This window comes from Ips typographus, linkage group LG10 (assembly GCF_016097725.1).
Source record: "Ips typographus isolate SLU linkage group LG10, UJ_Ityp_2.0, whole genome shotgun sequence".
Taxonomy (NCBI): Eukaryota; Metazoa; Arthropoda; class Insecta; order Coleoptera; family Curculionidae; genus Ips; species Ips typographus.
The window spans coordinates 2,481,830-2,722,466 of NC_138431.1; the positions used below are offsets into that span (position 1 = coordinate 2,481,830).

Here is a 240,637-nt window from a genome sequence, read left to right on the forward strand (position 1 = left end):
TTAAAGTGGGATCTTTAGTCGTAATAGTGGAAGATAATGTACCCCCTTTGAAGTGGACTATGGCCCGAGTAATAGAACTACAGCCAGGCGCAGACAATGTTGTGCGAGTCATCTCCGTACAGTTACCAAATAGAAACATCGTAAGGAGAAGCTTGACAAAGATATGTCCCTTACCACTGGATAGTGAAGAAGACAGTGAAAACAAACAGTAGTATTTGTTGTGAATAATCACTTTATATTTTTGTTTTGAAAAGACTAAGTCTTTTCAACGTAGGCGGCATGTTGTGCGGTGTTTGCTAGACTTTCCCTAAATATTAAGACTAAGCGGAGCAGTTCGGCATCCTGGCATTTTGCCCAGCGGCGCAAGCGACGGCGACGTCGAGGACTTTTACGCGTACTTTGCATGAGAGCGGTCGCAAGACCCAGTGTGTAAAATTTCTCACATTCCCGTTTTTGTAAATGGTTTTCTTTTATGAAGTAAAGAGTTATTTAGTGAACTTAGAGTCTTCGTTATTTGGAAACCATCCCGCTCTACATATATATTATGAAAGTACTGGCAAAGCAATTAAAGTAATTCGTCGCCATTATGAAAACAAGCAAACAAGTGATAATTTGACAAATTCAAGACAAGAAAAACCTGTTATAGCAAATCAAACAGTTGGCGTTCCGAGATTTAGTTCTCAAGGACAGGGAACCAGAGGTTTTCCTGCAATCGAGTTAATCAAATTTTATGATGAGTACGAAAAGTGGACGCAATTTCGGGATCTTTATAAAGCATTAATCCATGACGATGACTCAATCGATAAGGTAAAAAAGTTTTATTATTTGTTGAGTTCTCTTGGAGGCAGTGCTGCCAGATTGTTGGAATCGTTAGAGATTACTGAACAGAATTATGATCTTGCATGGAACCTCCTGTTAGAGAGATATGAGGATAAATGTTTAACAATAAAAAATCATGTAAAAGCATTGTTTGATCTTCCAACAGTTTCCAGAGATAAATATACATTGAGGGAACTGCTGGATGATTTTAATAAACGATTTAGAGCATTAAGGTTACTCGGTGAACCTGTTGAGAGTTGGTCAACACTGTTAATATATTTAATTACTAGTAAATTGGAACAACGACTAGTTATTCAATGGGAGGAATTCATTATAAGTGAAAAAATAAAAAAACCTGATTTAGAGCAGTTACTTCAATTCTTAAGTAATAAAAGTAAATTACAAGAAACAACAGAGAGTCGTCATAAAGGGGAAAAACCACATGAAGTTAAAACTTCTCATTTTGAAAAACGGGTAAACTTTCAAGGTCGTAGGCATGGTTACGCCGTGCAGCATAATGGGGGAAGCATGCAGTGCATTATTTGTAATGTTAATCATCATATTTATCATTGTAAAAAGTTTACTGATTTATCATTATCGTCAAAAATCGAAAAAGTCAAGCAATTAAGGTTATGTCTCAATTGCTTGGGTTCCAATCATTTGGTGAGTTCTTGTATAGCCCAGGGATGTAGATTGTGTGGGAAAAAGCACAACACGTTACTGCATCAGGATCAAGAACCTCCTCCAGGTGGTTTGGAGCCTGATACTAGAAGCGAACCCAATCAAACATTGACTGCTCATTCAGCGTTTCATTGTCAAGGCGTTGAATCTGAACCGCTGTTGCCAACAGCAATGGTACTAATCGCTGACGGAAACGGTAAGTGGCATCAGTGCCGTGCATTGTTAGATTGTGCGTCCCAATCAAACTTTATAACACATAGGTTGACTTCCAGATTAGGTATACAGTTGACTAAAACAAACGTTCCTTTATTTGGCATAGGAAGTGCAGCTCAAAATGTGTCTTTTTTGACTTCAACTGATATTCAGTCATTTAACAATTAATATAAAACAAATGTTAATTTTCTGGTGATTGACAAAATAACGGGACGTTTACCATCACAATCGTTTCAGGAATCAGCACTAAAGTTACCGAATATTAATCTTGCTGATTCTAATTTCAATATTTCAAGTGAAGTCGATATTTTACTCGGTGTATCCATTTTTTATCAATCCTTACTTCCTCAAAAAAGGGAATTGGGCAAAAATATGCCAATTTTACAAGAAACCTATTTTGGATGGGTAGTTACGGGTCCAATATCTGCTAATTTTAGTCTTAACCCAGTTAATTGCAATTTGGTTGTATCAAATCTTGAAAAACAGTTAAAACAATTTTGGCTAGTGGATGAGTATCCTGATTGTACCCCATATTTTCCGAGACAGTAGGGAGAGATATAGATGGACGATTTATAGTGACATTACCTGTTAGAAAAAACTATGATTGCGTCCTAGGTGAACCTTTAGATTCAGCAGTAAAACGACTAAAGGCAATGGAAAGAAAATTCTCAAAAAATCCAAATTTTAAAGAACGATATATCAAGTTCATGCGCGAGGATGACAAACTAGGCCATATGGTTAGGATCAAACCTGAAAGCATTAACATCGATAATGAGGGAAATAATTTGTTTTATTTACCTCATCATGGTGTTATAAATGAAGCCAGTACGACTACCTCATTACGGGTAGTTCTTGATGGCTCTTGTCCCTCAAGTACTGGAAAATCACTTAACGACATGTTATTAGTAGGTCCTAGTATCCAAGATGAACTTTTTTCCATTTTAATCAGATTTAGGCGCCATACTATAGTCATGACCGGTGATGTTGCAAAGATGTACCGTCAGGTCAAAGTAGCGGCTCATCAGCATGACCTTCAGCGTATAGTTTAGAGGGAAAATTCTACTGATGACATTTTCCATTATCAGTTGCAAACTGTTACATACGGTACCTCGTCAGCTTCATTTTTAGCAACTCGGGCACTACAACAAACGGCCCTTGAAAATAGCACAACTTTTCCATTAGCTTCCAAAATTATTCTCACTGATTTCTACGTAGATGATTTAATTACGGGAGCTGAGAGCGTTGACGAGGCAATCAAACTTAAGACACAAATTTCGGAAATTTTAAATCAGTATGGTTTTCATCTTTGCAAGTGGGGATCTAACTGTTCTCATTTAATTAATGATAATCATGACAACAATAAAACTACACTGTACATTTGCAGTGAAGAGAAACGAAAAACACTAGGCCTATTTTGGCAGGCCGAATTAGATTATTTATCATATTCTACAAATTTTCTTAAAATAAATCAGACTCGAATAACAAAGCGTAACATTCTTTCTTCGGTCGCTAGTATATTCGATCCATTGGGCTTAATAGCTCCTGTAATAGTTAGAGGTAAAATCTTATTACAGCAAATTTGGGCATGCAATCAAGATTGGGATTCTCCGGTTCCCAATAACTTGTCGACTCCCTGACAGACACTGACAGCCGAGTTACCTTCATTGAGCGAGTTTAAAATAACTAGGCATTGTTTTGTTCCTCATTCTACCTACAATGAGTTACACATATTTTGTGATGCCTCACAAATTGCCTACGGGGCATGCATTTATGTAAAATCTACAAACGATAACAATGAATGATGCACTCGACTGTTAAGTGCCAAGTCCAAGGTAGCGCCTCTCAAAGCTATCACTATAGCAAGGTTAGAGCTATGTAGCGCTGTTTTGGCTGTTCGACTGTGTGAAAAGGTTAAAGCCTCATTAAATCTTAACATCAACAGAACTTTATTTTGGACAGACAGTATGATAGTGTTGGGATGGTTAGCATTATCGCCAAGTAATCTAAAAGTTTTTATTGCGCATCGAATTTCGGAAATCCAAGACTATACTGAATTATCCCAATGGCATCATGTGTCTACTAATGATAATCCCGCCGATTTAATTTCGAGAGGCACTAGTGTAGAAAATCTCAAAACGAATAGACTATGGTGGTGCGGACCAGAGTGGCTTCAAAATAGCATGGAATCTGAATGGCCAAAATTGCCAAAACCACCATATGATCTTCCTGAAACCAAGATGCCTGTATCCTGTGTTAGCCTTAGAAACTTAAATTATATTGAGTTATTCCATAGAATTTCAAATCTTTCTCGTTTAATTCGTGTTGTTTCTTACATATTCCTATCTATCATAATTGCAAAAACGCTAAAACTAAAAGAGTTGGGCATCTAGCAGTGGATGAAATAGACCGCTCTATTTGTACATTGATAAAATTAGCTCAACTAGAAATGTTTCCACATGAAATTAAATGTATCACAAATTCTCAGCCCTTAGACAAAAAATCAAGACTACTTTCTCTCAACCCTATCATAGATTCTGATGGAGTACTTAGGGTTGGGGGTCGAATTGACAAATCGAATTTACCTTACGAAGCGAGACATCAAGCATTGTTACTGCCTGATCATCCTTTAACTAAGTTAATAATAATGCACGAGCATCATAGAAATCTTCATGCAGGTATTTTGTCAGTCTTAAACATGCTACGTCTTAAATATTGGATCATTCACGGTCGCCGGGCAGTTCGGAAAATTTTGAAAAACTGTGTTACTTGTTTCAGGGTAAAACCTAGACCACTTATTCAAAAAATGGCTAATCTTCCAGTAAACAGAGTTACTCAAAATCGTCCCTTCTATATAGTCGGTGTTGATTTTGCGGGTCCTAGTTTACGCAACCGAGCATTAGTAAAAACTTATCTTTGTATATTTATCTGTTTTACAACAAAGGCAGTACATTTAGAGGCGGTTGGAGACCTAACAAGTGCTTCATTTTTAAATGGATTAAAGCGGTTTGTATCCCGCCGAGGGCTATGCAAGATCATATATAGTGATAACGGCACAAATTTCACTGGTGCTAGTAACGAATTAAAATCAATCATTAAAAAGATTCCAGAATTAGTCCAAGAACCTAGTATTGCTAATTTTTTACTTGGTAATGCTATTAAATGGAACTTTATTCCACCTCGATCACCACATTACGGAGGTCTCTGGGAAGCTAGTGTAAAGCGCGCTAAGTACCATATTTCACGTACAATCGGAAAATCAACTTTAACTTTTGAGGGCATCACAACATTATTTGCCCTAGTGGAAGCCGCAATAAATTCTGCACCCATCTCTGATGATCCATCCGACTTATCCTGTCTCACTCCTGGTCACTTCCTGATAGGTAGCCCACTTTTGTCTATTCCCGAATATGACCTTACGGACTTACCAGAAAATCGACTTGACCAGTTTCAAAGGCTTCAGCAAATGGGTCAATTGTTTTGGCAAAATGGAGCAAGGATTACCTAATTAGTCTTCAAGAGAGAACAAAATGGCGCTCTGAAGAGGATAGTGGACTAAGAATTGGATCCATAGTGGTACTTATTGATGACAACCAACCCCCCTTGTACTGGAAACTAGGAAGAATAACCGACCTCCACTTGAGACCTTTAAACGAGCTATCCAGAGGTTGTGCCTTCTGCCCATATCTTCTTGAAAGCCATGGTCTTTCAAGGGTCGTCGGGATGTTTGTACTTGGCAACGCCGCGGACAATCGGTGGTGGGGTGACCTTCCGCACGGCAGCGACAACGCGTACGACAGACGAGACTTTTTCGATGTTAACCAGTTCAGCTTGTTTTGTATTTTTAAAGTTAATAAAGCGTTAAATTAACCAGGAAAAAAAAAAAAATTCTGTATCAAAAATCATATCGCAAATATCATAAACAGTGTGGTAAAGCAACAATTTTGTCCTGTTTGTAAAAATAGTCACTTGATTGTAAATTGTGAATCATTTTTAAACCTTTCAGAGTATGAACGGTATGATAAAGCCAGACGCCTTAAATTATGTCTTAATTGTTTAAGAGCAAATCATATGAGCAAGGAATGTTCATCAAGCAGTTGTAGAAAATGCTCTGGTCGACATCATACCCTTCTGCACTATTCCAAAAGGAAAACAGGTGATAATAGTTCTGAGTTCAATAATACAACTGGATCCTCTGGTCAACTTTCAACTGGGCCTAATCAGGAACGAGTAGAGTCTTTGCATGTCAGCATGTCATTGTCAAATCATTGTGATGTTTTATTGTCAACAGAACTGGTGCTCGTTGTTAATCATTCTGGTGATGTGATGACTTGCAGAGCTCTCTTAGACATTGGTTCCCATTTAAATTTAAGTGAAGCTTTGTGTAAGCATTTAGGCTTACAATTAGAACAGGCAAATGTTTCGGTTGTTGGTATCAATCAGGTTGCATCTGTAATTCGAAATAAATGTAGTATTGAAGTGAGATCTTTACATAATGAATTTTGTAAGCGAATTTCATGTTTGGTTGTCCCTCACATCACTGATAATATGCCAAGTAGAATGTTGGATGTTTCAAAGTTAGACATTCCAAAACATTTGAGGTTAGCTGACTTAATTAAATGCAAAGTGTGCTACGTGAATCAAATTCAATATGTGCTCTAGTGCGCTATACGCTTTGTTCCAGTTGTGCGGAGATTCTAGTAAGACTGACTTAGTCCCACGCTGCGCGGTGTGCCGACACCATTTCCAACGAGACGGACCACCTATTGCAATATTCTTAGGATAAACTTAAAATACAATTAAAAAATTATGCATAAGCATCAATCAATGTTAAGGAGAGAGACTTTCTTATAAAGTTGTAATGTTATTAACTATCAAAGTTCAAATTACATCATACCACTTCGACAAACTGATATACCAGGTGTCCAAGAGCACCCTGGACATAGGAGATTAACAAGGGGAAGCGGTTTTGATTTTTCTGCGCCTGTACGGTTGATTTGATTGACAAATCTCCGACTAATTCAAATTATACCAAAGTTTCATAGAAATATATAGAATTTTGGAACTTTAAGAAACGTCAGAGCGACAAGCCAAAGTTTACTGTTTTGATTCCAACTATCAGTGCAGATGACAATCATTTTTTCAGTCAGGATTAGTTGAAATTGGTTTAGTTGAACTACCACCCTTTCATATCTCAAAGTTCGTGATTTTATATCCGTTCAGCTAGCTGCAATAGCCTATTTTAAATATCACGGTAGGTGTAAAACATTTTTTCCATAGGTACTTGTACTTGTGCGGATCGTTGATCTGCAATGCTTCTTTTTTACTGTTGATTTTCTATGAATAAATTTGAAATCGTGACGGACCAACAGCGTACCTATGATACGATACTTAAAAATGATATTTGGAACCAACTTATCTATAACAAAATAGCGGACTTATAGAGGTACAGAGGTTCGGAGGTTTTAAATTTAGATTTTGCACCAAAACTTTTTTATGACGCACCCCTGAGGTATAAAGAGAATTCCTACAATTCCTTATTCAATTTAGAAAGTTTCTGGGCATTAAATTTTGTTTGCATCTACCTCTGTTTTTGGGTTATTGGCTAAAGCCAGTTGTAAATAGTAGCGTCACTTTGTATAGGTTCAGTTTAAATTTAATCTAGAATTTCAACTCTAAAATTTCTTACAGATCAACTTCAAATTGCCGTTCTTTAAGGTGAATGGCACTGTTGAAACTTACAGGTATATAACAAAAAAGCATCAGTTTTCACTTTATCAAGATGACAAAGAAAAAAATGTCAAACTTTCATTAAGAAAGGTTTAAATTCATTCACAAGAAGATAGTTTTTCAGGGTTAGGGTGTCAAAAATATTGTTACACTTTTACTGGGTTCTTTTTGATAAGTGAGACTTGAGACGGCGTCAAGTGTTTGGTCCCATACCTTAGCTCCAGCGCATTTGTAAGGGAGTAGTAGTCTCCTTGTTTACTCTCCGGGATGTTCTAAAGTATTTAGCTTTACCTTGCAGCGCCAGTACCAACTCAGTGGCTTTTTGATGTTCAGTCCATCCATTAGCCATAGCTGCAACTTCAAACTGCCTTTTGTATAAATTCCACGAAAATTCCCCGTCAATCTTTGGCACCTTATAATGTTTCAGTATCGCATTCGGTTGAACTTTCGGGCAGTTTTCTATCGAAGATACCTCGACTAACTTCCTCGATTCCTCGCGAATACTCATGATTTCCTTCCGTAAACTTGCAATCTCTTGTCCAAATTGAGTCTCCATTCGTCTAAATTTGTTACCAAACTCAGTTTGCACCTCGTCGACTTTATGGCCTACCTTTTCGACTTTATGGTCTACCTTTTCTAAATGGTGGTTGATATAGGCTTGCAACTTTGCTCGGTTATTATCCATAGCTTGTTGTTCTTTCTGTCGGCGATCCTCGTCAGCTTATTTTTCTTGTTGTCGTCGTTCCTGTTTCTCTTGTTTTTCTCTCTGTCGCTCTTCTTTATAAGCCAGGAACATCTCAAGCAATTCTTTAATTTCAGCATTGCGTCGTAGTCGGTCGATCTTGTATTCACCATTCACGTAGAGCACAATTCTTCACTCACTTATCCCACTTCTCGACACCAAATGTTACACTTTACTGGGTTCTTTTTGATAAGTGAGACTTTTAATTACGAGACTTTAACTCAACACACTTTATTTACTAAATACACAACAATTTACAACACTAGAAATCACTTTTACCACTTCTACTTTGTTCTTTGCTTTATCACACCACTGTTATTTCACAACTTACAACTGACGGCACGGTCGGTTTATATATGTGTGGGTCATCGATTCTCGAATGTTCCTGTATGCACAGAATGTTCCCGCTATACGTCCAGTAAACGTTTATTGTATCGCGAACATTCCATCCGATGCGCCGATCCAAGTTTAAAGATACCGGGACATGTCCAAAAGTAGCTGTTTTGTGGATTTGCATTTTACATGGGGTTAAATGGGTAACTCCCTTATTTTAAGGCCTAGAGGGTTGAGACTTCGTATTAGGGGGGTAAGTTTCGGACACCCCTGGGATGCGGTGTTGCCAAGTTGTGCACTTTTTCCCTAAATTCTATTCTATATAGTGACCCCCTCGTTTTTCCCTCAATCTTAATCTGGTTATGAGGCCTTTGTAACAATATTATTAATTTTGTTTCTCACACTATATATTATCTCATCATCTAAGTATATTCATACTGTCACGTTTAATTTATGAGCCCTTTGGGTTAAATAATTAAACTGACTTACGACGTCAAACGTCGCGCCGGGATCTAAGTTTTAGAAGGATGGAATTGAGTTGTTAGGAAACTAACACACTGAGTTGTTAGGAAAACAACTTAAATTTATTAACCAACATTTAGAAACGAAACCGTGCAACATAGACCAACACTTTAAAACACTAATGATCAAAAAATTATTTTTTCTAATTTTGGCATATAAAGTGACACTTTTCAAAACTGATTAGAGTGACAAAACGTTTTACTTAGTTACGTTTAACTAGTTACATAAAAAAAAAATAATCTTTTGACGGCAATCGATCTGAATTACATGAATTTATTGCAAATTGTAATAGTGCTTTTAAATTTGCTAATGAAATCCAAAGCGAGCAACTTATGGCATTTGTCATTTCAAAAATCACTGGAAGCTCAAGAGCTCAGATGAGAGACAAAGACATTTCTAATTGGGACGAACTTAAATCTCTTCTTTTGCAATTATATTCGGATAAAAAACATTATACTCAATTAATGGAGGAATTAAACACTATCAAACAAGGTCATGAAAATGTTTTATGCTTTTACAATCGTATCGATCGACTTTGTACTCGTTTATTAAACTCTCTTAGTTTTCAAAATGAAAATGAACAATGTGGTCGAGTCCAAACAATTAAAGAGTTATCATTACAACGATTTATTTTACACAGTTCTCCTGAAATATCGCGTTTTCTTAGAAGCAAAGAACCAACAACTCTTTCCGAAGCTCTTAACTCAGCTCTAGAGGAAGAAAGAGCGATACAAATTTCTAAACCTTCTCACGTTCAAAATAAATATTGCTTTGTTTGTAAAACTAAATCCCACAATACTGGCGATTTTAGACTCAAAGTGAAAATCGTGCTCAAAAATTTTGCAAGTATTGTAAAAAAAATGGTCATTTAATATCGGAATGTTATAAAAGACAGAAACGCAATCAGAATCAATTTAATGAAAATCGCAACAACCATACAGCAAATGTCTCTGCTGTCTCAACCAGTCCTATAAACGGGGCCCTATATAAAAGCTCCTCAGAACAACGTCGTTTCTTGGGATTGGGCGTAAATCAAATCGGCGTCGATTCTACTAATTCAAATACAAATTTACTAATCGACGACCATCAATATTTGCCATACTCCACAGGAGGTCGTGCAAATCTAAATTTTAAAAGGGGAATCAATAATAATTCACTATACTCAAAAAGAGGTTAGTCGAATTATTCTATAATCCATAGTGAAAATGATTCTAGCGACAATGATATCCAAGTCTCCTGTTAAGTACAGAACCTCTAGTTTCTAAAAAATTATTTGTCCCAACTTACCGATACTGCAAAATAGTAAATTTGGCTATATCGTAGCTGGTAATTTAAATGTAAGGAATTTGTCGAGAAGTTCTACTGAGTCTTTAAGTTGTTTGAGTGTATCGGAGCCCAGTGCTTGTATTGGCAATGAAATTTTAAAATTCTGGGAAATAGAAGAGACAAATTATAAAAATTTAGTTAATATGTCTGAAAGTGAAAAATATTGTGAACAATATTTTGAAAAAACTGTCAAGAAAGACGAGTCTGGTAGGTTTATTGTAAAAATTCCTTTTAAAAATAATTTACATAAATTAGGCGATTCTCGTGAAATGGCATTAAAAAGGTTTAACTCAATGGAAAAGAAAGTAAATAATAATAAAGAATTAAAAAATTAGTATGTTGCTTTTATATCTGAGTATAACAAATTAAGGCATATGTCTGAGTTAGAGGAAGATTCAGATGATGGATATTACCTTCCGCACCATGCTGTTATAAAAGACAGTAGCATCACTACAAAATGTCGAGTAGGGTTTGATGCTTCTGCAAAAACAACAACTGGAGTTTCACTTAATGATGTTCAGTTTGTTGGACCAACATTGCAACAAGATATACTTTCAATATTATTGAGATTTAGAATTTATGCATATGTTTTGACTGGTGACATCTCAAAAATGTATCGCCAAGTTTTTACAGTCCAGATATTTTATTTTCCAGAAGATATTTTGGCGTTCCCAGTGTAATGACCCTCTTAAAGTATATAAATTAAATACAATAACATATGGTACTGCATCTGCTCCTTATCTAGCAGTTAAATGTCTATTTCAAATAGCAAAAGAGAATGAAAGTGATTTTCTATTAGCTTCTAAAATCATTAAGAGAGACTTTTACATGGACGATATTTTGACACGGTCAAATTCAATCTCAGAATTATTAGAAATTCAACGTGATATTTTAAGTTTATTGGCAAATCACGGTTTTGAAGTTAGAAAATTCTTAATCAACAAAAAAGAGATTTTAAAAATGTTTGAAGTAAATAAAGATCTTGATGTTGGCATATTAAGTATTGGAGAAAACGAACAAAGTAAAACACTTGGTGTGTATTGGGAACAATGATTTTATTAAATACAGGATCAACATGCAAGAAAGTTTGCCCCAAAATAAAACAACGAAACGGATAATTTTATCATTAATATGTCAAATTTTTTATCCTCTTGGATTGTTGGGTCCAATAATAATTGTTGCAAAGTTAATAATTCAAGAGTTATGGAAACTAAAGTTAGATTGGGACATGGAAATTCCAGAACCATTACAAAATACTTGGACATCCTTTTATAGAGAGTTAGCCGAAATTAGTTACATTGAAATTCCAAGAAATGTTCTTTTTTCTCAATATGTTAGTATAGAAATACACGGTTTCTGCGATGCTTCCATAAAGGCCTATGGGGCGTGTATCTATTTAAGATGCCTAACTTCATTTGGTACATTCGTTTCAAACTTATTATGTGCAAAATCACGTGTAGCACCACTAAAACAAATTAGTTTGCCTCGTTTAGAACTATGTGGCGCATTATTACTTGCCAATTTAGCAATAAGGGTTACTGAATCATTACAAATTACTTTCAATAACCAGTATATTTACGTTGTGCTGGATTAGAAATGAGTCTACAAAATGGAACATCTTTGTATCGAATAGAGTGGGTGAAATAAGATCTCTCACATGTGTGCAAGATTGGAATCATGTCAGATCGGAAGAGAATCCCGCTGATTTATTATCGCGTGGTACATCAAATAACGTATTAAAAAGGTCAACTTTATGGTGGCACGGCCCTGATTGGCTCTCTTTTGCAAATGAATCGTGGAATTTTTCTCAACCCGAAATTGAGGTACATGAAATCCCTGAGCAAACAAGCATTTCTTATGTAATAATAAAAGGCAGTGATGAATTAAGTAATTTTATAAAAAGGTAGGTACTCGTCATTAAAAAAAACTTTACACGTTATGGCGTACATGTTACGTTTCATGTAAAATCTTAAACTTAAGGCCACTGAGCGTAGCTTAGGTCCTCTGCTTCCCACAGAAATTGATGTAGCCTTAAAGGTACTAATAAAGAATGCTCAAATAGAATGTTTTTCGCAAGAGTATAACAACTTATCGAATAAGAAGGAAATTCACAAAAATAGTAAAATTCTATCTCTTAACCCATTTTTACAAGAGGGTTTGTTGCTAGTGGGTGGTAGAATTGGGAATTCACGACAAGCATTTGAGAAAAATCATCCTATAATTTTACCTGGCAGTCACATTTTAACTAATCAAATATTGAAATATACTCATGAGAGGTTGCTGCATTGCGTCTCTCAACAACTACTTTATTCAATCCGTGAAAATTATTGGCCTGTCTCAGGACGAAATGCTTGCAAGGGTATAATTCGGAAATACATCAAATGTTTTCGCGTTGCTCCCAGGAGTGTAGAATATTTGATGGGTGATTATCCTGAAATAAGGGTAAATCCGTATGCTGTCTTTTTAAATGTCGGCACTGATTACGGTGGGCCTTTCCTATTGAAAGATAGGCAGACTAGAGGTGCAAAAATCATTAAAGCCTACATTTGTTTGTTTGTGTGTATGAGCACCAAAGCGATACATATTGAATTGGTATCGCAGTTAACCACCGAAGCCTTTTTGGCAGCATTCAATAGATTTATTAGTAGGCGGGGAAGACAAGCTAATGTGTATTCGGATAACGGGTTTAAACTATGTGGGAGCAAATAATGAGCTTAACAAAATGTATGATTTTCTAAAAACCAACTCTGATTATATTTCCAGTCAACTAGTAGACGAAAATATAAAATGGCACTCTATTCCTGCCTATTATCCCAGTTTCGGCGGTATTTGGGAGGCCGGTATAAAAAGCGCGAAATGTCACATTAAGCGAGTTGTAGGGGAAAAACATTTAACTATAGAAGAATTCAGCACTGTACTGACTCAGATTGAGGGAATGCTAAACTCGCGGCCCCTTTGCCCTTTGACTGAAGACCCTGATGATATAGCTGCATTAACACCCAGCCATTTCCTGATTGGAAGAGTCCTGACTAGCTTACCTGAAGTTAATCTAACTCATGTTCCTGAAAATCGTTTGTCCAAATGGCAACATCTGCAAGCTATGACACAACATTATTGGCGCAGGTGGCATCAGGAATATCTGACTGAGTTGCAAGTTAGAACTAAATCGAAACAAAACTTTCACAGTTTGTTAAAAATGGGTACGCTCGTACTAATTAAGGATGACAAGGCACCTCCGATTAGGGACGCGAACGATACCTCGATACTTTGCAGGTATCGATAATTTTCACTTAAAAGTATCGATACTTGACATCGATGCCAACTAAACGATACCAAGTAGTATCGGTAGTAAAGTACTGTGATATCGATACTCCGATACCACTGTATAGAAAACAATATACAGTTTGATTAGTAGGATGACGTTAATGAATTTCGTTGCAATTTCTAATTTCTATTTGTTGCGTTAGGTTGGTCACTCCCCAGTCCTGACTTTTTCGACTGACAAAGACATCCGCTACGGGCACCTCCGCGCTCCGCGAACACCGGTGTTTCCCCGATAAACATCGGTAGTCTCCCGACGGCGATAGTTTAGTTTAGTTTGTGGTTAGAATTCTTTTAAAGGTTGTTGTCATTATTATCCGTTCAGTATTAAAGGCCCAAGAGTTAATATACCATAAGTTTGTGGAGTAAATATAAATAAAGCCAGTTACTGAAATGCCTCCCACCACCAAAAGTAAACTTTGGCTTTATTTTGAAAAAAACGATCCCGGTTCGGCTACATGCAATGTTTCAAGAAAATAAAAACATCTGGAAACACATCAAATATGTTGAAGCATTTAAAAGTGCATAAACATATAAACATACATTATGTAAATGAAACGTAAGTATTGTAAACAGGTATATTATTTCTGGAGGGCAAGTTATTATCATATGGTAAATTTTTGTGGTAATGCCAATTCAACTTGTTTTTATTTTTATCAGACCAGAATCACATCACTCACCAAACAGCACAGACACAGACACAGAGTCCGAAAGTATTCCTTCAACAGATGAACCATCAACGTCAGCGTCATTAGAAACCGCAACAAAAAAGAGATAAACTTCTGTATCTGGACCACTTGATACTGCATTTAAAGCTATAGATTTATTTGCTGCAGGGGGGTCTCGACACTCAAAAATAACAAACGCTATTTTATATTTTATATGCAAAGACAATCGGCCATTTCATGTTGTTCAAGGCCTTGGATTTCGACGAATGTTAAAAGAACTTGCTCCACTTTATAAAATTCCTCATTCTGACACTTTGAAACATAAATTGGATGTTAAGTATGATACCTTAAAGAATGTATACAAAGAAAAGTTTTTCAATATTTGCCACTTTTCTATTACCTGTGATGTGTGGACAGAAACCATGTCAATGAGAAGTTTTCTTGGAGTGACATGTCATTATATTGAAGACGGTAAATTGTGCTCAACCACAATAGAAATTCATGAACTCTCCGACCGACATACGGCAAGTTACATTGGAGAGCAGTTGGTGGACATTTTGACCAAATGGAATATAGATCCACAGAAAGTTGCGGCAGTGGTTACCGACAGTGCTCAAAACATGGTGAATGCAGTAAATAATACTTTTGACAGCAAGAGAGCTGGTAAACACCAGACTTATTAAGGAGCGGAGTTGGATCTTTGGAGTTGACAAGAAAACGGGATGCAGAGTGTGATACTTTAAAGCAGATAGAAATGCCATAGGACTTGAACAGGGACTTGAAACCAAGAGAAAAAGGCCCCAAATAAGGTATTGAGAAGTATCTAGTCTCAATGTCATGCTCTCCCACTGTGAGCCTTCTGTTGACAAATTTCTTGAAGTGGTTGTAGTAGATTTTGTTAACTAAACTAGGAGGGAAACCATTGTTGGTAGCCACTGTTCTGATCCATGAAAGTTCCCTGTTAAAGCTGGGCTCCAGCAGGGGTATGCTAAACAGTCTGTGGAAAAAGCAGTTCAAGGAGGCAGTCTTTTGAGAAAAGGGGTGATTAGAGGAGAAAGGAATGATACTATCTGTGCTAGTGGGTTTGTGGTATATTGAGAACTCAATCCTGTTGTCTACTCTGGAAATCAAAATGTCGAGAAAGGGCAGTGATTGTGAAGACTCCAGTTCCATAGTGAACGTAATAGAATTATGTAAGGTATTAAGAAAGTCAAAGAATTGTTGGAGCTCAGGCAAAGTGCCATTAAAGATGCAAAAAATGTCATCTACATATCTCCTGTAGAAAAGAATTTTGGAGAATAAAGGGGATTTATCAAGGGATGATTCAATGTTTGACATAAAGATTTCGGATAAGAGAGGAGAGAGACCAGAGCCCATTGCCAGGCCGTCTTTTTGAGCGTAAAATCTGTCTTTGAATTGGAAAAAGTTTTGATCGATGACAAGTGAAACCAGGGCAATTATGTCATTAATGACAGGTGGAGCGAGATTACCGGGATGGGAGAGAATATTTTCTAGAAGGGGGATGCATTGTGTGGGGGGTATACTGGGAAACAAACTGGACACGTCAAAAGAGACCATAAGCGCTGTAGATGGAATGTTAATGTCTTTGAGTTGACCGCAAAGTTCTGTAGAATTTTTAATGGCGTATTTACTCTTAAAGTTAGAAGTAAGTAAAATAAAGTTGTTCAACCATTCCGCTAGGCGATGACATGGTGCGCCACAAAAGGAGACCACAGGTCTGATTGGAGTGTTCAGCTTGTGGATTTTAGGTAGTCCATAGAGTTTAGGAACTGAAGGATTGACAGGGAGGAGTCTATATTTGTTGCAGTTCAAAGAAGAGAGGGTGGTTTGTGCTGTGTTGATAACTGATTTAAACTTGGAGAGGAATTTGTCAAGAGGGGATGTAGATAGAACCTGAAAAGAGGGAGTATTCAAGAAGTCGAGGACCTTAGTGTCATACTGTTCCCTGTCTATCACCACCACACAGTTACCTTTGTCCGCTCTGGTCACTACCAGGTTATGGTCTTTAATTCTGCGGCGCAGAGACATGAGATTTTTGTTCAGATTTGAAGTAAGAGGAGTTTGTGTTTGTTCAGAGAGTTGCCGGTGGTATTTATTTAGATAAGAGGCACATGAGGAACGCAGGGCGCCCTGTGAAAAAAACCACCTTAGTACATCTGGGTTCAGCTGTCCCCCCTTTTAGAATGACAGTCAGCAGACTAGTGATCTAGTTAAGGTAGGCTTCCATATCCTTAGTTTTATAAGTTTTTAATTAACACACTGTATAACTTACAGCCTCTGAAGATGGGTGTCTGAATACACCCGAAACATGTTAGGCAGATAACAACCTTTATTAATAAATATTTGTGGGGATCGACTCTGAGTTTTGCTTTCACTTACACTCACTACTCCACTGTGTGCATATGGACTACTACTTTTCGATACAATCAGCTGGTCAAGCTTTCCTGGTCCGTGAACTGAAGAAGAACTTACTAAGGAGGAAGTTTACCCGCCTGGACATATGGTTCAACTCTGAGTGTCTGCGTAGAGGCCTACAACCCAAGTATGTCTTTTTGCGATCCAACTCCAACACCACAGCCTCCAAGAAGGCACTCCATCATGCCTCGAGGATTTGGATCAAAGAGGAGGTAAAAAGATTGTACTTTAGACTGAGCACCACTGAGCTTAAGCTCAAATGTATTTATTTCAAAATTACTAGTTTATTACATTCGATTGAATTTGATGTCTTACACCACTCTCTACTAGATTATGTATCTGACTTGGGCGACAAAAAGCACAGGGTCCTAATTGGTAAACTCTCACACCTCACTCAAAACTGCCCCCCCCCCCCCTTTGCACTTAGACACCCACCTCCAATGATCCTCACAGATAGCCCCCCCCACAATCTTACTACATGTTCACCCCCAGCTCCTATCCCTCATCCTCCACTTGACTCACCTACTAACGATGACAACCCCACTTTTGACAATGACATTTTTCATGGTACTTTCGGAATCCCACCTCACCAACCCTCCACCTTCCCTTTCCATCGCCGCACACTAAACTTGTCCAATTTTGCTCTATCTGACTCTGATCTTGAGATTCTCAACTTAGGTTTGAAATTTAACTACAATTTTCAACCGAGAGCACTGGACTTACAGATCCTTGCCGCAAACATAGAAAATGTCATCTCTAGAGGTCTTCCTGAAACAGCACAGGGCGCCCTGCGTTCCTCATGTGCCTCTTATCTAAATAAATACCACCGGCAACTCTCTGAACAAACACAAACTCCTCTTACTTCAAATCTGAACAAAAATCTCATGTCTCTGCGCCGCAGAATTAAAGACCATGACCTGGTAGTGACCAGAGCGGACAAAGGTAACTGTGTGGTGGTGATGGACAGGGAACAGTATGACACTAAGGTCCTCGACTTGAATACTCCCTCTTTTCAGGTTCTATCTACATCCCCTCTTGACAAATTCCTCTCCAAGTTTAAATCAGTTATCAACACAGCACAAACCACCCTCTCTTCTTTGAACTGCAACAAATATAGACTCCTCCCTGTCAATCCTTCAGTTCCTAAACTCTATGGACTACCTAAAATCCACAAGCTGAACACTCCAATCAGACCTGTGGTCTCCTTTTGTGACGCACCATGTCATCGCCTAGCGGAATGGTTGAACAACTTTATTTTACTTACTTCTAACTTTAAGAGTAAATACGCCATTAAAAATTCTACAGAACTTTGCGGTCAACTCAAAGACATTAACATTCCATCTACAGCGCTTATGGTCTCTTTTGACGTGTCCAGTTTGTTTCCCAGTATACCCCCCACACAATGCATCCCCCTTCTAGAAAATATTCTCTCCCATCCCGGTAATCTCGCTCCACCTGTCATTAATGACATAATTGCCCTGGTTTCACTTGTCATCGATCAAAACTTTTTCCAATTCAAAGACAGATTTTACGCTCAAAAAGACGGCCTGGCAATGGGCTCTGGTCTCTCTCCTCTCTTATCCGAAATCTTTGTCAAACATTGAATCATCCCTTGATAAATCCCCTTTATTCTCCAAAATTCTTTTCTACAGGAGATATGTAGATGACATTTTTTGCATCTTTAATGGCACTTTGCCTGAGCTCCAACAATTCTTTGACTTTCTTAATACCTTACATAATTCTATTACGTTCACTATGGAACTGGAGTCTTCACAATCACTGCCCTTTCTCGACATTTTGATTTCCAGAGTAGACAACAGGATTGAGTTCTCAATATACCACAAACCCACTAGCACAGATAGTATCATTCCTTTCTCCTCTAATCACCCCTTTTCTCAAAAGACTGCCTCCTTGAACTGCTTTTTCCACAGACTGTTTAGCATACCCCTGCTGGAGCCCAGCTTTAACAGGGAACTTTCATGGATCAGAACAGTGGCTACCAACAATGGTTTCCCTCCTAGTTTAGTTAACAAAATCTACTACAACCACTTCAAGAAATTTGTCAACAGAAGGCTCACAGTGGGAGAGCATGACATTGAGACTAGATACTTCTCAATACCTTATTTGGGGCCTTTTTCTCTTGGTTTCAAGTCCCTGTTCAAGTCCTATGGCATTTCTATCTGCTTTAAAGTATCACACTCTGCATCCCGTTTTCTTGTCAACTCCAAAGATCCAACTCGGCTCCTTAATAAGTCTGGTGTTTACCAGCTCTCTTGCTGCACGGCCAACTGTGAAGCTGTCTACGTTGGTCAAACAGGTAGAAAATTTGCAACTCGAATACATGAACACAAGAGAGAGTTTGAAAAATTTATTAACAACCCAAATTTGAACACTAGCTACATGAAATCACTATTTTCACGCCACCTTCGCGTTAATAACCATACTTTCAACGTTGATGAGGGCTTTAAGCCCCTCCATTTCTGTGGAAAAGGCAATCTGCTGGACCTTCTGGAGGTCCTTGAAATCCACAAGGCTTCATCCAACGATAAGGTGGTCTGCCTTAATGACCAGCTTAGACATAGCTCCACTCCTTTCTTCAGATCCCTCAATTTCTAGTTCCCCAGACACTTTTCCCAGTCCCCCTACATTAAATTTCAACCCCCATTTACCCTTAATCAATTCCCACTGTTTGATACTTACGTTTGCTTTTGCCTGTGCTCAAGAACTGTGTTTAATCTGTGCTTTTGTGTCCCCAGGTTGAAGGTTGCTCATTACTTAACGTTAATCTAATTTTAATTTTGTTTCTTGCTTTCATTTGTCGACTAACCATTGCACTATTTGTTAAACCTATAATTAAGCGGTCGGATGATTATTGTTAAGTACCAATTTAACCTAACTTTATTTGTTTACACTGTATTGTTTTGATGAGTGGACCGATCACACATGTATTGTCTGCTGTCAGCTGTCTGTCATGTCCGGCTCTGGGGGTTTTGACCTTTTCAGTTCTCTGGGGGATTTGGTTTTTTGTTTTTTGGTTTTTTCGAGTTTGGCAATATGTTGCTGCCCCCTAGACTTCCGCTTCCTGCAACCTGCCCTTGGCGTGGGTTGGAAGCCATTTTGGCCACTCCATGTCCTGCTGCACCCAAGCTATGTTGCCCTGCACGGTCACACCTCCACAGTGACAAAGGGAAAGTCGCCCCCCATTTTAATCTGTTAAATGTCGAACTTGTGAGTGTCCACCGCGGTTTTTTGTTGTGTGACGTCCCTTTCGTGTCCATTTGGTCTCCTTCAGGTAAGATATACAGTTTAGCCCCCCTTTTTTTTTTGACTTGCCTTTCATTTTATCTTTTTGACTTTAATTTATCTGCCGCCCCCCCCATTACATATACACCCCTTCAGGACATCCTATTTCTATTCATGCTTTTTATTACAGATAAACATGCAGTTTTTACATCATTCAACTTCTTTGGGTTTTGATTAAGTTTTTTCCCCCTTCAAGAATAAAAAACCGAACAACTAACTTCATTTTTGACATCAACACTGGGTTTTGATTAAGTTTTTTTCCCCTTCGAGAATAAAAAACGGAGCAACCTGTCACCTCTGAACCAGAACTGGGTTTTTTGATCAAGGTTTTTTTTCCCCCGTGCAGAATAAAAAAACCACCTTAGTACATCTGGGTTCAGCTGACCCCCCTTTTAGAATGACAGTCAGCAGACTAGTGATCTAGTTAAGGTAGGCTTCCATATCCTTAGTTTTATAAGTAATTAATTAACACACTGTATAACTTACAGCCTCTGAAGATGGGTGTCTGAATACACCCGAAACATGTTAGGCAGATAACAACCTTTATTAATAAATATTTGTGGAGATCGACTCTGAGTTTTGCTTTCACTTACACTCACTACTCCACTGTGTGCATATGGACTACTACTTTTCGATAAAACTTGTTTATTTCAATTAATTGTTAAAGTACGAACAATTGTCAAATGGGTAAAAAACAGCGTAAACGCAAGCGACGAACTTAGAAAAATACAAATACGCAATGGCGTTTTGGAAGGAAATGTCAAAAAATTTATTTTGGACGTAAGCACAAGATGGAACTCAAAATACTATATGCTAGAAAGATTTGTCGAATTAGCTGAAATTATTAACGAACTCTTATTGAATAAACCCCATGCGCCTCCAATGTTAACCGCAGTAGAAATTTTAGAAGTGAAGGAAATTCTTACATTACTAAAACCTATCGAACATATGACAGTGGAAGCATCAGGAGAGCAATATATAACTTTATCAAAAATTATTCCAATGTTAAACTGTGCAGCAAATCTGCTAAACTCCTTCCAACCTGAATTGCCCATTGCTAGACAACTCAAAATTGATCTGGAACAACAGTTGAAAAGGAGGTTTGAAAAAATTGAATTTGTTTCTTTGATAGCTGAGGCTACAATCCTGGATCCGAGATTTAAGAATATACATTTTCAAAACCCGATAGCAGCTGCTGATGCAATACGCAACATTAGGAATGCTACATCAAAATCGATTGTTCCAGTAGAACCTCCTTCTACCTCACAAAGCTGTATAGCGGAGAACGAATTTTGGTCACATCACGAAGCATTAGCTCAACAAAACTGTGCAAAGCAAAACAACTCTACTAAGGATGAATTGAGTTTGTATTTGAGTGGTCCATTGATGTCCCTCAAAAGCGATCCGTTAGAAGAATGGGAAAAGTTAAAGCACGTGTTTCCATTATTACATGAACAGGCTGTAAAGTATCTTTCCATTGTTGGTACATCTGTGCCAGCAGAAAGACTTTTTTCCAAAGCTGGTATGACAATAAGCCAATCAAGAAATCGTCTCCTTGGAAAAAGGGTTACAAAGCTCCTATTCCTGGGATCCGTAAAAGAGGAATATTGGGATTAATGTTTTTGGATTAAAAATTGTTTTTTAATAAATGTGATTTTTCCTGTTCACTATCGAAGAGTATCGATGCCTCGACCATGTTATCGAATGATACCAGGTATCGATACTTTTCTTTCAATACTCGCGTCCCTACCCATGAGCAGCTGATCCTAAGGTGCGCAAAGTGTCACGAAGCTGAAGGTCGAAATTTCGAACATTTGTTAAATTAATTATTAATATAAGTACAAAAATATGTTGAGCAATGCAACTATAACTTTTTTCGAAAAACATCAAATTTTTCGAAAACGGCTAGAGATAGGAATAGGGCATTGTACACAAAAGTTGGTTAGAAATTGCAATTTCTACATTTGTATTATTAAGAATTGGTTTTGTTTTAATAGCTTTTATCTTCACATATCCCGTATTCTTAAAATTTTCAATTATTTGCTTGACAGCTTTTGGTGATGGATTTGGTTTTTCTAGATAACGAGCGGCAAATACCTCACATGTTCTACTCACAACTTTATCACATTTTCCGTAAATAATAAACAGATTTAAGCAATCTTGGTTTGAATAACGTAACCGCGACGGCATATTTGCAGTTGTCAAAACACTCAAAACTAGCATTATTAACATGCCCTGCAGGTCTCCAATATCACCGTGTGTCAAAAGCATGGCCAACTAGAGTACCAGCTAATCCCAACCATGCAGCCGAGCATGCAGCCTAATTAAAAAATGTTTATTCCTAAATAAAACGAAATGGGTTGGATTTAGGTATAGGCAAGTAAATTGAAACTTATAGTAATTTTTAATGCTCAAAATGATTCCGTCATAAAAAATGGGGGTTTCCATTTAAAAAACTTGAGATTTTTCATTTTTTTTAGTGGCAAGTTTATGATTTTTTTTTTGACGACCCTGTATACAAATGAGTCGTTACGCACCCTCAGTTTAATAAAACGATCCTTTATTTACAATAACCCAAAGTTTCATTGCAAAATGAAATACGGTTCTGACAGGATACAAAAATATGTTGAGCGTTGCAACTGTCACTTTTTTGGAAAAACATCAAATATTTCGAAAACGGCTAGAGATAGACATAGGGCATTCTATACAAAAGTTGGTCAGAATTTTGTGAGGAATCCAAATATGTAATAATATATAGGGTGTTCTATTTAAAATAAGAAAGTTGTGATCGACTTCCGGTATAAGCGGAAGTGCAACCATCTTGAAAATATTTTAGTTGGATTGGGCATGCCCACATCAGTATCCTACCAAATTTTCAAAACTCTCCTATTTATACTTTTTCCAATATCAATCGAGGTCTTTCGTCGTGGGACACCCTGTATAGAACGGATAGGATTACTAGGGGTGGTGGTGTAACGTTGTATATGATAGGAACAATTAGGTGTAAGAAGATAGAAATTGAGAGGTTTCGGCAGACGGAATCAGGCGATAGCTTAGAGACTCTTTGGTGTGAATTGGTTGTGGCAGGAGTAAAATGTTTAATCGGAGTTTTTTTATAAACCTCCGGCAGTGTCTTATAGTTACACGTTCATATTGGGAGATCTTAACATAAATTTATTGGTCGACAGTGTTGAGTCGAAATACCTACTCTCAATTGCCCAATCATTTAACCTTAAACAAGTTATTAGGGAGCCAACTCGCATTACGCGACAAAGTGATAGCTTGATTGATGTTATTTAACGTTAAGGTGGGTGACAACTCGATTGTCACTACCGCAATTACGACCGAGTTGGCGGCGGACATCCCAACCAAGAGCAACAACCCCTCAGCCGCAATTTATTTCCAGCATTTCTCGCAAAAACTTAATGCCATGCGAGATAATATTGTGATTGATGTCGTGCAGCATCACGTGGACGTAGGTTCATGGATGTACACAAACGAAGTAGGTGGTGTGGATGGTGCAGGTGTGCTTGCACACCACGCTATCCTTGCCCCTACAGAAGAACCAATCCATGCCGACCAAAGGTCGACACTTACCATCCACACTGGTGCCAGCAGGAAGTTGGGGAACATTGACCCTGCACTCCTAAACCCTTACAAGAATGGAGGGGTCATTAGTGAGAGGTTCGTAGTGTCGGCTATCCAGCCGAAACTCAATATTGTGAATGCCGCAGCAGCCCGATTCTTATCGGAGTACTTGACATCGGCGGTAGAGTACTGTGACAACTATGTCATGTACGCAAAATTATATTACCAAGCCCTTGTCCATGACTAAGCCCTAGCCACCGGCTTTGCCCCAGCGATAGACGCATTTGAGCCCGGAAATGATCCGGTCTTTGTCAATCTTAATGACCCCAACCTTAATTATATGGATATAGCCACGCCTATTGTGCGGGGCGATATCATCTTTGTAAATGGTATTGACTATTGCGACACTGACATCCAGATCCTAACCTGGTTAGCTAAACCAGGCACGAGGATGTCGGTTGCAGGGGCCGCAGAAGTGCCCCAGACTTGTTACGTGAGTTGGCCCGCCATAAGAGTAACTGTGTTGAATCACGGCGCAGCACCGAATATACCCCCTGCGGCTGCACTGCCTGCGGACCACATATTTGCGTTCGTATCCAAAATGGCCACTGCTAGAGGTGAGTGGGGTGCAGCCCTCCGTGGGCTGTACTTCGCACTCCACCAGTTAGGAGTCGATTACAATCACAACGCACGGGATAATCAGAGGTGGCACTTCCTGACCCCCTACTTGTCCTACCACTCACCACGGGTACCGGCGCCCCGAGACTACAATGTACTACTCAGGGTGTTACAGGTTAAGCCGGACCTGGACACCGCGGCACAAGTCGAGATTGACGCCTTCACCACCTGTATGCGTGAGGACCGGGTACGGTTATATGCGTTGTACATCCAGTCGTTAACCACGTTAGCGACCACTCGTGACGACCATTCGACCCTCGGTACTTGGAAAACATTCCACATTATTTCGCAATTCAGCAAATGCATCTTAATTGCAGTTGCACTCCGACCGCATTCCACAATTTTAATGTTTCCGCTCAAGTAATAAATTTGATTTATTATCCTTCGTGACAATATCACTTGACTCATATACTCTATTGTCCTATACTAATATAAGTCTTTATGAGCAAAAATTCAATCTAATCAGTTACATGTATACTGCATCTCTACCATTGTGCCAAAAATTCAAAATTGATAGTAAAAGAAGTAATAAAACTAAAGACCAAAGCAGTAATCTAAAATTCGCTTGTAAAGAATCATTAGAACTTATAGAGCATCATATTGATAAGCATAAGCAATTAAATGATAAATTCGATTCGATTTGCCACCTTACTGGTCACGATGACGTCAAAAGGTTTAGAAGCAGATAATGCGACGGTGTTTCATATACTATCGAATGGCTTTTTGGAACCTGATGAAGAAGCCATTGAAGCCGTCGCTCAACAAAATCACGACATGCAGTTATTGATGAAACAACAAGTTCACGTAATGTCTGACGCAATTAGTGATTATAATAAAACTGCATCTACTCTCCAATTTAACGAACAAAGACTTAATGAAAATATGTTAAAATTCAATAATTTCTCTAAAAATACTGTAAAAAGAATCAACTCCTCAACTTACAGTCAAACGGTTACTGATCATCTCAAGTTAATTAGTCAATTATGCAATGAACTAAACGAAGAATTTGATGTAATGATAGCATCAATCCATCCAAACATAATTACCCCAAGGCACTTAAAGTATAAATTGACAAAATTAAAATTAGTATCAAATTTGGAATTACCTTATGATTTACACGACTTTGATAATTCATATAAGTATTTTGACTTATGTAAATTATCAGCAGTATACGTTAACAAAATTTTAATTTTTGCGATAAAAATTCCACTTGAAATCACAGAAACTTATCAAATATTTAATTTAATTCCTCTACCTGCACCTACGAAACAACCAAACGTCTACTCCTATATCAACCCTTCTATACCTTACCTATTACTGACCACTACGAGGACGTACTACAGTGAATTCAACGACCTATCAACGTGCGAGAAAAGTTTATCGATGGAATTTATTTGCACGAGAGCCGTCATACATTTAGTCAACGAACAACCCACATGTAAAATAAATTTAAAAATGGCAATGGTGCACGATTGGCATGTGGAGGCACGCGAGGCTTTGGCTGACGGTAGTGCATCAGAGTCCTTTCCCCAACGGGGGGGATCAAGTACAATGGGTGGAGATGATGGTTCTACCATCGCCACATCCGATATCCCCCCTTCACGCTCCCAACACGACCTCCCCCCCAGGAACAACCGCAAGCGGCCGCTTAGCCGAGCTAAGTCAGAGGCTTCGGTATACGTTAAGGTGGGTGACAACTCGATTGTCACTACCGCAATTACGACGGAGTTGGCGGCGGACATCCCAACCAAGAGCAACAACCCCTCAGCCGCAAATTATTTCCAGCATTTCTCGCAAAAACTTAATGCCATGCGAGATAATATTGTGATTGATGTCGTGCAGCATCACGTGGACGTAGGTTCATGGATGTACAAAAAAGATTTAATTAAAAAATTAAATGTTAATAAAAAGCAGATTTGTGCGCAGTTAGACCGCTTTTATGAATTTATTTCAAATATTAATTCATCAACAAATAAGGCCGAAATCAAACAGCGCCATGAAAAATGTGAATTGTTATGGGAAAGTTTTAATTCTGTACAATTAGAATTAGATTGCCTCGACGTGGAGTCTGAAGATGATAGGCAAATATTTGAAGAAAAATTCTTTGAAACAATGTGTAAATTTCAAGACAGTGCAAAAGAGCCTGTTGAAGTGGTTCAAAACAGTATAACTCAATTAAGTTTATCTCCAAAAAACATTGTTAAATTACCGCCAATAAATTTGCCAAGTTTTCAAGGCAATTACGATAGTTGGTTAAATTTTTTGGATACTTATTCTGCCTTGATCCACTCTAATAATAGCTTAAGTAATGTCGAAAAATTTTACTACTTAAAGTCCTGTTTAAAGGGCGAGGCAGCAGGAATAATTCACTCCATTGAAGTAACTGATCTTAACTATGAGACAGCGTTTAAATTAGTTTGTGAAAGATATGAAAATAAAAAGTTTATTATTCAAAGTCATGTCAAAAATTTGTTTGAATTACCGTTGGTAGGAAAAAATACACTTTCTGATCTGCGTAATTTAGCAGATAATATTCAACGTAATTTAAGAGCGTTAAAAAGTTTAAATAAACCGGTGGAATCTTGGGATACCTTATTGTTATATATATTTGGCAATAAACTTGACGTTTATTCTAAACGGGAATGGGAAACGTCTTGTGTGAAGCAAAGTAACGTTACATGCGACGATTTTTTAAAATTTCTTACAGAAAGGTGTCATGTGTTAGAGAAAATGGACAGTTATAAGCAAATTCCAAATCAGAGTAATAATTCAAAAACGGCTTTGTTAAAACCAATAAAGGCAGTCATTCATTTGTGACTTTTAATGAGAATGTAACTAGTGACCGCAGTCACCATAATTCTCCAAATTCAAATTGTTTGATTTGTAAAGAAGAAAGGCATCCAATATATCGATGTCCAAAGTTTTTAAATTTAGATGAACTTCAAAGGATAAATGAAATTAAAGGGCTTCACCTTTGTCTTAATTGTTTTAAAGGAAATCACATCAGTGTTAGATGTTCACTTCAAGGGTGCAGAAAATGCGGTAAGCCACATAATACTTTATTGCATTTGACTAATAATAAAAATAATTCTATAACCGAATCTAATGAAGCACCAATTCTAGCTGAAGATTATCAATCCGCAACTTCGGTAACAACACATTGTAGTTTAGATGACAAAATGAAACACTGCTGTCAACAGCAAGAGTATTAATCGCTGATCAAAGTGGCCATTTTCATGAAGCGCGGGCTTTGTTAGATAGTTGTGTTTATAAGGAAAGGAATTTTTCCAAGTCATACTGTCGCCACAAATTATCACCTTTTTGATCCCAAGCAAAAATGATTTATTGCCTGCAGCTGCAGGAAAAAAATTAATATTATTTATTGCACTCGGCGACATGTTTTTGAAATTCCACCTTTTGACCTGTCGCATTCCTGCTCACAGAATGATGTAAATTTCGTAGTATAAATATTCACACCATTTTGGCAAACATGTCAGTCAAGAACGGCAAACATGTCAGTCAGAAACGGGCAGTCAAAACTGAAACGTCGTCAAGTCGAAGACAAGTGTGAAAAGTCGGTTAAAGTCAAAAAAAAAAAATCTAATGGGGTCAAGTTCTAGTCATGTTCAGTAGTGCAAAATAAGTTCTACCAAAATTTTTCAGTGTGCAAGATTTGTGAAACTAAGGTGTTTGGAAAACCCTCCAAAATTCTGGTAAAGAAACCACGTAGCCGCTTGACCTAAAGCCTGTCACTTCAACTCAACTCAACATGTCCAGAAGGTACGTTTAAGCCAGAATTGCTAACTAGACCTCAGTCTTTGGTACCGAACCGTACCTAGCTGAGTAATTATCTATGTTTTTGGAATCTGAATAAATGATTGATCCAAGATTGGTGGTTGTGTCATTTAGGGTATAGCGCTTGCCCCTCGAACCCCAAACATAAGCTTGTAAGACCCAAAATTGGAAGAAGACATTTTTGGGCCATTACATTTGGTGTCAGGTGTGGGGTGCTATCTAAAATGCCCAACTCCAAGACCTCCTTCATCCCAACTGTGCAAACGACAAGCATCAAAACAGTGGTGGGATCCGGTGAAGGAACCGGTCTTGAAACACTGCTGAGTCTAGAGCAAGATCGTGCAATGTCAATCATTCCAACACTATCTGACGGGGTCCCGGTGATCACAGTCCCTGCCGCTAATCTATTTCAAACCCTAACAACTCCCAATTGGAATGAAATGCTGTTGACAGAAGAAGCCTCCAATTCAATTCCAGAAGTCGACCTGGAAAATGTGGATGAGTCCTATAAAATATTGATAGAGTATGCTAAGGAAAACAATCTAGGTGGGAAACTCATCAAGGACTACTCTAAGAACACGGGATTTATAGATAAGGGATTATTCAACATAACTTTATATGAGTATTTATCCAATGAGATATCTGACTCCCAAGCTCTCGGAATGATGAGAGGCATGAGGATGGAGAAACAAAGGGCTCAGGCTCAAAGTTCCAGAGATACTGAACATGCGATGCAAAAGTTTATTGCAGAACAAGAGGGATTCCTAACTCTAGCACTGGACAAATTAAGGCAGTACAGTGATAATGAAAAGAACTGTATGCATGTGTTAAGACAGACTATGGATACTTTAAATAGACTTGAAAAACAGAAGCTTGACTCCACCTTAACACCAAAGTCATCCTCACCAGCATCATCTGTCTCCACTGAACCTCCAGAAACCAGCATAAACTTTGGAAACCTCCTTCTTGAGGGCAATTCTAATGGGATAATCACTTCTCATCAAGTGATCAAAAATCCCATGAATCCTGATCTTTGGAGGAAAATAGGAAATTTCCTCACAGGGGTCGCAGGTGACAGCTTGAATTCTGTTAGTGTTCCAGACTTTATTAAAGGGTTTCGAAAGGATAACACCTCTCAATCTGACAACAACAAGTGGGTTCTGAGTCTATCATAGATTTAGAAAAAAAAAAAAAAAAACCTAATGGGGTCAAGTTCTAGTCATGTTCAGTAGTGCAAAATAAGTTCTACCAAAATTCTTCAGAGTGCAAGATTTGTGAAACTAAGGTGTTTGGAAAACCCTCCAAAATTCTCGTAAAGAAACCACGTAGCCGCTTGACCTAAAGCCTGTCACTTCAACTCAACTCAACATGTCCAGAAAGTACGTTTAAGCCAGAATTGCTAACTAGACCTAAGTCTTTGGTACCGAACCGTACCTAGCTGAGTAATTATCTATGTTTTTGGAATCTGAATAAATGATTGATCCAAGATTGGTGGTTGTGTCATTTAGGGTATAGCGCTTGCCCCTCGAACCCCAAACATAAGCTTGTAAGAACCAAAATTGGAAGAAGGCATTTTTGGGCCATTACATTTGGTGTCAGGTGTGGGGTTGTTAAAACTATCCTAGAGGAAACAAAGGGTAGAAGGGGCAAGTTATATTTGGATTAAAAGATAAAAAAAAAATCCAAAAGTTTGTTCAAACGTTGAACTGAAGATGCTTCCATTAGACCAACTGAAGACAAAATACTTGTGTCTGGACCATTTTGATAAAAATTACATTCTACAAAAGAAGCTAGCGGCATCTGCTGTCCCACTAGTCCATCAGTATGAGACATCTATAGAACCAGATTCTAGCAGACGTATGTATGACCAACAACCACAGGAGGAAGACGAGTTTCTGTTACCTGCCTCCCAGGAAGTTCGCTTTTCAACTCCGATGAAAAGAGATAGAGAAGAACCATCGACGTCTCAAATCATTAGTGAAGCTTTAGAAACTGCATCAACTCTGGCATTACCAGAAAAATTCCAAGACACTCCAAGAAAAATTGATTTAAAGAGGCGATTGTTCAGCACTAGTCACGAATTACAGAAGACAAAAACAATTCTCAAACAAAAAACCCATTTTTCAGCACCAAGATCCACGAAACATTTATCTGCTTTCAATAAAACTTTTGTAAATATGCAGCTTTATCACAAAGCCAAGAGAGTCTGGTTACCTGAAGAAAAAAAAAATGCTCTTTCGCTGTATTATAAGTCCCCAACAACTTATAAATTTTTGCGTTCCAAGGGATGTATTCTTCCAGCCCCCTCCACAATAGTTTCATGGATGCGTAACTACAGACAAAAACCTGGCCTCAATAAACGTTTATTGAAATTAGCCAAAATTAAAGTAGAGACAATGACTTCAAAACAAAAGGAATGTACCCTTCTTTCTGACGAGATGGCAATTAAAAAATTTCTGGAATATAACAAATATACTGACGTTATAGAAGGCGTACAAGATTTGGGAGAACTGGGCAGAGGACCTGGATTGGCCAAGCAAGCACTGGTGAAAATGCTTAGAGGTCTCTATTCAAACTGGAAAATACCCTTGTCATTTTACTTTTCTGAAAATGGTGTAAAACATAAGGAGATAACAAAAATAATTCAATTTCATTTACTTGAACTTAGTAAAATAGGATTGAATCCAGTTTCAATTATATGCGATCAAAGCACCACAAACCAAAAAGTATTTAAAGACCTTAACGTGACCCAGGATTTACCATTCTTTTATATAAATGAACAAAAGTATTTTGCAGTTTTTGGTCCCCCACACATAATAAAATGTTTGAGGAGTAATTTATTAAACGGAGATTTTCTGCTGGAAAATAGTAAAGTTATTGACTTTAATGACATAAAATTCATTTATAATCTAGATCAGCAGAGCACAACAGCTAGGGCACTACTTAAAATAACAGAAGCACATTTAAACCCATCAAATTTTCAAAAGATGAGCGTAAAACTTGCAACACAAGTTTTCAGCCAAACGGGCCAGCTAAAATCAAACAGTGCCAAATATACAACTGATTTTGTTGAAATTATTGATAATGCTTTTGATGCTTTAAATTCGCGGAATTTGAGGACAAACAAGAATTACAGAAAGCCTATTACAGATGAAAATTGATTGCCAATGAGGGCCCTGAGATCGGCATTAGAAGTTTTCACTAACTTAGTGAAAGTTAACAGACAGGGTAAAATATCAAGACCACCCTCGTTCGATTCAATGATATTGACCATTAAATGCAGTAATGCAATTATTTCAGCAACAGGCCCAAAAAAGTTATTCATTCCTTTTAACTAGTCGTTTGAACCAGGACCCTTTAGAAAATCAGTTCTCTATATATCGACAAAAGGGGGGTTATGCAAGAAACCCTACAGTGAGAGCTTTTCAGGCTGCTTTTAAATCAAACCTACTTATGAATTTGTTAAAACCTGTGAAAACATCCAATTGTGAACCAGACTTTTCCGAACCATTATTGACTGCAGAGGACATTTTTAATGAAGATTCAATTGATCACCCTGTAGAGAATGATGATGAAATAAATGAGTCTCAAGTCACTGAAGACCCTGAACAAGAGGCGTCCACTTCTTATTTACCAGAGTTTCAAATGCGCTGACTGTAAAACATTTTTAAGTGCAGAAAGTGAATTATTAATGGACAACAATGATATTTTAATTTTTTTCAGAAATTATAATATTAATAATCCATGGGCCTTAAAAAAACCTTCCCAAACTGTACACGATTTCACTTACGTTGCAATGAAGGTGTTGCAAAATATTTTCATTTAATATGGACTTCTACAGAGCTAGGAAAAAATATTGAAAAACACATAGTTGAAGCAGTTTCCAAAGATGTACCAATTTGCTTTAATGCTAATGAAGTTTGCTGCCACCATAAAAATTACATTTTACAATTACTTATTAGAACTATATTATTTAAGGAATGCAAAAAGTTATCCTCATCTTTTAAACCAATGTCATCCAGTAGTAATAAACCAATAGATAAATTAAGAATATTACAAAATGTATAATTAATATTCATATGAGATTATAGAGAATTATAGAAGTATGTTATCTTTTTAGGTTTTTATGTAGTTTTTACAAATATATTTTTTTTTGTCTGAACAATTTTGAATATTATTTGTAGCCCATTATGTCCAATGTCTATTGGACATGATGGTTAATATAGATTTTTTTAAAATAAATACAGATTTTTTAAAATGTATAGCATAAAAATTAAAAGTCTTTTCTTTTAAAAAAAACATATTTTATATGAGAGTGTTATATTTTTTAAATTATCTTTTTATTATTTATTGTTATACATATATTTGAATAAAGCTTATATACATTTATTATTATTTTTTTTAAGTCGATCAAAACTTGTTTGATTCTCTTAACTACTTTTTCTGGAAAAAGTATTACAGATAAATCCAAAAAACCATTTGCGTTGAAATCGTCTCAATCTGCTTTATTCAACTGTTGAATAATATACAGCGTGTTCCATTTCAAAAAAACATAAGTTTGGTCTGACGAACATTTTTGGGACATCCTGTATAATCCAAGTAAGTTGCGTTCAAATTTTTAGAACAAATTCTAAAACTTTTGTATAAAACTTTTTTTTTTTCTAAAATCATAAACAAAAAAAAAATAATAAATTTATTCTTAGGATAATTTCTATAGAATTAACGATTGATTAACAGTTCATTTTTCTAAATTTTATTATACTTATTATTAAGTGTCTCGGCACAATGTCTCTAGTAAAGCTATACAGCGTATTTCTTGAAATATATACGACTTTTTATAATAAAGACATCATTTACCTAAACCTTCAAAAATAAATAAACTGTAACAAAAATATTGAAAGCATGTAACATTTGATAAAATTAAGTCTGTTTTAATTACTAATTAATTCGGAGTAAAAGTTTGCATCACAGAGAATATCAGAATATCACACACAAACTCTAAGCACTGATCTATTAAAATAACTGTGAGTGCATAAACTCTTATATAATTATTTATTACGTTTTTCAATTAGGTATGTAAAATTAAAGTGAATCAGAAAATCAAACAATTCGAATAGTTATTTTTATACTTGCTATTGTTTTACTTTAGTTTTTTATCTAATAATTTCATTTATATAAAATTCACTAAAAACAAAAAGAAGAATCTTTTTTAGTATTTATTATACTTATCTTTTATTAATTCTGAAACCAACCGGATATCTACTTTACCATCAATTCTTTAATAAATGGTCAAACAAATTAAAGCCTTGCCATAAAAAACGAGAGTATATAAAATAATTTTTCTAATTTTGGCATATAAAGTGACACTTTTCAAAACTGATTAGAGTGACAAAACGTTTTACTTTATGTATACGCATAGTCAAATGTTCAGTAGTATCCGATTGCTCATTGAACCTATATCAATACAATATATTAAAGTCAATTTAACAAGTGGGAGTGAAAGAAGAAGTGTAGTAACATACAATTTCTGTCTTTGTGGGGAAGCTTACCCTGATCCTGTGAGAGTAGAAACTCATAAGATTCTGTTGTTTATTGACAAACATCAAATAATTGATTTTGAAATAAACAAAGTAATTGAGAATAATCAAGAGGCTATCTCTGATATCCTTAGAGACTTGATATTGCTTGAATTGACAGACGAAATTCAAATTACACATATCTTTAACAAAGCTATCAGGACATACAACAATTACAATGGCGACACAATCCACTACGATTCAGTCTGCCCTACAAGTCCTGGGGCTGGATCCAGCAGACAATGAGAATACAAACAACTACACTGCAGCTGGAGTAACCCCTGCATCTTTGTTGGCTCATACTGTCAAGAAGGACTATGTAATCTTGGGGGCAACACGTCAAGAATTCATGGATAGGCATGGATCAGCAGCTTTTGATTTCAATGCCATCAGAGCTCACTTCTCATTAATATGTGAGGATTTCGAAGCACAGCTAGCTTTAGAAACACCGTCTAAAGCAGTGGAGTTTTGCTCCAAAATGATCTATGAAGTTGGACCAGAGGCCAGGCAAGTAAGGAAGAAAGATGGCGATAAGACGTGGAGATTCATGTTTGTGTACAAGAAGAATAATAAGCTCCAAACAAAAGTTGCATTTGTAAGCACTTACAAGACTGATGAATCATCCTACAAAGTTGAAATGGAGCCAACAAAGATAACGCTATCAGTCAAGACGGCTAGCCTGCTAGCAGTTATAATCCTGAACAAATTGAACGGGATATCTATGAATATGAACCCTCCAGTGATACTACTGAGCCCATTAGCTGGTTCAGTATTTTCAAAAGACGATATTCCTAAGATAGCAGAGGAACTTAATGCACAAGTATATAAAATTGTGTGTGTAATTAATGCCAGTTGTCAAAGTGGAGGGCATTATCTTGATGATAGCATATTGCACTGTGCAGCTGTGGCTTATATTGTTGCCACTAGGAATGTAAAAGATCCTAAGATGAAAGATGCTATTGTTGGTAAAACAATAAAGCAATATTTGAATGTTAAAAAGGAATTCAAAACCACTTTCTATGAGGCTTATGCTGAGTTTGGGCATGGTGGAGTGCCAAGTGTTTTATCTCCAAATAATCTCATTAAATTATTTGAAGATATCCAAAAGATAACTCCAATGCAGGCTGCCAGAGCTGCTAAGCAGACAGAGAATAAGACTCAGGTAGTGGTACCAGCAGCCATGGCTCCTAAAATAAAAACTAAGCCTGACCAGTTGTCGGAGGGACTGGAAGCAGCATCATCTTCTAAAAGTGGCAAAGGTAAAAAATAAAGCTGCAAGGCCACCTACTCCATCTGAGTCATAACTTGTTCAGGAGACTAGTGGGAGGGAATAGATTTAGTACTAATCTCACTAGATTCTCGTTTATTTAATTGACTATGAAAAGTTCATTTCATCACTCCCTGTTTTTATGCATTTCCGTAGAAACATATGGGCGACATCCATCATAACATGTCGTTGTCACTGTTTATACAAGGTGCTATGAAAGTGAATATATGTGTTAAATCACTTTAAAAAATGGTTTTTACCGCTTTTTGGTCAAAATTAGAAAAAATTATGTATGCAACACGTTTCGAAAATGTCTTATTGTGTAACTCATTCAAATTGTAGGACCTCGCTGCGCTCGCCCTACAAACATTCATTCGTTACACAAAATCGATCTTTTCGTAACTGGTTACATAAATAGCTATTTCCAGAACGTAGCAGTTGGAGATGAACAGAAAATCGCTGATACATTTAACAGTTTCTTTATTACAAGTATTGACACCATCGTTTCACAGGTTCCAGTGATTCATGATTCGCATCCTTGTGTACAATCGGCAAGGGACGGTGACTCAATAGTTTTTGGTGAATTTAAGCAACTGTCAATGTCCGACCTCAATTGTCCGAGAAAATCTGTTAACGATTTGAAATCTGTTGGTGGCGGAAAAAGTGGAATTTCAACCAGTGTCTCTAAAGATGCTTTTCGTGTGTTGTGAAACAGGATGCTTGACATCATAAATGCGTCGCTCTCTAATGGGGCTTTCCCGGAGTCTTGGAAGACTTCTACGGTTCTACCCGTGCCAAAGGTGTCTCAAACTATACAATGTGAAGAATTTCGTCCAATTAACACAGTGCCAGTGTACGAAAAATTGTTGGAGATGACTGTCAAGAAACAGCTGCTGGATTTCTGCGATAAACATCAAATCTTGGTACCCAATCAGTCCAGATTTCGTCAAAATCACTAGTGCGAGACTGCTATTGTGAACATTTGCAATGACTTTGTTACTGAGGTGGATAGGGGTAAATATGTTTTGGCTGTGTTTTTAGATTTCAGGCGTGCGTTTGAGACAATCGATAGAGGGCTTCTTTTGAGTAAATTAGAACAACTAGGCTTAAGAAATACGGTTTTAAAATGGTTTACATCGTACTTGAGTGACAGAACACAGATAGTCAAATATAAAAATGCTATGTCCACGGTTCTAGCAGTTAACCATGGTGTACCGCAGGGTACTATTCTGGGACCCTTATTGTTTTTAATATATATAAATGATTTTGTCAGAGTTGCCAACGTGTCTAGAATCGAGTTATTTGCGGATGACACTATGTTGTATGTAAGCGGTGATAACGTGGATGATTTGCAGCGCAGTTTGAATAGAGATTTAGATTTGATATATGAATGGCTATGTGATAACAAGTTAAGTGTAAATGTCTCTAAATGTAAATTTTGTTTGTTTGGCAAAAAATCTAAGCTGTCTACTGTAAATAAAAGTGATCTGACTGTTATGATTAATAATAATAAGATTGTTGGCAATAAAGAAATAAAATATCTAGGAGTCATTCTTGACTCAGAACTAAAGTTTCATGCCCATGCAGTGTACTGCATGAGAAAGTTTTCACGAAAAATAGGCTTTATTGCTAGAGTAGGAAAACATTTGTCTATGTACACCAAACGTATATTATATAACTCTTTAGCCGCTCCACATCTGGAGTTCTGTAGCACTTTACTGTTTTATAATCGATGAATTCCAGCGAATTCAGAATAAAGGAATGCGAATTATTATTGGATGTAACAGATATGCTCCTGTCAGTAACATGTTGGCTTGTACAAATTTTTTAACTGTAAAACAAAAAATAGTTTTTAATTCTCTTGTTTTTATTTTTAAAATTAGGAATAGACTTTTACCCGGTTATGTATGTGATAAGACCAAGACGTTTAGCAGTGTGCATGGTTATGATACTCGAAATAAGTATGATTTTATTGTGAGCGATAGGCCAAATTCGAATATTGTTGCAGGTTCATTGTTTTATAGAGGATTGCTGGACTTTAATGATTTACCGGAGCGTATTAAGAGTTGCACTAATTTAGAATTGTTTCGTAGGCATCTGCGTGCATATATTGTGGATCAAGTTCAGGTCAAAAATGTTCAAAATGTCTAAAAATGTTTTAAAAGGTCTAAAAATGTTGTAAACTGTCTTTATTTTGTATGTTCTTTGTTATTGTTACTTAAGTTATTTATATGTAGCTATTATGCTAAATAAATCCCTCTTACTTACTACTTACTGTAATAGAAAAAGTATAAACCCGGACAAATATGATGTACACAATGATCAATCACATTGTTTCTGATTGCCAAGCCCAAAGCCAAAAGCCACTCAAATCTTCGAATATTCCCCTCAATCCCCACCAAACAATTTACGACCGGCCGCAAAATTAAGGGGTTCATTCTTGTTACTTTACTCTAATTTTGTTTCTAGTGCTGCCACCTATTAGGGAGTGCATCAATTACACACTGACTATCTATCCTTATACAAAATCAATGGTATAGGAAAAAAGCCGAATCTTTGGGTATAAGAAGAAGCAAAACTTACGATCTATTTCAATTTCGTCATGAAGTTGCCGAAAAACTTGTATATTGCGCAAAGTCATCCAAACGAGGTAGGCCAAGCTTACAAAACCGCATTGAAGAACCTTCTCCAAAACGGCAAAAAGTTGAAAGTAAACCAGTAAAAGAAAAAAGACTAGATGGAGTTGATCATTATCCATTATATGATGACAAGCCCAATAATACCAGGTGCAAGTTGTTGGGTTTATAAAATAACCTGTTGTAACAGTGGCAACATTGTACAGGTTGACAAGCAACGCCACCTAAAATAGTTGATGTTCGAATGTTCTAGAATACGTGTGTCGGTCGGTCGGTTGTATTACAATATTGTTCACCTTCCTTTTAGTATTAATACAAGTTTATTAGTTAGTTAAATAAACGTGTTTTACTGTCCAAGATCCAACCACCCCAATAGGTTATGGGCCCAGAGTGGTTTGGACAGTGAAGTAAAAGAAAAAGTGAAGCAACCCGTGTGTCGGACGTATCGAAGTGAAGCAACCCGTGTGTCGGACGTATCGATCGATAAAATAAAAAAGGCGTCAATAAAAGCTTGAGGCAGCAAAGGATCGTGAATCAACTGAACGGATCGAGAAGAGAAGTCGAGGTTAAAACTAGTTGGACCTGATTTTCTGAAGAAGAATCCATTAAGATGAGTAACGTCGATCTGGGAAATATTGCTCAAATAGCTAAATTTGAAGGCAAAAATTATCAACAGTGGAAATTCCAAGTTAAGTGCGCCCTACGAGCTAAAGGCCTGTATGGAATTGCAGATGGCAGTACCCCGAAACCAGAAGTATTTGCAGAGGGTGAATTGTGGAATAAAAAAGATGCTCAGGCAATGTGTATAATAACTGCAGCAATGGGGCTAAATCAAATTTCACTAATAGAAAACTGTGAGACCAGTAAACAAGTTTTAGACAAGTTAAACTCGATCTATGACGTAAAAACGGAGACAAATAAAATGTTGGTACACGAACAATTTTATCAGTACAAAATGCTACCCACAGATTCAATGGCTCAGCATATTTCAAAGGTTGAAAATCTAGCAATGCAAATTAAAAATTCAGGAGACCAGTTGAGTGACACTGCTGTTATTACAAAAATAATGAGCACTCTTCCACCAAAATATGGTCCATTTCGACAAGCTTGGTTGTCTATGGATGAAGCTAGACAGACTATTGAAAACTTGACCTCGAGATTACTTGATGAAGAAAGAAATTTAAGTACAAGCGAACATAATGAAGATTATGCTTTAGCTGCCACACAAATGAACAAGTTTGGCAATAGAAATTTTAGAAACACAGGGCCTCCACAAAGAAAACCGTCAACAAATGTGAAGTGTTATAATTGTGGAAAAAGGGGACATTTTGCAAAGGATTGCCGATGTCCGAAAAGGCAACAATTAGGAGGTAACACTCATAGAAGCAGCAGCGGTGGACAAAATGACAATGAACGAGAGCGCGGGACAGTTTTTCCTGGATCTGGATATAGTGGACATGAAAGTGGTCGAGCTAGACATCAAAGTGGAAGTGGTAACTCTGGCAACACTGCAAATGGAAGAGCTTTCAACATTGAAGACAGTGATGACAGTGTGCCTGAAGTTGACATTGACTGTAGTGACATTTGGATTTTAGACAGTGGCGCTAGTAGACACATGTGTCACTCGGAAAGTATGTTTACATCAGTTCGAAAAGTTCAAAACTTATTCGTAAAACTCGGCGATAATAAAGAACTTCCAGTTCAAGGAATCGGAGAAATTTTGATAGAGAAGTTTGTAAATGGGACTTGGTGTAAAGGCGTTATGACAGACGTATGGCTTGTACCCGGCTTAAGGAGAAATCTGTTTTCAGAAGGTGCAGTAACAAATAAAGGTTTTACTATTTTTAAGGACAACCAGAAGGCCGAAATTTTTGAAAGTGGCCAAGTGGTGGCTACTGCAGTACCTTACGAAAACAACCTTTATAGAGTGTTGATTCGCCTACAGAACAAAAATGCAATTACTGAGGTAAATGTAGTTTCTACAGGGACTTTAAAACAATGGCATGAAAGACTCGGACATTTAAATATCAAGTACATTAAGGAACTATTCACAAAGAATCTTGTAAGTGGAATAAGTATAACAGACATAAATGACAATTTCTTTTGTGAAAGCTGTGTATATGCCAAGCAACACAAACTTAAATTCCAAAACACTGAAAAACATGTATCAAAACCAGGTGAGTTAATTTCCAGCGATGTCTGTGGACCGATGAGTGAAGATAGTATTGGAGGATCCAAATACTATGTTCTTTTTAAGGACAATTATACAGGCTACAGGTCAGTAAATTTTATTAGACATAAAAGTGATGTAACCCAATGTTTTAAGAACTTTATTTCCTTGTGCAACACTAAATTTGGGCACAAAGTTCAAAGAGTGCGTGTAGACAATGGGCGAGAATATGTAAATGAGTCACTAAAACAGTATTTATCTGAAAGTGGTATAGTTTTAGAAACTACAGGTATTTATACACCGGAGCAAAATGGTCGCTGTGAGAGAGACAACAGGACCATAATGGAGTCTGCAAGAGCTCTGTTATTTGACAAGGATTTGCCTAAAACTTTATGGGCAGAAGCAGTAAATACTTCTGTGTATTTGCTGAACCGGACACCTACAAAGCAGTCTGAAACCACTCCTTATGAACACTGGACTGGTAAAAGGCCTAACTTACAACACACCAAAGTTTTTGGTTGTGAAGCCTATTTGTTAACACCAGGCACTTTAAGAACCAAACTGGATAAGAAAAGCGAGAGGTATGTTTTTGTAGGTTATGAAGGGGATTCAACGAATTACAGGTTGTATGATCCTGTGACACATAAAATAAAAGTTTCTCGTCATGTTATTTTTAATGAAGATAGTGAATTTAAAACCCCAAGACAAAACTGTGTTCTACTTCCAATAGAAAATAACAGATCTGACAATTTAGATGCTCAAGATGACCTTGACCCAAACTATTTTGAGGAACCTGATATACAAGGACAAAATGACACTGACAATAAACAAGTATCACCTTACAACTTAAGAGCTAGAAAAGATATACATCCACCTGAATATTTGTGTCAAAACTTTGATCTTGACTTTTCTGAGATTAATTTTACAGAAATAAGTGTTCCTTCCAGTTACCAAGAAGCCATTAGTTGTCCAAATAAGCAGGAATGGAAGGCAGCCATACAAGAAGAACTACAAGCTTTGGAAGTCAACAAAACGTGGGAGTTAGTTAATTTGCCACCAAACAGAAGTACAATTGGGACGAAATGGGTTTTTCGAGTTAAGGAAGCTGAAAATGGTCACAAACCTCGTTTTAAGGCTCGCCTATGTGCAAAAGGGTTTAGTCAAGTAAAGGGTGTAGATTTTCAGGAGACTTTTTCCCCCACGACAAGGTATGACACACTAAGAGTACTTTTAGCCCTTTCAGCACAACAGAAAATGAAAATGAGGCAGTTCGATATCAAAACTGCTTTCCTTTACGGCATACTAAGTGAAGAATTGTATATAGACTTACCTGAGGGATTAAACAATAATAAACAAAAAGTGTGCAAACTAAATAAAGCCCTTTATGGCCTAAAACAAGCTCCTCGAGTATGGAATGAGACTTTCAAGGAATTTTGTCAAAGCATTGGTTTTTATCAATGTACTTCTGACAATTGTGTCTACATTAAGACTGACAGAAAAGTTTTTCTAGCATTATATGTTGATGATGGTCTTCTACTATCTGACAGTGATGAAGAATTGGACTTAGTGCTTGTTCAGTTACAGAAGAGGTTTCAAATTACCATAATTGAAGATCCAAAGTACTTTGTGGGCTTGCAAATTGAGCGACTTAAAGATGACTCAATATTCATCCATCAGTCAAAGTACATTCATCAAATTGTTCATAAATTTGGACAAGAAGATTCAAATCCTGTCTCGGTACCTGCAGATCCTAATTCCAGTTTAAGCAAGGATCTTGGCAAACCAATAGAAAATATTCCTTATAGAGAAGCAGTAGGATCACTGATGTTTTTGGCAATTGTGATATAGACACAAGACGTTCTACAACAGGCTATGTTTTCTTAATCAACAACAGTGCTGTAACATGGAAAAGCCAGAAGCAGAAGTGTGTGAGCTTGTCCACTACAGAAGCTGAGTATGTGGCAGCCTCAACAGCCTCCAGAGAAGCCATATGGTTGAAAAATCTACTAGAAGCCCTTGGTGAAAACATAATTTTGCCCGTTAATATGTATGTCGACAATCAAAGTGCTCTAAAACTTATTAAAAATCCAGTGTTTCATCCACGCACAAAACATATCGACATAAAATTTCATTTTGTTCGGGATCAATATGTTTTAGGTTTAATTAATTTTCAATATGTTTCAACCAATGATCAAACAGCAGATGGTTTCACCAAAGCATTGTCAGTAATCAAATTTAAGAGATTTGTAAGTCAGTTAGGTATTAAGTGCTTCTTAGATTTACTAAAAATTAAGTAGTATGTTACAACTGTTTATTTTACGTGGGAGTGTTGGGTTTATAAAATAACCTGTTGTAACAGTGGCAACATTGTACAGGTTGACAAGCAACGCCACCTAAAATAGTTGATGTTCGAATGTTCTAGAATACGTGTGTCGGTCGGTCGGTTGTATTACAATATTGTTCACCTTCCTTTTAGTATTAATACAAGTTTATTAGTTAGTTAAATAAACGTGTTTTACTGTCCAAGATCCAACCACCCCAATACAAGTTGCCAGGCTGTTCTTCAAAAACACATGTTTATTGTGTAAAATGTGAAGTACATTTGTGCTGCTTTAAGGGTAATAACTGTTTTTATAAGTTTCATAACAAATAAGAGTTTTAATAAATAAAATGTCCTCAACGTATATGTATATGAATTTTCCACTTAGACATATTGTCCTTCGTCGACGACACGACGTCACGGCGGTAGGAAACTAATTAAAATGAATATTTTTTCCTCAAAACGCCAAATTTTTTCAAAATGTTTTCAGAAGGGTCATGACTGAAAGGGTTAATATACCGTACTAGTCGTGACCCGACGTCCAATCGACTCAAATTTGTATTCCCCAAAATAGTGCAAATACGAGTAGAAATGCCGTCACCCCAACGTCGGTACCTGACGTTGCGTCGGTTAATCGAACGTTGGCTCGACGTCCAAATGCCGTTTGGGCATTATGGATAGTTCTTAGAAAACACACGTGATTAGCATTAATTCTTCGATATAAATAGGAGCTGAGCAGACACAAAAAGTTAAATTTGCTGTAGGATATTAATCAGTTGGAATATAAACTGTACGTTAGATAGATATGAATGACTGATTGCTGGTCCTTGTTCACTCCCAATGTCAACTTCAGCACAGTTACTCAGTTCGCCATGCGTAGATTGACATTTAAAGGAATGACAATATTTCTAATAATTCATTTCAATCATTTAGTTCGAAATTAAATGAAAATTATTCGGCCAGATATTGTGGATAGAACAATGCTGCATATGGCATAACAGCAAATCGAAATCGCAAATAAAACTACACACCACCCGCGCACCAATCTTTAGTTTATTATTAAAAAAAAATCCAAGATTGACCTGGATGACTTTTTTTTTGCTTCTCGGTTCACTGTATAGTGAGTATATCTGAAACAAAAAAAATATATTACCACGAGTGTTTTAAGTTTTAACTAGGTTTTAACCAATGTTAGCTGAAGCTGGATTTTATATTGTAGCATAGAATCAGTATAAAAATTCATTATACATTGAATGGTAATCTAGCACACATGTGGTCTATTTCTGACCATAAACAAGTTTAGAAACGTATGAAAATTATACGCAAAGTTGCGAAGAAGGTATTTACCATACACATCTGTACGCATATTTTCGTATACGTAACTGAACGTATAATGTCAGAAAGTTACTGACTTTAAAAAAAAATTAGATTTTATGCAAAACACGTATTTGTCAGCGCACGAGAAAACCCACCAGTTAAAAACAGCGCACGGGCAATGGGCACTTTCCAGCGTCCTCAAGGAAAAGGTACATTTGTGTCAAACGAATCAACCAAAAAATAGATAGTTTTCAGACTAGTAAGAATAATGAAAAAAACCTTTCCTATTCAGGTGCGGTAAATGCACTTTTACACACTTATTGTGACACTTAAGTGACAAACTGTCTTTAGACTTTTACTGGTGGCACTTTTCGTCCATAGGGAAGAAAAGTTTTATATTGAACACCCTGTTTCTATTCTTTTTTTTAAATTATCGCAAGAAGGCTAGTAATTATTCTAAATACTTCCCTATACCTATTTTGCACCGTTTCCTAGATGTTCCATAAAAATGGTGGCTTTGTCAGCAAAACGGTAGTCTAAACATTAATCAAATTCTCAAGTCCTGAAAGGCTTGCCGATGTGACCCTTTGTCCTCAGTTAGACAATACTACAAATGGTTGAAAAACCCAGAGACAGAAAATGAAAAAAACTTACCGGACCTACAGACAAATATAAAAACTGCCAAAAGTTGTTTTTTTATTAAATGGATTTATCGGTGTTGTATGGTTTGTAATAAAATAATATTAAACCTAGAACAAATCCATGTATACATTTCCTTTACCTAACTTCAACCGTTTCTGACTTATTAACAGTTTTTCCTTAAATGGTGCATACAATCGTAATCCATACCAATCTGAATACGGACACCTGCTTGGCCTTAATGACTAGTTGTCGTTTCTATAACTACAACATGTTCTGACAGATATTTGTCAAATACAAAACTAGTTGAAACTTAGCACAAGCAGGGGTCCGTATTCAGATTAGTATGGATTACGATTTTATACGCACTTTAAAGAAAAAGTGTTATTAAGTCAGAAACGGTTGAAGTTAGGTAGAGGAAGAGTACACATAGATTTGTTCTAAGTTTAATGTTCTTTTTTTCACCCTGTAATTTTTTGTCATTTTCCGTCTCTGGGCTTTTCAACCATGTGGAATTGTCTGAGGACAAAAGATCACATCAGCAAACCTTTCAGGACTTGAAAATTTAATAAATGTTCTAATTATCTAAGAAACGGTGCAAGATAGGGAATAGGATAGGATAGCGAAGTATTAACATTAATTACTAGCCTTCTTGCGAGGAATTCAAAAATGAGATTAGAAACAATGTATTCCATTTGAAAATCAAAAGTTGGTGTCCAAAAACGTCCAAAATATTTTAGATAGAGAGTTTGGACCCAACCTAGGCTACACGCCAAATTTCAACAAAATATATTAAGTCGTTCTCTAGATACTTCTAATATACCATCAGCGTAAATCACCCTGTATATTACATATTATATTAAAAATAGACATTTTTTAAAATTATATTTGATTATGAATTTCATTTAAAAGTAGAAAGTTATGTCAATTCTTGAGAAAACTAAACGTAGTAGCTAAAAACTAAGCACGAAACTGAAATCACATCGAAAAAGTGCTTTAAAAATGTTTGTGTTTCACTCCGATATTTTAATAAACAAAAAAGTTGGGTAAAGTTTTCAAAATATGTAAAATTCGAAAAACGGCCTTTAGCGCCGCAAACTGACAAGCTATCGAAATACGGTTTTTGCTATAACACCGTATCTAGCTGGACAATAGGGTTTTCCTGTCAAAACACTCTAAATCCGGACACCCTGTACAGGTGAATCAATGATAAAGTTCATTATCTCGTTTGATTTGAGAAATAGAAAAATAATGTTAAATACAAAAGTTTTAGAGAATATTGATATTTATAGTTTAAAATTACTTTTGGTTATACAGGTTCATAAAGACATGACAGAAAACACTAGTTTTTTTTAAATATACCCTTTTTTTAATGGACGATAACGAATGCAAAATCGTTCAATATTGAGTCCCATTAATGCATGATTTTTTAATTGTTTTACTTCAAATACGCTCATAGTATAGTTCTATCCCTTTTTATTTGTATGAAACAAAGAGAAATAAACACACATTATTTAGTTGACATCCACTATTACTGACAGAACTAACTGTCATTGTCATTGTCAAGGGTGCCTTGGATTTACTGACAATTAGGTTTTTTCAAACTTTGTAGGATTATAAACATTTATTATAAACTACAGTTAACGGAAAAATGTTGTAAACAACTTTTATATTAATAAGCGATTAATAATCTTAATGTTAAACCATTTCGATTATTAATCGCTTTCATTAATACACTCGTTATTTAAAAACTTAAAACTTGTCTGTTAATAATGTCAGATTATTTAATTTTTAATTTTTTCATCCAAATATAACTTTTTACTATGATGTAAAATTGACTGTATTGCCGTTGTTTCTAAAAAGAATACTCATATTTGGTACGAACGTTCTACAGGAACGATAAAAATGATTTATGTAAATAAACTTGCATTAGATGCTACAGGACGTTCAATTTTTTAAAATGTATTTTGATTAATTCAGTTTAAGAAATTTCGACTTTTATAAATGGAACACCCTGTACATTATTTATTTTGTCTGATAGGTTTTACGAAACACTTGAACTTTTATTAAGTATGTCATATACCTAATTTGAGTAGATTGCAATTTATTTATGGTTTTTAATTTTTACCTTCGATTTTTGTGTTCTTCACTAAACTAAGTTTATAACTAGCTTACGACAAACTAAAAATGCAGGTGTTGTCAACCGTTGGTAAGCTACAGCATATTCCAAACATCAAATTAATTCAATTTAGCTTGTCCTATACCCTAGTTAATAAGTTAATATTAAGAAAGATACAGGGTGTGAAAGTCAAAATTTTGTTCTTGTTTTTTTATCATATCACCTAGGTCTTTTGATATAAGTTACTGAAAATGTGTATAAGGGGGTTTTGACAGCCGGTAAATATGATGCTTTCATCTATTTGCAGTAGTTGATAGGGGGCGCTACCTGCAGCTTTTTCAGCTGCTTAAAATGACTAATACTTTTTTCTACGCCACTGAAACGGACACATTTCAAAATATGATTCTAATATGTTTTCTACGTGAAAAAGGTATACTTGTTTTAAGTCTTAAAAGTTGACCGTTTTTGAGATATCCAATATTTTGATATTGCATGTAGCAACTTTCAAATTAGTAAATATTTATTTTATGAAAGTAAGTTTTTATTTTGCCTTTATAGAATACTTGTTGTCCAAAAGAAACCTTTTTTTAATGTTAATACCTTAATTTCCAGTGGTTGGTGGTGTAAGTTGTTTCACCAAATTCACTGAAAATACGATGAATTTTTCATTTATTTTTAGCAATCTTTTTGTTGTGTGATTTAGCTAAAAGGTATTCCAATTCGTTTTTTTAAGGTTTGTATGAATTACCTAAATGTACTTTACCGTTTAACCATTTAACCGTATTAGCAATGCAATATTAAAACATTAAATATCTCGAAAACGGTCAACATGTAAGATCTAAAACTAGTATACTTTTTTTAAATAGAAAACATATTAGAATAATATTTTGAATTCGTATGTCCGTTTCAGTGCGTAAAAAAAAGTTTAAGTCCTTTTAAGAAGCTGAAATGGTTGCAGATAGCTACTGCCTAATAGTAGTAGTAATGATGTAGCTCTATGTCCCATTACTTATGGTCCACCCTATACAGGGTTATTCACGTTATTCGACACGAAAGATTGCGACTAAACTATTCACTTTCAAAAAAGTTTTGATTCTGGGATGGATAATAGACCTATTGAAGGTATCTTTTAAAAATATTTTCAAGATGTACCGGTTGTCCCAAATGCAGAAAAAGTATCAAAGTCATATTTTTTCAAATGGAACACCTGGTATATTACTTTATTTTCAGAATCTACGTTGAAAATAAAAATTAGTTTAATTGTTTGATAGGTCTAAACTTCACAGTTTCTCAGATATTCCTTAATTTGTAAAAATGTAGAACAGATATTAACATTTAAACATTCAAACTTCCTTTGAAATTTATTGACCAAAATTGGTTTGGGGATAACAGATTAAGTTTTATGATCCAAAAGTGATAAATTGTCTAGCTCATATAGGGGATCTCAAAAAATTTAATCAAAAACTAAAATTTTGAAGTAGTATAAACTTGTCAAAATCAAATGGAACCCTACCAATTTTATGGTTACGGTATATGCAAAATTTAATTACCTATCGAAAATTATTAAGGTTTCATACCGCTAATTGTTAACGTTTTCTTGGAAAATCGACATTTCTTAAACTAGAGCTGACTTTTACTGATTTTTGATATCGTTCAAAGATCACTTGCTATCTTTTCCAATTACATACCTATCGTTCTAATCTAAGTAAAGCTTAGAATAAAATAGTGGCTTAATACTTTGTAAATTTGCTATACAAGTTACAAAAATAATTCATAAAAATGTTTAAAACGGCGACAATTCGACTACAAACACAAAAATACCTACTCCGTTTTTGAGTCCTTCAGCAACATTATTAAGTATCTTAATGGATATACTCCTAAAAATTTCTTTCTAATTCGCTAATCTGTGGTCATTTCTCAAGGGTATCAAAAATCACTCAAAATCGGTGAGAGTTCGAGGAATGTTGACTTTCCAAGAAAACGCGAACAGTTAGCCATAGGAGATCTCAATAATTTTCGATAGATAATTAAATTTTGCATCTACTTTAACCATAAAACAGGTGGTGTTCAATCGGTAAAGTTTAAAGGAAGCAATTATTGGGTAAAAATTTTGAGACATCCTGTATGAGCTAGATAATTTCTCACCCATGGATTCTAAAACTTGATCATTTAGCAGTTCCCAAGCCAATTTTGATTGATAAAAATCGTAGATTCTGAAAATGAAATAAAATACTTACACTACTTATTTTTGACACTTGATTTAACCTTGTGCCGAAAGTTTCAAATTGATTTTCTAAGGTCAGGAGACTGTTTTCTCCAAACTCTGACCAACAAAAAATATTTTTTGTACGGTTGTCTGAAATTACGGGCTATATTTTGTCTTTTGCACGAATCTTTCTAACTGTCATAGTAACCAAGTTAGCACGTGTCAAATAAAGACACTTATCATTTAAAAGAAACAGTTGAAAAATTTGTAATTCAAATTTAGACAGGTTGAAAATGGTGAGGTTTTGTTTTTTGTTTATCAATCCCAATCCTCTGACCGGTTTCGCCGTATTACGGCTCATCAGAGAGGCTATAGGGCTTGATAACCAAAGAACAAAACCTTCGTTCCAGTATAGTCAACTGGATGCCAGAAATGATAGTTGTGTGCAACAATCAGCTGATCCAGTTGACTATACTGGAACGAAGGTTTTGTTCTTTGGTTATCAAGCCCTATATGTCACCAGATGTTGCACACAACTATCAAATTTAGACAGTAATAAAAGCCTGGTTTATAAAACAAAATTTAAATTTAGTAGTAAATTTAAATTTAGCTGTAACTTTAAAAAAATATGGTGTTTATAAAAGAAATATTTCAAGTCTTAAATCAATGACTGCTAAACGTCAAAGTTGTCATTTGCGCTCATTTGACATAGGTCAACTCTCAAAAATATTAAGTGACATTCGGGATTCCCACATACCCAGTGTTGTGATTTTGGAATACACAAACACAAAAATTGAAATTGGAAAAACCAAATATTACTAGGCTTCAGTTTAACCGTTTAACCGTAATTTTTAGCTGCCAGGAAAAACCATAACCAAATATTCAAATTAAAAACACAAATCAGCTGATTGTGTCATTGGAGAAGCTTGCGCAGTAGCAAGATGATTTAACTTTAGCGTTAACTTTAAGAGAATTTAGAATTTTATGTAAATCCAAGGTCACTAGATACAGCTAAATTTAAGGTTAAAGTTAAATTTCATTTATGAACGTCTTGATTTAAAACCACTAGTCTTATTCTTAAAGTTAATACTAAATTTAATGCTAAATTTAAATTTTGTTTTATAAACCAGGCTAAAATTGTAAGAACTAGGTCACATGACTTGATAATTCAAGTTTTGAGCTTGCAACATTGTAAAAGCCAGTTGACATTGTTACAAACAGTAACATGAAGTTCAAAACGCAATTTAAACTTTGAAAAATGGTAAATTAAATTTAAACAGTTGTTAAAACTTAAATTGCAAAATACACGTTATGTGACGTTGAAAATGCAATTCTGCATGTTATTGCAACACTGTAAAGGCCAGTTGACAACTGTCAATATTAGTCACGTGACCTTTAAAATGTGGTTTAAAATTAAAAAATTTGGCAAATTACATTTTGACTATTTTAGACAGTTGTACAAGCTGAAAATGCAAGAGACACATCACGTGACTTTGATTATGTCATTTTAGAGCTTGCAACACTGTCCAAGCCAACTGACACCTGTCAAAAACAGTCACATGACTTTAAAATGTAATTTAAATGTTGATCATTTGGTAAATTAAGTTTAGACAGTTGTAAAAGCTGAAATTGTAAAATAAACATTTTGTGAAGTTACAATAATACAATTTTGAGCATGCAACACTGTAAAAACCAGTTGACACCTGTTAAAAAGCAGTCACGTGACCTTAAAAATGTTGAAAAATTGGTAAATTTTTATAATAATTTGTAATGAATTATTGTTTCAACTCAATATCATGTAAAAAAAATTTAGTATAATAATTACTTGTGCCTATGCTGTTATGTTCAATTTTTAGTCAATTTTGTTATATTAATAAACTACATTTTGAAATACACAATACCTCAAAATACTCTCAAATGCCTTATAAATATCTCAAAATATCTTGTAATACCTCACAATGCTTTGTAGTAACGGAAAAGTGCCTCATAATACCTTGAATTACCTCGAGTGTGTACACCAAATTACCTGGGCATTCTACCCCTCGGTTGATATGGAGAATAAGTAAATTTATTAATACTACAACTAAAAACTTGGGTAAACCCTGCCTCATATACTACATATAATACATATTAACTCAAGGTTGAACAATGCAGTCTACAAAGTGTACAATGATGATTATTGTTTTAAAGGTAAAACCCGAGGGGTAAACCACTGGGGCATTATAGTGTACAAACTGTAAGAATTAGTGGGCATTACTTGGGCATTCAATTAGTATTATTAATAAAATTGAAAAAATATCATACAATATTTCTTTCTATACATCTACCATTGAAATATAAAATGAAATTAATAAAGTTTGGTAATTTCAATGAAATCCATTGAAAAACAAGGAAAAATTATGAATTTTGTAATTTTACTTTGAAAAATTTTGACTGTCTCTAGCGGCGAAACCGTACAACAAATCAATCAACTTTTATACCTCAATAGAAAGCTAATTTTATTAGCTGTCCGCTGACATATAAAAGCTTATACAGTGTGGAACAGCCAAATGGAATAAATTCGATAACGAATAAATGAGAGCGTGTTGCGAAAAACGCTTGGACACGTCGATTTGTATTTTTAGATGCGCATTTAAAAAAAAAATTAAATTATGTAGAGGCTGTGTCCTGTGACAGTGGCCGATACCAACTTTGTTATTTTAAATACAACCCCCTGTATATTATTAGTTTTTTGGATTCTTCAGAAAATTCTAGACATAATTCATGTACAATGTCCCATACCTATCTTCAACTGTTTCGGAAATATTAAGTGTTTTCAGATATATTACAAAAATTAACATTAAAAAAAGAAAATTATTTTATTTCACAAATTCGCTACATTACACTCAATACTTATTTTCGCAAACATTTTGACCATCTCTTACATTGATATTAATGTTTTTTTTTTTTTACATTATTTGTGAAATAAAATAAGTTTCTTTTTTTAATGTTAATTTTTGTAATACATCTGAAAACACTTAATATTTCGAAACAGTTGAAGATAGGTATGGGACATTGTACATGAATTATGTCTAGAATTTTCTGAAGAATCCAATAAACTATTATATACAGGGGGTTGTATTTAAAATAAGAAAGTTGGTAACGGCCACTGTCACAGGACACACCCTCTACATAATTTTATTTTTTTTTAAATGCGCATCTAAAAATACAAATCGACGTGTCCAAGCGTTTTTCGCAACACGCTCTCATTTATTCGTTATCGAATTTATTCCATTTGGCTGTTCCACACTGTATAAAGTGTAGCAAATAAGCTAGTTATTAACGATTGAACAAAAAAATGCACCAAAAAAGTCATGAAAAATGAATCAATTTTGACGCCCTCTAGTGGCCAAACCGTCCAACCTATTAACCCCGGTTGGGGTATTTTTAGAAAGCTCATTTTATTGGCTATCCATTGACGTATAAAAATTTACCAAAAGTAGTGCAATTAAGCGAGTTTTTGAGGATTAAACAAAAGGATGCACCAAAAAAGTGATAAAAAAATTGGTCAAATTTGACGCGCTCTAGCGACCAAACCATCTAACCTGTCAACCCAAATAGGGATATTTTTAGAAAGCTCATTTCATTGGCTGTCCATTGACGTATAAAAATCTACCAAAGATAGTGCAATTACACGAGTTTTTAAGAATTAAACAAAAAGACACCCCACGCGGGCAAACGATTAACCAATCGATTTTTATACGTCAATGGGAAGCTCATTTCATTGGCTGTCCATAGACATATAAAAGTATATACAAAGTGCTACAAATACACGTGTGTTATTTACGATTTAGTGACAGGATGCGCCACAAGCATTTTTTGACTGGTTAAAGGCTAATTTGACTATAGAAAATTAAGGAAACACGATCAAGTGACTTACTAGATCTACCACAAAGTACAGCTTGGAAATTTTTTGAAAAACTGTTTTTGCAAATGACAATTTTTGTAAGGGTCAAATTTGCCTGAAACACCGCCACTATCCTAATGGGTTTTGCGTTATGTTGGTCAATTAGTAAAAGCGAAAATCGACCTTAATGATTGTATTTCTACAGTTTTGCTACTACTCTAAATTTGGCAATAATTGTGCTAAGTTTGTGCCAAATATAAGGGCCATACCTGCCTGATTAAAAAAAAATCTTAAGATATTAAAGCGGTAACAGTCAAGAAAAACATTTAGTTAGCTTTGGAGCCCTCTGGCGGCCAAACAAAGCAACCTATCAACACAGACGACCATATTATTTTAAAGCCCATTTTATTTTCTATCCATTGACATATAAAAGTCTATACAAAGTGTTGTGTGTGACAATAAAGGCAGTTTTGACTAAGGTTGACAACTATTACTTTAACCTTGATTAATTCGGTTATTTTGACAGTTACAGGGTGGTTCAATGTATCAATTTAAAAAATGATTTTTTGAAATAAGTGGCGTAGTACAAACTTTTTTAATTTTGAACAGAGAATCAGACAGAATTATAAGAATGTGTTCCATTAACAGAAAAACTGACTTTCTGTCCTTTTTTAGAACTGATTTTTTGACCACAATGTATTATATATTTTGACATTTTTCTGCAGATGATATATAATAGATATATGATGATAAATATCATGATAAATATCATGATATATATCTTGATATTTACAGCTTGATATATATCCGATATATTCGATATTTTTATTAATTGAATAAAAATGAATAAAAACCGGTTTCAGTTATTCAAAGCATCAAAAAATTATTATATTAAGTATCAAGAATATTAAGTAAGCTTTACTGAACGATGACAAAGTTTGGTTTTCTAATTTGTCTGAAATTAGTAAAGCTGTTACTGTTCGAGATGCATGGAAAAGGTACATTTTCGAGAAATAGTCTGTGAATCTTACAATCAGTCGAGAAATAGATAGTTTTCAGAGTCGCATAATAAAAAGTTTTTTTTTTTGTATAGAAATAATATAAGTTATTATAAAAGGATTTGTGTTAAAACAAAATATAGCTTAAGTAAGCATAAAACAAAACAATTTTTTTAGTTTTTTATATTTTTTATAGCTAAGTATATAAAGATTGAAAATGATATATATCGGATATATATCTGATATATATCATGTGATATGATATTTATACAGTGTGACCCATTTAGAATGGAAACACCCCTATAAAATTTTAGGTTATTAACCGATTTCAATGATTTTTTTTTTGAAATAATTAGGAATGAAATGTCTATTACGGGAGAAAATTTTAAATATTTATTTCAGTTTTCAGGTCATATTACGATACTTTTTCTGGATAGAAAATGCAGATTTTTATTAGCGATTTTTTTATTGAAAAAATTACTACGCCACTGGATCTATAGTGCTTTCAAATTTTTTTTCAAAATCAGCATTTTTTTTTTTTTTTTAAAATTTGGTCACAGCTATTTGTACACAGTGGCGTAGTAATTTTTTCAATAAAAAAATCGCTAATAAAAATCTGCATTTTCTATCAAGAAAAAGTATCGTAATATGACCTGAAAACTGAAATAAATATTTAAAATTTTCTCCCGTAATAGACATTTCATTCCTAATTATTTCAAAAAAAAAAATCATTGAAATCGGTTAATAACCTAAAATTTTATAGGGGTGTTTCCATTCTAAATGGGTCACACTGTATAAATATCATGATATTTTCAAACCCTGTTTTTCTGCACCCGTTCCTAGAACAAACCTTGTCTAACATGACAAAACACAAAAACCAAGAAAAAAATCTTTCCTGATATGTATAAATTAAAAATGTTTTGGAGACCAAAAATATCAAACTCTACATAAAATGGTAAATATCTCAGAAACGGATACAGATAGGTATATGACATTAATACACAAATTATGTCTAGAATTTGATGTAGAATACAAAAATTAAAAAGTATACAGGGTCTCATTTAAAATAAGCAGCAGTTGATACCTACTTCCAGTTAAATCGTTGCATGCATATTTTCTTATTTTTCCTTTTTTTAATTAAAAAAGTTTTTTTTAGACTCTCATCCAGTTGTGATAATTCAGGAAGTCAGGTTAGGTTAATTATTAGGAATTACTGGGCATTACAAGAAATTAGTGGGCATTACTGGCATATTACGAATTAGTGTACAAAATTTTACTCAGCAGTTTACCCCTCGGTAAAACCATAATGAAAACTGCATTGCTTTTTATTTTAATGTTACTATCATTAAAATCAGTTAACTCACCTTAAAACTTGCTTTTTAATCCACTGTTGTACTTAATGTAGATAGTTTAAAATATTGCACAGGATTTTATTCCTCTTCAACTTGACTTGATTGCAGTCGCTGGGAAATGTAGTCACTTTCTTCATAAAAGTTGTGCTTTTTTCATCCACATGGAAAAGTAGTGATGTATGCAGCATATACCAGTTGCAGATCTGTAAGACTAGCCTAATTAGTTACTAGAACCACCCTTAAAAAATGTTAGTACAAAAATGTTTAGTAATGATGCATCAGCATGGTTTATTACATAGGTTTTTTTGACATAACAAGTGACAAGCTGACAAGTGGGAATTTTACTTGACAACACAACAGATCCAAGAGGGCGGCCCTATCAGCAAAACCTGTTTCCTCAAAGCGATACGTCGCGTGACGTCACAGTGGATGCTCGGCTGCACAGTATGAAATTAAAACCAATGGGTTATTCTTTACAAGTCCACCTCCACTGAGTGAAGGTATTACTTTCCTTCTGACAAAGTATTAAATTATACTATAAAGTGGTAAGCATGAATAATCAATATATCTAAAAATTCAGCTTTATTAAGTACTAATTGACAAATGATAATTATCACCAAAATAACAACATCCCTGAAGGGGACTTATTGACACTGGCGAATAAATTTAATAAATATTTTATAACGTGCTCAAATGGGTCACAGTTCAATACTTTCCAGAACACATGTCCTGACTTTTCTGCAATTTTATCTATCTACTTACCTCCGATAACTACGAATGAAATACTCAAAATTGTGAAACAATTCTAAAATAAGAACAGCTCTGGTGAAGACGAGGTACCAATTTTCCTGCTAAAAAAATGTATAAATGAAATATGCTCCCCTCTGCAACATATAATAAACATGTCCATAAAAAATGGCTTATTTCCTGAAGATGTAAAACATTCCGTAGTTACCCCGATCTTTAAGAAAGGAAACAAAGAAATGGTATCAAACTACCGCCCTATCAGTGTCCAATCATCGTTTGTCAAACTATTTGAAAAAGCCATGTACACTAGAGTAATGCTGTATCTATCTAGCAATAATTTACTAAATAATTTTCAACATGGTTTTATGAAGGAAAGATCAATAGATACCGCACTTTATGAATTTATTGAACCTACAATGGAGGCTTTGGAGAGGGGCGAGAAGGTCTGTGGACTTTTTCTAGACCTCTCAAAGAAAAGCTGAAAAAATACGGAATAGGATAATGTTGTGTTTCTCTTGAAGAACTTTGTATATACACATACACATAGAGAGGTGGTTTAGTCAGAACCATCTTACTGTAAATATGGATAAAACCCAGTATATCATTTTCAAAACGAGTAATAATTTGGTGGAACTTCCAGAAAGCATAACTCTCAAGACTAGACAAGACTTTTTTGACGTCACAATGACGTAATTTGACAATTGGCCAAATTATGGTTTTGCCAAATTACGTCATCGTAACGTCAAAAATGCTCTGCTCGCTCCCATGGAGCTCGAAAACGAATGCGACTTAAGCATCCACGAGTTTGGTCACCAAATTTTTTTTTTGCTACCATGTCATATAGAAACTGGGGTTCACCAAATTGTCAAGATTTTAATCTTTTACTTAATTAATTAATTAATAATGATAATAATAATAAACTTTATTGGCCAACAAAATGATATACAAATCACAAAGCAACGTCAACGTACAAATGGTGTCTGTAACACCTTTACAAATAATCTTAAGATCTAAACTATGGTCTGATGAAGCTCTATTTCATTTTAGGTTAAATACATGTATAACGTTACAAAACATGCAGTAGATGTACCAACCAGTATACAATAATAAAAGACACCAGCAGTAATAAAAGTAAAATACACTTATGATATGAAAATACATAAATAAAATAAATAGTAAAATTAAAACAATAAAACTGTTTTTGTTTTAAAACGAACGAACAGCGGCGGCAGCATTTTGTACGCTTTTTTAGCCCTGTATGATGGACTTCTCTCAAAAAAGGTTGACCTGTGTTGAGGGATGCGTGGTTCACTTGCACCTCTAGTCTCAATTGACATTCCTAGGGCGTAATGATCACAGTTCTTAGGAAACAAATGAGGGTTCTTTCTCATAAACATTACCAGGGAGAAAAAGTATAAAGATGGGGCGGTAAGTACATCAAGCCTATCATAGTAAGGCATGCAGCTTGTCCTGGGTTTAAGGTTAAAAATCACACGAGTAATGCGTTTTTGTGCAACAAACACTGATGCGCTGCTACTAGAAGCACCCCAGAACAAGACAGTGTAGGTGATCAATGACTGGATACAAGAAAGATAGAATGTCCGGATTGATTGGATAGTGAGAACATCTCGAAGTCTGCGTAAAAGAGCACAACCGCTGCACAATCTAGATACGAGTATCTGACAGTTGATCTCCCAACCAAACTGTCAGTCCATCGTGGCTCCCAGAAACTTTATGCTCTCACTTACTGGGGTGGCCTTGCCATGAGAGGGGACATAAAGTGAATAATTTGGTTTACTTTTACTAAAGTTAATCAAACCAGTTTTTTGTAGGTTTAGTTTTAAGCAATTGTCTGAGCACCAGTTTTCCATATCTTGGATGACCAACGAACACGCCGCAAACAAGGCATTCTCAGAGAGATCTGCCAATACAACGGACGTATCGTCGGCATATTGGCAGACCATATTCCCATTCAACCGCTCCGCAAAAAAGTAGCGGACCCAAAATGGATCCCTGTGGTATTCCTTGAGAAATATCTCTCGGCCGTGATATGTACGATTCGCTATTTTGTGTCACGCAGACCGCTTGTCTTCTGTTCTGCAAATAATATTCGAGCAAATTAGAACAGATGCCTCGTATACCGTAGTTTGCCAGTTTTTCTATTAAAAGGGCATGGTTGATACTGTCAAATGCCTTTGACAGATCAAAATATATTCCAGCAATTTTAATATGTTTGTCAAGGTTTTCCATTATATAAGTAACTGTATTATACCGGGTGTAACATTTAACTTGAGACATCTCAATATCTCGAAAAATAAGCACTTTTCGAAAAAATGTTTAGTATCAAAGTTGTATTATTGCGCGGGGGAAAATACATTGATGACAAAATTTGTATTCCTCTGCCCCTCCATGTGGGGGGGAAGGGGGGTAACTTTGATTTTTTAAATGGCACCCCCAATTTTTTATTGCAGATTCAGATTCTGCGGCTAAAAACACGTGAAATTTGTTTAAAACATTTTTTTGTATTAACGATAGATGGCGCTATAAACGACAAAATTTAATTTACACTTTTTAATTAAATTTGTTTTTTTTGCGCTCATGGCTTACCGGAATGTTTGGTAAAATCTGCTTGAAATATATAACAAAAAATAATATACAAAAAAAAGGGTAAAAAAGGTTTTTTTTGGTTGAAACGTTAAAAAAAAGAAATAACTTGCAGAAACCCTTAATGTTAATCAGTTCGTTTTATTTTGGTATTAATACTTTTTGTTTTTGTTTATGGAGAAGCTGGCAGGCGTATTGATAATGCTGTCAATCTCTATGCTCAGCGTTTTCCGGACAAAGTGCGGTCCCGAGCAGAAGAAAAGAACACGTAGAGCTACAATTTGTGGCGCAGACAATCAAGCAGCAGTCCTTGGTGCTGTGGCTTATGTTAATCCCCAGTCAAGCACACGAGAAGTGCACTGCAATCACGGTATTTCTCATATGAGTGTGTGGAGAATGCTGAAGATGCACAAGTTTCTTCCTTATCACATCTCTTAACACCAAGGCCTCCATGGATATTCGTTGGTTAGATCACCAGATCTCACTTCGCCAGATTTCTTTCTATGGGGCTATCTTAAAGACAAAGTTTATAAACAAATACCAACGACACGTGAAGATATGATTGTGCGAATCAGAAATGCTTGTGCCGAAATTCCACCAGACGTACTTCTCAGTTGTGTTCGGTCGTTCGAAATACGAATTGATAAGTGTATTGAGGTTGAAGGCCATTATTTTGAGCACTTACTTACTTAAAAACTCGCTGTAAAGAGTTTAATTAAATTTTGTCATTTAAAAAATTTAATTTTTTTTTTAAATTAAATTTTGTCGTTTATAGCGCCATCTATCGTTAATACAAAAAAATGTTTTAAAAAAATTATTCCACGTGTTTTAGCCGCAGAATCTGAATCTGCAATAAAAAATTGGGGGTGCCATTTAAAAAATCAAAGTTACCCCCCTTTCCCCCCACATGGAGGGACAGAGGAATACAAATTTTGTCTCTGTTTGAATAATACAACTTTGATACTCAACATTTTTTCAAAAAGTGCTTATTTTTCGAGATATTGAGATGTCTCAAGTTAAATGTTACACCCGGTATATGGCCAACTCTGTTGATCTACGAGGTAGGAATCCATATTGGTGTTTTGAAAGAATACTCAAAGTATCAAAATCGTTCGAAACGATCTTTTGTTCGAAAGAGAGGGCCGAAAAGACACCGGTCATTGCATTCTTCAAGCAATCCAGAAAATGGCCCTCACAAAAAGACTCATTAATTATATCAGATAATGGTTGGGAAATGGACTGCGCTATGTACAGGGTGATTGATTGAATTTTGACCACCCCCTTAACTTCCTTGATTTTGATTTTAGCCTAAACCGTTAAATACAAAACTAGTAGATATTTAGGTCTACTTTATTCTTAGCTAAACAGTTATTATACAGGGCGCCGCTGCGGAACCAGATGAATATCGATACAGACATTTTACATCAATTAGGCCTAAAATTTGACGTAGAATGCAAATATCGGATAAAAAGTTGGTCATTGTGTTTAAAAAAACATGTTTGGTTCGTTACTAAAATTTGGGACACCCGGTATAATAACTGTTTATCTAAGAATAAAATAGACCTAAATATCTTCTTGTTTCGTATTTAACGTTTTTTGCTAAAATCAAAATTAAAGAAGTTAAGAGGGTGGTCAAAATTCAATCAATAAAGGACGCTGCTGCGGAAACAGTTGAATATCGATACAGACATTTTACATAAATTAGGCCTAGAATTTGGTGTAGAATTCAAATATCGGATAAAAAGTTGGTCATTGCATTTAAAAAAACATAAGTTTGGTTTGTTACTCAAATTTGGGACACCCTGTATAATAACTGTTTATCTAAAAATAACGTAGTAGTAGTAGACCTAAATATCTACTAGTTTTGTATTTAACGTTTTTTGCTAATATCAAAATTAAGAAAGTTAAGGGGGTAGTCAAAATTCAATCAATCACCCTGTACTTAAGAATTTTTACAGGAATTTTATCAAATCCGACCGAAAACTTATTTGGTAAGTTCATCAATAGCCTGAAAATCTCTTTCTGATCTGTTGGTTCTAAAAATATTGTGGGGTATTGACGTGCATCACCCAGAGGTGAAACAAATTCTCGATCATCATCAACCTCAGTGAAGTGTACATTAAATAGGTTGGATATCTCCTCAAGATCAGTGTTCAGTGATCAGTTAATTATTTTTTCCTGTCGCTGAGCGAGTAGCCGTATTTATGAAAAAAAAGTTTTAAATGTTCAATTTTCGCGAGGTTTTTGAGTGGTAATTAATAACTAAATGCACTAATTAAAAATTGCGTTTTACGATTCGGCAGTTAATTTCGCGCGCGCCCCAATCAAAAAAGGATTGTGGATCACCGTTCTACAAGAGTTTTATAAGAAAAGCTGCACTTGGGTAAATATTGAAGGAACAAAGGCCTGCATCCGGTACCCGAGACCTGAGGGAGTCTGCTACTGATTTTCTTTTTGAGTAGCCATTGTAGTTGGGGCCAGGCTTTTCACAATAACCTATATTAGTTGGAAAAAGTTTTTAACTTCGTTTCAGGTTCCTGCTGGAGGCTGATGTCAGGGCATGTTATGCACTGCTACCTATAACTTTAGTATAAGATCGTGGTATAAGTTGGGCTGTCAACTATCTGTGAATAAGACTGCGACAGTTGGACAGTTATTAGACATCGGTCAAGAAAAAGAGAGGTTATGAAGGCGAGAGACACATGTAAAAATTAATGATTAACAAGGCTATTTGTCTCATATTTTATTTAATAAATGTTCTGTTCGAGTAGTATCTCGGTGTGTTAATTAAAAAACATTACAGCTGAGGCAATTTTGACACCTAACGTGTGTTAAATCACTAACCACAAAACTGTAATAATTTTCCTTTACAGGTGAAAAGGAGTATTTACTCTATATATACAGGGTGTGGCTTTTACAGCTGCTAATTTTTTTTCTCTTTGTGAAAGCCTGGTGTATTAGTGTATAAGAAAACATAGAAATTTTTCTCCGGATATTTGCACAAAATAATTTTTGTGTTAATCTGCCTGCCTACTTTAAATCGTCGAAAAAAAAAACATGTTTTGATCCTTATTTCCTAATTAAAAGGCAGAATATTTTTAATTTGTAGTTGGTTCCTTAAGTGGCCACTTAGTGTTATTGGCGTTTTGATTAGGTATAGGTTAGTGTTTTGCCCTTTTTATGCGTTTTTACACTTAGTTTAGTGTTAGTAGCATTTTTCATTAGGTCCGTTGTTTCTAGTACTCATTGCTCAGCGTGCTGCCCCGTAATTAATGTCATAAAGTGAGTAATTAATGAGATATTGAATAATCCATAATTAAAATCATCAAATGTTTGGAATGGCATACTGGAACAAATAATTGCAAAAATAAACTTGATATTTGTCAGTAATACATTTAGTCTACATTATTTGTATAATTTTCGGATCTTTATTTTAAATTTAATTTTCATATCTCTGATTCTTTCAATCAGATTGGTGATCATATATAGATTGATTGCTTAAATATATGACTACCTGGCATCCCTTGATTTCAACGTACTCACCCCTTTGGAGGTAAAACTCAGTAACACAAAATATTTGTTTCAGTTGTTATAATTCTGATTTTTTTGTTTTTTTTTTTTTGATAGAGAGATTTTGCCGTTTTCTATGATTATTTTATCGTTTGGTTTTGACAGAAGGTTTTAATAAGGCCCAAACGAGTAACATTCCTGTAAGGAGAGTATTTTGAAACATGGTCCGAGTAGTTGTAGCCGTGAATTTTGGTTTTTGGTTCAGGGCCGGAATGGACCAGCCGTATAATACCGGTGAAACCGAGATGAGCGTTCTCGGCGTGCGACATACCCATATAATACTCGCCTAAATCCCACGGGAATCTTACAGGGAACGGGGTCCATCTGTACTGGGTCACTTCGCCGGGGTACGACGCCCGGGGCGGTCCCGGCACTGCTAACATCCGGAAGCGACCCGGGAACTCATGGATATCATCCGATGTTGTTGAGATCTCGGGTTCATCAATCCGCGGGGGTCCTCGAAGGGTCGCGATCTGTGGACCCACGCGTAAGCGGCGGCGGTGCCGGCTCTTCAAGCGAACCGACTAGGGCGCGATCGTCGCGACAACCAAACATATTTTTCTGAATAAAAACAATAAAAATCATTTGAAGTATTAAATATTAACAACGAAAAAAAAAAAAGCGTCTGGCAACGCCGCATAATTTACAGAGGATAACTGATATTTGACAGTATGTACGTCAACTTCAGATGTTATTCAATGTTCCTTCAATTATGAGGTTGAAGCGAGTTGTGTCAGGGATTACTCAAATGTACACTACCATAACACACTACTTTATTGTTGAATAGGAAACTTAATAAAATACAAATTAGAGTATCATTTTTGGTCGAAAGTTCGGATTGCACGTGTACCCAGGAAAACTCTGTCTATTCCTGTTATCTCTGTCATTTTCTGTCCTCTTCCTCCTGGCGACTGTCAGGCGTCGGAAACATGTCGTATGTCACCACAAGGTTAAAGCATAGTTGCCGCCTTTTTCCTTTGTTTACAAAATTGGTTGAAGAATCACTTTCGCACCTGGTTAGTCTAGGTCAGTTATTAATGCTTATTTTTTCCTAAATTTGCAATAAACAAATATTGGCACTAATACGAATCGGCCACTACGATTAGCATTAGGTTGCTAAGCATTATTTTGGTTTTTAATATATAGCATTAGCATTTTAACTTTTTTTTGTCTATACAATATAGAAGCCGTAATCTAACTGTTAAAAAAAATTAACGTAAAATTCGTGGATGCTTAATCCTTACAAGACCCACATACCTATATAAAATATTATAGATAGATAGATAGATAGATAGATAGATAGATAGATACTGTTTATTTATTCAAAACCCAAATGGGCGTAGAACAGTGTCACACAATACAGGCAAAGTAGGTACATGAAAACAATTTAAACATAATAAAATCCGTTAATTAAAATTACAATACACTTTGGCATAAAAATTAGCTGGGCAACAAGAGGATGACAGTTACTAGAGTATTTTGTTTGTATTTTGTCACTACGGTTTAAAAATAATTATTTATATGCAAAAACTGTACATACCTAGTAAAAATTGTATATTTACAGGGTCTTTTAAGCATTATATAAACTACATTTTGGCATAAAGATTAACTGGGCAACGAGAAGAAGACAGTTGCTAGAGGATATTGTTTGTATTTCGTCTTTCCAGTTCAAAAATTAATTACGCAAAAACTGTACATACTAAAAATTTTATATTTACAGGGTCTTTTAAGCATTATATAAACTACACTTTCCTTTGACTGAACTCCTTTGACTACACTTTTGAATATAAACTACACTTTGGCATAAAAAGTAGCTGAGCAACGAGAGGAAGACACATGCTTTTTTGCCGGTTCAAAAAATAATTATGAAAAACGGTACATAGTGAAAACTATATATTTACACGGTTTTAGCAAATTTTTGGAATGCTCTTTAAATGTCCTATCCAACGACATTAAAAACACTACAAAATCTAGTAAAGTCAGACAGAAAAGTGGTGTGAACCCAGTTTGAAAAGACAGTCAAGGACAAAATAGCCTGTAAAGTCCACTTGCAGTAAGAAAATTACTGTTTTAAGCACATTTTTGGAATCCTCATTAAATTTCCTAGTAAAACTCAATACTTGTCCAACACACCTTGTCCTCATATAAAATGACCACTGGACACTTAATTATTTGGTCGCGTTCGTTCTGAATATCTACTGGACATTTCCAATAGGTTTCCGAGAAACACTTTCCACTACACAAAGTTCATCCCATCATCGTACGTCCCAAAATCACATAAATATTTGAAATTTCTATTTTTTTTCTGTTGCATTCCTATAAAATGTTTACTAGATTCTTTATTCGTCCGCTTTCGTTCTGAACAACTACTGGACATATCCAAGCACTATTCTAGTAACACTCAACACTCTTCAGTAGTCAAGGAGGGAGGTAAGTCAGGGAGAAAAGTTGTGTCAAAATTTGATCTGCCAGAAATACAAATTGACAGTCAGGGACAAAATCACCTGTAAAGCGCACTTGCAGTAAGAAAATGACAGTTCTTAGCACATTTTTGGAATGCCCATTAAGTTTTCTATCTAGGACATCAAAAACCACTACAAAATCATGTAAAGTCAAGGAGAAAAGTGGTGTCAACTTTTGACATTCCAGAAACACAGTTTGAAAGGACAGTAAGGGATAAAATCGCCTGTAAAGCCCACTTGCAGTAAGAAAATTACTGTTTTAAGCAGAGTGTTGGAATGCTCATTAAATTTCCTATCCCACGACATAAAAAACACTACAAAATCGGGAAGAAAAGTGGTGTCAAAACTTGATCTGCCAGAAACACAATTAGACAGTCAGGGACAAAATCACCTGTAATGCGCACTTGAAAAGTTCAAATTTTGACACCACTTTTCACTTTGATTTCACCTAATTTTGTAGTGTTTTCTTAGTCTAGTCATTTTCTCACAGTTTACAAGCGATTTTGTACCTGTTTTTTCAAACTGTGGTTCTGGAATTTAATAGGTATTTCAATTGATGCTATTTTTACTCACACGGTATTTTTTCAGGTTTCTTCTTCTTAAAATTGATCGGATTCACTCCTTGTGAAGTGTCTGCAACTACTTAATAAACCCTCTGTATAGTCATAAATTCAAATTTTGATCAACCATCTCTGCAATTGTTTTAAAATGAATAAATGTTTTTAAGAAAACAATAAATCTTGATCATAAATTTCTTCAGGAAAACTTCGACAAAAGTACACAACTGATATAAAAATACGAAATTAGGATAACATATGCATTTAAAAATAACGAAAAAATTATGGTCCCTTTGAAAAATTTAAGTTACTGTCGATATCTGAGAAACTGAGTTTGTTTGTTAAACTGAAGTTTACTGTGCGAATTTTCAAACAATTTAAATTCAATACGATAAAACCTTTTATATTGCTACAAATTTCAGGTATTTAACAAGTAAAAGAAGAAAACTTGAAAGCTGATCATTCCTATCTAATTATATAAAGTAAATGTGCCTAAACAAATCAGTTGTTTCAAGAAACACAGTGAACGGTTTTGAATTTTTAACTCCTAATTGCAGATATGCAATTTAATATTCCCTTTCAAATTTCCAAGAAACACGGTTATGGACATTTTTAGACCTTAAAAGGCGCAAAACTGTATAAAGTTTAGCAGTGACATGTTTTTAAAGATTTTTCTGCTTATCTGCTCCTTGTCGCATTCCCTTCAATTCCAAAAGCAGTCCATGTCAATTTTAAGCTGCTTTAGATTTTACCAGCCACGATTAGTGGCAATTTTTGCCTGTTGTTCACGTCAAGGTAAGAGTTTTATAACGACGTAAAAGGTGTGGAAAATATACAAACATTTGTAATTTTTCAGACAAAGTCAATTTACACAGAAAAATTCAAAATGAAAATTTTAATGTTTCTCTGGTTTTTGCCAATACAGATTCTTTGGCATTTATCAACAGGAAAAACGGAGATCGTTTCACTTATTTCCTGGATATGAACTGCCCCGGTGCTGACAATCTCTTGAAACAGGTTTAAAACGTAGTTTTAAGTTTATGTTTTAAGCAACTTTAGGCATATCGTGTTTTGCCTAGGCATTTACTAAAGATCCACGACACATAATAAAGCATTTTTTTTTCAAGATTTTGCTATTTACTAGAATGATTATAAATAATGTTGTAAATCAAATTATGGAGACAAAAAAAATGAAATCTTAAAATCTTAAAAATGATCCTTTATTGAATCTCAGGTTGTTACTTGCCTTCATCTAAACTGGACCTTTATTGTCAAATGATGGTAATTGTCAGAATTTTTGCTGTTGCTATTTTGCAATAGCACTTAGTAAATGCGTATGCAATATGCAAATATGTTTAAAATTGCTTTACACTTACGACATTTATAGTATAATACAGATTATCTAGAAAAGCAAACTTCGTACAGGCATCCAACTTGGATCGGTTCGGACGGTTCCAGTTTATCTACAGCTGGTTTCTACTTTTGAACAATCACGTGAATGTATTCAAAAAAATAAAAACCAGAATGGACATGGATGTTAAATTGGTCGAGTTTGGAAGTAAACAAATTTCGGAGGTGTATAATCCAGGCATCAATGTTGGTATTCAAACTAGGTCTGTGTGTATTTTTCCTACTCTTTTAGCTCTTGATTCTGAAATGTTTCTCTTTCCAGACTCGTAGCTGCTTTAAATGACGATTCTGTATTGACGTATTTAAATCAAAGTAAATCTTACTACGAGTCACGCAAAAACATGTCTGGAGTTTTGATCCGGTCAGCTAATGTGGTAGGTTTTGGTGTTATAATAGGCAAAATTCAAAGTAAAATTGGATGTCGTAACAATGAAATAAAAAAGATGTCGCTAAACTGTAAAAAACTTTTGACAGATAAGATACACACTAAATAAGAGCAGGAATGGGTTGCTTAAACCATTACCTATAGTTGATTACCAAATAGTATAAAAAACTTTTTCAATGGCAAATCGGACACGCTTATTATATTACCCTGAGAAATTTAACGTTATTTTATTACAAAAAATAGGAGTTTTAAAACAAAAAAAAAACTATCACAAGTCTGTTTAAATGTAAATCTAACCTTTCTGAACCCATTACAGAAAATCTCTTAAAGTAAAATAACCCAAGATAAATCAATGAAAGTGACAATTTGATGTTCATAATTTGTAAACTGAATGTTTGGTTGTAAATCAACCTATTTCTGATTTAAGTGCATATTACCAATCACATCAAATAAAGTGCAAAGTGGAATTCTGAGTCAGGAACAAAATCGCCTGTAAAACCCACTTGGAGTGAGAAAATGACTGTTTTTGGCACATTTTTGGAATCTCCATTGAATTTCCTATCCACCAACCTTAAGACACTACAAAATTTGGTACACTCAGGGAGAAAAGCGGTGTCACCGTTTGATCTACCAGGAATACAGTTTGAAAGGACAGTCAGGGACAAAATCGCCTGTAAAACCCACTTGTAGCAAGAAAATTACAGTTTTCAGCACATTTTTGCAATTCTCATTAAATTTCCTATTTAATGAAATAAAAAAAACACTACCACATTTGGTGCAGTCACGGAGAAAAGTCGTGTCAAACTTTGAACTGCTAGAACTACAGTTTGAAAGGACAGTCAGGGACAAAATCAAATGTAAAATCCACTTGGAGTAAGAAAATTACTTTTTGAAGAACATTTGTGAAATTCTCATTAAATTTTCCATTGAATGACATAAAAAAACCATACAAAGTCAGGTAAAGTCAGACAGAACTGTGGTGTCAAAATTTGAACTGCCAGAAACACAGTTTGAAAGAACAATCAGAGACAAAATTGCCTGTAAAACCCACTTGGAGTGAGAAAATGACCCATCCTATGTAGTAAACTGAAAGAACACTACAAAATTTGGTACAGTCAGAGAAAAAAGCGGTGTCAATTTTGATCTGCCAGAAACACAGTTTGAAAGAACAGTCAGGGACAAAATCGCAGTCCATAGATAGAATTTAAAAAACCTGCGTTCCTCTGCTTTTTTGCCCTTATTCAATCATTTAATAGAGTGCAATTAGTAGGTGCTAAAAATCTTGCAAGAAAGAGCCAACAACAACGATATAATCCAAGTAATAAAACAAAATACCAACAACAGTACCGGGGGACACGAAAGGAGCCTCCACGTAGAATGTGTTAGATATACATTCGGGCGTCCCCTGGGCAACAGCTTCGACTGGCTAATCCTTTCACTCCAGAAGCATCAAAAACGAAAAGCAAAATGCACCCGTCACAAAGGACCTTTTCAGGACCAAAGATGACTATTATGCATACAGGAGACCCACAGAGATGGTAACCAAAAGAGACCCAAAATACAAGGAATGCGGCTTGCTGCCGAAAGACCTCATCGACAATACGGAAGCGCAATTTTCATTAAGCCAAACATGGTCGTCCAGTCCACTAATGTGGCTGAGGAAAATGAAATCGAGATTTTAACAGTAGAACTAACCAACTGCAACATCACCTCTGTGTACAAGCCACCACACACTGAAATAAAGGCCAACGACTTCTGCCAACTGGACGCAGATAAGACACACTACGTGGTCGGAGATTTCAACAGCCACAGCAGTCTGTGGGGCTACCGTGACGACGACAGGAATTGGGAGGCAGTGATCCAATGGGCAGACGCAAGCAAACTAACCCTTCTGCACGACAATAAGCTGCCGGCATCCTTCAATAGTGCCAGATGGCGGAGAGGATTTAACCCAGACCTGATATTTGTGAGCGATCGGATAAATCTCCAATGCGTCAAGGGAGTATGCCTACCCATCCCAAACACACAACACCGACCAATAATGTGTCAAGTCATGGCCATAGCCCGACCTCATAACATCCCATTTAGACGCAGATATAACTTCCAGAAAGCCAATTGGACCAAATTTCAGAAACTCTTGGATTGTGCAGTGGACACGCTCGAGCCCATTCCGAGCTCATATGATAGCTTTGTGGATACTGTAAAAAAGTGTTCACGACTCTCTATCCCTAGAGGCTGCAATACTAACTATATCCAAGGCCTAACAACAGCGTCGAAAGCCCAATTGGAAAACTACTTAACCCTGTTCGAAGCCAACCCCCTGGGAGAAGACACAATAGAGGCGGGCAAACAACTAATCACCTCTATATCCGAGGCCAAGAGGGAAAACTGGACCAAACTGATGGAGGAACTTGATATGAGCATAAGTAGCCACAAAGCGTGGAGACTTCTAAAGCGCTTAAACAACGACCCTACCAAATCAAGTGCCCATGCCAACGTAACAGCAGATCAAATAGCTGCTCAGCTCGTGAAAAATGGCAAGCCCGATCAAATGCCACCAAAGAAGGCAACCAATATTAACCGAATAGAGGATAACGAGACGACCAACCTATCCACCCCCTTTAGAATGGAAGAACTGAACGCTGCCATAAAGAAATGCAAACCACGGAAGGCCGCTGGCCTGGACGACATCCTGACAGAGCAGATCAAGCATTTCGGGACGAAAACAAAACGGTGGCTTCTGAACATGTACAATGCCTGCCTACAACAGTGCAAGCTTCCTAATATCTGGCGAAAGGCCAAGATCATAGCTATCCTCAAACCGGGCAAAGAAGCTAATAACCCAAAGAGCTACCGTCCGATCTCGCTGCTATGCCACACGTATAAAATCTTTGAAAGATTAATACACAACCGACTTTCACCGACCGTGGATCCAATCCTTATACCACAGCAGGCTGGATTCCGCCCTGAAAAAAGCTGTACGGCACAAGTGCTCAATCTAACTCAGCACATTGAGGACGGCTTCCAAGGGGGATATATAACGGGTGCCATCTTCATCGACCTCACGGCGGCATACGACACCATCAACCTCCGACTCCTGATGCAGAAGATATATCATACAACCAAAGATATCAATCTCACGAACATTATTAGGAACCTGCTTCAAAATCGGAGGTTCCTGGTGGAATTCCAGGGAAAACGAAGCAGGTGGAGGAACCAGAGAAACGGCCTGCCACAGGGAAGAGTGCTGGCACCACTACTCTTTAACATATATACCAACGACCAACCCCTCCCTGAAGGAACCAAGAGCTATATATATGCAGACGATAGGGCAATCACAGCACAAGGGAAAACTTTCGAAGAGGTGGAACAACGTCTGAGCGGGGCCCTAGTAACGTTGGACTTGTACTACGGAAATAACCAGCTGAAGCCAAACCCGGCAAAAACGCAGGTATGCGCCTTCCATCTTAAGAACAAGCAGGCCCGCAGAAAATTACAAGTCGAATGGAAGGGAATACCTTTGGAGCACTGCCCTAACCCTAGATACTTGGGCGTGACGCTGGACAGGGCCTTAACGTTCAAGCGTCACTGCCTAAACACCAAACTGAAAGTCAGCGGAAGAAACAACATAGTCCGCAAGCTGACAAGCTCTAACTGGGGAGCCAAACCTGGGGTTCTCAAGGCCTCAGCACTGGCCCTCTGCCACTCAGCCGGCGAGTATGCATGCCCGGTTTGGTATGGCTCAGCGCATGCAAAACAAGTCGATGTCGCCCTCAACGAGACAAGCAGAATCATCACCGGATGCTTGAAGCCGACTCCCCTGAACAAAATCCACCACCTAGCTGGCATCGCTTCTCCTGCCATCCGTAGGGAAGCAGCTGCACTCAAAGAGCGATCCAAAGCAGCAAAATCTGAACGCCACCCCCTCTACGGCCTTCAACCGGCCCACCAGCGACTAAAATCAAGGCGAAGCTTCCTGAGATCGACAGAAGATTACGAAGAACCTAAAACCAGAGTGGACCTCTGGAGGAAGACCTCAAATCAACACTGGATGAAGCCGAATGAAGAGCTGGCACCGGGAGGCGGTGAAAACTGGGAAATCTGGAAGGCGCTGAACAGACTGCGGACGGACACGGCGAGATCGAAAGACACCTTAAATAAGTGGGGCTACCCCGTGGACTCCGATCTCTGTGATTGTGGAGAACTGCAAACCACGCAACATATGTACACCTGCCCGCTGTGCCCCGCTAGATGTACCATAGAGGACCTTATGGCAGCAAAGCCGAACGCAATTGACGTCGCCCGCTTCTGGGCACAAAGTGTTTAGCTCACGTCTGTGATTATAGACATTTGATATAATGTGTTAATTAACTAGTATTTATTGTTATATAATGATGCTTCTGACACGAATAAATAAATAAACAACAGTACCAAGAATACAGTCAGGAGATAACCAGTCATGAGTCTAATACTCTTCAACCTGGTAATAGACCGCATCATAATCCCGGTGAAAGGTGTAGAACGAGATTACAGAAAGAGTCAGACCTAGTTGAAAATATTATGCTATGCAGACGATACGGTTCTTATAGAAGGAAATAGATAACCTGCAGTAAAAGCAATTTGAGCTAAATCAAGTGGCAAAAAAATAACCATTAGCATCTCGATACCAAAAATCTATGATCAAGGAACCGATACGATGCAAGTTGGCACTAAACGACCAACCAATCAAACAAGTAAAGAGCTTTGAAAATTTGGGGATAATAGCTTCGAACAGCCAAAATACATTTAACGAGGTGAAAACACAAGTAAATAAAGCAGCAAGAGTATCTGGTTGTCTACATAATACGATTTGGAAAAACATGTCGATAACCAGCACGGCCAGGATCTACAAAATAGCAGTGAGGTCCATCCTCACAACACTATGGATCAGACAGCGGAGCAATGAGATCCAGAAGCAAGGCGATAGGATGCCAGAAGTTGTTAGATGGTCAGGATGGAGAAGAGAGGAGCAACGTTGACAGGATGGGAAACGTCAGACTTGCCAAAGGCCGCATACCAAGAGAAACCGAACACCATTAGGAAGACTCCTGAACTACATCGTCACAGGACATCGCATAAAAAGTTCACAACAAACAGGACACAGTCCTATCAAAAAGTGGGAGTAGAAACCGTGTAACTCTAAACCATTTAAAACTTTTGCGCGTTTGGTTTTTGAGTGTATGTTTACCGAAATTAGTTAAGTTGAACAAAAAAAAAAAAAAAAAACCGAAAACTCTGTCAACACCACTCGACCAATCGCAGCGCTCACGATATATCAGCTGATGTCTAAAGTGAAGCGAAATAGTATGCAACTCCACATACATTTTTAGTAGTTTTAATTTCATGTTGATCATTTATTAACAAAGATTTATTAACAAAACATTTACCATTCTATAGCATTGTTACATCGTATTATTACTTTAAATTTTGCCAATTTCTGTTCTGTAAAGTCGTGAATGACTATTTTAGATCAGATATCCCTTCACTACGTCCTTTCACGAATACATGGTGGATCCGAAATTGATGAAATATGATATTTACAGCAAGTTTCATTATCAGTTGTTTTTGTGTTTGTCTGAAATTCATGGTTTCAGGTAGGTGGCAACAGCAATGACCACTTTTTCTCTTTTTGTTTTTTGTAGTGCTTTTTTATGTCATTAGATAGGAAGTCTAATAGGGATTTCAAAAATGCACTTAAAACAGTCTATTTCTCACTCCAAGTGGGTTTTACAGGCTCTTTTGATCTTGTCTGTCTTTTCTAACTGCGTTTGTAGTGTTTTTTTATGTTATTGGATAGGAAATTTAATGAGGATTCCAATAGTGTGCCTAAAACAGTCTATTTCTCACTACAAGTGGGTTTTACAGGCGATTTTGTCTCTGACTGTCATTTCCAACAGTGTTTCTGATGGATCAAATTTTGACACCGCTCTTCTTTCTGACTGCACCAAATTTTGTTGTGTTTTTTTAGTTTATTGGATAGGAAATTTAATGAGGATTCCAAAAATATGCTATTTTCTCACTACAAGTGGGTTTTACAGACGATTATGTTCTTGACTGTCGATCTGTGTTTATCAGTCTCTATTTTCCAATACGAATACTCAATTTCTTTTTTTAAATTTTTTTTTAACAATATTAAGAAACTTATCAGAAAACGGACTGTTTTCACTTATATAATTTTCTACATATTTCTATTTTTTTTATATAATCTTGTAGTGTATTTTCAGTTTATTAAATAGGAAATTTAATGAGAATTCCAAAAATGTTTTTAAAACAGTCATTTTCTCACTCCAAGTGGGTTTAACAAGCGACTGTACAAAAAACAGCAAAAAAATTTAAAAGCACTGCAAACTTTGATACAGTCATGGAGAAAAGTTGGGTCAAAGTTTTAACTGTCAAAACACAGTTTGCAAAGATAGTCAGGGACAAAATCGCCTGCAAAACCTACTTGAACATAGAAAATTACTGTTTTAAGCACATTTTAGGAATTCTCAATAAAATTTCCGATTCAGTAACATGAGAAACTACAAAACCGAAAAAAACAATTTGGTACAATCAAGTAGAAAAGCGGTGTCAAAGGTTGTTTTCAAAAAACACAGTTTGTAGAGACAGTCAGGGACAAAATCGCGTATAACATCCTCTTGGAGTAAGAGAATGATTGTTTTAAGCACATTTTTAGAATCCTCATTAATATTCCTGTTCTGTAGCTTGAAAAAAACAGTACAAAATTTAGTACCGTCAGGGAGAAAAGCGGTGTTAATAACACGGCGAAATAAAACATGTGGCAATGGCAACCCACTTAAAGGCAATAGAATTAAAAACGGTAGATTATATTAAAAAAAAACATGAGAACGGTGGAACACCACAAAAACGGTCTACTATGTAAAATGTGGAGTTCCATCTCTTCACCACGTCTTGTAGTAATTCCAGGGAATTTTAAAGTGACTAACAAGATTGCGTAATTTTTCTACTATTGGTTCAATAACTTTGACTCCATCGTTGGCAATCAGTATAATCGTATGGGCATTGCATCCATTGTAATTCAACTTCAATAGCTTTTTGAATATTCGCAGCATTAGCGAATATAGCTAAAAATATCGACTTGTCTAAGCCCGATTCATTATTTAGCTAGATTGTCACTTGTATGAGCTTCTTTGCATGAGCTGCATTCAAGCAATATCGATCTTGGCTCAAACTTTTCATTAATGAAATTAATGGTGGTTGCCGTAAAACTTTCAGTGGTGATTGATGTCCAGCAGTCTGTAGTTACTGTAACCGATCGTACATTGTTGACGAGTACTTTAATTTTTTGGGTATTGCTCTTCATACTGTGCTGGTAATAAGGTATTTGAGATATATTTTCTATTAGGAAGTTGATATGAGGGATTGAGAATTTTAACAAAATTTGGAAATCCTGTAAATTCTAACATACTAAAAGGTTGTATATCTCTGGTAAAAAGTTCCATAAGCACATTGCCAAGCTTAGTTTTTGCATGTAGACCGATAGTTTTCAGTACATACAGCAATTTGGTTTGTGTTTTTGTTAATGTACTGTACTAGTCTGTTTTTTGTCACATCGTTCATAGGTAGGTTTGAAGGTTGGGGCAGATAGTTCTATCTCTGTTTCGGTTAATAGGGTTCTAACGGGTTCGGAAGATTTTTCAGTTTTGCAGCTCTCTGTATCATAATTATTTATTTGCACCAAAGGATTTTTTTGTTCGAAATGTCGTTTTAAATTGGTAGTTGATGTCTTATAACTCACAGACTGATTACACAAATGGCACTTCGCTCTAACGGCGTCTTCGTGTGTGAGCATTGTAATATTGAAATGTAAGACTTAATAGCTCGTTTCAATGCATGTACTTTAAAAATTTTCTCTACTTCCACTATGATTGACTCATTACACTCATTATATGACAGAGGTTTTAAGGCTTTCTTTTCTTGTTTATGAGTTCCCATTCCTTCTGCAACAGTTCAAAACATTTACAAAAATTAGCATGTATAATTGTTTGTTAAACATTAGCTCTTTCTACCTGCAGCTTTAATACAACATTGACACACTCGTGGTTTGGCAACACCTCTAGTGGTGAAGATGGTGGCTTGGCTAAACTACTTTGGGATGACGTTATCGATATTAGCAGCGCAGGTTGCATAATCAGACTTTTAGGCACTGAACGGATTGATTTTTACGAATTCATAGTTCCTTACTACAAATTCAGGTAAAATTCTAAAAGTTTTTTGTATGTATGTATACAATTTGATCCTAACAGATCATGTTTTTACTTCCGCAACCCAGGAGTGGTTAAACCCAACTTTAGAGAAGTTCTTAAACCGTTCACTAGACAAAGTTGGATGGTCGTTCTGTACGTAACCGCTTTAGTATGCGCTTGTATTGAAATAGCCCATCTGGTGGACAAATGGAGAAGTGGCATTGGAAGAAATTCCCACTGGTATGGTTCGATATTTATAGTGATTGCTGTGTACGCTCAACAAGGCTTAGACAACATCCCCACTCGAATTTCTAGCAGGATCATCTTTCTTAATCTTTTAATATGCTCAGCCCTTTTGTACAACTACTACACCTCCAGTTTAGTGTCATCGCTGATTAGCACCGAGCCCCAGGTCCTAAAAACCATTCGGGAGTTGTTTGAAAGCAGTTTAAGAGTTGGAATCGAGTACCAACCCTACACGGTCACCTACATGCTTGACAAAGGTTAATTTACTCTACCCATCATTTTACGTATAACTTATTTCAAGTTTCCAGTGAAGAAAGATCATTGGTTAGATATGCTAAACAAGACAAAAGTCTACGCGCACCAAGTTCCTAACTTCTTCACAGCTGAAGAGGGCGTGGCCAAGGTACACCAAGGAGGGTTTGCTTTCCATGCTGAATCTATCACCACTTACCCGTTAATAGCAAACACCTTTGAACAGGATGCTATTTGCGACTTGGCTGAGATCGTTCTTATCGACTCTGATACGAGTTTGATGGCTCAGAAGAAGAGCCAGTACAAAAAGCTCTTTGAGATTAGGTTGGTCAAACTTACAGAAAGGTTAGATATTACAGGGTGGTCCAGTTTTAAATGTCAATAATTCACCATTCGATAGCTCATCTAAGTCCGCCGCAAATGTGGACGAAACGTCAGGAAGAAATTCCATTGAACCACGGCTTAGAAGACCGGATAACTTTCACATTTCATCGGCGCGCAAGAAGTCTGGCGCAAGGTTCGTTTCGACTCCCGGATCCAACAAGGTGATCTCTTCCTTTCTGTTGATGATGTTCTCGTGCTTAAAGATCTCAATGGCTTCTCTAGTTAATCTACAATAGTAACGCTGTGATCGATCCAAAACCTGTCCTCTAGAAAGTGCATGTTCTGCCACCGCTGATTTTTCGGTCTGTCCTAGTCTGCAACTTCTCTTGTGCTCTGCTATTCTTGTGTTGACACTCCGTTTAGTCGTTCCAATGTATGCGGATCCACAGCTGCAAGAGATCCTGTAAACTACAGAAGCCGATAAAGGATCCCGTTTGTCCTTGGCCGATCTGAGACTCTGTTGTATCGTGCGGGTTGGTTTAAAGACCGTCTTGACCTTGTGCTTTTCTAAAATCCTTCCAATCCTATCCGTGACCTTGTGTATGTATGGTAAGCAAGTCCAACCAACTTTCTCTGCAACATCCCCCGTTTGTTGTCTACGTAGTTCGATGTTTCTTGGGCGTGTGGCTCTGTTGAATTGTTGTCTACTGTATCCGTTCCATCCGAAAACCATTTCCAGATGTTTAAGCTCCGAGGACGAAACGTCAGGAAGAAATTCCATTGGACCACGGCTCATAAGCCCGGATAAATTTTGTATTTCAGTTTTAACCGGCCGTGAAAGCCTTCATAGGCTATCAAATTGTTATACTTAAAACTGGATCACCTTGTATTTAACCAGTTTAAAATAATTTTTATTTGTGCAACGAATACGTTTCTACAAATTCACGTTGTGTTATTCCCTTTGCTTCCGGGTAGAAATAGTATATTACATACTCAGGTGGAAAGTGTTTCATTTCTGAAATTATGTAGTTTGCCTAGACGAAGTCTCGTGACAGAAATTAAACTTTCTACCCTTGTTTGTATACTATTTTATTTTCAACCATTTATCAAAATCTCATGGATCTTGTATTAAATCATTCAGTTGAAATATTGATTGTTAATAGTCTCTAACAATAAGGTAGTATAGGTACGAGTAGTTATTACTTGGAAAGTGGTGTTTACTGTGGAAAGTGACATTCACTGGAAAGTAAAAGCAGGTAATTTTCATCTTTCCACCTGGTTTACACATAAGAAATAACGTTATTACGTACCTGGTTGAAAATAATATTTATTTACCTAACAAGAGCGGGAAGTGACAGTTTTTACTGTAATAGTATTTAAATTGTAATACATTATCAAGAAGTTATTAAATGGTCACTTAAACTGAGCATTTAAAAAATACCAAATCATAATTAAACTATAATAATTATATATTAAACTATATGCAATGCAACCAAAATCGTGCGGTAAAAATACTTCACCGCACTAGAGCGGAAAGTGTTACTTCCGCCATAGTACACGCACAAGCAGTTTTTGTAGAAAATTGATTGGGAATGCAGAAATGTAGATGATGAATGATTATCTAAGTAGTAAATTTACGATTTCAGAGCAAATCCGGCTTTCTACATCAATATCTTGTATGAATGAAATGAATTATTCTGTTAAAATTGAAAAGAAAACATGCTTCTTCATTGAAACTGGTTCGTTGCACAAAATCTAATTAGTTACATACATAATTGTATTTTGTTTAGCTTGAGAAAGATGTGGCAAAGTGGCATTATGAAAAAGCTGTACAAGACTTGGGTGGCTTCCAAACCGGAGTGTTTATCCAGTACTAGAATGATTACAGTGGGAGTAAACGATTTGTTTTTGCCTTATTTTTTGTTGGTAATGGGCGTGCTCGCTTCTACGATCATTTTGTTAGGAGAGATGATTTGGATTAAAGCTGAAGCTCGTATCAGACGCTTTTTCAGTTGTTGCAGCTCAAATTATGATGAATAATAATGTATTGTTTACTTTTAGAAAATTAATTAGTGAAATGCATTTATTAGAGTATAAAAAATATTGTACAAACTGTCTTGAAATTACTGTGCCATTCCTTAACCAAATAGCTTTTTTGTGCAGTTTATAAACAACAACATTTTTAGCCCATCAAAAAATAAGTTGACAAACATTATGCCATTTTCCTGAAGAACGTTTCTTAAGGAAGATACTGTTACGGTTTGGGCCTACTATGCTCGATACTTCTGAACGAGCACTCGATTCGGGATGGAATCGATGCGCCGCAATATCTGGCCGGGCGCGTGTTAAAGTAGGCCACAGTTAGGAAGCGACACACCGAGAAGCATCTTCGATGTTCGACGCAAATCGCGAAACGTTTCAGAGTGGTTCTAGAACGTGGTTTACCGAATATAAAAGAAGCGGTCTCGACGGTGAGTAGTAGAGAATTTGGGAACGCTGTAAAGTTTAAATAGTGGAATAATTGTGGAATTGTAGTAGTGTTTTAGTAGCTGAATTGATTTTTGTATATTAAACAAAGAAGAACAAGAAAGGATTCGACAACAAGAAGAAAGAATTCGACAACAAGACAAGGAAGACCAAGAAAGGATTCGACAACAAGAAAAAAGAATTCGACAACAAGACAAGGAAGAACAAGAAAAGATTCGAAAACAAGACAAAGAAGAACAAGAAAGAATGCGACAACAAGATATAGAAATGCGTCAAGAAGACAGAGACCGGCAAGAAAAGCGTAACGTAGAAATATTGGACGTTCTAGCGGGGACCAAGACAGAAATCCAAGAGTATGTAACCCATCGTCTCAATAAAATTCAGAATGATGTTCGGGAGGACATTAATAAAATTCAGAATGATGTCGAGATAAAGTTACGCGACTTAGAGCGGAAAATTGACAGCAGAGGAGCCAACTCTACAGTGATCACCGGAAACGGGCTCAACAAGATCAAGCTTCCCACATACGACGGTCAAACTTCATGGGCAACGTACCAACTCCAATTTGAGGCCGCTGCAAATGCAAATGGATGGAGTAACGAGGAAATGGCTTTAGCACTAGTAGTAGCACTACGAGGACCTGCATTGGAGCTGTTACAGACTCTGCCTATCGCCCAAGAAAGCAACTATGAAGCATTAGTAGCTGCATTAGAACGACGTTATGGGCATCGGCATAGGAAAGGAGTGTATCAAACACACAACTAAAGGCAAGACAGCAGAAAACTGGTGAAAATTTACAAGAGTTTCAAGCCGAAATTCGTCGTCTTGAGTATCTGGCTTACCCAGCCGTCCCGGATGAAATCCAAGAAGAATTTTTGGCACAGTATTTTGTAGAAGGGATTCGAGATCCTGAGGTAAAGAAAATGCTGAAGATATTCAAAGGGAGCAACAGCAGCGAATTACTGGTTCGAGCGCTGGAAGTTGAAGCTGCGTGCAATGACTTAAAGCCAGAGACTATTCAAGAGGAAAGAGTAGCACCAGCCGATCATGTTGCTACATTAATAGATGAAATTAAATCAATGTTCGGCCAATTAGTGCAACAAATGGCAGCATTAGGAAATGGTCAGTCCACACAGTTAGAACGGTCACGCCCGATCGTTATCGATGTGGACGCAAAGGACACTATAGCAGGAATTGCAGACAGCAGTCTCGTTTACCGACCCCGCAGAACTGGGGTAACCAGGAGCAGGAAATGAAGAACCCGGAAGGACATTTACCGCGATATGTACAGGATCGTCAAGCTTTTGATAGTGACTTAAGGTACCGGAAAGGACAAATTCATAATGGTTGGAAGATAGGTCAAATCGCGAAGATGACAGATAAAGAGGCTACAAAAAGAATGTAGAGCAGCGTTTAAGGAAGACATAATAAAAGGACAGCGCTCAGACTCTGATTTGAAAGAAATCAGAAGATGGTTGGAGAAGGATTTGAAACCGGATTGGCAACAGATTTCCAGATATGGACCAACAGTAAGGGGTTACTGGTTGCAGTGGAATTTGCTTCGACTGCGAGATGATTTAATTACTCGCAAATGGGAAAGTCTAGACGGAAAACGCTTTGTTTACCAAACAATAGTGCCCAATTCTTGCAAAGAGAATGTGCTGCGAGAACTACATGACAGTCGCGGAGGAGGACACTTTGGAGTAAACCAGACTTTGGCTAGAATAAGAGATCGATTTTACTGGATTAACTTCAGAAAGAACGTTGAGGAATGGTGTAAACCGTGTGACCAGTGCTCGTTACAGAAGGGATCCAGCACAATTCGGGAACTTGAGAGAGAGAAGATGAAACCAAACAACGAGCATATGAAGATGACACTGGACCACAGACGAACTGGTGGCAATTATAAGGAAGGTGATGCTGTGTGGATGTTTCAACCCAGGAGGAGCAAAGGATTAAGTCAAAAATGGCAACGACACTGGGAGGGACCTTACAATGTGGTAAAAAGGTTAAACGACGTCGTGTACAGAGTCCAAAGCAGCCCCAAAGGCAAGATGAATATTGTCCATCTGGACAGACTCAAGAAATACCAGGGACTAGAAGAAGCGGATCGGGACGATCAGCTTTAAGAGGGGGGGCAGTGTTACGGTTTGGGCCTACTATGCTCGATACTTCTGAACGAGCACTCGATTCGGGATGGAATCAATGCGCCGCAATATATGACCGGGCGCGTGTTAAAGTATAAGTAGTAAGGCCACAGTTAGGAAGCGACACACCTAGAAGCATCTTCGATGTTCGACGCAAATCGCGAAGCGATTTGTCTAGAACGTTTTTACGAAATATATAAGAAGCGGTTTCAGACAGTAAGTGTATTTGGGGTAGTAGTGAATTTGGGAACGCGGTAAAGTTTCAATAGTGGAATAATTGTGGAATTGTAGTAGTGTTTTTAGTAGCTGAATTAATTAGAGAGTGTGAGAGAAAGAGTGAGAGTGAGTGTTTTGAAGTGTAAATAAGTTTATTAATTGTTGAGTTAAATTGACTTTGTGTAAACCCACGGGAAACCCGTAACAATAGTATAAAAGTTGACTTTTACGTCTAGAAATGACTTGTACTATTAATACTAAAGAGAGTCCAAAAGTCTATTTTCAGGACTTTAATTGGTCTACAATTCAATTTACTGGATTAAAACAAGTCTAGAATTCAATTAAACACTGGTAACAGTCAAAATTAAATTTTCGGACTAATTCAATTCTAACAATTAGTTTTCAATACTAATATTGTAACATTTAGTGCCGAAAATTTTTACTTTTATTACTGAAAAGTCTGAAACTTAACTTTTACTATTATAAATAATTTTAAACTTGATTTTTCAGTCTTAAAGCACTAAAGACAGTCCGAATTTTTTAGAAATGCTTCAATTTTTTGCACCGATGAGTGTAGAAGTCAATTTTATAGTGAAGAAGGTTGAAATTTTCAAGACTATGGACAGTTTACAAACTGGTTTTCAGGCCTGATAAGTCAAAAACTTTGAGAAGATAGTCTTGCAACTGGATTTTTCAGGCTGAAAACAGTCCTAAAGCACTAAAAACAGTCTACACTTTTAAGAGATGCTCGAATTTTTAACTCTGAGGTGTCTAGATGTCAATTTACTAGTAGTAGACATGTTCAAGACTATGAACAATGTACAAATCGACTTTCAGGTCTGATAAGTCAAAAACTTTCTGAAGATAGTGTCATGATCTAATTTAGGTCCAACTGGTTTAGGTCACTTTCAGAAGCTCCAGAGTAGAAGAAGTAGGACAAATCGTGAATTGGGGAGTGCTTTCTCTGCATAGTTGGAAATCGATGAGTTTCATATCCTCCAACTGTCACTCAGTCTAAAAACACTTTTTTAAATTGATTTGTGGAAGTTATTGGGAAATTACTTACTCCATACTTGAACATCATGTTGTTAGACCAGCAGTCACCATGAATGGTACAGCTGTACAGGCCTTGGTAACGGGATGATTTTACAAAAGTGGCTGCGACATTCTTGGGTAAAGCTGCCACTTCCTGATACAAGCCGGGATTTAAATAGTCAACAGCTGCTTGCAAGCACGTTTCGAACAATTTCTTCAAGTGCTGCATCATCATTTCAAAAATGTTCGTACACTTTTCATGGATTGACTTTTCCTGGTCTTTTGCTTTGAAAGCAAACGACAACCCGTGGAATCTCCCATAAAAAGTGAAAATCAACTCTAAATGAGATTGGTCGATAAAGTTTTCTTTGGGGAACATAACGTAGCAAATTAAGAACAATGAAAATCGACTTGATAGTGGAAAATTGGTCTGGTTAGTGAGTTTGCAAGGTTTTTTACCTAAAATTTTGATTTGCAAACTACACTTTAAGTTGAAAATCATAAAAATTGACTTCGACAGAAAATTTTTAATTTAAAAGCAATAACAATTGACTTGAAAGTGAAAAATTCGTCTGTTAAGTCAGTTTGCAAGGATGGTGAAATTGTATATTTCAATTAAAAGGTTTTAAAACCGCATTTTGAGTTGAATTGAAAATTATTAAAACATTGACTTAACATCAAATTCAATTTGACATTTGAAGTCATACTAGTCGATTTTTATAGTCCGAACATTGAAAAACAGTAAAATTTCATAAAAATTTACTTACTGGAACATTTGCAGTCATTTTAAGTTTAAGTCAATTTTCTAAGGTCGGCGGCTTGATTTTGCTTTAGAGGCACAAGATAGTGTTAGCAATTTTCGAAAGGATTAGGAAATAAACCTCAATATTGGCTAATATTGTTATTCAAAATTCTCTGTTAAAAAACTGCGTCAACTTCTATAAAACAAGTACATAGATGAAGGGTGCACGAGAAAAACAAGCTAAGTCAAATTTTGAAGTTTTTGAGTACAGCAGTTTTATCTCTAAAATCGTTGTTAACTGGTCACCTATAGGCATTAGAAACATAAATATTCTTTTATATATAAAGCAGCATGCTTTTTTATTTAATATAATAATTACAAGGTTTTTGTTGAAGAAGATACAAAAATAGGTCTTGACTTAGCCTGTTTTTCACCAGATTTATATTATAAATATTAAATTCATCAAGCTTAAGTAGCAAACAAGGTAATTCATAAATTAAAATGTATGCCAAAAAATAATTAGTTGAAAACTTGTTTGTTTTTTATTGATAAAAAATTATTAAACTAATTAGTTACTAAAAAGATTGAAAGGTAAGTAGGTCATTCCCGTGTACGCCTATCCTAAAATATGTTCTATTAGACGACGTAGCTCGATTTTCTTCTGACTAAGTTTGGACCCTGTATAGCATCGCTATTGTCTATCAGGTGAAGCTGTTTTCTCAATTTGGCCAAAAATTGACTTAGCTTGTTTTTCCCGTGCACCCTTCAGATACAAAATGTATGTAAAGTTCGGGTTTAAATTAAAAAACTAAACATTTGGCAACGTGGCCAGTTAAACGTCAATGACGTGCATCGTTCGATTTATTGCCAACTACTGTAGGTAAATCGTTGGCAAACAGTCAAATTTTATGAAAACTGACGAAGTGCAGGTATTCCAGTCATTTTTCAGAATTATAGTCAATTTTCACCGCCAAAGTAACGTTGAAACACAGTAAAATTTCATAAAAATTGACTTACTGGACTAAGTGCAGTTATTCTAGTCAATTATCAACCCCTAAACTTTAAAAAATAATAAAAATTTATGAAAATTCCGTCATTATAATTATATTAAATTATCCAAGTAAAAACGTTTTAAAAGTCAAATTTTGACTTTTATAATGGAAAACTGGCATTATAATTCCATTTGCACTCATTTTAGTCGTTTGCAAGGATTTTAACTTAAAATTGAATTATTTTAATCAAAATTTGATGAAAAACTTCATTTTGAGTTGAAAATCGTGAAAATTTATTTTAACACCAGATTTTCAACATTATAAACATTAAAAACTGACTTGTAAGTGCAAACTTGGGCGTTAAGTCAGTTTGCAAGGTTTTTGACTTCAAATGGATATACTTACTTCAATAAAAAATTGATTTGAAAACTACATTTTGACATCAGAAGTTTTAACTAAAAGCAACAAAAGGCGACTTGAAAGTGCAAAATTCTTCGGTCAAGTTAAGTTGCAAGGTTTTTGACTTCAAATTGAATTGTTTCCATGAAAAATTGGTTTAAAAACTTCATTTTGAGTTAAAAATCATGAAACTTGAGTTTAACATCAGATTTTAAAATTAAAAGCAATGAAATTTGAACTTGAAAGAGGAAAAATGGTTTGTTAAGTCAGATTGCAAGGTTTTTGACTTGAAATTGACGTATTTCAATCAAAAGTTATTTGAAAACTACATTTTAATTTAAAAATCATGAAAATAGATTTTAAATTACAAAAATCGTCTGTTGAGTCAGTTTACAAAGTTTTGTTGAAAATTAACTTCAACATCAGGTTTTCAAATTAAGAACAATAAAAATTGACTGGATAATGCAAAATTCGTCTGGTTAGTAAGTTTTCAAGGTTTTTTACTTGAAATTTCACATTTCAGTTAAAAACTTATTTGAAAACTACACTTTTAGTTTAAAATCATGAATGTTCGCGTCAACAGTAAGTAAGTTTTAAATTAAAAGCAATAACAATTGCCTTGAAAGTGAAAAATTCGTCTGTTAGTTAGTTTGCAAGGATTGTGAAATGCAATTGGATATATTTCAATAAAAAAATTGATTTGAAAACCGCATTTTGTGTTGAATTGAATATCATAAAAAAATTGACTTGACATCAAATTCAAATTGACATTTGAAGTCATTCTAGTCGATTTTCATGGTCAGAACTTTGAAAAACAGTAAAATTTCATATAAATTTGACTTACTGGAACATTTGCAATCATTTAAGTCAATTTTTTAGGTCAAATCGTTGGCAAACCGTAAAACTGACTTTCTGCAATAAGTGCAGCCATTCTAGTCAATTTTCAACGTCAAAAGCTTGGAAACCGGTCAAATTTTATGAAAATTTACTTACTAGACAATTTTCAGTCATTATAGTCAATTTTCAAGATGAAATCGTTGAAAAAGAGTAAAATTTAATGAAAGCTGGTTTACTGGAGAATTTGAAGTAATTTTAGTCAATTTTCCCGGTCAAAACGCTGAAAACAAAAAAATTTCATGAAAATTGAGTTACTGGACAACTTGAAGTCGTTTTAGTCAATTTTCAAGGTCAAAATGATCAAAAACGCGAAAATTTAATGAAATTTGACTTATTGGGCCATTTGCAGGTATTTAAGCCAATTTTCTAGAACAAATAGTCGGAAAACAAATGCACAAGTGAACAATGTGCAGAATTCTAATCAATTTTCAGTCAAAACGTTGAAAAATAGTGAAATTTGATGAAAATTTACTATTGCGCCATTTGCAGTTATTACTAGTAATTTTTCAGGGTCAAAACGTCGAAAAACAGTACATTTCAATGAAGATTGACTTGCTTAACTATTTGCAGTCATTCTAGTCAATTTTTAATTTTCAGTCATTGAAGTAAATTTTCAAGAACAAATCGTTGAAAAAACAATCAAATTTTTCTGTAAATCGACTTACTGAATCATTATTCTAGAGCATTTTCCAGGTCAAAACGTTTAAAAACAGTCAAATTTTGACCAACCGCATATGTGCAGTCGTCAACATTAAAAAATAGTCACATTTTATGAAAATTGACTGGACTCGCTGTTTTAAGTAGTGCAAGTGCAACTTTCAAGGTTCAAACGGTAAAATGCATCAAAAATTATAAAAACTGCTTTCGCCAGCTATTTGCAATAACCCTAGTCAATTTTTCAGGTCAAAACGTTAAAAAAAAGTCAGAATTCATGAAAATTTACTTTCTGAACCATTTGCCGTCATTTTAGTAAATTTTTAAGGTTAAAACTTAAAAAAACAGCCAAATTCTATGAAAATTGGCTTAATGGACCATTTGCAGTCTTTATAGTCGATTTTCAATATCGAAATGTTGAAAAACAGTCAGATATCATAAAAATTTACAAAACGTTGAAAAACACTAAAATTACATGAAAATTTATTTATTGGGGCCATTTGCAGTTGTTTTAGTAAACTTTACTAGTCAAAACGTTGAAAAACAGTCCAATTTCATGACAATTGACTAACTGCATCATTTGCAGTCATTCTTCTCAGTCTTCTTCAAGGTGACATTTAAAAACAGAAACATTTTATGAATATTGACTTATTGGACCATTTACTATTATTTTAGTCAACTTTCGAAGTTTGAACGTTGAAAAACAGTAAGATTTTATGAAAACTGACTTACTGGACCACCGATGTAAATTTTTTTTTTTCAGCGATTATTCTGCCGTCATTATATTGACTTATTGACAACACAGTATACCTAAATACAGCGGTTTTAGTTTGGTCATCCGGTACAAAAAAACGTTGTTTTGATAGCAAAATGTAAATAAACTATTTTGAAACTTTAGCGCTCGGATTAAACCAAACAAGTCCAAAAAATACGTAATCATTAATGATAATAATATTTTCATCACTACAATAAAACAGCCTTGAAATCTAAGTAATGGTATTTAAATTGGCTTTATTATTACCATTCAGTTTGTCTCTCGTAGTTCGCAGTTGTATTTTAATCATGAGTGATCAGTTAAAATCAGAGTTGAACAGTATTTTAGTGAATGTGGCGCAATCGCTTAAAGTTCACAATTATGACCTCAAACTGGACTTGAATATGCAGCTTGGTGATGGATTTACCGGACACTTTTACCTGGCTGAAATTCAGGATAAACAGTCAGGAAAAGTTCATCAAATTGCCATTAAGAGAGCCCCAATTTCTGACTTTGATTTTTCTCTAATCTACCAAAATGAAGTGATTTTTTACCAGTCAATCTATCCAGTTTTAGCAAAACTGGGCCGGGAGAGCGATAAACCGTTCGATCGTGTCCCTAAACTGCTATCCTGGTCCACTGCACGTAACCAGAGCTATCTGGCCATGGAAAACCTGAAAAGCCAAGGCTACGTGATGTTCCCCAAAGAAAACTTCTTTGACCAATCCCATTTAGAATATATCTTCACCTTGTATGGGAGATTCCACGGTTTGTCGTTTGTTTTCAAAGCAAAAGACCAGGAAAATTTCAAGTCAATCCATGAAAAGTGTTTCAACTTGTTTGAAATGATGATGCAGCACTCGAAGAAAATGTTTGAAACGTGCTTGCAAGCAGCTGTTGACTATTTAAATCCCGACTCTTCTTTGTATCAGGAAGTGGCAGGTTTACCCAAGAATGTCACAGCCACTTTCCTGAAATCATCCCGTTACCAAGGCTTGTACAGCTGTACCATTCATGGTGACTGCTGGTCTAACAACATGATGTTCAAGTATGGAGTAAGTAATTTCCCAATAACTTCCACAAATCAATTTAAAAAAGTGTTTTTAGACTGAGGGACAGTTGGAGGATATGAAGCTCGTCGATTTCCAACTATGCAGAGAAAGCACTCCAATACACGATTTGTCCTACTTCTTCTACTCCGGAGCTTCTGAAAGTGACCTAAACCAGTTGGAGCACTACCTGGACATTTACCACAAATCCCTGACAGCAACCATAAGGGAAAGTGGTGAAAACCCCGACAACATTTTCCCTTACAACGTTTTGATAAGTGAATGGAAGGAAAACGCTCTATTCGGTGTGTTGATGGGTATTTACGTGTGGCAAATCAAACTGTCGCCCAAGGAAGATTATATTGATGATCTGAAGGAGCAGGTAGAAAGTGCGAATGATATGGAAAACTTTATGAAAGTTTTGGAAAAACTCGGGAAAACTGTTACAAGCGAGAAATTCAAAGAGCGGGTGGTGCCTTTATTAACGCACGCTTACGAGTTTGGAGTGTTGAGTAAAACGAAGATTGTTGAGGAGGTTGATTAAAAGGAATTATCAATTGTATTATTGTTAATAAAATTGTTTTTTTTTTTTAATTTATCGCCTTTCTTTGTTTTTCTGTCTTTCCAGCTTTTGACTCTGAAAATTTACTAGAATGGGTGCAAATGGTCCAGCAAGTAAATTTCCATGAAATTTTACTGTTTTCCAATGTTCTGACTTAAAAAATTGACTGAAACAACTACAAATGGCCCAACAAGTCAATTTTCATGAATTTGGCTTTTTTTACGTTTTAAACATGAAAATTGACTAAAATGACGGCAAATGGTACAGAAAGTAAATTTTCATAAATTCTGACTGTTTCTCAACGTTTTGACCTGGAAAATTGACTAAAATGTCCAGTATTGTGTGTCAGTATTATTTTTTTTTTAAATTTAACTGTTCGACAATTTGTCCTAGAAAATTGGCTTAAATAACTGCAAATGGTCCAGCATGTCAATTTCGATAAAATTTGACTGTTTTTCAACGTTTTGATTTGAAAATTTTACTTAAACAACTGCAAATGGCCCAATAAGTCAAATTTCATAAAATTTTAACTTTTTCAACATTTTGACTTTGAAAATTGACTAAAATGACTTAAGTCAAGTGTCCGGTGAACCAGCTTTCAGTAAATGTTACTCTTTTTCAACGATTTCATCTTGAAAAGTGACTATGATGACTGAAAATTGCCTAGGAAGTAAATTTTCATGAAATTTGATCGTTTTTCAAGGTTTTAGCGTTAAAAATTTACTAGAATGACTACACTTGTTCCAGAAAGTTAATTTAATAAAAAATAATTAAATTTGGCTGTTTTGCAACGACTTGACCTAAAAAATTGACTTAAATCACTGCAAATGGTCCAGTAAATCAATTTTTATGAAATTTCTCTGTTTTTCAAAGTTCTGACCATAAAAACTTACTAGAATGACTTCAAATGTTAATTTGAATTTGATGTTAAGTCAATATTTTTATGATTTTCAATTCAACTCAAAATGCGGTTTTCAAACCAATTTTTTTATTGAAATGTATCCAATTGCATTTCACAATCCTTGCAAACTGATTAACAGACAAATTTTTCACTTTCAAGGCAATTGTTATTGCTTTTAATTTAAAACTTTACTGTTGAAGCCAACGTTCATGATTTTAAACTTTAAAGTGTAGTTTTCAAATCAATTTTCAATTGAAATGTGAAATTTCAAGTTGCAAACTTACTAACTAGACGAATTTTGCATTATCAAGTCAATGATTCTTATTCTTAAATTGAAAAATGTAGTTTTTAAATAATTTTTTTTTGTTCAAATATGTAAATTTCAAGTCAAAAACTTTGCAAACTGACTTAACAGACCAATGTTTCTCTTTCAAGTTCAAATTTCATTGCTGTTAATTGTAAAATCTGATGTTGAATTCATGATTTTCAACTCAAAATAAAGTTTTCAAATCAACTTTTAATTGAACTAAATCAATTTGAAGTTAAAAACGTTGCAAACTGACTTAACCGACGAAAATTGCACTTTTAAGTCGCCTTTTATTTAAAAAAATCTGATGTTGAAGTCAATTTTCAAGTCAAAATGTAGTTTTCAAATCAATTTTTTATTGAAATATATTAATTTCAAGTCAAAAACCTTGCAAACTGACTTAACAGGCAAATTTTGCACTTATGTCAGTTTTTATTGCTTATAGTTTGATGTGTGAATTTTCATGATTTTCAACTCAAAATGCAGTTTTTCAATCAATTTTAAAATCATTCAATTTCAATTTTTTAATAATTCAATTTTAAGTCAAAAACCTTGCAAACAACTAAAATGAGTGCAAATGTTTAATAATGCCAGTTTTCCATTATACAACGTACTTGAAAAATACAGATTTTCATGTTTTTATCAGTTGATTTATAAGTTTTGACATTAAAGACAGATATCGCGTTGTTTTAGAGGATAATTTAAGTAGACAATCACGTGACAACTGTCAAAATAACTTGGCATAAATCTCAGTAACCAGTTTTATATCAAATACTGCACAAGAATACTTTTCTCAATCTTGATTTTTGCAACTTTTGAGCACAGTTTGACAGTTTTACGTTAGACAGTTAACAATAATACTTAGGTAACGAAAACAGTTACGTGACACACTAGGAATAAAAAAATGACTTATTTAAGCACATTTTTGGAATTCTCATTAAATTTCCTATCCACTAACCTGAAAAATTACTTCAAAATTTGATACAGTTAGTGAGAAAAGCGGTGCCAAAGTTTGAAGTGACAAAAACACTGTTTGAAAGGACAGTCAAGGACATAATTGACTGTCAAACCGACTTGGAGTAAGAAATTTACTGTTTTAAGCACATTTTTGGAATCATCATTAAATTCCCTATCCAATAATCTAAAACAACACTTTTAAGTTTGGTACATTCAGGGATAAAAGTGGTGTCAAAGTTTGAACTGTCAGAAACACAGTTTAAAAGAACAGTCAGGGACAGAATCGTCTGTTAAGCCCACTTGGAATGAGAAAATGACTGTTTTGAGCACATTTTTAGAATTCTCATTAAATTTCCTTTCTTGTAAACTAAAAAAACACTGCAAAATCAGGTAAAGTCAAGAATAAAAGTAGTGTGAACATTTGAACTGCCAGAAACACAGTTTGAAAGTACAGTCAGTAACAAAATTGCTTGTAAAACCCACTTGTAGTGAGAAAATGACCGTTTTAGGCACATTTTTAGAATCATCATTAAATTTCCTTTCCAATAGACTTAAAAAATATTTCAAAATTTGGCACAGTCAGGGAAAAAGTGCGGTCAAATTTTGAACTTTCTAGGGCTTGATAACCAGCCCTATAGCCTCTCTGATGAGCCGTAATACGGCGAAACCGGCCAGAGGATTGGGATTGATAAACAAAAAACAAAACCTCACAATTTTTAAACTTATGATTTGTTATATAAATGACAAATTAATTTTGTTTTAGCTGGCTTTGAATTTGTTTTCGAAACAAGACGTGTTTTCGAGATTTATGACAGTTAATTTGACAATTGTCACGTGACCATCTAACTAAATAGTGTTGTGGAACCACGTAGCAACGGTCACTAACGTCAAAACTGTGAAACTGTTATCAAAACTTGCAATAATCTGAGTTTAGAATAGTTTTCTTGCAGTATTCGATATAAAACGTGTTTCTGAGATTTATGACGGTTATTTTGACAGTAGTTACGTGATTGTCCTGCTAAATTATCCTCTAAAACCACGTGATCTCTGTCACTAATGTCAATACTTTCAAAATGTGTCTAGAATTTGAAAGAATTACAGTTTAACACACTTTTCGAAACCAGACGTGTTTCTGAGACTTATGACAGTTAATTTGACAATTGTAATTGTATGTAACAAAGGTAATCATCTAGCTAAATAGTGTCCTAGAACCACGTGACAACGGTCACTAACGATAAAACTGTCAAACTGTAAACAAAAGTTGCAATAATCTGGGTTTAGAATAGTTTTCTTGCAGTATTCGATATTGTCACACCCGTGTTAGTAGTTACGGTGCACACAGTCAGCAAGGTTAGCATAATGAGGTCGCTGACGAATATAAAAGATGCACCGTAGCTCGACTAAATCACCGAACTCTGGGGTCACCCCCAGGGGGAGGTCACTGACTGATCTCTGGGTTAGTCTGGGTACGTCTATTGTGCAACGCAAAGTGGAGCAGTAGGTGACCAAGTGCCACACCCTAGATCAAAGGAAATAGTGTGGGCGAGCAGCACAAGTTGCCGTACCTACTTACCTCCCTTTGTTAGGTTCTCAACGACTTATTGCCCTCGGACACGGTCTAGGGTTCATTCATCCCCGATAAAGCGTCGCCCCCAGTGTTCCTCCTGTCAAACCCGGACCACATCATGCTCCCCGCCATCTTGGCAATCTGGTGGTAAGGTTATTGTCTAGCTATTAAATCATCACGTTCAAATAAAAGTGGGTTACCTGTGGAAACCTGAGTATTCTTCCCTGTGAGCTACCCCTTAACGTGACATGGTGGAGGCGCCTCGTTGGATCCCCGTCTGTTAATCCTCACACCCTCGCAGACACACGCTAAACAAGGGCACAAAGAAAAAGGGAATGAATGAAGACGGTCCACAAAATCTGGCAGCCCGCTTCGAATAAGGTACAGAAGCTCTAGTGGAAGAAGATAAGCTAAGACAAGGGCCAGAAGGGTAAGGAAGAGACATAGCGAAAACACAATGATAGGTTGTGGAAGAAAAAGGGCTAGCCTGCAGGTTCACAGTTGCTTGAACTGAGTAGGGCAATGTCAAGAGGGGCCTGTAGGACGCTCTAAGAAGGCAACCATAGCGCAACATTTTTAGTTCATAGCAGCACATTATTTTTGTATTATATTGGGTATGGTAAAAGGAAAATTTTCTTATTTAGGTTTCATAGAATAAGTGTATAGTTAGCGCAATTATTTATTTACAATATCTTGATTTCTAGGCCAGTGTCGCGGTCCCTGACCTAAGTGTAGGTCAGGGACTGACCTAGCAAATTCGTGCATTTATGAAGTTTTAGGTTGCAACAACAAAGTGTACTGGTTTACATAATGATTTTATTTATGTTCTAAGAGATGTATGGCAAACAAAGTAATGATTGGAATCTTGTTTTCTTTTTTTTGACCTGGCAATCTTGTTGCGTCTATCGATCAACTGCTACAGCCTTGTTGAAAAGCGAACTAGCCTTATGTCTTGGAGAAGCCGACATCTTCAGATGGGTCCCGCCACGACGGTTCTCCTTACACCCGTGTGCACCCGGAGTCTTTAATAAGTCGAGCTGAAGAAGCATCTCCAGATGGGCTCACGTTAATTAGGAAGAAATATACATGTCCAAGGATAGGTGTGCTAAAAGAGCACGCAAAAGGACACAATATGAAGAAATGAAGCTAAGCGTTGAAGTTTGCCGCTTAGAGAATACAGTGCCAAGAGAAGGCACTACGATGAGATGAAGCCTAGGTGAAGCGTTTCCACTTAGACGATGGTGCCAAAGAAGGGCACAATAAGCAATTTACGTGAATTTTGCTTAATAAGGAAGGCAATAAGATACAGCAAGGTTGAAAGGTGACCCAATGTAACATTTGTGATGTTTTAAAGTACACCCCTATATCTCGCAGGCATTAAGATTAGGACTATATTAAGCTAATATATTGTAATGTGGTGAAGAAATAAAGGACTCGTTCCACCACCTTCATACACCCTATAGCATTTAAGGTTAACATTAGCATATGTAGACTTTATGTATAAGTTTCGCTTTTAGTGATCGGGGCGAACACTTGTTGGAAGGGGGAGATGTCACACCCGTGTTAGTAGTTACGGTGCACACCCAGTAACCAGCACAGTCAGCAAGGTTAGCATAATGAGGTCGCTGACGAATATAAAAGATGCACCGTAGCTCGACTAAATCACCGAACTCTAGGGTCACCCCCAGAGGGAGGTCACTGACTGATCTCTGAGTTAGTCTGGGTACGCCTATTGTGCAACGCAACGTGGAGCAGTAGGTGACCAAGTGCCACACCCTAGATCAGCCCTAACAAAGGAAATAGTGTGGACGAGCAGCATAAGTTGCCGTACCTACTTCCCTACCTTTGTTAGGTACTTAACGACTTTACCGGCCTCGGACACAAGTCTAGGGTTCATTCATCCCCGATAAAACGTCACCCCCCGTGTTCCTCCTGTCAAACCCGGACCACATCATGCTCCCCGCCATCTTGGCAATCTGGGGTAAGGTTATTGTCTAGCTATTAAATCATTACGTTCAAATAAAAGTGGGTTACCTGTGGAAACCTGAGTATCCTTCCCTCTAAGCTACCCCTTAACGTGACAATATAAAACGTGTTTCTGAAATTTATGACAGTTATTTTGACAGTAGTCACGTGACTATCTTGCTAAATTATCTTTTAAAACCACGTGATATTTGTCACTAATGTCAAAAGTGTCAAAATTTGTCTAAGTAAGAATTACAGTTTGACACAGTTTTCGAAACGAGACATGTTTCTGAGATTTATGACAGTTAATTTGACAATTGTAAGGTAATCATCTAGCTAAATAGTGTCCTAGAACCACGTGACAACGGTCACTAACGACAAAACTGTCAAACTGTAAACAAAAGTTGCAATAATCTGGGTTTAGAATAGTGTTCTTGCAGTATTCGATATAAAACGTGTTTCTGAGATTTATGACAGTTATTTTGACAGTAGTCACGTGACTGTCCTGCTAAATTATGCTCTAAAACCACGTGATGTCTGTCACTAATGTCAAAACTTTCAAAATGTGTCTAGAATTTGAAAGAATTACAGTTTCACAGTTTTTCAAATGAGACGTGTTTCTGAGATTTATAACAATTAATTTGACAATTATCACGTGACCATCTAGCTAAATAGTGTCCTAGAATCACGTGACAACGGTCAGTAACGTCAAAACTGTCAAACTGTAATCAAAAGTTGCAATAATCTCGGGTTAGAATTGCTTTCTTGCAGTATTCGATATAAAACGTGTTTTTGAGATTTATGACAGTTATTTTGACAGTAGTCACGTGACTGTTCAGCTAAATTATCCTCTAAAACCACGCGATATCTGTCACTAATGTCAAAATTTTTCTAGAATTTGCAAAAATTACAGTTTTTAAAACGAGATGTGTTTCTTAGATTTGTGACAGTTAATTTGACGATTGTCACGTGACTGTCCAGCTAAATTTAACTCTAAACTCACGTGATTTTCACTAATGTCAAATCTTAGAAAACAATTGATAAAAAAATAAAAATCTTTATTTTTGAAGTATGGTTTATATAGCAAATCGATGTAAAATCAATGGTTAAAATTGTTTGCTATCATTAGAAAACACTCTGTATAATAATGTAAATTTGTTTTTCTTATATAAATTGTTTATTTATTAATATACCGGTTTTTTTAACGATTATTTTACCGCCATTAAATATTTTAACTTGGCAACACTGGTTAGTAGTACCAGTCGTACACTAAACCGTTTTCAATCACTTTGCTTCTCTTGCAATCAAATTTAGTCCAACAAAATGCAAACATTGCTTCCTACGCGTTTAATTCTTAGTTGGTTGTTAGGGCTGGGCATTGTACTACACCAAACCAGTGCCTCTGACGTGCTGGACATTGTCAAAGTGACCAAGGACGTGACCAGGTCCCTAGTTAAAGCCTGGGATCTTGTCAATCAAAATGTCGATTTCGACCACGCGCCCATTCCTATTTTACGCAACATGGAGCAAAATCTGTTTGGGAGATTTGAGAAGATCAACTCCAAGTTGCAGGATTTAGACGGAAGGGGCTACTCTAGAGGTACGAAGCATATTTCAAATGTTAAGTAACGCGCAACTGCTAGGTTGCTTCGCCAAAAGTGTACAGAATAATTGTCGCTCCTTTTCTATTACACGTGAACTGAGCGAGATGGAAATTTTGATTGACGTTCTTTACGAATTTTTAAATTTGTGCTGGTTAGAGGAAAAATCTAAGGAAGTGTAAATAATGAAAGTTGTAGGAAATTTCATCTTCTACAAGATTGTATTAAGGCGTTTTTGCTCACCAGGGTTTCCTTAAGCGGTTAACAAGGCAAGAAGTGACAGGGTGCACCAAACTGCATTTTTTAAAAACTGCTCTTACTCCATTTCGACTGACGGTAACCTCCTTATTTGAGGAGATACAAAAAAGTGTAAATTATAAAAGTTGTAGGAAATTTTATCTTCTACAAGATTAGATTAAGATGTTTTTGCTCACAAGGGCTTTCTTAAGCGGTTAACAAGGCAAGAAGTGACAGGATGCACCAAATTAAGCCACTCACTAAAAACTGTCAAAATTGTCATAATTTCAAGGTCATCGCCGAAACCATGCCAGCTAGAGCAAAATGGACGTCAGATTCGTGTTCTCCAGTTTGAAATTAGTTAAAAAAGTGACTTTGATTAAGCAAAATCCAATATGGCCGCTGTTAGTATAGTATGCCAAAAATCCTAAATTTCACGTACTTTTCCAAAACATTATTTGACATATTCTGTACAGACTCACTATATCACAAAAGAAATCTAATGAATATCAAGTGACGTTGACCGGACCAAACTGAGTTGTACCGTTTGGCCGCCAGACGGCGTCAAAGTTGATTATTTTTTTTCGGATATTTTCATGAATATCCCGAAAACGGTTTGAGTTAAGGGTGTGAAATTTTTACCACGTATATTCCCCGATGAGAGGCAACTTTTACTAAATATGACATTTTTTTGTACAGCGCACCGTTTGACCTTGACAAAATAAAAAACTGAATTTCGGACATATTTTACCCATAAATTTTTTCTCAAAATTTTGGAAAGATTTTCAGTGTTTTTTTATGTTATTGGATAGGAAATTTAATGAGGATTCCAAAAATGTGCTTAAAAATGTGATCAGGTTACTACAAGTCAGTTTTAAGGGCAATTTTGTCGTAGACTGTCCTTTAAACCGTCCTTTTTACAATTTAAACTTTGACAGCAATTTCCTCCCTGACTGTACCAACTATTTTTATATTTTTTAAGTTATTGGATAGGAAATTGAATTCCTAAAATGTGCTCCGGTTACTATAAATGGGTTTTACCGTTAATTTTATCGCAGACTGTCCTTTAAACCGTCATTTTTGCAGTCACGTTTAGTAAACATTCCTAAGCAAATATCTCCCTTCTGAGGCTCTTAAGGATAAAATGTCCCTTAAAGATTTTTGTAGGGAATTAAATTTCCTACAATTTTTGTTCTTTAACGTTTTCCCGAATATTGCCACGTGGCCGAGTTACGGAGAATTGAATTTCCGTAAAAAGAAAGTAAAATTAGTTGTAACTAGGTTAAATTAATTTTATACTTGCATTAGAGCATTTTTGACAGCTGGCTGTCTGTTTATGACTTAGTTTAACTCTATTCTGATTGTGACAACTGTCAAAATCTTTTCCATAAAGCTATAAAACTAGATCAAATACATCAAACAAAGAGATCAGTTTAAACTAGGTTAAAATCATTTTAAACCTCCATCAATGCATTTTTGACAGTTGGCTGTCCGTTTTTAATTTAATTTGACACTAGTTTGATTGTGACAGCTGTCAAAATCCTCTCCATAAAGCTATAAAACTAGAACGATTATATTACAGTAAAATGCGTTTGAACTGAGTTAAATACATTTTATACCTCTACCAGAGTGTATTTGACAGTTGTGACAGTTAGCTGCCTGGTTCTGACTTATTTTCACTTAATTTTTATTATGACAACCGTCAAAATCCACTTCCTAAAGCTATAAAACTCGAACAAATACATCAAACAATGTAGAATCAGTTTGAACTAGATTAAATCCATTTTATACTTCCATCAAGGTATTTTTGACAGTTGTGACAGTTAGCTGCCTGGTTCTGACTTATTTTCACTTAATTTTTATTATGACAACCGTCAAAATCCACTTCATAAAGCTATAAAACTAGAACAAATACATTAAACAATGTAGAATCAGTTTGAACTAGATTAAATCCATTTTATACTTCCATCAAGGTATTTTTGACAGTTGTGACAGTTAGCAGCCTGTTTCTGACTTATTTTCACTTAATTTTTATTATGACAACCGTCAAAATCCACTTCATAAAGCTATAAAACTAGAACAAATACATTAAACAATGTAGTATCAGTTTGAACTAGGTTAAATGCATTTTATACCTCCATCAGTGCATTTTTGTCAGTTGTGACAGTTGATTGTCTTTTTATGACTAAATTTAACGATATTTTGACTGACAACTGTCAAATTCCTCTCCATAAAGCTATAAAACCGGAACAAATACAACAAAGTAAAATAAGTTTCAAATGGGCAATTTTGTCGTTAGACTATCCTTTAAACCGTCATTTTTACAATTTAAACTTTGACAGCAATATCCTCCCTGACTGTACCAAATATTTTATTTTTTTACTTTTTTAGATAGGAAATTAAATGGGGTTTCCTAAATTTTGCTCCGGTCACTATAAGCGGGTTTTAGCGTCAATTTCATCGCAGACTGTCCTTTAAACTGTCATTTTTGCAGTTCAAGCTTTAACTGGGTTTTCCTCCCGGACTGTACAAAATTTTTTAGTTTTTTTCAGTTTATTGGATAGGAAATTTGATAAGAATTCCAAAAATGTGTTTAAAAATGTGAATCGGTCATTGATTTCACTTTTACTGGTGGAACTTTTTCTTCCTGGCGAGGAAAAGTGATATTTTCATTCTTAAAATGTCTTAATCTTCTATGAGAATCGTAGAAAATATTAGTTTTCCTAACACGTGTGCAAAGTAAGCCTTGTACGCACGTTGGCTGGATATGCACCGGGCACCACACAAGTGCGGACCAGACACTTTGCACAAGAGTTAGAAACAATATTTGTTCTACTCCTACAGGGATATTGGTTCTTTGCTTAAAAGTTTAGAGAACGGATGAGTAGGAAATTGCCAACGGTTGAACGAATACAGAATCCTATCCTTTCCGCAACTGGGCGATATATGAAATAGACCAATCACAGGCAATTTTCAGCGTGCGATATGAAATAGACCAATTACAGCTAATATTGAACGTAAACAAAATAATTCTTCTGATTGTCATCCTCAGTGACATACCTTTTGGTAGCTACCTTATCCTATATAGGACTTGAGCTTAGCATAGGCACAGGTCTCGGTGGAGCCTCTCCCCCCGCAGTACTCGTTTTGGAATGCAGCGCATATCCACCTCAGACGAATCACAGGCGCGGAAACCGGAGTCTCCTACTATCCGTTTCCTTGCGGTCTGTCTACGAACGAAGTCAGGGTCCGCAAGGTTTTACGAGTAGAGCTGATATTCTTCCCACACGTCACCCATGTTAGCTTCCTCTACCGTCTGTGGATCTATGGTTGTCAGTATTTTCTCATTAAGATTGTTGGTAACTTTGTTTTTTGTTTCTTCATCTTTAAGTCTTTTGTAATCTATCTTTCGCTGTGGTACATGGGTTTTCACATCGCACATCGGCGCCTGGATAGGTGCATACTCTCTTTACCGATGTCCTATCACGTTTGTTGATGAGTATGTAATCGATCTGATTGCGGATTATGTTGTCTGGGCGATCTCCTGAAGCCTTCCACGTATATAAGCGTCTAGGTGGCAGCTTGTATCATGTGTTTGTTATTTTCATGTTTTCCTCCTGGCAGAATTGGCAAAGACGTTCTCCACGATTATTGCGTAATCCTAGTCCATAAGGTCTCACCAAAGCTTTCAAAACTTTGGCGTTGAAATCACCCATAATCATGTTTATCTCATGATTTTTAACTTATTTGATTACTTGCTTTAATTCTTCGTAAAACGTCTCGATCTCATCTTCTATTGAATCTGTTGTGGGTGCAGACTGGTTTGGCGTATAGTTTAAGTAATATGATTCTGTCTGAGAAAGAGAGAACATTTTATTACAGATCTGGATAAGTTTTCAGTCAGGACTATTCCTACTCCCTTTCTATGATTTCTGTCATTAATTGCTGAATAGTACATGACCCCTCCAGGAACGTGACACACTCGCGTTTCCGCGACACCCAGAAAGTCCATCTTCAGTCTCTTCATTTCCTCTAGTAGGTTGGCCAGTTTTCCGGCCTCATATAAGCTACGCATATTTCAAGTACCAACCCTTCTCTCCTTCCTGGCTTCATTTAACACAGTTCCCCCCGGAGATCCGATTGGGGAACGATTTATAACTCCGGACAGTTTTAGGTTAAATGCATTCATCATAGGATTCCATGTGTTTTATGTGATTCTCTTGGAATGAGTAGTGAAAGTGGTATCCCGTTGCCTTCCTCCACTTTATACAGGAATTTAGTCCTGTATCTTTGTTACGTATGATGGGAGCAGGTGAGGTTGGGTTAGGTTAGTCATTTGGGTAGCATTGATGTACTGATGTTAACGCTACCCTTGATATCCCATATTCATTCGTTCAACCGGTGGCAATTCCCTGCTTATCCGTTCTCTAAAGCAATTAACCAATATCACTGAAGGAGTAGAAAAAACTATTTTTGATATGTTTGTATTAATGAATTTTTGATTAAATGGGTTGCATAGCGATATAATGTAAAACGCATTGGCAAATATCAAAAATGATAACGCAGTCTGTATCGAAATGTAAACAACAAACCGTTTTGATGCAATAATTGTAAATAAGTATGCGGCAAAATCTTTGGTGATATCTGCTTAAATTCGTATCAAATCCGTGAAATTAATCCATAAATTGAAAAAAAATGCAAAGTTATATCAACTGGTTAAATAAATGTGTTGGCAATGTTGCCAAACTGACCAATTCTCCCAATTTGGTTTAAAATGTGTTCGCAAAGTTTCCAAACTGACAAATTTTATGAATTTGATTCGAAATGCGTTTGCCAGGTTGCCAAACTGACACATCCGGCCAGTTTGATTCAAAATGCGTTAGCAAGATTGCCACCTGACACATTCTACCAATTTAGTTCGCAATAGGTTCGCTATGATGCCAAACTGACAAATTCTACTAATTAAGTACGGAATGTGTTAGCAGTGTTGCTAAACTAACAAACCCTACAAATCGGGTTAAAAATGTGTTGACAATGTTGCCCAACTGACAAATTGTACCAATTTGGTACGACATGGGCTCGCAATGTTGTCAAACTGACAAATTGTACCGACTTGGTTCAAAATTATGTGTTTGTAATGATATCAAACTGACCAATTCTCCCAATTTGCTTCAAAATGTAATTGCAATGTTGCCAAAATGACAAATTCTATCAATTTCTTTTGATATGGGTCGCAATGATGCCAAACTGACACATCCTGCCAAGTTTGGTTTAAAATGTGTTTCCGATGTTACCAAACTGACAAATTTCAACCCATCACAAGCTAATACCCCTCCAGTTCGGTGGCCCTGACAAAGCCGCAAAGCTTCCTTGGCCGGGTACCTTGAATATCTAAGGGGTTGCACATTACACTCTTACCCCAAAGCTCTTTTCTGATCGTCGCAAGTGCCGGGCACTGTGTGAGAACGTGTATCGGAGTTTCCTCGTCTTCGAGACTTCCAGACTTCGACTTGTTTCTTGAAAAGAAGCCCATAAAACAACGCGACTGCCGAATGCCTCCGGCCTCCTCCCAAGCAATATCGGATCTTTGCCAGAAGATACGGTCCACAATGACGGTACCGACCGCGCCAGCTAGTCTTACAATAGGTTCGGGGCCTAAGGATCTCTCTGTGGAGAAACGAAGGATCAACCTGTCCGCCTCCTCGTTTCTCCTAACACCGGAGTGCCCTGGAACCCAAGTTAGACGTACCTTGACCCTCCGCGTGAGCGGCAGGAGTGTCTTCTTACACTCCAGCACCAGCGCAGACGTCGTTGAATCAGCTCTTAAGGCAGCCATTGCTGCCTTGCTGTCCGTACAGACAAATATATCCTTCCGGCGTAGCGGTGATTTCAGTTGGTGGTTCAGCGGTCATCAACAGTTCCGGGCGCTCCCTCAACGCCTTCCCCCAGCCCCCGAGATGACCCCACGATTCAGCTGAGTCTGTAATCAGCATATTGAGACCTGCTAGTCTGTGGGCTGCCCTGGCGGCTTCTTTTTGTATAAACAGTAGATCCATCGAAGGATCCTCGGCTGGAGTCCCCACGTTGTATCAAAAGCCCTTTTGCACGTCCAGAGAGCATTGCGGGCCTTCCCGGTTTTGACTGCAAGGTGCTCGTTCCAGATCAGTCTGGAATCTAGAATGACCCCTAGGTATTTGATCTGGAATTTGTACCCCAGAATGTGGCCGAACAGATTTAAGTCGACTGTACTATGTACACTATTTAACTTATTTTCAACTAGTATAGTAGGATCTAGTTCAAGTAGTTGAATTAATTCGAGTAGTTCAACTACTTTACAGAAGTAATTGGTAATTTAAATACTATTTAAAATTATTTGCATTTGATAATTGAATAACATCTGTATTTATATCAAACTGGTTTAGTGAAGAAATTCAGTGAATCACCCTTGAGAAACCAACTTATGAATTAATATTTTAAAAAATATAAAATCCCTGACATCGTTTTCGATCTGTCTATCCTTAACTTCAAATTTCAGATATCTACTTAACAACGACCATTTTGTACAGTTTCCCAGAAAGGGTGCAGCACCAGCTGGGTCTTAACCATCTCCAGGGCTTCATGTCGAAGATCGATAAAAACTTTCGCTGGATGCAAAAGTACGGTATTGAGAGAACCAGCTATGAAACGGTGAAAATGAAGGAATTTGCCAGACAAGTCTTATCGAACGATGCCAGTTCCGTGGTGAACTTGATGGAGCGAATGCACGCTTTTGTGGTGCCTCTAGAAGCAAATATCACTAACTTGGGACCGTTCAGTCTATTGGCCAATGCTATGCAGGTAGTAGTCTTAAAAATATCTATTCTTTTTAAGATTTATTTATTTTTTTTTTGAGCAAATTAAAATTTATAAGGGATGCCAGGGATATTCAGGTAGAGGAAGATTGGTAACTTGACTTTTGATAATAATTTTTAGAATTGTCAGACATTATATTCGATTTTCTTGCGAAGCTAAAGTTGCGGACTGATAGAAGAATAGTATACAGAAAGCTCCAAACAGTTGATTCACCTTGTGTAAAAAGTTAGCCAGAAATACGATAATTTTTGCCCTGTCGTTCGTTATTCGAGAACTAATGCTAAAGAAGGTGTAATCTACATTGAGCAGTTCCAATCAGGTACCAATTGGAAACATTTGTTGCTGCCTAAGCAAACTAGTTGGGAACGCTGCAAAGCTGTCCAACAGATTTCATCTTTGAAGAGCTGGAGACTAAGCTAATTGCTGCTGTTCAAAACGATACTGATACCCCGATGGTGTTGTGAGCGAATTCCAGAAAACCTAAAGTAGGAGCCATAGAGGACACCACACCACGTGATTCACGTGAAAAAAATAACACTGTTGACACTTTTATGGCAGACAGCTAAAACAAGCACCCAAACGTCAAAAATGTCAAAATCCCACTAGTAAAGCTATAAAGTGCATTAGATGAGTCAGTAAGGTTGTTCAATACTGTTATGCAGTTTTATAGCTCTATGAAAGTTAATTTACCCTGTTGCCGCGTGTATAACAGACCCGACTAAGACTGACACCACCAACCAACTGTCAATACTGTCAAAATCTCACTAATAAAGCTATAAAGTGAATTTCAGTTGATTTATACTCTCATTTACAATGATTTGTACGTTTTGCGAACTTAAAAGGTCTATAAAGAAAATTTTGACAGTTAGTACGATTATGACAGACTAGCTTACGTCAGAAATAAACTGTCAAACGTAGGAACTGTCAAAATCCCACTGGTGAAGGGGGTGGGTGCCTTGAACAAAGTGGCAGAGCAGAAGCAGGTAAACCTAGTGTGGATTCCGGCACATATGGAGTTTGCAGCAAACGAGCTGGTCGATGCATTGGCATCGGGTCTTCTGGGAGCCCAATAATTGCCAAACTTTACATAGGATTTAGTAACAGACAGGTTGGGATTGGAATCCCATACAAATGGTTGATGTCAAGGTGTTGCTGGGTCTTAAAAACCCTGGTTGCGGTTCTAACAGGTGTGGCCTAAACATACATTTACATCCACTAGGAGTCTGCCATGGTTGGTCGTCTATCAGGAGGTGGTTTCTTGGAGCCTCCTTCCACTCTGTTGCAGGGAACTGTCTTCCTTGTTGCGGGTCCTAATAGGTCTCTAGTTGGTCTTAAGGCCCTTTACCATTTCTCTTCAGTCTTTAGTCCCCTTTCCCATTAACAGCAATAGAAGCAGACATTTTTTCCTAATGACATGTAGATCAAATGGTCCTTCAGAAAACTTGGAGAGGAAGCTCTACTTATACTAATAGGTTTTGGAAACCACTCTAGTCGGTTTGGGGGAAGCTTTATGCTATTTTGTTGTATATTAGTACGAGCCTTTACGTAATTTTAGTTATAGTATACCAAAACCAGAAAGATGGCTAACTCATCATAACTGCTTCTTGTATGTTAAACGTATTGAAAGCTGATGACGTTCCTATCTTCCTTGTTGCATCAAAAAAAAAACGTTACTAATTAGATCGGCCCATCTACTTTAGGAGACGGAAAGCAACGTGCTGTGCAGTATAAGACAAAGCCCCCAACAAGTTCTGTACAACCTGTACTATGCCACAGCTCTAGTGGAACTGAAAGGCTATACAATGGTCCAGTTTTCCTATTTTCTGCTCAGACTTTACGGGAAAGGTTTTCCTTACACTTCCAAGGGTTTCACAGATTTAACCTTAAATGATTGCAGGAAACTTTACCAGTGAGGTCTGGCAGAGCAGGAAAATATACGAAAAACGCACCAACGAAGTAGTCGAGACAGCTAAAAAAGCCATGCAGAACGCCTCAAGAGAAGTGTGGAAGTGCGATCCGAAGAAACACAAAAAAGGTGAAACCTACCAAGAAATAACCAATTTTTTGCAAGGTTACGTGGAAAATGAGATTAACTTGAACAACCACGGTCTTTGTGGCAGAGACTGCGTCGAGTATACGTTTGCTAAAAGCTATGAAGAACGACCAACATGCAGTGGACACGTTCTTGGTTGCAACTTTATCGACGCGGATATGTGGATTTGCGATGCTGTGAGTGATTTGGTTGTAGTTTAGTACTGCTTAAGTAATAGTCTGAATGTAGAGTGAGAGTGGGAGACGTTACGAGTACATTGAGCACGCGAATGGCAGAGTGTTGGGTAGAAAACTGGGCTGCGCTAGAAATACCACCCCAATGAACAGTTGGTCATATATGTTATTCTGGAGTTGTTCCTACTGCTTTTGCTTGTGCGAGGAACAAGGTCTTCAGTCTGATCGGTACTTCAACATGCGATCTGTTATTTCAGACATACACAACAACAGGTAAAGTATATTATTTTCTGTTTCGTTATGTCACGACGTATGTCGGTGATTGTCTGAATGATTATAGTTGTAGGTTGTACCTTTGAGCATCGATTTCAGTGTTTTTTAGCAATTTGAAGTATTAATTTCAGCATTTTTAAATATCAAATTTAGCAACTTTGAGACGTTTTGTGTTGATTTCAACAGTAATTTCTGATTAATCTATCAACATAACTGGATATTATGCTGATTTTTCATCTAAATTCTCATCGAGTGAAGATTTCATTTTGAAGCGATTTTAAGCATCGATTTAAGAATTCTTAAGCCACTTTATTGTCGATTTCAAGATTTTTAAGCTTTCTTAAACATACATTTCAGCATTTTTAAGCAATTATAGTATTAATTTCAACATTTAAAATGTTTATTTCAGGTGTTAATTAAATTTTTATCATTTTTAAGCAATTTGAAGTATAAATTTCAGCATTTTTTGTCATTTTTAAATATTCAGCATCATCAAGCGACTTTAGACATTGATTTCATCATTTTTAGACAATTTCTGCATTTTGAAGCAATTTGAAGCATCAATTTTAGCATTTTTAAGCGATTTTAAGCCTAAATTTTATCATTTTTTAAGTGTAAATTTTAGCATTTTTTACATTTTATAATTTCATGTTCAGCATTTTTAAATAACGTTGAGCAATAATTTCATCAGTTTTAAACAATTTCAGCAATTTGAAGCATCAATTTCAGCATTTTAAGCGACTATGTGCATCGATTTCAGAATTTTAAGGAGATTTTAAGCATAAATTTCACTTCTAAGCAATATTATCATTGTTCATGCCACTATGATCACCGCTTATCATTTAAGCCACATTCAACATCGATTTTAGCATTTTTTAGCGATATCAGCATTTTTAAACATCAATTTTATTAGTTCAAGGCGCTTTGTGTCGATTTCATAATTTTTAAGCGATTTTAAGAATCAATTTCATAATTTTTATGCGACTTTGAGCATCGATTTCAGTGTTTTTCATCAACTGCATCATTTTTAAGCGATTTTAAGCATCAATTTTAACATTTTGAAGCCCCTTTAGTTGTCGATCTTAGCATTTTTAAGCATCAATTTCTACATTTTTAAGCAATATCAATCATCAATTTCAACATGATTGTTGTACATTTTATAAAAAAAAATACCGAATATGAATCTTATAGATATTTGCGTCTACTTTATTTCTAGATAATCCATCAGTATACAGGGTGTCCCAAATTTGAGCAACAAAGCAAACTTATAATTTTTTATTGGATTTTTGGAATCTACGTCAAAATCTATGCCTACTTGATGTAAAATGTTTGTATCGATATTCAATTGTTTTTGCTCTAGCAGCCTTACTTTGACCACTCTCCTTGAAAGCAGAAATTTGCAATTTGAGCGAAATTTTTGTGCACTTTCCCAAAAAATCGTCCATAACTCGCTTATTTGAAACACTCTTATAAAACCACCGTATAACAAAAGAAAGCTAATGAACGGGGCTCTCAGGTGACCTTGAGCGGACACGGCTAAATGGTCCCGTTTAGCCGCAAGAGGGCGTCAAAGTTGACTTTCGTTTTTTGCAGTATTTGCTCAATATCTCAGGAACGTTTCAGGTTAGAGGTCTGAAATTACCACAAATGCACCTCGATGGGATGCAACTTTTACCTTCTATACACTTTTTTGGTACCATGCACTGTTTTACCTTGAAAAATTAAAAACTACAATTGTCAAGAAATTTCAAGTGAACATTTTTTATTTTCAAAATTAACCTGTACTGTACAAAAATGTAAAAAACTAATTATTTTTTAATTTTCTGATTTTCTAATTTTTCCGGAAAATTACCGAACATTTTCTGGAGAAATTTCCATAAATTTAATTTTTCGGAAATTTAACATGTCGATTTTATTATTTTTAAGCGATTTATATTATTAAATTCAGCATTTTTAAGCAATACCAAGCATTGATTTCAGCATTTTTAAGCAACAGTATGTGTCAATTTTAACATTTTTGTCTTTCTTAAATGTCAATTTCAGCATTTTCTAGTCATTTTGAGCATTAATTTCAGCATTCTTAAGCGATCTTAAATATCAATCAAAATTTTGCATTTTAAAAGCGCTTTGGGTTGATTTCAGCATTTTTAAGCGATTTCAAGCATTAGTTTAATCATTTTTTAGCGACTGTGTCAATTTTAGCATTTTTGATATATTTTAATGTCAATTTCATTATTTTCAGCCCATTTGAGTATCGATTTCAGCATTTTTAAGCTAAAATTTAATCATCAATTTTAGTATTTTCAAGACGCTTTAAGTGTCGATTGCATCATTTTTAAGCAACAGTGTGTGTCAATTTTAACATTTTTGTCATTCTTAAATGTCAATTTCAGCATTTGCTAGTCATTTTGAGCATCGAATATAACATTTTTAAACAATTTAACCATCAATTTTAAATATCATTCTTTAATTTCAGCATTTTTCAGCGTTACTGTTGTTTTAATATTTTTGACTTTCTTAAATGATAATTTCAGCATTTTCAAGCGACTTTGAGCATCGATTTCAGGATTTTTAAGCAATGGAATATAATAATATAAATAAATAATATTGACAAAGTGTCCATGGACAGCGCATTGATTTCACATTTACTAGTGGCCAGGGATGTAAAATTTCCGAAAAATTTAATTTATGGAAATTTTTTCAGAAAATTTTAGGTAATTTTCCGGAAACATTGAAAAATCTGAAAATTCAAAAATAATTGTTTATTTACTTTTTTGTACTATTAACTTGAAGGTATTCAGGCAGTTGAAGTTAATTTTGAAAATAAAAAATGTTCACTTGAAATTTTTTGACAATTCTAGTATTTAATTTTTCAAGGTCAAACGGTGCATGGTACCAAAAAATTGTATTGACGCCATCTAGCGGCTAAACGGAGCAACTTATCCGTGCCCGCTCAACGTCACGTGATAGCCCCGTTCATTAGCTTTCTTTTGTTATACGGTGGTTTTATACAGGGTGTTTCAAATAAGCGAGTTTTGGACGATTTTCAGGAAAAGTGCACCAAAATTTCGCTCAAATTCGGAATTTCTGCTTTCGAGGAGGGTGGTCAAAGTAAGGCTGCTAGAGCATAAACAATTGAATATCGATACAAACATTTTACATCAAGCAGGCCTAGAATTTGACGTAGATTCCAAAAATCTAATAAAAAATTATAAGTTTTGGTGTTGTTGTTTGTTGTTGATAATGAAAATTAAACAAGTTACAAGGATTTTAAAAATACATTGAATCACCCTGTAAACTACTCCATTGTATTGCTAATAACTGTGCTTCAATATACCAATTTGCAGCCCTTGAAATTCTCTTTTGACCACCGTGTATCGTTTTTACCTAAAGCGTCGAATAAGTGAGTTATTTACTGTTAAAACTGACTTGTTTGATTTTGACAGTTTTTACTGTGACAGCCCATAACTCTGTTATTTTGACAGTTACAGGGTGGTTCAATATACCAATTTGTAGCCCTTGAAATTGTCTTTTGATCACCCTGTATACCAAATATAGTTAAGATTAAAGCTTTTATACCGGAAATGTGTGGTCCAGAAGGCAAAAATTTATAAATAATTTTTTTTTTAATTCGTATTATTTTATTTAACTTAAGCTATGCTGAAAGTACGAAATTTTTATTTAAGCATAAAGTAATTTTCCGGTAAATTTCCAAAAATATAAATTTTCCGACTCCAAAGTCACCGCTTTTACATTGGCACTTTTACCGCTGGGAAGAAAAATTTTAATAACAGTAACAAATCACTGAATTTAACTAGAAAACCAGTAGAGGTGTAAAACTGATTTGAAACCTTTTAGAGTGGTAACTGGTCTGCGTTTCGTCAAAAAGAACCGCGTCATCCACCTACAGATCCAAGAAGGCAAGCTGCTCCCTCGCATGATCATCAATGCCACCACTCTTAACTGGAAGGAACCAGAGGACTATAAAATCGATGACGGAAAAATGTTTGACGGCCAGGACTATCACACTCTCACTTGGAAGAATCGCAAGATGGATTTGGACGACTTGGAGGCTGATGATGGATACGTCCTAACTGGTATGAAGAGTTGTTTTAAGGTATTAGTGCATTGGATACTTTTGTATCGCAAGTTATACAAAGAAACTCAAATCAAACTCATATGTGTTTAGTACAATCCATATCTTGAATGAGTCTAATAACGGGTTCTACCGCGATTGGTCCTGCCTGAACCGGTTAAGGAAAGTCCACGTTCTACTCGGCAAATTAAAACCGAGAATACAGAGTGCTGAATCAGATCAGATGGTGTGTGTCGCCAGCAGTCTTCAGCACAGAAACTACAGTCAAGAGCTGTAGACCCAAGTTTTCCAAGGGTTTTTCTAGGTCTAGGTTTTGCTATAGCCAAACAGCATATATCACGTGGTTTTCCGGAGGGAATACGTCCCGGGCAGGACGGAAGAAACTATAGTTGGTAAAGTCGGAGAGAGAGACCCGGAGAAATCAGATGTAGAACACCTCTATTTCTCTTGCTCTGGCTGGAATGCGTGGGGTTTACTGCGCAGACTGAGTCAAGCCAGTAGAGGACAGCAATCGAACACACGGTATCTACAAAAAGAGCCCTAACAGCTATTTCTGTACCAAGGGCGTTAGAGAGAACATCCTGAAGGCCGAAACAACCCGAGGGCCTATGGCTTGATGGACATTATACTTAGAAGGGTTAAAAGGGGCTCTGGGTGGGGGTAAGGGGGACTACGTGGTGACAACCGATTGCTGGCAATTGAACTGCTTCAGAGGCTCAGTCTACACAAAATTGCGGAAACGATCAGGAAGAGTATAAGGATAATGACGAGGCAGGGATACAGGGTGCGGCTGTCATGAGGAAATAAGGATAACGAAGGTATCCGACTGGCAGACCAAGCCCGACTTCTCAAGAGCAGACTGTGGGGGCGGAAGGATATACTGAAAGAGAAGAGTGATTGGGTGACGAGCGAATGGCAAAGGAAATGGAACAATTCTGAAAAGGGGAGGTATGTGTAAGGAGGTGGGGAAGTGTCTTTCCTAGACAATCAGTTGCTGACTGGGCATGGCAACCTGTCTGCTTACGTGCAGAGATTAGGGATCAGGGAGAATGTTAGGGACGAGTGTGTGATTGGGGACAGAGAGAGCGAGGGGGGAATTGCGAGCGAATGGGGTGACCTGGTAGGGATTAAGTTTGAGGAGAGAGAACTTATGGGAGGAAAAACACATAATGGCCACTTAAAAATAATTTTAGTTTAGTTAGATTTAGCTAAGAGCTTACAGTAGGCTAAGAGTCATAGGAAATAAAGATTCATTTCCCCGCGGAGGTTGTAGGAGTTCTCTTCTCTTTTCATTAGATAGATCGGCTCAGGAACAAGTTTAAGCCCCATACAGGGGTTGGGTAACTTCCTTTTCTAGGTATGTCTTAAAAGCTGATTCAACGAGGTCTGCGCTGGTGCTGGAATGTAAGAAGATACTTTTGTCGCTCACGCGGATGGCCTAGGTACATCTAACTTAGGTTCCAGGGCACACCGGTGTTAGGGGAAACGAGGAAGCGGAGGTGTTGGCGGTCCTTAGAGCTCCAAAGAGAGACTCGTAGGATCCGAACCTCTTGTTGGACTAGCCGGCGTTGTTAAATCTGCCATTGCGGACCGTATATTCTGGCTAAGATCCGATGTCTCATGGACCCACAGTATATAGACTCCCGTTGCACCCCATCTATCCTTCTCCAAACTTCCCACTTTACCTCTCCCTCTCCTTTGCTTTATTTTCTCTCTTGTTCATCCCTACATCTCGCCGCCGCCAAGACCATCAGGTTACAAGGCAAAACACCCGAAGATATTAGTAGCCACGGTTCGGTAGCATATTGCCGCAGCCTGCAGACTTTATCACAAAGGCTCAAATCTAGACATCCTCATATCAGAGCGGCATCCGAAATGACTGATGAATACATTAAAAAGAAATGGACGGAAAAAAAGCTACCTACAACCGAATTTCACTACAGTCAAGTAATAACGAACTTCAATGGCTCACTCCTCCCTCGTTCCTCCTCCACTTGGTCAAAGCTGAATTGAATACGAACAGAACCGGGAAGATCACCGGGACAATAATCCGCCATATCGGTTAAGATTGCCCAAAGCGGCAACCTACAGAACTTTGCAGAATGCTCTCAAGGCGCAATCGATTGGCTGTACAGCCTGGACATTATGTATATGTATAGTTTAGGGAGGATTTGTGCTACGAAAAGTTTCTTTATTAGCTGTCCATATAGCTTTCTTTTATCGTATTGTAGAGAATCCATACGCAAAATAAATAAATAACCCGATCTGAGATAATTGTACTGAATGCCCTGTATACAAAAGTAGTGGGCAACTCCCCGTCTAGTAAACATAGCAGGGCAGCAATTGTTCAACAACTTACAGACAAAAGTATCCAGTGTACTTTTGGTAGATAATTTAATATTTTTAACGTCACTATTTTAGGTGTGCGTTTTAAAGAGATAGGAACCCACTTAAACTTCGAAATTTACATCACCAAATTTGACTTTGCTACTGGGAAACTGAAACCCGAGTATAGCAAATGGAAGGACAACTCTAATACGGACGTTGGTGTTTCCAAAAACCTCAGGTAAAGTATTATTATATATTATATTATTTCTACTTAACCCTCATACTGTTTACGTTCTGGAACGCCGTAGTTCAGCTGTTTGTGAAAGAGAGGGACATGTCATAGTTTCAAGTATAAGAGAGAATGCTAATTTCAAAAGAATATTTCCGAATCCCCTCGAAACCATAAAAGCTTCTATACAGTTATGCTTGCTGGATAGTTAGTTGTTGCCACAGTTAGTTGAACAGCCAAGACCGTAAGCTAGAAGACATAAAGGACAAATCAACGAGCAAGAACAAAAACTGGATTGTGTGATTAATGAACTGATAAGCGAGATGGAAAACAGAATGAAAAACTTGGAGGAAAAGTGACAAACGTCATTGAAAATGTTACAGGAAGAATAGTGGAAGAAACTGTCAGAAACTTCTTCTTGTTTTTCTTGTTGTGGTCGTTCTTCTTCATTTTGTTTTTCTCGTTGTCGTCGTTTTTCTTCCTCTTGTTTTTTGCCTTGCCATCGTGCTCCTTCCTCAAATCTTATTCTGGTTATGCGGCCTTTGTAACAATATAAATCGATAGTTATTTAAGGATATGTAGATTTTAGGCTCACAGGACTGACATCACCACAATAACTTTATTAAAATAAATTAAAGAACATAATAATAACACGTAACCATTCTCAAAACATTAATTCGAGAAAAACCAACCAAAACATCAAAATACAACTGTCACCCGTGAAAAACATTAGGTTTTTTACTTTTATGTCATTCTTTCAGTCAAAATTGTTGCTAATTTCTACAGGATATATCGTTATTTTGTCATCATCTTTATTATACTGGATAATAATTAAATCGTCATTCTAATGGACATTTAATGAATGCTGAATTTTACAGAAAGGAAGTGAAGTTGGATCACCCTGATGTACCCACAAGAACAACGTTTCCCTCGATCCCCAGGTCTCAATCGAACCAATACATAAAGTTCACTCATTCGGACATGGATAGAGACGCTGCGCAGACGACAGTGCCGTTTTTCGATGCGCAGAAGGTCAGATTACCTAAAGAAAATTTCAAATTTAATTTAAAAAAACTGAAATGCTTTAGGTGAAGTCATTGGAAGCGGTGCCCTTAACCGGAGCAGGAATCTTCCACAAGGGAAGGCAGTTCTTTGGCGGTTTTATAGCTCCAAAAATCATTACGTACAACGTTATCAAGTACCTGACTGCGGTTTTTCCCACTGAAGACGTCAATTGATTTTACTTTGTAAGAATTACACTTAATGTGTGTTTGCAGAGATGCTGCACAAGACACTGTATTTTATAAATGTAAATGTAAGAATCAACTTTTAACACGTTTTTCTGGATGTTATAACACTAACCTTAATTGCTCTACAACGACAGTACAACTGGGGATCCTACCGACTGCGCCAATTTTGTTCTTATTAATGCAACTTCTGTTTTAAAAAAACTTTTATTTTATTAAAAACAACCGAAATTTAATTTATTTTCCTAACCTAACCAAACAGGATATCTTAATGCTGCTGTATAAATAGAAAAATAAATGCTAAGTTAACAAAGCTGTTCTAAGGATGTCCAATTAACATTGAATTATCGGAAATGGCCAAATATATATACACACACCTAACATATCCCAGACATATTCAATCGGATTGATGTCTGGAGAACATGTCGGCCACGCCATTGTTCTTATTCCGACGACATTCAAAAAGTCGGAGACACAACGAGCCTTGTGAGGGCGGGCATTGTCGTGCATTAGCAAAAAGCTTTCTCCGATATGGGGGGCGAATGGTACGACATGCTCTTGCAGAACATCGCGAATGTGTCCATCTGCATTTAAAGCTCCATTAACAACCACCAACTATGTTCGTGCCCCTAAGCATATTCCACCCCAGACCATCACTGAGCCTCCACCATAGGAGACAGTGGGAATAAAATTAAATTGTTCATCTTGTTCTACTCGGCGGCGATGTAACCTTTCCCTGCCCTCGATGGAATTAACGCAAAATCGACTCTCATCTGTGAACAAAACATTGTCTCACAATTTTCGTGCTGCCTAGCAAAGCCTAGTCTGGCCACATGATGGCGTCGCTGCAGTAATGAAGCTTTCTTGGTTCTATAGGCTTTCAAACCAACTTCCTTAAACTTTCTGCTAATGGTCCGAGCACTTGCTCTTCTTCCAGTTCGCTTCTTGCGGTACTGTTTTACGCCTATTCAATAATGTTTGCAAGACTATGAATCTGTCATCTCTAGCCGTGGTTGACCGTTTTCTTCCTTGACCTCGTCTCCTCACATACTCTCCCGTTTGTATCCAACGTCTTACATTACGATATATCGTAGATTTAGTTTTTCCTAACATGTCAGCAACATCGCTGTAACTTGTACCAATTTCAATCAACCGTACAGCCCATGTTGGACCCCTGTTGAACTTTTAAGCATCAAAATGATGAATGTTCTTGACCTTCGCTTGATTAGGAAACCATGGCAATAGATTACCTAATTACTTACTTACTAAATTTTGACCGTTCCTCTAATTTTGCCAAAGTGTGTATTACACATTAAACTTAAATAAGGGTTTGAAAAAATGTGTTTCGTATGTTAACGTTCGTTGTGAAAGAGGCATAACTCTCTAAGAGTTTTCGACAGGATATTATTTCTATATCTACCCTTGGTCGATTTACAACGGTCCGGGTTTTCAATCCTTAAAAAAAATATTTTTCGGCGTATTTCAGTGGCAATATTTAACATTCTGGTAATTGTTCTCTTTAAAACATTTTGCTGGTGGTATTTTTAGTGCAATTTAAACTTTACTAAGCAAATTGCAAACACCTGGATTAATCAAATATAAGTCTAGAAACAATTGCGTCAAACCAAACCCAAATTAAATAATTTCTAATTTAAATAATACTGTTTCTATGCGTGTACGTTTGTAAAGATGAATTGTAATACAGATTGGCCGCAAATTTTCACTATAGTAACTGGTAAGTGATTTATGTTATTTTAACACGCTACTGCCCTATTAAAAACAGCGTTTTAAGACACTAGTGTGGCAAGAAAAAAATATCAGATGCTATTTCGTACTGTTGCTGGGACTTCTTTGGTAGTAGACCCAATTTGTTGATATTAACACGTATTAAACCTCATTCACAAAAAGGTTTTTACAGCGTTGAAACAAGTTTATTTTTTGATAAGAAAGTGGAATATTATACAATATTTTTTCTACAAATGTCACTACTACTACAAAATTTGGGTCATGTTTGGTCCCATCCACTAAACGTATTTCTTTTGGGTTCCTTGGGTCGCAAATAGTGAGAAGCGGGCATTGGGATCTCTCTGAAAATTGGAAAATGACACACTTTAAGTTTTTGCCCATAATTTGTACTATATTTCAGCGAGGACAAGAAATTTTCGGTGTTTTGGTCAATGTGAGGTTTTAGAAGGATCAGAAGACTTTAAAAAAAGTTAACCCAAGATTTTGGATAGGGTTGCCTAACCCTTAACATCTCTTTTTCTGCGCACAGTCGAACCAGTTCCATTCGTCAATAATTCTATAACGACCTTTGTTGGCCTCTTTGTTACGAACGCTGTTTGAAGGCTGTCATTTAATTTAAAAGCATTTTGTGAATATAGTTTTTAATAATTGTTAATATCAAGTTTGTCGCATAAATGAAGAAAGTGCCATGAAACAAATTGGTTAGGCTACAAGAGAGGTTATGTTGGGCCTCTTCTTCTTCTCGTTCTTTATCCTCAGTGGACGTTGGCGATTACTATGGCCCATCTGATTTAAATTGCTGCAGTCCGAAATAGATCCATAGATGTCATTCCTGTCCATTGTCTTGTCCATTGATTTCGCAGTCGAGAGTCTTCCAGCCGTTAAGGTTTCCTGCATAATAAGCTATATTTCTGGTTTCGCATAACATGTCCGAAGTATGAAAGTTTACGTTTTTTGATTACGTTTAAAACTTTTTTTTGTTTTTTCATACGGTGTAGGACGGTGTTGGTCACGTGGTGTCTGTATCTGTAGAGTAGGAAAGGGTAGTGTAGGCCCACACCACTTAGGCCACATGAACCCCATTACACATCCTCCCGAAGAGTTGTCCTCTTCCAGGAAGGAATACAGGTCACTAGGAGACATTTCCTTTATATCGGCAGGTATAGGCCAAGACTCACCAAACACACACTCTTTTACTGACGATAACTCCGGACACTCGCATAAGACATGCCCGACAGTTTCATCTTTCTGTTCACACATCCTGCATAGAGGTGTGTCCACTAGCCCCATTAGATTGTAGATTGTAGATTTGTAGCTTTTGCTGAAGATCCCGTAAGATGTAAGCTGGTAGATCAGGACAAAATCATCGAGCAAGTCTCACAATTCAAATATCTGGGTATGGATCTGTCGAGTTATCACGACCCAGTGAAGGACCAAAGAAGCCAGATCAACTGTCACGTCAGGCTGCTTAAGGCAGATAATGTGGACGAACAAATACTTGCGAAAGGCAAAATCAGGATCTATAAGACTTGTATCAGGCCAATCATGACATACGGAATAGAAACGAACAAAACCAAAGAATGCTTCGAGTAGCCGAAATGAAAACGCTCAGGACTATAATGGGAAAAACAAGAATAGACCGAATTAGGAAACAATGTGGGTCCAAGACATCGTAAGATGGGAGAGACAAAAAAAAGGTATTGGTACGCTCACGTGAGAAGAATGGAAGAGGGAAGACTGCCACGCACCGCACTTGAAGGGAAACCAATAGGGAAAAGAGCACCCGGAAGACCACCTAAGAGATGGAGGGACAGCTGGCAGTCCACTTCCCAGAAACTGATCTAGAGGAACCTGCAAAACTAACAGATCGCGAGATCTTAAATATGAAGAAGAAGAAGAAGAGATTTGTTGCTGAGTATTGTACCCCCCGTTACTAGGATCTGGGCTGAGACTAGTCTCATCAGTTCCTTCTTCAATGCTTTAATGAAGGCTAGTAGCTGAGTCGGTTTCAGAGAAGAAATCTCCATATTATTAATGATGCTGCTAACTAACAAAGCTAACAAACAAGTGGGTTCTTTTTCATCCCCACAGAATTTGCAGTCCGTGTTTTCCTAGGCCTATCCGCTTCAGGCTAGCCACTTAAGCGACAGTGTCCTGAGAGGAAACCTGTGAGTGAGCCGTAGGTAACTTTTGCTCAATTTTACAAATTCTTTACTCCTTTCCCGGTTGTAACCTCCAAGAAGTTTCTTAGAGTCCACCAGTGCAGTGAGTTGTTCCCAGAGCTTGGCTATTTCGTGCTCCTCCTGCAATTTGAGCTCGTGTTTACAGTAAGTAAAAACTCGTTCTCGTCCTCCAAGCCACAGAAGGGTTCTGGTCCTGTAAAAGTAGTTTTGCCCCTTTTTTAGTCAGAATATTAGGTTTCTCATTTCCCTCAATTCCTCTGTGAACCCAGTGGCTTTATTATTTCTGCCTAGTTCATTGAGTTTGTCTAAATATTCCCATACCATTTTAGAACTGATTATGGTTGAGCTGAGCGCTGTTATGGCTGCTTGATTATCGGTCAAAATTGCAAAATCCTGCTTGTGATCTTTCTATTGCGTGAATTTCCGCCTGAAAGATACTGGGATATCTTCCCATTATCCCGGAGTATTTGGTTCTTTGCCCAAAAACTCCTGCTCCTGTTTCCTTGTGTGTCCTGTACCCATCTGCATACCATTTAATGGTGTGTTCGCACAGACGGTAAGTAACAGATTCATTGGTCCTCTCTCTTTTGTTGCTTAACTTAGCGGAAAACGTACTTCCAAAGTTACTTTCGGATACGTTAGATGTGGAATGCTTTTTGATAGAGATATATAAGCTCTCCTACTTACCAGCAATCCTCCTCTAACTCCGATCTTAGCCATTCTAAACAAAGTTACCTCAGCGGCTCCCTGCATCGTGAGGTTCAACAGTGTGAGGTCAAACATAACCTCCATTGCCGCTGTAGGACATACTTTCATGCATCCTGTTATGCATAGGCATGCCAGTCTTTGTACTTTGCTAAGGGTTGCACTAGCCCCATAATATGGAGGTGCTTCCTTAGTTGACAGTGGCCAGTCAGAAATCCTACTGCTAAACGTAGGTTTTTCCTGATCATCGCCAAATATTTCTATGGCGCCAGCTTGCCCATGGTCGCCCAAGGTGATCCTGGCAACACTGCCTGAGATTGAGCATGGGAGTGACGTTTGGGTAGTTCCGCAATTGCCGAAATCATCAAACCGTAGGTATCACTGGGTCCTAAAATTTTTAGTCCAGCCGCTTTTCTAGCTTTGTGCAATGCGATTACCTTTACTCCTGTCGTGCCCTTTAACCCACCTCAGGCTAATATTGTTATCTACCGAGGCGTTATCTAAATTTTGGAGGCACTAGCCTTGAGGTAACACGTTGTCTGTTTAAGGCTAATAGGGCTTGTCTACTGTCACGTTTTTGCCAGAACTATACCAGCCTGTTGAACCACGATGGTATTTTTTTCCCATTCCCTACTTAGTCCTTAGGGATCTGAAGTAGTCTCCACATCCTAAACCTTCTTTGGTTTTTGAGCCCTCTGTATTGCATTTGCAGCATCTGACTCTTTGTTCTATTTTATTTGTATTTGGTTGGGTTTATTAAACACAAATCTGGGTTCAATTGCACTACTGACTGCCTGCAGTGGAGGTAGCGCAGTAAGCGTTTCTCCTACTTTGGGGTTTACACCAGCCCTGCGCAATCGTAACACGGACATTAACGCTACCTCCTTAACGTACAGGTCCAAGAGGGTCAGACTAGTAATTAATATCATTGGCGCGGTTGGTGTTGTTTCCATGGGTCCTGTGATGTTACGTGGTAAATCCATATTATTCAAAGCATACGTCTGTAGAACCACAACTCAATTGCATCCACACGTTTACATGCAGCGTCAAAGCTTTCCATCTAAGAACTCTACTCTAAATTTCACATCACATTTCTCACGTACAACAGCTTTTAATCGCTCTTCTTAATACGGGTCTTAATTATATTTATTTGTTCCCATTTGTTGTTAAGAAATGTGCCCAAGTAGTTTATCCAGTAGTTTCCAGATGGAAGCCGTTTGCGTAAAACTGGCCATCAACATCTCGTTTGCTTACTATTGTCAAGAATAGAAATTCGTATTATTTAAAAAATATAAATTAATTAAATTAAACGAAGATATTCGAAGATGGCGAAGTAATAAAATGCACGAGGGAAGTTTACATTCAGTGTGCAAGTAGTGCATCATGCCTATTTTTAGCGCTGTGACAAATCATCACTTCTGCTATGCAGGTATAAATAAGGCTCGAACTCCGTTAGTAAGGCAGACGGTCACAAGGCTCCGTCTCGTGCCACAGTACGTAGTTGTCCCGAATTCTGCAACCCGCACCTGGTTCGTAAATTAATGAAATAATAAACAATTTCTAAATTATAATAATCGCGAGTTTCAAACCCTCCAGAAAGCTGCCCTCATCATTTAACAAGCGTATTGTTGTAGTATTTTGTGCATGTAAAATTGAGAACTCCAAGTTGGTTTTACAGACAATTTTGTCTCTGACTGTCATTTCAAACTGCGTTGGTTGTTTGTTTTTCCATGTTATTAGATAGGAAATTAATTTTTTTTTTATTATTTGATTTTTAGTTAATCAAACTGAATTATTTAATTATTTCAGCTTGTATTCCGGGATTGTCTAGTGCTCTAATATTCACTTGGCCTTCGGCTTTTATACCTATAATCACCCAAAATGACACAAACTACCAATTATCAGAAGACCAAGCGAGTTTGCTACCAATCATCTCAGCTTTTGGTAAGTCCTTCAGTGTTAAAAACGATAACCTAAAATTTGATTTTTAGGGTGTTTGCCAGCGCTAATTTTCTACAAAATACCGGATAAAATAGGACGTAAACGCACCCTTTTGCTACTTAGCATACCACAAGGACTGTACTGGGTGATAATCATTTTTGCTAAAGATTTTGTTTGGTTATGCGTGGCCAGACTGATTGGAGGCCTGGCCGATGCGGTAATGTACTCAGCCCTCCCGATTTACCTAGGAGAGGTTACCACCCCTAGGATTAGGGGAACGTGGGGAAATGGACAAACATTCTCTTTCAACGCCGGATTTTTTCTTATCAGTGCTTTGGGTAGGTCACACTGTCAGCTTAACTTCAAAACTGGAAATATGAAAGTTATCCGGGCTTGTAAACCGTGGGCCAATGGAGTTTCTCTCATTTTTGGAGAAAGAACAGCTCTGAAACGACTCAATCAATACTAAGGGTTCTTCGTTTTACCTGCTGATAATGAAAACGTAACAGTGATCATATCAACAACAGACTACGAAGGGAAAATCAAAACCCTTCTGTATACCATAACCTACAAGAAGTTGCCACGTGATCCATCGGCTCGAAGACTTAGGAACACAAACTAACTTATTAAAGATTCCAGGACTATCGCTGCTGAAGATATCTCGAAGCTCAAGAAGTCGGAGGCCCTTCCATCCAGACTTTATGGTTTACCTAAAATACACAAGCCGAATGTACTACTGATACCCATCGTTAGCGCCATATGAGGTAGCAAAGTACCTTACAACACTCCAACCAAAAATAGGAAAAACGGACAGCTTCATAAAGTTCTCAGTACATTTTGTGGACAAATTGCATGTTTTAACTTTATCTCCAGGTGACGTCCTTGTGAGTTTTGATGTTTTGACGTAGTGAGACGTAGAAAGAACAATTTGGCCGCGAAACGGTCGAACGAAGCCAGACGAATGAAAGAGAACCAGATTGCTCTCGGGGCTGGTTACCTGGAGAAAGAAGTCAGTACCAACACCCTAACTACTATCTTCTACGTCTGTAGAAGCTTTGCAGAAGATTCTAGAGCTTGTCAGAATGTTGTAGAGCCTTTGGCAACATTCCAAAACTTTTCAGTCCTTTTATGAAGATTCTAGAATCAGACATAACCTTTCTGGAGCCTATGCCAATGTTTCCAAACCTTTGCAGAAGTTCTAGTAGGGTTCTCTAGGTTCTAGCACTTGTTATATTGTTATAGAGCCTTTGGCAACGTTTCAAAACTTTTCAGATCTTTGATGAAAATTCTGGAATTAGTCAAAAAGTTGTAGAGGCTTTGGAAACGTTCCCAAACTGTCCAGACCTTTGCAGAAGCTTCTAAGAATAGTCAGAACGTCCTAGAGACTTCGGTAACGTTTCCAAAAGCCTGCCAGATCTTTATAGAAGCTTCTATAGTTTGCCAAAACGTTCCAGAGCTTTTTGCAACGTTCCAAAACGTTTTCCAGATCTTTGTAGACGTTTATGAAACTTGCCAGAAAGTTCTAAAGCAATCTTTTGGAACTAGTCAGAATGTTATATAGCTTTTGGCAATGTTTCCAAAACTTTCAGATCTTTATTGAGGCTTCTATAACTACTTAAAACGTTCTAAAGCCTTCGGCGACGTTCCCAAACATTCCAGACCTTTATTCTGCAAAAGGAGAATCTTTTAGAACTTGTCAAAATGTTCTAGATAATTTGGCAACGTTCCAAAACTTGTCTCTTCTGTATGGAAGCTTCTGTAGCTTGTCAGAATGTTCTAGAGCTTTTAGCAACTTTTTCAAATCTTCCTGACCTTTGCAGAACCTTCTACAAGTTGTCGAAATTTTATAGAGCCTTTGGCAATCTTTCAAAACCTTTTAGATCTTTGATGAAGTTTCTATATCTAGTTAAAACGTTCCAGAGCCGTCGGTGACGTTTCCAAACATTCCAGACCTTTATGACAGTCTCAGTAGCTTGCCAGAACGTTCTAGAACCTTTGGAAACGCCCCAAGCCTGCCAGACCTTAATGGAAGCTTCTGTAGCTTGGCAAAACATTCTAGAACCTTTTGGCAACGTTCCCAAACATTAAAAACTTTTATGGAAGCTTCTATAGCCTGTCAGAACTTTCTAGAACATTTGGAAAAGTCTCAAAACCTGCCAGACTTTAATGAAAGCTTCTGTAGCTTGCCAGAACGTTCTAGAAGCTTTGTAAACGTCTCAAAACCTGCCAGACCTTTATGGAAGCTTCTGTAGCTTGCCAAAACATTCTAGAATTTTTGACAACGTTCCCAAAACTCCCAGATTTTTATAAAAGCTCCTGTAGCTTGCCAGAACGTTCTAGAAGCTTTGGAAACGTACCAAAACCTGACAGACCTTTATGGAAGCTTCTGTAGCTTGCCAAAACATTCTAGAATCTTTGACAAGGTTTCCAAACCTTCCAGATCTTTATAGAAGCTTCTGTAGCTTTCAATTCAATTTTCTATGGAGATCGAAAAAGAAGGACACGTCTACCTTTCCTGGATGTAATGGTGACAAGGAAACCTGATGGAACACCGCCCCACCTCAATAGTGGATCTAATCATCACCCTGACAAAAGAGAGGAGTGACCACAACCTTATCGGAGCGGGCAAGAAGGATTTGCGAACCATCAGAGTTGGAAAAGGAGCTTAAACAACTGGAAAGGGTTTTCGGATGGAGCAGATACAGTAGACAATTCAACAGAGCCACTCGCCCAAGAAACATTGAACTACGTAGACAACATACGGGGGATGTTGAAGAGAAAGTTGGTTGGGGTTGCTTACCATACATACACAATGTTATGATTTACACCAGGTGACCTTTCTTGTCCTGGCGTGGAGAGAAATTTATTAATTTGTAGAATAATGTCACCTCACTTTCCTGAATGGATTACAGGGATGCCAAAACTTTGTATTAACAAGACAACCAATAAACCTAAACTAATCTACTATATTAACTTCTCTCTCAAAGAACAGAAAATGTATTGGCACAATACCGCTATCTTTAAGTCCGAATCATTGTTAGTGCTAAAAAAAAAATTAAATCTACTTATTAGAGTCTGTTCTGTTAATTTTTTTTTAAATCACCGCACGTCACGTTCTTTATCTTCGCCCTACAGGATAATCTTTTATCAGCAAGATCCCGAAGAAGTCCAAATCGGATGTGGTGCTGGAGGCACGTGGAATCCTCAGGTTCTTTAGAATCTTGTTTGAAGGAGTCACCTCAGCCGAAGGAACTTCCCCTAGTAGATGTTCTCCTTTTAGTTTATTTGTAAGGGAAAAATATCTCTAGGACTGGACGTCTTCCAAACATAATGTTCTGGTAGGTGGAGGTTTTGGATCGATCACAACATCATCAACACAAAGGATTAATTACCTTGTTAAATCCGGAGTGGAACCACCTTTGCACCAGACAGGTATAAGTACGACCGACACTCCAGCAATCGAGCCTTTTTCCCCCGCACTTCGACCGTTACATTATTGCTTTTGATAATGTCCGCCGCAGATGTGGAGGAACCTCAGGAAGAAATTCCATTGGACCCCGGCTTATAAGCCCGGATAACTTTCATACTGTCATGTTCAAATTGTAAAGCCCTTTTGGCCCAACAAGTTAAATGAGACGTGCGTTTATTAAAAGGTTTAGTAAAGGCATTTTAATAAACGGTGCGGGTTGAATTTGGGATGACTACATGGTCTGGCACGAGACGGAGTCTTCCGTCTGCCTTACTAACGAATGTCGAGTCTTATTTATACCAAATTGGTTCAGTGACAAAATCCATCGTTCGTCGCTTGTTTTCATATTCCTGCATTGCAGTAGCAGTGATTTGTCATCGCTAAAAATAGGTACTACGTGCATTGTGCTCGCAACCTTGCATCGTGCATTTACTATTTTACCATCCTCGAATATTTTCAAAATTAACTTAATAAGTTTTAAATATATTTCAACTGTCTTCCAGGTGGTTGCCTGTCAGTACAAGTGACAGCCTGCATTTTCCTGTCCCTTTCTATACTATTTATGGTGCTCTTCTTCTGGTTGCCAGAATCCCCCTACTACAGCGTCATACAAAACAGACCGGAAGAGGCCCGCCAAGCTTTGAAATGGCTGCTCAGGAAACCCGAGGTGGAGTTGGAATTTCAGCAACTGAAAAAAGATGTGGAGAGACAAATTTCAGAAAACGGAAGTTGGAGCGACCTTTTCACGATTAAAAGCAACAGAAAAGCTTTATTGGCTTGCATTTTTGTTCGTTACGGACAGCAATTTGCTGGAATTGCAGCCTTTGAAGGTTACTTTCAGTTTATTTTTCGTAAAGCCGGCGTCACTTTCTTCAGCCCCGAAGTGTCCGCCATGTTTTTTTCTGGTACTCTCTGGATTGTTATGACCGCTTTTTCGATATATCTGGACAGATTTGGAAGAAGGAAACCCTTTATAGTGTCAACATTAGGCTGTGCAGTATGTTTAGGGGTTGAAAGTTGCTACTTTTACTGCGACGAATTCCTAGACCTAACCTCAATCAACTGGGTTCCTATAGTAGGCTTGTTAGTTTATGTTTGGTTTTACTGTATGGGGGTGGGAATACTGCCCAGCTTGATGGCTGGCGAACTATTTTCGGCTAGTATCAAAACAAAAGCCTTAGCTTTAGCTAATTTTTTAATGGGTTTAGTAGTCCTTATTGCAATGTATAGTTTTAAAATTTTGAGCTCAAAAATTGGTTTATACGCTCCTTTTGCGTTTTACTCTTTAATGAGTTTAGTGTTCTTTGGTTTGTCGTTTTCTATTGTACCGGAAACTAGAGGAAAAACGTTGGAGGAGATACAACAAGACTTAAAACAATCCAAAAAGCCCAAAAGTGTAGATTCTGGAAGAAACAGTTAAAAAAGTTATTTTTTTATTTTGTTTTCTGTTAGCAAGTTCAAGAAATACGCTCATAGTATAGTTCTATCTTTTTATTTGTATTAATCAGAGAAGAATAAACAGACATTAATAATCATCCTTATTAACTTTTTTGTTAACAGGAAAATGTTTTTTTTAATACATCCACAATGAGGTTGATTGAACGCTCATCCAGCAGTTTCAAAACCTCACAATGCACCTCATCTGTCTTGTCTTGTTTGTTATTTAGCCCTGCACTCAGCAATTTGCCAGCTCGATTTGAGAAGCGGCGCAGTATGGCAGGCCTGTGCCCCTGAAGCCCTAGAATTTTTCACAACAATGTCAAAAACGCACACAAAAAAGTATCGTATAAAGGACACTGGTTGGATAATCCAACACACCCGGTCAAAAACCTACATCTTAGCCAACAAAAGATTCGGAAACACTGTAAACAGAGTCACAACATATCCAGACGCAGATATTGGTTCTGACCATAATCCACTTGTTGCCGATATCAAGGTTCAGTTAAAGAGCAGACTAACAAAGAACACGCATCAGGCTAAAATCTATATAAACATAAACGAACTCGACGACACCGACGGAATGTATTGGAAACTACTTTAAACAATAACCTCTGAGGGTCATCAACACCAATGATATTTGGAAACTGTTCCAGAACCAGCTTAGTAAAGCCATAAATCAACATCGAACTACGAATGTCAGACCCAAAAAACAGCGATGGATCACTTACGAAATACTAGAACTTATGGAACAACGAAGAAGACTCAAGCATAATATGATGGAATATAATAAACAAAGGGAAATTAAGAGCAAGATCCGGGACGCTAAGGAACAATGGATAACAGACAGATGCAGAGAAATGGAAGGAAACATGACATGTTCAACAAAGTTAGGGAAGTTGCTGGGTTATATACTAGGAAAACTTCTAATATGCTGGTTGATAATACAGGCAGACTGTTCATTGACGAACATGAGGTTCTTGAAGCCTGGAGTGGATACATAGCTGAACTATTTGATGACAACAGATAAGATCAACCAGACACCACTGTTAGTGTGGAAGGTCCAGAAATCCTAAAGTCCGAAATACTATAGAGCATACACTCTGCAAAATCTAAAAAAGCGACCGGACCAGATGATATTCCAGTGGAATTTGAAGACAAAATGATCCAAGAAGAACTATTCAATACGGTGTACATCACTGAGGAGATACCAGAAGGCTGGCTGAAGTCCGTATTTATAACATTGCCTAAAAGACAACGTGCACAGAAATGCAGTGATTACAGGTTGATAAGTCTTATGAGCAGCATTATTCATAGAAGAATACGCAACAAATGTAAAAGTGATCTGGACGAAACCCAGTTTGGTTTTCGAAACGCTCTTGGTACCCGGGAAGCAACGCTTGTTTTAAATATACTTCTTCAAAAGTGTCGCGATCAACGTAAAGACATTTTCGTATGCTTTATAGACTATGAGACAGCATTTGACAGGGTACAACATGAAAAACGTACTGAGGAGAACTGAAGTTCTTGGCAGAGACATACGCATTATTAATAATCTGTATTGGCGACAAAAGGCAGTGGTCCGGATCAATGTAAAACTACCCGACGAATGACAGATTTGACGTGGCGTGAGACAGGGATGTAGACTGTCTCCACTGATGTTCAACCTATATTCTGATAAAATATAAGGTTTTCCAATAAGAGGTGTTATTTTGATATTCAATAAAAAATGCTATTTTTTTTAAGATAAATGAACAGAGGTTTATTTCATTATAAAAAGGAAGGTATGCCGTTAATAATGGAAAACAACACCAGCCAAATGACCACCACGACCACGCCTACAAGATAATACCCTTTTCATGAAATTTTCAATAACCAAATCGCAAAGTGGCTGCCGAATTTCATATTTGAGGTCTTGAATCGATGTTGGGCTGTTGGCATATACCTTGAATGAATGAATGAATATTGTTAGATGGGCTAGTACCCCTCCAGTTCGGTGGCCCTGACAAAGCCGCAGAGCTTCGTTGGCCGGGCACCTTGAATATCTAAGGGGTTGATCACACTCTTACCCCAAAGCTCCTTTCTGATCGTCACAGTGCCCTGTGACGCACAAGACACAAGCGACATACCGGATCCTGTGACACCTTCACTTTGTTGTGTTTGTGTTTTCCTTGTTGTGGCAAGTTCGGTTTTTCTGTGCCACACTACTGCGCCGTATGTGATTATAGGTCTCACTATCATGGTATACATCCATCGCAGTATTGATGGGTTACAACCTCACGTCTTTTCCGCAACGTTCGTGCACACCATCAGTGATGACCTTGCCTTGCTGGCAATCTTTTCTACGTGGCGGTTCCAGATAAGTTTTGAGTCTAGGGTAAGTCCTAGATACTTAACCTCTTGCCGTTTCGTCGTCGAGGCGGATATAAGTGCTGCAGTCTTCTTCTCCTGGTGAAAGGTACCACTGTGGTTTTTATGTGTTATCTATGTTAGTGGCTCCTGATTAAAAGTTTGAACCGAGATTGGTGGTTGTGTCAGTTTGGGTATAGCGTTTGCCCCTCAAACCCCAAAAACAAGCTTGTAAGACTCAAAAATTGGACAGAAAAAATGTTTGGACCATTACTTTAGAGTAGAGTTGGGGTGCGTACGGGTGTTAGCTTATTTAATCACCCCACTTTGTGATATCGGTCTCTTTACCACTACAGCACCCGAACTGCCGACATCTGACCTTTTTTCTGAGCGGTGTCGCGCGTGTGTGATTTTAAATTTTTAATCCGTGATCATCAGGCCGAATTACAGGTAAATTGGTTTTATTGTTGGTTCTTTTGAATTATTTTGTATCGGCCCAATTTTCCAACACAGCATTGTGTTCGGCCCAACCGGAGATTCAGAGACTTTTCCAACCGGAGATTCAGAGACTTTTCCAACCGGAGATTCAAAGACTTTTCCAACCGGAGATCCAAAGACTTTCCGACCGGAATTTCAAGGGCTTTCCGACCAGAGATCCAAGGGTTTTCTGACCAGAGATCTAAGGGTTTTCCCGACCAAAGAACATTTCAATCGGGGATTGAATCAGCCTGACCGGGATTGCTTTGTCCAGAGTTTTCCGGACCAACCCACGTGTTGGAAGAGCCGACCAGCGACCACAGAGTTTCAGAAGGTCAGAGTTGAACCACCACAATTCCTCACTTGATTTAGTTTTATTTAATTTTATTTTTATTTTTTAGTTAATATTAGTTTGCTCTAAACAACTTCAACACTTGTCATCGCCTCTGGTCACCTTTTTTTTGGTTGCCGGAACAAGTGTTGAAGCTGTTTGTTCGTTTTCCCTGGTGTTCTGCTGTTTCCTGCCTTAGGTACCTGTCACCAGTCTCTGGACCCCATTTCCTACCTGGAAATCAGCGGTGGCCACTACTGACTACTGGGAAGAGGATACTGGAGGTTCCAGGACCCAAACATCGTCTTTGGCAACTGGTAAGGGCAGTCAGTTACAGTTTGGCACTGGGAAAACTTTTCCTGTATTTTTTTTTCCTCTTTGTTTCAAATTTTCACTTTCTTTTGTTTTCAACATTTTTGTGGCAACTTTTGTAAATTTTATAAATATTCTAGGTTGTAAATATTGTAGTTTTGTTTTTAAATTTGTAATATACACGTGTACATATACAACTAACGGTTCGTTTGATTTCCTGCAGAATATCTAAGTGTGTTCATTTATAGATACTTATGAACTCATGCAATTAATCCACGACCTTGAGCTATCTAATTAAAAAATGTTGAAATCTCATTAACGTGAGGTTCCATCATAACATAATAAACAAAAAACAATTATACCAACAAACACGTTTTTATTTACTTAAAATTGAATCCAACAGGAACCGGAAAAAAGTAGGACCACATCCTGGTGCACTTGCAACCTTAATTTCCACGAAATTACCAGGCGCAAATAAAGTGAAAAACCGTTCATTTATTTACAATCAAAATTTGACAAGGTAGTTTTGCTTTGTCGAGCAGACTAAAGATCACTAGAAAAAACACAACCTTATTTCAATTACGACTTAGATGAAGGATACAGAGTTTGATCTTTGGTAACCGGCAGCATTTTCCCAGCAACAGTAATATGCGGCCCCGTGTAATAACGGACTAAAAGACTGGAACCGCGCGTCAGTTGGTGGTTTCGCGATAAATCGAACCAACAATCCATCCAGTTGCTGTAATGTTTCATTGAGGGAGGCGAGCCGATCAGTAAACCCGAATTTGTCACTGACATACACGTGGAAACCACTTGGAACGGATACATTATGGCAGTGGAAATAAACTGAAATTGATCACCATTTTATTGCTTGGACAAGCTGTGTTCAGCCCTGGCTTGTCTGCCCTGGACTAGATCGGTACGAAATAATTCGGTGAAATAGCACGAAAACGTTTTGTACCGTTTTCGGTAAAACCAAATAGATGAGTAGTAAATGTATACGGTTTGTATAATAGATCGGTACGAAACTTCGGTGACACACACCGATTCCTACAAAGCTTATTTTTTCCGATTTTGTTGCTTTGATATCATAAGTAAAGGGAACGGCAGTCTACCGCGCCAATGTGAGGGCAAACATTAACAGCAATTCTTAGAAACAGTAAATTAAAATTATGTAAATGCTAGTGATGTAAAATAAGTAACTAACGGTTACAAAGTAATCGTTACTAAATGGGACTTGAAAGTAACGAGTCTTAATTCAAAAAAAGACTCGTTAGATTTCATGAGTCCAATTTATAAATCTTTAGTAGGTGTATATCTCGTCATAGTCGTTACAAGTTAAAACCGACACAAGATAAAACAAGTAGGTAATAAATAATTAAAAAAAGTAAAAATCATATTGTCATTTCTTTATTACCTTTGTTTTGTTAATCATAAAAATGTTATCTGAATCTGTTCTTCTCTTCAAGAATAATATCGGCCTGAAGTGTAATTTAATGGAAGTAACTAACGGGTCCGAAGTAACGAGTCTAAAGTAACGAGTCTTAAAACCTAAAGTAACTAATTGGTCCAAGTCCTTAAAAGTAACGATACTTTCCATCACTAGTAAATGCCTTTATGTTTCACCTAAACATTATAAATAAATAATACCTTGGAAACGGTGTTCATAACAACCTGAGGGCATTACCATAATGCCCGCTTATAACCGCGAGCCGTCTCTATGGGAAAGTTCTCAGAAACTTTATAGAGGAAGAGTACAGTCCTCTGGAAATTGAAGAACAAGCTGGTTTTCGAGCCGGCCGCTCTTGTCTGGACCACATATTTAGCCTTGCCCAACTAAATGAAAAGAAAGCCGCCAGGAACAGAGAGACGCATCTTCTGTTTGTCGATCTTACAAAAGCATAGGACACCAGGCCAGGGATGTTCTCTCTCTCTCACACTATTTAAGATCTATCTGAACAAAGCTTTGAGCCGATGGAGAAGATCATGTAGTGGGATGGGCATACAAATGAGTGATGACGGAAGATGAGGTTGTTATCGCACAAACCAAAGAGAACTTAGAGTATATGACAAGAAAGCTATTAAAACAGTACGAAGAATGGGGGCTGTCGGTAAACCGTTCCAAAACCAAATATCTATGAATTGGAGACGACAGAGATGACCTTCACCCACAAGAAAACGAAACGATAAGCTGCTGTACTGAATATACATACCTGGGGACAAAAATTGAATAATCGTACAGAGAAAGAAATAGAGAACCGAATTATAAAAGGGAAAAAGATGATAGGCTGCCTGAACTCTCGAGAAAAAAACCGACTCGTCATCTTCCATACACCAGCGGCATTGAGCGTCTTCCGCCAGGCCTATCCGGTGCATGTGAGCCCTTAGCTGACAGTGACCGGTGTACAGCGCCGTCACTGCCATCAGGTGTGGTCTGCTGAGTTGCAGGAGATTGTTGGTCCTGTTCTTAGAGGGCCCCCTAATAAACTCCTTGGAGTGAGCCAACCCTGTAGTTCTCAGCCATAGCTCGGAGTGTTCCTGATAACACCACTCCGTGATGATTTTCTTTGCTTCACTGTGCGCCACACCGAGTGCCGGTTCTGGGCCGATGTAGGTTGTCTCCGAACCCAGTTTAGCCAGTTCGTCGGCTTTAGCATTCCCTGTGAAGTCGGAGTGACACGGAATCCACATCACGGTAAGCGGTAAAGTGTTAAGGACTTCATGACAGCCCAGAACCGCCTTTGACACAAAGCGACCTGAGGAGAGGGCACGAACAGCGGCCTCGATGTCTGTGAAGTTTTTAATCGATTTCCGCCTAGGGTGGTTTTTATTCATCACCTTCCTAGAGCAGATCTCGGTGGCGTAGGGTTCAGCCTGCAGGACCGTCGGTGTTTGTCCCAGTCCCTCAGTCAGATAGACCCCCGCCTTGGCACAGAAAGCCCCGGCTCCAGTCCCTTTTGAGGACTTTGAGCCGTCCGTAAACCAGCAGATATCTGCTCGGAGTAGGTCATCAGCCCGTTCTGCCCAGTCCACTCTCCTGTAGCAGAAATCGGTGGCAGCCGTGCCCGGCAGAACATCGGAGGGCATAGCAAGGGACTTGCGATTTAGAATTTCCGCAAGTGGCCCTCGAGGCTCCATGTATGTGGGAAGGACACGGGTAATATGAAAGAGCCGTTGTCTTGAACGCCCCCGTGATTAAAAGGCATGCCGGTCTTTGGATAGAAGACAGTTTCTTCGTTACGGTGCTCTGGCGGCTTTTGCCGTACCAGACTATGGCCCCGTAGGTCAGCACAGGTATACTTGTGGTGGTGTAAAGCCAGTATAGCTGCTGGAACCCTAGACCCCAGGATTTCCCGCAGATGGTTTTGCATCTCCAAAGCAGGATTTTAGCTTGACTGACTAGAATTCACCTGCGCCGCATATGGTATTGTCTTACCAGAGACGGAGGGCGGTTTAAGAAATTCCTACTTCCTCCTTCTGGTAAAGGGTATAATTACTGTTTTGAGCGGATTTACCCTAAGGCACTTCTTCTCGCACCAGCTTTGTGTCACATTGAGGACGGTCGGCGAATAGTCGTCGTCCCGGAGTCCTCTAATGAGTGTGGCTAGATCGTCAGCATAAGCCTGGACTTCGACGTTCCAAAGAGCAATGGTGGCCAGCAGATCGTCCACCAAGAGACACCAAAGCAAGGGAGATAAAACCCCTCCTTGCGGGCAAACCCTCACAGGACGGTAGCCGACCATCTCTTCCTGCAGCTCGGACGTCACAGTCCTTTGCGTTGGCAGAGCCTCGATCCATCCACAAACGTTGGGTTCTGCTCCCCTCGCCTTAGCCGCCGCCGTGAGTGATGAGGGGAGTGCATTGTTAAAGGCACCTTCTATATCTAGGAAGATGCCAACTGCTATTCCTTTACTCTCGAGGGTCTTTTCTATTTTCCCAACCAGGTTGTTCAAGGCTAGTTCTGTTGATTTGCCCGCTTGGTATGCATATTGGTCGGCATTGAGGGGATTTGATAGCAGAGCTTTGCCCCTCAAGTGCCTGTCGACTAGTCGATGTCCAGCAGTGGACGCAGAGGGCTGATTTATGATGATGAACTTCCCTAACTTTCTCGTACATGTCATGTTTCCTTTCCAGCTCTTCCATTTCTCTGCATCTGTCTGTCATCCATTTTTCCTTAGCGTTCCGGATCTTGTTCTTAATTTCCCTTTGTTTATTCCTATATTACATCGTATTATGAATGAGTCTTCTTTCGTTGTTCCATAAGTTATTTCCTCAGTGATCCATCGCTGGTTTTTGGGTCTGACATTCGTAGTCGGATGTTGATTTATGACTTTACTGAACTAGTTTTGGAACACTTTCCAAAGATCATTGACATTATCATTAGACATTTACACTATTTTTTTTACAGTTTCCAAAAATTGTTGTTAATGTTTGCCCCCACATTGGCGCGGTACACTGCCGTTTCCTTTACTTCTGAGGCCTAATTCTTGAAAGCAGAGAACGGAAATCTCAGGAGATGTGTTGATAGAATGTGACAGAAGAGGCTGACAATAACGGGTTCCTGTCACATTCTATAGGTCTTTCTCTTGATAACTCCCTTCCCTTGTTTGAAGAATAGACACTTTGAACGAAATTCTGTCTCCGAACTAGAACAACTATTTTGTGCTACATTTCGTGCCGATCTGGTCAGACCAACCAGGGCTTTACTAGAAAATCGATTTACGTTCATGGTTGCTGCTGTGTACACTTTCAGCTCTTTTTCCTCAACCAAATATCGGTTGATAGCGTAAGTAAGCCCTCCGGCCAAAAGTACGGACAGTATATCACCCAAAACTCTGGGTATTAGTCCGCTAAAGAAGCCCAACACTCCGTTTTGGTGGTAAATTTCCTTGATTGACCCAAACAGGCCACTACATAAACAGTCAAATGTTAACTGCGCGTTCTATGGCGAAAGACATCGATTCTGATAGCAAAACAGTGCCCGCGTAAAAAAAAATCACGTGACTTTAAAAATGGCAGTTGAAACTGAAAAATGGTCACGTGACCACCAGATTCCGTTTTAAAAAAAGGCTCATGTGACCTTTAAAATCAAATTTGATGATTGAAGATAGTCACGTGACCGTTTACACCTTAAAAGCAGTCACGTGATTTTCAAAATATCAGTTCAAACAGAAAAACGGTCACGTGACCCTTCAAATAATATAACGCCATTTACAGTCACGTGATCTTCAGGATTCCGTTTCGGCATTTAAAGTCACGTGATTTTCAAAACATCAGTTCAAACTGAAAAACTGTCACGTGACCCTTCAAATAATATCACGTGATCTTCAGGATTCCGTTGCGGCATTTAAAATCACGTGATTTTCAAAACATCATATATTTTGAAAATCACGTGGTTTAAAGTGCAAACAGTCACGTGACTATTTTCGCATCATCAAATTTGAAAGGTCACGTGAGACTTTTTGCACATTAAAACGGAATCTGTAGGTGACGTAACTGTTTTAAATGTCAAACTGTTATTTGAAGGGTCACGTGACTTTTTTTACAGTGAAAATAGTCGCACGACAATTTTTAATCATCAACTTGTTTTTACATTTTACATTTATTTTTAAAGGCCATGTGACTCTTTTTGAACGTCAAAACGAAATCCTGAAGATCACGTGACGTTAAGGTTTTTAATAATCAAATTTAATTTTTTAAATGGTCTAGTAACTCTTTTTTTAATGTCCAAACGAAATCGTAAGGGTCACGTGACTGTTTTAAATGTCAAAATATTATTTGAAGGGTCACGTGATCGTTTCTAAATTTAAACTGATGTTTTTTAAAGTCACGCAACTACTTTTAAGATGAAAACGATTACGTGACTATTTTCAATCATCAAATTTAATTTTAAAGGTCACGTGAGCCATTTTTAAGCCACAAAAGGAATCTTAAAGTCACGTGACCGTTTTTCAGCTTCAACTACTATTCTTAAAGTCACGTGAAATGTTTTAAAGTGGAAATGGCTACCTGACGATTTTCCATCATCAAATTTATTTTTAAAGGCCATGTGACTCTTTTTGAGCATCAAAACGGAGTTCTTAAGATCACGTGACTGTTTTAAATGGCAAAATATTATTTGAAGAATCACGTGGCAGTTTTTACGTTCAAACTGAGATTTTTAAAGTCACGTGACTCCTTTTAAGTTGCAAATGGTCACGTGACTATTTTCAATCATCAAATTTAATTTTAACGGTCACGTGGGTGTTATTCGTATCAAAACGGAATATGAAAGTCACGTGACCGTTTTTCAGCTTCAACTGCTATTTTTAAAGTCACGTGAATTTTTTTACAGTGAAAATGGTCACCTGACGATTTTCCATCATCAAATTTATTTTTAAAAGCCACGTGACTCTTTTTGATCTTCAAATTCGGAAGATCACGTGACTGTTTTAAATGGCAAAATATTATTTAAAGAATCACGTGGCAGTTTTTACGTTCAAACTGAAATTTTTAAAGTCACGTGACACCCTTTAAGGTCTAAATTGTCACGTGACTATTTTCAATCATCAAATTTAATTTTAACGGTCACGTGAGTCTGATTCGTATCAAAACGGAATATGAAAGTCACGTGACCGTTTTTCAGCTTCAACTGCTATTTTTAAAGTCACGTGAATTTTTTTACAGTGAAAATGGTCACCTGACGATTTTCCATCATCAAATTTATTTTTAAAAGCCACGTGACTCTTTTTGATCTTCAAATTCGGAAGATCACGTGACTGTTTTAAATGGCAAAATATTATTTAAAGAATCACGTGGCAGTTTTTACGTTCAAACTGAAATTTTTAAAGTCACGTGACACCCTTTAAGGTCTAAATTGTCACGTGACTATTTTCAATCATCAAATTTAATTTTAACGGTCACGTGAGTCTGATTCGTATCAAAACGGAATATGAAAGTCACGTGACCGTTTTTCAACTTCAACTGCTATTTTTAAAGTCACGTGAATTTTTTTACAGTGAAAATGGTCACCTCACGATTTTCCATCATCAAATTTATTTTTAAAAACCATGTGACTCTTTTTGATCTTCAAATTCGGAAGATCACGTGACTGTTTTAAATGGCAAAATATTATTTAAAGAATCACGTGGCAGTTTTTACGTTCAAACTGAAATTTTTAAAGTCACGTGACTACTTTTAAGGTCTAAATTGTCACGTGACTATTTTCAATCATCAAATTTATTTTTAACGGTCACGTGAGTCTGATTCGTATAAAAACGGAATATGAAAGTCACGTGAGTTTTTTCACAGTCAAAATGGTCACCTGACGATTTTCCATCAAATTTATTTTTAAAAACCATGTGACTCTTTTTGATCTTCAAATTCGGAAGATCACGTGACTGTTTTGAATGGCAAAATATTATTTAAAGAATCACGTGGCAGTTTTTACGTTCAAACTGAAATTTTTAAAGTCACGTGACTACTTTTTAGGTGTACATTGTCACGTGACTATTTTCAAACATCAAATATAATTTTAACGGTCACGTGAGTCTTATTCGTATCAAAACGGAATATGAAAGTCACGTGACCGTTTTTTTCAGATTTATTTTTAATAGCCATGTGACTCTATTTGATCTTCAAATTCGGAAGATCACGTGACTGTTTTAAATGGCAAAATATTATTTAAAGAATCACGTGACTTCTTTTTAGGTGTACATTGTCACGTGACTATTTTCAATCATCAAATTTAATTTTAAAGGTCGCGCGACTATTTTTAAATGCCGAAACGGAATCCTGAAGATCACGTGACTGTAAATGGTGTAGTATTATTTGAAGGGTCACGTGACCCTTTTACAGTTCGAACTGATATTTTGAAAATCACGTGACACCTTTTGGGGTGCAAATTATTTTTCAAGTGATATTTTCAAAGTCACGTGATTTTTTTTTTGCAGTGAAAATGGTCACGTGACGTTAAAAAAAGCTTTTGTCCATGTCTTTCGCCGTGTTACTATAAACCAAGTGGTAAGTAAAGATTACTTACACGTATTTGGTCTCTTTACCCACGAACTGGGCCATCATCCTTATGGTAATGACGTGGAAAGGCTGACTTATAACTATGGCTGCCGTGTGGGTAATTACATCACATTTTATTGAAGCCAACCATTTTTGCTGCCTACAACAACAACAATTATAATAAATATTGATTTGTAGTGGAATAATTAAATAAGATGAAATTTCCTACAACTTTTATTATTTACACTTTTTTGTATCTCCTCAAGTAACGGAGTTACTCTCAGTCGAAATGGAGTTACAGCAGTTATTAAAAAATGCAGTTTGGTGCACCCTGTCACTTCTTGTCTTGTTAATCGCTTAAGGAAACCCCTGTGAGCAAAAACATCTTAATACAATCATGTAGAAGATGAAATTTCCTACAACTTTCATTATTTACACTTTTTTGTATCTCCTCAAGTAACGGAGTTACCCTCAGTCGAAATAGAGTTAGAGCAGATTTAAAAAAATGCAGTTTGGTGCACCCTGTCACTTCTTGCCGTGTTAATCGCTTAAGGAAACCCCTGTGAGCAAAAACACCTTAATACAGTCTTGTAGAAGATGAAATTTCCTACGACTTTCATTATTTACACTTTTTTGTATCTCCTCAAGTAACGGAGTTACCCTCAGTCGAAATAGAGTTAGAGCAGATTTAAAAAAATGCAGTTTGGTGCACCCTGTCACTTCTTGCCTTGTTAATCGCTTAAGAAAACCCCTGTGAGCAAAAACATCTTAATACAATCATGTAGAAGATGAAATTTCCTAAGTAAAAATTGACTGTTTCAAGTCAAATTACGTTTGGTGTTTATATCTCAGGCTAAAAAAGTGGCCTGAAAGGTATGATATTGCCTTTGAAACCTTGCAAAACTGCTCAGAAACTTGCAAATAGGCCATTAAGTCAATTTTCAAGTTTGTGACCATCACTGCCTTGTTAGTAACCTTAAAAATCTATCTAGAAGCTATAGATTAGGGTTTTAAGTCAATTTTAATGATTCTTGACTTTGATTTTGACATTTGCAGCTGTGAAATTGCCTCTAACTTGAAATTGAACTATTAAGTCAATTTACAGGTTTATGATTATCATTCTCATGCTCTTAGCTTTCAAAATCTGTCTTAGAAGTCAAAATTTACTGTTTCAAGCCAAATTACATTTGGTGTTTATATCTCCAGCTGAAAAAATGGCCTGAAAGGTATGATATTGCCCTTGAAACGTTGAAAATCTGCTCAGAAACTTGCAAAAAGCCCCTAAGAGAAATTTTCAAGTTTTTGACTATTATTTCCTTGTTAGTAACCTTAAAACTCTGTCTTGGAAGCTAAACATTAGGATTTTTATGTCAACTTTTATGATTTTTGATATTCTAGCTGTAAAAGTAGTCTGAAAACTTTGAAATCCCCTTTAAAACTTTGAAAATTGTCTCAAAAACTTGCAATAGGAATACTAAGTTGATTTTGCAAGTTTCTAACAGTCATTTTCTTGTTGGTAGCCTTTAAAATCTATTCTAGACGCTGAACATTACGGTTTTAAGTCAACTTTCATGATTTTCGACTTTGATTTTCACATTTCCAGTTGGAAAAGTGACCTGAAAGCATTGATATTGCCGTTAAAACGTTGAAAATCTGCTCAGAAACTTGCAAAGAGCCCCTAAGGGAAATTTTCAAGTTTTTGACTATTATTTCCTTGTTAGTAACCTTAAAACTCTGTCTTGGAAGCTAAACATTAGGATTTTTATGTCAACTTTTATGATTTTTGATATTCTAGCTGTAAAAGGGGTCTGAAAACTTTGAAATTCCCTTTAAAACTTTGAAAATTGTCTCAAAAACTTGCAATAGAAATACTAAGTTGATTTTGCAAGTTTCTAACAGTCATTTTCTTGTTGGGAGCCTTTAAAATCTATCCTAGACGCTGAACATTACGGTTTTAAGTCAACTTTCATGATTTTTGACTTTGATTTTCACATTTCCAGTTGGAAAAGTGGCCTGAAAGCTTTGATAATGCCTTTGAAACGTTGAAAAACTGCTCAGAAAGTTGCAAATAGCCCATTAAGTCCATTTTCAAGTTTGTGACTGGTTTTAAGTAAACTTTAATGATTCTTGACTTTGATTTTGACATTTGCAGCTTTGAAAATGCCTCTAACTTGAAATTGAACTATGAAGTCAATTTACAGGTTTATGATTATCATTCTACTGCTTTTAGCCTTCAAAATCTGTCTTAGAAGTCAAAATTTACTGTTTCAAGTCAAATTACATTTGATGTTTATATCTCTAGCTCAAAAAGTGGCCTGAAAGCTTTGATATTGCCCTTGAAACGTTGAAAATCTGCTCAGAAACTTGCAAAAAGCCCCTAAGAGAAATTTTCAAGTTTTTGACTATTATTTCCTTGTTAGTAACCTTAAAACTCTGTCTTGGAAGCTAAACATTAGGATTTTTATGTCAACTTTTATGATTTTTGATATTCTAGCTGTAAAAGTAGTCTGAAAACTTTGAAATCCCCTTTAAAACTTTGAAAATTGTCTCAAAAACTTGCAATAGGAATACTAAGTTGATTTTGCAAGTTTCTAACAGTCATTTTCTTGTTGGTAGCCTTTAAAATCTATTCTAGACGCTGAACATTACGGTTTTAAGTCAACTTTCATGATTCTTGACTTTGATTTTTATATTTCAAGTTGGAAAAGTGACCTGAAAGCATTGATATTGCCCTTAAAACGTTGAAAAACTGCTCAGAAACTTGCAAATACCTCATTAAGTCAATTTTCAAGTTTGTGACTATCACTGCCTTGTTAGTAACCTTAAAATTCTATCTAGAAGCTATAGATTAGAGTTTTAAGTAAACTTTAATGATTCTTGACTTTGATTTTGACATTTGCAGCTTTGAAATTGCCTCTAACCTGAAATTGAACTATGAAGTCAATTTACAGGTTTATGATAATCATTCTCATGCTCTTAGCCACATATCACTTATAATATATGTGAAACTCCTATATACCAAACCTGTTAGTTAGGACCATACCCACTGCAAGGATTTGGCGCTGTATAAAAATCTACGTTTTGCATTCTAATAATAGATGTCACCATCATATCAAAAAATCTAGGAGGAAGGTAAGACAAAATAATTGGTTAATTGGTATTTTGACTAGAGCTGCCATTATTTTGAAAAAGTGTCACGTTTAATTTGCAAACTTATTTGTTCCATACTTGTTATATATATTTATGTTTTTTTATTTTTATTTAAATAGTTTAGTAATTAAATTTTGTTCATTATTTCGTTAATTTCGTTAAGTTCAGAGTTTTAGAAGTAAAATAAATATGGAGTGTTATCGTGTTCGTTATAAAAAGTGCGTCGTTCCGGAGTGTTTGGACGTTTTCTCAAAACGTCATACGTTCCCGAAAAAAAATCAAGAACTTTTTAAAAAATGGGTCAATTGCGTCCAAAATCCCATTCTCAAAAACAAAAGCAATGGCCAAATTTACAAGTCCTACTGGGTTTGTGATGTTCACTTTAGCGATTTTGACAAAGTTCCTGGTACTCTAAGAGGGCTTCGAACAACGGCCATTCCCACGAAATTTTTGCCCCGATTGAAAGTACCATCCATACTGGGTAAGTAGGTACACAAATATATTTTTTTATCAATATTGGGTTTCATTTGGGACACGTAATAACAATAATGTGCTTTCATGTTTTTCTTTATTCTAGGAACAAGTAGTTCATCTCCGACCCTAAAAAATGACGATGAGAATAGATCAAATGAAGAATCTTATAATAACATTCGCATAAATAATGATTCTTCTGAAATCATCAATCCATCCGTCGATTTTAACGGACACAATAATTACAATTCATGTAAGCCATTTTTCGTCTACGGCGAATTTAACTTTCATATCAATAAGATTCAATACCGGATGATTAATTTTCTGTTTCCTTCACAAAAGGTGTAAAAAAATCTTAGTTTACAGATGCATATTAACAAAAATTCAAAAGGTATGTGAAAGAATAGAGGCTAACAGGCTATATCAGCATAACGTCCCAAATTCGCTGGGGACATTCATTTCCATTTTTTTTGCATTGTATTCTAGTTGTTTGCAAAAGTATCGATCAGGAACATCACTCCATTTGTATTTTTTAAATAAAATAATAGAGAGAGTTTAGAGAGTTTTACATATGAAACTAATAAGAAATATATTATAGCTGATTACTAATTTTTTAATTGATATTATTAACTGAGTGAAGAGAGAAGTAGCGGGTAAGGGACAAAGGAATTATAAATAACGATTTACCTACTAACTTTTAAGTTATCGTCTAGCTTTCTAAGCAAATATTATTAAAAGTTTGACGTGTTTAATAATTGTATGTTTATAGTGTCTTCTTATTATTGTAACGTACACAAGCTCACATCATGCAGATAGTTTGCTATTGACAGCACCTCTTCAAAGTTCAAATGTACCTAGTGTGTATCCATATTATTTATAAATAGCAAAAATAAAAATTTTATACGACTTTCAGAATGTGAGATATAAATTTCTTGGTGATTTGTATAACTTTACCTACATTATTTTCCAGAATTTGCTGAGTGTGGAGTGTGCACAAGCGCTTTCAATATAGGGGGAGTTTACTTTCATTGGAACGATTAAGAGTAATCGACCCATTGTAACACATGTGGTTAAATGAGCCGACTTTCTTATGCTTGAAACGCATCTAATAATAAAGGGTGATTCTTTTAACCTATACGCCTAAATTTAGGGAATGATACCTTATGAAAAATAATGATTAATAATGTGAAAAAAGTTTAGTAAAAGTGAAGTTTTTTTATTTACAGAGACAAATTTGAAAAAAATACATTACCGTGAATTCAAAATTATAATTGAAAGTGCATTATTAACTAATATGATTGATACCAACTGTTCGAAGTTATTTCCATCATTTTCTATAAATTGCTGAATTGATGAGACCTACTCGCACGGCCTAAACCGGGCAAAAACATTTTTACGATAACTGTGAATTGCATTGCAAATTCACTGTATTATCGATTATCTTCATAAATAAAATACTTTATAAACTTTTTTCCATGATTACTCATTATTTTTTTATAAGGTATCATTCGTTAAATTTATCCGTATAGATTAAGAATCGCCCTGTATGTAATATTCTAAAAATAACAATACCTTTTTATAACTTCCCCTGTATCGAAATGTATGACAGCCGGTAATATAGAAAACTTTAGTACAAACACTTCAAAAAGTTAGGACCATACCCACTGACAGCGCTGTAGTCAGCAGGTATACCCTGATTTTTCAACAATTGGTTAGCATGGTAGTTGCCCTTATATAGTAAGTGTTATGTGGCTCTTAGCTTTCAAAATCTGTCTTAGAAGTCAAAATTTACTGTTTCAAGCCAAATTACATTTGGTGTTTATATCTCCAGCTGAAAAAATGGCCTGAAAGGTATGATATTGCCCTTGAAACGTTGAAAATCTGCTCAGAAACTTGCAAAAAGCCCCTAAGAGAAATTTTCAAGTTTTTGACTATTATTTCCTTGTTAGTAACCTTAAAACTCTGTCTTGGAAGCTAAACATTAGGATTTTTATGTCAACTTTTATGATTTTTGATATTCTAGCTGTAAAAGTAGTCTGAAAACTTTGAAATTTCCTTTAAAACTTTGAAAATTGTCTCAAAAACTTGCAATAGGAATACTAAGTTGATTTTGCAAGTTTCTGACAGTCATTTTCTTGTTGGTAGCCTTTAAAATCTATTCTAGACGCCGAACATTACGGTTTTAAGTCAACTTTAATGATTCTTGACTTTGATTTTGACATTTGCAGCTTTGAAATTGCCTCTAACCTGAAATTGAACTATGAAGTCAATTTACAGGTTTATGATAATCATTCTCATGCTCTTAGCTTTCAAAATCTGTCTTAGAAGTCAAAATTTACTGTTTCAAGTCAAATTACATTTGATGTTTATATCTCCAGCTGAAAAAGTGACCTGAAAGCATTGATATTGCCCTTAAAACATTGAAAAACTGCTCAGAAACTTGCAAATAGCCCATTAAGTCAATTTTCAAGTTTGTGACTATCACTGCTTTGTTAGTAACCTTAAAAATCTATCTAGAACCTATAGATTAGGGTTTTAAGTCAACTTTAATGATTCTTGACTTTGATATTGACATTTGCAGCTTTGAAATTGCCTCTAACTTGAAATTGAACTATGAAGTCAATTTACAGGTTTGTGATTATCATTCTCATGCTTTTAGGCTCCAAAATCTGTCTTAGAAGTCAAAATTTACCGTTTCAAGTCAAATTACATTTGGTGTTTATATCTCAGGCTGAAAAAGTGGCCTGAAAGCTTTGATATTGCCCTTGAAACGTTGAAAATCTGCTCAGAAACTTGCAAATAGCTCATTAAGTCAATTTTCAAATTTGTGACTATCACTGCCTTGTTACTAACCTTAAACAACTATCTAGAAGCTATAGATTAAGGTTTTTTGTCAACTTTAATGATTCTTGACTTTGATTTTGACATTTGCAGCTTTGAAAATGCCTCTAACTTGAAATTGAACTATGAAGTCAATTTACTGATTTATGATTATCGCTCTCCTGCTTTTAGCCTTCAAAATCTGTCTTAAAAGTCAAAATTTACTGTTTCAAGTCAAATTACATTTGATGTTTATATCTCAGGCTGAAAAAGTGGCCTGAAAGGTATGATATTGCCTTTGAAACGTTGAAAAACTGCTCAGAAACTAGCAAAAAGCCCCTAAGAGAAATTTTCAAGTTTTTGACTATTATTTCCTTGTTAGTTAACTTAAAACTCTGTCTTGGAAGCTTAACATTAGGATTTTTATGTCAACTTTTATGATTTTTGATATTCTAGCTGTAAAAGGGGTCTGAAAACTTTGAAATTCCCTTTAAAACTTTGAAAATTGTCTCAAAAACTTGCAATAGGAATACTAAGTTGATTTTGCAAGTTTCTAACAGTCATTTTCTTGTTGGGAGCTTTTAAATTCTATCCTAGTCGCTGAACATTAAGGTTTTAAGTCAACTTTCATAATTCTTGACATTGATTTTCACATTTCCAGTTGGAAAAGTGACCTGAAAGCATTGATATTGCCTTTAAAACGTTGAAAAACTGCTCATAAACTTGCAAATAGCCCATTAAGTCAATTTTCAAGTTTGTGACTATCACTGCCTTGTTAGTAACTTTAAAAATCTATCTAGAAGCTATAGATTAGGGTTTTAAGTCAATTTTAATGATTCTTCACTTTGATTTTGACATTTGCAGCTTTGAAATTGCCTCTAACTTGAAATTGAACTATGAAGTGAATTTACAGGTTTATGATTATCATTCTCCTGCTTTTAGCCTACAAAATCTGTCTTAGAAGTCAAAATTTACTGTTTCAAGTCAAATTACATTTGATGTTTATATCTCCAGCTGAAAAAGTGGCCTGAAAGGTATGATATTGCCTTTAAAACGCTGAAAATCTACTTAGAAACTCGCAAAAAACCCCTAAGAGAAATTTTCAAGTTTTTGACTATTATTTCCTTGTTAGTAACCTTAAAACTCTGTCTTGGAAGCTAAACATTAGGATTTTTATGTCAACTTTTATGAATTTTGATATTCTAGCTGTAAAAGTAGTCTGAAAACTTTGAAATTCCCTTTAAAACTTTGAAAATTGTCTCAAAAACTTGCAATAGGAATACTAAGTTGATTTTGCAAGTTTCTGACAGTCATTTTCTTGTTGGGAGCTTTTAAATTCTATCCTAGACGCCGAACATTACGGTTTTAAGTCAACTTTAATGATTCTTGACTACGATTTTCACATTTGCAGCTGTGAAATTGCCTCTAACTTGAAATTGAACTATGAAGTCAATTTTACAGATTTATGATTATCATTCTCCTGCTTTTAGCCTTCAAAATCTGTCTTAGAAGTCAAAATTTACTGTTTCAAGTCAAATTACACTTGATGTTTATATCTCCAGCTGAAAAAGTGGCCTGAAAGGTATGATATTGCCTTTGAAACGTTGAAAGTCTGCTCAGAAACTTGCAAATAGCTCATTAAGTCAATTTTCAAGTTTTTTGACTATCACTGCCTTGTTAGTAACCTTAAAAATCTATCTAGAAGCTATAGATTAGGGTTTTAAGTCAACTTTTATGAATTTTGATATTCTAGCTGTAAAAGTAGTCTGAAAACTTTGTAATTCCCTTTAAAACTTTGAAAATTGTCTCAAAAACTTGCAATAGGAATACTAAGTTGATTTTGCAAGTTTCTAACAGTCATTTTCTTGTTGGTAGCCTTTAAAATCTATTCTAGACGCTGAACATTACAATTTTAAGTCAACTTTCATGATTTTTGACTTTGATTTTCACATTTCTAGTTGGAAAAGGGACCTGAAAGCATTGATATTGCCCTTAAAACGTTGAAAAACTGCTCAGGAACTTGCAAATACCTCATTAAGTCAATTTTCAAGTTTGTGACTATCACTGCCTTGTTAGTAACCTTAAAAATCTATTTAGAAGCTATAGATTAGGGTTTTAAGTCAACTTTAATGATTTTCAGCTTTGAAATTGCCTCTAACCTGAAATTGAACTATGAAGTCAATTTACAGGTTTATGATTATCATTCTCATGCTCTTAGCGTTCAAAATCTGTCTTAGAAGTCAAAATTTACTGTTTCAAGTCAAATTACATTTAATGTTTATATTTCCAGCTGAAAAAGTGGCCTGAAAGCTTTGATAATGCCTTTGAAACGTTGAAAAACTGCTCAGAAAGTTGCAAATAGCCCATTAAGTCCATTTTCAAGTTTGTGACTGGTTTTAAGTAAACTTTAATGATTCTTGACTTTGATTTTGACATTTGCAGCTTTGAAATTGCCTCTAACTTGAAATTGAACTATGAAGTCAATTTACAGGTTTATGATTATCATTCTACTGCTTTTAGCCTTCAAAATCTGTCTTAGAAGTCAAAATTTACTGTTTGAAGTCAAATTTCATTTGTTGTTTATATCTCCAGCTCAAAAAGTGGCCTGAAAGCTTTGATATTGCCCTTGAAACGTTGAAAGTCTGCTCAGAAACTTGCAAATAGCCCATTAAGTCACTTTTCAAGTTTTTTGCATATCATTGCCTTGTTAGTAACCTTAAAAATCTATCTAGAAGCTATAGATTAGGGTTTTAAGTCAATTTTAATGATTCTTGACTTAGATTGACATTTGCAGCTTTGAAATTGCCTCTAACTTGAAATTGAACTATGAAGTCAATTTACTGATTTATGATTATCATTCTCCTGCTTTTAGCCTTCAAAATCTGTCTTAAAAGTCAAAATTTACTGTTCCAAGTCAAATTACATTTGATGTTTATATCTCAGGCTGAAAAAGTGGCCTGAAAGCTATGATATTGCCCTTGAAACGTTGAAAGTCTGCTCAGAAACTTGCAAATAGCTCATTAAGTCAATTTTCAAGTTTTTTGACTATCACTGCCTTGTTAGTAACCTTAAAATTCTATCTAGAAGCTATAGATTAGAGTTTTAAGTCAACTTTAATGATTCTTGACTTTGATTTTCACATTTGCAGTTAAAAAGTCGCCTAAAAATTTTGAAATTGACCTTAAAACATTGAAAACTTGCTCAGATACTTGCATCTAGGTTATTTAAACAATATGCAAATTCTTGACTATCATTTCCAAGTTTCTAGCATTAAAACTCTAAAAAAATAGAGTTTCAGGTCAATTTTCTTGATTCTTGGATTTCAATTTCAAAAGTGGCCTAAAAGCCTTGAAATTGGTTTTAATACATTGAAAATTGGGTTGGAAATTTGTAAGTCAATTTTCGAGTTTGTCACTATCATTTACAAGCTTTTGGCATACAAAAATCAGCTAAAATTTAATGGTTCAGGTCAACTTTTCTTTGATTTTTACATTTCCAGTTGGAAAAGTGGCCTGAAAGCATTGAAACATTGAAAACTGCTTCACAAATCTGAAATAGGTCTATTCAGTCAATTTTCAAATATTTGACTTTCATTTCCTTGTATGTAGGCTTAAAATTCTGTCCTAGAAGTCAAAAATTGGGGTTTTAGTCAACATTTACGATTCTAAACTTTGATTTTTTACATTTGTAGCTTAAAAAATGACCTGAAAATTTCGGAACCCATTGAAAATTGCCTCACACTTTTGCATTTGGACTATGGATTTAATTTTTCCAGTTTTGACTATCATTTCCTTATGGATAGTCTTAAAAATCTGTCTTAGAAGCTAAATGTAGGTACACTGCAAAAACTGTTTAATTGTGGAATGGTTACACCCAAAAAAATTAAATTCAAATTACCCTTAAGATCTCCCCAAAAAAAATGTGTCCATAAACTGTTTCTGAGGTAAATCTAATCAAAATTACTAATAATTGTGTGTTTAATAAAAAAAAGTGATAAAAAAATTGGTCAACTTTGATGCCCTCTAGCGGCCAAACCGTCCAACCTTTCGACCCAAATTGAGATATTTTTAGAAAGCTCATTTTATTGGCTATCCATTGACGTATAAAAGTTTACTAAAAATGATGCAAATAGTCGAATTATTCAGGATTGTATGAAAGGAAGCAGTAAAAAGCCATAAAAAATTAGTCAACTTTGACGCCCTCTAGCGGCCAAACCGTCCAACCTTTCAACCCAAATTTGGATATTTTTAGAAAGCGCATTTCATTGGCTATCCATTGACGTATAAAACTCTACAAAAAAATGGTGCAAATAATAGAGTTATTAAGGTTTGAACAAAAGGATGCACTAAAAAATAATTGGTCAACTTTGATGCCCTCTAGCGGCCAAACCGTCCAACCTATTAACCCAAATTGGGATATTTCTAGAAACCTCCAGTTATAGTTACAGACGCCCTCTAGCGGCCAAACCATCCAACCTGTAAACTCATATTGGGATATTTTTAGATAACTAATTTCATTGTCTATCCATTGGCGTATAAAACTCTACGCCCTCTAGCGGTCGAACGGTACCACTAACCAATCGATTTTTATACACCAATGGAAAGCTCATTTCATTGGCTGTCCATCGACATATAAAAGTTTATCTAAAGTGTGACAACTAAGCGTGTTATTTACGTTTTAGCGACAAGGTGCATCAGAAACATTTTTTGACTGGTTAAGGGCTAATTTGACCCTAAAAAATTAGGAAAAAAAGTCCATTTTATTTTCTATCCATTGACATATCAAAGTCTATACAAAGTGATGCAAATAAACGAGTTGTTTGACAAAAAAGACAGTTTTGACTGAGTTTGACAGCTACTACTTTAACCGTAAATAACTCCGTAATTTTGACAGTTGCGAGATTGACAGGGTGGTTCAATGTGGTTGTTGTTCAATGACCACGCTCTAAATTGACAGTCCAACGTCAAAAGTGTCAAAATTACGTCATAAAAATATAAAATAAATTATTTGTCCTTGTTAAGCACTTCAATCGATTTGCGGTAAAAAAATGCACTTTACATCTCCATGAATCGGTTTTTGACAGTTGTGACAGCTGTTTAGTCATCCGACCACGCTCTAAATTGACCGTACAACGTCAAAACTGTCAAAATCAGATTATAAAAGTATAAAATAAATTGTTTGTCTTTGTTAAGCATTTCAATCGATTTGCAGTAAAAAAGTGCACTTTACATCTCCATGAATCAGTTTTTGACAGTTGTGACAGCTGTTAAGTCATCCGACCACGCTCTAAATTGACAGTCCAACGTTAAAACTGTCAAAATCAGGTTATAAAAGTATAAAATAAATTGTTTGTCTTTGTTGAGCACTTCAATCGATTTACGGTAAAAAATGCACTTTACATCTCCATGAACCGGTTTTTGACAGTTGTGACAGCTGTTTAGTCATCCGACCACGCTCTAAATTGACAGTCCAACGTTAAAACTGTCAAAATCAGGTTATAAAAGTATAAAATAAATTGTTTGTCCTGGTTAAGCACTTCAATCGATTTACGGTAAAAAAGTGCACTTTACATCTCCATGAACCGGTTTTTGACAGTTGTGACAGCTGTCAGGTCATCTTACCACGCTCTAAACTGACAGTTCAACGTCAAAACTGTCAAAATCAGGTTATAAAAGTATAAAATAAATTGTTTGTCTTTGTTAAGCATTTCAATCGATTTGCAGTAAAAAAGTGCACTTTACATCTCCATGAATCAGTTTTTGACAGTTGTGAAAGCTGTTAAGTCATTCGACCACGCTCTAAATTGACAGTCCAACGTTAAAACTGTCAAAATCAGGTTATAAAAGTATAAAATAAATTGTTTGTCTTTGTTGAGCACTTCAATCGATTTACGGTAAAAAATGCACTTTACATCTCCATGAACCGGTTTTTGACAGTTGTGACAGCTGTTTAGTCATCCGACCACGCTCTAAATTGACCGTACAACGTCAAAACTGTCAAAATCAGATTATAAAAGTATAAAATAAATTGTTTGTCTTTGTTAAGCATTTCAATCGATTTGCAGTAAAAAAGTGCACTTTACATCTCCATGAATCGGTTTTTGACAGTTGTGACAGCTGTTAAGTCATCCTACCACGCTCTAAATTGACAGTTCAACGTTAAAACTGTCAAAATCAGGTTATAAAAATATAAAATGAATTATTTGTCTATATTGAGCTCCTTAATCGATTTGCGGTAAAAAAAATGCACTTTACATCTCCATGAATCGGTTTTTGACAGTTGTGACAGCTGTTAAGTCATCTTACCACGCTCTAAACTGACAGTTCAACGTCAAAACTGTCAAAATCAGGTTATAAAAATATAAAATGAATTATTTGTCTATGTTGAGCTCCTTAATCGATTTGCGGTAAAAAAATGCACTTTACATCTCCATGAATCGGTTTTTGACAGTTGTGACAGCTGTTAAGTCATCCTACCACGCTCTAAATTGACAGTCCAACGTTAAAACTGTCAAAATCAGGTTATAAAAGTAAAAAATAAATTATTTGTCTTTGTTAAGCACTTCAATCGATTTGCAATAAAAAAATGCACTTTACATCTCCATGAATCGGTTTTTGACAGTTGTGACAGCTGTTAAGTCATCCTACCACGCTCTAAATTGACAGTTCAACGTTAAAACTGTCAAAATCAGGTTATAAAAGGATAAAATGAATTGTTTGTCTTTGTTGAGCTCTTCAATCGATTTGCAGTAAATAATGCAATATACATCTCCATGAATCGGTTTTTGACAGTTGTGACAGCTATTAGGTAATCTTACCACGCTCTAAACTGACAGTCCAACGTCAAAACTGTCAAAATCAGGTTATAAAAATATAAAATGAATTATTTGTCTATGTTGAGCTCCTTAATCGATTTGCGGTAAAAAAATGCACTTTACATCTCCATGAATCGGTTTTTGACAGTTGTGACAGCTGTTAAGTCATCCTACCACGCTCTAAATTGACAGTCCAACGTTAAAACTGTCAAAATCAGGTTATAAAAGTAAAAAATAAATTATTTGTCTTTGTTAAGCACTTCAATCGATTTGCAATAAAAAAATGCACTTTACATCTCCATGAATCGGTTTTTGACAGTTGTGACAGCTGTTAAGTCATCCTACCACGCTCTAAATTGACAGTTCAACGTTAAAACTGTCAAAATCAGGTTATAAAAGGATAAAATGAATTGTTTGTCTTTGTTGAGCTCTTCAATCGATTTGCAGTAAATAATGCAATTTACATCTCCATGAATCGGTTTTTGACAGTTGTGACAGCTATTAGGTAATCTTTACACCGTTAAACTGACAGTTCAACGTCAAAAAACTGTCAAAATCTGGTAATGCTATGCTAATTAAGCTTTACAATAAAAATGAAGAAAAGTGATTTTTTATTTAATTATATTTAGTTTTTAGTAGATAGGAAGTGTCTAATGCATTTTATTTCAGTTTCCTTTTTAAAGAATTTTTGTTTTAATTTCTTTTGTGAGTCAAAAAATTACAATTTTTCACTTTAAACAACATTTTAATTTAAAAAAATCAAATGATTTAAATCATGTTTAAAATAATGATTTAAATCTGTCCAAAATTGCAAAAATATACAGGGTGACCCATTAAAAATAAGCAGCAATACATATTTCCTTGTTTTTACTTTTTTTAATTTAAAAAAGGTTTTCTAGATCCTCCAGTTGTGGTATTTCAGAAAATTAATGGATATTGTTAGGTTAGGTTGGGTATTGGGAATTTATTAGGAATTAATGGGAATTACTAGCATTTTTACTCAAATGTTTACCCCTGAAAAACCAGTTTACCCAGAATTTTCCAAAAATATGGCAAAATTACCTTAAAAATGGTTTCACTTCACCACAACTTTCTTTGAAATATACTAAATACCTTAAGATGCTTTACAACACCTCAAATTCCCTCGAGTGTGTACATTAGCAATCTACCCCTCAAATATAGTTAAAAAGTACCTTTGTTCTTCAGTTTCCTCTTCCTCATAGTCCAAATCTTCATTTTCAGGTGCTTTCAAATAATCAGCACATTTCTGGGCAGCAATAGTGCTCAACAAGTTCCCACAAACTTTAGGTCCAAGCCCCGTATACAGACCGGAAAAACCATCCACACTTTTTATATACTTAACTAGACACGAAGAAGAAAAAACAAACCATATTTATTACTGTGGAGTACTGGAAAATCAAACTCACCATACTCAAAGAGGTTGGGCAATTTCAGGGCGGGTTTACCCAGTAAGGTTTTAGAGGGTCTCGGTGCGATGGGCTCGTATCCAATCTGAAATTTTAGTTGCCCGTAAACGGTGTTCTGGGCCAACTAAGCCCCCCAATTTGGGGCGGTTTTAGTCAACTAACCTGTATCAAAATTTTGGCGTACTCAAAGGGGTGCGAGGCGGTGTTTACTATAATTCGGAGTGCGTAATTGGACCATTTATTCTCTTTTTGTTTTGACATGACTTCCGGATTTGACATGTCTTCAGGTAAACCCTTGGGGGAGCAATTTTAGACCTGCCGCTTTTCAAGGGCCCCGCACACAGCAGCCACCCGCTTATTGTTTACCTTTTGAAATTTTGACCTTTGACAGCAGCGTCAACTGTCAACTGTCACTAGTGTCGATTGTGGATCTAATGGCGAGTAATCCCACTCGGGGTCATGTGACTATGGAAGGGCAACTCGTTGCATGATAACGTGATCAAACTTCGTCATTTACAAATTTTCTATTTTTGGAAATTTACCGGAAAATTACTTTATGCATTTTCCTTGATAGGAAAACAACTGTCAAACTTATCATGCATTATAAAATTCAAAAAAAATTTCCTGAGATATTGAGCAAAAACTGCAAAAAACGCGAGTCAAATTTGACGCCCTCTAGCGGCTGAACGGGGCAACTTAGTTGTTCCCGCTCAACGTCACGTGATAGCCCCGTTCATTGGCTTTCTTTTGTTATACGGTGGTTTTATACAGGGTGTTTAAAATAAGCGAGTTATGGACGATTTTCTGGAAAAGTGCACGGAATTTTAATTTAAACTAGAGATTTTTTGGGCCTACTATACTAACGGAGACCATTTTGCATTTTCCTTAATCAAAGTGAGTTATTCAACTAATTTGAACCTGGGGAACACCAATCTGACGTTCATTTTGCTCTAACTGTCACCGATTCGGAGATGACCTTGAAATTATGTCAATTTTGACATTTTAGGGCGTAGCACCCCTATGAAATAACATTTTGACAAATCTGAAGGTATTTAAGCAGTTGAGGTTAATTTTGAAAATAAAAAATTTTCTGAAAAAATCAGGTGAAAATTCTTGACAATTCTAGTTTTTAATTTTTCAAAGTCAAACGGTCTATGGTACCAAAAAAGTGTATAGAAAGTAAAACTTGCATTCCATCGAGGGGCATTTATGGTAAAAATTTCAGACTTCTAACCTGAAACGTTCCTGAGATATTAAGCAAAAACTGCAAAAAACGAGAGTCAACTTTGACGCCCTCTAGCGGCTAAACGGGGCAACTTAGCGATGCCCACTCAACGTCACGTGATCGCCCCGTTCAATAGCTTTCTTTTGTTATACGAAGTGTTTATACAGGGTGTTTCAAATAAGCGAGTTATGGACGATTTTCTGGAAAAGTGTACTACAATTTTGCTCAAATTGGTAATTTCTGCTTTCGAAGAGGGTGGTCAAAGTAAGGCTGCTAGAGCAAAAACAATTGAATATCGATACAAACATTTTACATCAAGTAGGCCTAGAATTTGACGTAGATTCCAAAAATCGAATTTTTTTACAGTTTTTTTGACAATTTTGACAGTTTTTATTGTGACAGCCCATAACTTTGTTATTTTGACGGTTATAGGGTGGTTCAATATACCAATTTGTAGCCCTTGAAATTTTCTTTTGACCACCCTGTATAGTTTTTTTCCTAAAATGTCGAATAACCGAGTTATTTACTGTTAAAACTGAGTTGTTTCCTGTAAAGTTTGAATTTGACAGTTTTTACTGTGACAGCCTATAACTTTGTTATTTTGACAGTTATAGGGTGGTTCAATATACGAATTTGTAACCCTTGAAATTCTCTTTTGACCACCCTGTATAGTGATTTTTCCTAAAATGTCGAATAACCGAGTTATTTACTGTTAAAACTGAGTTGTTTGCTGGAAAGTTTGAATTTGACAGTTTTTACTGTGACAGCCCATAACTCTGTTATTTTGAGAGTTACAAGGTGGTTCAATATACCAATTTGTAGCCCTTGAAATTTTCTTTTGACCACCCTGTATAGTTTTTTTCCTAAAATGTCGAATAACCGAGTTATTTACTGTTAAAACTGAGTTGTTTGCTGTAAAGTTTGAATTTGACAGTTTTTACTGTGACAGCCCATAACTTTGTTATTTTGACAGTTACAGGGTGGTTCAATATACCAATTTGTAGCCCTTGATATTCTCTTTTGACCATCCTGTATAGTATTTTTTCCTAAAATGTCGAATAACCGAGTTATTTACTGTTAAAACTGAGTTGTTTGCTGTACAGTTTGAATTTGACAGCCCATAACTCTGTGATTTTGACAGTTACAGGGTGGTTCAATATACCAATTTGTAGCCTTTGAAATTCTATTTTGACCATCCTGTATAGTGTTTTTTCCTAGAATGTCGAATAACCGAGTTATTTACTGTTAAAACTGAGTTGTTTGCTGGAAAGTTTGAATTTGACAGTTTTTACTGTGACAGCCCATAACTTTGTTATTTTGACAGTTACAAGGTGGTTGAATATACCAATTTGTAGCCCTTGAAATTTTCTTTTGACCACCCTGTATAGTTTTTTTCCTAAAATGTCGAATAACCGAGTTATTTACTGTTAAAATTGAGTTATTTCCTGTAAAGTTTGAATTTGACAGTTTTTACTGTGACAGCCCATAACTTTGTTATTTTGACAGTTATAGGGTGGTTCAATATACCAATTTGTAGCCCTTGAAATTTTCTTTTGACCACCCAGTATAGTTTTTTCCTAAAATGTCGAATAACCGAGTTATTTACTATTAAAACTGAGTTGTTTCCTGGAAAGTTTGAATTTTACAGTTTTTACTGTGACAGCCCATAACTTTGTTATTTTGACAGTTACAAGGTGGTTCAATATACCAATTTGTAGCCCTTGAAATTCTGTTTTGACCATCCTGTATAGCGTTTTTACCTAAAACTTCGAATAAGTGAGTTATTTACTATTGAACTGGGTTGTTTGCTGTAAAGTTTGAATTTAACAGTTTTTACTGTGACAGCCCATAACTTTGTTATTTTGACAGTTACAGGGTGGTTCAATATACCAATTTGTAGCCCTTGAAATTCTCTTTTGACTTGTATAGTAATTTTTCCTAAAATGTCGAATAACCGAGTTATTTATTGGTAAAACTTTCCAAAAATGGAAAATTTCCGACCCGAAAATTACCGCTTTTAACTGGAAAAATCAATGGGGGACAACTTAACAAACTGTCATCATCAGCTGTTTTATTACAGTAGAGTGGACGTAGGACAGATTCAAGTAAGAATGGTCGCTTGTTTCGTCATTTTCAAAGCTTTTTGTTGAAAAAACAATTGTTATTACTTGTAATTTAAGTGGCCTAATAACAATAAATTAAAAAAAAAAAATTGTATTGTAAGGGATTGCTTTAATCGTAAAATGCAGTGTTAAAATGGGTTGTCCTACGTAAACAACCAGTCCTATGCCTGATTAAGAAGGGTTGGCAACACTGTTTTTTTTGAAGATTGTTTTTTATGTTAGGTTAGGTTATTATACAGCTTCAAATCATAAAGAAAAACAAACATACAAATTAATTAAAAAGTGATTCTATTTATTTGGGAGTATTTAAGAAATGTGTACATGTTAATTTGTGGTTAGTTTAGCTGATAACCTGTCTAACGGCAACATTTTTTTATATATACAGTTGTCTGTATTATGTGGCATTGGAGTAGTAAGTAAAGTGGCTTTTTCCTCTTAATTAAGTACAAAAATTGGGAAAATGGAGACTGAAAAGGTGTCTATACCGAGGTACCGAGGGTCCCGACTGAATAAAGTGAAGAAAATGGACATTTTCCCTAAAATCGAGGACCCCTACAAAATGACCTCGTCTGTAGGAGGCACTTGTAAGTATTATCGACAATTTCACCTTATCAGTTTGTTAACTTTGTTAAATACCACCAAGTACTTTACTACCTAAGTAATCGGCAATATAATTGGCCCCAAAGGAGGCTATTTTGTTGTAGATATACAAGGTTAGCAACCCAAAGGGTTTTTTAAAAGTTTCTTAGGATCAAATGTTTATAGACATTTGAAAGCTTGGAGTTAAGATAATTGTGTTGTGTGCTATGTTTTAAAAATACTTTCATCTTTCATTGAGGGGCAGATTGTCAAAGTATTTTGGTGTACTCACTTTTTGAGGTATTACAATGCATTACAAGGTAGTATGAGGCATTTTGAGGTATTAATAAGGTATTTCATAGAATTTTGAGGCATTGACTGTATATTTCAAAATGATTTGTAATGTTTTCATTGAAATTTTGAACAAAATAAAGCCCAAATAAAGGAACTTTAGCAATATTTTAAGGAATACATTGTAGTAGACCAAGCAGTAGACAACATTTACCACCATTTGCACCATCAAACTTCAAGCCCAGCTTAAGTCAAGCATGGTCCGGACTGTGACTTTTTTGAACTGTATTCTACACAGTCTGAACCACACTTAGCTTAAAGTATGACAGTGCAAATGGGGGTTAAACTTCATTTTTAAGGTTACGTGACTGTTTTTGACAGGTGCCAATTGGACTTTACAGTGTTGCAAGCTCAAAAATTGAATTATCCAGGTCACATGACATGTATTTTGCAATTTAAGTTTGTACAACTGTCTAAATTTAATTTATCAATTTTCCTAAGTTTAAACTGCCTTCTGAAGGTCACGTGACTGTTTTTCACAATGTCAACTGGCCTTTACAGTGTTGCAAGCTCAAAAATTGAATTATCCAAGTCACGTGACGTGTATTTTGCAATTTAATTTTGTACAACTGTCTAAATTTAGTTAATCAATTTTCCAAATTTAAACTGCCTTCTAAAGGTCACGTGACTGTTTTTCACAATGTCAACTGGCCTTTACAGTGTTGCAAGCTCAAAAATTGAATTATCCAAGTCACGTGACGTGTATTTTGCAATTTAATTTTGTACAACTGTCTAAATTTAGTTAATCAATTTTCCAAATTTAAACTGCCTTCTAAAGGTCACGTGACTGTTTTTCACAATGTCAACTGGCCTTTACAGTGTTGCAAGCTCAAAAATTGAATTATCCAAGTCACGTGACGTGTGTTTTGCAACTTAAGTTTGTACAACTGTCTAAATTTAATTGATCAATTTTCCAAAGTTTGAACTGCGTTCTGAAGGTCACGTGACTGTTTTTGACAATGTCAACTGACCTTTACAGTGTTGCAAGCTCAAAAATTAAATTATCCAGGTCACGTGACGTGTATTTTGCAATTTAATTTTGTACAACTGTCTAAATTTAGTTAATCAATTTTCCAAATTTAAACTGCCTTCTAAAGGTCACGTGACTGTTTTTCACAATGTCAACTGGCCTTTACAGTGTTGCAAGCTCAAAAATTGAATTATCCAAGTCACGTGACGTGTGTTTTGCAACTTAAGTTTGTACAACTGTCTAAATTTAATTTATCAATTTTCCTAAGTTTAAACTGCCTTCTGAAGGTCACGTGACTGTTTTTCACAATGTCAACTGGCCTTTACAGTGTTGCAAGCTCAAAAATTAAATTATCCAGGTCACATGACGTGTATTTTGCAATTTAAGTTTGTACAACTGTCTAAATTTAATTGATCAATTTTCCTAAGTTTAAACTGCCTTCTGAAGGTCACGTGACTGTTTTTCACAATGTCAACTGGCCTTTACAGTGTTGCAAGCTCAAAAATTGAATTATCCAAGTCACGTGACGTGTATTTTGCAATTTAAGTTTGTACAACTGTCTAAATTTAGTTAATCAATTTTCCAAATTTAAACTGCCTTCTGAAGGTCACGTGACTGTTTTTCACAATGTCAACTGGCCTTTACAGTGTTGCAAGCTCAAAAATTGAATTATCCAAGTCACGTGACGTGTATTTTGCAATTTAAGTTTGTACAACTGTCTAAATTTAATTGATCAATTTTCCTAAGTTTGAACTGCGTTCTGAAGGTCACGTGACTGTTTTTCACAATGTCAACTGGCCTTTACAGTGTTGCAATCTCAAAAATTGAATTATCCAGGTCACATGACGTGTATTTTGCAATTTAAGTTTGTACAACTGTCTAAATAAAATTTATCAATTTTCCAAAGTTTAAACTGCGTTCTGAAGGTCACGTGACTGTTTTTGACAATGTCAACTGGCCTTTACAGTGTTACAAATTCAAAAATTGAATTATCAAAGTCACGTGACGTGTATTTTGCAATTTAAGTTTGTACAACTGTCTAAATTTAATTGATCAATTTTCCAAAGTTTAAACTGCTTTCTGAAGGTCACGTGACTGTTTTTGACAATGTCAACTGGCCTTTACAGTGTTGCAAGCTCAAAAATTAAATTATCCAGATCACGTGACGTGTATTTTGCAATTTAAGTTTGTTCAACTGTCTAAATTTAATTTTTCCATTTTCTTATTTCCTGTTCAAAATTTGGGTTAGTCTGTATTAGGATACTTATTAAATATTGATAATTACGAATGAATATATATGTCATAACTATAAAAATTCCACTCGTAAAGCTATAAAATGTGTTTGGTACTGTTTATCCTGATTTTACTGGATTTTAAAAGTGTTTTATGGTTTTACAGCTTTATGGAGAAAACTTGGACTTATCATGCATACAAATAAACCAAAATTAAGTCAGAAATAGACAACCAAATGTTACAAATGTCAAAAATGCACTGATGAAGGTATAAAATGCATTCAATGAATGGAATTTTTGGATTTTCTTGTTTGAGGCTGGAAAATTGACTTGAAAACTTGATCAACAAGGGATTTATCATGTTTTGACACTAGAAACTTGAAAAGTAGATAATTTGATAGAACTCACATTTCAGATATAAAAATTTACTTAATAATTTGAACAAAAAGGGAATTTTTAGATTTTTTGTTTGATGCTGGAAAATTGACTTAAAAACTTGATCACCAAGGGATTTTTCATGTTTTGACATTTGAAACTTGAAAAATGACTTGAAAAGTAGATAATTTGATAGAATTCAAATTTCAGATATAAAAATGTACTTAATAATTTGAACAAAAAGGAAATTTTTAAATTTTCTTGCTTGAGGCTGGAGAATTGACTTGAAAACTTGATCAACAAGGGATTCATCATGTTTTGACCTTAGAAACTTGAAATGTGACTTGAAAAGTAGATCATTTGATAGAACTCACATTTCAGATATAAAAATTTACTTAATAATTTGAACAAAAAGGGAATTTTTAGATTTTCTTGTTTGATGCTGGAAAATTGACTTGAAAACTTGATCAACAAGGGATTTATCATGTTTTGACATTTGAAACTTGAAAAATGACTTGAAAAGTAGATAATTTGATAAATTTCACATTTCAGATATAAAAATGTACTTAATAATTTGAACAAAAAGGAAATTTTAAAATTTTCTTGTTTCAACCTGGAGAATTGACTTAAAAACTTGATCAACAAGAGATTTATCATGTTTTGACATTTGAAACTTGAAATATGACTTGAAAAGTAGATAATTTGATAGAATACACATTTCAGATATGAAAACTTACTTAATAATTGGAATAAAAAGGAATTTTTATAATTTTCTTGTTGGGAACTGAAGAATTGACTTGAAAACTTGATCAACAAGGGATTTTTCATGTTTTGACATTTGAAACTTGAAAATTTGACAAATTGATCAAATTTACATTTCAGATATGAAAATTTACTTAATAATATGAACAAAAAGGGAATTTTTAGATTTTCTTGTTGGAAACTGGAGAATTTACTTGAAAACTTGATCATCAAGGGATTTATCATGTTTTGACATTTGAAACTTGAAAGATGACTTGAAAAGTAGATAATTTGATGGAACTCACATTTCAGATATAAAAATCTACTTAATAATTGGAACAAAAAGAGAATTTTTACATTTTCTTGTTTGAAGCTGGAGAATTGACTTGAAAACTTGATCAACAACGGATTTATCATGTTTTGACCTTAGAAACTTGAAATATGACTTGAAAAGTAGATTATTTGATAGAATTCTCATTTCAGATATAAAAATCTACTTAATAATTTGAACAAAAAGGAAATTTTTAAGTTTTCTTGGTTTAAGCTGGAGAATTTACTTGAAAACTTGATCAACAAGAGATTTATCATGTTTTGACATTAGAAACTTGAAAGGTGACTTGAAAAGTAAATAATTTGATAGAATTTAATTTAAAGGTGAAATATCTTCAAAACGATTATAACTAATTATAGGACATGATACACAAAATGTTTTTGAAACAACAAGCAGAATCCAAAAATGCAATAATATACAGGATGTCCCATTTAAAATGTAGCAACTTGGTCACTTACTTCCGGTTAAGCCGGAAGCGACAGAAACATAAAAATATTTTTAAAATGGGCCACATATTGAACTTATCTTAATTCCAGAATTTCAAATTTCTATAACTAGTTGATCCTAATAAACTTTTAATGAATGATTAGAATTTAGTGTTTTTTTTTCTAGTTTCTATTGTAACCTTTCTAATCATTGGAGGACTGGTGTACTCTGAAATAAGCTACTACTTGAACAGCAGATTTGTATTTAAATTTTCCCCAGATGTGCAGCTGGAAGAGAAGCTGAAAATTAACATTGATTTGACCGTTGCTATGCCCTGTGCATGTAAGTTACACCAATTCAGTACTATCAAGTTGAGTAGGTATTAGGTCTGTTTGCAGAGGCAATTTCTGACTGGTTTCCATCTCAGAAACAGTAAATGTCAAGTTTCATTGGTTGAATGCTCACGTGACTATGACGTTTTCTATCTTGTGACCAATGGATGTATCTATTGCTCTGATTACTAGTTGGAGATTCTTTCTGTGAACAGACCTATAGATTAATTCAAATTGAATTATCATTTTGCTGGGAACCAATCATTTACTTGTGGAATCTCTTATTCACACATTTAGTGCAGAACAAGTGTATTTGTATCATACTGATCTGCATAAAACTTATTTGGTATTATAATGTTTCTAATTGGTATTCTTATTGGTATTTTTTGCAAGAATTCTGATCTCATCAGATAATTTTGGAAAAATTTTTTTTGGTGTGAAAAAAATATCATAAATATACTGTTTTACAGGGTGTTACAAATTTGATGGATTATAGCATTGCCATCTCAGAAAATATAGTTGACAAAGCTTTAGTTAAATTGAGGTCAAGTTGCGCATTTTATTGCTAAATAAATTGTTAAAAAAAATGTCTATTACATCCAGAGATATCTGACAAAAACTGAAAAAATCAAATTATTCAATTTTTCTATTTTTTTTAAATACTTCATTATTGATTATTTTGGAAAATCATTGGACAGTCTGGAGGCACTTTTTTTTGCTATTTATCAAATAGTAGTTATGGGAAAATGACCGGTCAAGTAAATATTTTAATTTACCAGGAAAATTTGACCGGTAACAGGTAAATTACAAATACTGTGTTTCTGGCAGTTCAAATTTTAGCACCGCTTTTTTCCCTGACTGTACCAAATTTTGGTAGTGTTTCTCAGGTTATTAGATAGAAAATTTAATGAGGATTTCAAAAATGTGCTTAAAAGATTCATTTTCTTATTCCAAGTGGGTTTTACAAGTGATTTTGTCAATGGCTGTCCTTTTAAACTGTGTTTCTAGCAGTTCAAACTTCCACACCGGGTTTCTCCGTGATTGTACCAAATATTGTAGTGTTTTTTCAGGTTATTGAATAGAAAATTTAATAAGGATTTCAAAAATGTGCTTAAAATATTCATTTTCTTATTCCAAGTGGGTTTTACAGGCGATTTTGTCTCTGACTGTCCTTTCAAACTGTGTTTCTGGCTGATCAAACTTCGACACCGCTTTTCTCCGTGACTGTACCAAATATTGTAGTGTTTTTTCAGGTTATTGAATAGAAAATTTAATGAGGATTTCAAAAATGTGCTTAAAACAGTCATTTTCTTACTCCAAGTGGGTTTTACAGGTGTTTTTGTCAATGATGGTCCTTTTAAACTGTGTTTCTGGTCAGTTCAAAATTCGACACCACTTTTCTCCGTGACTGTACCAAATTTTGGTAGTGTTTCTGAGGTTATTAGATACAAAATTAATGAGGATTCCAAAAATGTGCTTAAAACAGTTATTTTCTTACACCAAGTGGGTTTTACAGGTGATTTTGTCAATGATTGACCTTTCAAACTGTGTTTCTGTCAGTTCAAACTTTGACAACGCTTTTCTCCCGGATTGTACTAAATTTTGTAGTGTTTCTCAGGTTATTGGACAGAAAATTGAAAGAGGTTTCCAAAAATTTGCTTAAAACAGTCATTTTCTTACTCCAAGTGGGTTTTACAGCCGATTTTGTCTCTGACTGTCCTTTCAAACTGTGTTTCTGTCAGTCCAAGCTTTGACACCGCTTTTCTCCCTGATTGTACCAAATTTTTTAGTGTTTCTTAAGTTATTGGACAGAAAATGTAATGAGGTTTCCAAAAATGTGCTTAAAACAGTCATTTTCTTACTCCAAGTGGGTTTTACAGGCGATTTTGTCTTTGACTGTCCTTTCAAACTGTGTTTCTGGCTGATCAAACTTCGACACCGCTTTTCTCCGTCACTGTACCAAATATTGTAGTGTTTTTTCAGGTTATTGGATAGAAAATTTAATGAGGATTTCAAAAATGTGCTTAAAAGAGTCATTATCTTACTCTAAGTGGGTTTTACAGGCGATTTTGTTTCTGACTGTCCTTTCAAACTGTGTTTCTGGCAGTTCAAACTTTGACACCTCTTGTCTCCCTGACTGGACCAAATTTTGGTAGTGTTTCTCAGACTATTAGATAGAACATTTAATGAGGATTTCAAAAATGTGCTTAAAACAGTTATTTTCTTACTACAAGTGGGTTTCACAGGCGATTTTGTCCCTGACTGTCCTTTCAAACTGTGTTTCTGTCAGTTCAAGCTTTGACACCGCTTTTCTCCCTGATTGACCAAATTTTGTAGTATTTCTTAGGTTATTGGATAGGAAATTTACTGAAGATTCCAAAAATGTGCTTAAAACAATCATTTTCTCACTCCAGGTGGGTTTGACAAGCAATTTTGTCTCTGACTATCAAACTGTGTGTGCAAAAGTTGCAAAAATCAGGGTTTACAAAAGTGTTCTTGCAGTATTCGATACATAACGGGTGTCTGAGATTTATGACAGTTATTTTGACGGTGGTCATCTTCCAAAAACCACATGATAAATGTCACTAATGTCAAAACTTCAAAACTTGCCTAGAATTTGAGAGAATTACAGTTTTATTACAGATTTCTAAACAAGATGTTTTTCTGAGATTTATTACCGTTATTTGGACAAAGAAAACAAGTACGTCTACAGTACACAAAATAAACAGCAAAAATCAAAGAAAATTTAAGAGAAAACATGAGGTTGACAGATGTCCTGACTTTTAGTGTAATTTGATATTTGAATTAGCGTATACCGTAAAGCCGATTCAGAGTTCTGTAACCGTATGAGGTAGGAGGTAACAGGAAACCGTAAAAAAATTAGTTTTAGCTGTGGTTTTGGTTACAGACGCGTCGCTTTGCTCTTCGGGATTTAATCTTGACATACGTTCAATAAAAGCTTCTTTCTAAACCTTGGTTAATAATATTCTATTATTTTTACTAAATTTACGCCCATTATTAGATTTAAAAGTATACATTTACGGTAAAATTGACCTAAAATTGTCTAAAAATTGGCATTACAATGTAAACAGCTAAATATGTTTTCCAGTGGTAGGAACTGACGTACTAGATTCAACCAACCAAAACACGTACAAATTTGGACAGCTCGAAGAGGAAGACACTTGGTTTGAATTGTCCGAGAACCAAAAACTTTACTTTGAGAATAAGAAACACTTCAATTCCTATCTCAGAGAGGAGTATCATGCCGTTAAGGTTGGTTTTCGACGGACAACAACGGCTAGAATTTGCTGATTTTGTTTCGATGCAGGATTTGCTGTGGGAAAGCAGCTTTTCCACGCACTTTGGCGAGTTTCCGTCTAGAGAAGACAACCCCAATAGGCCGCACGATGCTTGCCGCATCTACGGCAGTTTGGTTTTGAATAAAGTGGCCGGGAATTTTCATATTACCGCTGGGAAAAGTATAAGTTTGCCACGTGGACACATCCATATCAGCGCATTTATATCGGACAGGGAATATAATTTTACGCATCGCATTAACCAGCTTAGTTTTGGGGATCCCAGTCCTGGGATTGTTCATCCATTGGAAGGTAATTATTTATTGTTATTTTTCTTGTTTTATCCAAAATGCTGTATTTTGAGGTAATTAGTTCTCACTTGAGAGCAATTTCTTCATTTCTTCAGAGCAGTGATTTGCAATAATAGTTATTTCTTCTTATCCTGGTATTTGTATGATTTAGATTTTTTTTGACACCCTCGCCTCTCTCTTTTGTCATCACGTCACACTGACCGGTTTCAGAGGAAACCGAATAATGCGGCATTAATGGGGCTGTTCCTAGATTTGGGAACGCCATCTGTACTTTCTAACTCATAGAGTTGAGTACAGATGTCACCAGATGTTGCACAACAACTATATTGTTACGATTTTCCCGTGGGTTTACACAAAGTCAGTTTAACTCAACAATTAATAAATTTATTTCATTAAATTTATTAAAAACACTCCGTACAATAATTAACTCAGCTACTAAAAAAACACTACTACAATTCCACAATTATTCCACTATTTAAACTTTACCGCGTTCCCAAATTCACTACTCCCGGCGTCGACACCGCTTCTTTTATATTCGCAAACCACGAATGACCGCAAAACGCTTCGCGATTTGCCTCGAATATCAAAGATTCTTCCAGGTGTGGCGCTTCCTAACTGTGGCCTACTTTAACACGCGCCCGGCCAGATATTGCGGCGCATCGATTTTATCCCGAATCGAGTGCTCGTTCAGAAGTATCGAGCATAGTAGGCCCAAACTGTAACAATATTATTACATGTTTGGATTGTACGTCATATTCTAGACATGTTTCTTGTATTAATGTCATACACTTATCTGTATTCGTTTCTGAGATATATATGTGAAATTTAATATCTTCAGTCTCCAAAACAATAATTTTAATTTATGCATATCAAGAAACGTTTTTTTCTTGGTTTTTGTATTTTATCGTGTTATACAAGGTTTGTTCTAAGAGTGGGTGAAGAAAAACGATAAAATATATTATACAGGATGGTCAAAAAAAGAGCTCAAGACATCAGTTTTAAAAAAGGACGTTTTTCAAATTAAACACTTCTTTTGTCTGATTCTTGTTCGCAGAGATGCTGCACAGTGGAATAAAACTATCGGTTACTTCGGTTACACGCTGTATTGAAAGAATAAATGTGCAAAAAGGGTTTTTAACACGTTTTTCTTAACTTCTATCCTTTTTTTATATTTATACCGCCATAAACACACTAAAAGTCAAAGTCATTAACATCATATAAGTCATATGTCATCAGTGACACTAATGACATTTCACATTCATATACTTGCAGAATTGTATTCGTATTTCTACACTCCCCCGCAATTCTGCAAATCTAAAACTAACATAAGCATGAACAAAATACTAAACTAAAATGTAAATTGAGCAAGACTGTTACATTTCTACAAATCCTCCATAACATTTAATTTATTTCTGAAATACTTAATAAATTTATTCATTGATAAAGGTTTTGTAAACATGTCAGCAATCTGCTCACCTGTTTCTACATAGTGTAACTCGATTTCATTTCTTAATACATAGTCACGTATGAAATGATGTTTCACGTCAATATCCCAACTAGCAAACTTGTTTTAAAATTGGAAGTTTTGGTGACAAAAATATTTTATTACCATTATGTAAAAGTTTTCCTGTGATTTATATATTTTATAAAAGGTTCACCTGCAACTAAATTGTGTTGGCTTAAAATCTACATTATAAAATTATTACCATCACATTTCCATGACAAATATTATGGTTATCTAATAAAACTATTATTATAAAATCGCAAAAGGACTTATAGCTACTTTACTTGCACCACTATAAAACATTTCAGCTAACTTTCTCGAAATTGTTGCAATAATATTTTATAAAGGACATTGTGTGATTGTCTAACTTTGCTATACAATTATTTTATAATTTATCTCGACGTTTTTATAGAATTATTTTATTTGGCAGTCGTTTAGTATAGTTTCATAACTGTTTCATTGTTGTTTTATAAGCGTGTTGTGTTGTTAACCTGACATTGCTTTAAAATTATTTTATACGTATTTTATTTGCCGCTTTAATTAAAATATTCTATTAAGATGTTCACTATAACAATTTTTCTGAAGATTATTGTACACTAAAATGTGGTTATGTTAAATAAATTATTTTGTATTTGTGTAAATAATTTATAGCTGAACACAATTTATCTTAGTAAGTACGTGGTAAAAAATATAATATATAAAATTAAAATGATATACTTTATTATGAATTATAGCTGAAAATGAAACATCAAAAATCAAACTGGAAAAAAATTAAAAAATGTGGAGCGTTTCGCAGAAAAGTACAACTGCGTTAAGAAAATATTATGCATAATAAAAGCTTTTATTTTGTAAGGAATAATAGCACTCAAGGGATTGCAGTAGCTGATAATAGTGATAATGAAGCACTTCCATCTTGCAGTGCCCAAATATTTGAAAAAAATAATAATTATATGGTATGTTTACACATTTATTCAGACAAATTTAGAGGTTAGGTTTATCGTTTGGCGGGTTTTTTTAGTTGCCTATGCCTAACATTTTAAAACCAAATTACGACACTTTTGTCGTGTAGAGCTACCTGAACTCCGTTATAAAATAAATCTCCCTCCATTTATTTTTATTAAGATTGCTTTAACACATTCTCAAGACTTCGTACTCCTAGGTTATGTTGTATTATTATTACTGTTTTTTCTATAAAACAGAGTAATAGGCCGAACAGGGCCGTATCCAGTGTCCTCGTATCGCCATCTCAAAACTTTCAAATATGAAAAAAAGCAAACAAAAATAAGATGACGATATGAAATTGATGGCAGGCAAATATTTTGAATATGCTGTTTGCTTTTTATTTTTACTATTACAATTACAGCTGCTTTATGCAATGGGAAAATGCTTTTTATTATACTTCTTTGAAAACCCTCTATATTTTCATCTCTATTAGGACAACGCGTTTTTCTGTGCGCCCGCACGGATTTTTTTTTCGCTGAATTAAAATGCTGAGTAAAATGGCTTTAAAATAGAAACGTACAGCACAATATATTAAATTTAAGACAATTTATAAGCCGACAAGTATTTTTTTGAATTTTTATAGACATTGCCTGACAGTGATAACTTACCACAACTAAATCACCTTTGAACTACTTTAAACCAGTCATTGAAATGATCAATTAGATGTCAGTCATTCCCAACAATTATATTAAAATATACTCAGGAGATAATTCCGATATTCCAGAATACATCTTAAAACAAGTGGCACAGTCAAACGCAAATTTACTGCCAGAGAAATCTAGGGCAAAATATGAACAAGAATATCATTTTTAAGTCTTTTTTTCTTAAGTCTGGTTTTTATGCCTTCGTTTTTAAAGAAGTATAATGAAAATTATCCTTCATAATTAGTCCAAAAACAGGTTTTCCGTGCTTTGCTTCACTTCCGGTGTTCGGCTTCGCCTCACATCTGAATTGGTCATACGTGAACGGAAAAACCCTTATTTTTGTACTCCTAATGAAATACCTATACTATTTTGTAATTGAAAATGTACTTTACCGCACGATTGTTCATGGCGGATTTTCTTTTTTATTTGCAAAGTCAATTCGTTAAGATTCGCAATTTCCATCGCCAATGACATTGAAAAAGCAAGATATTGCAATTGAAAAAAAGCGAGTGCCAGACCTGCGTTATGGGTTCCGCTTCTCTGTTCTGTGACATCTTTGTTTTATTATCATTTTATAAATGTTGCTTGTTTACTAATTTGTCACAGAAAAGCTACGTTGTGTGCATAACTGTTTTATAAAATGGAGCCATTTTGTTTTAATAGTTTAAGGGGTTATAAATAAAAAATATTAAATAAAACTAATAAACACACATGGTTTCTACTGTTTTTGAAGATGAAACGATAACTTATTAAGAAAGTGTTGATAAAATTATTATCACTTATTTTTTGTTGAAAAATAAATTTAAAAACCTAACCTCTAATTTTACAATATTACTAAGAAAATTATTAAACTAACATTGTCGTGAGGCCCGATAAAAATCTGTCATAAACATAATATATGATTCACAGAAAAATTTCGTTCGCACTATAAAAGAGGGTAAGCACTACGCGAAAGCACTCACATCATGAGTTGAGTTTATCAGTATGGCGTCTGTTTGTAAAACGGACCTGGTCCCCATCTTGGCTTCCATGTTCGTGATTCCTTTTAGTAGATAAACAGAAAGCGTTTATAATGCAAAAATTATTTTGCAGCTATCTTAATACATTTTAAAAACAAAACCGTTTCATTAAAGTAAATTCACTACACACATCGATTTTATAACGACTGTCAAATAAACTTGTATAAAACTGTTAAAAAGCAATTACATTATTGTTTTAGAGTTCCTGCTGTATAGCAGTGGCTGTGGAAACTATAAAAACTGTTCTATAGAAGTCGCAGTTAAGATTTTATAGTGGTATTAATAATGTTTACATATGTATTTTATAAGCTATTTGGGGTTAATTTTGCAGCTTTTATTCAATCACAATGTTTTATAAGGTGGTGCCAATTTTGCGTTTATAAGTATCGAGTAGTTGTTTTTAAAATGTTCATAAGCTTATGCTGTTTTATAAGAAAACGTTGCCGCATTTCTAATAAAACAAAAAATTGCTAGTTGGGATGCTTACTTTGCTTTGTTTCGAGGGTTGAAGCCATTTTTATACAGGACTGGTTGTCCTCGAATATTTTAATAGGGTCAATAATCTCTGTATTTAAAATATCTTCCAAAAGGTGTTTTATAAAGATGACTTCAGTTAGGCATTGGGATAAAGCAACATATTCTGCTTCAGAACTTGAAATAGAAACTGTACACTGTTTTTTAGTTTTCCATAAAACTAAGTTACCATAAACATAAATTAAGTATCCTGACACACTTTTTCTATCTGACACATCATTGGCAAAGTCCGCATCAACATAGGCTAAAAGGGTATCATTTGCAATATCACATTTTGTTTTTGAAAACTTTAAACCAAAATTTTTAGTTCCTTTTAAGTATTTCAAAACGCACTTTAAATGTCTCCAATGAGTTTCTGTAAAACAATTTTGAAATTTACTAAAGTAAGTTTGAATTTGAAGTTTCATCAGTACATTTTTCTAAATTAACATTAGGATGAATTGGTATATTACTTGTGTTACAATCAGTCATGTTAAAAATCTTAAGAACTTTTTCAATCAGGTCTTTTTGCGAAATAAAAATCTCATTCCTATCTATTTTAATATCTAATCCTAAAAATCTCAAACTTGTTGAATTAGTTAAATCTTTCATTTGAAAAGCTTTCGTAAAGTCCTGTTTAATATTATAAATATCTGACTCACTACTTGACTACTATTAAATCATCTACATGCACAAGCAAATATGTTTTAGAATCAGTTTTCATTTTATAATAGAAGCATGGATCACTTTTGGATCTTAAAAATCCCAATTCTAACACATATTGATTAAAGGTTTCATACCAGCATTTTGATGACTGCTTAAGACCATATAATGATTTTTGCAACTTACATACAAGGTTTGCATCAGTAGACATATCAACTCCTTTTGGAATGTACATGTACACAGGAGTTTTCAAAATCCCATTCAAAAAGGCACTTTTTACATCCAATTGATGTATCACTAAATTGTCTTTGACTGCAAGAGAAAAAAGCACTCTTATAGTCACCATTCGAGCAACTGGTGCATACACTTCTTCACTAAAGTCAGTTTGTTGGTAACCTCTAGCTACCAGTCTAGCCTTTTTCACTTTAACTCCGTTTAAGTCCTTTTCTTTGAATATCCACTTGGAGTCAATAACATGTTCTTCTTTTGGAACATCATCTTTAGGCACAATTGCCCAGGTGTTGTTATTCTCCAATGCTTCCAATTCTTGTTTGATAGCTTGTTTCCAACCTAATTCGCCATGATTTTCTTGGTCAATTGCATCTTCATAAGTTTCAGGTACATTTTTTTTTTTTTGGGTTCCACAGATGGACAGTGAATGTCAAACTTAGAGCCGTAGCAAAACTGTAGAAATAAACTTTATTAAAGTCGATTTTCGCTTGCACTAAGTGGCCAATATAACGGAAAACCCATTGGAATAGTGGTGGCTTTTCAGGCAAATTTGACCCTTACGAAAATTGTCATTTGCAAAATCGGTTTTTCAAGAAAATTTCTATACATTACATCGTAGTGGACCTATAGTAGCTCATGTAACCGTGTTTTCTTAATTTTCCAGGGTAAAATTAGCGCTAACCAGTCAAACAGTGTTTCTAGGACACCCTGTCTGTAAACCGTAAATAACACGCGTATTTGTAACACTTTGTATATACTTTTATATGTCGATGGACAGCCAATGAAATGAGCTTTCCATTGACGTATAAAAATCGGTTGGTTAGTGGTACCGTTTGGCTACGAGAGGGCGTCAACTTTGACCAATTTTTTTTTGTGTATTCTTTTGTTTAATATTCAAAAACCCGCTTAATTGCACTATTTTTGCTCGAGTTTTATACGTCAATGGAGAGCCAATGGAATGAGCTTTCTAAAAACTTCCCAACATGGGTTGATAAGTTAAACGGTTTGGCCGCTAGAGAACATCAAAGTTGATTATCTCTTTTATGACTTTTTTCGTGCATCCTTTTGTTCAATCTTCAATAACTCGTTTATTTGCACCATTTTTAGTAGTGTTTTATACGTCAATGGATAGCCAATGCAATGAGCTTTTTAACAGTCTCCCAATTTGAATGAGTAGGTTAGACGGGTTATCCGCTAGAGGGTGTCAAGGTTGACTATCTTTTATATGATTTTTTTCGTGCATCCTATAAAGGCTTTCACGTCCAGTCAAAACTAAAATATTGTTACGATTTTCCCGTGGGTTGACACAATAGTATATTCTATATTAAGAGCGGAAAGTATATATTTGCCGCTTGCACATGAAATTTGCAGCTTGAGGCGAAGCCGAACGCTGCAATCATGTAAAAGCGGCAAAAGTACTTTTGGCTCGAAATATAGACGATATTTTTTCGACGACTGCTGTGGGGTGGATTAGAAGGACAACTCACATCATTTTCGTCGCTCGAACTCATTGTCACCGATAAATCACTTTGACGGAATGTGGTTATTTCAAACAGGTATGTCAAGCGTTGTTATGGAAACGCCGAAAAAAGTTGGTGACTAGATTGTTAGTAGAAAGCGAAAACGCTCTAGAGCAGAAAATCTCTCTTTCTGCTCGCGCGCGGCAAATAACCCCTTTCTGCTTCTAAATGGAAGCGTACATGAGGTACTTTCAAAGTAAGTCGTCGAAAAAGTCAATTTAACTCAACAATTAATAAATTTATTTACACTTCAAAACACTCCGTACAATAACTAATTCAGTTCCTAAAAACACTACCACAATTATTCCACTATTTAAACTTTACCGCGTTCCCAAATTCACTACCACACTACCACGCCGTCATCGACGCTTCTTTTATATTCGCAAACCACGTTCTAGAATGACCGCAAAACGCTTCGCGATTTGCCTCGAATATCAAAGATGCTTCCAGGTGTCGCTTCCTAATTGTGGCCTACTTTAACACGCGCCCGGCTAGATATTGCAGCGCATCGGTTTTATCGAGTATCGAGCATAGTAGGCCCAAACCGTAACAATTTGAAAATGTGAAGTAGTAGTCCATTTTTTCTCAAAGTGGAGGTGTAAGTGTAAAGTGATAGGAAAGAACACACAGCCTTCTCCACAAAAAAATTATTCAAACCCCCAAAATGTTAGAGGGGTCGCTCGACATATGTTTCGGGCACATAAGTACCCATCTTCAGGAGCCCATATGACAAGGTGAAACGCCGGCTATCTTTCTTTAAAGGGGAGACAGCAAGACCCAAATTTAAAATTAATATGCCGTAAGGCCAAACATTACTGTTGTACTTAAAGAAGTTTAAAAAATCTTATTATGGAGAAAACACTAAAACTAACGGCATATTAATTTTAAACTTGGGTCTTGCTTTCTCCCCTTTAAAGAAAGATAGCCGGCGTTTCACCTTGTCATATGGGCTCCTGAAGATGGGTACTTATGTGCCCGAAACATATGTCGAGCGACCCCTCTAACATTTTGGGGGTTTGAATAAATTTTTTGTGGAGAAGGCTGTGTGTTCTTTCCCATCACTTTTAAAATATGAAAGATATCCGGGATTATAAGCCGTGGTCCAATGGAATTCCGATGAAATAACGGTCGAAGTGCTCTTCCGTATCTCTCGACGACGACTGGCGCGTCGGTCGTATTTATACCCGTGGGATATATCCGGTTAGGCGTCGGCGCGCACGGTGTCTGGCGCAAACATCTACACCAGTGGGGGGCTGAACCTGCGCATAACGGCTACGAATCGGTGCGCACGATGTCTGGCGCAAGGTTCGTTTCCACTCCGAATCTAACAAGGTGATCTCTTCCTTTCTGTTGATGATGTTCTTGTGCTTAAAGATCTCAATGGCTTCTGTAGTTAATCTAGGATAGTAACGTTGTGATCGATCCAAAACCTCCACCTCTTCAAAACGAATATCGTGTCTTCTGGAAAGTGCATGTTCTGCCACCGCCGATTTGTCGGTCTGTCCCAGTCTGCAACTTCTCTTGTGCTCTGCTATTCTCGTGTTGACACTACGTTTAGTCGTGCTAATATACAGTGCGTTTTTTTTAACGCGCAACATAGGATTTTACGTGTTAAATTTTTAAGCCCATGTTAGACCATTTTATTTTGGAACTGCAAGTCTATAACTTGACGGGTGTGTCTTTAGTACCCTGAAGCTTAAGTAAGTCTACCAATTTGGTCTAAAAAGTGATTAAAAACTGGAAAAAAATCATTTTTTTTCGAAAAGATTTTATCGTTCCATACTCCCTGTATGTATTGTTGTTCCTTGTTGTTTTTATACTGGCAGGGCAGGTAGCAGGTAAAGTGGCATATTTTGACTGCATCACGACCCGACATCTTTTGAACGTCAAAAGGGCATTTTATGATTGTTTGGAATACTGTTTGGCTTCAAACGGAGGTCACTTTGAACAATTCACTTATAAAAATACTTCTTTTGTTTTTAACTTTCTTGATATAAAGTTAATGATCACCCTGTTTTACTTTCTACGCCAAATTTTACCTGCTACCTGCCGTACCAGTATCAAAAACAACAAAGAACAACAATGCATACAGGGAGTATGAAACGATAAAACCTTTTCGAAAAAAGATGATTTTTTGCAAGCTTTTTAACACTTTTTAGGCCGAATTGGTAAACTTACTTAAGCTTCAGGGTACGAAACAGCCACCCGTCAAGTTTTATACTTGTAGTTCCAAAATAACATGGTCTAACATGGGCTTAAAAATTTAACACGTAAAATCCTATGTTGCGCGTTAAAAAAAAACGCACTGTATACGGATCGACAGCTGCACGGGATCCTGTAAACTCCAGGAGCAAAGGAGCCCGTTTGTCTTTGGCCGATCTGAGACTCTGTCGTATCGTGCGAGTTGGTTTAAAGACCGTCTTGACCTTGGGCTTCTCTAAAATCCTTCCAATCCTTTCCGTGACCTTGTGTATGTATGGTAAGCAAGTCCAACCAACTTTCTTTTCAACTTCCCCCGCTTGTTGTCTACGTAGTTCGATGTTCATAATAATATTCATAATTTTTCACTTGATTTTTCATTGCATTCTAACGGAATTCATTAAAATTACCAAACTTTATTTATGTTTAAAAATTTGAATGGTAGATAGTTGTTGTGCAACATCTGGTGACATCTGTACTCAACTCTATGAATTAGAAAGATGGCGTTCCCAAATCTAGGAACAGTCCCATTAATGCCGCACATTCATTAATACCGAATGATGGCATCCAGTTGACCATACTTGAATGGCAGTTCACCATTTTTGAATGGTAGGATGTTGTATAGAAAAAAATATTTTATGAATTTTTTTTATAATATAATTTAGACGTTCCCAATTCTATTAATAGTTTTCAAAATACTGTTCTCGCGGAGTGAGTTTACCCGTGCGTCACAACGGCTACGTCATTTATAATCATATGAATCAAATCAAGTTTTCGTCAACAAACCTGTTGTGTTCATATTATAGAAAAGGGCGTGTCTAAAGCTTCGTCACGTTTAAAATTTTGCGTGTATTGTCAGTCAGAAAGTAGAGATCTTTGGCTGCAAATTTGCACTAAAACAACCTTATACCAAAGCAAATCAAAAATATCTTGACCGAAATAACATTTTTTATTTATGAGAAGTCTCCGTTTGGATCATAGAATTCCGTCTAAATTTTAAACCTAATTTATTTACCAAAATTCGCAGAGATATGTATCACCAATATGAAGTATTTCTGTAACTTTAAGCTCTTGATTTAGGTTCTGGATGGTTACATGTTTCTCTAAAATAAATACAACAAATTAAAAATTCAATAAGACATTCTGTACTTTATTATTAATATGTTTGAAGAAATTTTTATGAAAAATCTATAATGCAACCGAAAAATCTCAGTCTCTGGAAACAATGAAATGTTAATAGATGTTTCTTACAAAAGTAGATATATTTTACTATTATTAACATACTATCGTTGTACATATCATATAATGTATTTCAAACATCCATTTTAATTCTTTCAGATAAATCAGTGGTCTTGACCCGTCGATAACGTCTCGATTTACGTTTTCTAGGTGAGGAAATCATAAGATTTCTTGCTTGCTTTTTCCGAATCGAATAAACAGTTTTGCGGGAAATTTTCAAAGCAGCTGCAACCTTTTAGTATCAAAAAAAATACATCAGTAAGAATATGTAAGGTCTTAAAATTTCTTATTTTCTTCCTGAACAGATGATAAAGCTTCTAAAGGCCCTCCATTGGTTAAGAATTAACTGCTGGGCTTGTCTGTGGAGAATTTTTCCAGGCATTTTTTAAGTAATTCCGAATTTAGGAAAAACCAAATGGCTAAAGAAAAACCATAATAGACACTCCCACTTTTTTTTTCAAAACAGGTTAGTAATTGTGCCAATTTTGGTTAGATTGTGACAGCCGACATAAAAAAAATAACAATATTAATAATAATATTATGAAAGTACTTACAGAATGTTAAAAGCGTAAAAACAATAGCTCTTAAAAGAACTGTGGTGGTGTGGTAAATAGAAAACTTTATAAATGATTAACAACACAAAGAAACTCGATGGTTTCGATGGTTTTCAAACTGACAATGACTGAAATAGAAGCGCTAATCAGTAAATGTTTTTTTTTTGGAAGACATTCACTTAGATATTTACCCTTTCTGAAAGTGAACAATAGACAAGGATGAAGTCAATAATGCATGTCTACTTCTAAATCACAGGGGGGTGACGCACGGGTAAACTCAGTCCGCAAGAACAGTACCTCCAGTAATGCCCATTAATTCCTAAAGTGTGTACACCATAATGCCCCAGCGGTTTACCTTAAGTTCGTTACTAGACAGTATCGTGAGTGGCCCGCTTAGAGGTATCGATACAATCAACCACAAGATCTAAGGGCGCAAACGCACTGAGCGACCAGTCGCAACAACCAGGCCGCGGCGATCATAAATATCATTATAGTAAATGGTTCAACACAATGAATAAAAAAAATGTAAACATAGCAGGAAGGAGCAATAGCAAACAAAGTGGGTGACAGAAACAAGAGTGAGGGGGGGAGTAATATGGCGGCCGTCAATACTTGTTAATCTTGTCCACTGTACAACTTAATTTAAATTTGCAAAACTCAACTGTTAAAGAACCACAAACAAACAAAACAAACTAACACTATACTACAACAAATACAAACAACAAATTTTTGCGGGTTTGAAACTCCAAACTTTCAATGACTTTGCGTCAATTCAACTGCGCAGTAGGCGAATGCGCAATCAAAGATGGTGGACTTCCGCCCCCCTCGCTTAATGCACAAACGGGTTATAATTTGTATTATTGTTACCTCCTGATACTTGTTCTTTTACTCATTGGTGCAACACGTATTACCGACTGCGACCAATAATGATATTTATGGTCGCAGCGGCCTGGTGGTTGCGACCAGTCGCTCAGTGCGTTTACGCCCTTAAATACGACACATTTATCTTGAAACACCCTGTTTTTTCTAGGTGACGAACTAATATTAACCAACCCAATGACTGTGGTAAACTACTTTATCGAGGTGGTACCTACCACGGTAAAAACCTTTTTAAACACCGTCAGTACTTACCAGTACAGCGTCAAAGAACTGACTCGACCAATAAACCACGATAAGGGCAGTCACGGAATTCCGGGGATTTACTTCAAGTACGACATGTCAGCGTTGAGAGTGACCGTCAGCCAGGAGCGCGATAACTTGGGCATGTTCCTGGCGAGATTGTGTTCAATTGTTGGGGGAGTTTTTGTTTGTTCGGGTATTTTGAACAGTGCGGTGCAACTGGTTATTAATTTTGTCACCTGTAATTGGGCTAAAAGTAGCGAAAATACGGGGGAGAAGAAAGTGATTCAACCAAACCAACAAGTGTTCCAAACTGTCATTTCTGATAGTCCCAAATAGTTTGTTATTGTCTGGTTTCGTGCGAAAGAAATTAAATGTTTTATGTTTGATTAATTTTTTTTGTGTTATTATTATACAGGGTAACCCAAATTCTTGAAATATATAAATAACAAAATATAAAGATTCATTACAATTTCAAAACCTTGACACTTCACGTCACTTGATAGCTTCACGTTCTGACTGAGGCAAACTTTCACAGTTATGACAGTAGTCACGTAATCCTCAGACACTGGACATACTGATTCTCATGTCACAAACGTCAAAATAATTTTCAAAAAGCTAAAAAGTTCATGTATGTCTGATCATTCAGAAATATTAAACCTTGACATTTTATAGCTTCACGTCCTGACGGAAGAACATTTTTGCAGTTATGACAGCAGTCACGTGACCTTAAGACGCTTGATATACTGAATATCATATCACAAACGTCAAAAACACTTTCGTAAAGCTAAAAAGTACATGTATGACTGATCATCCAAAAGATAGAACAACCTTGACACTTTATAGCTTCACGTCCTGACTGAGGCAAACTTCTACAGTTATGAGAGCAGTCACGTGACTCTCAGATGCTTGACATACTGAATATCATGTTACAAACGTCGAAAACACTTTCATAAAGCTGAAAAGTTCATGTATGTCTGATCACTCAGAAGATATTAAAACATTGACCCTTTTATAGCTTCACGTCTTAACTGAGGCAAACTTTCGCAATTATGACAGCAGTCACGTGACCCTCAGACACTGGACATACTGAATATCATGTCACAAACGTCAGAAACACTTTCGTAAAGCTAAAAAGTTCATGTATCTCTGATCATTCAGAAATATTAAACCTTGACATTTTATAGCTTCACGTCCTGACGGAAGAAAATTTTTGCAGTTATGACAGCAGTCACGTGACCTTAAGACGCTTGATATACTGAATATCATATCACAAACGTCAAAAACACTTTCGTAAAGCTAAAAAGTACATGTATGACTGATCATCCAAAAGATAGAACAACCTTGACACTTTATAACTTCACGTCTTGACTGAGGCAAACTTTTACAGTTATTACAGCAGTCACGTGACCCCCAGACGCTTGACATACTGAATATCATGTTACAAATGTCAAAAATACTTCCATGAAGCTGTAAACTACATTTTGTATTTGATCTTTCAGAATTTATTAAAACATTGACTCGTTTATATCTTCACGTCCTGAGACAAACTTTCACAGTTGTGACACCAGTCACGTGACCTTCAGGCGCTTGACCTACAGAATATTATGGTACAAATGTCAAAAACCTCCCATAGAGCGGTAAAGTACATTATGCCTTTGATCATTCAGGAGATATTAAAACCTTGACACTTTATAGCTTCACGTCCTGACTGAGGCAAACTTTTACGGTTATGACAGCAGTCACGTGACCCTCAGACACTAGACATACTGATTATCATGTCACAAACGTCAAAAACACTTTCATAAAGCTAAAAAGTTCATGTATGTTTGATCATTCAGACGATAGTAAAATTTTGACACTTAGCTTTACGTTCTGACTGAGGCAAACTTTTACGGTTATGACAGCAGTCACGTGACCCTCAGACACTAGACATACTGATTATCGTGTCACAAATGTCAAAAACACTTTCATAAAGATGTAAACTACATTTTGTGTTTGATCTGTCTAAATTTATTAAAACCTTGACACTTTATAGCTTTACGTCCTGACTGAGGCAAACTTTTACAGTTATGACAGCAGTCACGTGACCGTCAGACACTGCACATACTGAATATTATGTTACAAATGTCAAAAACAATTCTATAGAGCCGGAAAGTACATTATGTCTTTGATCATTCAGAAGATATTAAAAAGTTTATTTGATAGAGCCAAAATTATTTGCAATAATGAACAATTTAATAAAGAAAAATTATTCATTAAAAATGTTCTAAAAGAAAATGACTATCCTGAAACATTTATTAATAAATGTTTTAGGGATTTAGAACATCCAAAACAATCTGGAAATCAAAATCAAATTTTACCTTTTACTAACCTTTTTATTCCTTACATTCCAGGTATTTCTGACAAAATCAAACGAATAGCTAAAAAATATAACATCAGAACAATATTTAGAACTCAAAACACATTAAGATCACACTTAACTAAAACAAAACCTCACAATGAAAATGAATCTACAAGAAACGTGATATATAAAATTCCTTGCGAATGCAATCAATTTTATATTGGTGAAACCTCCAGACCATTAAAAAAACGTATTAAAGAACACCAAAATTATTTAAGAACTGGAGACTTTCACAAATCTAATATATGCCAACACGCGTTTGATAATGATCATAGAGTCAAATGGAATGAATGTAGTATCATAGACAAAGAAACTTTTTCAAAAAGACGTAAAATAAAAGAAAGTGCATATATTAGATTAAACCATGACTCCTGTGTTGCTACATCCTCTATTAATATTGACCAAACTTGGTTAAATATTCTAGAGGAGGAGATAACACTTGGTCATATCAAACGAAACTGAAATTTCTTGTAATTTTGTTTTCATTATAAAACCCACCTTTCACTACAACAATAGATAACCTTTCCTATTGGAATGACAAAAGTCAAAATTTATGTCAATTTTTATTGACAAAACCTTTCTCAGAGTTCCAAATTGAACATTATCAGGTTTAATATTTATTAAGTTGTTGTTTTCTGTGTTCTGCCGTTGTGTTCTTTCTTTTTTAGATTCTCTGAAGACGGTGGTAGATTTTCCACCGAAACGTCAGCGTTTTTAGGTAACAAGACCGAGCCTAAGTCAGTGGTCTTGTGTTGGGACGACTAGGTTAATGTTATTTTCAACTTAGTTGAAAATAGTGCGAAATTCCATTTTCCCGACAAACCTTTTTTGTGTGAGACAGAAGACCCAATAAACAAAGAAAAAAATGAGTAACTCGTCTCAACAAACATATAGAACATATCTCTTAACACTATAGCTGCACGTTCGCACTGATGCAAACTTTCACAATTATGACAGCAGTCACGTGACCTTAAGACGCTTGACATACTGAATATCATATCACAAACGTCAAAAACACTTTCATAAAGCTAAAAAGTACATGTATGACTGATCATCCAAAAGATAGAACAACCTTGACACTTTATAGCTTCACGTCCTGACTGAGGCCAACTTTCACAGTTATGACAGCAGTCACGTGATTCTCAGACGCTTGACATACTGAATATTATGTTACAAATGTTAAAAACAGTTCCATAAAGCTGTAAACTACATTTTGTATTTGATCTTTCGGAAGTTATTAAAACATTGACTCTTTTATAGCTTCCCGTCCTAACTGAGACAAACTTACACAGTTTTGACAGCAGTCAGGTAGTCCTCAGACACTGGACATACTGATTATCATGTCACAAACGTCAAAAACACTTGCATAAAGCTAAAAATTCATGTATGTCTGATCATTCAGAAGATATTAAAACCTTGATACCTTATAGCTTCAGTTCCTGACTGAAGCAATTTTTTACAGTTATGATAGCTGTCACGTGACCTTAAGACGCTTGACATACTGAATATCATGTTACAATTGTCAAAAACACTTTCATAAAGCTAAAAAGTACATGTATGTCTGATCATCCAAAAGATAGAAAAACCTTGACACTTTATAGGTTCACGTCCTCACTGGGGCAAACTTTCACTGTTTTGACAGCAGTCACGTAATCCTCAGACACTGGACATACTGATTATCATGTCACAAACATCAAAATAACTTTCAAAAAGCTAAAAAGTTCATGTATGTCTGATCATGCAGAAGATATTAAAACCTTGATGATCATGTCACAAACGTCAAAAACACTTTCATAAAGCTAAAAAGTTCATGTATGTCTGATCATTCAGACGATAGTAAAATTTTGACACTTAGCTTTACGTCCTGACTGAGGCAAACTTTTACGGTTATGACAACAGTCACGTGACCCTCAGACACTAGACATACTGATTATCGTGTCACAAATGTCAAAAACACTTTCAGAAAGATGTAAACTACATTTTGTGTTTGATCTGTCTAAATTTATTAAAACCTTGACACTTTATAGCTTTACGTCCTGACTGAGGCAAACTTTTACAGTTATGACAGCAGTCACGTTACCCTCAGACACTGGACATACTGATTATCATGTCAAAATCGTCAGAATAATTTCATAAAGCTAAAAAGTACATGTATGTCTGATAATTCAAAAGATATTAAAACCTTGACACTTTATAGCTTTACGTCCTGACTGAGGCAAACTTTCACAGTTATGACAGCAGTCACGTGACCTTAAGACGCTTGACATACTGAATATTATGTTACAAATGTCAAAAACACTTCTATAGAGCTGTAAAGTACATTATGTATTTGATCTTTCAGAAGTTATCAAAACATTAACTCTTTTATAGCTTCACCTCCTGACTGAGGCAAACTTTCACAGTTTTGACAGCAGTCACGTGGTCCTCAGACACTGGACATACTGATTATAATGTCAGAAATCTCAAAAACACTTTCATAAAAGAAAAAAGTTCATGTATGTCTGATCATTCAAAAGATATTAAAACCTTCACACTTTATAGCTTCACGTTCTGACTGAGGCAAACTTTTACAGTTATGACAGCAGCACGTGACCCTCAGACACTGGACATACTGTTTATCATGTCACAAACGTCAAAAACACTTTCATAAAGCTAAAAAGTACATGTATGTCTGATCATCCAAAAGATAGAACAACCTTGACGCTTTTATAGCTTCACGTCCTGACTGAGGCAAACTTTTACAGTTATGACAGCAATCACGTGACCCTAAGACGCTTGACATACTGAAAATAATGTTACAAATGTCAAAAACACTTCCATGAAGCTGTAAACTACATTTTGTATTTGATCTTTCAGAAGTTATTAAAACATTGACCCTTTTATAGCTTCACGGCCTGACTGAGGTAAACTTTCACAGTTATGACAGCAGTCACGTGACCCTAAGACACTTCACATACTGAATATTACGTCACAAATGTCAAAAACACTTCCATGAAGCTAAAAATGTATTATTCTTTTAATAATTCAGGTGTTATTAAAACTTTAATCTCTTCATAGCTCTACAGCCTCACTGGGGCAAACTTTCACAGTTATGACAGCAGTCACGTGACCCTAAGACACTTCTCATACTGAATATTACGTCACAAATGTCAAAAACACTTCTATGAAGCTAAAAATGTCTTATTCCTTTAATAATTCAGGTGTTATTCAATCTTAAATTTTTTCATAGCTCTACGGTCTCACTGGGGCAAACTTTCACAGTTATGACAGCAGTCACGTGATCCTAAGACTCTTGACATACTGATTCCTACATCACATTTGTCAAAAACAATTCCATGAAGTTGTAAATTACATTTTACTTTTGATCATTAAGAAGATATTATAACCTTGACACTTTATGCTACACATCCTGTTGACTGAGACAAACTTTCATAGTTATGACAGCAGTCACGTGACCCTGAGGCACTTGACACACTGATTATTATGTCACATTTGTCAAAAACATTTCCATGACGTTGTAAATTACATTTTTGCCTTTGAGCATTTGGGATATATTAAGACTTTGACAAGCTCCACGACCTGACTGAGGCAAACTTTCATAGTTCTGACAGCAGTCACGTGACCCTAAGTCACTTGACATACTGATTATTACGTCGCATTTGTCAAAAGACACTTCCATGAAGTTGTAAAGCACATTCATGCTTTTGAGCATTTGGGATAAATTAAGACTTTGACAAGCTCCACGACCTGACTGAGACAAACTTTCATAGTTATGACAGCAGTCACGTGACCCTAAGACACTCGACATACCGATTATTACGTCACATTTGTCAAAAACACTTCCATGAAGCTGTAAAGTACATTTTGCCTTCGATCTTTCAGAAGTTATTAAAACTTTGACTGTTTTTGTATATTTATATGTTTGAACTTAGGCGATCAAAAATTGTCAAATTAACATTGACAGAACATGTCAGAGACATACGTCACAATAGCTGTCAAACAGTTTTTTTTTCACGCATTATATGTGTTAACCTTTACATTGTGCAACGTGCGTAATAAGTTTTAAAAACATTTCTACGAGTAGTCTGCAGCATTGAAATTGGTTAGGCAGAACATTCCCAGTTGAAATATTAACAATTTTGCTGCAAATTGTTGTGTTTAGTAATCGGGTATTTCCTTCATTCTTAATTGATTTTTTTTATTAAAACTGAACATGTCCACACTAAAAATTTCAATACTCAATTTACTTTTTCTAAACATTTCCAAACCATAAAACCACACCTAATTTGCATTTCACCATTTTATATTACCGCGCTTCTTTTTGCCTTATTATTGCATATTACAGTTTTTTGAACCAGTTCCAGGCCAGTGCACTCTTATTACGTACGTAAATCAGGCAACAGTGTATTTTTTCTATTAGTTTATTTTCAACAGTCATAACAAACAACGAGGCGTAAATAATAATAACAGGTGTTTAACTCTTACAAACTAAATTCAAACGTAACCGATAACAATTTTTTAAAACGTATCACACTCCAAAAATTGGAACAAATTGTTTTCAGATTTTCAAAATTGTGTTAAATAATTTGGCACAGCAATGAAAACGTTTTAGTTCCTTCTATACAAGCCAATTCGTAGTTTAGTCCAGTTGAATAAGTAGTCAGTTCGAGTATAAGTTTAATTTTCATTGCTGCGCCCTTAAACCACCCTGTACGGTGTCAAATTAGTCAAATTAGGGGGAGGAAGGAGGATTTTTTTTAAGCGAAACCAGAAGCGGCATCGAAGTCTTTTTCATAATCGGTTTTTTCCACCATATACTTAGGCAGCACCGTACCGTATAATTTGCTGTAAACTGGCTCGGTTTCGTGACTGTAGGCTCCTTCTTCATCACCAACTTCGATTTCTTTAGGCGATTCTGGTTCTTCGGTTTCTTTGTTCTGTTTGGTGGATTCGTCTTCCAGTCGTTCCGAATCCGGAGCACTTCCTGCTCCTCTCGAGTCTTTGATGGTTTCCTTAACGTACCTGCAATAATATGTTTTTAATCAGTGTTTGAATTGGTGCTTTAAACTGATTAAAACTATAGTTTACTACGTCTTTTAAACCTTTATTACACGTTGATACAACGTTGCTGTGCTGAGTAAAAAATTATAGAGATTAGAAGAAGAACAAGGATGTTGTAAGAAGAGTAGCCTGGAAGAGGCCTACACTCAGGAGTGAATGGACATGGAGCCCTTTCTTAAAAGAAGTGAAAAACAGAGAGGACTGACATGTGTGACAATCCCCAAAAAGACGCATTCTAAAATGTAAAGCCACCTGTTGAAGACTTTTCTGCGTATTAAACATGCCAGGATACGAGGGAAATGCGAGTTTAACCTGGACGACGATCAGCTGGAATCCATCCCCTACTTTGCCTGTTTCTTTGATTGAAATTTGGTCCTTGAAACCGATTAAAAATAAAATTGGTCCATCGAGCCAAGTAAAACATACAAATGGTCCATCAAACCAAGATAAAAATTAATTTGGTCTTTTTTCTTTTCTGCTTTAGTAATCAGGTTTCATTGCTCTCCTGATATTGTCTCTCTACCTTTTTGGCGGTCTGCGTGGTGTTCTTCTTCCTGTCAATCCATTTCGCGCTATTTTAGCGACTCGTTGTTGGAAAGAAAGTAAAAATCTCAAACAAGGGCAGGGACAGCCTTAGAGGAGGTGCAATGTTGGCACACCAACGGTTTAAAGGCGCCCAATACGAGACTATCCGGAGTTGAACGTCAGTTCTTCAGGCAGAATTTCAATTGTCTTAAGCAGAGAAGCTACAAAACGATTAGGAGGAGTAATCACGGAATATTTCTACTACCAGTCTGCTCTAAAACCACTTCTAGGTGCTAAGATGGCAGTAGATAATGATCCAGGAATGCTGGGAGGTCCTAGTGGCAGAAGAGAAGCAAATAAACTTGTGGATTCAGACTGACATGGGATTTACAGAAAACGAACAAGCCAATACATTGGCTATGATGGCATTTTCTGACAGTCTAGCCTGGCTAAAGCTACAATCTAAAATCAAAAATTGAAAAATCCAAAGAACAGTTGGTGAGAAGGAAATGAAAGAAGACTCCGACGCTTTTCGAGGAATCAAATTAGTTCATTCTTAATGAAAAAGTAGTGAAAAACAGGAAGGACTGGCTAAATTCAACATTTATGACAATCGCCAAAAAGACGCATCCTGAAACTACTAATTAGCCTGTAAAGCCACCTGTAGAAGACTTCTCTGGGTATTAAACATGCCAGGGTACGGGGGAAATGCGAGTTAGAACTGGACGACGATCATCTGGAATCCATCCCCTACTTTGCCTGTTTCTTTGACTGAAATTTGGTCCTTGAAACCGATTAAAAATAAAATTGGTCCATCGAACCAAGATGGAAATTAATTTGCTCTATCTTTTTCGTCTGCTTTAGTAACGCATTTTGACTGGGTTATCAGGTTTCATTGCTCTCCTGATGTAGACTCTCTACCTTTTTGGCGGTCTGCCTGATGGTTTTCTTTCTGTCAGCGATCCATTTCACGCTATTTTGGTGAGTCCTTGTTGGAAAGAAAGTAAAACTCTCAAACAAGGACAGGGACAGCCCTAGAGGAGGTGCAATGTTGGTACATCAACGGTTTAAAGCCGCTTAATAAGAGACTGTCCAGTGCGGGAAAGTACCGGAAGAGGTTGTACGTCAATTCTTCAGGAAGAATTTCAATTCATCAAGTTGTCTTAAGCAGAAAAGTTACAAAACAATTAGGAGGAGTAATCAAGGAATACAGTCTGCTCTAAAACCACTTCTCGGTGCTAAGATGGACAATAGATAATGATCCAGAAATGCTGGGAGGACCTAGTGGCAGAAGAGAAGCAAATAAACTTGTGGATTCAGACCGACAGGGGATTTACAGAAAACGAACGAGCCTATGATGGCATTTTCTGACAGCCTATCCTGGCTAAAGCTATTATCTAAAATCAAAAATTGAAAAATCCAAAGAACAGTTGGGGAGAAGGAAATGAAAGAAGACTCCAAGGCTTTTCGAGGAATCAAATTAGCTCATTCTTAATAAAAAAGTAGTGAAAAACTGGGAGGACTGGCTAAATTCAACATTTGTGACAATCGCCAAAAAGACGCATCCTAAAACTACTAATTAACCTGGTAAGCCACCTGTTGAAGACTTTTCTGCGTATTAAACATGCCAGGATACGGGGAAAACGCAAGTTTGACCTGAACGACAATTAGCTGGAATCCATGTCCTACTTTACCTGAACGCCACTAAATTTGGTCCTTGAAACCGACTAAACATAAAACAAGGCAAGATGAAAATAAATTTTGTCTTTTTTCTTTTTCTGCTTTAGTAAGGCTTTTTGTCATCAGGTTTCATTGCTCTCCTGATATTGTCTATCTACCTTTTTGGTGGTCTGCCTGATGGTCTTATCCCTGTCGGCGATCCATTTCGCGCTACTTTTAGCGACTCCTCTTAAGCAGAGAAGTTACAAAACGATTAGGAGGAGTGATTAAGGAATACTCCTACTACCAGTCTGCTCTAAAACCATTTCTGTCATGTATTCTTCCCACACTCCTTTTTGTTTCTATAGGTTTCCAATGTAGCAGTCTTATTGTTATCTATCAAACAATGATATGACCAGTAGCAACATACGCCAGTGAAACATGGACACTGACAGTTCGCGAAACAGAGCTCCTAAGAAGGTTTGAGAAAAAGATCCTGCGCATGATATATGGTACCGTTAGAGACGCTGAAACCGGCCATTATAAGATGAGAACCAATGCTGAGCTTGCCCAAATATATCAAAGACCCGACATCATTCAGGAGATAAAGTCCGGCAGACTAGGATGGGCAGGGCACCTGCAAAGAAGCCAAAACGATCCCCTAATAAAACGGGGGAGGAGGCACCAATAGGAAAAAGACCACTGGGAAGATCCAGCCTCAGATGGAGAGATAACATCATTAAGGATTTGGTTATCCTTGGTGTAGACCAGCAAGAATGGAGGGCGATGACCCACCTCCGCTCCAGGTGGAGGAAGATAGTCAAGGCAGCCAAGACCCACCCTGGGTTGTAGTGCTACGGAGTAGTAGTAGTAGTAGTAGTCTTATTGTCCACCTGTCTGTATTCTGCCTTGCAACATGTCCTATCCATTGCCATTTGAGCGTCATTATTTGATAATATCTGGTGATGCAGCATTGATTCAAGTTCGTTTTTGTCAGGACTAAACCTCAAGTTTGTTTTTTGAAAACTTTCTCCAGAGCATTGGGAGACATTGGGTTCCCTGTCGGACGCCCCTTTCTATGGAAGTTTTGTCTGTTATCAGGTCTTCATCGATGTATACTCTTTCGTAGTTTGCATGTGGTTACACTGGTTGGTAATCGTCAAAATTTATGTGGCAGAAAGCTTATCGGTCAATGTTTTCTCTTTTATTTAACCTCCAGTCAGATGGAAGGTTTAAAGGACGGAAGAAGTGAACTTCAACGGAGTCCTCCTGAATACAATTAGACAAGCGGATGATACCCTGCTTTTCTGTGGTGGCATTGAAACTTTATAGAGTATCTTCATCAGTTAATTAATAAAGTAAGTGCAGCTGCAGTGAAGCAGCTGAGGAAGGCTGAGAAGAACATGAAAATGCTCGGCTAAGCCTCAACGACTCATGATTGAGGGGATAAGGCGGTAAAAGTACTTGGGAAGTACTTATACTGACATAGAGATCAAAGCACGTATACAAATGGCGAGAACGACGTTTAAAAGAATGAAATCTCTATTCAGTACAAGGATCTGATGGGGTGGAACGCCTTGCAAAATTAGAACAAACTTCTTACCTTTTCTTTTCTCTTTCGTAAGGTACTACGGTTTTGTACACAACATCAGAAGCTGCGGCCGCAAGCTCTGCATTCACCAAAGGTAGTGGAGTGGTGATGACCTTCTTGAAGAACTTCTTCCTCTTGGACGTTTCGGAAGGAAGGGCGTCGGCGGCTTGCGTCACCTCCACTTTTTTCGACTCTTCCGTGTCGATCAAAGGAAGATGTTCACCGTGGGGATCTTTTAACCGTTGCACCTCGTGATATGCTATATGAGTCGGTCGCGGTTTACTTTCAGCAATGTACATGCATTCTTCGTGTTGGACTTTGTTTTGATCCACGCACAAGAAGCACGTCATGCCATTCTTCTCTGCTTTTTTGCAGTTGGAACGGTCCTTTTTCGCAAATTCAGCTAGAACCTAAAACAATTATTGATGAAAAGTAAAAGAAATATGATTTAGGGTGTTGACTTTCATGATGGTTCATTATAGGAGTAGTGCGCATTTTCTGGTCAAAACATTTTCCTCCTGCATCTTGCGGAAATGCCACGAAAGGCATCCTAAAACTCCTACACAGGAATGCCTTTCAAGAACGTGGTAACATGCATTTAGAAGGTTTTCCACTCCCAATGCTTTCCGTTCTCCTTTCTTTCCTCCCAAAAAATCTACAGGGAGCTAAATCAGGACTGCAAGGAGGCCACTGCGGTACTTTTTCGATCCAGACAGTTGGCCACGTCATCGCAACCAACTTTCTGGCACGAAGCAGCACCCCAGTGGTCCCCCAGCCCCCTTGCAGTCCCGATTGGACTCGTTGTGACCTTTTTGGTTCCCTAGACGGAAGAGAGATGTACTGGGAGTCAGTGGAAAACTGATTCAAACGAATGTTACAACGTTCTTGAAAGGGATTTCTGTGGAGACTTTTTTGAGGTTTGAGCCTTTGGATGGATAGGATCAATACATCTATTGTTAGGGATTGACGCCTTTTATGATCGGAGAAGACCGAGACCGATTTGGAAGCAGTCTTTCCAAGTCAAATGAGATAGATCAAAAAATAATGCTAGTTTGCTATATAAACCATACTTCAAAAATACAGATTTTCATTGTTTCAACACGTCTCGTTTCGAAAACTGTAATTTTTGCAGGTTCTTGGCGAATTTTGACATTAGTGACAGATATCACGTGGTTTCAGAGGATATTTTAGCCAAGCAGTCACGTGACCCACCACCCCTTTTAAGCACATTTTTAGAGATTTAAAACTTAAAAAAAAAACAGTACAAAATTTAGTACAGTCCGGGAGAAAAGCGATATTAAAGTTTGAACCACCAGAAACACAGTTTGAAAGAACAGTCAAGGACAAAATCGATGGTAAAACCCTCTTGGAGTAAAAAACTGACTGTTTTAAGCACATTTTTGGAATCCTCATTAAATTTCCTATTCGATAGCCTGAAAAAAACACAAAAAAAACTTGGTACAGTCAAGAAGAAAAGTGGTATCAAAATTTCAACTGCCAAAAACACAGTTTGTAGAGACAGTCAATGATAAAATCGCGTGTAAAACCCTCTTAGAGTAAGAAAATGATTGTTTTAAGCACATTTTTAGAATCTTCATTAATTTTCCTATTCTGTAGCTTGAGAAAAACAGTACAAAATTTAGTACAGTCAGGGAGAAAAGCGGTGTCAAACTTGAAATAACACCGTAAATGTGGTTATGGCAATTCGCAGTATATAAATTGTTTCACAACCCACATAATGGAAATGATATTAAAAACCAGGGGAACGGTGAAAGAACTACTAAAACAGTAGACATACCGTTTTAACGGTAGACCTGGCAACATTGTTTGGAAGAATTGGACGCAACATCTGGCCTGGCACGTGTTATAGAAGGATCGTCGTTGGAACCCATACAACTTGAGACTTTTCGGATGGCATTTTGCGGGGTTTATACCAAAAAGATGACAAAGTTTGGTTGTTTAATGAGGGAGAGAGGCAAATCACCGAAATTGACCCCGGCTTGAGTAGAACTAATTTTTTATTTCGAAAAATAGTCTAAAAGTTGACTTTTAAAGCTAGAAATGACTTTAGTAAGACAGTAAGACATTTTCAAGACTGTGGAGAATGTACCAACTGGCTTTCAGGCCTGACAAGTCTAAAACTGCTAGATAATAGTCTTAAAATTCAAATTTTCAGGCACAAAGCACTAAAAATAGTACAGAGTTCTAAGAAAATGAAAAACAAAAAAATTAAAAAAAGTTTAAAAAGTAGGCCTCAAGTTTATTTTCATTAAATACACGTTAATATCCGGTATTTAAGACTAAAATGCTGTAATTTGTTTAAAAATCATGAAAACTGTCTTCAAATGCAAATTTCAAGCTTCTGATGTCAGTTTTCATTGGTTTAAGGTTACTTTTTGGTGACCAATTCAATTTTCAAGGTTTAGATGTGTGAATTTGTAGTCAGAAATCCTAGAGAAAGTAGTTTTTCATGTCTACAAGTCAATTTTCAAGACTAAAGTTCTGCAATTTATCTGAAAACCATGACGACTAAGTATAAAGACAAATTTTTAGCTTCTTAAGTCAATTTTCAAGACTAAAGCATTTCAATTTGTCTGAAATTTCTATGAAAATTGGCTAGAAAGACAATTTTTAAGTTTCTTTAGTAAACTTTCAAGACTAAAGCATTTCAATTTGTCTGAAATTTCTATGAAAATTGGCTAGAAAGACAATTTTTAAGTTTCTTAAGGCTCTCTTCAAAACTAAAGTATTTCAGTTTGTCTGAAAACTATGGAGATTGGCTATAAAGACAGTTTCGAAGCATCTTAAGGCACTTTTCAAAACTAAAGTCTTTCAGTTTGTCTGAAAACTATGAAAATTGGCTACAAAGACAGTTTCCAAGCTTCTTAAGTCAATTTTCAAGACTAAAGTATTTCACTTTGTCTGGAAACTATGAAAATTGGCTACAATTAAGTTTTTAACCTTCTTAAGTCAATTTTCAAGATTAAAGTCTTTCAATTTGTCTGAAAACGATGAAGATTGGCTATAAAGACAGTTTATAAGCTTCTTAAGTCACTTTTCAAGACTAAAGTCTTTCAGTTTGTCTGAAAACTATGAAGATTGATTACAAAGACAATTTCTAAGCTTCTTAAGTCACTTTTCAAGACTAAAGCATTTCAATTTGTCTGAAAACTATGAAGATTGGCGATAAAGACAGTTTCTAAGCTTCTTAAGTCACTTTTCAAGACTAAAGTCTTTCAGCTTGTCTGAAAACTATGAAGATTGATTACAAAGACAGTTTCTAAGCTTCTTAAGTCAATTTTCAAGACTAAAGCATTTCAATTTGTCTGAAATTTCTATGAAAATTGGCTAGAAAGACAATTTTTAAGTTTCTTTAGTAAACTTTCAAGACTAAAGCATTTCAATTTGTCTGAAATTTCTATGAAAATTGGCTAGAAAGACAATTTTTAAGTTTCTTAAGGCTCTCTTCAAAACTAAAGTCTTTCAGTTTGTCTGAAAACTATGGAGATTGGCTATAAAGACAGTTTCGAAGCATCTTAAGGCACTTTTCAAAACTAAAGTCTTTCAGTTTGTCTGAAAACTATGAAAATTGGCTACAAAGACAGTTTCCAAGCTTCTTAAGTCAATTTTCAAGACTAAAGTATTTCACTTTGTCTGGAAACTATGAAAATTGGCTACAATTAAGTTTTTAACCTTCTTAAGTCAATTTTCAAGATGAAAGTCTTTCAATTTGGGTTAAAATTATGAAGAATGGCTATAAAGACAGTTTCTAAGCTTCTGAAGTCACTTTTCAAGACTAAAGTCTTTCAGTTTGTCTGAAAACTATGAAGATTGATTACAAAGACAGTTTCTAAGCTTCTTAAGTCAATTTTCAAGACTAAAGTATTTCAATTTGTCTGAAATTTCTATGAAAATTGGCTAGAAAGACAATTTTTAAGTTTCTTAAGGCTCTCTTCAAAACTAAAGTCTTTCAGTTTGTCTGAAAACTATGGAGATTGGCTATAAAGACAGTTTCGAAGCATCTTAAGGCACTTTTCAAAACTAAAGTCTTTCAGTTTGTCTGAAAACCATGAAAATTGGCTACAAAGGCAGTTTCCAAGCTTCTTAAGTCAATTTTCAAGACTAAAGTATTTCACTTTGTCTGGAAACTATGAAAATTGGCTACAATTAAGTTTTTAACCTTCTTAAGTCAATTTTCAAGATGAAAGTCTTTCAATTTGGGTTAAAATTATGAAGAATGGCTATAAAGACAGTTTCTAAGCTTCTGAAGTCACTTTTCAAGACTAAAGTCTTTCAGTTTGTCTGAAAACTATGAAGATTGATTACAAAGACAGTTTCTAAGCTTCTTAAGTCAATTTTCAAGACTAAAGTATTTCAATTTGTCTGAAATTTCTATGAAAATCGGCTAGAAAGACAATTTTTAAGTTTTTTTAGTAAACTCCCAAGACTAAAGTCTTTCAATTTGTCTGGAAACTATGAAAATTGGTTACAAAGACAGTTTCCAAGTTTCTTAAGTCACTTTTCAAGACTAAAGTCTTTCAATTTGTCTGGAAACTATAAAAATTGGTTACAAAGACAGTTTTCAAGCTTCTTAAGTCAATTTCCAAGACTGAAGTATTTCAATTTGCCTGGAAACTATGAAAATTGGCTACAATTAAGTTTTTAACCTTCTTAAGTCAATTTTCAAGATTAAAATCTTTAAATTTTTCTGAAAACTGTGAAAATTGGCTAGAAAGACAATTTTTAAGTTTCTTTAGTAAACTTCCAAGGCTAAAGTCTTTCAATTTGTCTGGAAACTATGAAAATTGGTTACAAAGACAGTTTCCAAGCTTCTTAAGTCAATTTTCAAGACTATAGTATTTCAATTTGCCTGGAAACTATGAAAATTGACTACAATTAAGTTTTTAACCTTCTTAAGTAAATTTTCAAGATTAAAGTCTTTCAATTTGTCTGAAAACTATGAAAATTGGCTACAAAGACAGTTTCTAAGCTTCTTAAGTCAATTTTCAAGACTAAAGTCTTTCAGTTTGTCTGAAAACTATGAAGATTGATTACAAAGACAGTTTCTAAGCTTCTTAAGTCAATTTTCAAGACTAAAGCATTTCAATTTGTCTGAAATTTCTATGAAAATTGGCTAGAAAGACAATTTTTAAGTTTCTTTAGTAAACTTCCAAGACTAAAGTTTTTCAATTTGCCTGGAAACTATGAAAATTGGCTACAATTAAGTGTTTAACCTTCTTAAGTCAATTTTCAAAATTAAAGTCTTTCAATTTTTCTGAAAACTGTGAAAATTGGCTAGAAAAACAATTTTTAAGTTTCTTTAGTAAACTTCCAAGGCTAAAGTCTTTCAATTTGTCTGGAAACTATGAAAATTGGTTACAAAGACAGTTTCTAAGCTTCTTAAGTCAATTTTCAAGACTAAAGCATTTCAATTTGTCTGAATACTATGAAGATTGGCTATAAAGACAGTTTATAAGCTTCTTAAGTCACTTTTCAAGACTAAGACTAGACGATAAACTTCGTTGATCTAATATCACTTTTTGGTCTTATATAAGTCAATTTTCAATCTGCAAGTGTTCGAATTTAAGTCAAGATACAGGAAAAGTTGTCTACAAGTAAATTTTCATGAACCAAATGTCAATATCCGGAACTTAAAACTAACACACTGCAATTTTGTCTGTGAAGTTAAGATACTGTAGAATTGTGGATTGTAGTAGTTGAATTATTTGTTGTGCAGAGTGTATTGAAGTTATTTCTTGTTGAGATAAATAAACTTTGTGTGAACCCACAGGAAAATCGTAACAATATTTGTTCCAGAACATGCGCATTATTTTCATAATGAACTCTTAGTTACCTCTTCCACGTCTTGGGGTTTTTGGGCATTATCTGCCGTTTGTTCCTCATTTCTGGCTTCAGCTTCAGCTTCGCTCAATTCTGGGAAGAGTTTGTAGTGATATTCGTCGTAATGGTCGTCGTCATAGCCAGCTTTTTTTTCTTTGTTAATACTAGCCGCAAAATGTTCAGGTACATCGTAAGGATCATCATCCACCAATTTGCGGTTTTTCTTCAAATCCCCATAACCGTACGAGTAAGACGGAGCTAGACCGTAGTTGTAGTCATCTGATATTTGTTTTTCCTTTTTCTTGGACTCGGATTCGTCCGACTCGTCTACTTCCGATTCATCGTCATCATCTTCATTCGATTTGGCATCAATACTGCTGCCAGCGGCTGTCAGTTCTGGAATTGGATCCTTGAAGATCTTGCTTTTAGTGGCCGATGTAAATTTGTTTTCTGGAGCTGCAACAGCGAGGAAAATCTGCTCGGAAGGTGAAGCTTTCTGCGTGTCATCACCTCCGCTAGCTTCCTTGGTGACCACTTTAGTTTCTTCCGGTGCGTCGTCTTCGCTGTCGTACTTCTTCTCGGCCACGTAGGCGTACTTTTGCTCTTTGGGAGCGGAACTGTACGAGCACTGTTCGAAATTACCTCCCGATTTCGGGTCTTTACACACTGTACAAACCGAACCGTCACGTTCAACTTTGTGACAAGCACCGGGTTGTTTCAGTAGTTCAGCGCTTTGGGATTCCGAGTAGCTTTCGTACTCTCCATCATCGAAGGGGGTGTAGTGGAAGTCTTTTTGTCTTGCCGATTCTTCGGCTTCTTGTTCCTTGTCTAAATCATCAAAGTATTTGCGGCTACGTTCGGCGACCAGGAAGTAAGGGTCTTCGCTGTAACGTCCTTTTGTGGGACTTCTCTTTGGCCGGAAGTTGGCTGGGGCTTTGACCGAGGAGTACCTGACGGAACTGCCTGCGTATTGGTTGACAGGTTCAGCATTAGCGGCGTAAGAGCATTGAGTGTATTTGGCTTTGTTGACAGCGTCCTCGCACACGAAGCAGTTCATATTTTCTGCATTCTCCGGACCTTCAATCTTCCTACAATCTGCAAGTTGCAAAAGAATTAATTACTCTGATGTTTAAAAAGTGTGGTGGGTGGTACTAACTTTTGTTTTTGCTACTTTCGGGAGCGGTGTCTGACGAGGCGGCAGTACCATCGTTTTTCGCATTGAGAGCGGCGGTTTCGATATTTTTTTGGGGTGCTGGGGTGCTGATTATCGATTCCAAGTACTTGGATTGCAAAGCATCATAGTTGACTACGGGAGGGAAACTGTATTGTTGGTAAGGGTTTTCTGTGCCGGCAGGGGCTTGGAAGCTTTCCAGGTATCCGCTGGCGGATGGATATTGCGAAACCGTTGAAGATGACTTTCCGGTGTTGTAGTCCACGTTTTTGGTTCCGTAGTAGGTTAAGGGCTCCAGTTTGGTTGGTTCAGCCGCTACCGCTTCCTCCACCGACGTAGGGCCGTAATAGGGTTTCGAAGCCTGGACAACAACAATTATTAATTTAGATTGTTACCCAAGTCACTATTCTCTGATCAGTAACTGTTACGTCACATACTTTATTTAATTTTATTAGAGAAAAATCAAATAAAAATGTGATATCATACTACCAGTTGCTCGAGTCGTCTTAAACAGTTCTGTGTCCAAAACGCTGTATAGTGAAAAAGAACAAATGCTTATATTAAGACTTTCATGGACTATTTTCAGAAGCAAAAGTTCCACAAACTTCTAAATGCTACTAAGATGTACCAAAGCCCTCTCTCTACAAGTGTCTTTAAACCTTCCCAGAATGATTGCCAGAAGCTTCTTGGAACATTTTGAAAGTTCCAGAGACCTTTAAATTGGCTGAGAACCTTTTTAAAACTGCCAGAGGCCTCTACACGTTGGCCTCTTGGACCATTTTGAAAGTTCCATAGACCTCTAATTGCTCCTGAGAACCTTCTTAAAAGTGCCAGAGGCCTCTAGGACCATTTTGAAAGTTCCATAGACCTCTAAATGCTACTGAGAACCTTCTTAAAATTGCCAGAGGCCTCTACAAGTGTTTCAAACATTCTTATAACTGCTTTAAATTGCCAGAGGCCTCTTGGACCATTTTGGAAGTTCCATAGACCTCCAAATTCTAATGAGATCCTTCTTAAAAGTACCAGAGGCCTCTAGGACCATTTTGAAAGTTCCATAGACCTCTAAATGCTACTGAGAACCTTCTTAAAAGTGCCAGAGGCCTCTAGGACCATTTTGAAAGTTCCATAGACCTCTAAATGCTACTGAGAACCTTCTTAAAATTGCCAGAGGCCTCTACAAGTGTTTCAAAAATTCTTATAACTGCTTTAAATTGCCAGAGGCCTCTTGGACCATTTTGAAAGTTCCATAGACCTCCAAATTCTAATGAGAACCTTCTTAAAAGTACCAGAGGCCTCTAGGACCATTTTGAAAGTTCCATAGACCTCTAAATGCTACTGAGAACCTTCTTAAAAGTGCCAGAGGCCTCTAGGACCATTTTGAAAGTTCCATAGACCTCTAAATGCTACTGAGAACCTTCTTAAAATTGCCAGAGGCCTCTACAAGTGTTTCAAAAATTCTTATAACTGCTTTAAATTGCCAGAGGCCTCTTGGACCATTTTGAAAGTTCCATAGACCTCCAAATTCTAATGAGAACCTTCTTAAAAGTACCAGAGGTCTCTAGGACCATTTTGAAAGTTCCATAGACCTCTAAATGCTACTGAGAACCTTCTTAAAAGTGCCAGAGGCCTCTAGGACCATTTTGAAAGTTCCATAGTCCTCCAAATGCTACTGAGAACCTTCTTAAAAGTACCAGAGGCCTCTGCAAGTGTTTTAAACATTCTTATAACTGTTTTAAATTGCCATAGGCCTCTAGGACCATTTTGAAAGTTCCATAGACCTCTAAATGCTACTGAGAACCTTCTTAAAAGTACCAGAGGCCTCTAGGACCATTTTGAAAGTTCCATAACCCTCTAAATGCTACTGAGAAGCTTCTTAAAAGTGCCAGAGGCCTCTAGGACCATTTTGAAAGTTCCATAGAGCTCTAAATGCTACTGAGAACCTTCTTAAAATTGCCAGAGGCCTCTGCAAGTGTTTCAAACATTCTTATAACTGTTTTAAATTGCCAGAGGCCTCTTGGACCATTTTGAAAGTTCCATAGACCTCCAAATTCTACTGAGAACCTTCTTAAAAGAGCCAGAGGCCTCTAGGACCATTTTGAAAGTTCCATAGACCTCCAAATTCTACTGAGAACCTTCTTAAAAGAGCCAGAGGCCTCTAGGACCATTTTGAAAGTTCCATAGACCTCCAAATTCTACTGAGAACCTTCTTAAAAGTGCCAGAGGCCTCTAGGACCATTTTGAAAGTTGCATAGACCTCTAAATGCTACTGAGAACCTTCTTAAAATTGCCGGAGGCCTCTGCAAGTGTTTCAAACATTCTTATAACTGTTTTAAATTGCCAGAGACCTCTTGGACCATTTTGAAAGTTCCATAGACCTCCAAATTCTAATGAGAACCTTCTTAAAAGTGCCAGAGGCCTCTAGGACCATCTTGAGAGTTCCATAGACCTCTAAATACGACTGAGAACCTTCTTAAGAGTGCCAAATGCCTCTACTAGTGTTTTAAACCTTCCTTTACTGTATTTAGAATTAATTTTACGCTTTTTAATAAAAGAAATATTTCGTTAAGAGAAAGTCAAAAATACATATAAACTTCAAAGGTCCTAAACGATCCTAAAAAATATAAAAATCACAGATCCAACTCCCAAAAACCTACATCAATCCTTCAACCGAGGGACGTAAACCACAAAATATTAAACAAAACAGTTTGTAAGACTTTGTCTTGTAAAGCACTTTTAAAACCTTCTTATATCCTACTAACTAGTTTTATAAGATAATTATGTCTTCAACAATAAAACTGATAACAAAAATGTGTTACTGGGCTTGAGTTGATCTCCAACCTTAGTTTTCTTCTACGTTTTAGTTTATTATGGTTAATAAGCCTGTTATAAAACCTGTAGGTTGTAACTGATCGATTGAACTACATTAAAGTCATTAAAAAGTTGCAAAAGTGCTGCCAGTTTCATCTTTAAAACACTATTAAATCCTTCTCATACCACCAAGTAGTTTTATAAGAGTACTATCTCTAGTTATCTGACCTTAGTCTTCTTTACGTTTTTAGCTTATTTGGCCTTAATAACTCTCTTATAAGACCTGTACGATTAATTAACATCAGTTAACTTTAAAGCACTGTTAAAACCTTTCTAATAATACCAAGTAGTTTTATAGGAGAACTATGACACCAAACCTAAAATAATGCATTATTTAACTGGAGTTAAACTCCACACTTAGTTTTCTTCTACGTTTTAGTTTATTCTGTCTTAATAAGCCTCTTATAAAACCTATAGGTTGTAGCTGGCCGATTGAACAACATTAAACTCCTTAAAAAGTTGCAAAAGTGCTGCGAGTTTCATCTTTAAAACACTATTAAGTCCTCATACCACCAAGTAGTTTTATAAGAGTACTATCTCTAGTACTATCTGACCTTAGTTTTCTTTACGTTTTTAGCTTATTTGGCCTTAATAACTGTCTTATAAGACCTGTACGATTAATTAACATCAGTTAACTTTAAAGCACTGTTAAAACCTTTCTAATAATACCAAGTAGTTTTATAAGAAAACTATGACTTTAAAACTAAGTTAATGCATTATTTAACTGGAGTTAAACTCCAAACTTAGTCTTGTTTTTAGCTTATTCTGCCCTAATAACTGTCTTATAAAACCTATAGGTTGTAACTGATCGATTGAACAACATTAAACTCCTTAAAAAGTTGCAAAAGTGCTGCCAGTTTCATCTTTAAAACACTATTAAATCCTTCTCATACTACCAAGTAGTTTTATAAGAGTACTATGATATCAATCTTACCTTAGTGTTCTTTACGTTTTTATCTTATTTGGCCTTAATAACTCTCTTATAAGACCTGTACGATTAATTAACATCAGTTAACTTTAAAGCACTGTTAAAACCTTTCTAATAATACCAAGTAGTTTTATAAGAGAACTATGGCATTAAAACTAAGTTAATGCATTATTTAACTGGAGTTAAACTCCAAACTTAGTCTTGTTTTTAGCTTATTCTGCCCTAATAAGTGTCTTATAAAACCTGTCTAGGTTGCAACTGGTCGATTGAACAAAAACCTTCTGGTAATACCAAGTAAATCTAAAAATGATGACACAAAACACTGACCTTAGTCTTCTTCTTGTTTTTGCTCTTAACCGGAACAGCTACGGTTTCGCTTTCCTTGCTTTGGGCACTTTCTTCCTCGTCATCTTTGAAGTAGTCGGGCAACGGCACTTGATGGCTGATGTAGTGTGGTCCAGGACGTATCACCGACTCGTCAGCTTGTTCCTGTTGTTTCTCGGGATAAGCTTTTTTCAGTGGGACATTTTCGGAAGCGGCTGGTTTGTGGTAGAGTGCCGCCGCCACTGATTGCCTCACTTCTTCGTAGGGATCGATTTTTTGTTTGGGGGCAGGGGCGTACGCTACTGAACCGCTGGTTGCTTTCGCTTTCAAGTGGTCGCTCAGACCGTACGACTCTGTAACAAGATCACAAGTAGGAACATAGAAAAATGTGGTAATCCAGTAAGGTAAAGTAAAATTTACCAATTTGAGCAGTAAATGTATGGGTATAACTGAAATATGCTTGAAAGAAAACATTTTTCTGTAATTAATTTGAAAAGTAATAAATCTGAATCACTAGAATTTTCATGCACCCCCTGTATAGTAGCGACACTGACGGACTGTAAAACGTCCAGGGATTAGTTTAACAGTTCTTTACGAACATTTTTGTTTTCTATCAAATTATTCGAAACTTTCACCGGTTCTGAGTTATTTAGCAAAAACTGGTTAAATGTAACAAATTTTCAAATTAATTGGCTGGAAATTTGAACACCCTGTAACTCGGTTGTTTTAGCGGGTTCAGGGAGGTTGGACCACTCAAATTAACCGTCTTGAGCTGCTTTTTCTAGTGGTGTTGAGCAAAAAATTGTATCTTAAAAATTGCGTGCAGAGTGATCAAAAACAGTCAATCGCCATACTTTTCATACACACCCTGTATAATGCAAGCAAAAAAGGTCCTGCAAATTTACTGTGTTCGGTTAAGGAGTTGATTAGGAACATTTTTGCTTTCTTGCAATTTTTTCGTAACTTTCACCGTTTTCGAGTTATTAGGAAAAACTAGTGTAATGCAACAAATTTTTAAATTAGTTGAAATTGTGGTTTGAAATTTAAACACCCTGTAACTCGGTTGTTTTAGAGACTTCAGGGAGATTGAACCACTCAAATTAACCGTTTTGCGCTTCTCTTTTGAGTGGTGTTGAGCAAAAAATTCTATCTAAAAAATTGCGTACAGGGTGACCAAAAACAGTCAATCACCATACTTTTCATACACACCCTGTATACTGCAAGCAAATACGGTCCTGCAAATTTACGGTGTTCGGTTAAGGAGTTGATTAGGAACGTTTTTGGTCTCATGCAAATTTTTTGTAACTTTCACCGTTTTTGAGTTATTTTAGGAAAAACTAGTTAAATGCAACAAATTTTGAAATCAGTTAAAGTTGTGATTTGAAATTTTAACACCCTGTAACTCGGTTGCTTTAGGGAGTTCGGGGAGGTTGAACCACTCAAATTAACCGTCTTGAGCTGCTCTTTCTAGTGGTGTCGAGCAAAAAATGGTATCTTAAAAATTGCGTGCAGTGTGACCAAAAACAGTCAATCACCATACTTTCCATACACACCCTGTATACTGCAAGCAAATACGGTCTTGCAAATTTACGGGGTTGGATTAAGGAGTTGATTAGGAACATTTTTGGTTTCCTGCAGTTTTTTTGTAATTTTCACCGTTTTTGAGTTATTTTAGGAAAAACTAGTTTAATGCAACAAATTTTCAAATCACTTGAAGTTGTGGTTTGAAATTCCAACACTCTGTAACTCCGTTGTTTCAAGGAGTTCAGGGAGGTTGAACCACTCAAATGAACCGTCTTGAGCTGCTCTTTCTAGTGGTGTTGAGCAAAAAATTCTATCTAAAAAATTGCGTACTGGGTGACCAAAAACAGTCAATCACCATAATTTTCATACACACCCTGTATACTGCAAGCAAAAACGGTCCTGAAAATGTACGGTGTTGGGTTAACAAGTTGATTAGGAACATTTTTGCTTTCTTGCAATTTTTTCGTCGTTTTCACCGTTTTTGAGTTATTTACGAAAAACTGTTTATTGTAACCAATTTCCAAATTAGTGAAATTGTAATCTAAGAACAGCCAGGGACAAAATCGCTTGTAAACCCACTTGGAGTGACCGAATCATGTTTTTAAGCACATTTTTGGAATCCTCATTAAATATCCTATCTAATGGCAGAAAAAAACACTACAAAATCATTTAAAGTTTTGGAAAAAAGTGGTGTCAAAGTATAAACTGTCTGAAAAACGGTTTGAAAGAACAGTTAAGAAGAAAATCGCCTTATAGTGAGATAATGACTGTTTTAAGTCAATTTTTGGAATCCTCATTAAATTTCCTATCCAATAACATTTGGTACAATTAGGGAAAATCTACGAAAAATGCAAATCTGGTACCTGATGGTCCTTTGTTGCCCTCTTCGTAGTCAAAGTGAAATCCATACGGATCCTCTTGGTTTTTCACTGCTGCGGAAGCAGCAGCAACACTTTCGTAGAACTTGTTGTATTCAGGATCTTTAGGATCGAAATCTTCTTCCGCAGGATGTTCTTCCTGCTCTTTTTCAGCCGAGATGACGCCGTGCGCTATCAAAAGCACCAGACAAACCTGTAAAAGAGTAAAATGGTGCTTACACCAACTCGCGCGTGTATACAAACTTTTCACTTGTACAATATCCGGGAAATAGTCACTAACCTCAAGAACTCTGCTTCTCCCGTGCAGAATCATCTTGGAACGCAGACAAAACACAAAAATTGCATCTAACAACAAAGATTTCTGTTATATACAGATCCCACCATCGAGGTGGTGCACGTAACCAAGAAAGTGTTGTTCTGCTAATTTTTAAATAATCGATATTTCTTAAATCTGCAGCGAACTGAAGCGAAGATTTAACTGACCAGGCGTGAAAAAAGTCCCTTTTTTATTTTGGTTAGGATTAAGTCATTTGCTACAGACCAGGAGACTGTAATTTACTATTCAATCTCCAAGCGTTACAATTTGGAACGCGGTTAATTCAATTCTCATGGACTATGCAAAGCTATGCTGGGGGATAGTCGCGAAAAACCAACTTCCATCAATTCTGCTTAGATAACAGTTGCATTATTCGTTTTTTTTTTTAGTGATTTGTTTTGACATCGTTTACCAACAGAGTGGTAAGTGCATTGCCAATAAAACCCTCTTAAACAAACCGACCCTTTTACTTAGAGAAAAAGTCAAATCTAAAACTAATAATCATGGGAATCATTTACCGATTCTCGGTACCGAAATTGACCGTAAAATAAAACGATTTGTGTCGTTTTCAGTGAAAGTTTGACGCTAAAAAATCCTGTGTTTAACATGAATGATTATGAGAGCATTCCTTGAACCTGATTGAAAAAAAAAAAAGTTTTAAAACCACGTTTAAGTACAAATTGTCGATTTTAAGGTCAATGTCTCTGTAATAGGCTTAGTAGGTCTTGTGTATCATAATGTAGTAAAGGAGTTGATGTTATGTCAGCTTGACTAATGAGAAATTAGTCCTGAATAAATGACTTAATTGATAAATATGTTTTTTTTTACTTTTGTGGATAGCTAATTTAATTATTATTATTTTTAGGCAAAATGCATCGTAGGTTTGTCAAAGTGATAGTGTTTCTGGTTTCTGGCAGTTCAAATTTTGACATCGCTTTTCTCCCTGACTGTGTTATTGAATAGGAAATTTACTGAGGATTTCAAAAATGTGCTTAAAAGAGTAATTTTCTTATTTTAAGTGGGTTTTACCAGCGATTTTGTCCCTGAGTGTCTCTGCAAACTGTGGGTGGCAGTTCAAACTTTGACACCGCTTCTTCCCTGACTGTACCAAATTTTGTAGTGTTTTTTTTTGGGTTATATAATAGGAAATTTACTGAGGAATCCAAAAATGTTCTTAAAACATTAATTTTCTTATTCCAAGTGGGTTTTCCTAGCGATTTACTCCCTGACTGTCCTTTCAAACTGTGCTTCTGTCACTTCAAAATTCGACACCGCTTTTCTTCCTGTTTGTACTAATTTTTGTAGTGTTTTTTCAGGTTATTGAATAGGAAATTTACTGAGGATTCCAAAAATGTACTTAAAACAGTCATTTTCTTATTCCAAGTGGGTTTTACCAACGATTATGTCCCTGACTGTCCTTGCAAACTGTGTTTCTGTCAGATCAAACTTTGACACCGTGTTTCTTCCGGACTATACCAATTATCGTAGTGTTTTTCAGGTTGTTGGATAGGAAATTTACTGAGGAATCCTTAAATGTGCTTAAAACAATCATTTTGTTATTCCAAGTGGGTTTTACCAACGATTATGTCCCTGACTGTCCTTGCAATCTGTGTTTCTGACAGTTCAAATTTTGACACCGCTTTTCTACTGGACTATACCAATTCTCGTAGTGTTTTTCAGGTTATTGGATAGGAAATTTACTGAGGAATCCTTAAATGTGCTTAAAACAGTCATTTTCTTATTCAAAGTGGGTTTTACCAACGATTATGTCCCTGACTGTCCTTGCAAACTGTGTTTCTGACAGTTCAAATTTTGACACCGCTTTTCTACTGGACTATACCAATTCTCGTAGTGTTTTTCAGGTTATTGGATACGAAATTTACTGAGGATTCCAAAAATGTACTTAAAACAGTCATTTTCTTATTCCAAGTGGGTTTTACCAACGATTATGTCCCTGACAGTCCTTGCAAACTGTGTTTCTGACAGTTCATATTTTGACACCGCTTTTCTACTGGACTATACCAATTATCGTAGTGTTTTTCAGGTTGTTGGATAGGAAATTTACTGAGGAATCCTTAAATGTGCTTAAAACAATCATTTTGTTATTCCAAGTGGGTTTTACCAACGATTATGTCTCTGACTGTCCTTGCAAACTGTGTTTCTGACAGTTCAAATTTTGACACCGCTTTTCTACTGGACTATACCAATTCTCGTAGTGTATTTCAGGTTATTGGATAGGAAATTTACTGAGGATTCCAAAAATGTACTTAAAACAGTCATTTTCTTATTCCAAGTGGGCTTTAGCAGCGATTTTGTTCATGACTGTCTTTTCAAACTGTGTTTCTGTCAGTTCAAACGTTGATACCGCTTTTCTACCGGACTGTACCAAATCTCGTAGTGTTTTTCAGGTTCTTGGTTAAGAAATTTAATGAGGTTTCCGAAAATGTGCTTAAAACACTCATTTTCTCATTCCAAGTGGGTTTTACTAGCGATTTTGTACATGACTGTCCTTTCAAACTGTGTTTCTGTCAGTTCAAACTTTGACACCGCTTTTCTACCGGACTGTACCAAATCTCGTAGCTTTTTTTAGGTTATTGTATAACAAATGTACTGAGGAATCCTTACATGTGCTTAAAACAATCATTTTCTTATTCCAAGTGGGTTTTAGCAACGATTATGTCCCTGACTGTCCTTTCAAACTGTGTTTCTAACAGTTCAAATTTTGACACCGCTTTTCTACCGGACTATACCAATTCTCGTAGTGTTTTTCAGGTTATTGGATAGGAAATTTAATGAGGCTTCCAAAAATGTGCTTAAAACAGTCATTTTCTTATTACAAGAGGGCTTCATCAGCTATTTTGTCCATGACTGTCCTTTCAAAATGTGGTCTGGCAGTTCAAACTTTGACACCGCTTTTCTACCGGACTGTACCAAATTTCGTAGTGTTTTTTCGGGATATTGATTAGAAGTTTAATAAAAATTCCAAAAATGTGCTTAAAACAGTCATTTTCTTACTCCAAGTGGGTCACGTGAGTAGATTATCCTCTAAAACCAAATTTATCTAAAATCTGCATGAAATTAAAATTTAACACACTATTCGAAACGAGACGTGTTTCTTAGATTTATGACAGTTATTTTAACAATTACCACGTGACTGTTTAGCTGAACAGTGTTCTAAAATCACGCGACAACTGTCACTAACGTCAAAAATGTCAAACTGTGCTAAAAGGTGGAAAAATCAACGGTTTAGAAGAGTTTTCTTGCATAGTATTTGATATAAAACGTGTTTCTGAGATTTATGACTGCTGTCACGTGACTGTCTAGCTAAAATCTTTTAAAATTACACGTGGGTGTACTATCGGTCACGAATGTTAGAAAAAACTTAGAAAACAAATGATACAGAAATTAAAATTTGTATTTCTCAATTATGGTTTAGATTATCTTAATTTATGGTTAGAATGAATGAAAATTTGATTTCAATTTCAATTTCAAATTCAATTTCAATTTTGAAAAATTTTCGCAATTATTCCACAAACATCCTGTATAATAATGTAAAATAAATTTTGTTTTTCTTATGAAAATTGTTTATTCTTTGATATACCGTTATTAGGAGTTTTTTGCCCAAATAATCTACCACCATTAAATATTTTGAGTTGGCAACACTGTGCGCATTTTTACTACCTTTAAGTCGTTAACAAGTTTAGACAAACTTATTTTTAGAACTATTATTAATACAAATATTTGTTATATTTTTGAATTATGACACTATAAATTGATTGATGGGTGCACTTACCTTTTATATACTGCGATATTGAGATTTCTACAGAAATAGAGAGATAAAAGTGTGCATTAAGTAACGACATCACCAGAAGTCTGTTGTTCGTCTGTTTCTTTGGTCAAATTCTTTTTATTCAATACGTGCTTGAGTTGTGCAGAAAATTACATTATAATGGCGTGGCATGTCCTAGATAACATATTGCTGTTTATAAAATGCTTTAACGACTTCGTTGATACGGTTTAAGTTGTCTTTAAAATTGTTTTTAATTTGTCTGATATGCTTATGTTATTAGATAGGAAATTTAATGAGGATTCCGAAAATGTGCTTACAACTGTCATTTTCTCATTCTAATTAGGTTTTACAAGCTATTTTGTCCTTGACTGTCCTTTCAAACTGTACTTTTGGCAAATTTAACTTTTGACAACGTTTTTCTCCCTGACTGTACCGAATAATGTAGTGTTTTTTTATGTCATTAGATAGGAAATTTGATGAGGATTCCGAAAATGTGCTTAAAACTGTCATTTTCTCATTTTAAGTAAGTTTTACAGGCGATTTTGTTCTTGACTGTCCTTTTAAATTGTGCTTCTGGCTATTGAAATTTTGACACCACTTTTTTTCCCTGACTGTACCGAATAATGTAGCGTTTTCTTATGTCATTAGATAGGAAATTTGATGCGGATTCCGAAAATGAGCTTAAAATTGTCATTTTCTCATTCTAATTAGGTTTTACAGGCGATTTTGTCCTTGACTGTCCTTTCAAACTGTGCTTCTGACTATTGAAATTTTGACACCACTTTTCTGCCCGACTACTGAATAATGTAGTGTTCTACGTCATTAGATAGGAAATTTGATGCGGATTCCGAAAATGTGCTTACAACTGTCATTTTCTCATTCTAAGTAGCTTTTACAAGCTATTTTGTCCTTGACTGTCTATTCAAACTGTATTTCTGGCAAATTGAACTTTTGACAACGTTTTTCTCCCTGACTGTACCGAATAATGTAGTGTTTTTTTATGCCATTAGATGGGAAATTTGATGAGAATTCCGAAAATATGCTTAAAACTGTCATTTTCTCATCCTAAGTATCTTTTACAAGCTATTTTGTCCTTGACTGTCTTTTCAAACTGTATTTCTGGCAAATTAAACTTTTGACAACGTTTTTCTCCCTGACTGTACAGAATAATGTAGTGTTTTTTATGTCATTAGATGGGAAATTTGATGAGGATTCCGAAAATATGCTTAAAACTGTCATTTTCTCATTCTAAGTAGGTTTTCCAAGCTATTTTGTCCTTGACTGTCCTTTCAAACTGTACTTCTGGCAAATTGAACTTTTGACAACGTTTTTCTCCCTGACTGTACAGAATAATGTAGTGTTTTTTTATGTCATTAGATGGGAAATTTGATGAGGATTCCGAAAATATGCTTAAAACTGTCATTTTCTCATTCTAAGTAGGTTTTACAAGCTATTTTGTCCTTGACTGTCCTTTCAAAGTGTCCTTCTGACTATTGAAAATTTGACACCACTTTTCTCCCTGACTGTACCGAATAATGCAGTGTTCTCTTATGTCGTTAGATAGGAAATTTGGTGAGGAATCCGAAAATGTGCTTAAAACTGTCATTTTCTCATTCTAAGTAATTTTTACAGGCGATTTTGTCCTTGCCTGTCCTTTCTGTGTGCTTGTGGCAAATTGAAACTTTGACACTTATTTTCCTCAAAAAAGCATAGAAATCTGTAAAACAGCACAAAACTCTTTCAGAGATGCAACATATTTTACTTTTTTTTGAGTTCTAGCAATTTTTTGAAGCTCAAGCTGCTTTAGAAGTGTACGGAAGATTTTAGACTATTTTGGAAACTTTCAAAATTGTTTTGAACTACTTGAAGATGATTTGGAAGGTTTCTGGACAGTTTAAAGAACATATTGAAGGTTCTGGAATGATTTAGAGACATTTAAAAACTCTTAGACAGTTCTAGAATTTTTTAGAAGCTTTAGACTCGTTTGAAATCTTTTGGTAGCTTGTAGACTAGTTGAAGAGCATTTGGAAGATTCTAGACTGTTTTGAAATGCTTCTGACTGCTATAGAAGCATTTTGGAGTTCCCGTAATGTTTTAAAATCTTTTTAAACTATTTGGGGAGCATTTGGAAGGTTTTTGGACAGTTTAAAGAGCATATTGGAGGTTCTGGAATGGTTTACAGCCATTGACATTTGAACGCCCTCTAGCGGTTAAACTGTAAAACCAACCAACCAACTTTTATACGTCAAAGGAAAACCTGTTTCATTGGCTATTCATTGAAGTATAAAAGTCCTAGACAAGTATAGGAAATAAGCTAGTTATTCAAAGTTAAAGCAAAGAGTGTCAAAATTGTTGAACTGGTTAAGTCGTTTCAATTTGACGCCCTCTAGCGGTAAAATTTTAAAACCAACGAACCAACTTTTATACGTCAATGGAAAGCCTGTTTCATTGGCTATCCATAGACGTATAAAAATTATAACAAAATGTATCAAATAAGCGAGTTATTCAAGGTCAAAGCAATGGGTGTCAAAATTGTTGGTATAGGGACCACAGTTTCAAGAAAATGGAGTTTCTGGTCCCCATAGTAGATTTTGTGGAATATCTCCTAACCTAGTAGAGATACGGAAAAAGTGCAAGGAATAAAAATTACGTAAAATAGGTCAAAGAAAGTGAATCTGCCACTCTAAATTGACCAATTTACACTGAAATTGCATACAGGGTGACCAATCTTTAAAAATTTAGTTTTTAGGGTCATCCTGTAGATTAAAGGCCACCAAGGTTATTTTGGAGCACACTACCTGAAAAAGGAGCAAAAACGGATTTTTTTAAGTAGCTTTTCGTTGTTTTACCTCTAAAAACTGCTCGGCTATTACCAAGTAAAAGTTTTCAGAAAAATGGTGTTTCTGGTCCCCAAAGTAGATTGTGTGGAATATCCCCTAACCTAGTAGAGATACGCAAAAAGTGCAAAGAATTAAAATTACGTAAAACAGGTCAAGGAAACTGAATACGCACTCTAAACTAACTGAAACTGGGAAGAAGACACTGATTTCATAACATTCTTCCTGAAGATGTCAGGGTAATAAAAAAAAAATCTAATCCGTACGGCACTCCCATCATTAAAAACCTAATGCGAAGAAGAAGAAACAGGTATTCAAGAATGGAATTTCATTCTTCGCCGGATGCTGCACTTGTCTTTCGTGGGTAGTCATTAGATAGGAAATTTGATGAGGATTCCGAAAATGTGCTAAAAACTGTCATTTTCTCATTCTAAGTAGGTTTTACAGGCGATTTTGTCCTAGACTGTCCTTTCAAACTGTGCTTCTCACTATTGAAACTTTGACACCACTTTTCTCCCTGACTGTACCGAATAATGTAGTGTTTTCTTATGGCATTAGACAGGAAATTTGATGGGGATTCCGAAAATGTGCTTAAAACTGTCATTTTCTCATTCCAAATAGGTTTTACAGGTGATGTTGTCCTTGACTGTCCTTTCAAACTGTGCTTCTGACTATTGAAACTTTGACACCACGTTTCTCCCTGACTGTACTAAATAATGTAGTGTTTTATTATGTCATTAGGTAGAAAATTTGATGAGGATTCCGAAAATATGCTTAAAACTGTCATTTTCTCATTCCAAATAGGTTTTACAGGTGATGTTGTCCTTGACTGTACTTTCAAACTGTGCTTCTGACTATTGAAACTTTGACACCACTTTTCTCCTTGACTGTACTGAATAATGTAGTGGTTTCTTACGTCATTAGATAGGAAATTTGATGAGGATTCCGAACATGTGCTTAAAACTGTCATTTTCTCATTCTAAGTAAATTTTAGAGGCGATTTTGTCCTTGACTGTCCTTTCAAACTGTGCTTCTGACTATTGAAACTGCGAAACCACTTTTCTGCCAGACTGTACTGAATAATGTAGTGTTTTCTTATGTCATTAGATAGACAATTTGAGGAGGATTCTGAAAATGTGCTTAAAACTGTCATTTTCTTATTTTAAGTAGCTTTTACAGGCGATTTTGTCCTTGACTGTCTCAAACTGGGCTCCTGACTTTTGAAACTTTTACACCACTTTTCTCCCTGATTGTACCTAATAATGTAGAGTTTTCTTATGTCATTAGATAGGAAATTTGGTGAGGATTCCGAAAATGTGCTTAAAACTGACATTTTCTCATTCTAAGTAGGTTTTACAGGCGATTTTGTCCTTGACTGTCCTTTCAAACTGTGCTTCTGACTATTGAAATTTTGACACCACGTTTCTCCCTGACTGTACTAAATAATGTAGTGTTTTCTTATGCCATTAGATAGGAAATTTGATGAGGATTCCGAAACGGTGCTTAAAACTGTCATTTTCTCATTCTAAGTAGGTTTTACAGACGACTTTCTCCTTGACTGTCCTTTCAAACTGTGCTTCTGACTTTTGAAACTTTGACACCACTTTTCTCCCTGACTGTACCGAATAACGTAGTGATTTTTTATGTCATTAGATAGGAAATCTGATGAGGATTCCGAAACGGTGCTTAAAACTGTCATTTTCTCATTCTAAGTAGGTTTTACAGGCGATTTTGTCCTTGACTGTCCTTTCAAACTGTGCTTCTGACTATTGAAAGTGTGACACCTCTTTTCTCCCTGACTGTACCGAATAATGTAGTGTTTTCTTATGTCGTTAGATAGGAAATTTGATGAGGATTCTGAAAATGTGCTTAAAACTGTCATTTTCTTATTTTAAGTAGCTTTTACAGGCGATTTTGTCCTTGACTGTCTCAAACTGTGCTTCTGACTTTTGAAAATTTTACACCACTTTTCTCCCTGATTGTACCTAATAATGTAGAGTTTTCTTATGTCATTAGATAGGAAATTTGGTGAGGATTCCGAAAATGTGCTTAAAACTGACATTTTCTCATTCTAAGTAGGTTTTACAGGCGATTTTGTCCTTGACTGTCTCTTCAAACTGTGCTTCTGACTATTGAAACTTTGACACCACGTTTCTCCCTGACTGTACTAAATAATGTAGTGTTTTCTTATGCCATTAGATAGGAAATTTGATGAGGATTCCGAAACGGTGCTTAAAACTATCATTTTCTCATTCTAAGTAGGTTTTACAGACAATTTTCTCCTTGACTGTCCTTTCAAACTGTGCTTCTGACTATTGAAACTTTGACACCACTTTTCTCCCTGACTGTACCGAATAATGTAGTGTTTTCTTATGTCGTTAGGTAGGAAATTTGATGAGGATTCCGAAACGGTGCTTAAAACTATCATTTTCTCATTCTAAGTAGGTTTTACAGACAATTTTCTCCTTGACTGTCCTTTCAAACTGTGCTTCTGACTATTGAAACTTTGACACCACTTTTCTCCCTGACTGTACCGAATAATGTAGTGTTTTCTTATGTCGTTAGGTAGGAAATTTGATGAGGATTCCGAAACGGTGCTTAAAACTGTCATTTTCTCATTCTAAGTAGGTTTTACAGACGATTTTCTCCTTGACTGTCCCTTCAAACTGTGCTTCTGACTATTGAAACTTTGACACCACGTTTCTCCCTGACTGTACTAAATAATGTAGTGTTTTCTTATGCCATTAGATAGGAAATTTGATGAGGATTTCGAAACGGTGCTTAAAACTGTCATTTTCTCATTCTAAGTAGGTTTTACAGACGATTTTGTCCTTGACTGTCCTTTCAAACTGTGCTTCTGACTTTTGAAACTTTGACACCACTTTTTTCCCTGACGGTACCTAATAATGTAGTGTTTTCTTATGTCATTAGATAGACAATTTGATGAGGATTCCGAAAATGTGCTTAAAACTGACATATTTTCATTCTAAGTAGGTTTTAAAGGCAATTTTGTCCTTGACTGTCCTTTCAAGCTGTGCTTCTGACTATTGAAACTTTGACACCACTTTTCTCCCTGACTGTACTGAATAATGTAGTAATATCTCCTAACCTAGTAAAGATATGGAAAAAGTGCAAATAATTCAAATTACGTAAAAAAGGTCAAAGAAACTGAATCCGCACTCTAAACTAACTGAAACCGGGAAGAAGACACTGATTTCATAACGTTCTTCCTGAAGATGTCAGGGTAATAAAAAAAAATCTAATCCGTACGGGACTCCCATCATTAAAAACCTAATGCGAAGAAGAAGAAACAGGTATTCAAGAATGGAATTTCATTCTTCGCCGGATGCTGCACTTGTCTTCCGTGGGGCCCCTGCCCCCCCCCCCCAACCCTGAGTAAAACCCCGTCTTCTCTTACCTGGGGCCCCCCTACCTAATCAGATCTGTTCAGTATCAGTGTGTGCCGCGAAACTTGACCGTTTTTAACCAAACAACATGAAAATCACCGGGTTTTTGGTGAGTTTTTTCCCAATTTATTATTTAGGGTTCTTGTGGTGGTTTTTTGAAGCATCTTTTTAAAAAATTTTGAGGGTGGTTTAACAGGCAAAACTGGGGATTGTTGTTGTTATACAACGTGGCTGAATAAGTGATTTTGTCACTTTTTTCAGTCAAAACTTTCTTCACTTTTGCATTTTTTTTTGGGGAAAAACTGTTGGGTTTTACCCAGAATAGTTCAACTTACCTAACATTGTCACCACAAGCACATCAAGAAAAACCTTTTTAATGAAACAAATTTGATTAATACAATTTTTTTGTGCTGGATCTTACTAAACCGCCATTTGTCGTTTCGTTCTGGCTGATTTTATGCAAAAAAATCTAATTTTGCAAGCCGATTTAACCAACAACGACAACATCGCAAAAAATTACCTCAATATGTGCTAACAACACTATAAATTCTTAGCCAATTGTCTTTACTTGATTTGTTCCAAATTCAGCCAAAGTAAATTGAATTACCAGGCCTGATTGGATAAAGCAAACATTTCTACATTTTTACGATTCTTTTGTATACAGAGTGAGGCAATATTTTTTTATTATTTTTTTTTTGTAATGTTTTTTTTAATTTTTTTTTTATTAATTTTTTTATTGATTTTAATCATATACCAATCGGTCATCAAATAGTGTCAGTTTAGCTGAGTTTGGGTAACAAATTTTACCACCACCAACACCACAGTGTTGCCAACCTTTTAAAATGCCATATAATTACACCAAATATGTCTTAAAAATGTTACTAAAAATCCCTTTTTTTAGGCCAAATTCACCTCATGAACCTATAAAATTTACTTAAAATACTTTTATAACTTTATGGAGCGGTATTTGACAGTTTCCAAGTTGATGACAGATTGAAATGTGATTAAAACAAACAGATTCGTGTCATCAAACAATCTAATTTTTACTCCGCACTAAGTGCGGTAAAGTTACTTTTTCGCATTGCAATTTTAAAGTTTATACGTGTAGAGCGATAATACCCATGTGATCTTGTAGAGAATTAAATTTGCTACAACTCTTCCCATTTACACTTTTTTGATATCTTTTGAAATAACCGAGTTACTCTTGGTTAACTGTGTTTTGGGTCGTTTAAATCACTTTTTTGTGCTTTAACACAGTTTTTAAGGAAATATCTTCCTGAGGAAGCCTTTTAGGACAAAAGTGCTTTAACGCGATCTTGTAGAGGATGAAATTTGCTACAACTTTTCCCATTTACACTTTTTTTTATTTTTTAAAATAATCGAGTTGCACTTGGTTAACTGTGTTTTGGAGCGATTAAAGTAATTTTTTGGGCTTTAACCTAGTTTTTGGGAAATATTTCCCTGAGGAGGCACTTTAGGGCAAAAGTGCTTTAATACAATCTTGTAGAGGATAAAATTCCCTACAACTTTACCTTCTAATACTTTTTTGAAATTTTGTCAAATAATCGAGGTACGCTTGGTTAAACCTGCTTTTACATAATATTTAGGAAATATCTCCCTGAGGATTTTTAATTGTTAAATATTTCAAAAACTGCATTTTTCAAGAAACTGGAAATGATGGTTGTGTGCCTGATGTTTGACTTTTGACACTTGTCAAAACTGTCATTATTTAGTCTGACAGATGACATTTCCTATTTCCAAGTGTCAAATTCAAAAATTAGACAGATTTTAAATCAAAAACTGCTTTTGTCAAGAAACTGAAAATAGTGATTGTTGCGATCGTTTTTTGACTTTTGACACTTGTCAAAACTGTCATTAATTAGTCTGACAGATGTCATTTCCTATTTTCAAGTGTCAAAGTCAAAAATAAGACAGACTTTTAATGTAAATATCTCAAAAACTGCTTTTGTCAAGAAACTGAAAATAGTGATTGTTGCGATCGTTTTTTGACTTTCGACACTTGTCAAAACTGTCATTAATTAGTCTGACAGATGTCATTTCCTATTTTCAAATGTCAAAGTCAAAAATTAGACAGACTTTTAATGTAAATATCTCAAAAAACTGCTTTTGTCAAGAAACTCAAAATAGTGATTGTTGCGATCGTTTTTTGACTTTTGACACTTGTCAAAACTGTCATTAATTAGTCTGACAGATGTCATTTCCTATTTTCAAATGTCAAAGTCAAAAATTAGACAGACTTTTAATGTAAATATCTCAAAAAACTGCTTTTGTCAAGAAACTCAAAATAGTGATTGTTGCGATCGTTTTTTGACTTTTGACACTTGTCAAAACTGTCATTAATTAGTCTGACAGATGTCATTTCCTATTTTCAAGTGTCAAAGTCAAAAATTAGACAGACTTTTAATGTAAATATCTCAAAAACTGCTTTTGTCAAGAAACTGAAAATAGTGATTGTTGCGATCGTTTTTTGACTTTTGACACTTGTCAAAACTGTCATTAATTAGTCTGACAGATGTCATTTCCTATTTTCAAGTGTCAAAGTCAAAAATTAGACAGACTTTTAATGTAAATATCTCAAAAACTGCTTTTGTCAAGAAACTGAAAATAGTGATTGTTGCGATCGTTTTTTGACTTTTGACACTTGTCAAAACTGTCATTAATTAGTCTGACAGATGTCATTTCCTATTTTCAAATGTCAAAGTCAAAAATTAGACAGACTTTTAATGTAAATATCTCAAAAAACTGCTTTTGTCAAGAAACTGAAAATAGAGATTGGTGCGATCGTTTTTTGACTTTTGACACTTGTCAAAACTGTCATTAATCAGTCTGACAGATGACATTTCCTATTTCCAAGTGTCAAAGTCAAAAATTAGACAAACTTCTATTGTAAATATCTCAAAAACTGCTTTTGTCAAGAAACTGAAAATAGTTATTGTTGCGCTCGTTTTTTGACTTTTGACACTTGTCAAAACTGTCATTAATTTGTCTGACAGGTGACATTTCCTATTTCCAAGTGTCAAAGTCAAAAATTAGACAAACTTTTAATGGAAATATCTCAAAAACTGCTTTTGTCAAGAAACTGAAAATAGTTATTGTTGCGCTCTTTTTTTGACTTTTGACACTCGTCAAAACTGTCATTAATTAGTCTGACAGATGTCATTTCCTATTTTCAAGTGTCAAAGTCAAAAATTAGACAGACTTTTAATGTAAATATCTCAAAAACTGCTTTTGTCAAGAAACTGAAAATAGTGATTGTTGCGATCGTTTTTGACTTTTGACACTTGTCAAAACTGTCATTAATCAGTCTGACAGATGACATTTCCTATTTCCAAGTGTCAAAGTCAAAAATTAGACAAACTTCTAATGTAAATATCTCAAAAACTGCTTTTGTCAAGAAAATGAAAATAGTGATTGTTGCGATCGTTTTTTGACTTTTGACACTTGTCAAAACTGTCATTAATTAGTCTGACAGATGACATTTCCTATTTCCAAGTGTCAAAGTCAAAAATTAGACAGACTTTTAATGTAAATATCTCAAAAACTGCTTTTGTCAAGAAACTGAAAATAGTTATTATTGCGCTCTTTTTTTGACTTTTGACACTTGTCAAAACTGTCATTAATCAGTCTGACAGATGACATTTCCTATTTCCAAGCGTCAAAGTCAAAAATTCGACAAACTTCTAATGTAAATATCTCAAAAACTGCTTTTGTCAAGAAACTGAAAATAGTGATTGTTGCGATCGTTTTTTGACTTTTGACACTTGTCAAAACTGTCATTAATTAGTCTGACAGATGACATTTCCTATTTCCAAGTGTCAAAGTCAAAAATTAGACAAACTTTTAATGTAAATATCTGAAAAACTGTTTTTTCACTACATATTCGAAAAAACTGCTATTTTAAAGTGAATCACCCGGTATATACAAATTATTTATTTAAAAATGAGACACCCTGTATTACAGACGGTTCCGTACCCAAAAATACTACTTGCTAATTTGTAAGGTCAATATTTTAGACCGTCTGGCCGGTTTGTTATTATAATTTTCGGTTTCAAGCGCCATATTGTTTTTCTACAGGTTGTAACATCTCTTAATCTGTATTGCAGAGGAGTTTATGCAAATATCTGATTACAAGACCGGTTGAGGACAAAACAACCCTAATGCCTTGTTGCAGAGAATTAAATTTTCTACAAAATTCATTTCAAGCATTTTTTCGATATCTCAGCAATTAACAGAGTTATAAGCAGTTAAAATGTTTTTTGCACAAGCTGGGTCAGAAAAATATTTGACAATTTTGTATCCAAAGCAAATATCTGTTTAGAGGGACGGTTTAGGACAAAGCGACGCTAACGCTTTTTTGTAGAAAATTTAATTTACTACAAAATGTATTTCAGGCATTTTTTTGATACCTCAGCAGCTGACAGAGTTATAAGCAGTTAAAATGTTTTTTGCACCCAAAATAACCAATTGTTAATTCAAATTTGTTTTAAAAGCAAATATCTGTTTACAGGGCCGGTTTAGGACAAAACAACCCTAATGCCTTGTTGTAGAGAATTAAATTTCCTACAAAACTTATTTCAGGCATTTTTTTGATATCTCAGCAACTGATAGAGTTATAAGCAGTTAAAATGTTTTTTGCACCCAAATTAACCAATTGTTAATTCAAATTTGTTTTAAAAGCAAATATCTGTTTACAGGGCCGGTTGAGGACAAAACAACCCTAATGATTTTTTGTAGAGAATTTAATTTCCTACAAAATTCATTTCAAGCATTTTTTCGATATCTCAGTAACTGACAGAGTTATTATCAGTTAAAATGTTTTTACACAAGCTGGGTCAGAAAAATATTTGATAATTTTGTATCCAAAGCAAATATCTGTTTAGAGGGACGGTTTAGGACAAAGCGACCCTAACGCTTTTTTGTAGAAAATTTAATTTACTACAAAATGTATTTCAGGCATTTTTTTGATATCTCAGCAGCTGACAAGCAACAACAAATAAGCAGTTAAAATGTTTGTTGCACCCAAATTAACCAATTGTTAATTCAAATTTGTTTTAAAAGCAAATATCTGTTTACAGGGCCGGTTGAGGACAAAACAACCCTAATGATTTTTTGTAGAGAATTTAATTTCCTACAAAATTCATTTCAAGCATTTTTTCGATATCTCAGTAACTGACAGAGTTATTATCAGTTAAAATGTTTTTACACAAGCTGGGTCAGAAAAATATTTGATAATTTTGTATCCAAAGCAAATATCTGTTTAGAGGGACGGTTTAGGACAAAGCGACCCTAACGCTTTTTTGTAGAAAATTTAATTTACTACAAAATGTATTTCAGGCATTTTTTTGATATCTCAGCAGCTGACAAGCAACAACAAATAAGCAGTTAAAATGTTTGTTGCACCCAAATTAACCAATTGTTAATTCAAATTTGTTTTAAAAGCAAATATCTTTTTACAGGGCCGGTTTAGGACAAAACAACCCTAATGTCTTGTTGTAGAGAATTAAATTTCCTACAAAACTTATTTCAGGCATTTTTTTGATATCTCAGCAACTGATAGAGTTATAAGCAGTTAAAATGTTTTTTGCACCCAAATTAACCAATTGTTAATTCAAATTTGTTTTAAAAGCAAATATCTGTTTACAGGGCCGGTTGAGGACAAAACAACCCTAATGATTTTTTGTAGAGAATTTAATTTTCTACAAAATTCATTTCAAGCATTTTTTCGATATCTCAGTAACTGACAGAGTTATTATCAGTTAAAATGTTTTTACACAAGCTGGGTCAGAAAAATATTTGACAATTTTGTATCCAAAGCAAATATCTGTTTAGAGGGACGGTTTAGGACAAAGCAACCCTAACGCTTTTTTGTAGAAAATTTAATTTACTACAAAATGTATTTCAGGCATTTTTTTGATATCTCAGCAGCTGACAGAGTTATAAGCAGTTAAAATGTTTTTTGCACCCAAATTAATCAATTGTTAATTCAAATTTGTTTTAAAAGCAAATATCTGTTTACAGGGCCGGTTTAGGACAAAACAACCCTAATGTCTTGTTGTAGAGAATTAAATTTCCTACAAAACTTATTTCAGGAATTTTTTTGATATCTCAGCAACTGAAAGAGTTTTAAGCAGTTAAAATGTTGTTTGCACCCAAAATAACCAATTGTTAATTCAAATTTGTTTTAAAAGCAAATATCTCTTTACAGGGCCGGTTTAGGACAAAACAACCCTAATGCCTTGTTGTAGAGAATTAAATTTTCTACAAAATTCATTTCAAGCATTTTTTCGATATCTCAGCAATTAACAGAGTTATAAGCAGTTAAAATGTTTTTTGCACCCAAATTAACCAATTGTTAATTCAAATTTGTTTTAAAAGCAAATATCTGTTTACAGGGCCGGTTTAGGACAAAACAACCCTAATGCCTTGTTGTAGAGAATTAAATTTCCTGCAAAACTTATTTCAGGCATTTTTTTGATATCTCAGCAACTGATAGAGTTATAAGCAGTTAAAATGTTTTTTGCACCCAAATTAACCAATTGTTAATTCAAATTTGTTTTAAAAGCAAATATCTGTTTACAAGGCCGGTTGAGGACAAAACAACCCTAATGCCTTGTTGTAGAGAATTAAATTTCCTGCAAAACTTATTTCAGGCATTTTTTTGATATCTCAGCAACTGATAGAGTAATAATCAGTTAAAATGTTTTTTGGACCCAAATTAACCAATTGTTAATTCAAATTTGTTTTAAAAGCAAATATCTGTTTACAGGGCCGGTTGAGGACAAAACAACCCTAATGATTTTTTGTAGAGAATTTAATTTCCTACAAAATTCATTTCAAGCATTTTTTTGATATCTCAGCAACTGATAGAGTTATAAGCAGTTAAAATGTTTTTTGCACCCAAATTAACCAATTGTTAATTCAAATTTGTTTTAAAAGCAAATATCTGTTTACAGGGCCGGTTTAGGACAAAACAACCCTAATGATTTTTTGTAGAGAATTAAATTTTCTACAAAATTCATTTCAAGCATTTTTTCGATATCTCAGCAATTAACAGAGTTATAAGCAGTTAAAATGTTTTTTGCACCCAAATTAACCAATTGTTCTAGTGCGGTTCTTTTTCTCATACTCATTGGATTGTTGCAATTAATCACATTTTTAACTTGGTTTTCAGTTGCTCGGAATTTTCATTGCGCTAACCGTATCAATAGCTGCGCATCCAGCCAAATCCCACAAATCGTCAAAACACAGCCAATCATCCGGATCCAAAGGTGGAGGCAAAAAAGGCAAAAGTAACAGCAATTTTCTGGTTTTTTTTACATCCTTTTCCCTCACGTGTTTCTGTCAATCTTTAGGCGGGAAATACTCGGAAGAATCAGGAAAAGATGCATCAATTTCGTCCGGCAAACACGACAAGGAGAAGGGAAAATATGGATCGGACACGTCTGAACTGCACACGGGACTAGACGAGGAAAAGGGAGCCAAAAAGCACAAACATTACCACGCAGACAAGCACGAGTCTTTCCATAAAAGTGGAGGCGAAAGTGCTCATGGGGCCAAGTTTGAAGAAGCCTCAAATCGACATAAAGGCAACTACAAAAAGGTACAAAGTGATTGATCTTATGCCTGCTTTATACCACCCATTTAAGAATTAAATTAAATTTAAATTTCCACTAAAATTAATATTTAAACTAAGAAATCTTGTTTAGGTTTATACTACAAATTAATAATTAGAAAAATAAATGACTGTTTTGACTTACTGGACGTTCGACGTTGATGTTTGACGTTGACGTTTCTATTGTTATCGTCATTACGCGTGTTTTGTGGATAAAGAAAATTTTTATTAAAATAATTTAAAAAATTTGTTCTTAAACCACTTTTTCGGTAAAAAATCCAATTATGGAAATAGACGATTCAAGTCTAATAGACTACGTATCGCAATAGAAGACAGCAATTTACATCATGAGTGATGACAACTATGACAGTGATAGTTCCGAAAGTCAACGAATTTAAACACCGCCCTCTGTACAAGAAAGCCTAGAATGTCGCTTTTAATGGCGGCGTTAGCGATTTTTTTTTTGTACACAAACCTATGGAGATGCAGTAGAAATAGTATACAGTGCGTTTTTTCTAACGCGCAACATAGGATTTTACGTGTTAAATTTTTAAGCCCATGTTAGACCATGTTATTTTGGAACTACAAGTATAAAACTTGACGGGTGGCTGTTTCGTACTCTGAAGCTTAAGTAAGTTTACCAATTCGGCCTAAAAAGTGTTAAAAAGCTTGCAAAAAATCATCTTTTTTGGATAAGGTTTTATCGTTTCTTACTCCCTGTATGCATTGTTGTTCTTTGTTGTTTTTGATACTGGCACGGCAGGTAGCAGGTAAAATTTGGCGTAGAAAGTAAATCAGGGTGATCATTAACTTTATATCAAGAAAGTTAAGAACAAAAGAAGTATTTTTATAACTGAATTGTTCAAAGTGACCTCCATTTGAAGCCAAACAGTATTCCAAACAATCATAAAATGCCCTTTTGACGTTCAAAAGATGTCGGGTCGTGATGCAGTCAAAATATGTCACTTTACCTGCTACCTGCCCTGCCAGTATAAAAACAACAAGGAACAACAATGCATACAGGGAGTATGGAACGATAAAATCTTTTCGAAAAAAAATGATTTTTTTCCAGTTTTTAATCACTTTTTAGACCAAATTGGTAGACTTACTTAAGCTTCAGGGTACTAAAGACACACCCGTCAAGTTATAGACTTGCAGTTCCAAAATAAAATAGTCTAACATGGGCTTAAAAATTTAACACGTAAAATCCTATGTTGCGCGTTAAAAAAAACGCACTGTATTTCATTACCAGTACAGAAATGAGGATTTTTCCGTGCGCGCGTGACAAATTCTCGTGTGAGGCGCAGCCGAACACGGGAAGTCATGCAAGAACGGAAAATCCATTTCTGGACGAGTAATGAACGATATTTTTTATTATACTTAGGTACCTGAAATCAACATAAACAAAAAATATCGCAAAAAATTATTAAGAAAATCGGGAATATTTATTTTTATTTTTAAAACAGTAAAAATGTAAGTACATACAACTCAAATTAACAAAAAAAATACAAGTAGGTAATTCTAAGAAAATTAATTTTGGACAGAACCGTTATTATTAATAGTAATATTTATTGTACAATTCGTATTATTGTTGAAGCTCATTCCCTTTTGCATTTCTTTTTGTTGAACTAAAGACTCTGCTAAAGATGTTGAAGCGGAGTGTTCGTGTGTGCTTTGGTTCTCTTGATTGACTGTTACAGATGTTGTAGTTTCCAAGTTACAAGGGCTAAACAACTTCCGTGATACTTCAATTTTTCTTTGTATGGACTCTTCTATATATCCTTCTGCTACATTGGAAGAAAGCCATCCTCCGTGTCTTTTCAAAGTGAGCAAATCACCGCCGTTTTCCACCAACATGGTTGCCGAAGAGCGCCTTAGCCCATGTCCGGTATATTCTTCGGGATTTTTTAGTTTTAGGTATTTTGCAACAAGTTTTGGAATACCACTGATAGTATGGCACCCAACATGTTGAGCGTAACATCTTTGGTTTCGGTACGCAACAAATAATCTTCTACTCTCCATATGTTTAGGGCGGAGATCTGCGTATTTACGGTAAATTGTACAGGGATCGAATTTGCAATTTTCATTGGTAATGGTAAAACTTCTTGACCTGTGAGTTTTTCCATCTCGTAAGAACACGACAAGGAAACGCCCATTATCTTCCACATCATCTAAACTCAAACGTATTAAATCATCTCTGCGGCATGCACCGAAGATGCCAAACACTAAAATTACTTTTGCTAGTAGATATTCTCCATCTGAAGCTTCACATAAAAATTTGGTTACTTGTTCTGCTGTAAGAATCTTGGATTTCTTTGGTATATATCCTACAGCTTGTCGTTTCAAAAAAGCAATCGTTTTTGGATATTGATGGTGAGTATTTTCTTTTATTGCCAAACAACTCTTTAACATAGAGAATCGACTCCATAAAGTGGAGGATTTCATAGTGTTGGCTTTTTCAGAAAAATATACTAAAAGAATATCGTCACTCACAATTTTGATTCGTTTCTGAGTCCGCCATTCGGTAAAACTGTTATATTCTTGTTCATATCTCAACCTGGATTTTACTGGTAATAAATCTGCACTCACTTCTGCCGCTCGTTGTAAGATATTTTCGGGAATATCCCGATTTTCTTCACAATCTGAATTCATTTTTGCAAAATGTAATAAATACATAAATACTTAATTTTCACTGACAGAAAATAAAATTTGTCATTAATAAATAAATCGTTGCTATACCCACATTACTCGTTTCTTTTTTTTCTTCGGGTTGCCATAGGATATCTAGTATCATGGATATCTATGTTTATTATTAAGCGCACGGAAAGAGGGATCGGGAAAAAATTTCCGTGCGCTGTTCCGAAAATGTCATATTTACTGTATTTTATAAACAGTTGAAAATGTAGTATTTTCTGTTAAGTATAATAAAAATATGTTTTTTTTTTTATTTTTTCGTGTAGTTGATTAGAAGTTGTGAGTGAAAAATCAAAGAACGCTTCATTCCTGATCCAGATATGTATAAATGTGGCTTTTTATATCCAATAAAGTCCAGCCAAAGCAAGTTTGGTTAGAACCCTTTGTCTTGGAAAGTACAACAAACTAATGTAAAAACTGCTCAATCAAAGAAAATTTGGAAATCCTTGAATCTAGGTAAGCAAAACTGGTAAATGGGTTTTATATTATTACCAAGACCTTTCTTTTAAAATGTAAATGTGCCAATGAAACTTCTAAAAGCTGTCCTGTTTCTTCAGAGTAAACCTTTGTTGCTCTCAAAATGCAGGCGGCCTCAAAATTTAACTCACTTATGTATGTAAGAGGCAATAAGTTTACTGAATGAGAAAGTATATTGTACTTACCACTGAGTATTGTGTTGGAGTAAAATCATTCCAGTTCAAAGCTTTCAACCACTGTTGGGTTCGAGCAGGGTCTTTTGGAAAGGAAAGGACACTTTTGGGCCTTTTTCCAAATTGCTTTTACAATTTGGCAAACAACAAGTGTGACGGCATATTGTAGAGGCAATAGAATTTAAGTTAAAAAACCAACAACAAATTATAGAACAATGAAGGAACAATAACAATAGTGATAACACAATAAAATGAACACAAACTACACTTTCACTAGAACAACAAACATATAAACAACAATATATAATAGCAAACAAAAATTACTTTGGCAAGTAATCCCAAGTCTTGACTTTAAACTTTAAAAATTAATTTAATCATCCAAAAACTCAATTTCCACAATACAAACAAATGCAAACTGTCAATCCCATATTTCGGCCATATTGGAATTTTTGGCATGCACCTTCTTGGCTTTCTTGTACAGAGGGCGGTGATTTAAACGAATTAAGCCGAACTTTAATAAAGTTGGTTTAACTTTAATTTAAAATTAATTTTAGTTTAGTGTAAATTGAAAGTATAAATGGGCTCGCTTGTAAGTTCACTTTCAGCTTTGATAAATTAATTTTAGTTTAAATGAAAGTTTAGTTTAATTGTTAATTGAGAGGTATAAAGCAGGCATTACAGTTAAACTAGCAGAGTGGCACTGTTTTGAAACGTCAGAACCTGATGTCAAAATTGACAAATATGTCAATCACTTGTCAAATTTTTGACACATGTTTTGATTATCTTAAGTAGGTTACACCCTGTATTTGATTTGGTCAACCGTAAGATTTCTTTTTCCTGACTTGAAATGTATTTAGAGTTTTTTAAAAATTTTAGTCACACTCTGTTTTAACCTTGAATAAGTGGTTTATTTGACGTGTTACGTCAAACTGGCATAGAACTTGTTTTGTAGCTTGCAGTACAGGCTTTCCAAAAATGTGCTCTTTTCAGTTGATTGGTTGTACCGTTTGGCCACTAGAGGGCGTCAAACTTTCTACGCGCCAAAACTACACAATTTTTGTCAACCTTTGCTTTGACCTTGAAGACCTCTCTTATTTGACAAGTTACGTCAAAACGTCACAAAATCAGTATTGTAGCTTGCAGTTCAGGCTTTCCAAAAATATATATTTTTAAGTTGATCGAGTGCCCCGTTTGGCCACTAGAGAGCGTCAAAATTACCGCATGCTAAAACTATAAAATTTTAGTCACCGTTTTGACCTTGAAGAACTCGCTTATTTGACAAGTTACGTCAAAATGTCACATAATCTGTTTTGTAGCTTGCATTTCAGACTTTCCAAAAATATGTTTGTTTAAGTTGATCGGTTGCCCCGTTTGGCCACTAGAGGGCGTCAAAATTACCGCAGGCTAAAATTACAAAATTTTAGTCACCCTCTGTTTTGACCTTGAAGATATCGCTTATTTGACAAATAACGTCAAAATGGCACAAAATCAATTTTGTGGCTTGCAGTTCAGGCTTTCCAAAAATATGCTTCTTTAAGTTGATCGGGTGTCCCGTTTGGCCGCTAGAGGGCGTCAAATTTCCTCATGCCAAAATGACACAATTTTTGTCAGCCGTTGCTTTAACCTGGAAGAACTCGCTTATTTGACAACTAACGTCAAAATGTCACATAATCAGTTTTGTAGCTTGCATTTCAGACTTTCCAAAAATATGATTTTTTTTTTGAGTTGATTGGTTGCCTTGTTTGGCCGCTAGAGGGCGCCAAAATTACCGCATGCTAAAACTACATAACTTTAGTCCAGCCTTTGCTTTGACCTTGAAGAACTCGCTTATTTGACAAATTACGTCAAAATGTCACAAAATCAATTTTGTAGCTTGTAGTTCAGGCTTTCCAAAAATATGTTTCTTTAAGTTGATCGGTTACCCCGTTTGGCCACTAGAGGGCGTCAAATTTACCGCATGCTAAAACTACAAAATTTTAATCCACCTCTCTGTTTTGACATTGAAGATCTCGCTTATTTGACAAGTTACGTCAAAATGTCACATAACCTGTTTTGCAGCTTGTAGTACAGGCATTCCACAATGATGCTTCTTTAAGTTGATCGGGTGCCCCGTTTGGCCACTAGAAGGCGCCAAATTTACCGCATGCTAAAACTACAAAATTTTAGTCAACCTCTGTTTTGACCTTGAAGAACTCGCCTATTTGACAAACTACGTCAAAATGTCACATAATCAGTTTTGTAGCTTGCAATACAGGCATTCCAAAAATATGCTCCTTTGGGTTGATCGGTTGCCCCGTTTGGCCGCTAGAGGCCGTCAAATTTCCTCATGCCAAAACTACATGATTTTTGTCAACCTTTGCTTTTTCAGTTCGATTTTCAACTTGAAACGTATCGCACGTCTGTTTCGTGGGCGCCATTTTTTGTCGCTAAGAAACCACGTTTCTTGAAACGGTGTTCAGAGAAATTTGAAGTTGACGACCGAATTCCGCAGCCGATCGAGTGGAAATGTGGGGCCTCTAAGTGGAAACGTCCATTCCTAAAGGTCTACGGGGAATTGTCTTGTGCGGTGCACTTCCAAGAGGCGGAAAGGGTGAAAACCTAGGTCAGGACCACGTGGATGTGACAGTGACGGTTATAGTTTCCACGAGGAATGACTATATCTTTCACTCGGATCGTGCCCTTAAGCAGTTTTTTAGACCTTTTTGTGTTTGTGAAGTAAACTTTTGTGAAGATTCTAGAGGTTCAGGGGCACAGGCCCGACTTTCTGAGCCTCTTACGTAATCGTGCTGGCAAATTGCTGAGAGCAGAGCCATTTAACAGACAAGTCAAGTCAACCTTTGCTTTGACTTTGAAGAACTTGCTTATTTGACAAGTTACGTCAAAATGTCACATAATCTGTTTTGTAGCTTGTATTTCTGACTTTCCAAAAATATGTTTTTTTAAGTTGATCGGTTGCCCCGTTTGGCCACTAGAGGGCGTCAAACTTACCGCATGCTAAAACTACAAAATTTTAGTCAACCTCTCTGTTTTGACTTTGAAAAACTCGCTTACTTGACGGGTTACGTCAAAATGTCACATAATCTGTTTTGTAGCTTGCAATACAGGCTTTCCAAAAATATGCTTCCTTGCGTTGATCGGTTGCCCCGTTTGGCCGCTAGAGGCCGTCAAATTTCCTCATGCCAAAACTACACAATTTTTGTCAGCCGTTGCTTTAACCTGGAAGAACTCGCTTATTTGACAAATAACGTCAAAATGTCACATAATCAGTTTCGTAGCTTGCATTTCAGACTTTCCAAAAATATGATTTTTTTAAGTTGATCGGTTGCCCCGTTTGGCCGCTAGAGGGCGCCAGCATTACCGCATGCTAAAACTACAAAATTTTAGTCAACCTCTGTTTTGACCTTGAAGAACTCGCCTATTTGACAAATAACGTCAAAATGTCACATAAACTGTTTTGTAGCTTGCAATACAGGCATTCCAAAAATATGCTCCTTTGGGTTGATCGGTTGCCCCAGTTGACCACTAGAGGACGTTAAAATTACCGCATGCTAAAACTACATAACTTTAGTCCAGCCTTTGCTTTGACCTTGAAGAACTTGCTTATTTGACAAGTTACGTCAAAATGTCATATAATCTGTTTTGTAGCTTGCATTTCATACTTTCCAAAAATATGTTTTGTTAAGTTGACAGATTGCATTGTTTCGCCACTAGAGGGCACCAAATACCTATATTCGAAGTCAGAATAAAGATAGTTTCCGATTGAGCAAATAACTAAAATACAAGGTGTGCCATTTAACACAATCAAAACATGTGTCAAAAAGTTGACAAGTAATTGACAGATGTCAATTTTGAGACAACTGATTTTACCGATTTACGAAAGCAACGTTGCAATTTAAACTATTCTGTCAGATCAAAATCAACCGAAGTCAATTATTGAGTAAAATATAAACAATCATTCGGTACATTTACACCAAAACCGGCCAGAAATAATAATTAACAAAACATCTGTTGTTTATGTTAGGGCTACAGGGAAAAATTCCACAAAGACGAATTAATGAAACACGATCGTTTCTTTAACAAAGGAGAGAAATCGGGGAGTTACAAGATTTTCGGCAAGAAGGGTTCCAAGTACGGTTCTGAACAAGTTTCCAAGAAGGATGACGGACAATTCAAGGTACGGTAACTCTCTACACTTTATGAGCAAACTAACAGCGCAAAGACAGTAATTCAATTACTTTCAAGTAAAAATGCAAGTTTTATCTAAAACTAAATAGTCAATTTCAAGCTTATGAAAACTGGTGAACAAGTAAAGCTAGCAAAGTGAGTTTTGGATATGTTATTCAGCATTACATTTCCTACAATTCATATAAAAAATAACGTCGATATCTGTTCTGGTTCGTGAAATATCCTAATTCAAGTAAAAATGCAAATTTTATCTAAAACTCATTCAATAGTCAATTTCAAGCTTATGAAAACTGGTGAACGAGTAAAGCTAGCAAAGTGAGTTTTGGATATGTTATTCAGCATTACATTTCCTACAATTCATGTAAAAAATGACGTCGATATCTGTTTTGGTTCGTGAAATATCCAAATTCAAGTAAAAGTGCAAGTTTTAACTAAAACTCATACAATAGTCAATTTCAAGCTTATGAAAACTGGTGAACGAGTAAAGCTAGCAAAGTGAGTTTTGGATATGTTATTCAGCATTACATTTCCTACAATTCATGTAAAAAATGACGTCGATATCTGTTCTGGTTCGTGAAATATCCTAATTCAAGTAAAAATGCAAGTTTTAACTAAAACTCATACAATAGTCAATTTCAAGCTTATGAAAACTGGTGAACGCGTAAAGCTAGCAAAGTGAGTTTTGGATATGTTATTCAGCATTACATTTCCTACAATTCATGTAAAAAATGACGTCGATATCTGTTCTGGTTCGTGAAATATCCTAATTCAAGTAAAAATGCAAGTTTTAACTAAAACTCATACAATAGTCAATTTCAAGCTTATGAAAACCTGTGAACGAGTAAAGCTAGCAAAGTGAGTTTTGGATATGTTATTCAGCATTACATTTCCTACAATTCATGTAAAAAATGACGTCGATATCTGTTCTGGTTCGTGAAATATCCTAATTCAAGTAAAAATGCAAGTTTTATTTAAAACTCATACAATAGTCAATTTCAAGCTTATGAAAACTGGTGAACGAGTAAAGCTAGCAAAGTGAGTTTTGGATATGTTATTCAGCATTACATTTCTTACAATTCATATAAAAAATTACGTCGATATCTGTTCTGGTTTGTGAAATATCCTAATTCAAGTAAAAATGCAAGTTTTAACTAAAACTCATACAATAGTCAATTTCAAGCTTATGAAAACCTGTGAACGAGTAAAGCTAGCAAAGTGAGTTTTGGATATGTTATTCAGCATTACATTTCCTACAATTCATGTAAGAAATGACGTCGATTTCTGTTTTGGTTCGTGAAATATCCTAATTCAAGTAAAAATGCAAGTTTTAACTAAAACTCATACAATAGTCAATTTCAAGCTTATGAAAACCTGTGAACGAGTAAAGCTAGCAAAGTGAGTTTTGGATATGTTATTCAGCATTACATTTCCTACAATTCATGTAAAAAATGACGTCGATATCTGTTCTGGTTCGTGAAATATCCTAATTCAAGTAAAAATGCAAGTTTTATTTAAAACTCATACAATAGTCAATTTCAAGCTTATGAAAACTGGTGAACGAGTAAAGGTAGCAAAGTGAGTTTTGGATATATTTCAGCATTACATTTCCTACAATTCATATCAAAAATTACGACGATATCTCTTCTGGTTCGTGAAAAATCCTAATTCAAGTAAAAATGCAAGTTTTAACTAAAACTCATACAATAGTCAATTTCAAGCTTATGAAAACTGGTGAACGAGTAAAGCTACCAAAGTGAGTTTTGGATATGTTATTCAGCATTACATTTCCTACAATTCATATAGAAAATGACATCGATATCTGTTCTGGTTCGTGAAATATCCTAATTCAAGTAAAAATGCAAGTTTTACCTAAAACTCATACAATAGTCAATTTCAAGCTTATGAAAACTGGTGAACGAGTAAAGCTAGCAAAGTGAGTTTTGGATATGTTATTCAGCATTACATTTCCTACAATTCATATAGAAAATGACATCGATATCTGTTCTGGTTCGTGAAATATCCTAATTCAAGTAAAAATGCAAGTTTTATCTAAAACTCATACAATAGTCAATTTCAAGCTTGTGAAAACTGGTGAACGAGTAAAGCTAGCAAAGTGAGTTTTGGATATGTTATTCAGCATTACATTTCCTACAATTCATGTAAAAAATGACGTCGATATCTGTTCTGGTTCGTGAAATATCCTAATTCAAGTAAAAATGCAAGTTTTAACTAAAACTCATACAATAGTCAATTTCAAGCTTATGAAAACTGGTGAACGAGTAAATCTAGCAAAGTGAGTTTTGGATATGTTATTCATTATTACATTTCCTAAAATTCATATAAAAAATGACGTCAATATCTGTTCTGGTTCGTGAAATATCCTAATTCAAGTAAAAATGCAAGTTTTAACTAAAACTCATACAACAGTCAATTTCAAGCTTATGAAAACTGGTGAATGAGTAAAGCTAGCAAAGTGAGTTTTGGATATGTTATTCAGCATTACATTTCCTACAATTCATATAAAAAATGACGTCGATATCTGTTCTGGTTCGTGAAATATCCTAATTCAAGTAAAAATGCAAGTTTTAACTAAAACTCGTACAATAGTCAATTTCAAGCTTATGAAAACTGGGGAACGAGCAAAGCTAGCAAAGTGAGTTTTGGATATATTATTCAGCATTACATTTCCTACAATTCATGTAAAAAATGACGTCGATATCTGTTCTGGTTCGTGAAATATCCTAATTCAAGTAAAAATGCAAGTTTTAACTAAAGCTCATACAATAGTCAATTTCAAGCTTATGAAAACTGGTGAACGAGTAAATCTAGCAAAGTGAGCTTTGGATATGTTATTCATTATTACATTTCCTACAATTCACATAAAAAATGACGTCGATATCTGTTCTGGTTCGTGAAATATCCTAATTCAAGTAAAAATGCAAGTTTTAACTAAAACTCATACAACAGTCAATTTCAAGCTTATGAAAACTGGTGAACGAGTAAAGCTAGCAAAGTGAGTTTTGGATATGTTATTCAGCATTACATTTCCTACAATTCATGTAAAAAATGACGTCGATATCTGTTCTGGTTCGTGAAATATCCTAATTCAAGTAAAAATGCAAGTTTTAACTAAAACTCGTACAATAGTCAATTTCAAGCTTATGAAAACTGGTGAACGAGTAAAGCTAGCAAAGTGAGTTTTGGATATGTTATTCAGCATTACATTTCCTACAATTCATGTAAAAAATGACGTCGATATCTGTTCTGGTTCGTGAAATATCCTAATTCAAGTAAAAATGCAAGTTTTAACTAAAACTCATACAACAGTCAATTTCAAGCTTATGAAAACTGGTGAACGAGTAAAGCTAGCAAAGTGAGTTTTGGATATGTTATTCAGCATGACATTTCCTACAATTCATATAAAAAAATACGTCGATATCTGTTCTGGTTCGTGAAATATCCTAATTCAAGTAAAAATGCAAATTTTATCTAAAACTCATTCAATAGTCAATTTCAAGCTTATGAAAACTGGTGAACGAGTAAAGTTAGCAAAGAGAGTTTTGGATATGTTATTCAGCATTACATTTCCTACAATTCATGTAAAAAATGACGTCGATATCTGTTCTGGTTCGTGAAATATCCTAATTCAAGTGAAAATGCAAGTTTTATTTAAAACTCATACCATAGTCAATTTCAAGCTTATGAAAACTGGTGAACGAGTAAAGCTAGCAAAGTGAGTTTTGGATATGTGATTCAGCATTACATTTCCTACAATTCATATAAAAAATAACGTCGATATCTGTTCTGGTTCGTGAAATATCCTAATTCAAGTAACAATGCAAGTTTTAACTAACACTCAGACAATAAGTCATTGTTGGGTCGTGGCAGAGAGAGCATAGGCAGAGTAAACTGAATTCACTTTATTGAACGACTGACTACTATAGCTTCTCCTACTTTCCTCCTCCTCCCCTACTCTAGCTAGGAGTCCCGACAGCGATGTCGACATCCCGCAAGAGTTCGGTAGTCTACTGGTCTCCTACAAGAACGTCTTGGTTGTTTCCGATTGTAGGTGGACGTCAGTAGATTCTGGAAGCTGCTCCGAAATTATCTGATGTTACCTTGGTTGTGCTCAATGACTGGAGTTAAATCAGATGGAGATGGAATTAGAAAGTCAAAATTCATATTGCATCTAGAAGTGGTATCCATGCTGCGTTTCCAGATCTGATTGAAATGTTTACGATGAATATCATCTCCTGCTCTAACTTCAGCAATGCAGTTACCGATGATGCTCCGTATGGTACCATTTATGCGTCTCCCATTCCACTCCATGCAATCATTACCTTTTCTCCTACTTGAAGTTGCGTTCTCGAGTATTGTGATGAGAGTCGAATTGAGTCTTCATTTTTGTTTGGGTCAGACCAAAGAATACTTCAGCAGGAGTATGCCCATCAAGTTCACGATGAGGAGTGTAGTTGTATGCAGAAACAACTGTGGTCAAGTTGTTTGAACTATCAAGGGCTTTCTTGATAGTTTGCACCATTCGTTCTGCAAAACCATTCGACGACAAAGTCAGGGCACAGTTTCGCAAATTCGGTTGAAGTGAACTGAGTTCCGTTATCAGAGACTATAGTTTCGGGAGCACCAAAATGACGGAATATGGTACGCAGATAATTAACTGTAACATTTACCGCTGCAGGATTTAACCATTCTGCGTCAATAAACCAACTGCTCATAGCTGTCTGCAAGGATCAAAAACACTTGACCTTTGTTTGGTTCTGCAAAGTCCATATGAACTCTTGACCACGGCATCCGGCCAAGGGCAAAGAGGATTCTTTGTTGGCTGGGAGGCCACTATAGCGCAATGGCATTTCTGTACAGCCAGCTCGATGTCTTTGTCCATTTTGGGCCAGAAGAAATAAAGCCGTGATGAAATTCTTCATTCGGCGAATTCCTGGATGTCCAAGATGAAGCTGATCAATTTGACCGGAATGACTACTCGGTCACCGAATAGAATGATGTCATCAACCACGTCAAGTCCTCATCAGACTTGTTGAACGTGTTCCTTTGTATACAGGTTTTAAGTTTACTGAGAACTCGACCCGAATTGATTTTATTTCTTAAAGTTCGACGTGCTTTACTAGAGCCAAGTGCTTCCTTAGTAATATCGATGATATCCTGGTCAACAGTTTGAATAGACGCTATAACTTGTTCGACTTCATCAAAAGCATCTTGACGGGTCTCATTTATAAGGCGGGATATTCGATGTTGAAGTCCAATGAGACGTAGTGGCCATCGTTTCAGTCTTGCTGCAGTACGTTCACTAAGACCTTTGGTGTTCAATGTATTGAACAGGGCAACCAAGGGTCGGTCATCTGCTGACAAGGGCAAAAGCTTCCTTTTCAATTTGACTGTAGTTTTGTTGTGATTTTGAGAGAGCCTTGCTCATATGGAATACCGCTTTTCCTGTTCCATCTGCATAACGTTGCAATAGAACTCCTCCGCCACCTGTATTACATGCATCAGCTGCCACAATTAAATTCTGACGAGAGCCACAGTGGGCAAGAAGAAGTGGACCCTTCGGAATGTTTTTAATTGTTTGGAAAGCGGAATTTTGCTTTTGACTCCAATTGAGGGCACTGTCCTTTCTAAGAAGTTCCTCAAGAGTACCTTTGATGCAATGTAACTGATTTACAAACTTACCATAATAATTGACCAGTTCTAAGAGGGATCGCACTTCCTTTTGATTTGCTGGACGACGTAAATTCTCGAAGGTACTTTACAGACGGAGTGTAAAACTTGCATTTTTGTAGGTTGAGAAGAAACCCCCATTCTTGCCAACGTTGAAACACCTGATGAAGCCGTTGGTCATGCATTTCCTTGTTAGGAGCCATGACAAGAATATCGTCGAGGTAGACGATAATTCCATCGATGCCAGTTAGACAAGTTTCAATTGTCCATTGGAAAATTGATGGAGCTGGCTTTAAACCAAAAACTAATCGGTTGTACTGGTAAAGACCTCGGTGTGTGGCTATCGTGGTTAAAGGGTGACTGTCTTCGTCCAGGACAAGCTGATGGTATGCGTCAGAGATATCAAGTTACACTAAAAATTTTATTTCCACTTAGCTTAGCCATAATGCGTTGGGTCGTGGCAGAGGGAGCCAAGAAAAGTAAAAGTTCAATTGCTTTCAAGTAATTTCTTTCTCGTTTCTCGTGCCTTAAATATCATATTTTTAGATTTTTTAAATAATTTTAACATTTTGTATTTTCTTTTCCTTGACAGAATTCAGCAAAAGTGTAAAGGAAAAAATTGTAGCTTATGTAGTTCTTTACCAAAACTTTTGAGAGACATTTTGTCCTTAAGGGCCTCAAATGGGAGATTCTTGGTTAAGAATAATGTTTTAAGCCTTTATGCAGTACCAACGATCCTCTCAAAATGTTTTTGAGATCGACCCCCACAGAGGCACTAGAGGTAATTTTCTTCTCGACCTTACACCGCTCCACATCATGGTGAGAAGAACTGCTTGGGGAGCACATCTCATAAGGCCGGATTTAAAAGGAGAGCACACAGTGCAAGGGATACCCACTGGCAGTGCACACCTCGCCGATCTCCCAACCGACGATATCATCAGGAAGTTTAGTTTCGAAAAACAATTTCGAACGGAACTGAACACCAAGAGAGATTGGAGCAGAGAATCCATTCAAACATTGGGAAAAAATACCATATTATGCTATACGGACGGATCTAAAACTCCCGAGGGGACTGGAGCAGGCGTCTACGGGAATCGCCACCAAATACTCTGAACCCATGGCCCAGTTCCCTAGCATTTTTCAAGCGGAAATTCACGCCATAGAAAGGTGTATTCAATTTAACCTCGACAGGAAATACCGGAACAAGGAAATTTCGATCCTTTCCTATAGCCAAGCAATCATCAAAGCGTTGAGCTCATCTAACATCAACTCGATGATGAGTCTGGAGTGCCTAGGAAAGCTCAATGATCTAGCAAGAAACAACAAAGTAACCCTCCTCTGGGTTCCGGGGCACGTCGGAGTAGAGGGTAACGAGTAAGCAGATACTCGGGCACGAAAAGGAGCATCAGCGCCACTGATCGGGCCAGAACCATTCTCCGGCCTTGGAAAAGCATATGTCCAGGAAGTACTTAATAAAGCTGAAGAAGAACTGAGAGCAACGCACTGGCAAAACTTCCAGGACTGAGGCAGCCCAAAGATCTTCTCGGTAATATTAGCAAGACTGATTAACATCAGCAAAATTAGTCTCAAGGCATTAACGAGGTTTCTCAGGGCGAAAGTGGCGACTCAGAGTTCACCTAAGGAAGGTAGGCCTTGAAGAGGACAGTACCTGCAGGTTCTGCGGAGAAGAACCAGAAACACCCCACCACATCTTGCTGGAGTGTTATGCTGTACGCCACAGAAGATTAAACACACTGGGATTACACCAGCTGGCTGTGGAAGAAATACCTCGAACAGGCCCACTCAAGATCCTGAAATTCCTAAAAGAACTAAATCTTGAAGGGCTGCTATGAACAAGGAAACCTTGAGACAGCAGAAGAAGATGGGGTACAATAGATCTAATCAGGTCGCAGTACATCTGTTATCCACACCTACCATTACCATTGTCTGAGTTTTAGTTAAAGCTCGCATTTTTACTTGAATTAGGATATTTCACGAACCAGAACAGATATCGACGACATTTTTTATGTGAATTGTAGGAAATTCAATGCTGAATAACATATCCAAAACTCACTTTGCTAGCTTTACTCGTTCACCAGTTTTCATAAGCTTGAAATTGACTATTGTATGAGTTTAGTTAAAACTTGCATTTTTACTTGAATTAGGATATTTCACGAACCTGAACAGATATCGACGTCATTTTTTACATGAATTGTAGGAAATGTAATGCTGAATAACATATCCAAAATTTACTTTGCTAGCTTTACTCGTTCACCAGTTTTCATAAGCTTGAAATTGACTATTGTATGAGTTTAGTTAAAACTTGCATTTTTACTTGAATTAGGATATTTCACGAACCTGAACAGATATCGACGTCATTTTTTACATGAATTGTAGGAAATGTAATGCTGAATAACATATCCAAAATTCACTTTGCTAGCTTTACTCGTTCACCAGTTTTCATAAGCTTGAAATTGACTATTGTATGAGTTTTAGTTAAAACTTGCATTTTTACTTGAATTAGGATATTTCACGAACCTGAACAGATATCGACGTCATTTTTTACATGAATTGTAGGAAATGTAATGCTGAATAACATATCCAAAATTTACTTTGCTAGCTTTACTCGTTCACCAGTTTTCATAAGCTTGAAATTGACTATTGTATGAGTTTAGTTAAAACTTGCATTTTTACTTGAATTAGGATATTTCACGAACCTGAACAGATATCGACGTCATTTTTTACATGAATTGTAGGAAATGTAATGCTGAATAACATATCCAAAATTCACTTTGCTAGCTTTACTCGTTCACCAGTTTTCATAAGCTTGAAATTGACTATTGTATGAGTTTTAGTTAAAACTTGCATTTTTACTTGAATTAGGATATTTCACGAACCTGAACAGATATCGACGTCATTTTTTATATGAGTTGTAGGAAATGTAATGCTGAATAACATATCCAAAACTCACTTTGCTAGCTTTACTCGTTCACCAGTTTTCATAAGCTTGAAATTGACTATTGTATGAGTTTTAGATAAAACTTGCATTTTTACTTGAATTAGGATATTTCACGAACCAGAACAGATATCGACGTCATTTTTTATATGAATTGTAGGAAATGTAATGCTGAATAACATATCCAAAATTCACTTTGCTAGCTTTACTCGTTCACCAGTTTTCATAAGCTTGAAATTGACTATTGTATGAGTTTTAGATAAAACTTGCATTTTTACTTGAATTAGGATATTTCACGAACCTGAACAGATATCGACGTCATTTTTTACATGAATTGTAGGAAATGTAATGCTGAATAACATATCCAAAACTCACTTTGCTAGCTTTACTCGTTCACCAGTTTTCATAAGCTTGAAATTGACTATTGTATGAGTTTTAAATAAAACATGCATTTTTACTTGAATTAGGATATTTCACGAACCAGAACAGATATCGACGTCATTTTTTACATGAATTGTAGGAAATGTAATGCTGAATAACATATCCAAAACTCACTTTGCTAGCTTTACTCGTTCACCAGTTTTCATAAGCTTGAAATTGACTATTGTATGAGTTTTAGTTAAAACTTGCATTTTTACTTGAATTAGGATATTTCACGAACCTGAACAGATATCGACGTCACTTTTTATATGAATTGTAGCAAATGTAATGCTGAATAACATATCCAAAATTCACTTTGCTAGCTTTACTCGTTCACCAGTTTTCATAAGCTTGAAATTGACTATTGTATGAGTTTTAGTTAAAACTTGCATTTTTACTTGAATTAGGATATTTCACGAACCTGAACAGATATCGACGTCACTTTTTATATGAATTGTAGGAAATGTAATGCTGAATAACATATCCAAAACTCACTTTGCTAGCTTTACTCGTTCACCAGTTTTCATAAGCTTGAAATTGACTATTGTATGAGTTTTAGATAAAACTTGCATTTTTACTTGAATTAGGATATTTCACGAACCAGAACAGATATCGACGTCATTTTTTACATGAATTGTAGGAAATGTAATGCTGAATAACATATCCAAAACTCACTTTGCTAGCTTTACTCATTCACCAGTTTTCATAAGCTTGAAATTGACTATTGTATGAGTTTTAGTTAAAACTTGCATTTTTACTTGAATTAGGATATTTCTCGAACCAGAACAGATATCGACGTCATTTTTTATATGAATTGTAGGAAATTCAATGCTGAATAACATATCCAAAACTCACTTTGCTAGCTTTACTCATTCACCAGTTTTCATAAGCTTGAAATTGACTATTGTATGAGTTTTAGTTAAAACTTTCATTTTTACTTGAATTAGGATATTTCACGAACCAGAACAGATATCGACGTTATTTTTTATATGAATTGTAGGAAATGTAATGCTGAATAACATATCCAAAACTCACTTTGCTAGCTTTACTCGCTCACCAGTTTTCATAAGCTTGAAATTGACTATTGTATGAGTTTTAGATAAAACTTGCATTTTTACTTGAATTAGGATATTTCACGAACCTGAACAGATATCGACGTCATTTTTTATATGAATTGTAGGAAATGTAATGCTGAATAACATATCCAAAACTCACTTTGCTAGCTTTACTCGTTCACCAGTTTTCATAAGCTTGAAATTGACTATTGTATGAGTTTTAGTTAAAACTTGCATTTTTACTTGAATTAGGATATTTCACGAACCTGAACAGATATCGACGTCATTTTTTATATGAACTGTAGGAAATGTAATGCTGAATAACATATCCAAAACTCACTTTGCTAGCTTTACTCGTTCACCAGTTTTCATAAGCTTGAAATTGAGTATTGTATGAGTTTTAGTTAAAACTTGCATTTTTACTTGAATTAGGATATTTCACGAACCAGAACAGATATCGACGTCATTTTTTATATGAATTGTAGGAAATGTAATGCTGAATAACATATCCAAAACTCACTTTGCTAGCTTTACTCGTTCACCAGTTTTCATAAGCTTGAAATTGACTATTGTATGAGTTTTAGATAAAACTTGCATTTTTACTTGAATTAGGATATTTCACGAACCAGAACAGATATCGACGTCATTTTTTACATGAATTGTAGGAAATGTAATGCTGAATAACATATCCAAAACTCACTTTGCTAGCTTTACTCGTTCACCAGTTTTCATAAGCTTGAAATTGACTATTGTATGAGTTTTAGTTAAAACTTGCATTTTTACTTGAATTAGGGTATTTCACGAACCAAAACAGATATCGACGTCATTTTTTACATGAATTGTAGGAAATGTAATGCTGAATAACATATCCAAAACTCACTTTGCTAGCTTTACTCGTTCACCAGTTTTCATAAGCTTGAAATTGACTATTGTATGAGTTTTAGATAAAACTTGCATTTTTACTTGAATTAGGATATTTCACGAACTAAAACAGATATCGACGTCATTTTTTACATGAATTGTGGGAAATGTAATGCTGAATAACATATCCAAAACTCACTTTGCTATCTTTACTCTTTCACCAGTTTTCATGAACTTATCTCTCTCTCTCTTATCTTATCTACGTTACAGAAGTCATTGGCAATTGGCAATTGAATTAAATTTAGAGTAGTTGGTAATTGTAATTCAATTACTAAACAATTAATTTTCCAGAGTTTGAAAACGGAAGGAAAACATTCGAAATCGAGCAAAAAGGACGGTGGTCACAATAAGGGTGAGAAAAAGGGACACAAAAGTTCCAAAGGGTCCAAAAGCCATCACTCAAAAGGCAGTTCCTACGGGCATAAGGGCGGCAAAAGGGGTGGCAAACATTACAAAACTAAAAGCCACTAAACTGGGCGGTTGGTTAACTTTTAGGAAAATTACTGAGTTTGTTTTAGCGGGTATTTTGTTTTTTTCTGGAAATGTTATTGTGTTTAAGTTGAACAGCTTACGTTGGTAAGGAATTCCGACTAAAATAATTTTTTTGTGTTTCTGGTAAGCATTTTAAATTAAAATTGTATTTGTTTTTAAAGTAATAATTTTAGTTAACACATTTTACAATAAATTAATTTCATATTTTTATTCTTTTTTTCTTTTATTAAAACCTTTAGTCACTATAACTAAATAGTCCAGGATAAATTGTAAACAGGACAACAGGATAACAAGGAGCAGAGGTTGATATTATTGCAATTTCAACCGGAATTTGACGTCCTAGAAAAAATTGTTAAATAAGAAAGTTGTAGATACTGAAAAAATGTTCAATTTTCTTTCTGGTTACTTTCATACATAACCTAAAAATTTCCGAGAAAAATGGCGGGGAAACTATTTTTTTCATGATTGTTCGTTTTTTATTTTTTATTTCATAAATTTAATGAGGATTTCAAAAATGTGCTTAAAACAGTCATTTTCTTACTCCAAGTGGGTTTTACAGGACATTTCGTTCCTGACTGTCCTTTCAAATTGTGTTTCTGGCACATCAAATTTTGACACCGCTTTTCTCCATGACTGTAACCAATTTGGAAGTGTTTTTTCAGCTTATTGGATAGAAAATTTAATGAAGATTCCAAAAATTAGTTTAAAATAGTGATTTTCTTACTCCAAGTAGGTTTTACAGGGGATTTTGTCCCTGACTATCCTTTCTAACTGTGTTTCTGATAGTTTAAATTTTGACACAACTTTTTGCTTTGACTGTCCCTGATTTTGTAACTTTTTTATGTCATTAGGTGGAAAATTTAATGAGGACTCCAAAAATGTGCTTAAAATAACCAGTTTCTCAATCGAAGTGGGTTTTACTGGCGATTTTCTCACTGACTGTCCTCTCAAACTGTGTTTCTGACAGTTCAAAGTTTGACACCACTTTTCTCCATGACTGTACCGAATTTTGTAGTGTTTTTTATGTCATTAGGTAGAAAATTTAGTCAGGATTCTGAAAATGTGCTTAAAACAGTCATTTTCTTACTCCAAGTGAGTTTTACAGGCGATTTTGTCAGTGACTGTCCTTCCAAACTGTGTTTCTGATAGTTCAAACTTTGACACCACTTTTTGCTTTGACTGTCCCTGATTTTGTAGTTGGGTTTTTTATGTCATTAGGTAGAAAATTTAGTCAGGATTCTGAAAATGTGCTTAAAACAGTCATTTTCTCACTCCAAGTGGGTTTTACAAGCGATTTTGTCATGGACTGTCCTCTCAAACTGTGTTTCTGACAGTTCAAACTTTGACACTACTTTTCTTCATGACTGTACCGAATTTTGTAGTGTTTTTTATGTCATTAGGTAGAAAATTTAGTCAGGATTCTGAAAATGTGCTTAAAACAGTCATTTTCTTACTCCAAGTGAGTTTTACAGGCGATTTTGTCAGTGACTGTCCTTTCAAACTGTGTTTCTGATAGTTCAAACTTTGACACCACTTTTTGCTTTGACTGTCCCTGATTTTGTAGTTGGGTTTTTTATGTCATTAGGTAGAAAATTTAGTCAGGATTCTGAAAATGTGCTTAAACAGTCATTTTCTCACTCCAAGTGGGTTTTACAAGCGATTTTGTCATGGACTGTCCTCTCAAACTGTGTTTCTGACAGTTCAAACTTTGACACTACTTTTCTTCATGACTGTTCCGAATTTTGTGGTGTTTTTTTATTTCATTAGGTAGAAAATTTAGTGAGAATTCTGAAAATGTGCTTAAAACAGTCATTTTCTCACTCCAAGTGGGTTTTACAGACGATTTTGTCACTGACTGTCATCTCAAACTGTGTTTCTGACAGTTCAAATTTTGACACCACTTTTTGCTTTGACCGCACTCATTTTTGCAGTGTTTTTTTATGTCATTATGTAGAAAATTTAGTGAGGATTCTGAAAATGTGCTTAAAACAGTCATTTTCTCACTCCAAGTGGGTTTTACAGGCGATTTTGTCACTGACTGTCATCTCAAACTGTGTTTCTGACAGTTCAAATTTTGACACCACTTTTTGCTTTGACCGCACTCATTTTTGCAGTGTTTTTTTATGTCATTATGTAGAAGATTTAGTGAGGATTCTGAAAATGTGTTTAAATGACTAATTTTCTCACTCCAATTGGGTTTTACAGGCGATTTTGTCAGTGACTGTCCTTTCAAACTGTGTTTCTGATAGTTCAAACTTTGACACCACTTTTTGCTTTGACTGTCCCTGATTTTGTAGTTTTTTTATGTCATTAGGTAGAAAATTTAGTCAGGATTCTGAAAATGTGCTTAAAACAGTCATTTTCTTACTGCAAGTGAGTTTTACAGGCGATTTTGTCACTGACTGTCCTTTCAAACTGTGTTTCTGACAGTTCAAACTTTGACACCACTTTTTGCTTGGACTGTCCCTGATTTTGTAGTTTTTTTATGTGATTAGGTAGAAAATTTAGTCAGGCTTCTGAAAATGTGCTTAAAACAGTCATTTTCTGACTCCAAGTGGGTTTTACAAGCGATTTTGTCATGGACTGTCCTCTCAAACTGTGTTTCTGACAGTTCAAACTTTGACACTACTTTTCTTCATGACTGTTCCGAATTTTGTGGTGTTTTTTTATTTCATTAGGTAGAAAATTTAGTGAGGATTCTGAAAATGTGCTTAAAACAGTCATTTTCTCACTCCAAGTGGGTTTTACAGGCGATTTTCTCACTGACTGTCATCTCAAACTGTGTTTCTGACAGTTCAAATTTTGACACCACTTTTTGCTTTGACTGCACTCATTTTTGCAGTGTTTTTTTATGTCATTATGTAGAAAATTTAGTGAGGATTCTGAAAATGTGTTTAAAAGAGTAATTTTCTCACTCCAAGTGGATTTTACAGGCGATTTTGTCACTGACTGTCCTTTCAAACTGTGTTTATGATAGTTCAAACTTTGACACCACTTTTTGCTTTGACTGTCCCTGATTTTGTAGTTTTTTTATGTGATTAGGTAGAAAATTTAGTCAGGCTTCTGAAAATATGCTTAAAACAGTCATTTTCTGACTCCAAGTGGGTTTTACAAGCGATTTTGTCATGGACTGTCCTCTCAAACTGTGTTTCTGACAGTTCAAACTTTGACACTACTTTTCTTCATGACTGTTCCGAATTTTGTGGTGTTTTTTTATTTCATTAGGTAGAAAATTTAGTGAGGATTCTGAAAATGTGCTTAAAACAGTCATTTTCTCACTCCAAGTGGGTTTTACAGGCGATTTTCTCACTGACTGTCATCTCAAACTGTGTTTCTGACAGTTCAAATTTTGACACCACTTTTTGCTTTGACTGCACTCATTTTTGCAGTGTTTTTTTATGTCATTATGTAGAAAATTTAGTGAGGATTCTGAAAATGTGTTTAAAAGAGTAATTTTCTCACTCCAAGTGGATTTTACAGGCGATTTTGTCACTGACTGTCCTTTCAAACTGTGTTTATGGTAGTTCAAACTTTGACACCACTTTTTGCTTTGACTGTCCCTGATTTTGTAGTTTTTTTATGTGATTAGGTAGAAAATTTAGTCAGGCTTCTGAAAATATGCTTAAAACAGTCATTTTCTTACTGAAAGTGAGTTTTACAGGCGATTTTGTCACTGACTGTCCTTTCAAACTGTGTTTCTGACAGTTCAAACTTTGACACTACTTTTCTTCATGACTGTTCCGAATTTTGTGGTGTTTTTTTATTTCATTAGGTAGAAAATTTAGTGAGGATTCTGAAAATGTGCTTAAAACAGTCATTTTCTGACTGCAAGTGGGTTTTGCAGGCGATTTTGTCACTGACTGTCATCTCAAACTGTGTTTCTGACAGTTCAAATTTTGACACCACTTTTTGCTTTGACCGCACTCATTTTTGCAGTGTTTTTTTATGTCATTATGTAGAAAATTTAGTGAGGATTCTGAAAATGTGTTTACAAGAGTAATTTTCTCACTCCAATTGGGTTTTACAGGCGATTTTGTCACTGACTGTCCTTTCAAACTGTGTTTCTGATAGTTCAAACTTTGACACCACTTGACTTGACTGTCCCTGATTTTGTAGTTTTTTTATGTCATTAGGTAGAAAATTTAGTCAGGATTCTGAAAATGTGCTTAAAACAGTCATTTTATTACTCCAAGTAGGTTTACAAGCGATTTTGTCACTGACTGTGCTTTTAAACTGTGTTTCTGACAGTTCAAACTTTAACACCGCTTTTTTCCATGACTGTACCTGATTTTCGAGTGTTTTTTTAACTCATTAGATAGGAAATTTAATGAGAAATCCAAAAATGTGCTTAAAAATGCGATCCGGGCACTACAAGTCAAATTTTCATAGCTCATTCGGTATAACCTTCAGTCCGCAAATAACTAGTTCCTGTTAAATTTTTATGCAAATCATGAGAAAACTAAATGTAGAGCAGTATTTTCTAATAAATATTTTGTAGTTTTGTCAAAGTAACTTTAACCTAATTGTACTATTTC

At 35.8% G+C, this 240,637-nt stretch overlaps 11 protein-coding genes and 5 long non-coding RNA genes across 17 annotated transcripts; 11 read left to right on the forward strand and 5 right to left on the reverse strand.

Moving 5' to 3' along the window:
* The first annotated feature begins 13,085 nt into the window (after positions 1–13,085).
* On the forward strand, positions 13,086–13,646 carry LOC145734366 (uncharacterized). Its single transcript, XM_081987646.1, has one exon. It carries the CDS (start codon positions 13,086–13,088, stop codon positions 13,644–13,646), a length of 561 nt encoding a protein of 186 aa, XP_081843772.1.
* Positions 13,647–17,228: 3,582 nt separating this feature from the next.
* LOC145734367 (uncharacterized) lies at positions 17,229–18,392 on the forward strand. Its single transcript, XM_081987647.1, has one exon. It carries the CDS (start codon positions 17,229–17,231, stop codon positions 18,390–18,392), a length of 1,164 nt encoding a protein of 387 aa, XP_081843773.1.
* A 750-nt stretch (positions 18,393–19,142) lies between these two features.
* Positions 19,143–19,830, reverse strand: LOC145734838 (uncharacterized). 2 transcript variants are annotated; one of them, XR_014179518.1, is made up of 3 exons: positions 19,699–19,830; positions 19,489–19,635; positions 19,143–19,430 (listed from the first exon to the last, which is right to left on the reverse strand). It is a non-coding gene; the product is annotated as an uncharacterized LOC145734838 (long non-coding RNA). The 2 variants fall into 2 exon arrangements; XR_014179517.1 differs by having other exon boundaries at positions 19,143–19,635.
* A 109-nt stretch (positions 19,831–19,939) lies between these two features.
* Positions 19,940–20,711, forward strand: LOC145734837 (uncharacterized). Its single transcript, XR_014179516.1, has 3 exons — positions 19,940–20,080; positions 20,222–20,520; positions 20,580–20,711. It is a non-coding gene; the product is annotated as an uncharacterized LOC145734837 (long non-coding RNA).
* A 22,442-nt stretch (positions 20,712–43,153) lies between these two features.
* Positions 43,154–54,925, reverse strand: LOC145734852 (uncharacterized). Its single transcript, XR_014179525.1, has 2 exons — positions 54,651–54,925; positions 43,154–43,251 (listed from the first exon to the last, which is right to left on the reverse strand). It is a non-coding gene; the product is annotated as an uncharacterized LOC145734852 (long non-coding RNA).
* Positions 54,926–63,850: 8,925 nt separating this feature from the next.
* On the forward strand, positions 63,851–77,544 carry LOC145734621 (ionotropic receptor 75a-like). Its single transcript, XM_081988100.1, has 9 exons — positions 63,851–65,373; positions 65,435–65,595; positions 66,004–66,191; positions 66,251–66,362; positions 71,882–72,006; positions 74,449–74,628; positions 74,680–75,122; positions 75,174–75,441; positions 77,232–77,544. Exons 1-9 carry the CDS (start codon positions 65,235–65,237, stop codon positions 77,479–77,481), a joined length of 1,866 nt encoding a protein of 621 aa, XP_081844226.1. The 5' UTR covers positions 63,851–65,234; the 3' UTR covers positions 77,482–77,544.
* Positions 77,545–86,024: 8,480 nt separating this feature from the next.
* Positions 86,025–87,407, forward strand: LOC145734678 (uncharacterized). The gene is made up of 2 exons (XM_081988163.1): positions 86,025–86,819; positions 86,872–87,407. The coding sequence occupies exons 1-2, from the start codon at positions 86,073–86,075 to the stop codon at positions 87,355–87,357; spliced, it is 1,233 nt and encodes a 410-aa protein (XP_081844289.1). The 5' UTR covers positions 86,025–86,072; the 3' UTR covers positions 87,358–87,407.
* Positions 87,408–94,337: 6,930 nt separating this feature from the next.
* LOC145734637 (uncharacterized) lies at positions 94,338–112,392 on the forward strand. Its single transcript, XM_081988116.1, has 9 exons — positions 94,338–94,672; positions 101,446–101,747; positions 103,463–103,607; positions 103,660–103,991; positions 104,044–104,261; positions 108,120–108,358; positions 110,779–110,923; positions 111,793–111,946; positions 112,003–112,392. Exons 1-9 carry the CDS (start codon positions 94,396–94,398, stop codon positions 112,150–112,152), a joined length of 1,962 nt encoding a protein of 653 aa, XP_081844242.1. The 5' UTR covers positions 94,338–94,395; the 3' UTR covers positions 112,153–112,392.
* Positions 112,393–113,747: 1,355 nt separating this feature from the next.
* Positions 113,748–123,740, forward strand: LOC145734844 (facilitated trehalose transporter Tret1-like). The gene is made up of 4 exons (XM_081988473.1): positions 113,748–113,896; positions 118,605–118,739; positions 118,787–119,074; positions 122,709–123,740. Exons 1-4 carry the CDS (start codon positions 113,851–113,853, stop codon positions 123,623–123,625), a joined length of 1,386 nt encoding a protein of 461 aa, XP_081844599.1. The 5' UTR covers positions 113,748–113,850; the 3' UTR covers positions 123,626–123,740.
* A 2,559-nt stretch (positions 123,741–126,299) lies between these two features.
* Positions 126,300–127,312, forward strand: LOC145734857 (uncharacterized). Its single transcript, XR_014179531.1, has 3 exons — positions 126,300–126,441; positions 126,505–126,802; positions 126,870–127,312. It is a non-coding gene; the product is annotated as an uncharacterized LOC145734857 (long non-coding RNA).
* A 161-nt stretch (positions 127,313–127,473) lies between these two features.
* On the reverse strand, positions 127,474–150,162 carry LOC145734846 (mitochondrial carrier homolog 2-like). The gene is made up of 6 exons (XM_081988475.1): positions 149,948–150,162; positions 149,786–149,870; positions 149,552–149,720; positions 135,132–135,263; positions 131,835–132,021; positions 127,474–127,957 (listed from the first exon to the last, which is right to left on the reverse strand). Exons 1-6 carry the CDS (start codon positions 150,062–150,064, stop codon positions 127,691–127,693), a joined length of 957 nt encoding a protein of 318 aa, XP_081844601.1. The 5' UTR covers positions 150,065–150,162; the 3' UTR covers positions 127,474–127,690.
* On the reverse strand, positions 129,031–130,249 carry LOC145734847 (uncharacterized). Its single transcript, XM_081988476.1, has 2 exons — positions 129,429–130,249; positions 129,031–129,167 (listed from the first exon to the last, which is right to left on the reverse strand). The coding sequence occupies exons 1-2, from the start codon at positions 130,247–130,249 to the stop codon at positions 129,146–129,148; spliced, it is 843 nt and encodes a 280-aa protein (XP_081844602.1). The 3' UTR covers positions 129,031–129,145.
* Positions 138,078–139,333, forward strand: LOC145734853 (uncharacterized). The gene is made up of 2 exons (XR_014179526.1): positions 138,078–138,734; positions 138,831–139,333. It is a non-coding gene; the product is annotated as an uncharacterized LOC145734853 (long non-coding RNA).
* A 3,150-nt stretch (positions 150,163–153,312) lies between the features above and the next one.
* LOC145734529 (endoplasmic reticulum-Golgi intermediate compartment protein 2) lies at positions 153,313–174,677 on the forward strand. Its single transcript, XM_081987951.1, has 6 exons — positions 153,313–153,456; positions 153,519–153,717; positions 158,325–158,480; positions 161,580–161,743; positions 161,799–162,078; positions 174,196–174,677. The coding sequence occupies exons 2-6, from the start codon at positions 153,594–153,596 to the stop codon at positions 174,621–174,623; spliced, it is 1,152 nt and encodes a 383-aa protein (XP_081844077.1). The 5' UTR covers positions 153,313–153,456; positions 153,519–153,593; the 3' UTR covers positions 174,624–174,677.
* Positions 174,678–181,432: 6,755 nt separating this feature from the next.
* Positions 181,433–199,481, reverse strand: LOC145734634 (uncharacterized). Its single transcript, XM_081988112.1, has 7 exons — positions 199,339–199,481; positions 199,044–199,251; positions 196,660–197,009; positions 192,522–192,897; positions 191,379–192,460; positions 185,537–185,934; positions 181,433–181,710 (listed from the first exon to the last, which is right to left on the reverse strand). The coding sequence occupies exons 1-7, from the start codon at positions 199,369–199,371 to the stop codon at positions 181,446–181,448; spliced, it is 2,712 nt and encodes a 903-aa protein (XP_081844238.1). The 5' UTR covers positions 199,372–199,481; the 3' UTR covers positions 181,433–181,445.
* A 9,880-nt stretch (positions 199,482–209,361) lies between these two features.
* LOC145734667 (uncharacterized) lies at positions 209,362–236,308 on the forward strand. The gene is made up of 5 exons (XM_081988160.1): positions 209,362–209,517; positions 216,601–216,718; positions 216,782–217,029; positions 224,407–224,559; positions 235,902–236,308. The coding sequence occupies exons 1-5, from the start codon at positions 209,497–209,499 to the stop codon at positions 236,079–236,081; spliced, it is 720 nt and encodes a 239-aa protein (XP_081844286.1). The 5' UTR covers positions 209,362–209,496; the 3' UTR covers positions 236,082–236,308.
* Positions 236,309–240,637: the final 4,329 nt, after the last annotated feature.

Coding starts and splice junctions, on each gene's coding strand:
- LOC145734678 (XM_081988163.1), top strand. CDS start 86,073: ATGAGTGATCAGTTAAAATCAGAGTTGAACAGTATTTTAGTGAATGTG. Junction 86,820..86,871: donor ACATGATGTTCAAGTATGGA/GTAAGTAATTTC, acceptor AAGTGTTTTTAG/ACTGAGGGACAGTTGGAGGA.
- LOC145734367 (XM_081987647.1), top strand. CDS start 17,229: ATGATCCTCACAGATAGCCCCCCCCACAATCTTACTACATGTTCACCC.
- LOC145734621 (XM_081988100.1), top strand. CDS start 65,235: ATGTTTTTAAAGATTTTTCTGCTTATCTGCTCCTTGTCGCATTCCCTT. Junction 72,007..74,448: donor TCTGAAATTCATGGTTTCAG/GTAGGTGGCAAC, acceptor TTCTACCTGCAG/CTTTAATACAACATTGACAC. Junction 74,629..74,679: donor GTTCCTTACTACAAATTCAG/GTAAAATTCTAA, acceptor TGATCCTAACAG/ATCATGTTTTTACTTCCGCA.
- LOC145734366 (XM_081987646.1), top strand. CDS start 13,086: ATGTATGATTTTCTAAAAACCAACTCTGATTATATTTCCAGTCAACTA.
- LOC145734844 (XM_081988473.1), top strand. CDS start 113,851: ATGAATTGTAATACAGATTGGCCGCAAATTTTCACTATAGTAACTG. Junction 113,897..118,604: donor AATTTTCACTATAGTAACTG/GTAAGTGATTTA, acceptor TAATTATTTCAG/CTTGTATTCCGGGATTGTCT. Junction 119,075..122,708: donor TTTTCTTATCAGTGCTTTGG/GTAGGTCACACT, acceptor ACTGTCTTCCAG/GTGGTTGCCTGTCAGTACAA.
- LOC145734847 (XM_081988476.1), bottom strand. CDS start 130,249: ATGGAGCCTCGAGGGCCACTTGCGGAAATTCTAAATCGCAAGTCCCTT. Junction 129,168..129,428: donor TGGTGTATGGAAGATGACGA/GTCGGTTTTTTT, acceptor ATATACTCTAAG/TTCTCTTTGGTTTGTGCGAT.
- LOC145734637 (XM_081988116.1), top strand. CDS start 94,396: ATGCAAACATTGCTTCCTACGCGTTTAATTCTTAGTTGGTTGTTAGGG. Junction 94,673..101,445: donor CGGAAGGGGCTACTCTAGAG/GTACGAAGCATA, acceptor TTCAAATTTCAG/ATATCTACTTAACAACGACC. Junction 103,992..104,043: donor ATATGTGGATTTGCGATGCT/GTGAGTGATTTG, acceptor GTCTGAATGTAG/AGTGAGAGTGGGAGACGTTA.
- LOC145734634 (XM_081988112.1), bottom strand. CDS start 199,371: ATGATTCTGCACGGGAGAAGCAGAGTTCTTGAG. Junction 192,898..196,659: donor AAAACAAGAAGAAGACTAAG/GTCAGTGTTTTG, acceptor GTTGTTGTCCAG/GCTTCGAAACCCTATTACGG. Junction 181,711..185,536: donor TACGAAAGAGAAAAGAAAAG/GTAAGAAGTTTG, acceptor ATATTATTGCAG/GTACGTTAAGGAAACCATCA.
- LOC145734667 (XM_081988160.1), top strand. CDS start 209,497: ATGAAAATCACCGGGTTTTTG. Junction 209,518..216,600: donor TGAAAATCACCGGGTTTTTG/GTGAGTTTTTTC, acceptor CTTGGTTTTCAG/TTGCTCGGAATTTTCATTGC. Junction 217,030..224,406: donor ATAAAGGCAACTACAAAAAG/GTACAAAGTGAT, acceptor TGTTTATGTTAG/GGCTACAGGGAAAAATTCCA.
- LOC145734529 (XM_081987951.1), top strand. CDS start 153,594: ATGGAGACTGAAAAGGTGTCTATACCGAGGTACCGAGGGTCCCGACTG. Junction 161,744..161,798: donor AGGAGTATCATGCCGTTAAG/GTTGGTTTTCGA, acceptor GTTTCGATGCAG/GATTTGCTGTGGGAAAGCAG. Junction 162,079..174,195: donor GATTGTTCATCCATTGGAAG/GTAATTATTTAT, acceptor TGTTTTTTCTAG/GTGACGAACTAATATTAACC.
- LOC145734846 (XM_081988475.1), bottom strand. CDS start 150,064: ATGTCAAATCCGGAAGTCATGTCAAAACAAAAAGAGAATAAATGGTCC. Junction 149,721..149,785: donor GCCCAACCTCTTTGAGTATG/GTGAGTTTGATT, acceptor CTTCGTGTCTAG/TTAAGTATATAAAAAGTGTG. Junction 127,958..131,834: donor ACACAGCAGCAACCATGAAC/GTAAATCGATTT, acceptor GATCAATTTCAG/TTTATTTCCACTGCCATAAT.